At 49.4% G+C, this 288,358-nt stretch overlaps 1 pseudogene; it reads left to right on the top strand.

The window, feature by feature from the left end:
• Positions 1-52,071: 52,071 nt before the first annotated feature.
• Positions 52,072-216,494, top strand: LOC147981117 (uncharacterized; annotated as a pseudogene).
• Positions 216,495-288,358: the final 71,864 nt, after the last annotated feature.

The following is a 288,358-nucleotide window of genomic DNA, read 5'->3' as shown; positions in this document are numbered from 1 at the left end:
GTTTACTTAAAACGACGGTAGTAAATAAGATGATCCCTTACAACAATTTCAAGAAGTGTTCTCCCCTAACTGTGCACCGTTGCTACAGTTCGTTGCTTCGAAGCACCACGTGTTAATCGGGTGTGATAGATCCTTTCGTTCACATACAACGGGTGTAAGAAGTTTTACACATGCAAAAACACTTAGGGTTAACTTGACGAGCCTAAGCATGTGAAGACATGGCCTCGGAACACAGAGACCGAAAGGTCGAACACGAGTCGTATGGAAGATACGATCAACATGGAGATGTTCACCGACGATGACTAGTCCGTCTCACGTGTTAATCGGACACGGATTAGTTGACTTGGATCGTGTAACACTTAGATGACTAGAGGGATGTCTAATCTGAGTGGGAGTTCATTAATAATTTGATTAGATGAACTTAATTATCATGAACTTAGTCTAAAATCTTTACAATATGTCCTGTAGATCAAATGGCCAACGTTGTATTCAATTTCAACGCGTTCCTAGAGAAAACCAAGCTGAAAGACGATGGCAGCAACTATACGGACTGGGTCCGGAACCTGAGGATCATCCTCATAGCTACCAAGAAAGATTATGTCCCACAAGCACCGCTAGGTGATCCACCCGTCCCACAAAACCAAGACGCTATGAATGCTTGGCAGACATGTACTGATGACTACTCCCTCGTTCAGTGCGGCATGCTTTACAGCTTAGAACCGGGGCTCCAAAAGCGTTTTGAGAGACATGGAGCATATGAGATGTTCGAAGAGCTAAAAATGGTTTTTCAAGCTCATGCCCGGATCGAGAGATATGAAGTCTCCGATAAGTTCTTTAGCTGTAAGATGGAGGAAAATAGTTCTGTCAGTGAGCACATACTCACTATGTCTGGGTTACATAACCGCTTGACTCAGCTGGGAGTTAATCTCCCGGATGACGCGGTCATTGACAGAATCCTCCAGTCGCTTCCACCAAGCTACAAGAGCTTTGTGATGAACTTCAATATGCAGGGGATGGTAAAGACCATTCCTGAAGTATTTGCAATGCTGAAATCAGCAGAGGTAGAAGTCAAGAAGGAACATCAAGTGTTGATGATGAATAAAACCACTAAGTTCAAAAAGGGCAAGGGTAAAAAGAACTTCAAGAAGGACGACAAGGAAGTTGCTGCGCCCGGCAAGCAAGCTGTCGGGAAGAAGTCAAAGAATGGACCCAAGCCTGAGACAGAGTGCTTTTATTGCAAAGGGAAGGGTCACTGGAAGCGGAACTGCCCCAAATACTTAGCGGATAAGAAGGCCGGCAACACCAAAAGGTATATTTGATATACATGTGATTGATGTGTACCTTACCAGTACTCGTAGTAACTCCTGGGTATTTGATACCGGTGCTGTTGCTCATATTTGTAACTCACCACAGGAGCTGCGGAATAAACGAAAACTGGAAAAGGACGAGGTGACGATGCGCGTCGGGAATGGTTCCAAGGTCGATGTGATCGCCGTGGGCACGCTACCTCTACATTTACCTACGGGATTAGTTATAAACCTCAATAATTGTTATTTAGTGCCTATATTGAGCATGAACATTGTATCAGGATCTCGTTTAATACGAGATGGCTACTCATTTAAATCCGAGAATAATGGTTGTTCTATTTATATGAGAGATATGTTTTATGGTCATGCTCCGATAGTCAATGGTTTATTCTTAATGAATCTCGAGCGTATTACTACACATGTTCATAGTGTGAGTACCAAAAGATGTAAGGTTGATAATGATAGTCCCACATACTTGTGGCACTGCCGCCTTGGTCACATAGGTGTCAAACGCATGAAGGAGCTCCATGCAGATGGACTTTTAGAGTCTCTTGATTATGAATCATTTGACACGTGCGAACCATGCCTCATGGGAAAAATGACCAAGACTCCGTTCTCAGGAACAATGGAGCGAGCAACCAACTTATTGGAAATCATACATACTGATGTGTGCGGTCCAATGAGTGTTGAGGCTCGCGGTGGCTATCGTTATGTTCTCACCCTCACTGATGACTTGAGTAGATATGGGTATGTCTACTTAATGAAACACAAGTCTGAAACCTTTGAAAAGTTCAAGGAATTTCAGAGTGAGGTTGAGAATCAACGAGACAGGAAAATCAAGTTTCTACGATCAGATCGTGGAGGAGAATACTTGAGTCACGAATTTGGCACACACTTAAGAAAATGTGGAATAGTTTCACATCTCACGCCGCCTGGAACACCTCAGCGTAACGGTGTGTCCGAACGTCGTAATCGCACTCTATTAGATATGGTGCGATCTATGATGTCTCTTGCCGATTTACCGCTATCTTTTTGGGGCTATGCTTTAGAGACTGCCGCATTCACTTTAAATAGGGCACCGTCGAAATCCGTTGAGACGACACCGTATGAATTATGGTTTGGGAAGAAACCTAAGCTGTCGTTTCTAAATGTTTGGGGATGCGATGCTTATGTCAAGAAACTTCAACCTGAAAAGCTCGAACCCAAGTCGGAAAAATGTGTCTTCATAGGATACCCTAAAGAAACTTATGGGTATACCTTCTACCTCAGATCCGAAGGCAAGATCTTTGTTGCCAGGAATGGATTCTTTCTAGAGAAAGAGTTTCTCTCGAAAGAACTAAGTGGGAGGAAAGTGGAGCTAGATGAAGTATTACCTCTTGAACCGGTAAATGGCGCAACTCAAGAAAATGTTCCTGAGGTGCCTGCACTAACTAGAGAGGAAGTTAATGATGACGATCAAGATACTTCTGATCAAGCTCCTACTGAAATTCGAAGGTCCACAAGGACACGTTCCGCACCAGAGTGGTACGGCAACCCTGTCTTGGAAATCATGTTGTTAGACAACAGTGAACCTTCGAACTATGAAGAAGCGATGGCGGGCCCGGATTCCGACAAATGGCTAGAAGCCATGAAATCCGAGATAGGATCCATGTATGAAAACGAAGTATGGACTTTGACTGACTTGCCCGTTGAACGGCGAGCCATAGAAAATAAATGGATCTTTAAGAAGAAGACAGACGCGGATGGTAATGTGACCATCTATAAAGCTAGGCTTGTCGCTAAGGGTTATCGACAAGTTCAAGGGCTTGACTACGATGAGACTTTCTCACCGGTAGCGAAGCTGAAGTCCGTCCGAATCATGTTAGCGATTGCCGCATTCTATGATTATGAAATATGGCAAATGGACGTCAAAACGGCATTCCTTAATGGTTTCCTTAAGGAAGAATTGTATATGATGCAGCCGGAAGGTTTTGTCGATCCTAAGAATGCTAACAAGGTGTGCAAGCTCCAACGCTCGATTTATGGGCTGGTGCAAGCATCTCGGAGTTGGAACATTCGCTTTGATGAGATGATCAAAGCGTTTGGGTTTACACAGACTTATGGAGAAGCCTGCGTTTACAAGAAAGTGAGTGGGAGCTCTGTAGCATTTCTCATACTATATGTAGATGACATACTTTTGATGGGAAATGATATAGAACTCTTGGACAGCATCAAGGCCTACTTGAATAAAAGTTTTTCAATGAAGGACCTTGGAGAAGCTGCTTATATATTAGGCATCAAGATCTATAGGGATAGACCAAGACGCCTCATAGGTCTTTCACAAAGCACATACCTTGATATGATTTTGAAGAAGTTCAAAATGGATCAGTCCAAGAAAGGGTTCTTGCCTGTTTTGCAAGGTATGAAATTGAGCACAGCTCAGTGTCCGACCATGACAGAAGAAATAGAAGAGATGAGTGTCATCCCCTATGCCTCAGCCATATGTTCTATTATGTATGCCATGCTGTGTACCAGACCTGATGTAAACCTTGCCGTAAGTTTGGTAGGAAGGTACCAAAGTAATCCCGGCAAGGAACACTGGACAGCGGTCAAGAATATCCTAAAGTACCTGAAAAGGACTAAGGAAATGTTTCTCGTTTATGGAGGTGACGAAGAGCTCGTCGTAAAGGGTTACGTCGACGCTAGCTTCGACACAGATCTGGATGACTCTAAGTCACAAACCGGATACGTGTATATGTTGAATGGTGGAGCAGTGAGCTGGTGCAGCTGCAAACAGAGCGTCGTGGCGGGATCTACATGTGAAGCGGAGTACATGGCAGCCTCGGAGGCAGCACATGAAGCTATATGGGTGAAGGAGTTCATCACCGACCTAGGAGTCATACCCAATGCGTCAGGGCCAATCAAACTCTTTTGTGACAACACTGGAGCTATTGCACTTGCCAAGGAGCCCAGGTTTCACAAGAAGACAAGGCACATCAAGCGTCGCTTCAACTCCATTCGTGAAAATGTTCAAGATGGAGACATAGAGATTTGTAAAGTACATACGGACCTGAATATAGCAGATCCGTTGACTAAACCTCTCCCTAGGGCAAAACATGATCAACACCAGAATTCCATGGGTGTTCGATTCATCACAATGTAACTAGATTATTGACTCTAGTGCAAGTGGGAGACGGTTGGAAATATGCCCTAGAGGCAATAATAAAAGCATTATTATTATATTTCTTTGTTCATGATAATTGTCTTTATTCATGCTATAACTGTATTATCCGGAAATCGTAATACACGTGTGAATACATAGACCATAATATGTCCCTAGTAAGCCTCTAGTTGACTAGCTCGTTGATCAACAGATAGTCATGATTTCCTGGCTATGGACATTGGATGTCATTGATAACGGGATCACATCATTAGGAGAATGATGTGATGGACAAGACCCAATCCTAAGCATAGTACTAACATCGTGTAGTTCGTTTGCTAGAGCTTTTCCAATGTCAAGTATCTTTTCCTTTGACCATGAGATCGTGTAACTCCCGGATACCGTAGGAGTGCTTTGGGTGTATCAAACGTCACAACGTAACTGGGTGACTATAAAGATGCATTACAGGTATCTCCGAAAGTGTCTGTTGGGTTGACACGGATCGAGACTGGGATTTGTCACTCTGGATAACGGAGAGGTATCACTGGGCCCACTCGGTAATGCATCATCATTATGAGCTCAAGGTGACCAAGTGGTTGATCACGGGATCATGCATTATGGTACGAGTAAAGTGACTTGCCGGTAACGAGACTGAACAAGGTATTGGGATACCGACGATCGAGTCTCGGGCAAGTAACATACCGATTGACAAAGGGAAATGTATACGGGGTTGATTAATCCTCGACATCATGGTTCATCCGATGAGATCATCGTGGAGCATGTGGGAGCCATCATGGGTATCCAGATCCCGCTGTTGGTTATTGACCGGAGAGTCATCTCGGTCATGTCTGCTTGTCTCCCGAACCCGTAGGGTCTACACACTTAAGGTTCGGTGACGCTAGGGTTATGAAGATATGAATATGCAGTAACCCGAATGTTGTTCGGAGTCCCGGATGAGATCCCGGACGTTACGAGGAGTTCCGGAATGGTCCGGAGGTAAAGAATTATATATAGGAAGTGCTGTTTCGGCCATCGGGACAAGTTTCGGGGTTATCGGTATTGTACCGGGACCACCGGAGGGGTCCCGGGGGCCCACCGGGTGGGGCCACCTGTCCCGGGGGGCCACATGGGCTGTAGGGGGTGCGCCTTGGCCTTCATGGGCCAAGGGCACCAGCCCTACTAGGCCCATGCGCCTAGGGTTTCCACCACGGAGGAGTCCAAGTGGTGGAAGGCACCCCGAGGTGCCTTGGGGGGGGGAGGGAAACCCTCCCCTGGCCGCCGCACCTAGGAGATTGGATCTCCTAGGCTGCGCACCACCCCCCTTGGCCCTCCTATATATAGTTGAGGAGAGGGAGGACTTCATACCTCAGCCTTTGGTGCTTCCTCTCTCCCCGTTACGTCTCTCTCTCGTAGTATAGGCGAAGCCCTGCTACTGTGACGCCCTGCATCCACCACCACGCCGTCGTGCTGCTGGATCTTCATCAACCTCTCTTCCCCCCTTGCTGGATCAAGAAAGGAGGAGACGTCATCCGTTCCGTACGTGTGTTGAACGCGGAGGCACCGTCCGTTCGGTGCTAAGATCATCGGTGATTCGATTCACGTCGTGTTTGACTACATCATCCTCGTTCTTTGAACGCTTCCGCTCGCGATCTACAAGGTACGTAGATGCATCTAATCACTCGTTGCTAGATGAACTCCTAGATGGATCTTGGTGAAACCGTAGGAAAATTTTTGTTTTCTGCAACGTTCCCCAACACAGGGCTCAACGTCCTGTCCGTGGAAACATTCAACAATCTCCAAGTGCCCTACAACCAGCTTCAGCCAACCAAGCCTTTCTCCGGAGTCACCGACGGCTCCACGGTCCCGATTGGGCAGGTCCACCTCCCTGTCACCTTCGGGGCACGCAACAACTACCGCACCGAGCTCATCGACTTCGACGTCGCTCACATTCGCCTGCCGTAAAACGCCATCCTTGGGTACCCAGCGCTGGCCAAGTTCATGGCCGTAACTCACCACGGCTACAACGTCCTCAAGATGCCAGGAAGTGGCGGAGTCATCACGGTGCCCTGTGAAGAGAAGGACGTGGTGTGTTCCCTGGAACGAGCCTTTCAGGCCGCGTCACTGGAAGACCCGGATCGCGGAAGCAGGAGGCTTCCCGAGACCACCCCCAAGAAGAAGAAGACATCGTCCGGCCCGGCCCCTCAGGAGGCAGGCCCCTCAGGGCCCGCGCCTGCCCAGGGGGAACCTCCTTCCATCGCATAGGAAAGCGCGCCCGGCGCCCTCCTCAGGCAGGGCTCGGGGGCTCTCCCCTGGAGGGCCACCGACCTGGCTAGGGTCACGAGGGAGGCGCTTGGGCACCACATGGAGGTGTGTTTCGAAGCACGTTTCCCTCAAGAAGGAGTAAGGCAAGGAGAGCTAGACCCTCAGGAGTTCGTCAGCAAGGCCATTCAGGAGCTACAGGAGTCAAGAGTCATGAAAGGCGGCCGCCGCCTACCAGCTGTGGCTCCCCATCCAGGCGAGGATGGTGGGCTGCGTGTCTGCATCGACATACCAGGGCTCAATCGAGTCGCCTCTCTGGAGCGCCTCTGGCCCTCGCGAGTGGGGCGCTGCGAAGGTCCACCCCACAGCTACGTTCGCATGCCTTACGACTTGCCGAACGCGGCTGCCACGTACCAGCGCCTCATGAGGGGTATCATGGAGGCTCAAGAGGCCAGGCGTTCAGCAGCCCTGGCGGAGATGGAGATGGTCCGCGAGGAGCCACCAGCGCCTCCGGAGCCTCCCGAGGCCCCTGGGCCTGGGGGCTCGTGAGGATCGGCTTCCGCAGCCCACCGAGTCTGCTACACCAACACTCCTTCGTCCTCAACATCATCAGGTGACATCTTTCAAGTTTCTTTTCCAGCTGGGAGCGCCCCCCAGGGCTGCATTATTTCCAGGCCGCGTGGGTCCGTCCCTGCGGCATGTACCCCTTTTGTTTCATGTTGTTAGCTTACTTTGTTGGGGGCGCCCCTCGGGCTGCATCATCCCCAAGTCGCTCGGGCCTGACCCAATGATGTCCACCTTCCCAGCATCTATTTGAATGAATCCACGCCTTCGCGGCTAATGTGTTTGACCTAGTTGCCCGCTCAACTGACGCCAACTGACGGAGCTGCTCCCAAACGGCACGACGCTTGCGCATGGGTCCATCCCTGCAACGCCGACAAACCTGAGTGGCTGAGCTCTGGCCGCGGCAGCCCCGCATGGCGCCACCTCGTCAAGCCTTCAGTGCCTCATCGCCCCTCGGAAGCAACCAACGGCTGACTGTCAATTGTCATGGCAACCCCTCATTCTTTCTATGATGGGTCTACAGGATCTCCAAAAGGAGCAGCGTCAGGCGAGGCCCTTGCGGTGTCTCCTTCACTCTCATCCACGCGAACCGCTTGCACGTTAAAGGGGGGGTGCCTGAGCATCGCAACTCAGGGCTCCTACTGGCTCTCCAGCCCTCACCCTCTGGCCTTGTCCACGGCATCGCGACCTGGCATACCAGCGACGACTGAGACTCACTCGAGGGCCGGGACCCGAGGACGTAGAGCAGAAAGGGGAGCAAAGGCGAGAGGGGAGGGACACGCGAGGACCTCGCCGAGCAACCTCACACCTGCCGATGCACGGACCCGGCGACACACCAGAGAGCGGTCCCTGATTCTCGAGATAAGTCACCACCCAGAAGCACCAGCTACCGTGGCACCATCCCCGCACCTAATGCAATCCCGTGTTAGCGACGCCGTTCTCCTTTCTCACCGAACGACGGCTGCTTGAGCGCCAAAGGGGACCTCCTGAGCATCGTGACTCAGGGGCTCTTACCGGACCCCGGGTCGCTCACCTCCTGGCCTTGACCACGGCATCACGACCTGGCATACCAGCGACGGCTGAAGCTGCCTTGGGACCGGGACCTGTCGGCGCAGAGCACCAAGCCCTCATGAGGTTCGAAAGGGAGAACTGAGCTAAGACGGAATGAGCAACTCGCACAATTCTACGACAAGGGTTATATTAACAAAACAGGATCACAGGCACCTTACAAGCCCCCACGGGATGCGTCTTTGATTCCTCGCAGGGAACAGATCCTAAAAGGACGCTAACTGCATGCGCCCCTGCAAAAGACGCCATCATCAACAGTGGGCCATCAAGCACCGGCGCCAACCCCATCCAGATCAGAGTCGGCAACGGCCTGACGAGCCTGCCCTGCTCCAGGAGCGGCGCCGGCTCGGGGGCTCGTAGCTATCGTCGCTCGTCTCCGGAGTCGCGAAGAGCTCGCCGAAGTCGCTGGAACCTCCGACGCCTCCGCCGCCTGAGGAGCCGCCAAGGGAGCGGTCGGCGGGCCCAGTCCTCACCGCAGCAGGGTCCCGACCACCTCTCCCAGGGCAGCACTCCAGCCGGCGCCCGTTCGCGTCGAAGACCTTGAAGAACATCACCGAAGCACCGTCGTACTCCAAGTGGATCGCGAAGGCGCCTCTTGTCCTGCAAACCTGGGTGATTTCGCTCCAGCCTTGAGTCATGAAGACCTCGCCCGGGGCAACGACCGCGACGTCTGCCTCGGTCGCGAGGGTGCTGCAGCCAGCGTGCTGCAGACAAAGCTCCATGAGTTCTCCCTGCGGGATGATGGAGGCGAAGAAGGGAGGAAGGCGAATCCAAGACTGAGGAGGCATGGCAGCGTGGAGCACGAACTCTCGGGAGGAGCCCTCAGTGTGGACCCCAGGGGGGACGACGCACACCTTCGTGACCCGTCGGCGCCGACGGCGGTGCCGCCCGTGGCGATCGGCATCGACTCCTTCAGAGCCCTCGATGTGGGCGTACAAGGGAAGCAGAAACCCCGGTGGTGGCCGCTTGCACCAGGACCTCGACACCACCTGATGGGCCTCCTCGTCCCGGCCGCGGAGGGCGAGCCGTTTCTTCGGCGGGAGTGGGTCTGGTTCCTCTCGGGGAGCCTTTCCCTTCTCTACCGTCGAGAACCGGCGGATCGGAACCATCGCAGCAAGACGGAGCAAGGACCGGGAAGAAGGAGAAGCAAGAAGGGATGGACTGGAAGGGCGTGCGCCGTTCCGTACTAATGGCCAGCGAAGGCCAACCGCCGACCTCCACGATCGTAGGTAATAATGACCCGCTTTGCATGCAGGGACTTGTCCAATTCGTGGAGTTGCCGGGGCGCCACGGGGAAGTGGAGACGCCCACGCCCAATCAACCGCCACGCGGCACCCAAGGCCGCAGGCTGTTAGGGCCCGTGGCGCTTCGCTCTTGCCCTTCCGCCTCCCTGCACGCCCAAGTCCGGGCGTGCCTTGGACCCGGGGGCTACTGTCGGCGTTCTGGGAACAGGGGTCCCCAGACTTGCCTGCCTGCGGCCTGCGGCCTGCGGCATGGCTCAAAGGGGGGCCCAGCACGGCCCGTCTTCATCAACACAGATCCAAGACCCTTGTGAGGGGCCAAGCCTCGTGGGGCGGACGACACGGAGCTTCCCCAGGCACGGCCTCATCAGGCTGGCTCGCGAGGAGGCGGAGAGATCAAGGCGGGGTACCTCACGAGGTGCCCGTGACGTACGCCATGACGACCAAGGGTGCCAGGCGGGCGCCAGCTCGCACAGTGTCCTCCTTTCCTCTTTGGTGCAAAGGGAGCAAGCGCAGGCGAGAGCATCAAGCAAAGGCACCCATTTCGGTGCAACGAGACCAAGACCAGTCCAACGGCAGGGAGGAAGTCATTGTGGAGCCCAAGCCAGCGTCACCACCAGAGCCTTTGGTAGGAGAGGACCAACTTTAGTCAAGATATGTGTACCAGATGTTCCCCTTCAAAATGGCCAATTGTTGGCGCCCTTCCCGCTCAATATTTGGGAAGAGGCCCAGGGCCTTTGCCTATAAATAGGACTAGCGACCCCCAGGGTAGAGGGGGTTCGAGATCGATCAAAGAGAGATTGAGAGGAAAATCAGAGAGAGAATCGAGAAGAGAGAGAGAGATTGAGAGAGAGAGAAAGAAAGAGAAGGGTGACTGAACTCCTCCTAGCAGTTCATCCCCTCAGCCAATAACAGACCCTCGCGAGGCTGTTCTTCCTTGTATTGCTCATCATCATCAGCCCAAGAGGCAATCCACCACACCACACACTGGAGTAGGGTATTACACCACAACGGTGGCCCGAACCAGTATAAACCCTGTGTCTCTTGTGCTGTTCTTTCCATAGCTTAGATCTTAGCGAGGCGGAGGCGTGCAGGTAGGTAGAAGGCGAAATCTCCACGCGCACCCCAGTGTTCGAACCTCAAGGGTCTGCCGGAACCCAAAATCCGACACCCACAGTAGGACATGTTCACAACTTTCCAATTCATCCCCGATGAATCAGACCTGACACAACTCTAAGCAATAGCAGGCATGAAAAACAAAGATGAATGAGTAGGCACATCAGGGCTCAAACAACTCCTACTCATGGTAGTGGGTTTCATCTATTTACTGAGGCAATGACAGGTCATGTAGAGGATAAGGGGTTCAACTACCGCAGCAAGTAACAGATGAATCGTTGTTGTCCTAATGTAGTAAAAGAGAGTAGGAGCGAGAGAGTGGGATTGTATCGAAATGAACAAGGGGGTTTTGCTTGCCTGACACTTCCGAAGATAGTATAGTTCTCCATCGGTTTCATCGATCACATCATCGAAGCAACGTCTACTGAGAGGGGACAATTACCGGCAACAGAGAGGAAACACAATCAATGCAATGCAACAATATGATGCATGAATGTGACATGGCAATATGCTGTGATTTGAGCTAATGCAGCTAGCAACGATTTAAATGGAGTTGGTTTGAACCTAAAGTTCAAATTCAAACTCCATATGTGATTTCTTAAATGCCATTTAATTGGATTGTCCTAAACAGCAAGTTTAAGTTGTTCCAACATGCATGAAAATGCCAGATTCAGATTCTTTGGATTTTTCTGATCATTTTTCATATATAAATCTTTTCAATCTGAGTTATAGATTATTTTCTATGATTTTTTAGAAGTTTTGAACATTTTCTGGAATTTCCTGATTATTAATAAATCTAGAAAATGTATTACTGCATCAGCATCAGGTCATGCTGATGTCAGCAGGTCAATAGGGGCTGGTCCGGATCAAACCTGACCAGTGGGGTCCACTGGTCAGTGACCAAGTGCTGCCTAGGTCACAGACAGGTGGGGCCAGTCAATGGCCACATCAGCGAGGTCAACGCCCACGCGTGGGGCCATTGTGATTAAATAAAACTAAACAGAAATTAAACTGGTGTTAGTTGAGGGCGTGGGGCCTAGTAGTAAGTGTGAGAGGGGGTTAGTTAGCCCCGTCGTTAGCAGTTAACGATGTTGCCACGTCAGCCCGCCGGCGTTCAGCCGCCGGCGACCATTTGCCATGGCGGACGTGCTTCGAGAAAGCGCTAGGGGCCGCGGTTTGTCGTGCAGAAAGCATCGGGGAGAAGCCCTTGCTCGGGCGCATCCAATGGGCCAGACAGGGGGTCGCGGGGCGGCCGGAATCTCGCCGGCGATGAACTTTGGCGGCGACACAGCTACGGGTTTGCACGGGCGCGGCGTGGCGGAGCACGGGGAGCTCAACCAAGGGCATAAACGGCGTCGTGTGGCCACTAGGGTGAGCAAGCGAAGCTCGGGAGCGGGTGGCTCAACGTCCATGGTGGACGGCGGCTCCGGTTACTCGCGGGGCAGTGGCTACGGGACAAAAACGACGACGTGGTTAAGGGGGAAAGGACCGGGAGCTCACGGTGAGGCTGACGACAGGCTCAGCTGGCTCGTGGACGACCGGAAGGTGACGAATCCGTCGATGGAGTCCGATGGCCGTGCTCGGGGAAGATGACTCGTAGCATCGATGTGGGGCTCCCGCGGTGGCGTGGCTCGGGGTGCAAGAAAGAGGGGGTCCAGGCGGAGCCTCTGGGCCGGTTAGAGAAGCGAGGGGGAGGCGGTGGCCACGGTGGTGCTTGTTGGTGGCGACGGTGGCGCTCGGACCGTGCGAAAGGGAGAGAGACTGAGGGGAGGAGGAGCACGGGGAGGGTGAGAGAAGACCAGAGGCATTGCGTGGCGATGCAAAAGGCGTCCAGGGCGGGGAGGGAGCAGCCAGGCAGGGAGGAGGTGGCCGGCGCATGCGCGTGCGCGTTGGGCACACGCCCTCCTGCCTACTGGCAGGAGGTTGAAGACGGTGGCGGCTGTGGTGGCCTGGGCTGCTGCTGGGCTGCACAGTGTTGGGCCTCTAGGCTGAAGGTAGGCACCAGGTATTTCCTCTCTCTCTCTTTTCCATTTCTATTTCAGTTTTTCTATTACTTTTATTCTGTTTTGAATTAGTAGAAATACTAATTCATGTTGAAAAGTCTTGAAAATGATTGTGGCATATGTTTGGATTATTTCCAACAACCTTAAAATACTTTCAAGATTATTTGGACATTTAAAATTATTTATAGGATTTAAATGTCCAAATGCAAGTACTTATGATTTAATTCAAAAATCCAAAAATGTCCTAGAAAGGTGTGCACCATTTTTGTCAGAGGTTCTAGACCAATTCAAAAATGATGAACTTTTCTAAAGAGCATTCTGGGTTCTTGAAAATGTTTTTAAGTTGAACCTATTTGATTTTATTTTGGTGCTAGGGTTTTTCATCCCCATTTCAACTTTAATTGAAAAATTAACATGATGCATGGATGCTTTAAGGCAACTAATGGCAAGCAAATTCTAGGGCTGTGACAGTGCCTTCATGGGAGACCGACCTGAAGAAAAAGATTGCATGTGTGCGATGGATAATGCCGACTGGTAGTGTGTGTGCATGCATGCACGAGAGAAAGTTAGTGGTACAATTATAAAGAGAAGACCAATGTGTGGGTGTAAAAGGCTAGGCGAGGTCATAATCAATGTAAAGTTGAATTCAAATATTTGAATAAGAGATCATGATGTTTGAAACCCATGCATGCATGAATATAACGGAGATCTACGTGGTGTGGTTTGGAAATGAGCATGTTGTAATGTATACACATTGAACAAGGTCAGACTGGTTCGAATTTGAGATACCGATGGGAGACATCATTTGGCCACATTGCATCCATGCATAGACACACTATTCCAATTGGAGATGATGGGTGGCTTTCGCATCACATATCTATATCTATACCCATATATATATATATATTATATTATATTTTATATTTTTATATAGTGTGCGGATAACTTTAACTTTGAAAGATGGTCGTTGGATGAGGCCAATCCGATGGTGCAGAGCTGGCAAATTTGAGCACTACTGGCCGTTGGATATCATCTAGATTCCACCAGATTTTGCCACATGTACAATCTAGAAGACTCTATGGTTGAACTTAAGCATAATGCACAAACCTCAAAACACACGCACCTCTTCTTTGTTCTAGAATCTTCCGTATCAGAATTGCCCAAATGTTTTTCTACATGATTTGTTTTTACTTTATGCCTTACAACGCACAATTCCTTGAATCTTAAAATAGATTAGCTTTCTTATAAAAACTAGATGATTTTGAATGAAATGAACTATAAGAATTAAACGAACATCTACATCATGCATATATGACTCAAAGCTTACATGCTATAATGTGGTATTCATTCATAATTTGGTTGCCAAATCTCATGCGTGCAATGCACGTGTACCTTACTAGTGTAAATGGTGTCTATGTGTGTGTTGTGCGTGTTAAACACATTGTACGTAGTATATCATACTAGTCTAAATTGTATTTTTTGGGTACACTTTAAGCTTGTTCTCCCAAAATTTCAAGCCGCGCCTTGTTATGCTGAAATTTCAAGCTAGCGTCTCTGTCTATCGTGTTGCGAAACTCCTGCCTCTTCAACCCGCGCCTTGTTACCCTGAAATATTTAAGATAAATCTTTGTCTCGTTGTGCTCCCACAACTCCCTCCACCTCAATCCGCGCCTTGCTATTCCAAAATTACAACGCATGCGAAAACTCCCACCTCCTATGAAATCCCGACATGTGAAATGCCCGTGATACCCCTGAACCGAAAGAACCGCCTCAAATCGGTGGGGGTACTTTCGTAACTTACTCCACATTTCGGACAAGCACGTCTGTGGGAGTCCTGGATTAGGGGGTCTCCGGACAGCCGGACTATCTCCATTGGCCGGACTGTTAGACTATGAAGATACAAGATTGAAGACTTCGTCTCATGTCCGGATGGGACTCTACTTGGCGTGGAAGGCAAGCTAGGCAATACAGATATGTGTATCTCCCCCTTTGTAACCAACCTTGTGTAACCCTAACCCCTCCGGTGTCTATATAAACCGGAGGGTTTTAGTCCGTAGGACAACATACAATCATACCATAGGCTAGCTTCTAGGGTTGTGCCTCTCCGATCTCGTGGTAGATCCACTCTTGTACTACCCATATCACCAATATTAATCAAGCAGGACGTAGGGTTTTACCTCCATCAAGAGGGCCCGAACCTGGGTAAAACATTGTGTTCCCTGCCTCCGGTTACCATCCGCCTTAGACGCACAGTTCGGGACCCCCTACCTGAGATCCGCCGGTTTTGACACCGACATTGGTGCTTTCATTGAGAGTTCCTCTGTGTCGTCGCCGTTAGGCTTGATGGATCCTACTATCATCGATAGCGATGCAGTCCAGGGTGAGACTTTTCTCCCCGGACAAATCTTCGTGTTCGGCGGCTTTGCACTGCGGGCCAATTCGCTTGGCCATCTGGAGCAGATTGAAAGTTACGCCCCTGGCCACCGGGTCAGGTTTGGAAGATTGAACTACAAGGCCGATATCCGTGGAGACTTGATCTTCGATGGATTCGAGACTCTGCCTTGTGCGTCACGCGGTCACGATGAGTACGATTTAGCTCTACCATCGGACAGTGTCCAGGAGATCGCACAGGCAGCCGCTCCGACCCTCAATTCGGAGCCAGTTGCGCCGTCCATGGATGGGTGGATGGACCCCACCACGGAGGCCTTACCCTCAGTGGCTATCGAGCCAAACATCGACCTTACCTTACACGAGAGCCGTGTTGTTAAACTGTCGGATCCTTCTTCGGCCACGGACTCCGAACCACCTACGCCCGTTCCTATCGAATCCGATTGGGCGCCGATCATGGAGTTTACCTCCGCGGATATTTTTCAGCACTCGCCCTTTGGCAACATACTGAACTCATTAAGGTCTCTCTCCTTGTCAGGAGGATCCTGGCCGAACTATGTCCGGCAGGACTGGGTTGCGGACGACGAAGAAATTCCCGGCCCTCCCACCACCCACTTAGTAGCCACTGTCGATGACTTAACCGACATGCTCGACTTCGACTCCGAAGACATCGATGGTATGGACGACGATGCGGGAGACGAAGGGGAACCACTGCCCACAGGGCACTGGACAGCCGCCTCATCATACAATATATATATGGTGGATACACCCAAAGAAGGCAATGGCGACGAGATAGCGGAGGATGACCCCTCCAAGAAGCAAGCCAAGCGCCGACGTCAGCGGTGCCGCTCTAAGTCCCGCCAAAGCAAAAGTGGTGATACTGGCATAGGACATAATAAAACTCCGGGTAGTGCCGAAGACAACAACAATCCCCTCCAGCAAGATTTAGAGAAGGAGGATGGAGGAGCAAGCCCTCCTAAGAGAGCGGCAGATGGAGAGGCGGAGGATGATAATTACATGCCCCCCTCCGAAGACGAGGCAAGCCTCGGCGACGACGAATTCACCGTGCCAGAGGATCCCGTCGAACAAGAGCACTTCAAACGCCGGCTTATAGCCACAGCAAATAGCCTTAAGAAAAAGCAGCAGCAACTTCAAGCTGATCAAGATCTGCTAGCTGACAGATGGACTGAAGTCCTCGCGGCCGAGGAATATAAACTCGAGCGCCCCTCCAAGAGTTACCCAAAATGCAGGTTGCTACCCCGACTGGAGGAAGAAGCGTATGACGCGGCTGATCGGCCACCTCGTGGCCGCGATAGAGAGGCATTCCAGCCAAAAACTCAGCATGCACCCCGACGCCATTCAAATAAAAAGGCATGGGGAGATACGCCAGACCTGCGAGACATATTGGAGGACAAAGCAAAGCATGCAAGATCGATCTACGGATCACGAGGGCGCACCACTATGCGAGACGATAAACATCACGCCGGATACAGCAAAAGTAAATCCGGTCGGGCCGAGCACAGCGGGCAAGACCCATTCGAGCTGCGTCGCGATATAGCCCAGTACAGAGGCGCCGCACACCTCTTATGCTTCACAGACGAAGTAATGGATCATCAAATCCCAGAAGGTTTCAAACCTATGAATATTGAATCATACGACGGCCCAACAGATCCCACGGTATGGATCGAGGATTTCCTCCTCCACAAACAAATGGCCCGCGGTGATGACTTACACGCCATCAAATACCTCCCACTAAATCTCAAGGGACCAGCACGGCATTGGCTTAACAACCTGCCAGCAGAGTCCATTAGATGTTGGGAAGATCTGGAAGCCGCATTCCTCGACAACTTTCAGGGCACTTATGTGCGGCCACCAGATGCCGATGACTTGACCCACATAATTCAGCAGCTAGAAGAATCGGCCAGGCAATTCTGGACTCGGTTCCTAACAAAGAAAAATCAAATCGTCGACTGTCCGGATGCAGAGGCCCTAGCGGCTTTGAAACACAACATCCGCGACGAATGGCTAGCCCGGCACCTTGGTCAGGAAAAGCCGAAATCTATGGCAGCCCTCACGACACTCATGACCCGCTTTTGTGCGGGAGAAGACAGCTGGCTGGCTCGCAGTAATAACATATCAAAGAACCATGGTACTTCGGATACCAAGGATAGCAATAGCAGGTCACGTCGCAATAAACATAAGCGCCGCATTAACAGCGATAATACCGAGGATATACAGTCAATGCCGGATTCAAAGGCTCTAAACCCGGACAGCGGAAAAAGCCATTCAAACAAAGTACGCCGGGTCCGTCCATCTTGGACCATATACTCGATCGCTCGTGTCAAATACACGGCACCCTAGAAAAGCCAGACAATCACACCAACAGGGATTGCTGGGTGTTCAAGCAGGCCGGCAAGTTAATTGCTGAAAACAAGGACAAGGGGCCACATAGCGATGACGAGGAGCAGCCCCGGCAGCCACACACCGGAGGACAGAAGAGGTTTCCCCCACAAGTGCGGACGGTGAACATGATATACGCAACCCACATCCCCAAGAGGAAGCGGAAGCGTGCGCTCAGGGACGTATATGCGTTGGAGCCAGTCGCCCCAAAGTTCAACCCATGGTCCTCCTATCCGATCACTTTCGATCGCAGGGACCACCCCACTAGTATCCGTCATGGCGGATTCGCCGCACTGGTTCTAGACCCAATCATTGACGGATTTCACCTCACTCGAGTCCTTATGGATGGCGGTAGCAGCCTGAACCTGCTTTATCAAGACACAGTGCGCAAAATGGGTATAGATCCCTCAAGGATCAAACCCACAAAAACGACCTTTAAAGGCATCATTCCAGGCGTAGAGGCCCATTGCGCAGGCTCAATTACACTGGAAGTGGTCTTCGGATCCCCGGATAACTTCCGAAGCGAAGAGTTAATCTTTGATATAGTCTCGTTCCACAGTGTTTATCATGCACTGCTCGGGCGAACCGCATTTGCAAGATTCAATGCGGTACCGCATTATGCATACCTCAAGCTCAAGATGCCAGGACCTCGCAGGGTTATTATAGTCAATGGAAACACAGAGCGCTCTCTCCGGACGGAGGAGCACACCGCGGCCCTCGCAGCAGAAGCGCAAAGCAGCCTCTCAAGGCAATCCACCGGTTCGGCGTTTCAAGACCCGGACACCTTCAAGCGTGCTCGGAGCAATCGGCAACTAGACCGCCTGGCGCGATCTGAGCTCGCGTAGCAATGCGGCCCGCACCCCAGTCCTAGCCAAACAGCGAAACTCGTGCCACACGTACATAATTACGCATTAAAAATACCATGGGCACAGGTGGGGAGGGGGGCACAACTGCGGCACGCCCCAAGATGCAGCTTAAACCGCACTAGGGGCTTCTCGTTTGGTTATTTTTCTCTTTTTCAGGACCTTAATCTTTGGAAACTCTGTCCGGCAGCACTATTGCCGAACACATGATGCAGCAACCAAGGAGGCAGAAAGCTACGTCACACCACAGCATTCCCAGGTGGATTACAATAACGAGCGAAATATTTGATTTAATACTATTCCTCAGCTTGCCCTTGGAAGGGAAATAGCCCTACTCTTTGCTTATCGCACCATCTGTATCATTCTGCTTTAACGCACCTTGTTGAATAAACAATGCATAACATTACGACTATTATTGCATTTTTGTTATATATATATGTGTGTGTGTGTGTGTGTTCGATAATGACGCCTTGCAACCTTACACTTTGGTACGGCCAATACACCAGGGGCTTACGTACCCCAAAATATGGTGTGAAAAGTCCGAACACTTTCACAAGTGCGGCACCCCGAACTTATAGTATTATATGCATCAGCTCCGAGTCATGTCTTTGGTCAAATATTGGGTTTGCCCGGCTCCTATGTTTTGGTACCTTACGTTCCCCTCTATCAGCTAAGGTAGCGCTAGGAGAACTACTATGATTGTGCCCCAGTTCTGCTGGGCCTAGCACCTCAGTAGAGAAAGCTAAAACTGACTGTCATGATAAGGCGAGAGACTGGTCGCTGTTCGGCGAGGTTTTCGAGTCCCTAAAGACTTATGCCACTTAGAGCGAGGGGCCGGCCCTGTCCGGCTTAAAGGCGTGTATCGCGCCCCGAATTCGGCCTTCCGAATACCATGGGCTTCGCCGAAATTTAAAATTATAGAATTCTATGGCTAAGTGAGAGTGATAAAGCATTATTAGTCCGGTTACCTTGTTCGTTGTGCTGAGCACCTCCCTCGAAGGACCCAAACATGGGAACAAGAGTGCTCAGTTTTATCCCGAACACCCCAGCACTCGTGGCATGGTGGCAGAAGCCGAGGACTAGCCATCTCTCAGATTAGATAAACAGCCAAACAGAAGGTAATATTTTAAATTCACACAAGCGTTGCATAGCGCATATGAAACAAGTTTTCATCATACAGGATCACACGAGCAAGTTTACTCAAATATTACATCCTCTGAACATTCGTCCGCTACAAGACGGGCACCCTTCAGGACACCCTCATAATAAATTTCGGGGGTGCGATGCTCCTTGCCCTGCGGCGGCCCTTCCTTGATCAGCTTCACAGCGTCTAGCTTGGCCCACTGCACCTTCACACGGGCGAAAGCCCGACGTGCACCTTCGATGCAGACGGACCGCTTGACGACCTCCAGCCGTGGGCAGGCATCCACAAGCCGCCTCACCAGGCCGAAGTAGCTCTTCCGAATGGCGTCGCCAGGCCACAGCCGGACTATAAGGCCCTTCATGGCCTGTTCGACCGCCTTGTGCAGCTCGACCAGCTGGTTTAGCTGGTTGCTCAGAGGCATCGGGTGTTCGGTCCCAGTATACTGAGACCAGAACAACTTCTCCGTTGAGCTTCCCTCCTCGGCCTGGTAAAACTGCGCGGCATCCGACACGCTGCGGGGCAAATCTGCGAATGCTCCTGGAGAGCTCCGAATTCGGGTAAGTAATCGGTAATTTAGTTTTACATGCTTGCTCTGCATATAGAATGCCTTACCCACCACTATCTTCTTCATTGCGTCGATCTCCTGGAGGGCCTTTTGAGCTTTGGCCTTGGCACTTTTTGCGTTCTCGAGGGCCGCGGCAAGCTCAGACTCCCGCGTCTTCGAGTCAAGCTCCAACGCCTCGTGCTTCGTCACGAGAGCCTGGAGCTCTTGCTACACCTCACCCACCCGAGCCTCTTGCTTTTCTCGCTCGGTGCACTCCTTGGACGCTTTATCTTCAGCCTCGGACAGCGCTTGCTTTAGGGTCGCCACTTCGGTTGTGGCCCCTCGCAAATTCATGATGATCCTGTCATTTTGCAATCACACTCTTTGTATACATATCCACAGACTAGGTACTACTTACCTTTGTTCTCCTCGAGCTGCCTCTTGGCAAGGCCGAGCTCGTCCTGGGACCCTTTAAGGTCCTGCTTCAGTACGGCGACCTCCGCAGTCAGTGCGGCGGATGCCAGCAGCGAAGCCTGCATATGCATATTGACATACTCATATTAGACTCCTGCGATATTGTTTGATTCTCTGTTCGGCTTTTCCTTGTGACCACCGAACAGAGCATCAGGGGCTACTGCCTATGCGGTAATATTTTCCTATATTTTAAACACTTCCCTCAAAGCCTGTTAGAAGGCTGGCACAGGCTTCAGTCAATCCGCTCTTGGCGGACTGAACCTTCTGGATCACCGCACTCATGATAGTGCGGTGCTCCTCGTCGATGGAAGCGCTGCGAAGCGCTTCCAGCAGATTGTCCGGTGCCTCTGGATGGACAGAGGTCACCGGTACAGGCGTCTCGCCCCTCTTAGATGGAGGCTGCCTGCCCGAGTTCGGAACCACTGGAGGTTCCGGCGCGGTGTTTGGCTGAGGGCCGAACTCGGAGCTCTTAGGGGCCTTGTCCCCTTGGCTCCCGGAGTCTGGGAGGCCGCATTGAGGCGCCTCCGGGACTGTCTCCCCTCGACCCGGTGCCTCGTGAGACAGCACCTCGGCGTCTTCTGCAGGATGAGGGGAGGTGGCGGTCGGGACTAGATCTCTATCCATATCCGACGAACCCAAGGAGCCGTCCGATGATACATCGATACGGGCTCGGGGCGGCCTGCATAATCATATTTTGGCGTTCTGTGAAGTAGTGTGACAAAGGAATACTATGACTTACTCTGGTATCCGAATACTTATGACTTCCCCAGGGGCTTGGCCCTGGGCATCCACTCGTCTTCACCTTCAGCGGCGGTGGTGGAATTGTCCGGAAGGAGAGTCCTTCCCTTCTTGGACCCTTCGGCCCCCCAGTTGGGGCGGCCTTCCTTTTCTTGTCTCCCCCGACTAGAGGGGGAGCGTCTTCTTCTTCCTCCTCATCTTCGTGGGAGGAGTGCGCCGAGGAATCCTCGGACGATGAGTCCGATATCACCTCACGCGGGGAACTCTTTCGGGTTCCCTTGGCCTTCTTGGTCTTCTCCGGCACCTTGTAAGGAGCCGGAGTCAGCATCTCCGTCAGAAGAGCGTCCGCAGTGTCTTCAGGCATAGGGGCCGGACAGTTAATCTGCCCCGACATCTCCACCCCGTCCTGTCAAAGGCATGGAGCTCAGACCCCGCACATGATTAAGCTAGGGGAAATAAAATATCCTACTAGATGTATAGAACTCACCGAATGCGCTAGGCGCTTTGCGCTTAGCCCATGGTCCTCGGTGAGAGAGGGAGGGACCTCGGCACCCTTGAACAGCACCCTCCAGACGTCCTTGTGCGTCGTATCAAAGAGCTCGCTCAAAGTCTGGTGCTGGGCCGGGTCGAACTCCCACAAATTAAAATCCCATTGTTGACACGGGAGGATCCGGCGGATGAGCATGACCTGAACTATGTTGACAAGCTTGAGCTTCTTGCTTTCCATGCTCCGGATACATTTCTGGAGTCCATCCAGCTCCACCGATGAACCCCATGACAAGCCCTTCTCTTTCCAGGAAGTGAGCCATGTAGGGAATTCGGATCGAAACTCGGGGCAGCCACCCATTTGGCGTCGCGCGGCTCGGTGATGTAGAACCATGCCGATTGCCACCCCTTTATGGTCTCCACAAAGGAGCCTTCAAGACATATAACGTTTGGCATCTTACCCACCATCGCTCCGCCGCATTCTGCTTGTTGGCCACCCACTACCTTCGGCTTGATATTGAAGGTCTTTAACCACATGCCGAAGTGGGGCCGGGTGCGGAGGAAAGCCTCACACACGACGATAAACGCCGAAATGTTGAGGATGAAGTTCGGGGCCAGATCATGGAAGTCCAGCCCGTAGTAGAACACGAGACCACAGACGAATGGATGGAGGGGAAACCCCAGTCCGCGGAGGAAGTGGTGGAGGAAAACTACTCTCTCGTGAGGTTCAGGGGTAGGAACGATCTGCCCCGCGGCGGGCAGCCGATGCGCGATATTCGCGGCCAAGATCTGGCTCCGCGCAGTTTCTTGATGTGTCCCTCCATAACGGAGGAAGCCATCCATTTGCCTCCCGCTCTGGACATGAGTGGAGAAGGTTGAGGGGAAGGATGTAGGCTTGGGCATTGGAGCTCGAGTGCGCAAGAGTGGATGAGCAAGGAGGAAGAAGGCGTGGGTAGAAAAAGGTTAAACCTTGTCCCTTTATATGGGCGGCCAAGACTATGTGCCCCCACTAGCCTGGTAAAACTCGCTTATCCCCCAAGCGCCGTAATCGATGGCGCGGTTGGGTTACCCACGCACGTATTGATGAGAATCCCATGATAAGGGGACACGATCTTTGCTTTGACGAGACGTGTCAAAAAACTGCCTCGCGTTATGTGCGGGGCTAGTTAAAAGAAACGGTTCGAATAATCACCGGGCCATGACGTAATGTCGTGTTGCCAAAACAAGTCAGCAAATTGGATTTGTGGAAATATTATTCTCTCTAAGGTGGTATGTGGAACTTATTTTGCAGGGTCGGACACTATCCTTATATTCAAAATCTTCCGTGATGTATTCGGAGGAGGAACCCGCCTTGCAATGCCGAAGACAATACTGCGCGTCGGACTCATCATCATTGAATGCCTGGTTCAGGGGCTACTGTGGGAGTCCTGGATTAGGTGGTCTCCGGACAGCCGGACTATCTCCATTGGCCGGACTGTTAGGCTATGAAGATACAAGATTGAAGACTTCGTCTCGTGTCCGGATGGGACTCTACTTGGCGTGGAAGGCAAGCTAGGCAATACAGATATGTGTATCTCCTCCTTTGTAACCGACCTTGTGTAACCCTAACCCCTCCGTTGTCTATATAAACCGGAGGGTTTTAGTCCGTAGGACAACATACAATCATACCATAGGCTAGCTTCTAGGGTTGAGCCTCTCCGATCTCGTGGTAGATCTACTCTTGTACTACACATATCATCAATATTAATCAAGCAGGATGTAGGGTTTTACCTCCATCAAGAGGGCCCGAACCTGGGTAAAACATTGTGTTCCCTGCCTCCTGTTACCATCTGCCTTAGACGCACAGTTCGGGACCCCCTACCCGAGATCCGCCGGTTTTGACACCGACAGCGTTCCTAAGCCATGGTTCCCCACTCCCATCCCATCCGCCCACCCATTCTTACAACGAGGCCGGGAAAAACCATGAAGCCCCACACCCGCCTCCGTCTGCCACCCAGCCGGAGCCTCTTCCCCGACGATGTCGTCCACAACAACACCTCGACGTCCCTCATCCACCGTACCGGATGAGGATCCGTTGTCGATCTGGTCGTCCCGCCGGTTCAACCACCCCGTCCTCCACCTCCAAGGAGCTGCCCTGACATTCCCCTCGTCTTTTGCGCCACCTCCATTCCCACACTGCTATCTTCACCTGCACCATCGGAAGAGCATCATCATCACCGTTTCCTCGGATGAAGCTGCGGCCTAATCGGCGCCACCAAAGAGGTTGTACACTAATCGCTGCATTTTCTTCTTGATTCGATCTCCGGTGCTGCCGACGCTCGGTTCCGAGCCGACACGGTGTGGCTCCATCCACGGCGGCATCGCCGGCCACTTCCTCCACGGCGTCGCTCCCTCGGCGGTGACGTCGACATCAGTAGGAGCTGCTGCTGCTTTAGCTCTTGCTCGCGCTGCTGCTCTGCTCTTGCTCTCGGTCGCCTGCCTTGTCTCCTCTTGCTCTTGCTCTTTCTCGCGCTGCTGCTCTCCCTCTTGCTCTTGCTTGCGATGCTGCTCCGATTTAGCTACACTTCAGTCGACTGAATCGACTTTTGGGTCAGTCGATTTTCAGGGGGTGGGGGGGAGGGCTCGCCGAAGTTAAGGAAGAACCAGCCATAGCGAGGAGGGGGGCTGGCCGGAGAGGTACCCCACTATCTATCTTAGGGTTCAGGGTGGGGATGGCGGTGGGGCGGTGGTGTGGGGATCGCCGGAGAAAATGCTCGGCACGGGGGGGGGGGGGCCTAGAGGGATGGCCAGGGTGGCGGCGGGCCGGCGGTGGGGAGTGTTTTCTAGGCGGGCGGGGCGGCACACCGCCGACCGCGGGCGGATGTTTGGTCGGTGGTTGCTGGCGGCTCAGGGGGATGGAGGTTGAAGATGAACTACAGGCCCTTGCTTTCGTATCCAACGGCTGCAAAATCGACTGACCAGAGATGAAAAAGTCAGTTGACTAATGTGTAGCCTCACCTCTAGTGCGCCATGTAACAACCACAATGCGGCTATATCACCCACGTGTCGGGTCACGACTTAGAGGCATAGCCGCATGGTAGGTTTGTCACAAGAGGGGTAATCTTCACACAATCCCATGTACTGAATAGAAAGGGATAAAGAGTTGGCTTACAATCGCCACTTCACACAATACATAAATAATCCATACATCATCCAAAGTACAATCAAAGGTCTGACTACGGAACCAAAATAAAGGAAGACAAACCCAAATGCTGGATCCCCGATCGTCCCAACTGGGCTCCACTACTGATCAACAGGAAACGAAACAACACAACGATCAAGATCTTCATCGAGCTCCCACTTGAGCTCGGTTGCGTCACCTGCAACTGTTTGGAAATATCTGTGAGTCACAAGGACTCAGTAATCTCACACCTGCGAGATCAAGACTATTTAAGCTTCTGGGTAGGGGAAGGTAGTGAGGTGGAGCCGCAGCATATGCAAATAAGAGCGAGAAGAGAAGCAACACAATGGTCGAGAAGCTAGAAGTGATCCTGAAACTACTTACGTTCAAGCATAACACAAGAGCCATGCTCAGTTCCCGGACTCTGCCGGAAAGAGACCATCACGGCTACACACGCGGTTGATGCATTTTAATTAAGTCAAGTGTCAAGTTCTCTACAACCAGACATTAACAAATTCCCATCTGCCACATAAACGCGGGCACAGCTCTCGAAAGTTTATACCCTGCAGGGATGTCCCAACTTAGCCCATCACAAGCTCTCACGGTCAACGAAGGATATTCCTTCTCCTGGAAAGAACCGATCAGTCTCGGAATCCCGGTTACAAGACATTTCGATAATGGTAAAACAAGACCAGAAAAGCCGCCCGGTGTGTCGACAATCCCGATAGGAGCTGCACATATCTCGTTCTCAGGACAACACCGGATAGGTCAAGCTATGAGTAAAACCAACCCTCAAGTTGCCACGAGGTGGCCCCGCAGGCTGCCCGGTTCAGACCAACACTTAGAGAAGCACTGGCCCCGGGGTTTAAAATAAAGATGACCCTCGGGTTAATTACTCCCAAGAGAAAGGTATAGGTTGTTAGGCAAATGTAAAACCAAGGCTGGGCCTTGCTGGAGGAGTTTTATTCAAAGCGAACTGTCAAGGGGTTCCCATAACACCCAATCGCGTAAGAGACGCAAAATCAAGGAACATAACATCGGTATGACGGAAACTAGGGCGGCAAGAGTGGAACAAAACACCAGGCATAAGGCCGAGCCTTCCACCCTTTACCAAGTATATAGATGCATTAATTAAATAAAAGATATTGTGATATCCCAACATATCCATGTTCCATCATGGAACAAACTTCAACTTCACCTGCAACAAACAACACTATAAGAGGGGCTGAGCAGAAGCGGTAACATATCCAAACAATGGTTTGCTAGGAAGGTGGGTTAGAGGCTTGACATGGCAATATGGGAGGCATGATAAACAAGTGGTAGGCAGCGCGACATAGCGATAGAGCGAACAACTAGCAAGCAAAGATAGAAGTGATTTCTAGGGTATGGTCATTGATGTCTACTACACAACCATCTTCTTGTAGACGTTGTTGGGCCTCCAAGTGCAGAGGTTTTTAGGACAGTAGCAAATTTCTCTGAAGTGGATGACCTAAGGTTTATCAATCTGTGGGAGGCATAGGATGAAGATGGTCTCTCTCAAGCAACCCTGCAACCAAATAGCAAAGAGTCTCTTGTGTCCCCAACACACCCAATACAATGGTAAATTTTATAGGTGCACTAGTTCGACGAAGAGATAATAGTTTTCTTTGGTATATGGGTAGTAGATAATAGTTTTTGTAATCTGAAAATATAAAAACAGCAAGGAAACTAATGATAAAAGTGAGCGTAAACGGTATTGCAATGCTAGGAAACAAGGCCTAGGGTTCATACTTTCACTAGTGCAAGTCCTCTCAACAATAATAACATAATTGGATCACATAACTATCCATCAACATGCAACAAAGAGTCACTCCAAAGTCACTAATAGCGGAGAACAAACGAAGAGATTATGGTAGGGTACGAAACCACCTCAAAGTTATCCTTTCTGATCGAGCTATTCAAGAGTCCGTAGTAAAATAGCACGAAGCTATTCTTTCTGTTCAATCTATCCTAGAGTTCGTACTAGAATAACACCTTAAGACACAAATCAACCAAAACCCTAATGTCACCTAGATACTCCAATGTCACCTCAAGTATCCGTGGAGTATGATTATACGATATGCATCACACAATCTCAGATTCATCTATTCAACCAACACAAAGAACTTCAAAGAGTGCCCCAAAGTTTCTACCGAAGAGTCAAGACGAAAACATGTGCCAACCCCTATGCATAGATTCCCAAGGTCATGGAACCCGCAAGTTGATCACCAAAACATACATCAAGTGGATCAATAGAATACCCCATTGTCAGCACGGGTATTCCACGCAAGACATACATCAAGTGTTCTCAAATCCTTAAAGACTAAATCTGATAAGATTACTTCAAAGGGAAAACTCAATCCATTACAAGAGAGTAGAGGGGGAGAAACATCATAAGATCCAACTATAATAGCAAAGTTCACGATACATCAAGATCGTATCACCTCAAGAACACGAGAGAGAGAGATCAAACACATAGCTACTGGTACATACCCTCAACCCCGAGGGTGAACTACTACCTCCTCGTCATGGAGAGAGCCGGGATGATGAAGATGACCACCGATGAGGGATTCCCCCTCCGGCAGGGTGCCGGAACAGGGTCCTAATTGGTTTTTGGTGGCTACAGAGGCTTGCGGCGGCGGAACTCCCGGCCTATTATGTTCCCCGATGTTTTTAGGGTATATGGACATATATAGGGGAGCCACGAGGGGCCCACGAGGGTGGGGCGCGCCCAGGGGGCAGGCGCGCCTCCCTGCCTCATGGCCACCTCGAAGATTCCCTGACGTCTATTCCAAGTCTCCTGGATTGCTTCTGTTCCAAAAATAACTCTCCCGAAGGTTTCATTCCGTTTGACTCTGTTTGATATTCCTTTTCTTCGAAACACTGAAATAGGCAAGAAAACATCAATTTGGGTTGGACCTCCGGTTAATAGGTTAGTCCCAAAAATAATATAAAAGTGTACAATAAAGCCCATAAACATCCAAAACAGATAATATAATAGCATGGAACAATAAAAAATTATAGATACATTGGAGACGTATCAGCATCCCTGAGATTAATTCCTGCTCGTCCTCAAGTAGGTAAATGATAAAAACAGAATTTTTGATGTGGAATGCTTTCTAGCATGTTCTTCAATGTATTTTTCTCTATTGTGGCATGAATGTTCAGATCCGCAAGATTCAAGATAAAAGTTTATTGTTTACATAAAAATAGTAATACTCCAAGTATGCTAATCAACCAATTATGTCTTATGAAAATACCATAGCCAAAGAAAACTTATCCCTACAAAATCATATAGTTTGGCCATGCTTCATTTTTGTCACACCAAATGCTCTCATCATGCACAACCTCGATGACAATCCAAGCAATTGTTTCATAATTAGCCTTTTCAAAATCTTTCAACTTTTACGCAATATATGAGCGCGAGCCATGGACATAGGACTATGGGAGGAATAGAATATGATGATTGAGGTTGTATGAGAAGACAAAAAGGGAGAAAGTATCACATTGATGCGGCTAATCAATGGGCTATGGAGATGTCCACCAATTATGTCAATGCAAGGAGTAGGGATTTCCATGCAACGGATGCACGAGAGCTATAAATATATGAAAGCTCATCAAAGAAACTAAGTGGGTGTGCATCCAACTTGCTTGCTCACGAAGACCTAGGGCATTTGAGGAAGCCCATTATTGGAATATACAAGCCAAGTTCTATAATGAAAGATTCCCACTAGTATATGAAAGTGACAACATAGGAGACTCTCTATCATGAAGAGCATGGTGCTACTTTGAAGCACAAGTGTGGTAAACGGATAGTAGCATTTCCCCTTCTCGCTTTTTTTGTTTTTTTGGGCCTTCTCCTCTTTTAGGGCCTCTTTTTTCTCTTTTTTTTCGTCCGGAGTCTCATCCCGACTTGTGGGGGAAAGCATATGTTGAAGCTAAAAATGAGAAGGCACGTCAGGACTCACTGGACCTGTTAGATGAGGAGCGTGATCTCGCAGCGGCGCGGTCGGCGATTTATCAATAAGATCTCCAACGTTATCACAGCCGCCGGGTTAAGACCCGAACTTTTCAAGAGGGTGATCTGGTGCTCCGGCTCATCCAGGATCAGACTGATATGCACAAATTATCCCCACCTTGGGAAGGGCCTTTTGTGGCCAGCAAAAACCTGCACAACAGGTCATACTACCTTATCGATGTTCGAGAGTACAAAGACTCACGCAAATCGGAGGAGGAGACCCAACGGCCATGGAATATAGCTCTTCTTTGGCCTTACTATACTTGAGCCACAGGCTCTTCTTATGTACATACTTATGACAATGTATATATTATATAATAAACCAGAGCCTCAGCTAAAGCAGGGTCTTTGTTCTTTTTTACATCATGTGTGGTTACATGGGGGCTTCTACTTACAAAGCAGAGTTCTATTAACCCGGCCTATAAAGCCACACATATATAAATGAAATCACTAGGGGGCTTGGTCGTATTCGAACCATAGCTACACCTCTTGATCGGCTTAAGACCAAAAAGGGAAATCACTAGGGGGCTTGGTTGTATTTACACCATAGCTACACCTCTTGATAGGCTTAAAGCCAAAAGGAAATTATGTGGAACCAAAGAGAGTCTGTTGCATAAAGCACAACTCAAACATGGGTAACTACTGAGCATAGCTCAAATATTACTTGGGGGCTCCTTGCTTCTCAAAGAACAATGAGCTTGCACCCTTGTAATAGGCTATCAAGCTAGGCTTGGAAGCCAGGTGTATTCACCTAAAACCCTGGGTTATCCTGCCTTTTTAAGTAAGCCACTCCGTCCAGGTAAACCTGGTATGACCCATCGAACATTTGACAAGTCAATCTCATAGACCCTGAACTTGTCAAAGTTAATACGGTGATTGGTTAAAGATTGAGGTCCATCTTAATAGGCTTTGAAAAATGGTTTAACTCAGCGGCCTGGCAGCCCATGAAAAGCCTTGATTTAGGGCCTGGCAGCCCATGAAAAGCCTTGCGTATTTCTTTTGGATTTGCTGTTTTAAACCTCTTTTGATAAGGGATTTATGAATATTTTCTGATAAACCGGTGTTTATTACAACCCGGCATGGCTTTCAACGCTAAGTTGTCAGTACATGGTCAGTTTTAATCCGGCAATAATATTGCTCCGGTCTGGTTTGACTACAGGTCACCACAATTATATGCATAAACCGTTGTTTACCATCACCCGAAAAGATTTCGGTATAAACCGACAAGGATGCAAGGGGTCATCAACACTCCAGATTGGTGTTATCACCTTTTTGTTATAACAACAGTTGGTAAGCCAAAACGAGATATACCACATGTATCATCTATTTTATATCTACATATTACAACCCTGGTTCGGCATCCAGGTTATATATATGTTTGGGCACCATGACCCGTCCAGCGGTGAACCGCTAGGAAACTTTCAATTTTTTTTGCAGGAATAAGCAAAACAAAGCCACTGTGGATTATGCATATAATAGATCCCAACAGCATGGCGAGTTATCAATGTCAAGCAAAACAAGTATGCTCGATGGCATAAGCAGATAAGTATTTGAACTAGCCTATTACAAGGCACTTTAGTGAGCACACAGGATAATTGTTTCAACAAGATTGGCAAATGATTAAACCAGCTTCCTGATTAAGATTCTTCATCCGGATGGCTTGAAGATTGAGGGTCATCTTGAGCGGTCGCATTCTCCTCATCCCTACCCAGTCGCTGGAACAATCGTTGACCAATCGATTCCAATTAAGGCTTGAAAAACGGCTTCTTCATGAATAAGGTTGGAAGGGTCAATATCAGGGGATAAGTATGCTTACGAATCGGCGGAACAAGATCTTCTACATCATGAATCGGCGCGGGCTATCTTTTCCCCTCAACATCGTAAACCAGTTGATAATGAGATAGATCTGAGTCATCTGCCAATTTGCTTGCTATAGGCCGCATTTCCTTTGTCAGCCTTCAGAGATCGTCATTGTTGAAATCTGAACCATCTTCCTTCACACCAGGATAACCTTTGCTAATGTCGAACGGATCAAGATCAGGAATCCACACCTTGGCCCGGATTAGTGCCGTCAGTGCGCCTGACCTTGCGGCTGATTTCTTCAGTTCATCCAACCGGGCAGGCAGCATGGCCAGCTTTTCGATGGTTTCTTTTATCAGCGTTGGAGGAGGCTTGTTATAAGCTGCAGTGCAAATGGCTCGCTGGGATCCAGAATATAGTTGTTCTATCAAAGTATAGGCCGCTTTAAGCTTCATCCACATGTTGGAGCCCAGATGAGTAATGCGGGTCCCTGTCATGGTAAAGCATCAGTAAACCGGCCTTTGATAAGATATTATGGATTTTAAAAACTTCATATGCGGATACTGATCGAATACAGCAGAGGTCATGGCATTAATATGCCGTTTTAAGCCGGTCAGTTCTTCAACCACCGGCTTCAGGGCTGCTTCTGCGTCTTCGGCCTTCTTTGTTAAACCGGCCTTCTCTGTCTCCCAGTCTACACGCTCTTTAGTAAAGGTTTCTTTCAGCTTCTCCATGGATGATAAGGCATTAGTTAGTTCTTCCTTGGCCTTGGAAGCCTCCGCTTGCTGAGATTTAATGTTCTCCTGAAGGTCAGCGGTTTGAGCATCCTTCTTACTCAGCTCGGCCTACAAAGGCAAGATATATCATCAATGGGCTATGTATATTTGAAGTACCAAGCGACAACAAGTTATGCACTTTGTACTTGGGGGCTAATGCCTATTTGCTCTGTCATCAAAACATTTTGAAAGTCTCAAGTACAATGCAAGCATTATCCTTGACACTTGGGGGCTAATGTACATTTTTTCAAATCGGAGAATTGGTTAAAATCCCGGTTCACCATGGAAAGATAAACCGGCCCTTGGGGACTACATAGAGGAAAATTACAGGAATACAACGATAAAGTATCGGTTTATTTCAAAGGATCACCTGACATATGGAGGATAAGTATGCAAGGATTGAGATATTACAAAGTCCCGATTTATGATTACCATCATAAACCGGCCCTTGAGGGCTACTTGAGTTGGTACTTACAAATTGGATTTAAGAATGAAAAAGTGATGAAAATACCTCATAGCGCTCCTTCATCGGATTCACCAAACCAGTTTCATAGTCACAGTTTGAGTGCAGACGGTTTAGAAAACTAGAGTGGAGTTCTTGAGCACTAAGATGGGCATAGCTTGATAAATCGGTGCTCCATTTGCCTTTCTCCATGGCAGCATGCTCTTCCTTGGCACTATGTTTCACCAATATAACAGGATGGCCAGGAGAGGTGTGGCTAATACCAGTAATGATAACCTCGCCTTCTTTGTCTCCAGCAGCGTTTTTTGGAGTTTATGGAATGTCAGTCGTCCTTACTGGACTAGAAGGTCTGTCATCAGCCCGGATTGCACTTGCCGGTTCATCATTTGGCACAGCAGTATGAACTTCTGCTTGTTCATCAACATTATGATCTTGAGGGGGTGGTTCATCAAATGTGGCCTCAGTATTTGGACCCTCCGGTTCTGCAGTTTGCTCCGGTTCAATAATTACATGGTCTTCGGGCGGGTTATTCACCCGATCCTTCTTACTGGGTCTGGCTTTGGCTCTAAACAGAACAAGATGCAAAGGTTAGCATAGCATATAAAGTGTGAAACATTAAAAGATTGGGTTGAAATACTTACCCAACCACGGTTTTGAGAGGAGGGAGTTGTGTCGTTGTTGACTCGCCAGAGGATGAAGGAGGTGTCACCTGATAATTCGAATCGGACGGATTAAGAGGTTGTCGGAAATAGCCTGCCTTGGGATAAGAAGTTTCAAAAGTGGGTGAGACCTCAGATCGGCGTTTTTGAACCGGGGTGTCTGGTAAACCGGTTGAAGTGACCTTTTGGCCGCTGTGCCGGGTTGTGCGGCGAGCCTCGTGCTTCTGCTTCTTCAAAATAAATGTTGGATCCAAGTGAGCAAGATGATGAGAAAAGCTTACTTTCCGGACTTCTTGACGTTTTTTTTGTGTTGGCAGAGGATCTGAACCGGAGGAAAGGATAATTACCTCTGCATTGTTAGCTTGGCTACCTTCAATGTCCTCCTGATAAATATCATTGTCAATGAAATGCATGAAAAGTGAACCAAGTGAGTCAAGTTCTACCTCTGCTTCCGGTTCATCCGGGTCATCATCAAGCTCTAAACCGATGGGTGCAGGTGCCTTCCTCTTGGTGGTTTTCTTGAGGCTTTTGTTTTAGGACGAGAAGGCTTCACCGCTTTCTGTTGAGGTTTCTTTTTCCAGAATGGATCTTCACCCTGTTTAAGAATGGGCGGAGGGTATTCAAAGATTGCACAGTACAAAAATATCAGGTGTAAAGCGGAAGCACAAACAATACTTACAGCGGGCGGTTTGTTCTGTGTATAAAAGGGGCTTAAACCGGTCTTGCTGCAGACAACTTCCGACTCATTCAACATTTTCTTAACAGATTCAGTGACTTCTTCATCTGTTAACTGGATATTGATATGGCGTTGGGAGTCTTCTACGTCACCAGTATACTCACACATTAAACCGGAGCGGTGACTTAACGACAACATGCTCCAGGATATCCAGCAATGGATGAAGTCCACGCCTGTTAAACCGTTGGCCAAGAAGGCTCTCATCTTGGTGAGTTGAGGTGCGTACGAGGCCCGTTCCTGGGCACTTAGTCGTTGCGGAAGCGGATGAGTATTAGCAAGCCGGTGAGCACGGTAACCCGGCAGAGGGTTTTCATCTTCAGGAGAGGTGTCTCTGCAGTAGAACCAAGTTTGATTCCACTCTTTTGGGTGACTATGAAGTTTGGCATGAGGAAACTCAACCTCTTTCCTTTTTTGAATCGAGACGCCACCAAGTTCCGTATTGGGTTCGTCTATGAATTCAGTGCGACGGTTTAAATGGAAGAAATCCCAGAACAACTCAACAGTTGGTTCTTCTTGAAGGTACGCTTCACAAAAGACTTGAAAGTTGCAAATATTGGATACCGAGTTGGGTCCAATATCTTGAGGATGGAGCTGAAAGCTAGCAAGTACATCTCGAGAAAACTTCAAACCGGGCGGTTTAAAGCCACGGCCTATGTGATCAACAAACACCACTACTTCACCCTGCTTGGGGGTATGAGGATTTTCCGGCCCAGGAACTCGCCACCAGATTTCATTCTTCTTCTGTAAGGTACCAATCTTGACCATTCTGTTCAGTTGCTCCTCTGTAACCCGGGAGGGGACCCAGTTGCAGGAATAAAACTGCTTGGCCATTGCAAGCGAAAAGCTGGGAAGAAAATAGTGCCGGTTTACGATTCATTAATGGTGATGCATAAGGTACAACAGGGAAAAGGAATCCAAGTATGTGAAAATTGGTAAATCGACGATAGGGTATTTATGAATGACAAGGCAATGAACAGAAGCAGAGGTATATGCATACTTTTAAACCGGAGTATAAATAACTCAGCGATTTAAAAGGGGACTAATGGTACCTGCCGGATTATCATACTTCAAAAAGTTAAACCGCCTATATTGGTGTGAAGGGTACAGATCTAAAAATACCTAAGTGAGGGAAACAGGTTTCACAAGATTGTATTGAAATTTTGGATCTACCGTAAGTTAGGAAAAGGAAAAATATTGAGACTTAAAAAGGTTTGGTCCTGAAGCAGTTCACAAAAGGTTCAGATCAAGTTGTTAGGTATTTAAGGTTTGGTTTAAATGGGTGAGATAAGGAGTACCATAGCTACTGTGCGGAACATGTCAAGATCAAGCTCTACTATTTATGGGCTGACGAAGAACACGGGAAGAGCGGCATGAACCCGTGTGAACCCTAAGGGATCTACAGATGAAAGAAGGAAAGACTTACAACAGCTGTTAAGGTAGCGGAGGTGTGCCGCGTCTTTCTGATGCGACCAGGTCGATGCAGCGGCCAACGGTGATGCAGAGGCGAAGCTCGACGACAGTGGCGGCGCTCGGGTGCGGGGGCATCGCGAGGAGGAAGAAGAAGCGAAGAGACGAAGGGGGAAAAAGAAAATGACCCTTGGCCCTATTTATAAGGTAAATGGCGAGGTGACAGGCATGAGAATCGAGGAGCCCAAAAATTGGATATATAACAGAGCGGTCGCCTCGATTGTCGAAGGCTCATTAAACGAAGGTGAGATGTATAATTTATAAATAATAAATGACGTCATGGCGATTTATCATGATCCTGGAAGATGACGTCACGGCAGTTTAGAAGATCAAGGTAAAGATGCAAAGGAGGAATTTTTCTAAGTTTTGAAGATTGACATGAACAAGTTGAAATCAATCTGGGGCCTAATGTTGGGGATATTACCAACAGGTGCAAACTGGCTAGGAGAGGCCGGATTACCCCATGATGGTTGCTTCATTCAAAGGCCCATGAAGACAAGGATGGTGGCGTTTTAGGAAGGCCTAAGGCGGGTTAAAGCCTGTAGACATAAACCGGCATGAATATGTAACTTGTATTGTAAGTTAGAAGGAATAGAGACCGAGCCGGACACGTTTATGATCCGGCCTCGGGACTCTATAAACCGGCGGGCGTCAACCTATGTATATAAAGGGACGACCCGGCAGCGGTTTAGGAACAACACACAACAACTCGAGAGCCAGGCAAAGCGGATTCGCTCCCTGGTCATCAAAACCCTAGCAATTCCATCACAACTAGATGTAGGCTTTTACCTTCATCGTAAGGGGCCAAACTAGTATAAAACTCTCATGTCCCTTGTCCGATTTAACCCCTTTAAGCTAACCCGTAGCGATGGCTCCATGACTAAGTCCTTTTATGAGGACATCCTGTTGGAAATATGCCCTAGAGGCAATAATAAAAGCATTATTATTATATTTCCTTGTTCATGATAATTGTCTTTATTCATGCTATAATTGTGTTATCCGGAAATCGTAATACATGTGTGAATAACAGACACCAACATGTCCCTAGTAAGCCTCTAGTTGACTAGCTCGTTGATCAACAGATAGTCATGGTTTCTTCACTATGGACATTGGATGTCATTGATAACGAGATCACATCATTAGGAGAATGATGTGATGGACAAGACCCAATCCTAAACATAGCACAAGATCGTATAGTTCGTTTGCTAGAGTTTTCCAATGTCAAGTATCTTTTCCTTAGACCATGAGATCGTGTAACTCCCGGATACCGTAGGAGTGCTTTGGGTGTACCAAACGTCACAACGTAACTGGGTGACTATAAAGGTATACTACGGGTATCTCCGAAAGTGTCTGTTGGGTTGACACGGATCAAGACTGGGATTTGTCACTCCGTATGACGGAGAGGTATCACTAGGCCCACTCGGTAATGCATCATCATAATGAGCTCAAAGTGACCAAGTGTCTGGTCACGGGATCATGCATTACGGTACGAGTAAAGTGACTTGCCGGTAACGAGATTGAACGAGGTATTGGGATACCGACGATCGAATCTCGGGCAAGTAACATATCGATTGACAAAGGGAATTGTATACGGGGTTGCTTGAATCCTCGACATCGTGGTTCATCCGATGAGATCATCGTGGAGTATGTGGGAGCCAACATGGGTATCCAGATCCCGCTGTTGGTTATTGACCGGAGAGTCGTCTCGGTCATGTCTACATATCTCCCGAACCCATAGGGTCTACACACTTAAGGTTCGGTGACGCTAGGGTTGTAGGGATATGTATATGTAGTAACCCAAATGTTGTTCGGAGTCCCGGATGAGATCTCGGACGTCACGAGGAGTTCCGGAATGGTCCGGAGGTAAAGAATTATATATAGGAAGTGCTGTTTCGGCCATCGGGACAAGTTTCAGGGTCACCGGTATTGTACTGGGACCACCGGAAGGGTCCCGGGGGTCCACCGGGTGGGTCCACCTGCCCCGGGGGCCACATGGGCTGTAAGGGGGTGCGCCTTGGCCTACATGGGCCAAGGGCACCAGCCCCAAGGAGCCCATGCGCCTAGGGTTTCCAAAGGGGAAGAGTCCCACAAGTGGAAGGCACCCCTAGGTGCCTTGGGGGGGAGGGAAACCTCCCTTGGCCGCCGCCCCCCTAGGAGATTGGATCTCCTAGGGCCGGCGCCCCCCCCCACCTAGGCCCTCCTATATATAGTGGGGGAAGGAGGGCTTTTTCATCCATGCCTTTGGTTGCCTCCTTCTCCCTCTCCAACACCTCCTCCTCCTCCATAGCGCTTGGCGAAGCCCTAAAGGAGTACTGCAGCTCCATCACCACCACGCCGTCGTGCTGCTGCTGGAGCCATCTTCCTCAACCTCTCCTTCCCTCTTGCTGGATCAAGAAGAAGGAGACGTTACGCTGACCGTACGTGTGTTGAACGCGGAGGTGCCGTCCGTTCGGTGCTAGGATCTCCGGTGATTTGGATCACGTCGTGTTCGACTACCTCATCCCCGTTCTTTGAACGCTTCCGCTCGCGATCTACAAAGGTATGTAGATGCATCCGATCACTCGTTGCTAGATGAACTCATAGATGGATCTTGGTGAAACCATAGGAAAATTTTTGTTTTCTGCAACGTTCCCCAACAGTGGCATCATGAGCTAGGTCTATGCGTAGTTCTCTTGCACGAGTAGAACACAATTTGTTGTGGGCGTTGATGTTGTCAACTTTCTTGCCGCTACTAGTCTCATCTTGCTTCAACGGTATTGTGGGATGAAGCGGCCCGGACCAACCTTACATGTACGCTTACGTGAGACCGGTTCCACCGACTAACATGCACTAGTTGCATAAGGTGGCTGGCGGGTGTCTGTCTCTCCTACTTTAGTTGGAGCGGATTCGATGAAAAGGGTCCCTATGAAGGGTAAATAGAAGTTGACAAATCACATTGTGGCTTTCACGTAGGTAAGAAAATGTTCTTGCTAGAACCCTATTGCAGCCACGTAAAACTTGCAACAATAATTAGAGGACGTCTAACTTGTTTTTGCAGCAAGTGCTTTGTGATATGATATGGCCAAAGTTGTGATGAATGATGAATGACATATATGTGATGTATGAGATGTTCATGCTATTGTAATAGGAATCACGACTTGCATGTCGATGAGTATGACAACCGGCAGGAGCCATAGGAGTTGTCTTTATTTTTGTATGACCTGCGTGTCATTGAGAAACGCCATATAAATTACTTTACTTTATTGCTAAACGCGTTAGCCATAGTAGTAGAAGTAATAGTTGGTGAGCAACTTCATGGAGACACGATGATGGAGATCATGATGATGAAGATCATGGTGTCAAGCCGGTGACAAGATGATCATGGAGCCCCAAGATGGAGATCAAAGGAGCTATGTGATATTGGCCATATCATGTCACTATTATTATTTGATTGCATGTGATGTTTATCATGTTTAGCATCTTGTTTACTTAGAACGACGGTAGTAAATAAGATGATCCCTCATAATAATTTCAAGAAAGTGTTCCCCCTAACTGTGCACCGTTGCTACAGTTCGTTGTTTCGAAGCACCACGTGATGATCGGGTGTGATAGATTCTAACGTTCACATACAATGGGTGTAAGACAGATTTACACATGCAAACACTTAGGTTGACTTGACGAGCCTAGCATGTGTACAGACATGGCCTCGGAACACAGAAGACCGAAAGGTCGAGCATGAGTCGTATAGAAGATACGATCAACATGAAGATGTTCACCGACGTTAACTAGTCCGTCTCACGTGATGATCGGACACGGCCTAGTTGACTCGGATCATGTTATACTTAGATGACTAGAAGAGGGATGTCTATCTAAGTGGGAGTTCATTGAATAATTTGATTAGATGAACTTAATTATCATGAACTTAGTCTAAAATATTTACAATATGTCTTACAGATAAAATGGCCAACGTTGTCCTCAACTTCAACGCGTTCCTAGAGAAAACCAAGCTGAACGACGATGGCAGCAACTATACGGACTGGGTCCAGAACCTGAGGATCATCCTCATAGCTGCCAAGAAAGATTATGTCCTACAAGCACCGCTAGGTGATCCATCCGTCCCACAGAACCAAGACGTTATGAACGCTTGGCAGACACGTGCTGATGACTACTCCCTCGTTCAGTGCGGCATGCTTTACAGCTTAGAGTCGGGGCTCCAAAAGCGTTTTGAGAGACATGGAGCATATGAGATGTTCGAAGAGATGAAAATGGTTTTTCAAGCTCATGCCCGAATCGAGAGATATGAGGTCTCCGACAAGTTCTTCAGCTGTAAGATGGAGGAAAATAGTTCTGTCAGTGAGCACATACTCACTATGTCTAGGTTACATAACCGCTTGACTCAGCTGGGAGTTAATCTCCCGGATGACGCGGTCATTGACAGAATCCTCCAGTCGCTTCCACCAAGCTACAAGAGCTTTGTGATGAACTTCAATATGCAGGGGATGCAAAAGACCATTCCTGAGGTATTTGCAATGCTGAAATCAACAGAGGTAGAAGTCAAGAAGGAACATCAAGTGTTGATGGTAAATAAAACCACTAAGTTCAAGAAGGGCAAGGGTAAAAAGAACTCCAAGAAGGACGGCAAGGAAGTTGCCGCGCCTGGCAAGAAAGCTGCCGGGAAGAAGCCAAAGAATGGACCCAAGCCCGAGACTGAGTGCTTTTATTGCAAGGGAAGTGGTCACTGGAAGCGGAACTGCCCAAAATACTTAGCGGACAAGAAGGCTGGCAAAACAAAAGGTATATGTGATATACATGTAATTGATGTGTACCTTACCAGTACTCGTAGTAGCTCTCGGGTATTTGATACCGGTGCAGTTGCTCACATTTGTAACTCAAAGCAGGAGCTGCGGAATAAGCGGAGATTGGCGAAGGACGAGGTGACGATGCACGTCGGGAATGGTTCCAAGGTCGATGTGATCGCCGTCGGCACGCTGCCTCTACATTTACCTACGGGATTAGTTTTAAACCTCAATAATTGTTATTTAGTGCCAGCTTTGAGCATGAACATTGTATCGGGATCTCGTTTAATTCGAGATGGCTACTCATTTAAATCCGAGAATAATGGTTGTTCCATTTATATGAGAGATATGTTTTATGGTCATGCTCCTATGGTGAATGGTTTATTCTTAATGAATCTCGAGCGTAATGCTACACATATTCATAGTGTGAGTACCAAAAGATGTAAGGTTGATAATGATAGTCCCACATACTTGTGGCACTGCCGCCTTGGTCACGTAGGTGTCAAACGCATGAAGAAGCTCCATGCAGATGGACTTTTAGAGTCTCTTGATTATGAATCATTTGACACGTGCGAACCATGCCTCATGGGTAAAATGACCAAGACTCCGTTCTCAGGAACAATGGAGCGAGCAACCAACTTATTGGAAATCATACATACTGATGTGTGCGGTCCAATGAGTGTTGAGGCTCGCGGTGGCTATCGTTATGTTCTCACCCTCACTGATGACTTGAGTAGATATGGGTATGTCTACTAAATGAAACACAAGTCTGAAACCTTTCAAAAGTTCAAGGAATTTCAGAGTGAAGTTGAGAATCAACGTGACAGGAAAATCAAGTTTCTACGATCAGATCGTGGAGGAGAATACTTGAGTCACGAATTTGGCACACACTTAAGAAAATGTGGAATAGTTTCACAACTCACGCCACCTGGAACACCTCGGCGTAATGGTGTGTCCGAACGTCGTAATCGCACTCTATTAGATATGGTGCGATCTATGATGTCTCTTACCGATTTACCGCTATCTTTTTGGGGCTATGCTTTAGAGACTGCCGCATTCACTTTAAATAGGGCTCCGTCGAAATCCGTTGAGACGACACCGTTTGAATTATGGTTTGGTAAGAAACCTAAGTTGTCATTTCTAAAAGTTTGGGGATGCGAGGCTTATGTCAAGAAACTTCAACCTGAAAAGCTCGAACCCAAGTCGGAAAATGCGTCTTCATAGGTTACCCTAAAGAAACTGTTGGGTATACCTTCTACCTCAGATCCGAAGGCAAGATCTTTGTTGCCAAGAATGGATCCTTTCTAGAGAAGGAGTTTCTCTCGAAAGAAGTAAGTGGGAGGAAAGTAGAACTTGATGAAGTATTACCTCTTGAACCGGAAAATGGCACAACTCAAGAAAATGTTCCATGAGGTGCCTGCACCGACTAGAGAGGAAGTTAATGATAATGATCAAGATACTTCTGATCAAGCTCCTACTGAAATTCGAAGGTCCACAAGGACACGTTCCGCACCAGAGTGGTACGGCAACCCTGTCTTGGAAATCATGTTGTTAGACAACGGTGAACCTTCGAACTATGAAGAAGCGATGGCGGGCCCGGATTCCGACAAATGGCTAGAAGCCATGAAATCCGAGATAGGATCCATGTATGAAAACGAAGTATGGACTTTGACTGACTTGCCCGTTGAACGGCGAGCCATAGAAAATAAATGGATCTTTAAGAAGAAGACAGACGCGGATGGTAATGTGACCATCTATAAAGCTCGGCTTGTCGCTAAGGGTTATCGACAAGTTCAAGGGGTTGACTACGATGAGACTTTCTCACCGGTAGCGAAGCTAAAGTCCGTCCGAATCATGTTAGCAATTGTCGCATTCTATGATTATGAGATATGGCAAATGGACGTCAAAACGGCATTCCTTAATGGTTTCCTTAAGGAAGAATTGTATATGATGCAGCCGGAAGGTTTTGTCGATCCTAAGAATGCTGACAAGGTGTGCAAGCTCCAACGCTCGATTTATGGGCTGGTGCAAGCATCTCGGAGTTGGAACATTCGCTTTGATGAGATGATCAAAGCGTTTGGGTTTACGCAGACTTATGGAGAAGCCTGCGTTTACAAGAAAGTGAGTGGGAGCTCTGTAGCATTTCTCATATTATATGTAGATGACATACTTTTGATGGGAAATGATATAGAACTCTTGGACAGCATCAAGGCCTACTTGAATAAGAGTTTTTCAATGAAGGACCTTGGTGAAGCTGCTTATATATTAGGCATCAAGATCTATAGAGATAGATCAAGACGCCTCATAGGTCTTTCACAAAGCACATACCTTGATAAGATATTGAAGAAGTTCAATATGGATCAATCTAAGAAGGGGTTCTTGCCTGTGTTACAAGGTATGAAATTGAGCTCAGCTCAATGTCCGACCACGGCAGAATATATAGAAGAGATGAGTGTCATCCCCTATGCCTCAACCATAGGTTCTATTATGTATGCCATGCTGTGTACCAGACCTGATGTAAACCTTGCCGTAAGTTTGGTAGGAAGGTACCAAAGTAATCCTGGCAAGGAACACTGGACAGCGGTCAAGAATATCCTGAAGTACCTGAAAAGGACTAAGGAAATGTTTCTCGTTTATGGAAGTGACGAAGAGCTCGTCGTAAAGGGTTACGTCGACGCTAGCTTCGACACAGATCTGGATGACTCTAAGTCACAGACCGGATACGTGTATATTTTGAATGGTGGGGCAGTAAGCTGGTGCAGTTGCAAGTAGAGCGTCGTGGAGGGATCTACATGTGAAGCGGAGTACATGGCAGCCTCGGAGGCAGCACATGAAGCAATATGGGTGAAGGAGTTCATCACCGACCTAGGAGTCATACCCAATGCGTCGGGGCCAATCAAACTCTTTTGTGACAACACTGGAGCTATTGCACTTGCCAAGGAGCCCAGGTTTCACAAGAAGACAAGGCACATCAAGCGTCGCTTCAACTCCATTCGTGAAAATGTTCAAGATGGAGACATAGATATTTGTAAAGTGCATACGAACTTGAATGTAGTAGATCCGTTGACTAAACCTCTCCCTAGGGCAAAACATGATCAACACCAGAATTCCATGGGTGTTCGATTCATCACAATGTAACAAGATTATTGACTCTAGTGCAAGTGGGAGACTATTGGAAATATGCCCTAGAGGCAATAATAAAAGCATTATTATTATATTTCCTTGTTCATGACAATTGTCTTTATTCATGCTATAATTGTGTTATCCGGAAATCGTAATACATGTGTGAATAACAGACACCAACATGTCCCTAGTAAGCCTCTAGTTGACTAGCTCGTTGATCAACAGATAGTCATGGTTTCCTGACTATGGACATTGGATGTCATTGATAACGAGATCACATCATTAGGAGAATGATGTGATGGACAAGACCCAATCCTAAACATAGCACAAGATCGTATAGTTCGTTTGCTAGAGTTTTCCAATGTCAAGTATCTTTTCCTTAGACCATGAGATCGTGTAACTCTCGGATACCGTAGGAGTGCTTTGGGTGTAGCAAACGTCACAATGTAACTGGGTGACTATAAAGGTATACTACGGGTATCTCCGAAAGTGTCTGTTGGGTTGACACGGATCAAGACTGGGATTTGTCACTCCGTATGACGGAGAGGTATCACTGGGCCCACTCAGTAATGCATCATTATAATGAGCTCAAAGTGACCAAGTGTCTGGTCACGGGATCATGCATTACGGTACGAGTAAAGTGACTTGCCGGTAACGAGATTGAACGAGGTATTGGGATACCGATGATCGAATCTCGGGCAAGTAACATATTGATTGACAAAGGGAATTGTATATGGGGTTGCTTGAATCCTCGACATCGTGGTTCATCCGATGAGATCATCGTGGAGTATGTGGGAGCCAACATGGGTATCCAGATCCCGCTGTTGGTTATTGACCGGAGAGTCGTCTCGGTCATGTCTACATATCTCCCGAACCCGTAGGGTCTACAAACTTAAGGTTCGGTGACGCTAGGGTTGTAGGGATATGTATATGCAATAACCCGAATGTTGTTCGGAGTCTCGGATGAGATCCGGGACGTCACGAGGAGTTCCGGAATGGTCCGGAGGTAAAGAATTATATATAGGAAGTGTTGTTTCGGCCATCGGGACAAGTTTTGGGGTCACCGGTATTGTACCGGGACCACCGGAAGGGTCCCGGGGGTCCACCGGGTGGGTCCACCTGCCCCGGGGGCCACATGGGCTGTAAGGGGGTGCGCCTTGGCCTACATGGGCCAAGGGCACCAGCCCCAAGGGGCCCATGCGCCAAGGGTTTCCGAAGGTGAAGAGTCCCACAAGTGGAAGGCACCCCTAGGTGCCTTGGGGGGGAGGGAAACCTCCCTTGGCCGCCGCCCCCCTAGGAGATTGGATCTCCTAGGGCCGACGCCCCCCACCTAGGCCCTCCTATATATAGTGTGGGAAGGAGGGCTTTTTCATCCATGCCTTTGGTTGCCTCCTTCTCCCTCTCCAACACCTCCTCCTCCTCCATAGCGCTTGGCGAAGCCCTGACGGAGTACTGCAGCTCCATCACCACCACGCCACCGTGCTGCTGCTGGAGCCATCTTCCTCAACCTCTCCTTCCCTCTTGCTGGATCAAGAAGAAGGAGACGTTACGCTGACCGTACGTGTGTTGAACGCGGAGGTGCCGTCCGTTCGGTGCTAGGATCTCCGGTGATTTGGATCACGTCGTGTTCGACTACCTCATCCCCGTTCTTTGAACGCTTCCGCTCGCGATCTACAAAGGTATGTAGATGCATCCGATCACTCGTTGCTAGATGAACTCATAGATGGATCTTGGTGAAATCGTAGGAAAATTTTTGTTTTCTGCAACATTCCCCAACACATCCGCCGTGACAAAACCACGACAGTATGTCCAACAGGTAGCATGTTGGGATGCAGATGTGTTGAACGGAGCTATGGTGGGAGGAGATGACGGCTCCGGGGAGTTCAAAATCATCATTGATAGATAGACGAGGATAGTCGAGATTAAGAGGCGCGAGGCGACACTGAGTGCACCACCCAAATGCCAGGACTTGTGTGTGGCAGCCATCCTTGGTGGGAGAAGGGAGATGATCTCCCAAGGATGTCGTCCGGGAGATCACTGATGCGGTCCGCTGGATATTCTACTGGTTCCTCAGGTCCAGGGGCGTGACCGCTTCTGGCCACGCAGCCGGGTCCAAGATCTACATGCGGTGGTGGCGCTGGCTGGAGCCTCATCTGTGTACATACCAATCTGAAAGAACAAAATGGCAGAAACATACATGTAGGACATTCAAAATCAATTCTCAAGATCTGGAAGAAAAAAAGCACAAACATATATGTAGAACATTCAAAATCAATTCTCAAGATCTGTCCATGAATTATTAGCATGCAAGCTAACCCTAATCGGATTATTAGCAATAATCCTTTGTACAGACAAACAATTAATCACTAACTTTATACAGATAACATTCAAACAATCAATACACTACGTGCATCTAATGGATCTTAATTACTCTGGTTTCATGGACTGAGAGAACATAACCATATGATTTGTATTCCAAAAAAATAGCGGGGGGGGGGGGGGGGGGGAGTAACCAGAGAAAACACATGATATGTTTGCTGCACAAATGGGTATATAGATGACTAACTGGTTTTCCGTCGAAGTCACAGTCGTTCCCGGAGTGGCTGTTGACCTCCGGCTCCGGCTGGGGGGGGGGTACGACGGCGCCGATGGAGTCAAGGTCATGCTGCTGCCCGCGCGAGACCTCGTTGGCGGCGGCGACAACCTCTGTGCCCAGCTTCACGCGTTGCGCGGGTGCTTCACCGGCCCCGGCATCGCCACTCCCTCTGATGGTGCGCTTCGGTGGCATCCTCATACACTCCAGAGTCCAGACGTTGGTGACCACTATGGACCGGGGGTGCGGCCGCTTATTATGGTTGGCGGCTCGGGCGCACCATTAATACGGACCAGTGTGAGCGAGGCGGGCCGTAGTAAAAGGTTGTCTCGCCTGCCGGTGAGCCTGCGCGGTGGACATCTGCCATTCCTACCATCATTTCACATAGCTACTCGCGCGCCTCCTGGTTGCCTATGCGGCGAACTGCTCGCATGCATTTCGTCAACTCACGCCTGCTCGCACGGCACATGGGGTGCGTGGTAGCACGTATATTTTTTGGTTTATTGATGATTCATTCTGCTGCTTTACTGCTTAATCGAAGCATGGCATGGTCTAATGCACATGGTCCGAATAAATAATCCATATGAGATATTGGTTTCCACTTATTAACAATCTCCCGTTTGTAATAAGATTATATCAAAACATGTCTCAAATTTGATGAAAAATACAATATCACAGTCTACTGGTGTCCATATATGACACCACGATAAATTTCATGAATTTTAACTAAGTTTTAGATTTACTGAATTTTAAAATCTATATTCTCCATGTTTTGAAATCTCTTGCATGGGGAAACATGCACCCAGGGACACATATGATTTTGCAATCCATTTTGGTGCACATGTAGCTCAAATTTGATTTTTGCACATTAAATCCCTAGAAAATCAATCAATGTATAAAAATAGTCGAATGATGTCTATTTTTTAAAATTTTAACACGACACTCCTTTGGTCACATGTTCACTGCAAAAAAAGGTTGACATGCCTCAGAGTGGCTGTGGTGGTGCAGGATGTGTGTGCCTGTGTGTGGGGGTGGGGGGAGGGGTCCGGCAGTACACTACGAGTCGTGAACCTCCGTGTGGGATTATTGATCATTTTGTGAGTCATATATGCCACATCAAAGTTGTGAATTGGTTATTTAAAGCATTACACAACCCTTTCATACATACATGTTCGGGCCACATGCATGCATTGGTGGTCCTCTCGGACACTCTCCCTCGTGCGGTGATCAGCTACGTTCCCATTCGTTAGCCCGCAAAGGTTTTCAGTTTCCACCGACAACGAGAGGCATTAGACCAAAAGGTGTATTCATCGTGGCATGTGTGTGGTGTGGATCATGGTGAGATTCCATATCAAAGTTCGAGCACGTGCGTACACACCCTCCCACCGACTTGAAGTGAGGGGGCTACGCATCATGGTGTAGTGCGTTTCCGGTTTGTGAAGCATGTGCCACATCAAAGTTGTGCATTGGGTATTCAAACATCACATAACACATGGGCACATGCACGCGGTGGTTTTGTCCTATGACACTCACTCATGTGTGACTCTCTCTGTGGGCCCACGAGGTTGCCTACCAGTTGAACGCACAATGAGAGAGAGGTTAATTTGACAAACAAGGATGGTTCTTTTTTGGTTTGTGTTACATATATGCACGGTAGGAGTATGCACGTGTCAAAGAGGGGGCAACATGACTACTCTATATGTGTGTGTATGTGTCATAACCTCGCTCCATGTGGGGACTTTTCGGTTCCCGAGGCAGGTGCCACAACAAAGTTGTACATTATATTGGTATTCAAACATCACGCAATACCATGTAGGAGGTGGTTTCCCTATAGGAACTCACTCGTGTGTGGCACTTCCATCCGTGGGCATGCGAGGTTGTCCTTCATCACTTTGACCCAACGAGAGAGAGAGGTTAATTTGACCATCAAGTAATGATTCTTTTTTGGTTTGTGCTATACAGTAGAAGTACATATATACCACGCGTCGAATGGGGGCGTACATATAGCACATAGCACGCATCATGAACCTCGTGCTCTCTGCGGGGACTTTTTAGTTTCCTATATATGCGGTGCCACATCAAAGTTGTGCATTGTGTATTCAAACATCACACAAACACCTCTTTGGGCCACATGCAGAAGGTGGTACGTAGTCCTATATAGGATGATCACTCGCGTGTGACGTATGCTTCGCTTCTGTGCTGGGCCCGCGAGTTCATCGTCCATCACTTTGACCCAGCGAGAGAGAGGTACGTTTGACGAACAAGGAGGATTAATTATTTTAGGGCTTTGTTACTAGGTGTATAGTATGTGTCGAAGGGGTGGTGACATGAACCTCACACTGTGTGGGGACTTTGCGGTTTTTGAGGCAAATGCCACATCAAAGTTGTGCATTAGGTATTCAAAACATCACAACCACACACTTCTCCATATATATGTTTTGGCACACGTGCAAGCGCGATGGTTGTTGTCCTATATATGGCAATCACTCACGCTATTATCGGCGATGCTTCCATCTGTCGGCCCGCTTGGTCCATCACTTTCACCGACAGCGAGAGAGGTTAACTAATTTGACTTTGGAGGGGATTAATTTTTTGTTTGTCTCATGATATAGACCATGTTGTGAGATTACATATATAAATAGTGCATGTGTACACATGAATCCATCCCGCTGGATCGAAGGGGGGGCAAGCACACGATACGTCATGAACGAGCTCTTGCTCTGTGTGGGGACCTCTATGATTTTCAATGCATGCACCACATCAATGTTGTGCATTGGGTCAGGTATTCAACACATATGCATGCATCACACACCTTCCTAAATATGTTCGGGACACACACATGCAATGGTTGTTTTGGACACACGCTCACTCACTTGGTTATGGGCGGCACGACTATATATATTCGTGGCCGTGCGTGGACGTCCATCATATCGACCAATGATGAGAAAGGTTACAAGGGAAGATTCTTCTTCTTTGCTTCGAGTTACGTATATTAGGTCGACCGTTCCAAGCCTAATTAAGTTTGAGCGCATGCTACGCGTCGTGAACCCTCGCTCAGTGTGGGGATTTTATGGTTCCAAAGCATGGTGCCAAATCAAATTTGCGTATTCAAACACCACACACACCACTTCCATATACATACTTGGGCCACATGCACAGAGTGGGTTTGTCTTCATACAGTACTCCCTCATGAGGTTATCGGCGACAAGCTAGCCCATTTTGCGGGGCCATGTGGACGTCCATCACTTTGACCAATAATGAGCGGGAGAGGTTGTACGGCCAAGCACACATTTGTGGGTCGGCACACGGTCCACCTTTGTCTGGAAGCAAAAGGGGAAATTTGACCATATATATATGATGGACTCCTATAGGTTTTGTGTTACGGTAGGGTGAGATTTCATACCTAGCTATTTGGGGGCATGCATTCGTAGCTAGGATTCCCTTACCGCTGACACGAAGTGGGGTTCGTAGGGGGTGGTTGACTAGCAATACTGTGCTTTTGTGCGAGATGTGCCACATCAAAGTTGTGCATTGGGTGTTCGAACATGAAACCACCCTTTTCATACATATATTTGGTCCACATGCAAGTGTGTTCATGTTTTGACCCTCTCCCGCGTTATTCTTTTTGCCAAATTTATAAACAGCACACGAGTTGGATGTAGAAACCGTTTGCGATTGGGTACGCAACAGACACGGTTCGGTCAGACTACCTGTGTGCCACGTCCGTGCCCTGCAGTCACTCACATCAGGAAAGTAGATTGGGCCCCACAAGGCTTGCCTCCCGGTCTCCAAAATATCTACTGCCTCGTAATCTCAAAAATATCTACCGCCTCGAAGATTTTAATGTTTGATAGAACATGATTAGTATGTGCGTACCGTGTGCGATGTCTGTTACTCCCGTTGTGCTTTAATCCCTCGATTCAAATTTTCAGTAGCCCCGGAATTTTACTCCCGCCTCTGCATCCCTCGCGATCTCAAAAATATCTGCTTGCCCTTGATTCAAATTTTCAGTAGACCCGCCTTGTTACTCCCGCCTCTGCATCCCTCGCATTCCCAAAAATATCTGCTCGCCCTTGATTCATATTTTCAGTTGCCCCGGCATTTTACTTCCACCTCTGCATCCCTCGCAATCTCAAAAATATCTGCTCTCCCTTGATCCAAATTTTCAGTAGCCCGTCATTTTACTCCCGCCTAGTAAATTTTTAAGTTGTCACGGTATTTCCACAAACACCACCTTGCCCCCCCTCCACACACACCACACACTCCCCAAAACCTCCGCCCACACAGACACACACCACCCCTCCCTTGCTCGAAACCATTGGTAGGTCGCCGCCATCGCCGCCGCAGCCGCCTCCATCCTCAACCTCTGCCTGTGTGCCGGGGAGCTCGAGGAGCCAATGGCCAAAAGAGGTTTATCGTGGCCTCTTCTCCCAATGCCGATGAGGTGGCCGCCGAGGTGTCCCCGTCGTCCTCCACGGGCTCTTTATCGATCCACCGTCGCTGGTCGCCCGTTCCGCCCGCCACCGTGCCCCTACACTTGTTTGAGGACTTCCCCATCCTCCCTCGGGCCCAGCCGCCGACGAGGTCCTACCTCCGGGTTCGGCAGCAGCGCTGGGGGACGTGGGTTGTCAAGATTACGGATCGGGAGACCCACACCCGTTGGTGGCTCGGTAGCTTCCACACGGCCGTGCTCGCGACCATGGAGTACGACCGCTGGCGGGTCCGCTACCACAGCGCGGCGGGTAGGCTCAATTTCCCCTTTGGCACATGTCCGGTCGACCTCGGTCCGCCAGAGCCAGGGTGGTGAGCTCGGCTATGACGCGGGAGGACCACGAGGCCTAAGAGCGCCTCGAGGCCGAGGCCGCCGCCGAGGCCTACATGTAAGAGCTCCGCCGGCAGCACCCGGAGCTCGTGGAGGCGAAGCGGGTGATCTTTGCCGGTGCGGAGGGCGGCGAGGTTATCGTGCTCTCCTTCGATGACTAGGTCGAAGGCGGAGAGAATGGTGGCGCGGAGGGCATCAAGGTGGGCGGCGAGGATGAGGAGATCGACTTCAACGAGTGAGGAGTGTCTTTCCGACGACCCCGACGACGGCACCGGCCCGGACCGGCTCGTGACACACCGTACCTAACGAGGAAGGATTGGCTCGACCTCTACTTCGATCGAAAGTAGTTTAGCTTAGGTTACATTTATGTTTTATGTTCGGTTATGCAAAACTATCTATGTTTATGTTTGAACCTGCTTTGAACTTGATCAAATTAAAGTTTACAACGTTAAGTTTAGGGGATCGACTAGAAACGGCCAAAAATTGCTGGAGTATATATATATATATATATATATATATATATATATATATATATATATATATATATATACCTAATATTAAAAGACAGAGGCTTTCATAGTTCTTCATACTTCATCCCATTATATTCGTTGATTGTATGTTAACCATAAAAATTGACGGCCGAGATTTAAAGTATATTACGTTACGTGTCTAAACTTATGTGGACTTGGCACGTACAAAGTACGTGAATAAGAAGTTGGGAAAAAGGAAGGAGATTTTTTATGAGTTCAGATCGGCATGTGCATTGCATGTACGTGTGATGATATAGGAATCTAACAAGCGAACACATAGAAGAAAAGGAAAACTACAGCTACAGTACTATTCCCAAGTTAAAAGAAAGATAAAATACTAACTATTCTTAGTCACGGATAGATAGAATCAGCTGCAAAACCTAACGTGCTAGACAGACATGTATCCATCATAATATCTATGTCGAGTTAACGCATCGGTTGCTAGAAACGACGAATCGATATTGGTGCGCGCTCCTCCAAAGTCTAACCCGGCTAACCCTCCTCGCGTTTCCAACCCACGCACACAGCCCGGTCGTATGTGCAGCGACCAGCACGGGAGGAACCTTCCCCGAGGACCCCGTATGGTGAACGCCTTGACTTGAATAAGGGTCCAGACGCCCAGCCGACACGGCAGGAGCGCCTCACATGAACGCTGCAACACGCCAACCCATTGTTGGGTCGTGTCGGACGTGGATGTGATATGGGCGGCCTCCTTGCTGTTCCCCTCGCTATCATGGGGAACTACGAACGCATGAAATCCTAGGGGACGCCATGGTCGAGCGAGGGAGGGGTCACCTGCGCAAGGCCGGTGGCGACGTGTGGGGGAGGAAGACGAGGGAGTAGGATGGTCAGGGGAGCAGGGGCACTCGAGATGGCGGCTGCGGTGGAATAGAAGAACCTTGGAGAGGTGCCAGTGGGCAGCAACACCGGCAAGGGCTCCAAGGACCTCGGGGAAGCCATACTCATCATCGTCGTCGAACCGGCTGCCGGGCTCTGCGCCACATCCACATCTCCCGTAGTTGTTGCCGCTTCTCCTCCGCGGCGTCTATGTGGCAACGGCGACCCCGCCCCCATGCTCGTAGTCGTAGCTGCTTCTTCCGATTTGTTGTGCCTTCGGATGGACAGCTGTAGCGGCTGCAGTTCCTCTCCCCCGTCCCAACTACTCCTCTCCGGCGAGCTTGTGTTGTTCCCGCTGCATCACCGCTGAAATCGGCTTCTGGATGGTCTTTGGTTTGTGGCTCCTCCCGATTTGCCCGCTCGCGGCGGCCTCGTTCCCAAGGCCAGTCCGGCAGCCCCGCGCCCGGGGATTGCCATGGCGGCGCAGCCACCCGTAGCCTCCTCCACATCCATCCCCGCTACGTCACTGAATCAGATCAGATTTCTTCATCGAGCCCATCATGAGGATCTTCAAGGAAGACGTGGGAGTGATGACCATGGTGCGGGACGGCCGCGACCTCGGCTGGCTGCTAGCGAGGGACGAGCCCGTGGTCAAGCTCGACTGCCTGTGCTACCTCTTCAAGGTGCCAGACGAGGACAGTGTGCTCCTCAACAATGGCGTGACGACCGTGGTGCGGATCGGCCGCGACCTCAGCTAGCCGATGGTGAGGAACAAGATCGTGATCAAGCTCGACTGCCTGCACTACCTCTTCAAGCTGTTAGACAATGACGACGTGCTCCTCAACTACGACATTGCCGACACCACGCTCCTGCCATCCCTCGACGCGCTTCTCAAGTCCGACTCCTGCTTCTCCACGCCTTTGGCACCTTCTAGGGCCTCAAGGCCGCCCCATTGGCGTCGGCGTCACGGTACTAGAATGACTTGTGACCGAGTGTGCAGAGCTGCAACGTCACATGCTCGCCAAGGCCATCGGCGCGGACACCAGCCACCTCATCAAAGGCATCTTCATGTGCAGCGAGGCCTACACCAGCCCGGTACATACTGCTCCGGTCCGGTCTATCCCTTGGTTTTTTACGACAAGGCAACTGCTCAGAATCCATTGTCGTGCAGGTTCAAAAGGTGCCCAACCTGATTAGTCCGCAAGTAGCCGGCGGAGCGAGCTAACACTTCGCAGCACCGATGAAACTGACGACAACAACCAGGCAAGTCCGGTGAAGCATGGAGAAGTCAACAAGAGCCTCAGGAGTTACTACTTGTTCATCATTCATTCAAGATTTACTTCTTGTTCATCATTCATTCATTCAAGGTATAACTCAACTACTCACATTACAAAAAAAGACACATCCGTTACATTTTGGGCCGAACGAATTTTTTTTTGTCATATATATGACACTTCTATGACAATAATTGTGATAAAATCCGGTATCATCATAGATGTGGTGGGCTCCTATTTCTATGACAATAATTGTGACAAAACCTGGTATCATCATAGATGTGGTGGGCTCCTACTTCTATGACAAAAAATCATGACAGAAAATGGGCTTTTCGTCATGGGCGGGCCGGAGACGCAGCTGCATGACATTCTTTGGCCGTCCATGACGGAAAAAACCATGGTAGAAGCGAGGGGGAGGAAAATTTCGGGGAGTTCCCGGTTATGGTGGGAGGTCAGGGGCCGAGCGATGCGCGTTTCTCTGATACACGTACGCGCGTGTGTGCGAGGCATTGGCTCTAACTGAACCCGAGCGAGGCGTTGGGCTCTAACTGAACCCGAGCGATTGCACTGCAGGCTACGCGTTACTGAACCCGAGCGATCGATCGATGGCTGTTAACTGAACCCGACCGAGCGATTGCTTCGCTACTGCTGCTAACTGAAGCCGATCGATTGGATGAACAGTGAGCGTTGCGGGGGGGGGGGGGGGGGTGGATGAACAGTGAGCGGTGGCGTTGCCTCTGGATGAACAGGACCCTGTGGTGTGGAGGGCTGGATGAACAGTAGACGATGGAGGGGTGCCCGTAGAGGGGTGGTTGAACAGGACCCCGTGGTGTGGAGGGCTGGATAAACAGTAGACGGTGGAGGGGTGCCCGTGGAGGGGTGGTTGAACAGTAGCCGGTGGAGTAGCGCGCGGTGGATGCTGGATGAACAGGAGCTCATGGAGGCTGGAGGAGGTCGACGGTAGCCCGTGGAGGCTGGAGGTGGTCGACGGTGGAGATGAACAGTATCTCGTGGAGTCCCGTTTTGTGGTATGCCACACCCCTCCCGATGAACAGGACCCCCGTTTCGACCGTAGGGGGTCTGTTTCGTCCGTTTTGTGGTACGCCACACCCCTTCCCGATCAACAGGACCTCCATTTCGACCGTAGGAGGTCCGTTTCGTCCGTTTTCCGGTACGCCACACCCCTCCCGATCAACAGGACCCTGTTTCGACCGTAGGAGGTCCATTTCCTCCATTTTGCGCTATGCTAGGCCTCATTTCCATCGCCTATTCCGTCCAAGCCCTCCCGATGAACACAACCACGCATTCCGTTCCAACCCAGCCGGTTGGCTCCCACGCGTTCCGTTGCCTCCCGATGAACACGACGCATTCCGTTGCCTCCCCATGAACACGACGCATTCCGTTGCCTCACTGGTAGAAAAAAGGGCGTATAGTCCCGGTACGTAAGGGCCTTTAGTCCCGGTTCAAGAACCGGGACTAAAGTGTCGGTACTAATACCTCCACCCTTTAGTCCCGGTTCAATCCAGAACCGGGACTAAAGGCCCTCCACGTGGGTAGTGCGCAGAGCCCAGTCAGGAGACCCTTTGGTCCCGGGCACCAACCGGGACCAAAGGGTCTCCTGACTGGGCTCTGCGCACTGCCCACGTGGAGGGCCTTTAGTCCCCGTTGGTGGCACCAACCGGGACCAATAGGCATCCACGCGTCAGCACTTCTGTGGCTGGGGTTTTTGTTTTTTTTGAAAGGGGGGGGGGGGGGTTGGGGGTTTTAGGGGGTTAATTTAGGTGTTTCATATATTGTGTTAGCTAGTTATAATTAATAGAGAGAAGTGTCCTCTGTTATGTCTGTGCTTGGTCGACGTTACGTACTATACATACGTATATAGAGAGGACTAGACACGCTAGCTAGCTAGTAAGCAAACGAAGGAAACAGAAGATCGTCATGAACATATATGCATATATACAGAGAGAAGTGATATCGACCACCTCTCCTTCTCTGAGAGATTGGTCGAACAACAAGTTCTCGTATATCTATCTGACACTACCGGCTACATATATACAGTAATTATCTCTTACAAATATAATCATACGGATTCAGGGTTAACATAGAATTCTCCGTCTTCAGGGATCACGTGGTCAAGAAAGAATGCCGCCAATTCCTCTTGAATTCCTCGCATGCGAGCTGGTGCTAGGAGTTCATCCCGCTTCCGAAACATCTAATTTAAAAAAGGGGGTCAATACATATATATATGAATGAATGAAACTCAACACAAATGATGGTAATAAAATAAAATTGTGAATGTTGTTATTTACGTACTTCATATTGTTCGTAAGTGTAGCCCCGCTCACAGGTCGTGTGGCGGATGGACTCGCAAACATAGTAACCACAGAAATCATTTCCTTGTTGCTGCCACAACCACTTTACAAGAAATAGAGGTTAATCAAACTGATAAGCAAGAATGCCAAATGGTATTGATGAAACTAGCGCTTGAATGACTAGTAGATGCGCTTAAAATGCTACTATAGCTAGTACTTACTTTCGGGTGTCTAAATTGCAGCTCCTTCGGCAGTCCCGGAGCTTTTCTGGTGAATTTTCTCCAAATCCTGCCGGACAAAGAAAACAATTACTTGATATATCAGGAAATGAACAAAGTTGCTGATATGGTGGATAATGATCGATTTAACTTACTTCTCGAGTATTTGAGTCATGTCTGCATAGTCGTTGGGATCTTTTCGTCTTGAGTCTAAGACGGTTACTAGTCCGTGCTCAAGCTTAATATGTAGGAGAATATAGTGGAAACTGCACACGCATGCATAACTCATCAATTACATTACTATAACCTTGACTAATATATAAGGGAAACCGAATACGCACAAGACAGTAACACTCACTTGAAGTTGTAAGGAAAGAGTATTATATCTTTGTTTTGATTTATTATCAACGATTCTAGCATGCTGGCCTCGGTTTTTGCGGCATGAAATTTAACCTGAGTTGCATCTATGAGATTTGTGTTAATGAACCCAATATCACCGACTTGTCTTTTCTTCAATTCGATGATCTTCAATCTGCATAATATAGTGAGGATGATTATAAATACATGCAATGAAAGAGCTAAGCTATATAGAGAAACTTAATGACAGAAGTAGTACTACTTACAGACAGTAGCAGGTGACAGTTGCTTTATCGAGGACCAATTGATTGAAGAACTGATAGAACTCCTCAAATGGAACAGGCAACAGATCAATTCCAACGAGGTCATGCTCCGGTTTAACTCTCGCATACAAAGTACTCCTCCCCCCAGAGTCTCTGCAGATTTTCAAGTACCAATCATGCAATCTTTGCATCATCGTTGATAGAGATCTTTCATCTTTGACGAGAGGCTTCCCGTACTCGTATCTTTGTATCTGCACGTCCATGGGGTCATAATGTACTTCGTCGGGCAGGTAATCTGCAGGATTGCTATAACCGGGCACCATCCTCGGATCATTATCGAAGTTGTGGCTAGGCACCTTGAGTGGGGGGCACGATTGCTTCGCTTGTTCGCCGAGCTGGGCAATTTGTTTCCCAGCTCGTCGTTGTTTCAGCCTTTGATCACTGACAGTACTTCCCGACCGCTCCGCTTCGGCAAATTCCTTTCCAATAATGCGGTCATAGTTTCCTTTCAGCGAATCAGACTTCGGTGGTTTTGTCAGGGCAGCCAGAGTGCGCTTCACTTTCACCCGATCTACCTTCTCCTCCGGAGGTGGATGTTTCTTTGCTTTCACCCCTTCAAAGAATTTCTTCACTTCTTCTCGCGCGATCTCGGTGTTCTCCTCCTGGGTCCTCTCGTATGGTAACTTCTCTGGAGTCTTCAGAGAAGGACCGAATCTGTATGTCCTCCCGCCTCTGGTTGTACTGCTAGACGCCGACCGAGCAGACGTAGCGGTTGTCTTCTTTACTTGCTTAAGCGGCGGAGGAGAAGGACTACGACGCGCCGGAGCAGCTGGAGCGGCGGCAGGTCTCTTCCGCCCTTGCTGACGAGGGGGAGAAGGAGGAGGCGGGCTGCTCGGGCGCGTCGGCGCAGGCGGAGAAGGAGGCGGAGTGCCGCCGCGCGCCGGAGAAGGAGCCGGCCGAGGGCCCTGATCGTCACTCGCCGGAGGAGGAGGAGGCGGTGGAGGCGGAGTGCCCTGACTCGCCGGAGGAGGAGGAGGAGGCGGTGGCGTCCAGTTCGGAAGGTTGATGAGGTCCTTCCGCCATAGGCATGGAGTCTTCAGAGCAGACCCCAGCCGAGTCTCCCCTTCACCGGTAGGGTGGTCAAGCTGGAGGTCCTCAAATCCCTCCGTTATCTCATCCACCATCACCCTAGCATATCCTTCTGGAATCGGCCAGCAGTGAAAAGTTGCGCCGGGTTCAGTAGGATAAACAGAGCCAACAGCCGCCTTGACCTTCAAATTCATCCATTGCGTCATAAGGTGGCAATTTTGAGACTCCGTGATAGCATCCACGGGATAGCTGGCAGGAGCCGTCAAGGCATGCTCTAGCTGAAGCAGCTCGGTGGAAGCCACGCTGCTTCTGCGCTGAGATGGCGGGGTAGCTTCGGGGGAGGCTTCGGCAGTACGTTTGCTGCGATTTGCTTCTCGTTCCTCTATCGCGTCCACCCTTGCTTGCAGCGCCTGCATTTGGGTCTGCTGCACTTTTTCCTCCTCTCATGGGATTTGTAACCGCCTGCGTCTGGAAACCCAACCTTCCACGGAACGGAGCCTGGCGTGCCTCGTGTCCGTCTAGGGTGCTCAGGATTCCCGAGGGCCATTGTGAGCTCGTCGTTCTCTCTGTCTGGAAAGAACGTCCCTTCCTGCGCTGCTTCGATATACTGCTTAAGCTTACTGGCTGGTATGTCCATTTGATCGTTCGTCCAAATGCACTTCCCTGTTTCAGGGTCCAGGGTTCCGCCAGCCCCGAAGAACCAAGTCCGGCAACGGTCTGGCCAGTTATTTGTCTCTGGTTCGATCCCTTTATGAACCAGATCATTCTCACTCTTGGACCACTTAGGCCGGGCTACGTGGTAGCCACCTGACCCCGTGCGATGGTGAAGCTTCTTCTTCGAAGCATTTTGCTTGTTTGTCGCCGACATCTTCTTACTCTTTTCTGATGTCTTGTGGGCCACAAATGCGGGCCAGTGATCTCTGATCTTCTCATATCTGCCCTTGAATTCTGGTGTCTCATTTTTTTCGACAAACTTATTCAGCTCTTTCTTCCACCTCCTGAATAGTTCTGCCATCCTCTTCAGAGCAAACGACTTGATTAATTTCTCTTTAACTGGGTTCTCTGGATTATCCTCAGGCGGTAGGGTGAAATTGGACTTCAGCTCAGTCCAAAGATCATTTTTCTGCATATCATTGACATAAGACACCTCAGGGTCTTCTGTAGCTGGCTTAAACCATTGCTGGATGCTTATCGGGATCTTGTCCCTAACCAGAACCCCGCACTGAGCAACAAATGCGCTCTTTGTCCGGAGGGGTTCAATAGGTTGGCCGCCGGGCGCGATTGCTATGATCTCAAACTTTTCATCCGAGCTCAACTTTTTCTTCAGGCCTCGTCTCTTTACCGAAGTTGTGCTCGATTCGGAGGGCTAGAAAAAAGAACAAAGACTTAATTAATATGTGTACATACCAAAACAATGAATGCATCAATCAGCTAGTCAGCATAGGCTTAACTAATATATATACCTGGCCGGACTCGGTTCGGTCACCGGAGCCGTCATCACAGTCTCCTTGCACCGGCATTGGGTCACCGGAGCCGTCCTCATGTTCTTCTTCTTGCACCGGCATTAGGTCACCGTAGCCAGCTTGTTCACCCTGTCCTTCCAGACCATCGGTTTCATTGAGAAACAATGAGATGGCATCACTTCCTTCTGCGATTATGTCCCTCAACAACGCTTCTTTTGTTGCTTCGTCTAGGGCGGTGTCCATAGTTTCTACAAATATTTACAACATGGCAATTATTATTCAAACATGATAGATGGATATATTAGTGCCAAACGTAGAACTAGCTACCTAATCATAGTAAGCTATCGGGAGGGGGTATATATCGACAACGACGACACTACATCTATGTCCCTCGACGACCCTCGTTCCCGATAAAAAAAAGAGGAAGAAGAAGAAAAATAAGAGGAGAAGAAAGAATAGAGGAGAAGATCTCCTCTATTCTTTCTTCTCCTCTTTTTTTCTTCTTCCTCTTCTTTTTTTATCCTCTTCTTCCTCTCATGTTCGATAGGATCGCCGAGGGGTCGGGAGGTTGCATAGTGTCTCAGGATTCAACAAAACCATGTCTTCATCGTTAGGCGAAATTAACATGTGCATGATGGTACGGAGCTCTTCAAAGTTGTTCTGGAACGGACTCCCAGATAGGATAATCCGCCTTTTGGTACAAAGTTCAGCAAGAGCCTTCCGAATATCGCTATTTGGAAGGCCTTTGCTGAATTGGTACCAAAGGCGGATTATTCTATCCGGGACTCCATCCCAAAACAACTTTGCAGAACTTCGTACCAACATGCCCTGGTTACTTCCGGCTAATGATGAAGGCATGGATTTCTTCAATACTTTGACACTAGGAAACCTCTCTCGACCCCTCGGCGATCCTCGACCCCTCGAACCCTCGACGACCCTGGAACCCTCGACCCCTAGACGACCCTCTTCTTCCTCTCATTTTCGAGAGGATCGCCGAGGGGTCGGGAGGTTGCCTAGTGTCAAAGGATTCAACAAAACCATGTCTTCATCATTAGGCGAAAGTAACATGTGCATGATGGTACGAAGCTCTTCAAAGTTGTTCTGGTACAGAGTCCCAGATAGGATAATTCGCTTTTTGGTACAAAGTTCAGCAAGAGCCTTCCGAATATCGCTATTTGGAAGGCCTTTGCTGAATTCGTACCAAAAAGCGGATTATTCTATCCGGGACTCCATTCCAGAATAACTTTGCAGAACTTCGTACCAACATGCCCTGGTTACTTCCGGCTAATGATGAAGGCATGGATTTCTTCAATACTTTGACACTAGGAAACCTCTCTCTACTTCCAGCTAATAAGAAGAAGAAGAAGAACAAGAAGAAGAAGAAAAGAAGAAAAAAAAGAGGAGAAGAAGAAAGGAATAGTGGAGAAAAGAGAAAATAGAATATATTCTATTTTCTCTTCTTCTCCACTATTCCTTTCTTCTTCTCCTCTTCTTTTTCTTCTTTTTTCTTCTTCTTATTTATTTCTCCTCTTCTTTTCGGTAGAGGAAACCCTAAATAGCTAGCAAGTTTCGTGGGTGTGAGATACATGTGGCCTTTGGTGTCGGACACTACATCCACGTCCCACAAGTGACGTGGGCGTCGAAGCCCGCGCCACTTGTGGGATGTGGGTGTAGTGTCCGACACCGACGGTACATGTATCTCACACCGACGATACTTTCTATTTAGGGTTTCTCCTCTACCGCTCCTCGACCTCTCGACGACCCTCGTTCCCGATAAAATAAAGAGGAAGAAGAAGAAGAAAAAAGAAGAAAAGAAAGAATAGAGGAGAAGACTTCCTCTTCTTCCTCTCCTCTTCTTCTCCCTCTTCTTCCCCTTCTTCCTCGCCTCTCTCATGAATGTCCGACGTTCTCGACCCCCCCCCACGTGTCGAAGAAAAAAAAGAAGAAAAAAAAGAGGAGAAGAAGAAAGGAATAGTGGAGAAGAAGAGAAAATAGAATATATTCTATTTTCTCTTCTTCTCCACTATTCCTTTCTTCCTCTCCTCTTCTTTTTCTTCTTTTCTCTTGTTCTTATTTATTTCTCCTCGTCTTCCTCTCCCCTCTCGGCGACCCTAGACACCCTCTCGACCCTCAACCCCTAGGCGACCGTCGACCCCTCTCTTTTTTTCTTTCTCTTCTATTTTATCCTCTTCTTCCAATACCGCTCGGCGACCCTCAACGACCCTCGTTCCCGATAAAAAAAAGAGGAAGAAGAAGAAAAAAAGAGGAGAAGAAAGAATAGAGGAGAAGATCTTCTCCTCTATTCTTTCTTCTCCTCTTTTTTCTTTTCTTATTCCTCTTCATTTTTTATCCTCTTCCTCCTCTCATGTTCGACGACCCTCGACCCCCTCTTCTTCTCCCTCTTCTAATTCATTTGTTCATATGAATATACAAACATTTTCATATTTACAATAATTAATATCACCAAAAAAAATCTATGAACAGAAAAAAATCCTAATTTTTCTAATCCTAATCTTTTGCATATATAACATAGCTAGATATATATACACACAGAGAACATATGTATACATATATATAAAAAATCCTAATATTCTTCTCCCTCTTCTAATCCTAATCTTTTGCATATATACATGAACATAGATATATACACAGAGAACATATGTATACATATATATAAAAAACAAGCATATATATATGAAAAAAATCTAGGGCGCCGGCCGGACCAGAGGAGGACCGCGGAGTCGGCGGCGAGGATGGCGACGGGGCAGTGGGCGCGCGCTTGGGGTAGGAGACGCGGGCGACGGCGACGGCGGGCCGGGGCGGCGGGCGTCGGGCAAGGGGCCGGCCGGCGCGGCGACGGGGGCAGGGACGAGGGCGACGGCGACGGGGGCGACGGGGGCGCGGCGACGGGGGCAGGGACGAGGGCGACGGCGACGGGGGCGGGCCGGGGCGGCGCGCGTCGCGGGCGACGGCGACGATGGGGGCGGGCGACGGCGGGGCAGCCTGGCGGCGTCGGCAACTGCAACTGCAAGATGAGAATGAAAAATTGCAAAGTGTGGCCTTATATAGCAGAGGCTTTAGTCCTGGTTCGTGGCAGCAATCGGGACTAAAGGTGGGCATTAGTCCCGGTTGCTGCCACGAACCGGGACCAATGGCCTCTTTTCGGCAGCCCAAAGGGCGGGAAGCGAAGCCCATTGGTCCCGGTTGGTGGCACCAACCGGAACTAAAGGGGGGCATTGGTCGCGGTTGGTGCCACGAACCGTGACCAATTCCCCCCTTTAGTCCCGGTTGGTGCCACCAACCGGGACCAATGCCCTTGTGCTGCCCGCGCCCATAAGTTTAGTCCCACATCGCTAGTTGAGAGCGCCCGGCACTGGTTTATAAGGTCTGCTGCCTCCTCCCTCTCGAACTCCTCTGAATAGCAGGCCTATGGGCCTAATTTGACACTACTTTGCCTGTGGGCCTATTGGGCCTTCTGCGGGCCTGAATCCTGGCCCATGTAGGGTTTCTAGTCGTATTCAGGCCGTGGAGGCCCAGTAGGTGGCATTTTTTTTGGTTTTTTCTTTTTTATTTCTATATTTTTTTGGTTTTTTATTTTTTTATTTCTACTTAAAACTAAATACTTACAGTTTTTTAGTGATTTCTTTTTGCTTTTAGGTCACAAAAATTATAAATTTTCTATTAGTGCCATTAGTTTTAAATTTTAAATAGTTTAAATTTGAATTTTTAAAAATTTGTGTGAATCACTAGTTTATGAATAACTTTACTATAAAATTAGAATTTTTTTCTATTTATTTTTTATTTCTACTTACAACTAAATACTTACAGTTTTTTAGTGATTTCTTTTTGCTTTTAGGTCACAAAAATTATAAACTTTCTGTTAGTGCCATTAGTTTTAAATTTTAAATAGTTTAAATTTGAATTTTTAAAAACTTGTGTGAATCACTAGTTTATGAATAACTTTACTATAAAATTAGAATTTTTTTCTTCTTTGCTATTTATTTTTTATTTATACTTACAATTAAATACTTATAGTTTGATTTTAGGTCACAAAAATTATATTCTTTTTGCTATTGAAGAATATTATAGTTTTATTTAGTTGATCATAACATAATATTTTAATTGATTGTTTTTATTTTCATAAAAGTTTTGTAGTTCATTCTGTTTGCTATTAATTCATTCTTTGAGCTAAATGACTCTGAAATTGGAAAGCAGTTCAAAATGAACTCTGAAAAGGTTGAAAGTTGGCATGGTATCATCATTTCACCCACATAGCATGTTCCAAAAAGTAGAGAGGGTTACGACAAAAACTTGATGCACTTCGTGTACAAAATGGACAATCACTTTCGAAGTATCAAAGTTTCGAACCATAAGACATGAAAACATTTCAAATGAACTCTGAAAAAGTTGAAAGTTTGGATGGTATCATAATTTCACCCACATAGCATTTGCTTATTGCGGGAGAAAGTCTTCACTTTTTCTTTGCTTGTGTCATTTGCTTATTGCACCGTAACCATGGATAATCTTCATTGTTTATCAGGATGCTTGGGTCAGCCTTGAAATTGAAGGGAGGAATTTCATGAAACTTTTCATAATCTTCAGACATGTCTGCCTTGCCGTCCACTCCCAGGATGTCCCTTTTTCCTGAAAGAACTATGTGGCGCTTTGGCTCATCGTATGATGTATTCGCTTCCTTATCTTTTCTTTTTCTCGGTTTGGTAGACATGTCCTTCACATAGATAACCTGTGCCACATCATTGGCTAGGACGAACGGTTCATCAGTGTACCCAAGATTTTTTCAGATCCACTGTTGTCATTCCGTACTATGGGTCTACCTGTACCCCGCCGCCTAACAGATTGACCCATTTGCACTTAAACAAAGGGACCTTAAAATCAGGTCCGTAGTCGAGTTCCCATATGTCCACTATGTAACCATAATATGTGTCCTTTCCGCTCTCGGTTGCTGCATCAAAGCGGACACCGCTGTTTTGGTTGGTGCTCTTTTGATCTTGGGCAATCGTGTAAAATGTATTCCCATTTATCTCGTATCCTTTGTAAGTCAATACAGTCAAAGATGGTCCCCTGGACAACAAGTACAACTCATCACAAACAGTGTTGTCACCTCTGAGACGTGTTTCCAACCAACTGCTGAAAGTCGTGATGTGTTCACATGTAATCCAGTCGTCGCACTGCTCTGGGTGTTTGGAGCGCAGACTGTTCTTGTGTTCATCGACATACGGGGTCACCAAGGTAGAGTTCTGTAGAACTATGTAGTGTGCTTGAGACCAAGAATAGCCGTCCTTGCATATTATTGAGTCTCTTCCAAGAGTGCCTTTTCCAGTCAGTGTCCCCTCATACCGCGATTTAGGGAGACCTATCTTGTTAAGGCCAGGAATGAAGTCAACACAAAACCCGATAACATCCTCTGTTTGATGGCCCATGGAGATGCTTCCTTCTAGCCTAGCACGGTTACAGACATATTTCTTTAGGACTCCCACGAACCTCTCAAAGGGGAACATATTGTGTAGAAATATGGGCCCCAGGATGACAATCTCGTCGACTAGATGAACTAGGACGTGCGTCATGATATTGAAGAAGGATGGTGGGAACACCAGCTCGAAACTGACAAGACATTGCGCCACATCACTCCTTAGCCTTGGTACGATTTCTGGATCGATCACCGTCTGAGAGATTGCATTGAGGAATGCACATAGCTTCACAATGGCTAATCGGACGTTTTCCGATAGAAGCCCCCTCAATGCAACCGGAAGCAGTTGCGTCATAATCACGTGGCAGTCATGAGACTTTAGGTTCTGAAACTTTTTCTCTGGCATATTTATTATTCCCTTTATATTCGACGAGAAGCCAGTCGTGACCTTCATACTGAGCAGGCATTCAAAGAAGATTTCTTTCTCTTCTTTCATAAGAGCGTAGCTGGCAGGACCTTTATACTGCTTCAGAGGCATGCCGTCTCTTTCGTGCAAACGTTGCAGGTCCTCTCGTGCCTCAGGTGTATCTTTTGTCTTCCCATACACGCCCAAGAAGCCTAGCAGGTTCACGCAAAGGTTCTTCGTCACGTGCATCACGTCGATTGAGGAGCGGACCTCTAGGTCCTTCCAGTAGAGTAGGTCCCAAAATATAGATTTCTTCTTCCACATGGGTGCGTGTCCCTCAGCGTCATTCGGAACAGCTAGTCCACCGGGACCCTTTCCAAAGATTACGTAGTGTAAATCATTGACCATAGCAAGCACGTGATCACCGGTGCGCATGGCGGGCTTCTTCCGGTGATCTGCCTCGCCTTTGAAATGCTTGCCTTTCTTTCGACATTGATGGTTGGTTGGAAGAAATCGACGATGGCCCAGGTACACATTTTTCCTGCATTTGTCCAGGTGTATACTTTCAGTGTCATCTAAACAGTGCGTGCATGCGTGGTATCCTTTGTTTGTCTGTCCTGAAAGGTTACTGAGAGCGGGCCAATCGTTGATGGTCATGAACAGCAACGCCTTAAGGTTAAATTCCTCCTGTCTGTGCTCATCCCACGTACGTACACCGTTTCCATTCCACAGCTGTAAAAGTTCTTCAACTAATGGCCTTAGGTACACATCAATTTCGTTGCCGGGTTGCTTAGGGCCTTGGATGAGAACTGGCATCATAATGAACTTCCGCTTCATGCACATCCAAGGAGGAAGGTTATACATACATAGAGTCACGGGCCAGGTGCTGTGATTGCTGCTCTGCTCCCCGAAAGGATTAATGCCATCCGCGCTTAAAGCAAACCATACATTCCTTGGGTCCTTTGCAAACTCATCCCAGTACTTTCTCTCGATTTTTCTCCACTGCGACCCGTCAGCGGGTGCTCTCAACTTCCCATCTTTCTTTCGGTTCTCACTGTGCCATCGCATCAACTTGGCATGCTCTTCGTTTCTGAACAGACGTTTCAACCGTGGTATTATAGGAGCATACCACATCACCTTCGCAGGAACCCTCTTCCTGAGGGGCTCGCCGTCAACATCACCAGGGTCATCTCGCCTGATCTTATACCGCAACGCACCGCATACCGGGCATTCGTTCAGATCCTTGTAGGCACCGCGGTAGAGGATGCAGTCATTAGGGCATGGATGTATCTTCTCCACCTCCAATCCTAGAGGGCATACGACCTTCTTTGCTGCGTATGTACTGTCGGGCAATTCGTTACCGTTTGGAAGCTTCTTCTTCAATATTTTCAGTAGCTTCTCGAATCCTTTGTCAGCCACAGCATTCTCTGCCTTCCACTGCAGCAATTCCAGTACGGTACCGAGCTTTCTGTTGCCATCTTCGCAATTGGGGTATAACCCTTTTTTGTAATCCTCTAACATGCGATCGAACTTCAGCTTCTCCTTTTGACTATTGCATTGCGTCCTTGCATCAACAATGACCCGGCGGAGATCATCATCATCGGGCACATCGTCTGGTTCCTCTTTATCTTCAGCAGCTTCACCCGTGGCAGCATCATTGGGCACATCGTCTGGTTCCTCTTGATCTTCACCAGCTCCCCCCGTTGCAGCATCACCGTATTCAGGGGGCACATAGTTGTCATCGTACTCTTCTTCTTCGCCGTCTTCCATCATAACCCCTATTTCTCCGTGCCTCGTCCAAACATTATAGTGTGGCATGAAACCCTTGTAAAGTAGGTGGGAGTGAAGGATTTTCCGGTTAGAGTAAGACCTCGTATTCCCACATTCAGTGCATGGACAACACATAAAACCATTCCGCTTGTTTGCCTCAGCCGCATCGAGAAACTCATGCACGCCCTTAATGTACTCGCGGGTGTGTCTATCACCGTACATCCATTGCCGGTTCATCTGCGTGCATTATATATAATTAAGTGTCCAAATTAATAGAAGTTCATCATCACATTAAAACCAAAGTGCATACATAGTTCTCATCTAACAACATATAGCTCTCCAGAGCATCTAATTAATTAAACCATACATTGAAACTATGTAAAACATTTCAATGCAAAAACAAATGCGATCATAATCACAACCAAGGTAACAATTGATCCAACGGCATAATGATACCAAGCCTCGGTATGAATGGCATATTTTCTAATCTTTCTAATCTTCAAGCGCATTGCATCCATCTTGATCTTGTGATCATCGACGACATGCGCAACATGCAACTCCAATATCATCTTCTCCTCCTCAATTTTTTTTATTTTTTCCTTCAACAAATTGTTTTCTTCTTCAACTAAATTTAACCTCTCGACAATAGGGTCGGTTGGCATTTCCGATTCACATACATCCTAGATAAATAAAATCTATGTCACGTTGGTCGGCATAATTTTCATAAACAATAAATGAACCAATAGTTATGAAGATAATATACATACCAAATCCGAATCATAGACAGGACGAGGGCCGACGGGGGCGGATACCAAAACCATCGCACTATATAAGATGCAATAATAAATGTAAGAAAATGACACAAGTATCTATCTAAACAGACAAGTAAGAATATTTTTCCTTTCAGAAAGAAGATAAGAACAAGAGGCTCACCACGATGGTGTCGGTGATGAGATCAGCGCGGGTGATCGACGGCGGTGAAGACGGGGACGGGGCGTGACGGACCGCTAAATCTAGAAAAATCTCGAGGAAAATGGAGCTTGGAGGTCGAGCTTCGAGAGGAGAAAGTTTAAGTAGTGTGGCTCGGGCATTCCATCGAACACCTCATGTGCATAGGAGGTGAGCTAGAGCACCACAAACCCCTCCCCTCGCCGGCCAGAGAAAAACAGAGCACTGGAGTGCTCTACTCGCAGGCGAGGGTATATATAGGCACCTCATTGGTCCCGGTTTGTGGAAAGAACCGGGACTAAAGGGGAGCCTTTGGTCCCGGTTCAGGCCACCAACCGGGACCAATGGTGGTGGGCCAGGAGCGAGGCCCATTGGTCCCGGTTCATCCCACCAACCAGGACCAAAAGGTCCAGACGAACCGGGACCAATGGCCCACGTGGTACGGCCGGCCCCCTGGGCTCACGAACCGGGACCAATGCCCACATTAGTCCCAGTTCTACACTGAACCGGGACTAATGGGCTGAGCCGGCCTGGACCATAGGCCTGTTTTCTACTAGTGCCTCCCCATGAACACGACGACGACGCTGTTTCTCTGTTCCGACCCAGCCATGTACACGAGCCCTGGCCATACGTATGCGCGAGTAGGCGTTCGAGACCCCGCCCATATGTACACATACGTGGCCGTATTTTCTTTCTTGCACCTTGGCCGCTGTACGTACGTGTACATGCTATGTGCGCACCTCTACTACGACACGTGCACGCCTCTACATCCACCAGTATATATGTACGTACATGTTCGCGACCAGAATGACAATGCTACGTACGCTTCGACCAGGTGGGTCCCGACTGTCAGGCACTTCCTTGCGTGCGAAGATGTAGCTGGTGGGTCCTAGCAGTCAGGGGGGGAACGTTTTTTTCGCGAAATACGGTGGCCCATCCGGTGGGTCCCTGCTGTCAGGTGGAGGAATAATTATTATGCACGTAATAAGGAGGCACTTCCTTGCTACTGCCGTGGACCCAGCTGTCAGCCTCTCCACGTACAGTCCATGTCCGATGAAAGCCGTTCCTTGACCACGTTGACCACGCCGCGCCGAGAGCACCAGGGCGATGGACGACGGCGAGGCCTAGGAAGGGGACGACGCGGAGTCGGGGAAGACGCGGCAGTGGATGCCCACGCGTAGAGGAGTACCAGGGTTCACTGGTTCGCTGCGGTGTGAGGCTGCCGTCACGGTAGAATAACAGGGGGTGTGGGTGAGTAGAGGGATGGCTTGGCCAGCGGTGGGAGTAGTAGGGGCTGTGAGGCCTTCGTCATATCGTAGCCGGCCACAGGAGGCAGGAGCACGAGGCACGACCGGCGCTTGTTTGGGCGGCTGGAGCAAGAAGACCAGGGTTGAAGAAGCACTACGGCCGTTGGATGGACATCGTACGGTCACTGGAGCTAGAATCGTGCATATTGACTAAGTTGACAAAGCCCTCCGTCCCTGTCAACTTAGTAGGCCCACAAGTCAGCCTGCCACTATACTGGGTCCCAGCTAACAGGAGGAGTATTCATTTTTTTGTGTGTAATAAGGAGGCACTTCCTTGCGTGCGAAGATATAGCTCGTGGGTCCGAGCTGTCAGCGGCGGTAATGTTTTTTTAGCGAAATACAAAGGCCCTTTCGGTGGGTCCCTGATGTCAGGTGGAGGAATCATTATTTTGCGCGTAATAAGGAGGCATTTCCTTGCGTGCGGCCGTGGACCCAACTGTCGGCCTCTCCACGTAAAGTCCACTTCAGATGCATGTCGGTCGTTGACCACGTTGACCAGGCCGCGCGGGAGCACCAGGGCGGTGGATGATGGCGAGGCCTATGAAGGGAACGACACGGAGGCAGGGAATACTCGGCAGTTGTTTCCCACGCGGAGGGGAGTATGACTGTACGAGGGTTTACTGGTTCGTCTGCCGTCGCCGGAGAATAACAACAGGTGTGGGTGAGTAGAGGGATGGCTAGGCCAGCGATGGGAGTACGGTGGGGCGGTGAGGCCTGCGCGGCAGCAGAGCTGGCCGCGGGGAGGAGGGAGCAGGCAGTCCCGCCGATGCTTGTTTGAGCGGCTGGAGCAGGAGGAGCAGAGATTGAAGAAGCACGACGGCCGTTGGATGGCCATCCAACAGTCACTGCTTGTGCGTCAACCTTTTTTAGGAAAGCCTCAAATCTGTGGAAAACAACATACAGCCCATCTGCCATTATTTCTAATAATTTACAGCCCATTTGCTAATTATTAAGGTTTTTTGGAGCCCATATTCTTTTTGTTAGCATTACAGCCCATATTGTGGCCACGGTTAAAAAATTATACGAAATTTTGCATATTTCGGTGCGGTCTGAACTGTTTTTAATCCCGAAATTTCGACTCATGTTAAACTGATTTTAAAAATAAATGTATATCAATATAAAATCCAACAAATTCTCCACGCATAAAAATTAATGTAATTTAAAATCTCGAAATGAAAAAAAGATATTTGAAACTAATTGCCGGTTTGATGTGTTATAAAAATGTACAACCCATTTCTCATTACTGATGGGCCATTTTCTCGGCCAGCCGAATGAAAGCTCTCCTCGTCTTGAAAGATTTACAGCCCAACAGGCCTGACAAAAGCGACTTACTTGGCAAATCACAAAAAAACTAGGCTGTGGCCGTGGACTCAACTGTCAGCCTCTCCATGTACAATACCGTTTCGATGGAATGTCGTTGACCACGTTGACCACGCCGCACTGAGAGCACCAAGGCGGTGGACGACGGCGAGGCCTAGGAAGGGGACGATGCGGAAAATGTGTTCCGAGTTTCAAAAAAATGTGTTCCATACGATAAATAGTATGCGCTACGTACGGTACGGGGCACTAAAGGATCGAACCGTGCAACGACTTCCAAAACATTGTGTTTGTCGTTCTAACAACACATTTATTCAACCAACAGACGAAATATACTACTGATTGTACATTGAAAACAGCAGCAGCAGCAACCAGGGCTGGGGGTGCAACAGAAGCAGTAAGCAGGCCAGAAGAGTGAAGACACACCTCTCTCTTCCAAACCAAACATCAGCCATCATTACAAAAGGGCTACCAAAAAAGAACAAGTGTAGGCATCAAACTAAATAAAGATCCTAGTACACCAAGTGTACGCATCTAACTAACTGTCTCAGTTAGACGTTACTATTTATTAAGCTGTGGAGATTGGCTGATGGCTTGAACCAGATGGGTGCCTGACGGGGGAAACTCCAGCCAGCAGGTCGAAGTCTTGCGACCCTCTCTCCTAGTTTGGGCTGCAGAGCGTGGCGGCACATATCAGGGTATGGTGCATGCAGAGACGCATGGTACGCTGTGTACACACAGTTTTGCCTGATGAACGAAACCACGCTGCCATCATGATCCTTGCCGTCGGTTATCTCCTGGTTAATCGGATAATTCAGTCCGACAAATAGAGAGCGTGTACCAAGGCTACTTACCAGCCTCCAGTCAAAAATTCCTGAAGGCCCAGAGAAGCTGGGATCCTGCTCAAAGACCTTGCAGTGACTGTGATTGTATTCCGCGAAACAACACGTCCGGTACGTGCGAACGATCATCAATCTTTTGCCGTCGTCTGATCGAGCCAGGAACCACCTGCAACTGCCACGCCGCTTTTCTTTGAAAGGTTCTGGGATTAGGAAGGGTAGGGACACCAGGAGGCCTACAACATCATATCAAGTTGGAGTCAAATAAAAAAGGGCTCTTGATTTAGTCAATCTTAAGAACAACATGTTATGAGCATGAATATTTTTTCAGCAAATGTTGACAGTAATATAAGCAAGCCATCATGATATCATAGGAAAGTAACATACTGCTGTAACAGCCATTTGTAGCGATGACTAGAGTAGGCCAGCAATACGTCCAACCATAGAAGGAGTCGACAGCGTAAATGAAGCCCTTGTGTTCAATGGCATCAGAGAACCATGGAGGATGTATGATCCTGCGATGGACGTGCATATTTATACACTTACCGCAGTGACCTGTCAGATAGGAGAGACCGCGGTTGAAGAACACAATTAGCCTGGAGTCTTTATAATTCGCAGATCTTGTGGGCACTTGGTAGATTACAACCTTGAGCAAATCAAACTTGGTATCATGTTGGCTAATGTAAGATTCCGAGTATTCTGGGCCGTGGTGCCAAAGCAGTGCAGTGTTAATCGAAGGAAGGGGGATCAATCGCCGGGTGTAGACCTCCACGAGCATCCAGCTGCCGCGACCGTCGATGAGCACCATCCAAGACGTGTTCATGCCGACCCAGTACATACCGTTAATGTAGTTGAGGCTGACGGGGATCGGATCGCAGTCAAGGGGGTTGGTGCTCGCCACCCTATGATCGTTATGCTGCGTGATACGCCGTTTCTGAAGATCAAGCGGCATCAGCAAGCAAGGAGCTGGCTTAAAAAGCTCCGGCCTGAGGGCTTTGAGTAAATGGTACAGCCCCGACGAGCACGCGGCGAGCGGCATGGTACTGAGATTGTCCACACGCGAAACAATGAGCTTGATTACCTCTGTGGGGAGCGAATTCTAGCCACTCTTTCGGCGGATGCTGCTCGGTTCTGCGATTGTTAGTGCTTGGGTTTTGGACGAGGGGGGAGGCGCCTTAGCGGCGATGGAAGATTGGACGAGATTATGTGCGGACAAAGATGGAGAAGCGAATATGTGCTGCGGGAAGTGGACATGTGATGATGACTACGGCACGTCGCTTGACTTACGAGACACATACCAGCAGCGTAGGGTCATGTCGATGCCAGAAAACTTGCTTGAGTGATCATAGTACTGGTACTCCCTACAGTGCTATGCCCTAACTTGCTTGAGTAGAGTAGTAGAGTAGGACTCTGCTCTACTACTAGCACCAGAGGAGTAGTATATTCTAATCTAAAATAGTTACAAACCTCAATGCCCGAGCAAGGAACGACTATGAACCATGCTCAAAGACCGTGTCTACGTGGTGTTTGGACATGGGCGACAACCTCAACGCCAACGGTGCTGCTCCCGTTGCACCATATGTGTTTCTGTCCTTCCTGTTCAAAATCGTGGTAGAATTCATGATTTATTTTGTGCTTATTCGGATTAAATCTCCTAGTAACTTGCTCATATATTCAACTGGTGCAACGTCCCCTATAGCCACTCCCGTTTCATGGACGGCCTGGTCGATGCCTCCAAGGAGACCTTTGTCCACTGCTATATATGAGTGCCCGATGCCGTTTTGTGGCTCGCCGGCGGACATGGTGCATCACCTCACGGATGCGTGCAGCGGTCACTGCTGGCCCTTGGTCGAGAACATCAAGTACAAGACGTGCTACCCGTTCACCATGCCGGACTCGCTGGAGGATCACCGCCGCCTGCTAGTCTCGGAGGAGGACGACAGCGTCTTCCTCTTGATCGTGGGGACCGGCGAGGCCCACGCAGGCCGCCGCCCTGTCTCTATAATGTGCGTCAGGGGCGACACCGCTAACGCTGACACTGACATGAGGCCGATGTACGGGTGCGTGGTCAGTGTTACTACCCCTCCGGGTCGCGTGGGCGGCGACACCGACCTCATCGAACAGACTTGGACTCTGGGGAGCTGGGACTATCCCACCAATGTGGACTTTGAAAACCCATGGCATCCTTTACCCCCCGACACGGTGCACGGGGACTCCAAGGAGGTTCACCTGGACATACGCATTATCAAGTTAAATGTTGATCATTAGTCTTCGCTCAATGTAATCCGCTGTCTAACCATGTGGAGACTTCCATGCAGGATCTTGCTCTATTGGAGTATCGCACATGAATAAAATGGTCCGTTTATGGTTTAGTCTAGAATCTTCCATGTATGAATTTTTACTACAGTACTGGTGAAAGACTTACGATGAACCATTTCTTACATCTCCTCTGCCCGCTTGCAAGTCATCTTGATTTAATCCCTTCGTCTAGGTGTATAAGGGCATGGTTAATGTTACTTAATAGTATAGCCAACTGTTGACTATAAGAAAGTGCCATGTCATCTGTAGCCAACATGTATAACAATCGATACTCAAAAACTAATTCTTAAAGATCATTTCTTGCAAAGCACAATAAGTGTTATTTCTTCACAAGTTTTGGATGCAGGTTGAACAGTTGAACGCTTTTGTTTGCAAAAGATACCTTTTTATCTATTTCACCCGGATATTTGTGAGCTCTAGAGATGAAATAATATCCGAAGAAATCTATCGATACCCATTACACATGAGATGACCCCCACATCCTTTGTCAAAATAAACAACTCCCCTATCAATGCATTTCACTCTTCGGTGCAACACACGGGCACCTTACTACTATAGATTAGTATGACCAAAAATTGAACTAACATTATATATAGTACGATAAATGCTGATGCGTGTCACCTAAAATTACATCATTCAAAACTATGTTGAAATACGAATCCAACGATCTAGTTTTTGTTGACATGCACTAACATTTTGTCAGTTAAATCTTCAGTCAAATTCAATGGGGGACTAATAAACCATGACCGATGTAGTACAAGTGTAGAGGGCGGCGCTGCATAGGACTCTCACCTCTCACCCCGCTCATGGCGCGGCAGTAAAGACATCATATCACAAAACCCAACCACTCCCGGTAATAAGTGGCCTGCTAAAATAAACGGACAAGCAACCATCACATCCCTCCGTCTTTTTTGCATTTCATCTCTCTACATTTACTTTCTCCGGTTCATCTCGCACACTCGATCCCTAGCTACTACTCCTAGGGCCAGTTCTTTTGGCAGCTTCCCCAGCTTTTCCCACAAGACTAGTCATAGTGGAGAGTAACAATAAGGCGCCTCACTCATTTATTTGGGCTTCTAAACTACTACTCTGTCCTGGTTTATTCTTCACCATTGTAATTTGTGCTAAATTTTGACCAAAGATTTAACTGGTTTATTCCTCACCATTGTAATCCCTTCGTCTAGGTGTGTAAGTCATCTTATGAAAACCAAATAATCCCAAAACACTTAGGCGCGGTGCATTAACTTCAAACTCGTTTCTTGTTTCTTGACATATCAACCAATAAGAGATAAAGAGTGTGCATGCTTTTAATGACTTGAGATATCAAACACGACATGCGGTGGTTAGTTCATTGCATGAAATACTATTAATTAGCAAATAAACATTAACGTTTCTCGTTTTCTCCTCCTCCTTGGTCACGGTGCACAGCCTAAGATGACTTACTCACCTAGACGGATGGAGTAGTGCATGTGACATGCACTAACATTTCATTAGTTAAATTTATGATCAAAATTTGACACAGATTACAATGGGGACCAATAAACCAGGACGGAGGTAGTAGTTACGGGATTACTAATCTAGAAGCCTAAAATAACTGGCCCCTGGTACTCCTACTAGTAGTAGTACTCAAGTTGGAATTCCAATTGCACGGCACAACTTGTTAGGCAAAAAATTTGATACAAGGTGTAGGAAGCGGTTTGGGAATTTGCATGCCTTTCCAACCAGTGAGATACTCCGTACAAAGTACGACAGAGAAATAACCACAGAGAAGGAAGCTAAAAGTAAACAATCAAACGAGCATTTTTGCATTTGTTTTGCATTGAATCGTTTCACAAGCTTGACTAGTGTTGTTTTTCTACTTTTACAAAAACTGCATCGTAATGTGAAAACGTGCATTTGCACGTACTAAGTAATAGTAGTACTCCCTCCGTCTAGGTGTATAAGTCTTCCCTCCTTCTTGGTCACGGTGCACAACCAAAGATGACTTATTGACCTGGACGGAGGGAGTAGCACAGGTTGCAAGCATATATCGAGAGAGACGTGTAGTGCGATAGTATATAGTAAAGTTTGTGCTATATGCACGTATTTGCAAAATGCGTACAAATACACAAGGTTTCCAAACTTTCCCTTTTACATACTTAATTAAGGACGCTTAAAATTCCTGAACGTTCAGGATTTATCATTTGCGTCCCAAAACTAATGAGATTGTCTTGCGAAACAAAAATTATACTCCTCCTAAAAGCCACGACGCTCGCAGGAGCGCTGGCAGCGCGCCAAGAGTGCCCTGGTGCGCGGCCGTTTCCCAGCGCGCTGACACAACGCCTCTTCCTCAGCCTCGCAACTCGTGAGGTGCTGATTGGCCGCTTGCCGGCGGGCGAGCGCGATCTCACCGGTGTGGTGATCCGGCGCCAACATGTACTCCTCCTCGCTGGAAGCGTGCACCCGGTCCACGTACCGCCAAGCGTAGATGTGGCTCTTGGGCCCGACTGCACTCAGGGCGTCGGCACGAGCGTCCTCCGCCATCCTCACGGCCCTCGCACGAGCCTTCTGCCAAAGAGCCAATTGCCTGACTCTCTCGGACGTGACATAGGCCTCCCAGGCAGCTTGTTCCGTGGTGCGCTTCTCTTCCTCGGCCTTCTTCTCCGCCTCTATTTTGGCGCGCTCTGCTGGAGGCAAAGCCTCCCACAAGGCGACATCCATTTCTTTCCAAAGCTCCTCAAGGCTGGGGGGCTCGGCGGGCGGCGCGACGTTCTCCTCGTAGCGGGGAGCCGACGCGTCCTCCGGTGCGTGTGCTGGCAAGATTGGGAACGCCAACGCGTCCACCTCGACGCGTCGCGGCGAGGAGCGGAACACCGACGCGTCCTCCTCGACTAGTGGCGGCAAGGAACGGAACAGCGAAGCGTCGCGTCACGACAAGGAGCAGAACACCGATGCGTCCTCCTCGACTAGTGGTGGCGAGGAACGGAACGGTGACGCGTCGCGTAGCGGCGAGGAGCGGAACACCGACGCGTCCTCCTCGACTAGTGGCGGCGAGGAACGGAACGACGATGTCGGCGTTCTGGGAACGGGGGTCCCCAGACTTGCCTGCCTGCGGCCTGCGGCGTGGCTCAAAGGGGGGCCTAGCACGGCCCATTTCATCAACACAGACCCAAGACCCTCGCGAGGGGCCAAGCCTCGCAGGGCGGATGACACGGAGCTTCCCCAGGCACGGCCTCATCAGGCTGGCTCGTGAGGAGGCGGAGAGATCAAGGCGGGGTACCTCACGAGGTGCCCGTGACGCAAGCCATGACGACCAAGGGTGCCAGGCGGGCGCCAGCTCGCGCAGTGTCCTCCTTTCCTCTTTGGTGCAAAGGGAGCAAGCGCAGGCGAGAGCATCAAGCAAAGGCACCCGTTTCGGTGCAACGAGACCAAGACCAGTCCAACGGCAGGGAGGAAGTCATTGTGGAGCCCAAGCCAGCGTCACCACCAGAGCCTTTGGCAGGCGAGGACCAACTTTAGTCAGGATAAGTGTACCAGATGTTCCCCTTCAAAATGGCCAATTGTTGGCGCCCTTCCCGCTCAATATTTGGGAAGAGACCGAGGGCCTTTGCCTATAAATAGAACTAGCCACCCCCAGAGTTGAGGGGGTTCGAGATCGATCAGAGAGAGATCGAGAGGAAAATCAGAGAGAGAATCGAGAAGAGAGAGAGAGAGAAGGGTGACTGAACTCCTCCTGGCAGTTCATCCCCTCAGCCAAGAACAGGCCCTCGTGAGGCTGTTCTTCCTTGTATTGCTCATCATCATCAGCCCAAGAGGCAATCCACCACACCACACACTGGAGTAGGGTATTACACCACAACGGTGGCCCGAACCAGTATAAACCCTGTGTCTCTTATGCTGTTCTTTCCATAGCTTAGATCTTAGCGAGGCGGAGGGGTGCAGGTAGGTAGAAGGCGAAATCTCCGCGCGCACCCCAGTGTTCGAACCTCAAGGGTCTGCCGGAACCTGAAATCCGACATTTGGCACGCCAGGTAGGGGTGCGTCAGAATTCATCTTCCAGCATCCCGTTCTCCTCCGACCATCGCGTCCATGTCTGATGCTCATCGGTCCCGCACCGAGCGCCGGGCCGCTCTCGCTTCCCGCGTCGCCCAGAAGGCTCCTGTCGGCGGGCGTCCTCGCCGTTCCCCGTCACCTGCCGTCAACGCCGCCACCGGCCCGGCGGGGGACGAGCAGCAAGCGTCGTCTCAGCATCTGTCCGTGCGGCAAGACGGCTGCACCGCTACTTCCTCGCTCACCCCAGCTAGTTCTTCGTCCCGCGCGCTCCGTGCACCCATGGAGGCTCGAGCTGCGCTCATCGCGGCAAACGAGCTCCTGCGCTACCGTCCCGTCGACGACGTCTACGAAGAATGGCTCGACCGCGTCGCCGAGCTCGTCCGTGCCGCAGGGGGCTCTCCTGCATCGTCCGTTCCGCTGCACCGCACCCCGCCCCTCGCGGGCGACGAAGCTCCGGCGGTGCCCCAGCCGCCTCCTCCTCAAGAAGGCGCCATGGCTCCAAGGCGCGTGGCCCCTGGGCGGAACCCTCTCCGTCAGGTGCCAGTGCGGCAAGCGCAGAGCTTCCAAGAAGTCCCTCGCCCGCAAGAAGCTGCCCGGGTGCTCCCTGCTCCAGCACATCGCGACCATGCTCCTGCTCGCGCACGTCAAGACCCCGTGCTGCTCCCAGCTGCAGCGCATGGGGACATGCAAGACCAAGCTCTCCGCCACCCAAGGCCTCCCGTGGCCATAGCAGGCTGCTATGCCTTCACCACCGAGCTACGCAGCGTCGCGTGGCCCGCAAGTTCAAGCCAGACCTGCCTCCTCGTTACGACGGCACGGCCGACCCTGCGGAGTTCCTCCAGCTCTATGAGCTGGGCATCGAAGATGCCAACGGAGACGAGAAGGTCATGGTGAACTGGTTTCCCATGGCGCTCAAGGACGGGGCCCGCACCTGGCTCCTGAACCTGGCTCCAGGCACGATCTCCTCCTAGGACGAGATGCGCACCCGCTTCATCGCCAACTTCCAAGGTACTCGCGACCGGCCACCCGCCATGAGCGACATGCGCCGCATCAAGCAACAACCCGGAGAGACCCTGCAGAAGTACATCCAGCACTTCAACAACGCACGCCTCAGGATTCCCAAGGTGATCGAGGAGGCCATCATCTCAGCCTTCTCCGACGGCGTGCGCGATGTCAAGATGAAGGAGGAGCTAGCGATGCATGAAGACCTGTGCACTTCCTTGGAACTGTTCAACTTGGCAACCAAGTGCGCCAGGGCTGAGGAAGGGCGTCTCTCCCTCCTCGAGCTGCCTGCCGCATACCCAGAAGAGAAGAAGCCCAAGGCCAAGGATGTGAAGCGCAAGGGGGCTGCCGTGCTCGCGACAGAACCAGACACCAAGCGGGGCAGAGATCAGCCCGAATCTTCCAAGGGCAGTCGATACTATGTGTACCACGACCTCCACACCCACAACACCAACGAATGTCAAGAGCTCCGAGCCGTGCGAGAAGGAAGGATCGGCCGTCGCCCCGACCGCGGTGACCGGGGCTACGGTCGAGGAGGAAGGAACGCAGGACGCTGGGAAGACCGCGGCCCGCGCCAAGGGTGGCGCGATCAACCTCGCGAGGATCGCTGGCAAGACCCGCCTCGCGAGGGAGACTGGAGGGATCAGCCTCGCGAGGATCGCCCGCAAGGCAACACAGGCCTCCCTCCGCTGCCGCCGCAGCCAAGGAGAAACGAGGACCGCCATCAGGACGAGGGGGCTGGGGGCTTCCAGGAGCCGCGCGCGATCGCCTGCATCCTGGGCGGGGCTCAAGCCCCAGCCTCTCAATGCATCTTCAAGCAGTTCGCCCGCAAAGTGAACGCAGTCCTCCCCAAGCTCGAAGCCACGCGCCTTCACAGGTGGTCGGTGTGCACCATCACGTTCAGCTCAGCAGATCAGCTCAAGTGTGCGGCTACAGCCGGAGTCCTCCCAATGCTTTGTTCCCCAATCATCAGCAACGTGGTGGTCACCAGGACCCTCATCGATGGCGGGGCAGGGCTCAACGTCCTGTCCGTGGAAACATTCAACAATCTCCAAGTGCCCTACAACTAGCTTCAGCCAACCAAGCCTTTCTCCGGAGTGACCGACGGCTCCACGGTCCCGATTGGGCAGGTCCGCCTCCCTGTCACCTTCGGGGCACGCGACAACTACCGCACCGAGCTCATCGACTTCGACGTCGCTCACATTCGCCTGCCGTACAACGCCATCCTTCGGTACCCAGCGCTGGCTAAGTTCATGGCCGTAACTCACCACGGCTACAACATCCTCAAGATGCGAGGAAGCGGCGGAGTCATCACGGTGCCTTGTGAAGAGAAGGACGCGGTGTGTTCCCTGGAACGAGCCTTTCAGGCCGCGTCACTGGAAGACCCAGATCGTGGAAGCAAGAGGCCTCCCGAGACCGCCCCTAAGAAGAAGAAGACATCATCCGGCCCGACCACTTAGGAGGCAGGCCCCTCAGGGCCCGCGCCTGCCCAGGGGGAACCTCCTTCCATCGTATAGGAAAGCGCGCCCGGCGCCCTCCTCAGGCAGGGCTTGGGGGCTCTCCCTTGGAAGGCCACCGACCTGGCTAGGGTCACGAGGGAGGCGCTTGGGCACCACATGGAGGCGTGTTTCGAAGCACGTTTCCCTCAAGGAGTAAGGCAAGGAGAGCTAGACCCTCAGGAGTTCGTGAGCAAGGCCATTCAGGAGCTACAGGAGTCAAGAGTCATGAAAGGCGGCCGCCGCCTACCAGCTGTGGCTCCCCATCCAGGCGAGGATGGTGGGCTACGCGTCTGCATCGACATACCAGGGCTCAATCGAGTCGCCTCTCTGAAGCGTCTCTGGCCCTCGCGAGTGGGGCGCTGCGAAGGTCCACCCCACAGCTACGTTCGCATGCCTTACGGCTTGCCGAACGCGGCTGCCACATACCAGCGCCTCATGAGGGGTATCATGGAGGCTCAAGAGGCCAGGCGTTCCGCAGCCCTGGCGGAGATGGAGATGGTCCGCGAGGAGCCACCAGCGCCTCCCGAGGCCCCTGGGCCTGGGGGCTCATGAGGATCGGCTTCCGCAGCCCACCGAGTCTGCTACACCAACACTCCTTCGTCCTCAACATCATCAGGTGACATCTTTCAAGTTTCATTTCCAGCTGGGAGCACCCCCCAGGGCTGCATTATTCCCAGGCCGTGTGGGTCCGTCCCTGCGGCATGTACCCCTTTTGTTTCATGTTGTTAGCTTACTTTGTTGGGGGCGCCCCTCGGGCTGCATCATCCCCAAGTCGCTCGGGCCTGACCCAGTGATGTCCACCTTCCCGGCATCTATTTGAATGAATCCATGCCTTCGCGGCTAATGTGTTTGACCTAGTTGCCCGCTCAACTGACGCCAACTGACGGAGCTTCTCCCAAACGGCATGACACTTGCGCATGGGTCCATCCCTGCAACACCGACAAACCTGAGTGGCTGAGCTCTGGCCGCGGCAGCCCCGCATGGCGCCACCTCGTCAAGCCTTCAGTGCCCCATCGCCCCTCGGAAGCAACCAACGGCTGACTATCGATTGTCATGGCAACCCCTCGTTCTTTCTATGATGGGTCTACAGGATTTCCTAAAGGAGCTGCGTCAGGCGAGGCCCTTGCGGTGTCTCCTTCACTCTCATCTGCGCGAACCGCTTGCACGTTAAAGGGGGGTGCCTGAGCATCGTGACTCAGGGCTCCTACTGGCTCTCCAGCCCTCACCCTCTGGCCTTGTCCACGGCATCGCGACCTGGCATACCAGCGACGGCTGAGACTCGCTCGAGGGCCAGGACCCAAGGACGTAGAGCAGAAAGGGGAGCAAAGGCGAGAGGGGAGGGACACGCGAGGACCTCGCCGAGCAACCTCACGCCTGCCGATGAACGGACCCGGCGACACACCAGAGAGCGGTCCATGATTCTCGAGATAAGTCACCACCCGGAAGCACCAGCTACCGTGGCACCATCCCCGCACCTAATGCAATCTCGTGTTAGCGACGCCGCTCTCCTTTCTCACCAAACGACGGCTGCTTGAGCGCCAAAGGGGACCTCCTAAGCATCGCGACTCAGGGGCTCTTACCGGACCCCGGGTTGCTCACCTCCTGGCCTTGACCACGGCATCGCGATCTAGCATACCAGCGATGGTTGAAGCCGCCTTGGGACTGGGACCTGTCAGCGCAGAGCACCAAGCCCTCATGAGGTTCGAAAGGGAGAACTGAGCTAAGACAGAATGAGCAACTCACAAAATTCCACGACAAGGGTTATATTAGCAAAACAAGATCACAAGCACCTTACAAGCCCCCACGGGATGCGTCTTTGATTCCTCGCAGGGAACAGATCCTAAAAGGACGCTAACTGCATGCGCCCCTGCAAAAGACGCCATCATCAACAGTGGGCCGTCAAGCACCGGCGCCAACCCCATCCAGATCAGAGTCGGCGACGGCCTGACGAGCCCGCCCTGCTCCAGGAGCGGCACTGGCTCGGGGGCTCGTAGCTGTCGTCGCTCGTCTCCGGAGTCACGAAGAGCTCGCCGGAGTTGCTGGAACCTCCGATGCCTCCGCCGCCTGAGGAGCCGCCAAGGGAGCGGTCGGCGGGCCCAGTCCTCGCCGCAGCAGGGTCCCGACCACCTCTCCCGGGGTAGCACTCCAGCCGGTGCCCGTTCACGTCGAAGACCTTGAAGAACATCACCGAAGCACCATCGTACTCCAAGTGGATCGCGAAGGCGCCTCTTGTCCTGCAAACTCGGGCGATTTCGCTCCAGCCTCGAGTCATGAAGACCTCGCCCGGGGCAACGACCGCAACCTCTGCCTCGGTCGCGAGGGTGCTGCAGCCAAAGCTCCAGGAGTTCTCCCTGCGGGATGATGGAGGCGAAGAAGGGAGGAAGGCGAATCCAAGACTGACGAGGCATGGTGGCGTGGAGCACGAACTCTCTGGAGGAGCCGTCGGTGTGGACCCCAGGGGGGACGACCCACACCTTTGTGACCCGTCGGCGCCGACGGCTGCGCCGCCCGTGGCGATCGGCATCGACTCCTTCAGAGCCCTCGATGTGGGCGTACAAGGGAAGCGGAAACCCTGGCGGTGGCTGCTCGCACCAGGGCCTCGACACCACCTAATGGGACCCCTCGTCCCAGCCGCGGAGGGCGAGCCGTTGCTTCGGCGGAGCGGGTCTTGTTCCTCTCGGGGAGCCTTTCCCTTCTCTGCCGTCGAGAACCGGCGGATGGAGCCATGGCAGCAAGACGGAGCAAGGACCGAGAAGAAGGAGAAGCAAGAAGGGATGGACTGGAAGGGCACGCGTCGTTCTGTACTTATGGCTAGCGAAGGCCAACCGCCGACCTCCACGATCGCAGGTAATCATGACCCGCTTTGCATGCAGGGACTTGTCCAATCCGTGCAGTTGCCGAGGCGCCGTGGGGAAGTGGAGACGCCCACGCCCAATCAACCGCCACGCGGCACCCAAGGCCGCAGGCTGTTAGGGCCCATGGCGCTTCGCTCTTGCCGTTCCACCTCCCTGCACGGCCAAGTCCGGGCGCGCCATGGGCCTGGGGGCTACTGTCGGCGTTCTGGGAATGGGGGTCCCCAAACATGCCTGCCTGTGGCGTGGCTCAAAGGGGGGCCCAGCACGGCCCATCTTCATCAACACAGACCCAAGACCCTCGCGAGGGGCCAAGCCTCGCGGGGCGGACGACACGGAGCTTTCCCAGGCACGGCCTCATCAGGCTGGCTCGCGAGGAGGCAGAGAGATCAAGGCGGGGTACCTCACGAGGTGCCCGTGACACAAGCCATGATGACCAAGGGTGCCAGGCGGGCGCCAGCTCGCGCAGTGTCCTCCTTTCCTCTTTGGTGCAAAGGGAGCAAGCGCAGGCGAGAGCATCAAGCAAAGGCACCCGTTTCGGTGCAACGAGACCAAGACCAGTCCAACGGCAGGGAGGAAGTCATTGTGGAGCCCAAGCCAGCGTCACCACCAGAGCCTTTGACAGGCGAGGACCAACTTTAGTCAGGATAAGTGTACCAGATGTTCCCCTTCAAAATGGCCAATTGTTGGCGCCCTTCCCGCTCAATATTTGGGAAGAGACCGAGGGCCTTTGCCTATAAATAGAACTAGCCACCCCCAGAGTTGAGGGGGTTCGAGATCGATCAGAGAGAGATCGAGAGGAAAATCAGAGAGAGAATCGAGAAGAGAGAGAGAGAGAGAGAAGGGTGACTGAACTCCTCCTGGCAGTTCATCCCCTCAGCCAAGAACAGGGCCTCGTGAGGCTGTTCTTCCTTGTATTGCTCATCATCATCAACCCAAGAGGCAATCCACCACACCACACACTGGAGTAGGGTATTACACCACAACGGTGGCCCGAACAAGTATAAACCCTGTGTCTCTTGTGCTGTTCTTTCCATAGCTTAGATCTTAGCGAGGCGGAGGGGTGCAGGTAGGTAGAAGGCGAAATCTCCGCACGCACCCCAGTGTTCGAACCTCAAGGGTTTGCCGGAACCCGAAATCCAACAGGTGATGCGTGATCGTCCACGCCGTGCAGCGAGGGGCTCCTAGGGCTTGGGAGGGGCGATGCCATGGTGGTCGACGTGAGAGGGAGGGGGAGGAGATAGCGATGAACGTGAACGTGAGGGGGAGGAGATAGTGATGTCGTGGGAGGCGCAGTATTTATAGCGAGCAATGGCACACCTACGTAAGATATGGACTGAGCTGCACTGACTTAACTGCAGGTCCAGTTGCGTCACTGACATGTGGGACAGACCCCTGTTGGGCCCATATGTCAGTGACCCAATGCACCCGCAATTAAGTAACAGCTACGTGGGCATATTTGTTGGAGTAAATTACGAGGGAGTGAAGGGGTGGAAATATTGCTGATCACAACGGATTGGACGACCGTGGCGGGAGGAGAGTCATGCATGCAGATTTTTTCACACGGGCTTCCTGCAGGTATGGGGAACGGTGCATAATAAGTCATCTTGCATGCCGGCTAGGTATAGTCTCAAGTCATTAAAAACATACATGCCACACACATGTTCATATTTCAAGGTGCACTAAATTATTGCATGCGATGATTAAGGCTGGCCATAATGGTGGTATCTTAGTTGGTATCATGCACACGGGAATAGCAAACATGCTAATGTGGCAAAGAATTAAAGAAGAGAGGGGGGTTAGCGTAACTAGTGTTCATGCATGCATTGGTAAACACATTTTTTGTGAAGAACGACAACACTAGTTGAGTACTTTTGCAGACTTCAAAAACTATTCCACCGCCTCTACTATCTTGCTAAGAGTAGGTGAATTTTTTGAATCGAGTCCTTTAAACTAGAAGGGAGGTAGTGGTACTCTAATAGCTAACCTTGTTGTGATTACAAGATAGGACATGGCACGCACCTGGACGGAGGAACTAGTCGGCATTGTGCATTTAAGTTTTGTCTGAAGTCAATGTACCTCTACTTTCACCAGACTTATAGAAAAATGTGTCAACATTCACAATGTCAAATCAATATTTTTACACTCATTATAAAATGTAGTTCTTATACTCATTATAATCAGTATGTATTGTAGATATTGATATTTTTAGTATAAATTTGGTCGTGGGATTTATTTGATGCCTGTCAAAGCATGGAGGAAGCGGAGCTTAGGGCTTGCATTGTCGGTCTCTACATAGGTATTTCTCTTCATAATCCTATAATTTTAGAGACTGATTGCGCTTTTGTGGTAGCATCTCTTGCATCGAGGGACTATGACAGGTCTGCTCACTACAAAACAATACACTTCCGTGATGATACGTGTTTGTCATAGTAGGTCGCATTTTTTGTCATGCATGTACATCCATGACAAATTTATGACAGAATCAAGATAGTCATACCTGTGCTGTCGTAGAAGTGTTCCATGACATTACCAAAATTATCATCACGGAAGTGTCCACTTCCATGACGATAAATCGCGCGTCATAGAAGTGCTTTCGTCAAGGGTGACCGGCACGTGGCATCAACCATAACGGAACACCGTTAAGCTATCGGGTCGGGTTTTGGATCCGATAACCCGTTAACAGCCCCGACCAATGGGGATTTTACATGTGTAAAATCATCATTGGCTAGAGGAAACACGTGTCGGCTCATCGTCGGGACAGATGTCATCCACTCACTGGACAGAAGGCGCCTATGATACGTCGATACGTGGCACGGCCCAACAAGTTTAAATGGGCCGACCCAACTAAAGGCCCACAAGATTTTGCGGACCATAATGGGCTAGCGCAGCTAAAGGCCCACGATATTTTGCGGACCATAATGGGTTGGCCCAGCTAAAGGCCCACAAGATTTCGCGGGCCATAATGGGTCGGCCCAGGTAAAGGCCCACAAGATTTTTGTGTGCCATAATAGCCCGACCCAAGTAAAGGCCCACAAAATTCTTGCGGCTCATAATGGGCCGGCCCAGCTAAAGGCCCACGAGATTTCGCCGACATTAATGGGCCGGCCCAGCTGTAGGCCCACAAGATTTTGAGGATCCTAGTAGGCCGGCCCGTTAACTGGCTGCCATGTTTTGGGCCAAATGCCGGCCCATATTTGATCCGGTCTATTAATGGCATGCCACGCTCCGGGCCTAATAGTGGCCCATATGAGATCCGGCCCGTTAAAAGCCTACCACGTTCTGGGCCAAATTACGGCCTAGATCAGGTCTGGCCCTTTAAGAGGTTTTGGGCCTAATTATGGTCCATATCAGATTCGGCCTGTCAACTGGACACTATGCTTTTGGGCCCACTTGCTAAAGGCCCACTTAGTAATTCGGCCTGATATTAGTTTTGGCCTGTTAAGGGCCCGTTTAACATTTTGGCCCTATATTAATTTCAGCCTGTTAAAAGCCCGTCATATAGTTGGGCCTAACTACGGCCCGGTTTGCATCCGGCCTGCTCGCAGCCGATATCTGATTGGGCCAAACAAGGATCGAGCCAATTTTTCGGCCTGTTAAAAGCCCGTGATTTGATTCACACAATCATGGGCCGGGGTTCATTTTGGGCTGCTGCTGGCCCGTGAGCTGATCAGCATGTTTCAGGCCCAACCTACATCGTGATTGCATGACGGCCCGATTTTGTACCGTAATTTTATGGTTTGGCCGGTTTACTGCGAAGACAGGATATATATACAGTAAAATAACTGCAGCATCATGAATAAGAAAAAACCTATAGTATACAATAAAGAAATTATGGCATATTACATCCACTGGTCATCAAAGTTTGCCACTATGATAATAAAGCACAAGCAGACAACAGATTACATACACTGGGCATCAAAAATCGCCACCAGTGCAAATAAACACGCCGACAAAATAATATACAAAACCGACAGCACTTCAATAGAGTTCAAGAAAGGTTAGCCCTGCTGGGGAGCTACAGCGCAAGCAGTTGAGCAAGACGATGAGACTACGCTTGTTCAACACTTATATCTTCCTCACTCTAAAAGATAAACAAGCAGACAGATGACAGGTTTTGCACATAAAAGTATTAGTGCTGACAATTCATCACATTTCTTACTGACGAATAAAGTGACACAATTTAAATTTTCATTAACACAATATGGTATTGTTCAGGTCAAGACATGGCAGGAAATGACATTGTGAAGGAGTTGGCAGCTTTACGACACCACTGAATTATAGATCAAGAACTCATAAGTATCAATGATTAGTGTGCTGTCAATTTATACCATTTCAGATTGGCAAATAAAGAGACGGTTTAAATAACAGTAGAATGATATGACATTTTCCATACTTAAGACATTGCAGAATATGACATTGTGCTGTAGTGGGTAGGTTCACCACACCACTGGATTACAAATGAAGAACAGAAGCATACATGCAGTGCAAAAGAAGATCACTTGCTCTGTATAGTTTAATTTACATGGTATGAAGAAGGAACTTGGTTGTACAAATGAAAACTTAAATTGAGAAAGGACGAACTTTTGTTTATGAACTACATATAATAAACTTTAAACAAGCAATTTGATGCAAACACCAAAAATAAACAGCTATTGCAGTCATGCCTAACCAAATATATACAACAAAGTTTGAAGGCTTGAGATGGACAAACTTACATTATCGGTGAAGATAGGCTCTATAAAGGCCTTGTCCATGCTGATGGGGGGGGGGCAATTCAAGAAGTTTACCACAGAATCTTCTTCAAAAGCATTGCCTTTATTCTACATTTTGTTAAGAGTAAATATAGATGTGATAATATACGAAAAAATGGAGAATATTTAAGATAAGATGAAGAGTGATGCTACATAACCAGGTAGCTATAAATGTAAGTGCAGCGATACAGGCAAAAGGTACAGCCAAGAGCAATGCACAGCTAAACTTCTTCTGTACCAACCTTATGGTAAGAGTAAATATAGATCTGATGTGTAGAAAATGGAGGGCAAACGAAAATAAGCTGCAGAGTGATGGTACATGAACAACTACATGTCATTATAATTACGCTGATAAAGGACAGCATGTACTTACAAGAACAATGGAGAGCTAAAAAACATTGGCATTGGATATATTCTACACTAATGTAACCATTCATACAAATCAGATAATTTGGAGTGAACAATTGATAAGCAAGCTATCATGCATACTGCTATCACATAATGAACCAGGTATGTATGCAAGTACACTGATACAGGACAACAGGTACTAATAAGAGCAAAGTATCGGGCAGCATATTTGCGATAGCCTGTCATTCTTGTCAAACCGGAATTCTTCTTCGATCAGATTTCCTGCAAAAAAGATCCGTAAGACACATGCGAAATAGTAGAAGTTCAAATTGTCATGTGATTTCATAGATAGTACCTCATCCTGGGAACGACACCAGTGCATAACAAGGTTTTTCCATTCAATTTCTTCTAAATTTAGCACAGGAGACTTCGCCAGAAATTCATTTATAGACTTGTCGTCAAAGTGTGATTTCCTCAGGTAACACCGATACTGCTGCAATGCTTCCTTGAAAAGCACAAGCAAGCTTTGCTCGTCATGACTATCCAGATTGACCCTCGCCTAGTTACAACAATGTAATGTAAATCATTGATGTGCTCAATCAGCAGAAAACAGGAAAATAATAACCATGAATAATAGCACTTACACGTAAGTTGGACAAGAAGATGTGAAAATGGTGTTTGTCTTCACAATAATCTTCCCATGATGGGAATATATGCACGTAGTCCCTAACAACATTGAAAGCATTGTCTTTTAAACTTGGAATAAATGGAATGGGGTTCCAATATGCAGGAATTGGCCGTCTCTGCAGTTGGGATAGGTCTTCGGCCGATGGACTTGCTGTACTTTTTGCTAGAGTGGGATTTTTCTGTGGTATAGCTGGTGCTATGGCAAATGAAATCGGTATACCTTTTGCTGGAGTGCAGGTCCTGTGTGGTGGGGCTAGTGGTGTGGCCAGTGAAGTATGGGTACAGTCTGCTGGAGTCGGTCCTATGTTTTATGTCACTGGTTGGACAGCCAATATAAGTGGGGTGCTGTCTGATTTCTCCGGCATCACCATGTTTTTCAAGGACTTTGCTGGTGCTCCTTCAGGTTTGACAATCACCCTCTTCCTTTTTGATGTCTGATGCACAAGAACAGCATTTGAGTGGAAAAACATGGTATGATGACAGATGGAATATGTATTGATAATGGATGGGCATGGCATCTCGACATATATAATGAGTAAACTAAGCAGATGGCGGTGCAACAAAGTAGAAGAAATGCAAGACAACATATGCAAGATACGCGCAATCAATAAAACCTTGCCAAATTAGAACAGGCACCTTGATGGGTGAACAGGACAGGCCATCTGCCTTTGACTCCTCGAGGTTAGAATAGTCATTAGGATGATATTCTGAACAAGAATCAATAGGTGGGGAGCGTACGAGTTTCATTGCTTCCAGAGAAGCACTCAATGCCCTGCTGCCAATTTTGTAAGTCATTGCAGTGTTCCACAATATTCTTCTGATGCGCGGATTCTGATATTCACTGTAATTGCGTATAATATCTGAGAACCATGAAAACATAAATAGTTGTGAGATTATCTTTGTAATGCAGATGATATTCTAATATAGGGGCACCCCTGTAAACACTTGTGTGCTATCACTGGATTCTGATGAGAGAGCTCATGTGTGCTGTAATATGGTGCGTGCATTTATATAATCTGGCACAAGTACAAAACAAAATAGGCTCTAGAAGTAAGGATAGTTGGCAGATGATAGGTTCATAATATACTGTATAGATAGTTTATTGCCAAACCATGATAACAAAAGCACACAGGAACTAGGAAGATCATAGTGTACATAACAGGGGTACACCATAACCAGGATATATAAATCGGGAAAGTGGAACTGGCTGGAAATTACGGTGTTGTATTGCCGCTAGTAACTGAAAGCATATCGATCACGTACATGCCAGCTCTATCAGCTGTTGACTGCAGATGTCCCTGCTCTCCTTCCTGGGAAGGAACATACTGTGCTTCCCATATAGAACACCGCACGGGCCGCTGGCCGAACCACCGGCCCCACCGCCTGTGTTCCTCCACCACCCCCACCCCCGCCCCCACCCGCGTCGAGTTTTCTTCGTTCAACGAGGCCCCACCACCGCCCCCACAACCACCGTCCCCACCCGAGCCCCTTCGACCGCACTGGCGAACTTCGGCGAGCACTGAAAAATCGACTGACCTAATTTTGAAATTTAGTCTACTGTGATTTAACTAGTGTGGAATATAAAAGGGGAAACCATAATCATTGCGAGTATGGTGTTGAGCATGCCATGGCGGATCTGAAGGTGCAAACCGGACAAAGGAAACTTCATAACCAAGACAAGAAATCAGAGTAAAGCAGTGGCGATCTATTTTCTTGCTGCGATAAATAAGTTGAGCAGATACGAAAGAGTACCGCCTCTGGTGCGGCGCCATGTACGCATCTGCTGAGAATTTGACGGTGATGTGGTAGCGATGGCTGTCGGTGGCGTGGAAGTAGATCTAGGAGGGTAGACGGTGGCGGCGGGGTGCGGTGGACGAGACGGTCGTAGGAGTGGTGCCGGCAAGGTGGACGACGACGGGGATGAAGTGAGAGGACGGGATGCAAGGATCCCGGTCCGAAGCCGTGGATGAGAGAGGTCGATCTCTTGTAATGGACGGCGGCGTCGGGGTATCAGCTCTGGCATGGTGGAGGAGGACGGCAGTGGATGGGGTGGCGGACGGCGGCGGACGGAGGAGGGTGGGGTGGAGAGGGTGTTTTGGCGCCCACGGAGTACAAATGGGGAAAAGGGAGGTAGAGAGGAAGGGGGAACCATGTATTCAGGGCGCGCTTGTCTCAAATGCGAGGAAATTTACAAACTTAGCCCCCGTTTCAAATTTCTAGTACATCACAGCAACACTAGTCGGTTGGGGATAGGACGGTAATCTCGCGTACACCGAATATTTGCGGACGAGAGTTTGTTTTTGGCGCCCACCGTGTATGAATATGAATCGGGGAGGGAGTCGATTTTGGCCGAGGACACACTGTGTTTTGGTGCCCACCGTGTATGAATCCGTGTGAGAGGCGGTTACATCACGTTTGGGTGAAATTACAAACCTACCCCTATCGAAACCTATAGAAATCCAGCATATAGGCTTTGCGTGGCAGGGATAGGCAGTAGTGATTTCCATCTCGCAGATTTTGGTTTCGGACGGTTACTACGACTTTCCCCGCTTCGTTCAAATTTTACAGAGTGCACGTTTACCGTGCCAACTCAATTCGAATCCCGTTTTATTCTATTTTTTCGGGCGCGATCCATTTTCAATCGGAATTACATTCTATATACATCATGTTTTTATATATACTTTCGAAAGCACAACAAAGAATTCTGCTCCTTTATATGTATAATATGATTTACAAATACAATGATCTCGAAATCTTAAGGTTGAATTCGATTTTTTTAACCAAATTATGTTCTACTAAAATGTATGGATCAGTAATATCTACATATTAAATAACATAGATGTGCGTGAATTCATATGAGTATGCATGTTTGATAGATCAATTTTGGTTCGAGTATGGATTACATGTATCATCATATCGAATTCAAATATTTGAATCCCTTTTTTGTTCACTCCTTTCACGCCCATCTCTCTCGCATGCATACTCCTTCAGGTAGCTATCACTCTCTTTTCTCCACCTCACTCGCACGCTCACTTCATGTTGCTCCTATCCTCGCAAACCTGGTCTCTCGACGTCTCCCTTGAGAAGTGTCACACTCTACCTATCATTATAAATTACACAGTTTTCATTATCTCTCAAGTCTGTACTGTTCTCTGGTATCACTCGGTACCTAAGCTTTCTTTTTCACCGCCAAACACACAGTCTCCACTCGTCTTTCACTTGTCTTTCTCTCTATGGGATTCTCTCACACACCCTATATGTCTCTACATATGACTCATAACACTAAAATTACTCTCTGTATCTCTCCTGTAGACACAACATTTGTTGCAGTCTCCTTTTCGTCTCCACCCCAGACTGACATTATTCATTTGTTTACCGATCAGACAACCCCGACTACCGTCTCCTCTCTCTCTCACAGACACACACGCACAACTACTGCTTCCACTCCCCTTCCCGACTACCGTCTCTCTCTCACACACACAAAACTCTCGCTTTCGCACCCCGACTCGTATTTCTCTCACAAACATTTATCGACTAGCTAGCCTCTAGATAGGTTTATACACCCGCACACTCGTGCTTCCACCATCGCATACATGTCTATCTCCCGCTCCTTGTATCTATGTAGATTTTTATTCCCTTCTTGAGACATGCCCTCTAGATCGTGCACACACACACTATCGCCTCATTTTAAGCTGATACCTATCGCACACACACTCCTTGTGTCTTTGTCACACATGCACTCCGTCCTCCTCCACTCGCCCTCTCTCTCTCACACACATGGGATTTTTGCAACAACTAGCAAGATGCCCATGCGTTGCACGGAACATCAAGATGCATTTGTATGAGTAGTTTATCTTGTGGGGGAAAAGGATGAACGAGGGAAGGCCTTATTTGCAAATGTGGAGAGGGGTGTGGTATCTTTTTGCAAAATTTCCATAGATTCATTCCTATCCGTCAGATATAGATTGGACGGCCTATATTGCAGGATGGCAGGCACACGATCATCACCAACAATGCTTATTATAAGAGTAGGGATAAAAAATAGAGTTGGTGATGATGGTGGGCCTGCCATCCTGCAATGTAGGTCGTCTGATTTATATCTGACGGATAGGAAGGAAAATATGGCAATTTAACCGCACTCTTCACCACATTTGCAGATAAGGCCTTCCCTCGTTCATCCTTTTCTCCCACAAGATCTTGATGTTCCGTGCAACGCACGGGCATCTTGCTAGTAAGAGTAGAAATTAGACATATACCACTTCTCGAATCTTGAAACCAACAAAATTCCTCCCTTATCTCATCAAAACCGCCAAAGGAATATATTTTGAGTGAAACATAACATATTTTTAGTGATATACGTATTTCAAAGGTAGACTTTTTTTTCTATCAAATCGGTGAATATGTATTAATCCAGTGGCGGAGACAGGCCTGGGGCAGCTAGGGCTATAGCCCCAGGCCTAGAAACAACTGCCTTTGTAATTTCTTCATGCAAAGCATATAAAATCATAGAAGTTTATCACTCAACATAGCACAGCCCCAGGCGTAGTCTGCATCTAGCTCCGCCACTGTATTAATCTACTTTGATCGTGTGGCAACGCATTGGCACATTACTAGTAGTTATTATAATTTTTTGGACACCAGACAAACGGTGGAGTACATATATGAAGAGATGAGGCGCACGCACGCAGTCGGCCTCTCGCTGTCTCGCACACATGAGTGTTACGTAAAGGCGACTGAGGGAGTCCTGGATTAGGGGGTCTCCGGACAGCCGGATTATATCCTTTGGCCAGACTGTTGGACTACGAAGATACAAGATTGAAGACTTCGTCTCGTGTTCGAATGGGACTCTACTTGGCGTGGAAGGCAAGCTAGGAAATACGGATATGTATATTTCCTCCTTTGTAACCGACCTTGTGTAACCCTAGCCCCCTCCGGTGTCTATATAGACCGGAGGGTTTTAGTCTGTAGGACAACATACAATCATACCATAGGCTAGCTTCTAGGGTTTAGCCTCTCTGATCTCGTGGTAGATCTACTCTTGTACTACCCATATCATCAATATTAATCAAGCAGGACGTAGGGTTTTACCTCCATCAAGAGGGCCCGAACCTGGGTAAAACTTCGTGTCCCCTGCCTCCTGGTACCATCCACCTAGACGCACAGTTCGGGACCCCCTACCCGAGATCCGCCGGTTTTGACACTGACATTGGTGCTTTCATTAAGAGTTCCTCTGTGCCGTCGCCAGAAGGAAGGATGCCTCGTCTCGTCTTTAAATACGGTACTGCTGTCGGGGGAGCTTTGGCTGTCGGCCAAACTCTCCGGCTAGGCGGTTTCATCATGACCGCCTGTTCGGCCGCCGCGCCGACGATGACTTCTCGGGTCATCGAAAACAACCTCCACGTCAAATTGGCACTCGCCGAACAGATGGATCCAATGGAGCTCGCCTCCTTAAATGAGATCTTAGATTGCATCGCCGCCTTGGGAGTCACTATGGACTATGATCGGATTGGGCTTAAACCCGATCAAAGGGAGATTAACTCTCCACCGATCACCCATCATATTGCAGTGGTGGAGGAACAATGCGGCGACCTTTCCTCCATCTTGAGGACCAACTATGTCCGGATTCCGGAGCTCTCTGAGCCGGACGCCCGTTCGCGGGAGGATAACATCCAGTCCTTGGACTTAGAGTCAGGCAGCAGGCCAGGATTATCGGGTCACACCCCGGAACCGGAACTTCCAAAATTGGAAACTCCTCGGCCCCTGGATCCCAGATTAGGTGAGGGTTCGGATTTAATTCCTCCCACCCACCCAAACATAAGCGATCTTTCCCACATCAGGCAAGAGCCCCAGGAAACAGTACATCACTATTGGGCCAGATTCCTCCTTGCGATGAACAAGGTTAAGGACTGTCGCGAGGAAGATACAATCCTGTTTTTCTGCAATAATTGCACGGACAAGGGAATCCTTAACGCCATAAATCGCCGTGAGATAACACGCTTCGCTGACTTGGCGTCCATAGTACGAAAATACTGTGCGATGGAAAGTGCCTGGAAAACCGAAATAAACTTTTGGGATAATCCGACCCTGAATACAAACCCAGTCCGAAGCAAAAGGGTGCATTATCACAATACACCCGGGTCAACTACCAAAAAGCAAAACCCTCTACCGGGTATGGAACCGTACTGGAGGGATGGCTCAACGGACCCTGCAAAATTCATAGTACAGCGGATACAATACCAACGCACAACCTTAGAGCATGTTGGATACTCCAGTAGGTGGCCAAAAGTGGTGAGGATCTACTTCGCCCAAATACCACAGAGCACCATCCCGTGGATAACAATACGGTGTTAACGGTCTTTGAGACCTTCGCGTCAAATAATAGACGCAAGCGAACACTCCGCAGCATGGCCGAAATCTGCCACATAGCAGCAATAAATCCATGGAGTGACACAACTATTACCTTCAATGCCAATGACGAACCTAAATTCCGAACAACCCGAGCACCAGCCGCATTGGTCCTCAGTCCAATCATGGACGGCTTTAGACTCACCAAAGTACTCATGGACGGCGGCAGTGGATTAAACCTCATCTGTGAGGAAACTCTTCAAAAGATGGAAATAGACTGGAACCGCCTTGAACAAAGTACCACAACCTTTAGAGGAATCATCCCTAGTCGGGAAGCACACTGTGCTGGGAAAATCACACTAGATGTGGTACTCGGCACGCCGGATAATTACAAGTCCGAAGAAGTTACATTCCATGTGGCCCTGTTCAGCAGTGGTTATCACGCTCTTTTAGGACGAGAGGCATTCACAATCTTCCAAGCCGTACCCCATTACGGGTACATGAAGCTCAAAATTCCCGGGCCCAACGGAATCATCACTCTCGCCAGCGATCCGGACATAGCACCCCACGCCGAAAACAAAACAGCCGCATTGGCCCGCAAGGCATTATCTGAAGCCCTCTCGGCCGAGGAATTAACCATGCTACGCTCCAAAGTGGACAGGGATGAAGTGATACTCGACAAAAGATCCAAGTCCACCTCTTTTAAACCAGCGGATGAAATAGTCAAATTCCAAGTCCACCCAATGGAGCCTACGAAAACAGCCTCCATCGGGGCACAGCTAAGCCCCGCTGTGGACGCTGCACTACGAGAGTTCCTGCGCGAGAACTGGGAAATATTCGCCTGGCATCCCTCAGACATGCCAGGAATCCCACGCAGGCTGGCCGAGCATAGCGTCAATATCCTAAAGGGATTCAAGCCGGTCAAGCAAGCTCTTCGGCGTTTCTCCAAACCTAAGAGACATGCCATGGGAGAGGAACTAGCCAAGTTATTGGAGGCCGGATTCATCAAAGAAATAAAACACCCGGACTGGCTAGCAAACCTGATGATGGTACCAAAGAAGGACAAATCCTGGCGTCTTTGTGTCGATTTCAAAGACCTCAATAAAGCTTGCCCAAAGGATCCCTTCCCCCTCCCACGCATCGATCAAATCATTGATGCTACCGCAAGACACGAGTCATTGTGTTTCCTTGACGCATACTCCGGTTACCACCAAATCAAGATGGCGGAGTCCGACCAAGCCGCAACGGCATTCATCACACCATACGGTCCCTTCTGTTTTAACACAATGCCTTTTGGGCTCAAGAACGTCGGCGCAACATATCAGCGCATGATTCAGACATGTCTAGAGAAACAAATCGGCAAAACAATAGAGGTATACGTAGACGATGTGGTTGTTAAAACCAAACACGTCGACTCTTTGATAGACGACTTGAGGCTCACGTTAGACAACCTCCGAACATATGACATCAAGCTCAATCCGGAAAAATGCGTTTTCGGCGTACCAGCCGGAAAGCTCCTGGGTTTCATTGTCTCCAGTAGAGGTATCGAAGCTAATCCGGCCAAAATCCGAGGTTTGTCACAGTTGGCTACACCAACAGACCTCAAACAAATCCAGAAGTTAACTGGATGCGTAGCGGCTCTAAGCCGCTTTATCTCCCGCTTAGGAGAAAAAGCTTTACCCCTTTATCGCCTTCTTCGGTGCACCAAACACTTCGAGTGGACGGATGCTGCCATAGCTGGATTGGAAGAAATAAAGGCCATTTTGGCAACCATCCCAATCCTGTCTGCGCCAAATATTGGCGAACCAATGCTCTTGTACATTGCGGCAACTCATCAAGTTGTAAGCGCAATGCTCGTCGTCGAACGAGAAGCTGCCGGACAAAAATTCCCTCTTCAAAAGCCGGTATACTATGTATCCACTGTCCTCACTCCGTGCAAATCACGGTACCCACATTATCAAAAGATAGCCTATGCGGTATTCATGGCGTCCCGGAAGCTACGACACTACTTTCAAGAGTGTTCGATTACGGTAGCCTCGGAAGTGCCACTTAATGATATTATAAACAACCGCGACGCTACGAGCCAGATTGCCAAATGGGCCATTGAGCTCCTCCCGTTCTACATAACATACAAACCCCGACGAGCCATCAAATCGCAAGTATTGGCCGACTTCGTCGCCGAATGGACGGAGGCTGAGCTCCCTAAAGAGTACGGCGCATACTCCAACTAGATCATGCACTTCGACGGTTCCAAAATGCTGGCCGGACTAGGGGCTGGCGTCGTCCTGACATCCCCATCCGGGGATACCGTTCAGTACGTACTGCAAATATTGTATACAGACTCCAACAATGCATCCGAATATGAAGCTCTATTGCATGGTCTTCGGATGGTAGTCTCCATGGGCATTCAACGCCTGGAGGTGCGTGGGGATTCAAACCTCGCAATATCCCAAATAAATGGAGACTTTGACTCCAAGGATCCGAAAATGGCGGCCTATCGAAACGCCATCCTAAAAATGTCAGCTCGGTTCGAGGGGCTCGAGTTTCACCATGTGGCTCGGGAAAACAATCAGGCGGCGGATGTCCTCGCCCGCATCGGCGCAAAACGCGATACGGTCCCCCCAACATATTTCTGGAAAGGCTGTTCAAGCCATCCGTAGTATGGGAAGGAGACACCGGTAACAATAGTCCGGACCCGGCCAAAATGCCCGATACCGAATACTCTGACACAGTCGGAGGCTCTGCCACCGAAATAACACCTTCAGCCCACGTAATAATGGCCATTATTGCCCCATGGACAGAACCATTCCTGGCCTACCTAACTAGATAGGAACTTCCGGAGGACCAAAATGAGGCACGCTGCATAGTGCGGCGATCCAAGGCCTACAGGGTCCACGTGGGAGAATTGTACAAAGAAAGCACTACCGGAGTCCTTCGAAGGTGCATCTCCGAAGAGGAAGGGCGGAATCTTTTGGCAGAAATTCACGCCGGACTCGGCGGTCATCACGCCGTAGCTCGGGCCCTTGTAAGCAAGGCCTTCCGCACAGGATTCTATTGGCCAACAGTCTGGGCAGACGCACAGGACTTGGTCCAACGTTGCCCCGGTTGCCAGTTCTTTGCAAATCAAAGCCACATGCCACCCGCCGCCCTCCAAACAACCCCCATTACATGGCCCTTTGCGGTCTGGGGGCTTGACATGGTTGGACCCCTTAAAGGGGGAACCCACAAGAAAAAATACTTACTGGTCATGGTGGATAAATTCACCAAATGGATAGAGGCCAAACCTGTTAAAAACAGCTGAATCCGGACCGGTGATAGACTTCATATCCGGGGTTGTACACCGTTATGGCGTCCCCCACAGCATCATCACTGACAATGGCACGAACTTCACGGCTGACGAGGTAAAACTCTGGTGCAGCAAAATGGGCATCAAGCTCGATTATGCTTTAGTCTATCACCCACAAACCAATGGTCAAGTCGAGCGAGCAAACGGTCTTATAATGAGTGGCATTAAACCTAGATTAGTGCATTCCTTAATGGAGTCTGACACGCACTGGGTAGAGGAGCTCGACTCCGTACTCTGGGGGCTGCGGACCACGCCGAATCATAGTACCGGATATACACCGTTCTTTATGGTGTACGGCGCAGAGGCAGTCTTGCCCTGTGACATAATTCATGACTCACCTCGAGTGCGCATGTGCGAAGAAAGAGAAGCCGAGCTCGATCGGCACGACAGTTTGGATACTTTGGAGGAGGAGTGCGACGTAGCCAAAGCCCGTTCCGCATTTTATCAGCAACAGGTTCGCAGATACCAAAGCAAAGAAGTACGGGCCAAAACTTATAACATTGGCGAACTAGTTCTACGCCTGCCAGATAAGAAAAAGAACAAGCTCGAGCCCAAATGGGAAGGTCCCTTCATTATTGACCAAGTTCTGACCGATGGAGCGTACCGACTGCGGGATGCATCGACTAGTCGACTCGAGCCGAACCCATGGAACGCGGCCAGGCTCCGAAGATTCTACGCCTAGCACCGGAATCTATGTTAGTCCCCTCCCTTTGTCCATTTTCTGCATTTACATCATCTGTCTTGTTTCCCTTTCTTTCTTTCTCTTATTATTTCTCTAGGCCTTCAAGGGTCACCTTGTGCCTCGCTTGTACATTACAAATGCGCTAGCCGCACTCTTCATACCTGGGCCCTTCTTTCACAGAAGCTTAAATTATTTATCTGGGCCTCACGCCCAACACATGTGTTATACTTCCGCATGTACCTTTTTCACCATTATATGCATCGATATGACTTAAGTTTTGGCCAAGCTGGGTTGCCTAGCTCTTGTATTTATGCCCTATGTTCCCGTTAATTCGGCTAGGGCATAAGGGGAGCACTTCTGTGATTGTTACTGCCGGGTCAGCCAGATGTGTACCTCAGACTAGGTGAAGCCGAAAGCTAGCGTTCTTAAGGGAATATTCGGTCGGTGAACAAAAGATGATTTTTATTTACTGTCCATATCTGCCCCTAGATGCTTTTTTGCGTTTCTTATCGCAGTCCGGACATGCACTTTAGGGCATGCTTACCCAGGGAAAGGAACCCTTAACGGAACTATTCTCCCTGGAAGATGTTTCTTACTACCCATGTAATATAACATAACTAGTTGGGCACTTATCTGATAAAGCACTAATGACCCCTACGCCTGGTCTCCACGCATACCCCGGTTTTATATAACTGAGCGGGTATTCGGATTCACTTCGGACTATCGGGCCCGGAGGTTGAAGCGAAAAGGTCCACAAAGACAAATGATCTACAATCCGGCTAGAAGGCATTATACATGTCATTTTAATTACATAGTCATGCAGACTGACTAAACTCCTCCTCTATACCACCTAACAGGCGGTCCAGCTTACAATCCTGTTGAGAATACTTTGCGGCTAATTCTACTTGCCCATAAACTAAGCTAACGGGGATCTCTTTTCCGTCAGGCCCCACAAGTCCGACCTCGGCCATGTGATTTGGGTCTGCCTTGGTATACCGTGTCTTCACCATGGCCCAGGCTTCTCTGGCACCCTGTCGGCAGGCTGATATCTTCCATAAACAGAAGCGCCACCGTGCTCCCTTCAGCTTCTACACAAGCTCTGCAACACCTTCTGGCAGGGAGACGGACGGCCACAAGGCCTGGGCAACACTCTACATCACCTGCCGAACTTGTTTGTGCAGCTGTGACAGCTCGGACGGAAGATCACCTGCAGACCCGGGCATTTCCTCCACGGGACGACCCGTCAGCATACCTACAGACATAACGCTGTTAGATAGCTTCTTCACCAAACTCTTTTAAAAAGGATTCGTTCAAACACTTACTGAAAATGTCGCGCCGAAGCCGCTTGTTCTCCTTCTCGGTGTCCGCAAGCTGGCCCCGAACGTCTTTCAGTTCCACGTTCAGCTTAATGTTGGCATCTTGGAGATTGTTTTTCTCCAGCATAACCTTAGTCAGCACGCGTTTGCCAGCCTCTAGCTGTCGCATAATATGCTGGTCCCCCGGACTTTCTCCGGACTCATCTGCAAAATCAACTGTTAGATCTGCAGACACGCCGCACACTATATGGTAACCACCATTCTTTAAATTAAATTTTACCAGCGGGAGGCTTTTCCTGTTCCTGCAATGCGGCAAGAGCGGCCCCCAGTTGGGTCTTGCATTCCTCCAGCTCCTGGGACAACATAGTATTCTTCTCTGTAAGAACCTGCACATTAAAGATGATCCTTAAATCAGTTCTGCTAACTGTTTCAAGTCTCAAGGGCTACTGATACATATAAATCGTCAGATTTACTCACCCGTACATCCTTTACATACTGATCCGCGGCTCTGGCTAGACCATCTTGAGCAGCATGGAGGTACGCCTCTCCAAAATTGAAGGCGTCGAACGCCTCTGGTGAGAAACAAGCCTGGCGGAGTACGGCCCGACGGCGCCTATGATTCATGGCGCTTTCAACTTCTGAGTTTGTAGTGGATAATCTATATGCATCCTCTGTAGGGGGATTATCCGGCGCCTGCCCCATATCGCCTTCCGCCTCCTTGTCCGGTCCTGGAGCCCGACTGGTGGAAGCTTGATTGGCAGCATCGCCGGACATATTCCGGCGAGCGTTCTTTCTGTTAAAGAAACGCGGGCGTCATTACATTTTGAGAAAGACGACAACCACGGAGCGGGGTTTTTCCTATACCTTTGCGCCGTCGTTTCCGTCCTGACCGCCTTCCTTTTCGGCCTACCCGGCCTCGGCACCTCTTGTTGGCGAGCCGCTGCGGGTTCGGCAGAGCGTCCCGAATGCCTTCCCTGTAAAAGATGACATGTGTATATGGTGGGTGAAGTGCCTAAAAGGGGATCCTAGTTTTGGAGTTGGGACTTTTTGATTTTTCTTATTTGCGATGCAGGGAGCAGTCTGGGATAGTCGGCCGTAATGGCCACCAGGGCGTCGTCGCAGCTTAACTGATAGAACTGTCGATCTATCAGTTCCACGGAGATAACCGGATCTTCTTCAAGTCCGGAGTCGAGGGCCCGGTCAGGGTCCTCTGGTTGTGGAGAAGGGCTGCTGACCTCCTTTATGGCTTTTCGTAGTTCCTGCCACAAAGTGGCAAGGTGAATACTTACGAATAAGAATGCGGGAACAATGGGAGCAGGGAGATATAACTTACCCAGCTTGGAGGATTGTACATGGAGAATCCATCCCGTGGCTTAATGTGGGTGAACTCCTCTTCCTCACCCTTGAACAGTTCAGACAGAATCTTCACTAGAGCAGCAGCATTGTCCGGACCCTTACGCCCGCAGCGGGTGGCGTCATCCGCCCCGTTATAACACCACAAAGGGTGCCCACGATATTGAAGTGGCTGCACTCCCCGCATTATGCAAATCGACATTACTTCGATTATAGTCAATCCTGATCGAGCCAGTGCTTTGATCTGGTTCATCAGATAGAGGACTTCTCCGTTGTTTTCCGCCTAGGGGCTCCGTGGGCGCCAACTTCGGCGCTTCTTCAAAGGAGCATTGTTGAACTCAAGTAGACCCCACCGAACAGGGTCCGGAAGGGGGACGTCCTCCATATAAAACCATTCTGAAGACCAGTCTTCGGACGGCTTCTTCAGGGTACTGGACAGGTATCCGGTATCGGCGATGCGCCATATTTCAGCTCCGCCCACTTGATAAAGTGATTCCCTTTGTGTGCGAGGGACAAGGCAGAATAGCCTTTTCCACAGCTTGAAGTGAGCCTCGCAGGCCAGGAACAACTCGCAGAGAGCAACATAGCCGGCGATATGTAGAATGGAGGCAGGGGGGAGATTGTGTAATTGGAGGCCGTAGAACTCCAGGAGCCCGCGGAGGAACGGATGAATTGGAAATCCGAGCCTCCTTAGTAAATAAGGAACAAGGCAGACCCGTTCCCCCATGGAGGGACAAGGAAGGCTCTCCGCTTGCGCCCCTCCATTGTAGGTGGCGAGCCTGGCTCGAACGGGCACCATATACATCGGAGAGAGAAATCCCTTACTCTTCAACTCGACTAATCGACTGTGCGTGACTGAACACCTCTCCCAATCACCAGGCTTAGGGCTACGGGGGCGGGAGGAGGAGCTGCAGAGGTCGGTCATGCTGGAATGGATCTTTCCGAAGCACGCTCTGATGAATTCTCGCTGGGGGAGGATGATATGGATCGGATCGAAGAATCCCCGTCCCTTCAATAAACAATTTATTTATCTGGCTAGGGGGCGAATGTAAAAATGCCCTGGCGCCTCTTATTCATTCGACGCGTGGGAGATAGCCCTTATTGGGCATGGAAGCCAAGAGGTTCAACATTTATGGAGCCGGACACTGCTTACGAACACTTGAAAGTTGGAGAAGAACCCGCCTTGCAATGCCGAAGACAACACTGCGCGCCGGACTCATCGTCATTGAAGCCTGGTTCGGGGGCTACTGAGGGAGTCCTAGATTAGGGGGTCTCCGGATAGCCGGATTATATCCTTTTCCGGACTGTTGTACTACGAAGATACAAGATTGAAAACTTCGTCTCGTGTCCGGATTGGACTATACTTGGCATGGAAGGCAAGCTAGGCAATACGGATATGTATATTTCCTCCTTTGTAACCAACCTTGTGTAACCCTAGCCCCCACCGGTGTCTATATAAACCGGAGGGTTTTAGTCCGTAGGACAACATACAATCATAACATAGGCTAGCTTCTAGGGTTTAGCCTCTCTCATCTCGTGGTAGATCTACTCTTGTACTACCCATATCATCAATATTAATCAAGCAGGACGTAGGGTTTTAGCTCCATCAAGAGGGCCCGAACCTGGGTAAAACTTCGTGTCCCCTGCCTAGATGCACAGTTCGGGACCCCCTACCCGAGATCCGCCGGTTTTGACACCGACAGCGACGTTAACAAATAAACCCTAAAACACTAGGGGCACGATTGCTGCATTCGCGGGTACCGGGTACGTGGTGGAGCACCTTTGTAGGAATAGTCAGCTCGCGTGATAATTTGATCCGTAGGAGTTGATGGTTGGGACCACAAGTGAACGACTTGGAGCGCGGTGGCTCGCCAGTTGCCACAGATCGAGTAACCACGTTTAAAATATCATGTTTTAGCAGGGTTAAGAGTTCCGATTTTCAATGGCGCGTTATAAGTAGTAAGTAGTTTTTAGAATGATTGGTATGGAGCGAAAATGGAATTCATAGTACTACGTACCTCCTTGGCGTATGGTTGTATGGTTTGTTTTTTTTGCGATGGAGGTTGTATGGGTTTATGTTGCGAGATGTTGAACCTGGTAGTTCTAGGGAAAATACTATGGTTTAGATTTAGATGCTGGTTTTCTTTAATGAAAATTGGAAGGGGAAACCCTTCTTCGATTAAAAAAACTACTACCTCCATTCTGGTTTACTAGTCCCCATCATACTTTGGGTCAAAGTTTGTCCACGAACTTTACTTGTAAAATGTGAACGGAAAACGAGATTTTGTTATACCCAAACAAAAAAGGACTGGAGGGAGTGATTGCTCTGACACGGACGCGACCTCTCATAGCGCAGGCATTGAACCGGTGCGCCGGCCAAGAGGGCCGCACTCGCTGCAGGCCCGGCTAAGCACGCCTCCTCGCCGCGTGCAACTAGCTTAAGACTGCCCCGCCTGCCTTCATTGAATCCGCGCGTGTGCCGGCAACACGTCCTTCCACGAGCCGGCAGGCATTTTAGAACACAAAAAATGAACTTGTTGTGCTCGCACTAGTAGCAGGAACTAGTAGAGGATTTTCTTTATTTATAACTCTTCTGTCGGAGTAAATAGCCATGGGTAGCCTAGCCGGCTTCCCCTGGCCCTTCTGAAAAAATTACGAGCCCGTCCGGCTCTCAAGAATCCAAGACATGGAGCCGCCTTCCCCTTGCTGGCTGCCATCCAGGCCGGCTTTCGGAACGCGGCCCGACTTTAGCCCTCATGAAGAAAGCCATGGGAGGGCCGACTTTGAGAAGCCGGCCGCGAGAAGGCCGACTCCAAGAAGCCGGCTCCCATAAAGCGGTCAGGACCGTACCCTCAAAGTTTGCACCCAACTAACGGCGGTGCGATGGGACGTGGCTACAGTGAAGCCTGCCACCCCCGTATCCCGGAGCACGCCTGGCAAAGTGCACCGTACGGAGTAGCCATGACCCGTCCGGCGCGGCACTGTTGCCATGTTGACCCTGATGTCACCCACGACGGGCCGCCAGCACGGCCCACAGACGGTGGGCCCCTTTGGGCAGAGAGACGCCCGAGGGCGGCCACGCCTCCAACCAGTCGGCCCAAGACAGAGCCGGCTCCCCGCAGCCGGCTAGCCGCCTCCCTCGAAGGAGACGCCCCATTAAGGAGACAAGACGCGGTGAGGCTATAGCGATCGCCCGACGGGCGGCGGCGCTATAGCCGCGCCTACCATGACGAAGCCCACGTCACCAAGATGGAGCCACAGTAACCAGCCGCCGACCAGGCCCTGGACAGTGGGGCCTGCCTGTCGACCAAGGGGCCGGCAGTCGGCAGGACCCACCAGTCGGCGGGCCCCAGCAGCCGGCGCAGGAGCCAGCGAGCGCAGTCACAGACGGCTGGGGCCCGCGCCCAGTCGGATTACCATTGTACCCCCGGGGGGTGGGCCTATATAAACCCCCCGGGGCACCCATGCAAAGGGTTGGACCCCCTGCTAGTCCTAGACACCACACAAGGAGAAGAAGCAGGCTAGCCGTGTCCTTCTTCCTCCTCCCACCAAACAGCTCAAGGAGCATTGTGTAAGTACTTGTTCATCTAGTGATCATGCGGAGACCCCTCAGAGCAGTAGTAGGGGTGTTATCTCCACGGAGAGCCCCAAAGTTGGGTAAGATCCGCCGGCGTGCATGTCTTCGCCTTATCCCGTTACCAGGCACCGGCAATGTCTTACTGGCTCCCACAATGATAAGCCACCCGTTGGCATATGTCGCACCTACCACCCGACATTTGGCGCCCACCGTGGGGCCAGGTGCACCGTCGTCCGAAGACCTGTTCTGGACGGGAACCTTCTTTCTCCCCCGCGAGCGTAGCCAGCCCGGCACGCCCGATGGCGCTTGCCACGACGCGCTGCAAGGCGTCACAAGCGTCTGCGCGGCGAGCAGCCTCGCCGATCTCCTCGACAAGACCCTCATCTCCGACGAGCTCGCCTCCGATGCGGGCACCGACCAGCTCACCAACCTTCTCGGCCAGCTCCATGTCTCCAACGAGCCCGCTGTGGACCTGGAGTCGGTTGGCTCCACCGACCCGATGCCTGTCGACTCCGACACGGCCTCGTTCGACACCTTCCCCACCAACGTCACGATCTACAACGACCCGCTTCCCCGGGCCGGTGGCTGCGACGCTATCTCCACCGAAGTGATGGTTGTCGGCCACGGCGGCCCGGCCGACGAGAGCGCCCACGGCGCCCCGCATGCGGCGGCCCATGACTTGTCCACCCCCCTCCCGGCTAATGCTGACGACGAAGCACTGGAGGCACGCCGCCTCGCCCTCCTCGCAGAGGGCCGGAGGCTGGCTTCCGTAAGACGCCTCACTGAGGCCTATCAGCGCGAAGCTGACCGCGCCGCCTTCGGCACGCCGGCCCCGGGCGGGCCAAGCCGGGCCGGCCTTGTCAAGCAACGCAGCGTCGTCATCGCCGACACGCTAGGAGTCGACCGCCCGGTCTATGCCACTCCGCTCGAGAACTTGCGTGTCGCCCAGGCGGCCGTAGACGAGTTGGACGGCTTGGAGGCCGAAGACCCCGCCCACATGACCCGGCGCATCCAGCAACTGATTGACGCAGCCGCGCAGCGACACGAAGCCGACGCCCCGCGGAAAGCCCTCCCCCGCGTCGAGATCACGACGCGACGTCCCGGACACCGACTACGAGCAACACCCGCGCGCGGCGCGAGAAAGAGTCGGCTGCCAGCCGCAGCCGGACCCGAATCTCCATCGAGCGAGACGCGGACGGCCATCCCCGAGCCATGGAATGGCGGGGCAACCCGCCTCCGCCTCCGCCCCGTGGAGAGAGATATCCCGCCCCGCCGCCAGTGGCGCACTCGACTCTCAGCGGCCGGCTAGGCCGCCGCGAAGGAGTCGGCGAGAACGACGCCCGCCGTCGGATCGACCGCCTGGCGCGATCCCTGGCGTTGGAAGAAGAAGACGATGTCGGCCCGCCTTGTTTCGGCCCCCGCATCCGCGACGAGCCCTTCCCCAAAGGGTTCTCGCTCCCAAGAGACACGCCCAAGTACAACAGCTCCGTGAAGCCGGAAGATTGGTTGATCGACTACTCCACGGCGGTTAGCATAGCCAACGGCAACCGGCGCGTTGCCGTGAAGTACGTGCCCCTCATGCTGCAAGGCACGGCGCGGACCTGGCTCAACAGCCTCAAGCCGCGCAGCATCAACAGCTGGCTGGACTTCACAGAAGCCTTCATCCGCAACTTCACCAGCACCTACAAGCGGGCCCCCAAGCCCAGACAGCTCTCCTTGTGCGTACAAGGCCCCGCCGAGTCCACTCGTGACTACCTCACGCGTTGGGCCGAGCTCTGCAACTCTTGTGAAGGGGTGCACGAGGTGCAAGCCATATAATACTTCACAGCCGGATGCCGAGAAGGCACCCTCCTCAAGCACAAGCTCCTCTGCGACGAGCCGACTACCCTCGACGAGCTTCTGGACATAGTGGACAAGTACGCCACCGCCGACTCCTCGATGAAGACCGAGCTTCGGGTAGACACGTCCGGGAAAGTACTTAACCCGGCGCCCAAAACGCCGGCTGGGGATTCTGGCCGACGCCCACACTCGAACGACCACAAGCGCAAGTGCCCGCGCCGCCTCCCGCCAGTCGGCAGGTGGCCACAGTTGAAGACGCGCCGCCTGAAGGGCGACCGGCGCCCAAGAAGCCCAAGGGCGGCAGGCCGGCTTGGCAGCCCGCCTTCTCCTACGAGCAAACTCTCGACGCCCCGTGCATGTTCCACAGCGGCGCGAAGCCGTCCAACCACACAACCCGGAAGTGCCATTGGCTCACCCGAATCTCTAAAGGCGAGGGGCTCGTGCCGCCTCCGCCTGCCGGCCCGCCGCCTCCGGCCCCGCCGCCTCCGGCCGCTCGGCCCGCTGTCGGAGCCGTGCATGACGAATTCCCCGACGAGCAAGCAACCTACATCGTCTTTACAAGCCAGCCCGAAGACCAGCGCAGTAAGCGCCGACAGCACCAGGAAGTCAGCGTGGTCGCCGCCAACCCCGCCGGACACATGCATTGGTCAGAAAAGCCCATCAGCTGGAGCCGGGCCGACCATCCAGAGGTGATGCCGTCTCCCGGCTCTTATGCGTTGGTCCTGGAAGCCACCCTCGCGACGGACAGACGCGCTGCCCGCTTCTCCCGTGTGTTGATAGACGGCGGGAGCAGCATCAACATCCTGTACCGTGACACCCTGGAGAAGCTAAACGTCAAGACGAAGCATCTCATGCCTACTCGGACAGTGTTTCATGGCATCGTACCCGGCCTGTCCTGCGCCCCCATTGGCAAGATCAAGATTGATGTACTTTTTGGGGACCAGGAGCATTTCCGCCGGGAAGCGATCTGGTTTGAAGTGGTAGACCTGGAGAGCCCTTACCATGCATTGCTTGGCCGACCTGCCTTGGCCAAATTCATGGCAGTTCCCCACTATGCATACCTCAAGCTGAAGATACCAAGCACCAAAGGCGTCATCACCATGGCCGGCGATTACAAGAAGTCCTCTGAGTGTGCCGCAGCCAGCAGCCGGCTGGCCGAGTCCCTTGTGATTGCCGAAGAAAAGAAGATGCTGGACCGAGTTGTGGCCATAGCTGGCAAGCAGTCGGCCGTGTCCCCCGACCCCAAGGAGCACGAGGCTCAAGGATCTTTCCAGCCGACCAAGGAGACGAAGAAGGTGCCTCTTGACCTCGAGCACCCAGAGAGGTTTGCCGTCATCGGGGCAAACCTGAACAGCAAATAGGAAGGCGACCTCGCCAATTTCCTCCGTGAGAATCGGGACATCTTTGCATGGTCCCCCAAGGACATGCCGGGTGTTCCGAGGAAATTCGTCGAGCACAAACTACACGTTCGAGAAGACGCAAAGCTAGTCAAACAACCCCTTCGCCGACTGTCGGAGGAGAAACGCAGGATTGTAGGGGAGGAGATAGCCCGGCTTTTGGCAGCCGGCTTCATTATGGAAGTTTTCTTTCCAGAGTGGCTCGCCAACCCGGTCCTCGTGCTAAAGAAGAACAACAAGTGGCGCATGTGTATAGACTACACAAGCCTCAACAAGGCCTGCCCCAAAGATCCTTTTACCCTGCCAAGGATTGACCTAGTGATAGACTCCACAGCCGGATGCGAGCTGTTGAGCTTCTTGGATGCTTACTCAGGATATCACCAGATAAAGCTGGATCCGAATGACCGCCTGAAGACCGCCTTCATCACGCCATTTGGAGCCTTCTGCTACCTCACTATGACATTCGGCTTGAGAAATGCCGGTGCCACTTTTCAGCGTTGCATGCAGAAGTGCCTCCGGAAGCAGCTCGGCAGAAACGCTCACGTTTACGTGGACGACATCGTGGTGAAGACGGAGAAGTGCGGCACCTTGCTGGGAGACCTCAAGGAAACGTTTGAGAACCTACGCCGGTTCCAAATCAAGCTCAACCCCGAGAAATGCGTGTTCAGAGTGCCAGCTGGCCAGCTCCTAGGCTTCCTGGTCTCCGAACGCGGCATCGAATGCAACCCGGTGAAGATCAAGGCCATCGAGAGAATGGCGATCCCCACCAAGCTTCGAGACATTCAAAAGTTCACCGGGTGCTTGGCCTCCTTGAACCGCTTCATCAGCCGGCTCGGAGAGAAAGCTCTCCCCCTCTACCGGCTCATGAAGAAGAGCACTCACTTCAAGTGGAACGACCAGGCCGACCAAGCTTTTCACGAGCTGAAGAAGATGCTGGCCACGCCGCCCGTTCTAGCGGCGCCGACTGAGAAAGAGCCCATGCTCCTCTACATCGCCGCAACCAGCCAGGTGGTCAGCACCGTCATCGTAGTCCAACGCCCAGAAGAAGGCCGAGCCCAGCCGGTCGAGAGGCCGGTGTATTATTTGAGCGAGGTGCTGTCCGCCTCAAAGCAGAACTACCCGCACTACCGGAAGATGTGTTACGGCATGTACTTCACCGCCAAGAAGCTAAAGCCCTACTTTCAAGAGCACCCCGTCATGGTCGTATGCACCGCCCCGCTGGCCGAGATCATAGGCAGCCGGGACGGATCCGGCCGGGTGGCGAAATGGGCCATCGAGCTGGCCCCTTACACGATCTTCTACCAGCCCCGCACCGCCATCAAGTCCCAAGCACTAGCCGACTTCCTCGTCGACTGGGCCGAGACCCAGTACCTGCCGCCGGCTCCCGACTCCACCCATTGGCGCATGCACTTCGACGGGTCCAAGATGCGCACCGGCTTGGGAGCCGGCGTCGTCCTTACCTCTCCCAAAGGCGACAAGCTCAGATACACGCTACAGATCCACTTTGCCGCCTCCAACAACGCGGCCGAGTACGAGGCGCTCATACACGGGCTCCGGCTTGCCAAAGAACTTGGCATTCGCCGGATCCTATGTTATGGCGACTCGGACCTGGTGGTCCAGCAATCATCCGGCGACTGGGATGCCAAGGATGCAAATATGGCGAGCTACCGCTTCCTGATCCAACAACTCAGCGCATACTTTGAAGGATGCGAGTTCCTGCACGTACCGCGAGCCGACAACGAGCCAGCCGATGCCCTGGCTCGAATAGGCTCTACTCGGTAAGCAATACCAACCGGCGTCGCTCTACAACGTCTCCTCAAGCCATCTATCAAGCCGTCTCCAGAGTCCGACTCCATCTTCATGCCGCCTGATCCCGATGCGGCCGGGTCCGGCTCGAAGAGCCAAGCAGGCGACCCCGAGACTCCCGCAGCCGGCCCGGGGACTTCGGCAACCGGCTCGGGGACTGCCACACCCGGCTCGGGGACTGCGGTAGCCGGCCCGGGGACCGCACCAGCACAACAGCCGGCGGCCGACTCCAGCATCTCACCACCCAGCCCGCCCACCCTGGTGGCAGTAGCCACATTGGCAGTAGAAGAAGTCGCGGCTCCATCATGGGCTCAGTCCATCCTCAACTTCCTAGTAAACCAAGACCTGCCGGCTGACGAAACAGAAGCAAGACAAGTCCAACGACGAGCCGGAGCATACACAATCGTCAACAGAGAACTAGTCAAGCGCAGTGTCACTCGAATCCTCGAACGGTGCATCGAGCAAGAGAAGGGCATTGCAATCCTTAGAGACATTCACCAAGGAGAATGCGGCCACCATGCGGCCTCAAGATCACTTGTCGCCAAAGCCTTCCGCCATGGTTTCTTATGGCCGACTGCTTTGGATGACGCCAAAGAATTAGTTAAACATTGCAAGGGGTGCCAACTCTTCAGCTCCAAGCAACACATGCCGGCTTCGGCACTCAAGACCATTCCCCTCACTTGGCCCTTCGCCGTTTGGGGAATGGACATGGTGGGCCCATTCAAGACGACGCGCGGCGGCATGACGCATTTGCTCATTGCCATGGACAAATTCACCAAGTGGATTGAGGCAAAGCCGATCAAGAAGCTGAATGGGCCGACTGCTGTGACGTTCATCGCAACCATAACAACTCGGTACAGCGTGCCACACAGCATCATCACCGACAATGGCACGAATTTTGCCAAAGGAGCCTTGGCACGTTTCTGCGCAGCCCAAGGTATCCGGCTGGACTTAGCATCCGTCGCCCACCCGCAGTCAAACGGCCAGGTCGAGCGAGCCAACAGCCTCATCCTCTCCGGCATCAAGCCCCGACTGGTCGTACCTCTGGAGCGCTCAGCCGGCTGTTGGCTCGATGAGCTGCCGGCTGTCCTCTGGAGTCTGCGCACTACACCAAACAAGTCAACCGGCTTCACCCCTTTCTTCCTTGTGTATGGTGCCGAGGCGGTCATCCCAACTGACATCGAGTTCGACTCGCCTCGAGTAACCATGTACACGGAAGCGGAGGCCAAGGAAGCACGAGAAGACGGCGTCGACTTGCTAGAAGAAAGCCGGCTGTTAGCCCTCAGCCGGTCTGCCATCTACCAGCAGGGTTTACGCCGCTACCACAGCCGGAAGGTCAGGCCAAGATCTTTCCAAGAGGGCGATCTTGTGCTCCGGCTGATCCAGCGAACAGCCGGCCAGCACAAGCTCTCGGCCCCTTGGGAAGGCCCCTTCCTCATCAGCAGAGCTCTAGGCAACGACTCCTACCACCTGATCGACACACAGAAGCCGAAGGCACGCAAGAGAGATGACTCCAGCAAGGAGTCGGAACGACCATGGAACGCCAACCTCCTTCGAAGATTTTACTGTTGAAATGCAGTATGTATGACGCTAAGTTTTGTATTAAGTACGAGACAATAGGCCCCCCGAGGAGGGCTCGGCGACTGCCATCTCTTATCTATAAATGCAAAGTATCATGCTTATGACCTTGACATTTCATTTACTTGTTCCGTCCGGCACCGGGTTCGACTAGTCGGCTTGGGGACTGGCCGACTGGAGTTATATTAGAAGTCCTACCCGCAGTCACACAAGTAGTGTGCCGGCTCCCAAGCCTTCTCTTGCCAAAAGTCGCAGTTCGAAGAACCGGCTGTCCGGCTGGCAAGAGTTAAAGGCAGGAACGGGCGCCCACACGAAAAACGGCTAGGGACTAACGGACTAATATAACAAAAGCCGGTTTTTCTCCCACCGCCGACTGGCTACCAGAGTAGCCGGCCGGCCGGTTTCCATTCACTTCACTTCAATCCAAGAAAGCTCAAGTACTTGCCTCCGCAAAGAGGGAAGGCGGCAAAGGAAAAGGCCTAAGGATAAAAAGCATACGCGAGTGGAAAACCAACATGCACATAACAATATTTACATAAAAGACCTCCGAGAGGCCAGCATTCAACATTGTTTGGATACACCCCCAGTGGGTGGAACTGCGAAAACTTAATGAAGATTGTTCAAAAGACAACAAGAAGGAAAAATAAGGACGGCAGGTCAAGCTGGCGGAGCGACCGACGAGCCGGGCTGGTCGGCGGAGACGGTCGTGCCGGCTGAAGGAGCGGCCGGCTGGCGAACTTCGGCTTGGTCACCGCCTCCCGCAGAGGGCGCGCTTCCACGCACCTCGTTGCTGGAGGCACGGTCGGCCTGAGGACGGCCGGTTGTTCCACCAGCCGGCTCGACGTCTTCGTCGTCCTCCTCTTCGTCATCCTCGCCCTCGTCGCTGGACGCAATCTCCTCCGCCGAGTCCTCGCCCACCGTCGGGTTCAGCCCGAACCACTACTCCGGCTGAGCAACACCGTCATCATCGATTTCGGGTGCGAAAACGCTGATGTCGGTGCACTCGGCGATCGTCGAAGCCCGCTGGGCGATAGCCGGCCTCACCTCCTCTAGCTCCGCGTCGGTCTCCATCCGCCAAGTGCGCAGTTGGTCCAGGCTCAGCCCTGGGTACCAAGCCCGAACGAACTCCGACGCCCGCCCGGCTCCGAGGCGGGACGCCGGCGACTTCCAAGCCTCAAAGCGACCGACTGCGACCTCCAGCCAGTCGGCAATTCGGCTTGGGGTGCGGGGGATCGTCTCGCCAGGCCAGAGGGCGGCCAGCACTTGCGCCCCGGCACATTGGAGCCGGCGAAGAATCCGATGAGCCGGCTGCAACTGCGCCTGGACAGCCAAGAGCTTCTCCTCAAGCGTCCGGTTCGCATCCGGCGCGATGTTGGCCCCCGCCTGACGACGCGCCTCGCGATGGGCCTCAATGCTTTGGGCGCCGAAGGCGGAGTAGCCGGGGAAGTAGTCTGCACCAAAAAACAAGCAACAGCTCAAGTTAAGCCGAAAACCCAAGCGGCAAGGGGCAGGGGAGGGGCGAGTAAGGCGGCTTACCGTCGATCAAATCCTCGATCCGGCCGAAGCCTTCACCCAGGGCTCGCCGGGTCTCAGCCCAGCTCGCCGCCTCGGTCTCATACTCCGCCTTCAAGGCGGCTTCGCTATCCTGCGCCGCCTGCAGGGCCGCCTTGTGGCTCTTCTCCTGGTCGGCCAGCTTCTTGGCCAGGCGATCACGCTCCTGGACCAAGGCAGCGTACTCGGCATCCTTGGTATGAAGGGCGGCCTTCGCTTCGCCGAGCTCCTTCCTCAAGTCGGCGTTGGCCCCTGAAGACAAAGAGAAAGAAAAACCAATAAGGAAAGAGTCGTCAAGAAAGATCAGACCCGACTGCTCAGCAGTCACCCCAAATCTCGGGGACTACACCCAGTGGGTGCGCTGACGCGCCCCCACAGGAGGCAGACAAGATCAAGTACTTACTTCTGCTGTCGGCCAGGTCGTCGGTCCTCCGGCTCAACTCCCGAGCCTGGGAGTTGAAGGCGGCAGCACGGGAGTTGTGATATTCCTGAAAGTTCAGACCAAAAGCAAAGTAAGGTAGCCGTCGAGAAAGATCCGACCCGACTGCGCAGCAGTCGGCCCGAATCTCGGGGACTACACCCAGTGGGTGCGCTGACGCGCCCCCACGGAAGAAATCAAGAAATCAAAAGCGGCCAAGAACGAAGGACTGCCAAGAACGAAGGACTCACCCGGATGGCGGCTCGCGTCGACAGGAACTCCTGGGTGAACTGTTGCAGCAGGGCGGCCTGAGCTTGCAGCCGGCTCCGGACCCTTTGAGCCGCCACATTCAGCTCGCCAGTCCCCCCGCTGGGAGTCCACTCGGACGTGGCAGTGCTGGCCGCCTCCAGATCTTCCGCCGACGGGCCTGCGCCCGCGATTCGGCGCAACTCCAGCAGAGCGGCGCCTCCCCCTGCGCGCCGGCCCGTCACCGGCTGCATCTCAAGGCCGGCTCTGTCCTCCGGCTCACCCCCGGTCGGCCCCTCCGGCGCTGCTGATGATTGGCCGCCTTGGCCCGCTCCGGTTGGTGCTGCTGGCGGCGCTCTCTGCGCAAAGGCCACGGGGTCCTCCCCCCTCTCCATCAGCGGCGGGTCTTGGACGATCTCCTCCGCCAAGGGCAAAGGGGTGTCGGGAGCCACCGCTCGGAGGGGAATGGCGAGCAGCGGAGGCTGGTTGCGCGAACCCTCCGCCTCCGGCTCCGCGGTCGCTGCCTCCGTCTGGGCCTTGGCTGCCGCGTCGGCCTGCTTCCTCGCCGCCTGGGCGGCCGCTTTCTCCGCCGCCTCGCGCTCCTCCCGCGCTTCACGAGCGTTCCAGTCTGTGGCCTCCCTGAGGTCGGCGCGGGGGTCCATGCGGCGGGAGCTTGAAGAACCTGCAGCTGGCCCAACTACGGAGCCGCCCGGACCACGCTCAAGGGAAAGCGGCGCCCTGCCCAGCAAGCGGAAGAAATTAAGAAGAATGCTCGAACAAGAAGAGAATGATAAAGAGCATGCGATAAGGCAATTAACAACTTACGTTGAGACCGCCTGAGGCTGCTTCACCGCCTTGCGGAAGCGGGCCGCTTTCGCAGCCGCCTCGTCTCCCTTGGTCGCCGTGGTGGAGGCTTTGGACTTCTTCGGCCGACTGCCGAAGAGGCCTGAAGCGGCCCGGCGCTTCTGTGCGCCACCACCGGCAGCCGGCGCGATGGACGAGCCCGCGCCCTGATGGTCGGCCGCCGGCTGGCGACGCGGGGCGACTTCGGCTTCAGCATCGTCCGGCCAGTCCTCAAAGCTCGCGGTGAGCCTTGAGCCCCCGGGCTCTGCGTTGTCCCCCACGACGGCGTCTTCCATGGCGGCCGCCCCCAAGTCCGGATCGTCGACGTTGTCCGCCATGCGGTCGGGGGCATACTGGCATTCTATCCCCGCTGTCCCGGTCGTCGGCGGGAGAAGGGGGTTCTGCTAAGAAGGACCGACTGATTAGAAGCCGGCCATCATAAAGCCGGCTACCCATGAAAAGAAGAAAGAGAAGAAAACATACCACGGGCAGAGGGTTGGCGCGAGAATACGGTGCCTTGCTGTATCGCCAGTCCTCGGCAAGCTTGCAGTTGGAGATATAGTTTACCATGTAAGACACCTCCGCATGAGGCATCTCCCTGGTGCTCAGCCGGCCTGGGTTGAAGCGGCCGCTCATCTGGCACATCATGTGGGGCCGGCTTTGGAGAGGAGATATCCGGCGCTCCACAAAGGCGTCCACCAAATCGGCCCCGTTCAGGCCTTCCGACTGGATCATCACCCGAAGTCGGGAGACGACGGTGTTCCCGGCCTGAGACAGTGACCGGGACCGGAAACTCCATGAGGGCTGCCTCCCAGCCGGCGGGCCGGCTACGTAAGCCGGCAGGTTGACGTGGTCTCCTTGCTCGGCGACGTTCTTCACATAGAAATATGACTTTTGCCAGATCTTCACCGACTGGATCAGGGGGATAGGCGGGAACGGGTTGTTCTCGCTCGCCCTCCTCATGGCGATGAAGGCCCCGCAGGGGGCGGGCACGCCCGCGACGACGGTGCCGAGTTTGCTCTGGAAGAACTCCCCCCAGAGCTCTAGCGTGGGGAGCAGCCCCAAGAAACCTTCGCAGAGGGAGACGAAGGCCGACAGCAGCATCACCGCATTGGGCGTGAGGTGATACGGCTGGAGGTTGTAGAACTCGAGGAAGGAGCGCAGAAATCCGCTCGCCGGAAGGCCGAAGCGCGCAGGAAGTGCGAGCGGAAGACGACCCGCTCGCCCTCCTCCGGCGCCGGTGAAATCTCCGTCTCCGGCGCCAGGCGGACCCGCACAAGGTTGGCGTCGGGCAGGCGCCGAGTTTGGCAGAGGAACTCGACGTGGTCCTCATGGACGTTGGAGCCGTCCCACGAGCTTGACAGCGCCATGGGAGTGAGACGATGTGGAGGCGCGGCGGCGCTGAGATGGGAGGCTGCGGCGGCAACGAGAGGAAGGAACGAGGACGAGAAGGGGCGGAGCAAGAGAGAGCGCGCGAACCTCTGTCGCTCCCCTCCTCCCCCTACTTATAGGCTCGCGTGGCGGAGCCAAGGAGGCACGGCGTGGGGAATCGTGGGGATCGATCATGCCCACTCCCCCATGTCCCACGCTTATTGTGCCTTAACGGCGAAATAAAACCGCCGCGGGAAGACGAGTGGCCCATGTGGGCCACGGAAGATTCGCGCTCGGACCAAGGCCTGCGAGTGGCGGGCCCGGGCCTGCGGCGGCGTCCCGTCGCGCACGTGCGCTGGCAGGATCTCGCTGCCACGTGGCTGCGGGAGGGCCCCGCGGTCAGCACGCAGGACGCCCACTTTCCCGCCTGCAAGACGCGGAGCTCTCTAAGGTCGGCATGCATCAGCAAAGCCGGCTCTTCAGGATAGGAAGCTGACCAAGCTTCTCGTCCCTTTGTCCGCCTCGAAGATCGATCAGCTTCGGGGACTACTGTCGGAGTAAATAGCCATGGGTAGCCTAGCCGGCTTCCCCTGGCCCTTCTAAAAAAATTACGAGCCCGTCCAGCTCTCAAGAATCCAAGACATGGAGCCGCCTTCCCCTTGCTGGCTGCCATCCAGGCCGGCTTTCGGAACGCGGCCCGACTTTAGCCCTCATGAAGAAAGCCATGGGAGGGCCGACTTTGAGAAGCCGGCCGCGAGAAGGCCGACTCCAAGAAGCCGGCTCCCATAAAGCGGTCAGGACCGTACCCTCAAAGTTTGCACCCAACTAACGGCGGTGCGACGGGCCGTGGCTACAGTGAAGCCTGCCACCCCCGTATCCTGGAGCACGCCTGGCACAGTGCGCCGTACGGAGTAGCCATGACCCGTCCGGCGCGGCACTGTTGCCATGTTGACCCTGATGTCACCCACGACGGGCCGCCAGCACGGCCCACAGACGGTGGGCCCCTTTGGGCAGAGAGACGCTCGAGGGCGGCCACGCCTCCAACCAGTCGGCCCAAGACAGAGCCGGCTCCCCGCAGCCGGATAGCCGCCTCCCTCGAAGGAGATGCCCCATTAAGGAGACAAGACGCGGTGAGGCTACAGCGATCGCCCGACGGGCGGCGGCGCTGTAGCCGCGCCTACCACGACGAAGCCCACGTCACCAAGATGGAGCCACAGTAACCAGCCGCCGACCAGGCCCTGGACAGTGGGGCCTGCCTGTCGACCAAGGGGCCGGCAGCCGGCGGGACCCACCAGTCGGCGGGCCCCAGCAGCCGGCGCAGGAGCCAGCGAGCGCAGTCACAGACGGCTGGGCCCCGCGCCCAGTCGGATTAACATTGTACCCCCGGGGGGTGGGCCTATATAAACCCCCCGGGGCACCCATGCAAAGGGTTGGACCCCCTGCTAGTCCTAGACACCACACAAGGAGAAGAAGCAGGCTAGCCGTGTCCTTCTTCCTCCTCCCACCAAACAGCTCAAGGAGCATTGTGTAAGTACTTGTTCATCTATTGATCATGCGGAGACCCCGCAGAGCAGCAGTAGGGGTGTTATCTCCACGGAGAGCCCCGAAGCTGGGTAAGATCCGCCGGCGTGCATGTCTTCGCCTTATCCCGTTTCCAGGCACCGACGATGTCTTACTGGCTCCCACAATGATAAGCCACCCGTTGGCATATGTCGCACCTACCACCCGACATCTTCTCACATTTTTTTGGCTTTGAAGTGAATCATGGTTGTGGACATTATGTATGAATGTGCAGATATCTGTGAACTTGAGTTTGATGTGGAAGTTGAACTTGGAATGTCGGGCTTGCGCGTGAACTATACCATGTCCAATGCTTTGTCTGTTATTGTTTGGAAAGTAATTGCTGTTATTACATGACCCAAAAAAACATTTTGTGACACATCAGTAGATGCACGGACATCACAACAGGCATGCTGACTGGATAAACATTTGAACCTAGCTATTATGAAGGAAATTTTGTATTGACAACAGTTTAAGATAGCAGGAGACGCCTAGCCTGCTCTGCCTCTGCTAGCTTATTTCTGGCTTCTTCCATCTCTTCTTTGGTTTGGGTGAAGAGAGCATCTGATTGCTCTTTTCACTTCTTCAGGAACTCAGCTACATTCTCAAGGGCTACTGCATGCTTTCTTTCAGCCTTTACTAATGCAACGGGGACACGAACAACTGACGACTCCACCTGGCTTGTGTGTAATCCAGCATCCTCTGGGAATTTGCACCTTGTGTGTAATCCAGCCTCATTTTGGAAACATGATCTTGAGGTTGGCCATACTTCCCTCCTCGCAGGAACTGCATCCTGACATGAAGTTACTTCTTTTGTAGATCAATACTCAGAGCAACCTAGATCCATTTAGTAGAAGCCAAATAAACAGAACTCGGAGAAGTGAATTCAAAAGGAAAAAATAAATAAAAACAAACTACAAGGTGAGAACACCCACTTCCTACATCAAGCTAAAAACGAAATCATTAGGACAATTAAGACTCTTCTTATTACACATGGAAGAACACCACGCTTAAGAGAAACAGAAACTACAACATATACACATCGAAGAACACGAGGCTACACGAAAGTAATTGAAAGGGTGTTACTTACCAAAGCTCGTTTTACAGGTTCGGTGCAGCTCCTATTTAACTTGCCACACTCCTTGAAGATGTGCCGAATATCCCGTGTTTGGTCTTCATTGCTCCTCTTCATGTTCGCACTTGTGGTTTTAAAATCTCAACATGGCAAGAAAAATATACTACTAGTAATACTCGCGCATATTGTGGGCAACATTAAAGCACTCGTCTGCCATGTTAGAGCATCTCCAACAAGATAAACTACTCATACAAATGCATCTTGATGTGTGCAATGCATGGGCATTTTGATAGTTCTAAAAACCTTTCCATCATTTGCCACACTACTGGTTGCAGATGAAAAACCTACCCAAGCATAGCGCGATACAGGAGCGACGCACAATTACAAGTTGATATTCTGTTGGATAATGGAGGCTAGAACCAATTACTTTTACGGGAACAATAGCACCCAGGAAATTTGAAGGGTAGGTATGAACAAAACTGGAACTGCACATGTACTGTTAAGTGATTCAATACACACATTACCAATCGAGGAGGAGAACGATGGTCGCGGCGGCCTCTGTGAGTCATGGTCGGCAACGGGAGTCAGTTCATTGTCCACGACGGTGGTACTTCTGCGCTTGGCGTCGGCTCCCGGGAAGCAGATCCGAGACCATGGAAGACGATGCCGGGGAAGAGGCTCCGCATACGACAACGACGGTGGACCGGCTCCAGTGCGGCGTATGAGCTCGTCGATGAGGCAGATGCGCTACGGTGGACGAGAGCGCCGATGTAAAGGGGAGGAGCACGAAGGCTGCGGTGCCGTGGAGAAGTCTATTTTGCGGTGGGGATAGAAATTGGGGAGTATTCAGGTGTACTACTCTGGGTGCCGGGGTGGGGTTGGCTGGGTAGGGTGAACCTGAAGTTACGAAAACAGCCCCCTACCAAGCGTCATCCGTAGGCCTGTTCCGAAGGCTATGATGGTAACTTCCCACTGCTCGAATCAGGGTCGCGGGAGATTTTCCCGCCGACCTCAAAATTTTGTGACACTGGACTCCCCGTGTGGCGTGTTGAGTGATTCGGCTAAGCAACTAGCGAGTAGTAGTAACTAACTCTGCATATTAGGTTTGACCGAAGTCAAAAATTCCTAAAGTTCGACCAAGTTTATAGAAAAATATAAACATTTACCATAAAAATTATGTATGATGTGAAAGTACATTCAATAATGAATCTAATGGTATTTATTTGTTATTGTATATGTTAATATTTTTTGTTATAAGCTTTCTGAGAGTTTACAAAACTTGACTTTGACCAATGCTAATACGTGGACTTAAATAAAATAGGAGGGAGTACACATTTGTTTTCTTAGTTTGTAGTGAACTAATCATTTGTTGAAATTGTAAATAAATATATTAGGCTATTGACTTCGAATGTAATGGTCTATACAATTCAATAGTTACAATCATTGTCGAATCCCAAGATGTATACAAGGTCTATAGTACTTCACAACATGCTCAAACTCACATAATCCCAGTCAAATGAGAATCTAAATGAATTTCATAGTTATTACCTTGTAGGATGCAACAAAAACAACCATAACTCTACATCAGCCATTATAGAAACAACATTTTGACATATCCCAATGTGTGAATGAAACGTGTAGAGAGAGCTTTTGAAGATGGAGCAGATAGGGCGGGAAAGATTGTATGCATGTGGACGAGAGAGTAGGAGACAAACCTAACGAGATAGAGAGAGAGAGATAGAGAGAGAAAGAGAGAGGAAGAAGTTAGGTCTGTGAGAAAGATGCATACATGTAATATACATGAGATGCGTGTGCATCTGGATTCTGTATACATGGAATGAGAAGAGACAACATGTTTGATGAGAGAGCAGGAAAACATGGATGAGAGGGGAAGGATCTCGTGGGTTGAGGGATTGACAATTTTGTGCGAGGGAGAGAGGGATTGGTAATTTTGTGCAAGAGAGAGAGAGAGGGTGGGGAATGAGTCAGTCAGCCGTCATCACATCACCCTGCTTCCAAATGACCCCGCATTCTCTAGCGTGGTGTGGTCGCCGTCTTCGATCTGCTCGTCGCCCTCTTTGAAGAGTGAGGTGTTGTGCATGTTGGGGTGCAAAGAAGCACAAGCGAGAGTGGTCGCCGTATAACCTTGGATGGGGATGAAATGTGTGCTCAGGGGAGTGTGCGTGTGTGTGTGTTGTGCTGCGTGTGTCTCTGTGTGTGTGTGTGTGTGTGTGTCAGATATTGAGAGAAAACAAACCTAAGGAGATAAATGGGTATTCACGAAGAGATTGTGCGGGCCTTGAGGTGTGCAGGGGCTGGGTGAGGGTGTCAAAATGTGAGCGTTGATGCATGTGTTGCATGCGACCGTGCGAGGGACGGACGAATCGAGAGAGATGGTTGTTGTGTTGCGGGTGCTCCTCTCTCTGTCTCTCTCTCCCTCCCTCTCTCTCTCTCACTCACACACACACACAAGTAAACTAGAAGACCGTTCTCTCATGTATACACAATGTATCGGCATCTGTCTATGTCTCACTCATGCACGATCATTTGCACATTCACACCTCTCTATGTATGTATCACACGCACACCGTTTCCACATTGCCCTTCCGCCAAAACACACATATGGACACATACACACGTTCTCTGTCAGTCACACACACAAAATCAGTATTAAAAAAACTAGGGCGCACCTAGAACGTCCAAATCCAAATAAACACGAACTGGAGCTAAATTCAAATATATGGAAATATTGCAGCGTCAAGAACTTTCACAGGAAAAAAAGTTGAGTAATATTCGAGGATTGTTTTCACACACACAAAAAGGTTCGGTGGATGTCCTTCGAGCGCGACATGGTGACGCATCGTTCAATCGACTGCGCGGCCGCGGTTCACGCGCTTGCACAGGATTCCGTATCGTGGTCGTGGTACTAAGGCTGGTCACAATGGGCAAGAACATAAGCTAGTAACTAATAAAAGCGCTGCCTAAGTCTAATGTTTACATGTACTAGTACGGTTTTCTTTTAAGTTTGAGCAACCTTATATATAAAACTAAAGTAAGCTCCCACACGCACAATCATCAATATGCCGCCGCCGCCGTTGCGCATGCCAGCGCTCGCCTGCTCCGGCCAACAATTTCTCGCCCATCACCGCCGTGTCGCCGCCATCCCTGTGCCATGAAGCCGAAGGCTCGCCCGCTCACGTCGTCTGCAGTCCCTCCTCGCGATGCTGCCGCACTGCCAAGCACGCGAGCAGCTAGTGGAGCCGCGTCTATGCACGCAACATACGAAGAGGAGGACGAGCGCGTGCTCCAGCACGCCGGCGAGGAGGAACTAGCGTGTCATTGTCGTCTCCGCCCGCGCGGAGGAGGCGCGCATGTTGACTGTCGCGGCGGAAGCCGGTCGCACGCGCGTCAAGCCCACAAACCGGGTGCGGACGCGGAATCTACCTTGGAGACCTTGAATGCCACGTGGATCCTCCAATCTGAAGGAGCAATTTGGGTCAGTCGACTCATGAGTGCCGTTTGATGCAACATGGATGGCTAGAAGGGCTTCTTCCACCTATTCTGCCGTCTTCTTCCTTCGCTCTGTCGAACTTCTTTCACAAATCGACTAAAGGTGCTGGATGTGACACCCCAAAGTTTTGGCCTTGTATTATTAAATTAAAATCATTGCCAGGAATTAAAACTTTGATTTTTTTGGACTCCCTTTTGATTTTTTTAAACATTTCCTTTCTTATTATCATGGAGTTGTTCCCTAAAGTGAAAAACTTTCAAATATGTTATTGGACTTGTTTAACCTCTCAAGAAAAACTTTCCTTTTATCAGTATAACTAATTACATAATTAAATTGCTTGAACTTTATTTTCTTGAAAAATGGTTTTTCAAGGTTATATGGCCATATTTGAACTACAACCATTTGATAAATTCACCTAAAATTCCAACAAAAATTTGGAGATGTCATGTGATGTTTTTAAATCACTTTTATACAAAAATATCTCTTATTCATGAAATATTTTGAGCTCTACAATCAATTTTTCTTCTCTGGTCCAGAGTGCAATTTGTACTACAACCCATTTATATAATTCTTTCTAGCCTCCACCAAAACTATGGGATATTGGTAGTAGCATATGATTCAACCTTATGCAAAAACCCAATGATGTTATTTGAAAAATTTGAGTGAATCAACCTCATTTCCATTCTGGTCCAGCCTTGTGATTTCTACTACAACCCTATTTAATTTTGCTCCAATGATCTTGTGCTTTCTCCTACTTGTAGACAGCCCTACCAAACCCCTAAGTCCAGGAGCATGCACCCATTGGCATATTTTTGGTTCATGAAATAATGTCATTTATTTCCTGTCCAGAATAGAAGTTTTGCAAAACTTGCACTAGCAAGTTTCTCCTTTTGTCCAAATGACCTCACCACTCTCTCTTGCATCTAAGGAGACCCTGATCTAGAGAATTTGGCCCCTCCAAGAAAAGCCTAGGCGCCTGTGGCATTTTGTCAAACACCTGGAGAGCATGGCCAGATTTGACATGATCTTGTATTTGCATTGTGAACTTGGTCTCCTAACCTAACCACCTTGTCCCTTGATCGCCCCACTATCCCTAACCTAGCCCTGTTTCTCGCCAGCCTCTCCCGCGACCTCTAGCGTGCTCTGGCATTGTGTCGAGCACATCCCGTGCGTGCCCAGAACGCGAGCAGAGCGTGCGTTTGGCACGCGTTTTGCACGTGCCGCGCCCGAGCCGACGCGTCGCGCCCCTGGCCTTGCCACCACTGCAGATCCACGCCACGCACGTCCCTCCTCACCGCAACACGCCAAGCAGTCCCTTGCCACGCCTCGGCAGGCCAAGAGCTAGCCGCCGCAGCCGCCCGGCAGCCTCTGCACTGGTCGGCGCCGCCCGAGCCACTCCCGCTCGCCAGCTCGCCCCTGGAGCAGTGCCCACTCGTCCGCTAGCTCCTGTCGTCATCCCCAGCCACGCCACGTCGTCCTCCAAGCTACAGAGAGGCGGTTCGCCGGCATCCTCATGCACCGCCGCAGAACCGACCTCGACGAGCTATAAAAGGAGGCCCTCGAGCTTCCCCGAGCACGCAGGCAACCTCAGGCCACCCCAATGGCACTCCCCTAGCTCGCATTCGACCCGGGGAGGCCTCCTTCCTCATCTCCGACAACTCCTGCCGCCGGCACCACCCCGGCCAATCCGGCACCTATAGTACCTCCCCCTCTCCACTCTCTCCACCAGGAGCCTTCTCTTCCTCCCGCGAACACTTTCCCCTGCTCGATTTTGATCGGGAACCACCGCAGCCCCAAACTCACTCTGCTCCCGAAGCCCCCTCCGCCGCGAAGCTCACCGCCAACGACCCTTTCCACCCCCGTCTACCCAGCGACCACCGGAAGGACCGCCTCGGTCTTGCGGATCCATCCAGACCCTCTGGAACCCGCGGGGAGCCGCCGTTCGCCGGCGACGATCACCGTTGCCTCGCCTCCGTTCGGGCAGAGGAAGAGGAGGGAGGGATAGACTGGTCAAACCTAACCAGTGGGCCCCCTGGACCCACTATCAGCGACCCCGCGCCTGTCCACGTGGGATTAAGTGAAAGCGTATGATTCCCCAGTACGTTTTCTCTGCACCGAAGGCGTAATCTCTTTTGAAACGTTTTCTTTTTCCTGATTTTATTAAAAACAGATTTTGACCACAACTTTGATGGCCAATAACTTTTTAAATATAACTCCAAATGAATTGATTCTTTTTCCTACATCTCTCAAATTCTGTCTAGTTTATTTTAAGATTTATTTGAAAATTTTCCAAAAAACTTTTTTGTACTATTTTTGAAATATGTGTTATTTGCATATTTTTGGAAATAGGATTTTTGGGAGAGAAGGAAGCTTTCAAAAATTTTGGAGAGCACCCCCACCTCTCCACACCATTAAAGGCAAGCATTCTGAACCCAAGAATAATATTTTTGGTGTGTTAGTTGACACGTTTATAACACCACCTGATATCGGAGAGCTTGTTATTTCATGTGATATGATCATTTGCATGAGGCATATTAGTGATTTCCTTGCTGTTGAAAATGAATATACTTGTGATGGTAAACACCCTCATGTGCCTTGCATGCATGCCGGAAGGGAATCCGGGAAAGCCTCTGCCATGGGTAGGAGTGAGCTTGTCGCTGGTCCCCGTCGGGACGGTTATGTCCGGTATGGCATGGTAAGGTATATAGAGTGGTGATTTGTTGGTTGAAATATATTTGTTATACATGTCATGCAGGGAATTTATAAAACTCCTGAGTCGACCGTAGACCGAGTCTTGTTCCAGTAACCCCCATACTTGCCTCGTACTACCACTTGTCCCTGCCGCAGGTAGGGTACGGTTCAGTAAGTCGTCAACCCCTTTCAAGCACACACCATACAGAGAGGCCATGGTGGAAGATACCGGTTGTAGCTGGTAGGCAGGCCATCTGGTCCAGGGCATGGGTGTTTCCGGTTGGGACCGAGAGGGGAGGCCACCCCTTAGAGCGCGCGATATAAATTTGATCCCATGATACGCGAGGTTGTAGCCTCCCCACTTAGAGTTTTGCTTAACAAGTGCCGTGGGTGATTCCAGACACCGATGAGTTAAGCTGGTGTGTGCAAGTTAGGCGTGTTTTCAACTAAAAGGCCGTAGACGGAATTAGTCCCGATGGACTAAAGGAATCCGTTACTCGTGGGTAAAGAGTACACCCTCTGCAGAGATTAAAACCTATTCGAATAGCCGTGTCCATGGTTAAGGATTACAGTCTGGGATGGGTCAAGTGTTGGTCTTAGTGTCGGTCTTCGGAGGAGATATTGTTAAACCAAACTTGGATACCGACTAGTTACTTGTGAGGACCATGATTATTATTTTGTGATGGACTAACCCGTTACATTATTTGTATCCCTGGGATGGTTCTACCTCCTGGATATTCATTGTGATCATTTCTTTTAAAGCCCTTTATGTGGTGTCGCTCGGACGCCCGACCGTGGCATTTCTTTTAAAGCCCTTTATATGGTGTCGCTCAGACGTCCGACTGTGGCATTTCTTTTAAAGCCCTTTATGTGGTGTCGCTCAGACGCCAGACTGTGGCATTTCTTTTAGAGCCCTTTATGTGGTGTCGCTCGGACGCCCGACTGTGGCATTTCTTTTAAAGCCCTTTATGTGGTGTCGCTCAGACGCCCGACTGTGGCATTTCTTTTAAAGCCCTTTATGTGGTGTCGCTCAGACGCCCGACTGTGGCATTTCTTTTAAAGCCCTTTATGTGGTGTCGCTCAGACGCCCGATTGTGGTATTTCTTTAAAAGCCCTTTATGTGGTGTCACTCGGACGCCCGACTGTGGCATTTCTTTTAAAGCCCTTTATGTGGTGTCGCTCAGACGCCCGACTGTGGCATTTCTTTTAAAGCCCTATATGTGGTGTCGCTCGGACGCCTGACTGTGGCATTTCTTTTAAAGCCCTTTATGTGGTGTCACTCAGACGCCCGACTGTGGCATTTCTTTTAAAGCCCTTTATGTGGTGTCGCTCAGACGCCCGACTATGGCATTTCTTTTAGAGCCCTTCATGTGGTGTCGCTCGGACGCCCGACTATGGCATTTCTTTTAAAGCCCTTTATGTGGTGTCGCTCAGACGCCCGACTGTGGCATTTCTTTTAAAGCCCTTTATGTGGTGTCGCTCAGACGCCCGACTATGGCATTTCTTTTAAAGCCCTTTATGTGGTGTCGCTCAGACGCCCGGCTGTGGCATTTCTTTTAAAGCCCTTTATGTGGTGTCGCTCAGACGCTCGACTGTGGCATTTCTTTTAAAGCCCTTTATGTGGTGTCGCTCAGACGCCCGACTGTGGCATTTCTTTTAAAGCCCTTTATGTGGTGTCGCTCAGACGCCCGACTGTGGCATTTCTTTTAGAGCCCTTTATGTGGTGTCGCTCGGACGCCCGACTGTGGCATTTCTTTTAAAGCCCTTTATGTGGTGTCGCTCCGACGCCCGACTGTGGCATTTCTTTTAAAGCCCTTTATGTGGTGTCGCTCAGACGCTCGACTGTGGCATTTCTTTTAAAGCCCTTTATGTGGTGTCGCTCAGATGCCCGACTGTGGGATTTCTTTTAAAGCCCTTTATGTGGTGTCGCTCAGACGCCCGACTGTGGCATTTCTTTTAAAGCCCTTTATGTGGTGTCGCTCAGACGCCCGACTGTGGCATTTCTTTTAAAAGCCCTTTATGTGGTGTCACTCAGACGCCCGACTGCGGCATTTTATTCCCACTCTATTACTGCTTATTCATGTTGCATGAAAATAACCTGCTTGCATGCATAAAAGATGTTTTATTTATGACCGACGATGTGAACATAGAATTTTTTTTAGTGCATGATTATCAATTATATTATACCTGTGTTCTTAATGTTTGCGAGTACATTCAAAGTACTCACTGGCTTGTCCCTGGCTATTGTCTTGGCCAGATTTCTGCTTGGAGAGGAGCGTTGCGGTGACAGCCCCAGAAATTAAGCAATGGTGATAGTAGCCTCGCGAAGATAGGAGTTATCCTGGTCAGCTGTTCCTGTGGGAAATGGAGTCCCATAGACACTGATGTCTCACAAACCGCTTCCGCCATCGACCACTAGAAACCCAATTGTTGTACTCACAGGCCAGAATGGTCTTGTACTACATATGTTGTATTTTGCTTGGAATTTCTGTATCAAGTTGGAGCCTCATCAGCTAACAGTAATCTTGGGGCTGATGAGCACGACGGTCTTTTTCTGGAATTTAAAACCCGGAAAATCCAGTCGTGTCAGACTTGGTATCAGAGCTAGGCTGACCATTGGCTAATCCTATCTTAGCCGGGTCTATAAACTTAGGCAAACCAACCCACCAAACCATAACCAAACCCCAGCCAAGCTTCTCGTGCAAGATAGCCACACAGTGACCCAACACCTTTTGGCAGTTGGTGCCCAACCTATCAACCTAACCTGTCGCTCATGCGCTAGTGATCGAATCTTAAATAGTCCTTTCTCGCAAGCGTGCAAAGGAAGACTCCGTCCCCTTTTTCTTGTAAAAAGGGGCACGCTAGCCCCAACACAGCACAGGACAGCCTCTACCCCAAACCAAGCTACAATGCCTGGCCCTGTCGTACACAATGAGACCACAACAACCAACCTTGGAGGCTTTGTGACCATACTCGCAAACCTCACCCGTCGTGCCTATGCGTTAGAAGAGCCCCCAGAATATGTTGTGTACCAAGGACCCATGAGCGGTGAGAACCGTCAATTCTGGGCCACTGTACACATCTACGGTAGGGGTCTATAGCCCGAGCGCCCCTACAGGTTTACCAGAAGAACAACTTCCTTTGAGCTTCAAGCCATCCAACTAGCTGCTCGAGAGGCTATAGTTCATCTCCGGCACTTGTCACCCAGAGTTAACTGTCGCTCGTTCCACTACTACCCCAGACGTGAAGCGTATGGTAGACCACCCCAAGTTGCCAACGGAGATCACAAGACGGATCCTGCATTGTTGCACCTAGTGCGCTATGTAAGTGCACTAGAGGAACTGTGCGATCAAATCACTATTGATCTAATCGCAGCTCATGGAGAGCTGGTTCGTCGAGCCCCGGCGAGAGAAGAAAACGAGCCCAACGCCGACAACCAAGTCATGCTGTTTGGACACCCGATCGAGTCCCTGAGGCCTGCCCCAGCCATAGGCCAAGGTGCTGCGATAACCCCAGAGGTGCTTCGTCGCATATTGGGAGCACACTCCAACGGGATTGTGGCCAACAATCCCCAAGATGGTCCTCATCGCTACCCCGAGCCTGCAGCCCCTCAACCCACTCCAGCTAATTCTGACGACGAGACCTATGGAGTAGCCTCAAGGCACGCCCGCTTGGATGTAAACGAGGTAGACTAAGTCACCCGAGTCGTATCGAGTCCCAGTGTACCCTCGCTTTGTAATTGTGTGGCATTGTAATTAAAGGCCGCCTGTTATCGTTCCTCTATTTTTAATAGTAACCTTGCCTGGATATGCCAGTATGCAGTATAAGATATCTATCCCGGACGAAGTTACCAAGAATCACCCGTCAACCCCACAGTAACACATCACTATAGTGAAATGTGTGAATCTGTGGCTTGACCCCGACCCTTGGAGCAGGGCTGAAAATTTTTCTTTATCATTCACCTCGGTAAAAATGACCCAGCTCCAGTGCTATAAAAAGGCCACCGCGTGACCTTGCCAAGCACCTCTCACCTTGTGCACCACCCTCACAACCATTTCCTAGCCATGCCGAGCCCTAGCATTTATCTGAGAACCCTAGATGCAACCCCGGGTAGTTTTGTCAAGATATTGCGGGATTTTACCTGCAGTACCATGGGCGCTACCCAGCCAACCCAGTACGAGCTGTTCAAATCAAGAATTACCCCTTCCACCTCGAGATATTGGGCAGCAGTACACATCCCTCCCGTAAACTCAAACCAAGATCCAAAGGAAGTCTCCTTCATGGGGAAATCTATGCCAACCCCACATATGGCCATAGAAGCTGTTGCATACGAAGCGCTTGCTCGCCTTCGATTCGCGGTACCCTATGCCAGCGAACGAGGGTATTATTACTTTCCGAGCCGTGCAGCACCCGGAGGAGTGACATCTTTTCCCGGTGGACGCATTGAGAGAGACCTAGTCCTGGCCAACCTTGTCCAGTACGTCATCGCTCAAGAGCGTTTAACCCAACGTATGATGGGTTATCTCCAGAGCCTCGCAGATTTAAATCCTCAGATCGCCATCGGCAGAGCACTAAGGCCCGACCAGGAGAGACACGTACATCGACTGGTCAATCCACTTCCCCCAATAGAAGAGGAGTGTATCCCAGTACCAGAGACGTTTTCTAGGGACCCCGTCCAGTTACCGTTTCCATTTTAGAACATCACTGTGGTGTTCATTATTGCAACATTTATTTATGTGTGTGACTTATGCGTGATACCCTGAGTTTGTACGACAAGTCAATTATTTGGCTTCTACTAATGGGTATAGTTTTGTTGTGGTTTATACTCCTTTAAATTAACTGTTTTTCCCTCGCAAAATTCTGGAGTGAGATTTCTTTTCCCTGAGTTGCTACATCTACACTTTCTCACGGCGTGGATTTATTAATTTCACACAGCACCACGGCAGCAGACTCACAACCATAATCATTCGGACACATACACTGTTTGCAAAACTTTGAAACAGTGTTGCATCCAGCTAATCACCCCCTAACAACGGTTAGCACCCGGCACACCCCACCTACTCCTCGTGATCACCACCACCGCGGAGAGCCAACACCCGAGCAGCAGCGTTGCGACGATCGTCGAGGATCATCGCGCACAGGAGCACGGAGAGCCCCAGCAGTGTCGCCAGCCCTCCGCATATCAGGATCGCAAACCAATCCGGCATCGCCTCCGCCATTAGAGCCTAACCCGAGCTTTTGTAAGAAGTAATAGAGGAAGAAGGAGGAGGAGAAGTGAGTCCAAGTGTGAGGAAGAAGAGAGAGGCACCCCGGGCGTTTTATAGCTCGAGCTCGGTGTACGGTGGGCGAAGTCCACCAACGCCGCTCGTCGCCGATCGCCGGTGCTTGGAGGCGAATCCGCAAGCAGTGCCGACAGCGCGCTGGCCCGCGAGGTGAGTGCACGCTGCACCGGCAGCTAGCACGCCGTGCACTACCACGGTACGGCCTAGATGCCCTACGCGCTAGGCGTCGCCGGTGGAGAAAACGCGCGGGAGAGAGGAAGAAGAGAGAACCAGAGGGAGAAGAAGAGGCTAACAATGGGCCCCGGGTCCACCTGTCGGCCAGAGAGAGCACTATGCTCTCAGTTACGACCAGCGTATTTTTAAATTTAGAAGTTATTCTAAATTTATATCCAGCGTAGAAATCTCACGTTTTTGTCCCGAACCGTAGATTTTTCCACGCAGCACCAGTATTCACACTGTGGTTTTTCACCACTTATTGCCCTCTCACTGTAGCCACATTTTTACTGCTCATTGTTCTTCTTAAAACAGCTTTTAACAAATCTCGAGGACGAGATTTTTCTTAAGGGGGGTAGTGTTGTGACACCCCAAAATTTTGGCCTTGTTTTATTAAATTAAAATCATTGCCAGGAATTAAAACTTTGATTTTTTTTGGACTCCCTTTTGATTTTTTTTAAACATTTCCTTTCTTATTATCATGGAGTTGTTCCCTAAAGTGAAAAACTTTCAAATATGTTATTGGACTTGTTTAACCTCTCAAGAAAAACTTTCCTCTTATCAGTATAACTAATTACATAATTAAATTGCTTGAACTTTATTTTCTTGAAAAATGGTTTTTCAAGGTTATATGGCCATATTTGAACTACAACCATTTGATAAATTCACCTAAAATTCCAACAAAATTTTGGAGATGTCATGTGATGTTTTTAAATCACTTTTATACAAAAATATCTCTTATTCATGAAATATTTTGAGCTCTACACTCAATTTTTCTTCTCTGGTCCAGAGTGCAATTTGTACTACAACCCATTTATATAATTCTTTCTAGCCTCCACCAAAATTATGGGATATTGGTAGTAGCATATGATTCAACCTTATGCAAAAACCCAATGATGTTATTTGAAAAATTTGAGTGAATCAACCTCATTTCCATTCTGGTCCAGCCTTGTGATTTCTACTACAACCCTATTTAATTTTGCTCCAATGATCTTGTGCTTTCTCCTACTTGTAGACAGCCCTACCAATCCCCTAAGTCCAGGAGCATGCACCCATTGGCATATTTTTGGTTCATGAAATAATGTCATTTATTTCCTGTCCAGAATTGAAGTTTTGCAAAACTTGCACTAGCAAGTTTCTCCTTTTGTCCAAATGACCTCACCACTCTCTCTTGCATCTAAGGAGACCCTGATCTAGAGAATTTGGCCCCTCCAAGAAAAGCCTAGGCGCCTGTGGCATTTTGTCAAACACCTGGAGAGCATGGCCAGATTTGACATGATCTTGTATTTGCATTGTGAACTTGGTCTCCTGACCTAACCACCTTGTCCCTTGATCGCCCCACTATCCCTAACCTAGCCCTGTTTCTCGCCAGCCTCTCCCGCGACCTCTAGCGTGCTCTGGCATTGTGTCGAGCACATCCCGTGCGTGCCCAGAACGCGAGCAGAGCGTGCGTTTGGCACGCGTTTTGCACGTGCCGCGCCCGAGCCGACGCGTCGCGCCCCTGGCCTTGCCACCACTGCAGATCCACGCCACGCACGTCCCTCCTCACCGCAACACGCCAAGCAGTCCCTTGCCACGCCTCGGCAGGCCAAGAGCTAGCCGCCGCAGCCGCCCGGCAGCCTCTGCACTGGTCGGCGCCGCCCGAGCCACTCCCGCTCGCCAGCTCGCCCCTGGAGCAGTGCCCACTCGTCCGCTAGCTCCTGTCGTCATCCCCAGCCACGCCACGTCGCCCTCCAAGCTACAGAGAGGCGGTTCGCCGGCATCCTCATCCACCGCCGCAGAACCGACCTCGACGAGCTATAAAAGGAGGCCCTCGAGCTTCCCCGAGCACGCAGGCAACCTCAGGCCACCCCAATGGCACTCCCCTAGCTCGCATTCGACCCGGGGAGGCCTCCTTCCTCATCTCCGACAACTCCTGCCGCCGGCACCACCCCGGCCAATCCGGCACCTATAGTACCTCCCCCTCTCCACTCTCTCCACCAGGAGCCTTCTCTTCTTCCCGCGAACACTTTCCCCTACTCGATTTTGATCGGGAACCACCGCAGCCCCAAACTCACTCTGCTCCCGAAGCCCCCTCCGCCGCGAAGCTCACCGCCGACGACCCTTTCCACCCCCGTCTACCCAGCGACCACCGGAAGGACCGCCTCGGTCTTGCAGATCCATCCAGACCCTCTGGAACCCGCGGGGAGCCGCCGTTCGCCGGCGACGATCACCGTTGCCTCGCCTCCGTTCGGGCAGAGGAAGAGGAGGGAGGGATAGACTGGTCAAACCTAACCAGTGGGCCCCCTGGACCCACTATCAGCGACCCCGCGCCTGTCCACGTGGGATTAAGTGAAAAGCGTATGATTCCCCAGTACGTTTTCTCTGCACCGAAGGCATAATCTCTTTTGAAACGTTTTCTTTTTCCTGATTTTATTAAAAACAGATTTTGACCACAACTTTGATGGCCAATAACTTTTTAAATATAACTCCAAATGAATTGATTCTTTTTCCTACATCTCTCAAATTCTGTCTAGTTTATTTTAAGATTTATTTGAAAATTTTCCAAACAACTTTTTTGTACTGTTTTTGAAATATGTGTTATTTGCATATTTTTGGAAATAGGATTTTTGGGAGAGAAGGAAGCTTTCAAAATTTTTGGAGAGCACCCCCACCTCTCCACACCATTAAAGGCAAGCATTCTGAACCCAAGAATAATATTTTTGGTGTGTTAGTTGACACGTTTATAACACCACCTGATATCGGAGAGCTTGTTATTTCATGTGATATGATCATTTGCATGAGGCATATTAGTGATTTCCTTGCTGTTGAAAATGAATATACTTGTGATGGTAAACACCCTCATGTGCCTTGCATGCATGCCGGAAGGGAATCCGGGAAAGCCTCTGCCATGGGTAGGAGTGAGCTTGTCGCCGGTCCCCGTCGGGACGGTTATGTCCGGTATGGCATGGTAAGGTATATAGAGTGGTGATTTGTTGGTTGAAATATATTTGTTATACATGTCATGCAGGGAATTTATAAAACTCCTGAGTCGACCGTACACCGAGTCTTGTTCCAGTAACCCCCATACTTCCCTCGTACTACCACTTGTCCCTGCCGCAGGTAGGGTATGGTTCAGTAAGTCGTCAACCCCTTTCAAGCACACACCGTACAGAGAGGCCATGGTGGAAGATACCGGTTGTAGCTGGTAGGCAGGCCATCTGGTCCAGGGGCATGGGTGTTTCCGGTTGGGACCGAGAGGGGAGGCCACCCCTTAGAGCGCGCGATATAAATTTGATCCCATGATACGCGAGGTTGTAGCCTCCCCACTTAGAGTTTTGCTTAACAAGTGCCGTGGGTGATTCCAGACACCGATGAGTTAAGCTGGTGTGTGCAAGTTAGGCGTGTTTTCAACTAAAAGGCCGTAGACGGAATTAGTCCCGATGGACTAAAGGAATCTGTTACTCGTGGGTAAAGAGTACACCCTCTGCAGAGATTAAAACCTATTCGAATAGCCGTGTCCATGGTTAAGGATTACAGTCTGGGATGGGTCAAGTGTTGGTCTTAGTGTCGGTCTTCGGAGGAGATATTGTTAAACCAAACTTGGATACCGACTAGTTACTTGTGAGGACCATGATTATTATTTTGTGATGGACTAACCTGTTACATTATTTGTATCCCTGGGATGGTTCTACCTCCTGGATATTCATTGTGATCATTTCTTTTAAAGCCCTTTATGTGGTGTCGCTCGGACGCCCGACCGTGGCATTTCTTTTAAAGCCCTTTATGTGGTGTCGCTCAGACGTCCGACTGTGGCATTTCTTTTAAAGCCCTTTATGTGGTGTCGCTCAGACGCCCGACTGTGGCATTTCTTTTAGAGCCCTTTATGTGGTGTCGCTCGGACGCCCGACTGTGGCATTTCTTTTAAAGCCCTTTATGTGGTGTCGCTCAGACGCCCGACTGTGGCATTTCTTTTAAAGCCCTTTATGTGGTGTCGCTCAGACGCCCGACTGTGGCATTTCTTTTAAAGCCCTTTATGTGGTGTCGCTCAGACGCCCGATTGTGGTATTTCTTTAAAAGCCCTTTATGTGGTGTCGCTCAGACGCCCGACTGCGGCATTTTATTCCCACTCTATTACTGCTTATTCATGTTGCATGAAAATAACCTGCTTGCATGCATAAAAGATGTTTTATTTATGACCGACGATGTGAACATAGAATTTTTTTAGTGCATGATTATCAATTATATTATACCTGTGTTCTTAATGTTTGCGAGTACATTCAAAGTACTCACTGGCTTGTCCCTGGCTATTGTCTTGGCCAGATTTCTGCTTGGAGAGGAGCGTTGCGGTGACAGCCCCGGAAACTAAGCAATGGTGATGGCAGCCTCGCGAAGATAGGAGTTATCCTGGTCAGCTGTTCCTGTGGGAAATGGAGTCCCATAGACACTGATGTCTCACAAACCGCTTCCGCCATCGACCACTAGAAACCCAATTGTTGTACTCACAGGCCAGAATGGTCTTGTACTACATATGTTGTATTTTGCTTGGAATTTCTGTATCAAGTTGGAGCCTCATCAGCTAACAGTAATCCTGGGGCTGATGAGCACGACGGTCTTTTTCTGGAATTTAAAACCCAGAAAATCCAATCGTGACAGACTTGGTATCAGAGCCAGGCTGACCATTGGCTAATCCTATCTTAGCCGGGTCTATAAACTTAGGCAAACCAACCCACCAAACCATAACCAAACCCCAGCCAAGCTTCTCGTGCAAGATAGCCACACAGTGACCCAACACCTTTTGGCAGTCGGTGCCCAACCTATCAACCTAACCTGTCGCTCATGCGCTAGTGATCGAATCTTAAATAGTCCTTTCTCGCAAGCGTGCAAAGGAAGACTCCGTCCCCTTTTTCCTATAAAAAGGGGCACGCTAGCCCCAACACAGCACAGCACAGCCTCTACCCCAAACCAAGCTACAATGCCTGGCCCTGTCGTACACAATGAGACCACAGCAACCAACCTTGGAGGCTTTGTGACCATACTCGCAAACCTCACCCGTCGTGCCTATGCGTTAGAAGAGCCCCCAGAATATGTTGTGTACCAAGGACCCATGAGCGGTGAGAACCGTCAATTCTGGGCCACTGTACACATCTACGGTAGGGGTCTATAGCCCGAGCGCCCCTACAGGTTTACCGGAAGAACAACTTCCTTTGAGCTTCAAGCTATCCAACTAGCTGCTCGAGAGGCTATAGTTCATCTCCGGCACTTGTCGCCCAGAGTTAACTGTCGCTCGTTCCACTACTACCCCAGACGTGAAGGGTATGGTAGATCAACCCAAGTTGCCAACGGAGATCACGAGACGGATCCTGCATTGTTGCACCTAGTGCGCTATGTAAGTGCACTAGAGGAACTGTGCGATCAAATCACTATTGATCTAATCGCAGCTCGTGGAGAGCTGGTTCGTCGAGCCCCGGCGAGAGAAGAAAACGAGCCCAACGCCGACAACCCAGTTGTGCTGTTTGGACACCCGATCGAGTCCCTGAGGCCTGCCCCAGCCATAGGCCAAGGTGCTGCGATAACCCCAGAGGTGCTTCGTCGCATATTGGGAGCGCACTCCAACGGGATTGTGGCCAACAATCCCCAAGATGGTCCTCATCGCTACCACGAGCCTGCAGCCCCTCAACCCACTCCAGCTAATTCCGACACGAGACCTGTGGAGGAGCCTCAAGGCACGCCCGCTTGGATGTAAACGAGGTAGACTAAGTCACCCGAGTCGTATCGAGTCCCAATGTACCCTCGCTTTGTAATCGTGTGGCCTTGTAATTAAATGCCGCCTGTTGTCGTGCCTCTATTTTTAATAGTAACCTTGCCTGGATATGCCAGTATGCAGTATAAGATTTCTATCCCGGACGCAGTTACCAAGAATCACCCGTCAACCCCACAGTAACACATCACTATAGTGAAATGTGTGAATCTGTGGCTTGACCCCGACCCTTGGAGCAGGGCTGAAAATTTTTCTTTACCATTCACCTCGGTAAAAATGACCCAGCTCCGGTGCTATAAAAAGGCCACCGCGTGACCTTGCCAAGCACCTCTCACCTTGTGCACCACCCTCACAACCATTTCCTAGCCATGCCGAGCCCTAGCATTTATCTGAGAACCCTAGATGCAACCCCGGGTAGTTTTGTCAAGATATTGCGGGATTTTACCTGCAGTACCATGGGCGCTACCCAGCCAACCCAGTACGAGCTGTACAAATCAAGAATTACCCCTTCCACCTCGAGATATTGGGCAGCAGTACACATCCCTCCCGTAAACTCAAACCAAGATCCAAAGGAAGTCTCCTTCGTGGGGAAATCTATGCCAACCCCACATATGGCCATAGAAGCTGTTGCATACGAAGCGCTTGCTCGCCTTCGATTCGCGGTACCCTATGCCAGCGAACGAGGGTATTATTACTTTCTGAGCCGTGCAGCACCCGGAGGAGTGACATCTTTTCCCGGTGGACGCATTGAGAGAGACCTAGTCCTGGCCAACCTTGTCCAGTACGTCATCGCTCAAGAGCGTTTAACCCAATGTATGATGGGTTATCTCCAGAGCCTCGCAGATTTAAATCCTCAGATCGCCATCGGCAGAGCACTAAGGCCCGACCAGGAGAGACACGTACATCGACTGGTCAATCCACTTCCCCCGATAGACGAGGAGTGTATCCCAGTACCAGAGACGTTTTCTAGGGACCCCGTCTAGTTACCGTTTCCATTTTAGAACATCGCTGCGGTGTTCATTATTGCAACATTTATTTATGTGTGTGACTTATGCGTGATACCCTGAGTTTGTACGACAAGTCAATTATTTGGTTTCTACTAATGGGTATAGTTTTGTTGTGGTTTATACTCCTTTAAATTAACTGTTTTTCCCTCGCAAAATTCTGGAGTGAGATTTCCTTTCCCTGAGTTGCTACATCTACACTTTCTCACGGCGTGGATTTATTAATTTCACACAGCACCACGGCAGCAGACTCACAACCATAATCATTCGGACACATACACTGTTTGCAAAACTTTGCAACAGTGTTGCATCCAGCTAATCACCCCCTAACAACGGTTAGCACCCGGCACACCCCACCTACTCCTCGTGATCACCACCACCGCGCAGAGCCAACACCCGAGCAGCAGCGTCGCGACGATCGTCGAGGATCATCGCGCACAGGAGCACGGAGAGCCCCAGCAGTGTCGCCAGCCCTCCGCATATCAAGATCGCAAACCAGTCCAGCATCGCCTCCGCCATTAGAGCCTAACCCGAGCTTTTGTAAGAAGTAATAGAGGAAGAAGGAGGAGGAGAAGTGAGGCCAGGTGTGAGGAAGAAGAGAGAGGCACCCCGGCCGTTTTATAGCTCGAGCTCGGTGTACGGTGGGCGAAGTCCACCAACGCCGCTCGTCACCGATCGCCGGTGTTTGGAGGCGAATCCGCAAGCAGTGCCGACAGCGCGCTGGCCCGCGAGGTGAGTGCACGCTGCACCGGCAGCTAGCACGCCGTGCACTACCACGGTACGGCCTAGATGCCCTACGCGCTAGGCGTCGCCGGTGGAGAAAACGCGCGGGAGAGAGGAAGAAGAGAGAACCAGAGGGAGAAGAAGAGGCTGACAATGGGCCCCGGGTCCACCTGTCGGCCAGAGAGAGCACTATGCTCTCGGGTACGACCAGCCTATTTTTAAATTTGGAAATTAGTCTAAATTTATATCCAGCGTAGAAATCTCACGTTTTTGTCCCGAACCGTAGAGTTTTCCACGCAGCACCAGTATTCACACTGTGGTTTTTCACCACTTATTGCCCTCTCACTGTAGCCACATTTTTACTGCTTATTGTTCTTCTTAAAACAGCTTTTAACAAATCTCGAGGACGAGATTTTTCTTAAGGGGGGTAGTGTTGTGACACCCCAAAATTTTGGCCTTGTTTTATTAAATTAAAATCATTGCCAGGAATTAAAACTTTGATTTTTTTGGACTCCCTTTTGATTTTTTTTAAACATTTCCTTTCTTATTATCATGGAGTTGTTCCCTAAAGTGAAAAACTTTCAAATATGTTATTGGACTTGTTTAACCACTCAAGAAAAACTTTCCTCTTATCAGTATAACTAATTACATAATTAAATTGCTTGAACTTTATTTTCTTGAAAAATGGTTTTTCAAGGTTATATGGCCATATTTGAACTACAACCATTTGATAAATTCACCTAAAATTCCAACAAAATTTTGGAGATGTCATGTGATGTTTTTAAATCACTTTTATACAAAAATATCTCTTATTCATGAAATATTTTGAGCTCTACACTCAATTTTTCTTCTCTGGTCCAGAGTGCAATTTGTACTACAACCCATTTATATAATTCTTTCTAGCCTCCACCAAAATTATGGGATATTGGTAGTAGCATATGATTCAACCTTATGCAAAAACCCAATGATGTTATTTGAAAAATTTGAGTGAATCAACCTCATTTCCATTCTGGTCCAGCCTTGTGATTTCTACTACAACCCTATTTAATTTTGCTCCAATGATCTTGTGCTTTCTCCTACTTGTAGACAGCCCTACCAAACCCCTAAGTCCAGGAGCATGCACCCATTGGCATATTTTTGGTTCATGAAATAATGTCATTTATTTCCTTTCCAGAATTGAAGTTTTGCAAAACTTGCACTAGCAAGTTTCTCCTTTTGTCCAAATGACCTCACCACTCTCTCTTGCATCTAAGGAGACCCTGATCTGGAGAATTTGGCCCCTCCAAGAAAAGCCTAGGCGCCTGTGGCATTTTGTCAAACACCTGGAGAGCATGGCCAGATTTGACATGATCTTGTATTTGCATTGTGAACTGGGTCTCCTAACCTAACCACCTTGTCCCTTGATCGCCCCACTATCCCTAACCTAGCCCTGTTTCTCGCCAGCCTCTCCCGCGACCTCTAGCGTGCTCTGGCATTGTGTCGAGCACATCCCGTGCGTCCCCAGAACACGAGCAGAGCGTGCGTTTGGCACGCGTTTTGCCCGTGCCGCGCCCGAGCCGACGCGTCGCGCCCCTGGCCTTGCCACCACTGCAGATCCACGCCACGCACGTCCCTCCTCACCGCAACACGCCAAGCAGTCCCTCGCCACGCCCCGGCAGGCCAAGAGCTAGCCGCCCGGCAGCCTCTGCATTGGTCGGCGCCGCCCGAGCCACTCCCGCTCGCCAGCTCGCCCCTGGAGCAGTGCCCACTCGTCCGCTAGCTCCTGCCGTCATCCCCAGCCACGCCACGTTGCCCTGCAAGCTACAGAGAGGCGGTTCGCCGGCATCCTCATCCACCGCCGCGGAACCGACCTCGACGAGCTATAAAAGGAGGCCCCCGAGCTTCCCCGAGCACGCAGGCAACCTCAGGCCACCCCAATGGCACTCCCCTAGCTCGCATTCAACTCGGGGAGGCCTCCTTCCTCATCTCCAGCAACTCCTGCCGCCGCCACCACCCCGGCCAATCCGGCACCTCTAGTACCTCCCCCTCTCCACTCTCTCCACCAGGAGCCTTCTCTTCCTCCCGCGAACACTTTCCCCTGCTCGATTTTGATCGGGAACCACCGCAGCCCCAAACTCACTCTGCTCCCGAAGCCCCCTCCGCCGCGAAGCTCACCGCCGACGACCCTTTCCACCCCCGTCTACCCAGCGACCACCGGAAGGACCGCCTCGGTCTTGCGGATCCATCCAGACCCTCTGGAACCCGCGGGGAGCCGCCGTTCGCCGGCGACGATCACCGTTGCCTCGCCTCCGTTCGGGCAGACGAAGAGGAGGGAGGGATAGACTGGTCAAACCTGACCAGTGGGCCCCCTGGACCCACTATCAGCGACCCCGCGCCTGTCCACGTGGGATTAAGTGAAAGCGTATGATTCCCCAGTACGTTTTCTCTGCACCGAAGGCGTAATCTCTTTTGACCACAACTTTGATCGCCAATAACTTTTTAAATATAACTCCAAATGAATTGATTCTTTTTCCTACATCTCTCAAATTCTGTCTAGTTTATTTTAAGATTTATTTGAAAATTTTCCAAACAACTTTTTTGTACTGTTTTTGAAATATGTGTTATTTGCATATTTTTGGAAATAGGATTTTTGGGAGAGAAGGAAGCTTTCAAAAATTTTGGAGAGCACCCCCACCTCTCCACACCATTAAAGGCAAGCATTCTGAACCCCAGAATAATATTTTTGGTGTGTTAGTTGACACGTTTATAACACCACCTGATATCGGAGAGCTTGTTATTTCATGTGATATGATCATTTGCATGAGGCATATTAGTGATTTCCTTGCTGTTGGAAATGAATATACTTGTGATGGTAATCACCCTCATGTGCCTTGCATGCATGCCGGAAGGGAATCCGGGAAAGCCTCTGCCATGGGTAGGAGTGAGCTTGTCGCCGGTCCCCGTCGGGACGGTTATGTCCGGTATGGCATGGTAAGGTATATAGAGTGGTGATTTGTTGGTTGAAATATATTTGTTATACATGTCATGCAGGAAATTTATAAAACTCCTGAGTCGACCGTAGACCGAGTCTTGTTCCAGTAACCCCCATACTTGCCTCGTACTACCACTTGTCCCTGCCGCAGGTAGGGTACGGTTCAGTAAGTCGCCAACCCCTTTCAAGCACACACCGTACGGAGAGGCCATGGTGGAAGATACCGGTTGTAGCTGGTAGGCAGGCCATCTGGTAAAGGGGCATGGGTGTTTCCGGTTGGGACCGAGAGGGGAGGCCACCCCTTAGAGCGCATGATATAAATTTGATCCCATGATACGCGAGGTTGTAGCCTCCCCACTTAGAGTTTTGCTTAACAAGTGCCGTGGGTGATTCCAGACACCGATGAGTTAAGCTGGTGTGTGCAAGTTAGGCGTGTTTTCAACTAAAAGGCCGTAGACGGAATTAGTCCCGATGGACTAAAGGAATCCGTTACTCGTGGGTAAAGAGTACACCCTCTGCAGAGATTAAAACCTATTCGAATAGCCGTGTCCATGGTTAAGGATTACAGTCTGGGATGGGTCAAGTGTTGGTCTTAGTGTCGGTCTTCGGAGGAGATATTGTTAAACCAAACTTGGATATCGACTAGTTACTTGTGAGGACCATGATTATTATTTTGTGATGGACTAACCCGTTACATTACTTGTATCCCTGGGATGGTTCTACCTCCTGGATATTCATTGTGATCATTTCTTTTAAAGCCCTTTATGTGGTGTCGCTCGGACGCCCGACCGTGGCATTTCTTTTAAAGCCCTTTATGTGGTGTCACTCAGACGCCCGACTGTGGCATTTCTTTTAAAGCCCTTTATGTGGTGTCGCTCAGACGCCCGACTATGCCATTTCTTTTAGAGCCCTTTATGTGGTGTCGCTCGGACGCCCGACTGTGGCATTTCTTTTAAAGCCCTTTATGTGGTGTCGCTCAGACGCCCGACTGTGGCATTTCTTTTAAAGCCCTTTATGTGGTGTCGCTCAGACGCCCAACTATGGCATTTCTTTTAAAGCCCTTTATGTGGTGTCGCTCAAACGCCCGACTGTGGCATTTCTTTTAAAGCCCTTTATGTGGTGTCGCTCAGACGCCCGACTGTGGCATTTCTTTTAAAGCCCTTTATGTGGTGTCGCTCAGACGCCCGACTGTGGCATTTCTTTTAAAAGCCCTTTATGTGGTGTCGCTCAGACGCCCGACTGCGGCATTTTATTCCCACTCTATTACTGCTTATTCATGTTGCATGAAAATAACCTGCTTGCATGCATAAAAGATGTTTTATTTATGACCGACGATGTGAACATAGAATTTTTTTAGTGCATGATTATCAATTATATTATACCTGTGTTCTTAATGTTTGCGAGTACATTCAAAGTACTCACTGGCTTGTCCCTGGCTATTGTCTTGGCCAGATTTCTGCTTGGAGAGGAGCGTTGCGGTGACAGCCCTGGAAACTAAGCAATGGTGATAGCAGCCTCGCGAAGATAGGAGTTATCCTGGTCAGCTGTTCCTGTGGGAAATGGAGTCCCATAGACACCGATGTCTCACAAACCACTTCCGCCATCGACCACTAGAAACCCAATTGTTGTACTCACAGGCCAGAATGGTCTTGTACTACATATGTTGTATTTTGCTTGGAATTTCTGTATCAAGTTGGAGCCTCATCAGCTAACAGTAATCCTGGGGCTGATGAGCACGACGGTCTTTTTCTGGAATTTAAAACCCGGAAAATCCGATCGTGACACTGGAGGGGCCCCGGACTGACAACATCCTGCCACCACTCACTTTAGTACTGGTTCGTGGCACGAACCGGTGCTAAAGGTTCGCCACGAACTAATGATGTCCGCCCGCCTAGCCATTCGAACCGGCACTAATGGACACATTAGTGCCGGCTCAAATTCAAACCTACACTAATGTGCTTCACATTTGACCCTTTTTCTACTAGTGCACACATATGGACACATACACACGTTCTCTCTCAGTCAGACACACAAAATCAGCATTAAAAAAAACTAGGGCGCACCTAAAACGTCCAAATCCAAATAAACACGAACTGGAGCTAAATTCAAATATATGGAAATATTGCAGCGTCAAGAACTTTCACAGGAAAAAAAGTTGAGTAATATTCGAGGATTGTTTTCACACACAAAAAAAGGTTCGGTGGATGTCCTTCGAGCACGACACGGTGACGCACCGTTCGATCGACCGCGCGGCCACGTTTCACACGCTTGGTTTTCTTTTAAGTTTGACCAAACTTATATATAAAACTAAAGTAAGCTCCCACACGCGCACTCATCAATATGCCGCCACCGTTGCGCATGCCGGCGCCCACCTGCTCCGGCCAATAATTTCTCGTCCATCACCGTCGTGTCGCCGCCATCCCTGTGCCATGAAGCCGAAGGCTCGCCCGCTCACGTTGTTTGCAGTCCCTCCCCGCGATGTCGCCGTGCTGACAAGTACGCGAGCAGCTGGTGGAGCCGCGTCTATGCATGCAGCGTACGAAGAGGAGGATGAGCATGTGCTCCAGCACGCCGGCAAGGAGGAACTAGCATGTCATTTTCATCTCCGCCCGCGCGGAGGAGGCGCGCATGGTGGCTGTCGCGGCGGAAGCCGGTCGCGCATGCGTCGAGCCTGCAAACCGGGTGCGAACGCAGAATCTACCTTCGAGACCTTGAATGCCACGTGCATCCTGCAATCTAAAGGAGCAATTTGGGTCAGTCGACTCATGTGAGCCGTTTGATGCAACATGGATGGCTAGAAGGGCTTCTTCCACCTCTTCTGTCATCTTCTTCCTTCGCTCCGTCGAAATTCTTTCACAAACATAGTTCTGCTGGGGCCTCAGCACAACGTACCCTTGAAAAATAAACTAAGCAACTAGTCTGCTTGACACTGCAGTAGAACCAGCATGAGCGACGGCACTGCCACCTACTCGGAGTCCGAGTCCACGTCCTCGACTTTGTCCTCGTCCCTCTTCCGCTTCCTCTTCGCCGACGCTTCTTTGCTTGAATCGGACACTGGGCTCTGCTTATTCACCCAACCCTTGTAGATATTTAAACAAAGGTAGGCATCCATTACTGCGTACAGGATGTGATCTTCATCTAATGTCTTCGAATCCCATGCATGATGAAACTCGTGATGAGGTTTCTTCAGTTTAGCGTACGAAGGATCAATCATGGCTGCTGCCACGGTTAGCATTGAAGGTTGAGAGGAGGACACCAGGCTTGCCTTCCGGAGATCGAAGGGCTGGCCTACAACGAGACCTATCCAACACAGGACGTCACTATCGTTCTTAAAGCCTACAGTAACGAATTTCACTCTTTTGTCCTTGAGGAAGTTCTTAAAATCCTGGCACTCAACGTCGGCATGGCATATGTGGTAGACCAAGCAAACGTTATGTATGCAAACCTGGATCACGGCGGGCTTCTTCCTCTCTTCATCCTTTAGATCCTTCTCTCGTCCCAGGACTGTGGTGTACTCAACATCGAGCCTAGCAACCCACTCATCCGTTGAACTGTTGAACATGCGTAGGAAGCGAGCAAGCCATGCTTTCACCGTCTCGGATCCAGGTGTGTAGATGACGATGAACTGATCGCCGGTGATGGCTCTAACCTGGTACTCAGCGGCGACCATGGAGATTTGGGAGGCCAGGGATTTTGGAGGAGGGTTAGGAGAAGTTGAACTGTTGTACCCCGCAAAAAAACTGGGAGTGAACTAATGAAAGGACGGGACGACTGGGAGCGAACTGTTGTAAGGTAGAACACGGGGACGAGTAGGGTGTGCGAACGGCGTGGGGTTGATGGCTTGCCCGGTGGATAAACGGCTGCAAGCCCCCAAAGAGTTCTTGAGAACTATGCGGGACCCACTAGATGTCATGTCTACTAGACCCATATCGTAGGCCTGCCGGCGTGTGGATGTAACTTCACTTAATTCCGTCAAACGTCGCGCCTCCCATGACCTTCGCCTCCCTCGCGCAGTTGCGCCCTTTGAGACTTCGACCGGCTATAAATGAGCATTTTTTTGCCTTTTTTTAGACAAGTAATTTTTTTGCCTACTCTGCATGCATGATACTCCCTCTGGTCCTTTTTACTCCCGCCAACCGTTTGCAAAGTGTTTGACCAAATTTATACTTTTTTTGAACATCACCTTATATTAATTAACCAGCCACACCACTACACTCATTCGATACAATATTCACCACACAGGGTGGTACGTTATTTACAATATTGTCAAAGCTATACTTAGCGATTAAGTGTGCCACCTTATTGGCCGAACGGCTAATCTTTGACAATTGAAGATTGTTGATCAACTTCGAGATGCTCAACGCTTTCATCTTAGGGTCACGCATAGCACACCTATCAATGCTTTGACAAGCATCAATGAAATCCCACGACCAAATTTATACTAAAATATCAATATATACAGTACTCCCAAAACACTTAGGCGCGGTGCATTAACTTCTACCTCGTTTCTTGTTTCTTGACATATCAACCAATATGAGATGAGGGTGTGCAGGCTTCTAATGACTAGAGACTACCAAACACGACATGCAGTGGTTAGTTCATTGCATGCAATGCTATTAATTAGAAAATAAACATTAAGATCTCTCGTTTTCCCCTCCTCCTTGGTCACAGTGCACAATCTAAGATGACTTGCTCACCTAGACGGAGGGAGTACTGATTATAATGAGTATAAGAACTACGTTTTATAATGAGTGTAAAAATATTGATTTGACATTGTGAGTGTTGACACATTGTCGAATAGTTTTTGAAGTCTGCAAAAGTACTCAACTAGTGCTGTCGTTCTCCACAAAAAAATGTGTTTACCAATGCATGCATGAACACTAGTTACTCTAACCCCCCTCTCTTCTTTAATTCTTTGCCACATCAGCATGTTTGCTATTCCTGTGTGCATGATACCAGCTAAGATACCACCATTATGGCCAGCCTTAATCATCGCATGCAATAATTTAGTGCACCTTGAAATATGAACATGTGTGGGGCGTGTTTGTTTTTAATGAAGTGAGACTATACCTAGCCCGGCATGCAAGATGGCTTATTATGCACCGTTCCCCATACATGCAGGAAGCCCGTTCGTCTCCAAATATTTTCCTCTCCATGTGTGGAAACAATATGCCCGCCAAACTCTCCTTCTCCCTCCGGCGGTCCCACCACTCCAACCCATGTGAAAAAAAATCTACATGCATGATTCTCCTCCCCCCACGCTCGTCCAATCCATTGTGACCTGCAATATTTCCACCCCTTCGCTCCCCCATAATTTACTCCAACAAATATGCCCACGTAGCTGCTACTTAACTGCAGGTGCATTCGGTCACTGACATATGGGCCCAACAGGGGTCTGGCCCACATGTCAGTGATGTAACTGGATCGGCAGTTAAGTCAGTGCAGCTCAGTCCATATCTTACGTAGGTGTTCTATTGCTCGCTATAAATACTGCGCCTCCCACGACATCGCTATCTCCTCCCCCTCACGTTCACGTTCATCGCTATCTCCTCCCCCTCCCTCTCATGTCGACCACCATGGCATCGCCCCTCCCAAGCCCTAGGAGCGCTGCACCGCACGGACGGTCACGCGTCTCCGTTCCGTTCCTCGCCGCCACTAGTCGAGGAGGACGCGTCGGTGTTCCGCTCCTCGCTGCTACTAGTCGAGGAGGATGCGTCGGCGTTCCGCTCCTCGCCGCGACACGACGCGTCGCCGTTCCATTCCTCGCTGCCACTAGTCGAGGAGGACGCGTCGGCGTTCCGCTCCTCGCCGCGACGCGTCAAGGTGGACACGTCGGTGTTCCCAATCTCGCTAGCACGCGCGCCGGAGGACGCTTCGGCTCCCCGCTACGAGGAGAACGCCGTGCCGCCCACCGAGCGCCCCAGCCTTGAGGAGCTTTGGAAAGAAATGTATGTCGCCTTGTGGGAGGCTTTGCCTCCAGCAGAGCGCGCCAAAATAGAGGCGGATAAGAAAGCCGAGGAAGAGAAGCACACCAGGGAACAAGCTGCCTGGGAGGCCTATGTGGCATCCGAGAGAGTCAGGCAATTGGCTCTTTGGCAGAAGGCTCGTGCGAGGGCCGTGAGGGTGGCGGAGGACGCCTGTGCCGACGCCTTGAGTGCAGTCGGGCCCAAGCTCCTCATCTACGCTTGGCGGTACGTGGACCTGGTGCATGCTTCCAGCGAGGAGGAGTACCTGTTGGCGCCAGATCACCACACCGGTGAGATCGCGCTCGCCCGCTGGCAAGCCGCCAATCTGCACCTCGCGAGTAGCGAGGCTAAGGAAGAGGTGTTGTGTCGGCGCGCTGGGAAACGGCCGCGCACCAGGGCACTCATGGCGCGCCACAAGCGCTCCTGCGAGCACCGTGGCTTTTAGGAGGAGTATAACTTTTGTTTTGTAAGGCGATCTCATTATTTTTGGGACGCAAATGATAAATCCCGAACGTTCAGGAATTTTTAGCATCCTTACTTAAGTATGTAAAAGGGAAAGTTTGTAAACCTTGTGTATTCGTACGGATTTTGCAAGTACGTGCATATAGCACAAACTTTACTATATACTATCGCACTACACGTCTCTCTCGATATATGCTTGCAGACTGTGCTACTCCCTCCGTCCAGGTCAATAAGTCATCTTCGGTTGTGCACCGTGACCAAGAAGGAGGGAAGACTTATACACCTAGACGGAGGGAGTACTACTACTACTTATGTACGTGAAATGCACGTTTTAACATTACGATGCGGTTTTTGTAGAAGTAGAAAAACATCACTAGTCAAGCTTGTGAAACGATTCAATGCAAAACAAATGCAAAAATGCTCGTTTGATTGTTTACTTTTAGCTTCCTTCTCTGTGGTTATTTCTCTGTCATACTCTGTACGAAGTATCTCACTGGTTGGAAAGGCATGCAAATTCCCAAACAGCTTCCTAAACCCTGTATCTCACTGGTTGCCAGCGTTGACATTGTCGCCCATGTCAAGGATGAGGTTGCCGAGGTCGGGGAAGAAGTTGTTGTTCGTGTAGTCGTCGCTGCCAGCAGTCGCGCGAGTGCGCTCCCCAAAAACTTGATCGCCTCTCTCCCGTACAGGATCACGTGAGGCGGGGTTCTAGAGGCCTGCTGTCCCTTCTCCCGGTGCAAACCGAAAGGAGGGATGGAGAAGACTTGCTTGGCGGCACAATGATCTGGAACGGTGGTGACAAACTATATAGTGCGGGCCGGGTAGGTCGTGGGAGTGTAGCTCTGTCCTCGGCTCGGCTCAATCCCGCAACCTGCGGTGCATCGTGACGAGCCGTGGCGTGGCGTGGCGAGGCGAGCGAGGAGGAGGAGCGCGCGTGTAGGTCTCCTCTTATCATGCTCATACAAGTGGTAGAAGAGCTCACCTTATAAAGGCCTACTAGCAAAATTCCAACATCGACCAGGCCGTCCATGAAACGGGAGTGGCTGTAGGGGACATTGCGCCAGTTGAATATATGAGCAAGTTACTACGAGATTTAATCAGAATAAGCACAAAATAAATCATGACGGCTATAACAGAGATAAAACTAATGATGTGGACTAGCATAGTAGTAGGATACAGAGTAGAAACATGAATTCTACCACGATTTCGAACAGGAAGGATAGAAACACATATGGTGCAACGGGAGCAGCACCGTTGGCGTTGAGGTTGTCACCCATGTCCAAACACCACGTAGACATGGTCTTTGAGCACGGTTCGTAGTCGTTCCATGCTCGGGCATTGAAGTTTGTAACTATTTTAGATTAGAATATATTACTCCTCCAGTGCTAGTAGTAGAGCAGAGTCCTACTCTACTACTCTACTCAGGCAAGTTAGGGCATAGCATTGTAGGGAGTACCAGTACTATGATCACTCAAGCAAGTTGTCTGGCATCGACATGACCCTACGCTGCTGGTATGTGTCTCGTAAGTCAAGCGGCGTGCTGTAGTCATCATCACCTGTCCACTTCCCGCAGCACATATTCGCTTCTCCATCTTTGTCCGCACATAATCTCGTCCAATCTTCCATCCCCGCTAAGGCGCCTCCCCCCTCGTCCGAAACCCAGGCACTAACAATGGCAGAACCGAGCAGCATCCGCTGAAAGAGTGGCTGTAATTCGCTCCCCATAGAGGTAATCAAGCTCATTGTTTCGCGTGTGGACAATCTCAGTACCATGCCGCTCGCGCGTGCTCGTCGAGGCTGTACCGTTTACTCAAAGCCCTCAGGCCAGAGCTTTTTAAGCCAGCTCCTTGCTTGCTGATGCTGCCTGATCTTCAGAAACGGCATGTCACGCAGCATAACGATCGTAGGGTGGCGAGCATCAACCCCCTTGACTGTGATCCGATCCCCGTCAGCCTCAACTACATTAACGGTATGTACTGGGTCGGCATGAACACATCTTGGATGGTGCTCATCGACGGTCGCGGTAGCTTTATGCTCGTGGAGGTCTACACCCGGTGATTGATCCCCCTTCCTTCGATTAACACTGCACTCCTTTGGCACCGCGGCGCAGAATACTCGGAATCTTACAATAGCCAACATGATACCAAGTTTGATTTGCTCAAGGTTGTAATCTGCCAAGTGCCCACAAGATTTGCGAATTATAAAGACTTCAGGCTAATTGTGTTCTTCAACCGCGGTCTCGCCTATCTGACAGGTCACTGCGGTAAGTGGATAAATCCGCACGTCCATCGCAGGATCATACATCCTCCATGGTTCTCTGATGCCATTGAACACAAGGGCTTCATTTATGCTGTCGACTCCTTCTATGGCTGGACGTATTGCTGGCCTACTCCAATCATCGCTACAAATGGCTGTTACAGCAGTATGTTACTTTCCTATGATATCATGATGGCTTGCTTATATTACTGTCAACATTTGCTGAAAAAAATATTCATGCTCATAACATGCTGTTCTTAAGATTGACTAAACCAAGAGCCCTTTTTTAATTGACTCCAACTTGATATGATGTTGTAGGCCGCCTGGTGTCCCTACCCTTCCTAATCCCAGAACCTTTCAAAGAAAAGCGGCATGGCAGTTGCAGGTGGTTCCTGGCTCAATCAGACGATGGCGAAAGATTGATGATCGTTCGCACGTACCGGACGTGTTGTTTCACGGAATACAATCACAATCACTGCAAGGTCTTTGAGCAGGATCCCAGCTTCTTTGGGCCTTTAGGAATTTTTGACTGGAGGCTGGTAAGTAGCCTTGGTACACGCTCTCTGTTTGTCAGACTGAATTATCTGATTAACCAGGAGATAACCGACGGCAAGGATCATGATGGAAGCACGGTTTCATTCATCAGGCAAAACTATGTGTAGACAGCGTACCATGCGTCTCGGCATGCACCATACCCTGATATGTGCCGCCATGCTCTGCAGCCCAAAGTAGGAGAGAGGGTCGCAAGTATTAGACTTGGACCTGCTGGCTGGAGTTTCCCCCATCAGGCACCCATCTGGTTCAAACCGTCAGCCAATCTCCACAGCTTAATAAATAGTAATGTCTAACTGAGCCAGTTAGTTAGATGCGTACACTTGGTGTAGTTGGATCTTTACTTAGTTTGATGCATACACTTGTTCTTTTTTGGTAGCCCTTTTGTAATGATGGCAGATGTTTGGTTTGGAAGAGAGAGCTGCGTCTTCATTCTTCTGGCCTGCTTACTGCTTCTGTTGCACCCCCAGCCCTGGTTGCTGCTGCTGCTGTTTTCAATGTACAATCAGTAGTATATTTCGTCTGTTGCTTGAATAAATGTGTTGTTAGAACGACGAACACTATGTTTTGGAAGTCGTTGCACAGTTCGATCCTTTAGTGCCCCGTAATGTACGTAGCGCATACTATTTATCCTACGGAACACATTTTTTCTTGAAACTCGGAACACATTTTCCACTTGTTGATAACATGCAGCCTATTGATGAAGGCCCAATAGAGAAGCCCATAATTAACTGGAAGGGAGGCTCTCACATGAATCCGGCCCAGGTACATGTTGATGGTCCCCTAAATATAAATAAGTAAATAAATAAATAAATAAAGCTAAATGCTCATGCACCAGTTCTTTGGGAAAATAGGTAGCCAAGTATTTCTTTTTGAAGAATACCCAAGCTAGGCCTATTTGTTTTCTCCGAATTACTGGGCTGCAAATCCTTCAAGACAAGGAGGGATGCATTCTGGCCTGGCTTAAGAGTATGGTCAATGTCTATTAAAAGTAATATCAAAAGGGGTTGAAAATTCCAAAAAAAATATAGCAAATGGGATATAAGTTTCTTTTTTGTTTTTGTTCTTCACTGATATCTTATACGTATTTCATTGGATTTAACATGACATAGTACTAATTTAGTTTTAAATTTGTTTAAGTATGGCTATTAATTTTTGGATTAAGAATATTTCGTTCCCCAGCAAAAATTTGCGAATTTTCAAAATTTCCCACATATTTAGTTAATTTTTTGACCCTGGTACTGACCAGAAAATGGCCAGCAATTCTAAAAATGGAAAACGGGCTGCAATAAATTCCATATGAATTAGAAAATGAGTAAAAATTATAAAAATAATAGCAAATGGGCTGTACACGCCACAGATTTCGAGGTTGACTTGTTTACGCAAGACTTTGTCAGTGAACACACGATTCTAGCAGCAGTTAGTGTTGGATGTCCATCCAACGGCTGACGTGCTTCTTCAATCTCTGATCTTCTTGCTCCAGCCGCCTAAACTAGCGCCGATGGGACTGCCTGCTCCCTCCTCTTGTGGCCCACTGTGATGCCGTGCAGGCTTCCCTGGCCCACCCTACTCCCTCCACTGGCCTAGCCACACGCAATCAACTGCCTCCTTATTACGCGAAAAAAAAGATTCCTCCCACTGACATCTGGGGTGCACCAGTTGGGAGGCTGACCTGTGGCCTACTAAGTTGACGTGTCCGCAGGGCTTGTAAACTTAGTCAACAAACGATTCTAGTAGCAGTAACCGTTGGATTTGAATCGAACGGTCCTGCTGCTTCTTCAATCGCTGCTCTTCTTCCACCAGCCACCCAAACCAGCGCCGGGGAGACCGCCTGCTCCTGCCTCCAATGGCCGGCTGTGCTGCCGATGAGGCCTCATCGCCCCCTACTACTCCCACCACTAGACAGGCCCTGCAGCGACAGCAGCCTCACACCGCAGCCGAACCAGTGAACCCTCGTACTCCTCTCCATGTGGGCATCCACTGCCGCATCCTTCCCGGCTCCGCGTCGTCCCCTTCCTAGGCCTCGCCGTCGTCCACCGCCTTGGTGCTCTTGGCGCGGCGTGGTCAACGTGGTCAACGACATTCCATCAAAAGAGTACTGTACGTGGAGAGGCTGGCAGCTGGGTCCACGGCCACAGCCCAATTTTTTTGTTATTTGCCAAGTAAGTCGCTTTGTCAGGCATGTTGGGCTGCAAATCTTTCAAGACGAGGAGAGCTTTCATTCGGCTGGCCGAGAAAATGGCCCATCAGTAATGAGAAATGGGCTGTACATTTTTAAAACACATCAAACCGGCAATTAGTTTCAAATATCTTTTTTTCATTTCGAGATTTGAAATTACATTAATTTTTATGCGTGGAGAATTTGTTGGATTTTATATTGATATACATATATTTTTAAAATCAGTTTGAATGTGAGTTGAAATTTCGGGATTAAAAACAGTTCGGACCGCACCGAAATATGCAAAATTTCGTATAATTTTTTAACCGTGGCCAAAATATGGGCTGTAATGCTAACAAAAAGAATATAGGCTCCAAAAAACCTTAATAATTAGCAAATGGGCTGTAAATTATTAGAAATAATGGCAGATGGGTTGTATGCTGTTTTCCACAGATTTGAGGCTTTTCTAAAAAAAGGTTGACGCACAAGCAGTGACTGTTGGATGGCCATCCAACGCCCGTCGTGCTTCTTCAATCTCTGCTCTTCCTGCTCCAGCCGCTCAAACTGGCGCCGGCGGGACTACCTGCTCCCTCCTCCCCGCGGCCGGCTCTGCTGCCGCGCAGGCCTCACCACCCCACCGTACTCCCATCGCTGGCCTAGCCATCCCTCTACTCACCCACACCTGCTGTTTTTCTCCGGCGACGGCAGACGAACCAGTAAACCCTCGTACAGTCGTACTCCCCTCCGCGTGGGAAACAACTGCCCAGTCTTCCCTGCCTCCTTGTCATTCCCTTCCTAGGCCTCGCCGTCGTCCACCGCCCTGGTGCTCTCGGCGCGGCCTGGTCAACGTGGTCAACGACCGACATGCATCTGAAGTGGACTTTACGTGGAGAGGCCGACAGCTGGGTCCACGGTCGCATGCAAGGAAATGCCTCCTTATTACGCGCAAAATAATGATTCCTCCACCTGACATAAGGGACCCACCGAAAGGGCCTCTGTATTTCGTGAAAAAAACGTTACCGTCGCTGACAGCTCGGACCCACCAGCTATATCCTCGCACGCAAGGAAGAGCCTCCTTATTACGCACAAAAAAAATTAATACTCCCCCTGTTAGCTAGGACCCAGTATAGTGGCAGGCTGACTTGTGGGCCTACTAAGTTGATGGGGAGGGAGGGCCTTGTCAACTTAGTCAATATGCACAATTCTAGCTCCAGTGACCGTACGATGTCCATCCAATGGCCGTAGTGCTTCTTCAACCTCTGGTCTTCTTGCTCCAGCCGCCCAAACCAGCGCCGGTCGTGCCTCGTGCTCCTGCCTCCCATGGCCGGCTGCGATGTGGCACAGGCCTCACCGCCCCCTACTACTCCCACCGCGGGCCAGACCATCCCTCTACTCACCCACACCCCCTGTTATTCTGCGGCGACGGCAGCCTCACACCGCAGCGAACCAGTGAACCCTCGTACTCCTCTACGCGTGGGCATCCACTGCAGCGTCCTCCCCGGCTCCGCGTCGTCGCCTTCCTGGGCCTCGCCGTCGTCCACCGCCCTGGTGCTCTCGGCGCGGCGTCGCCAACATGGTCAAGGAACGGCTTCCATCGGGCGTGGTCTGTACGTAGAGAGGCTGACAGCTGGGTCCAGGACCGCAGCAAGGACGTGCCTCCCTATTACGTGCAAAATAATTATTCTTCCACCTGACAATGGGACCCATCGGACGGGCCATCGTATTTTGCCCCCTTGACTGCTGGGATCCACCAGCTACATCTTCGCACGCAAGGAAGTGCCATTCTGGTCGAAGCGTACGTCGCGTTGTCATTCTGGTCGCAAACGTGTACGTACATATATACTGGTCGTTGTAGAGGCGCGCACGTGTCGTAGTAGAGGCGGTCAGGGTGCAAGAAACCACATATGTGTACATACGGGCGGGGTCTCGAACGCCCACTCGCGCATACGTACGGCGAGGGCTCGTGTACATGGCTGGGTCGGAACGGAGAAACAGCGTCGTCGTCGTGTTCATGGAGAGGCAACGAAATGCGTCGTGTTCATGGGGAGGCAACGGAATGCGTCGTGTTCATCGAGAGGGCTTGGACGGAACAGGCGATAGAAACAAGGCCTGGCGTACCGCAGAACGGAGGAAACGGCCTTGTGTTCGATCGCCCACGTTCGAAACGGGATCCTGTTCATCGTGAGGGGTGTGGCATACTACAAAACGGAGGAAACGGACCTCCTACGGTCGAAATGGGGGTCCTGTTGATCGGGAGGGGTGTGGCGTACCGCAAAATGGAGGAAACGGACCTCCTACGGTCGAATCGGGGGTCTAGTTGATCGGGAGGGGTGTGGCGTACCGCAAAACAGAGGAAACGGACTTGTGTTGGAGCGCTACGGTCGAAACGGGGGTCCTGTTCATCAGGAGGGGTGTGGCGTACCGCAAAACGGGACTCCACGGGATACTGTTCATCTCCACCGTCGACCTCCTCCAGCCTCCACGGGCTCCTGTTCATCCAGCCTCCACGGGCTCCTGTTTATCCAGCCTCCACCGCGCGCTACTCCACCGACTACTGTTCAACCACCCCTCCACCGTCTACTGTTCATCCAGCCCTCCACACCACGGGGTCCTGTTCAAACACCCCTCCACGGGCACCCCTCCACCATCTACTGTTCATCTAGCCCTCCACACCATGGGGTCCTGTTCAACCACCCCGCCACGGGCACCCCTCCACCGTCTACTGGTCATCCAGCCCTCCACCACACCACGGGGTCATGTTCATCCAGAGGCAACGCCACCGCTCACTGTTCATCCAAACCCCCTCGCAACGCTCACTGTTCATCCCAGAGGCAGCATCGATCGGCTTCAGTTAGCAGCAGTAGCGAAGGAATCGCTCGATCGGGTTCAGTTAACATCCATCGATCGATCGCTCGGGTTCAGTAATGCGTAGCCCGCAGTGCAATCGCTCGGAATCAGTTAGAGCCCAACGCCTCGCTCGGGTTCAGTTAGAGCCAATGCCTCGCACACACGCGCGTACGTGTATGTCGGGTGGTAGGTACGACATATGCCAACGGGTGGCTTATCTTTGTGGGAACCAGTAAGACGTCGCCGGTGCCTGGAAGCGGGATGGGGCGAAGACATGCACGCCGGCGGATCTTACCCAGCTTCGGGGCTCTCCAAGGAGATAACAGCCCTACTGCTGCTCTGCGGGGTCTCCGCATGCTCACTCGATGAATCAAGTAGCTACACAATGCTCCCTGAGCTGTTTTTTTGGGGGGGGGGGAGGATGAAGAAAGGGCACGGCTAGCCTGCTTCTTCTCCTTGTATGGTGTCTAGAACTAGCAGGGCGTCGAACGCTTTGCATGGGTGCTCTGGGGGGTTTATATAGGCCTACCCCCCGGGGGTACAATGGTAATCCGGCTGGGCGCGGGGCCCAGCCGTCTGTGACTGTGCTCGCCGGCTTCCGCGCCGGCTGCTGGGGCCCGCCGACTGGTGGGTCCCGCCGGCTACCAACTCCTGGGTCACTGTGGCTTCATCTTGTTGACGTGGGCTTCATCGTGGTAAGCGCGGCTACAGTACCGCCGCCTGTCGGACGATTGCTGTAGCCCTACCGCGTCTTGTCTCCTTAATGGGGCGTCCTCTTCGAGGGAAGCGGCGGGCCGGCTGCTGGGAGCCGGCTCCGTCTTGGGCCGGCTGGTTGGAAGCGTGGCCGCCTTCGGCCGTCTCTCTGCTCTAAGGGGCCCATCGCCCGTGGGCCATGCTGGCGGCCCGTCGTGGGTGACGCCAGGGTCAACATGGCAACAGTGCTGCGCTGGATGGGTCATGCCTACCTCGTACGGCGCACTGTGCCAGGCGTGCCCCGGGATTCAGGGGTGGCAGGCTCTGCCGTAGCCATGCCCCGTCGCACCGCCGTTAGGTGGGTGCAAACTTTGTTGGTACAGTCTTGACTACTTTATGGGGAGCCAGCTTGAAGGAGTCGGCTTTCTCGTAGCCGGCTTCTTGGAGTCGGCCCTCTCATGAAGGTTGAAGTCGGACCGCCTTCCCAAAGCCGGCCTGGATCGCAGCCGGCGGGGGGAAGGTGGCCCCATGTCTTGGATTCTTGAGAGCCGGGCGGGCTCGTAACTTTTGCAGAAGTGCTAGGGGAAGCCGGCTAGGCTACCCATGGCTATTTACTCCGACAGTAGTCCCCGAAGCTGATCGAGCTCCGAGGTGAACAAGGGGATGAGAAGCTTGGTCAGCTTCCTATCCCGAAGAGCCGGCTCCGCGGGCGTACACCGACTCCAGATAACCCCGCGTAGGCAGGAGGAGAGGGGGCCTGCGTGCTGACCACGGGCCCTCTCATGGCCACGTGGCGGCAGGATCCTGCGAGCGCACGCGCGCGATGGGACGCCGCCGCAGGCCCGGGCCCGCCACTCGCGAGCCTCGGTCCGGGCGCGGATCTCCCATGGCCCACAGGGCCGCTCGCCTTCTCAAGGCAGTTTTCGTCTCGCCATTAAGAATCGGTAATCGCGGGGCGTGGGAAGTGGGCACGATCGACCCCCACGCTTCCCCACGCCACGCCTCCTCGGCTCCGCCACGTGAGCCTATAAGTAGGGGGAGGAGGGGGAGCGATAGAGGTTCGCACGCTCCCTCCCACTCCGTCCCTCGTAACTTTCGCTGCTGCCGCAGCCTTCCGTCTCAGCGCCGTCGCGCCTCCACGCCCCCTCGCTCCCATGGCATTGTCAAGCTCCTGGGACGGCTCCAACGTCCATGAGGATCACGTGGAGTTCCTTCGCCAGACCCGGCGCCTGCCCGGCGCCGACCGCGTTCAGGTCCGCCTGGCGCCCGAGAGGGAGATCTCGCCGGCGCCGGAGGAGGGCGAGCGGGTCGTCTTCCACTCGCACTGTCTGCGCGGCTTCGGCCTCCCGGCGAGCGGGTTTCTGCGTTCCTTCCTCAACTTCTACAACCTCCAGCCGCATCACCTCACGCCCAATGCGGTGATGCTGCTGTCGTCCTTCGTCTCCCTCTGCGAAGTCTTCTTGGGGCTGCTCCCCACGCTGGAGCTCTGGGGAGAGTTCTTCCAGAGCAAGCTCGGCAGATTCGTCGCCGGCGTGCCTGCCCCCTGCGGAGCCTTCATCGCCATGAGGAGGGCGAGCGAGAACAATCCGTTCCCGCCCATCCCCTTGATCCAGTCGGTGAAGGTCTGGCAGAGATCTTATTTCTATGTGAAGAACGTCGCCAAGCAAGAAGACTACATCAACCTGCCGGCTTACGTAGCCGGCCCGCCGGCTGGGAGGCAGCCCTCGTGGAGCTTCCGATCCCGGTCGTTGTCTCCGGCCGGGAACGCCGCCATCGCCCGGCTTCGGGTGCTGATTCAATCGGAAGGCTTGCGCGGCGCCGACTTGGTGGCCGCCATCGTGGAGCGCCGGATCCTTCCTCTCCAGAGCCGGCCCCATATGATGTGTCAGATGAGCGGCCGCTTCGACCCAAGCCGGCTGAGCACATGGGAGATGCCCCACGCGGAGGTGGCGCTTATGGTCAACTACATCGCCAATTGCAAGCTCAGCGGGGACTCGCAGTATGGCAAGGCGCCGTATTCTCGCGCAAATCCTCCACCCGTGGTAAGTTTCTCTCTTTATCTTCTTTTTCGTCGTCAGCCGGCTTCGTGACGGCCGGCTTCTGACCAGCCGGCTCTCTGTGCAGAACCCTCTTCTTCTGCCGCCGGCCGGGGTGGCAGGGATCGAACGCCGGTACGCCCCCGACCGCACGGTGGATGATGTCGACGACCCGGACTTGGGGGCGGCTGCCATGGAGGACGCCATCGTGGGGGACAGCGCCGAGCCCGGAGGCTCAAGGTTCACCACGAGCTTCGAGGACTGGCCGGACGACTTTGAAGCTGAAGTCGCTCCGCGTCGCCAGCCGGCGGCCGAACAACAGGGCGCGGGCTCGTCCGCCGCGCCGGCTGCCGGCGGCGCGCAGAAGCGTCGGGCCGCTCTAGGCCTCTTTGGCAGTCGGCCGAAGAAGTCAAAACCTTCCGCCGCGGCGACGAAGCGAGAAGAGGCGGCCGCGAAGGCGGCCCGCTTCCGCAAGGCAGTGAACCATCCCCAGGCGGTCTCGGCGTAAGTCTTTAATCACTTTGCCGCAGTCTCGTCGTTGTTCTCTTTCCTTCGAACGTCTTCTTAACTTTCCTTCGCTTGCTGGACAGGGCGCCGCTTTCTCTTGAACGGGGCCCGGGCGGCTCCGTCGTGGGACCGGCTGGAGGGTCTTCGAGCTACCGCCGCGTGGACCCCCGCGCCGATCTTAGGGAGGCCACAGAGCGGAACGCTCGCAAAGCGCGGGAAGAGCGCGAGGCGGCAGAGAAGGCGGCCACCCAGGCGGCGAAGGGGCAGGCTGAAGCGGTAGCCAAGGCCCAGAGGGAGGCGGCTCCCGCAGAGATGGAGGCGGAAAGCTCGCGCAGCCAGCCTTCGCTGCTCGCCGTTCCACTCCGAGCCGTGGCCCCCAACACCCCGTTGCCCTTGGCAGAGGAGATCATCCAAGACCCGCCGCTGTTGGAGAGGGAGGAGGAGCCCGTGGCCTTGGCCGGGAGAGCGCCGCCTGCAGCGCCAACCGGAGCGGGCCAAGGCGGTCAATCATCAGCGGCGCCGGAGGAGCCGACCGGAGGCGAGCCAGAGAGCAGGGCCGGCCTCAAGGTGCAGCTGGCGACGGGCCAGCGTGCTGGAGGAGGCGCTGCTCCGCCGGAGTTGCGCCGAGCTGCGGGCGCAGGCCAGCCGGCTGGGGATCTGGAGGCGGCCAGCACCGCCGTGTCCGAGTGGACCCCCAGCGGGGGGACCAGCGAGCTGGACGCGGCGGCTCAAGGGGTCCGGAGCCGGCTACAAGCTCAAGCCGCCCTGCTGCAACAGCTCAACCAAGAGTTCTTGTCGACGCGAACCACTATCCGGGTGAGTCCTTCGCTCTTAGCTGCTTTGTTTTCTTGATTTCTTCCGTGGGGGCGCGTCAGCGCACCCACTGGGTGTAGTCCCCGAGATCCGGGCCGACTGCTACGCAGTCGGGTCGGATCTTTCTCGACGGCCACCTTACTTTGCTTTCTTTCTAAACTTTCACGAATACCACAACCTTCGCGCTGCCGCCTTCGACTCCCAGGCTCGAGAGTTGAGCCGGCGGACCGACGACCTGGCCGACAGCCGAAGTAAGTACTTGGTTTTGTTTATCTCCTGTGGGGGCGCGTCAGCGCACCCACTGGGTGTAGTACCCGAGATTCGGGCCGACTGCTGCGCAGTCGGGTCGAATCTTTCTTGACGACTCTTTCTTATTCTTCTTTCTTCTTTCTTTGTCTTCAGGGGCCAACGCCGACTTGAGGAAGGAGCTTGGCGAAGCGAAGGCCGCCCTTTACGCCAAAGAGGCCGAGTGCACTGCCTTGGTCCAGGAACGAGATCGCCTGGCCAAGAAGCTGGCCGACCAAGAGGAAAGCCACAAGGCGGCCCTACAGGCGGCGCGGGAAAGTGAAGACGCCTTGATGGCGGAGTATGAGATGGCGGCGGCGACCTGGTCTGAGACCCGGCGAGGCCTGGACGAAGGCTTCGGCCGGATCGAAGACTTGATCGATGGTAAGCTGCCTTCCTCGGCCCTCTCCTGCCATTTGCCGCTTGGGTTTTTTGACTTAACTTGAGCTCTCACTTGTTGTTTCTTGTAGATTACTTCCCAGGCTACTCCGCCTTCGCCGCCCAAAGCATTGAGGCCCATCGCGAGGCGCGCCGGCAAGCGGGGGCCGACATCGCGCCGGATGCAAATTGGACCCTTGAGGAGCAGCTTCTGGCTGTTCAGGCACGGTTGCAGCCGGCTCATCGGATGCTTCGCCGGCTCCAACGTGCCGGGGCGCAAGTGCTGGCCACCCTCTGGCCCGGCGAGACGATCCCCCGCACTCCGAGCCGAACCGCCGACTGGCTGGAAGTCACAGTTGGTCGCTTCGAAGCTTGGAAAGCGTCAGCGGCCCGCCTCGGAGCCGGGCGGGCGTTGGAGTTCGTCCGGGCTTGGTACCCAGGGTTGAGCCTGGACCAGCTGCGCACTTGGCGGATGGAGGCCGATGCGGAGCTGGAGGCGGTGAGGCCGGCTATCGCCCAGCGGGCTTCAACGATCGCCGAGTGCACCGACATCAGCGTCTTCGCACCCGAAATCGATGATGACGGTGTCGCGCAGCCGGAGGAGTGGTTCAGGCTGAACCCGACGGTGGGCGAGGACTCGGCGGAGGAGATCGCCTCCAGCGACGAGGGCGAAGAAGACGAAGACGACGACGGCGGAGACATCGACCCGGCTGGTGGAACGACCAGCCGACCTCAGGCCGACCGTGCCTCCAGCAACGAGGCACGTGGAAGCGCGCCCTCTGCGGGAGGCGGCGACCAAGCCAAAGTTAGTCAGCCGGTCGCTCCTTCAGCCGGGGCGACCGTCTCCGCCAACCAGTCGGCCGCTCCGCCATCTTGACCTGCCGTCTTTATCTTTCCTGCTTTGTTGTCTTTGAACAATCTTTTGTTAAGTTTCGCAGTTCCACCCACTGGGGGTGTATCCAAACTATGTTGAATGCTGGCCTCTAGGAGGTCTTTTTGTGTAAATATTATCATGTGCATGTTTGGTTTCCATTCGCGTATGCTTGTTTATCCTTAGGCTTTTTCCTTTGCCGCCTTCCCTCTTTGGGGAGGCAAGTACTTGAGCTTCCTTGGATTTAAAGTAAAGTGAATGGAAACCGGCCGGCCGGCTACTCTGGTAGCCGGTCGGCGGTGTGGGAAAAACCGGCTTTGTTAGATTAGTCCGTTAGTCCCTAGTCGTTTTTCGTGTGGGCAGTCGTTCCTACCTTTAACCCTTGCCAGCCGGACAGCCGGTTCTTCGAACTGCGACTTTGGCAAGGGAAGGCTTGAGAGCTGGCACACTACTTGTCTGACTGCGGGTAGGACTTCTAATATAACTTCAGTCGGCCAGTCCCCGAGCCGACTAGTCGGACTCGGTGCTGGACGGAATAAGTAAATGATACGACAAGCATGACATTTTTCATTCATAAATAAGGGATGGCAGTCCCCGAGCCCTCCTCGGGGAGCCTATTGTCTTGTACTCAATACAAAAGTTAGCGCGATACATACTGCCTTTCAACTTTAAAATCTTCGAAGGAGGTTGGCGTTCCATGGCCGTTCCGACTCCTTGCCGGAGTCTTCTCTCTTGCGTGCCTTCGGCTTCTGTGCGTCGATCAGGTAGTAGGAGTCGTTGCCTAGAGCTCTGCTGATGACGAAAGGGCCTTCCCAAGGGGCTGAGAGCTTGTGCTGGCCGGCTGTTCGCTGAATCAGCCGGAGCACAAGGTCGCCCTCTTGGAAAGATCTCGGGCTGACCTTCCAGCTGTGGTAGCGGCGCAAACCCTGCTGGTAAATTGCAGACCGGCTGAGAGCTAACAGCCGGCTTTCTTCCAGCAGGTCGACGCCGTCTTCTCGTGCTTCCTTGGCCTCCGCTTCCGTGTACATGGTTACTCGAGGCGAGTCGAACTCGATGTCGGTTGGGATGACCGCCTCGGCACCATACACAAGGAAGAAAGGGGTGAAGCCGGTTGACTTGTTTGGTGTAGTGCGCAGGCTCCAGAGGACAGCCGGCAGCTCATCGAGCCAACAGCCGGCTGAGCGCTCCAGAGGTACAACCAGTCGGGGCTTGATGCCGGAGAGGATGAGGCCGTTGGCTCGCTCGACCTGGCCGTTTGACTGCGGGTGGGCGACGGCTGCTAAGTCCAGCCGGATACCTTGGGCTGCGCAGAAACGTGCCAAGGCTCCTTTGGCGAAATTCGTGCCATTGTCGGTGATGATGCTGTGCGGCACGCCGTACCGAGTTGTTATGTCCGCGATGAACGTCACGGCAGTCGGCCCATTCAGCTTCTTGATCGGCTTCGCCTCAACCCACTTGGTGAATTTGTCCACGGCGACGAGCAAATGCATCATGCCGCCGCGCGCCGTCTTGAATGGGCCCACCATGTCTAGTCCCCAAACGGCAAAGGGCCAAGTGAGGGGAATGGTCTTGAGTGCCGAAGCCGGCATGTGCTGCTTGGAGCTAAAGAGCTGGCATCCCTTGCAATGCTTGACTAATTCTTTGGCGTCGTCCAAAGCAGTCGGCCAGAAGAAACCATGGCGGAAGGCTTTGGCGACAAGTGATCTTGAGGCCGCATGGTGGCCGCACTCTCCTTGGTGAATGTCTGCGAGGATTGCAATGCCCTTCTCTTGCTCGACGCATCGCTGGAGGACTCCGGTGACGCTGCGCTTGAGTAGTTCTCTGTTGACGATTGTGTATGCTCCGGCTCGGCGCTGGACTTGTCTTGCTTCTGTTTCGTCAGCCGGCAGGTCTTGGTTTACTAGGAAGTTGAGGATGGACTGAGCCCATGACGGGGCCGCGACTTCTTCTACTGCCAAAGTGGCTACTGCCACCAGGGTGGGCGGGCTGGGCGGTGAGGTGCTGGAGTCAGCCGCCGGCTGTAGTGCTGGTGCAGTCCCCGGGCCGGCTACCGCAGTCCCCGAGCCGGCTACCACAGTCCCTGAGCCGGCTACCGCAGTCCCCGAGCCGGCTACCGCAGTCGCCGGGCTGGCTGCGGGGGTCTTGGGGTCTGCTACTTGATTCTTCGAGCCGGACCTGGCCGCATCGGGGTCAGGCTGCACGAAGATGGAATCGGATTCCGGAGACGGCTTGATGGACGGCTTGAGGAGGCGTTGTAGAGCGACGCCGGTTGGAATTGTTTGCCGGGTGGAGCCTATTCGAGCCAGGGCATCGGCTGGCTCGTTGTCGGCTCGAGGTACGTGGAGGAACTCGCATCCTTCAAAGTATCCGCTGAGCTGTTGGACCAGGAAACGGTAGCTCGCCATGTTCGCGTCCTTGGCGTCCCAGTCGCCGGATGACTGCTGGACTACCAGGTCCGAGTCGCCATAACATAGGATCCGGCGAATGCCAAGTTCTTTGGCAAGCCGGAGCCCGTGTATGAGCGCCTCATACTCGACCACATTGTTGGAGGCGGCAAAGTGGATTTGTAGCGTGTATCTGAGCTTGTCGCCTTTGGGAGAGGTAAGGACGATGCCGGCTCCCAAGCCGGTGCGCATCTTGGACCCGTCAAAGTGCATGTGCCAATGGGTGGAGTCGGGAGCCGGCGGCAGGTACTGGGTCTCGGCCCAGTCGACGAGGAAGTCGGCCAGTGCTTGGGACTTGATGGCAGTGCGGGGCTGGTAGAAGATCGTGTATGGGGCCAGCTCGATGGCCCATTTCGCCACCCGGCCAGATGCATCCCGGCTGCCTATGATCTCGGCTAGCGGGGCAGTGCATACGACCGTGACGGGATGCTCTTGGAAGTAAGGCTTCAGCTTCTTGGCGGTGAAGTACACGCCGTAACACATCTTTTGGTAGTGCGGGTAGTTCTGCTTTGAGGCGGACAGCACCTCGCTCAAATAATACACCGGCCTCTGGACCGGCTGGGCTCGGCCTTCTTCCGGGCGCTGGACTACGATGACGGTGCTGACCACCCGGCTGGTTGCAGCGATGTAAAGGAGCATGGGCTCTTTCTCAGTCGGCGCCGCGAGGACAGGCGGCGTGGCCAGCATCTTCTTTAACTCGTGGAAAGCTTGGTCGGCCTGGTCGTTCCACTCGAAGTGAGTGCTCTTCTTCATGAGGCGGTAGAGGGGGAGAGCTTTCTCTCCGAGCCGGCTCATGAAGCGGTTCAAGGAGGCCAAGCACCCCGTGAATTTCGGAATGTCTCGAAGCTTGGTGGGGATCGCCATTCTCTCGATGGCCTTGATCTTCGCCGGGTTGCATTCGATGCCGCGTTCGGAGACCAGGAAGCCTAGGAGCTGGCCGGCTGGCACCCCGAACACGCATTTCTCAGGGTTGAGCTTGATTTGGAACCGGCGCAGGTTCTCAAATGTTTGCTTGAGGTCTTCCAGCAAGGTGACACGCTTCTCCGTCTTCACCACGATGTCGTCCACGTATATGTGAGCGTTTCTGCCGAGTTGCTTGAGGAGGCACTTCTGCATGCAGCGCTGAAAGGTGACACCGGCATTTCTCAAGCCGAATGTCATAGTCAGGTAGCAAAAGGCTCTGAACGGCGTGATGAAGGCGGTCTTCAGGCGGTCATCCGGGTCTAGCTTTATCTGGTGGTATCCGGAGTAAGCATCCAAAAAACTCAACAGCTCGCATCTGGCTGTGGAGTCTACCACTTGGTCTATCCTCGGCAGGGCAAAAGGATCTTTGGGGCAGGCCTTGTTGAGACTTGTGTAGTCTATACACATGCGCCACTTGTTATTCTTCTTCAACACAAGGACCGGGTTGGCGAGCCACTCTGGAAAGAAAAATTCCATGATAAAGCCGGCCGCCAAGAGCCGGGCTATCTCCTCCCCTACAATCCTGCGTTTCTCCTCCGACAGCCGGCGAAAGGGTTGTCTGACCGGCCTTGCGTCTTCTCGAACATGCAGTTTGTGCTCGGCGAATTTCCTCGGAACACCCGGCATGTCCTTGGGGGACCACGCAAAGATGTCCCGATTCTCACGGAGGAAATCGGCGAGCTCGCCTTCCTATTTGCTGTTCAGGTTTGCCCCGATGACGGCAAACCTCTCCGGACGCTCGGGGTCAAGAGGTGTCTTCTTCGTCTCCTTGGCCGGCTGAAAAGATCCTTGAGTGTCACGCTCCTTGGGGTCGGGGGGCACGGCCGACTGCTTGCTGGCCATGGCCACGACTCGGTCCAGCATCTTCTTCTCTTCGGCGATCACAAGGGACTCGGCCAGCCGGCTGCTGGCCGCGGCGCACTCGGAGGACTTCTTGTAGTCGCCGGCTACGGTGATGACGCCTTTGGTGCTTGGTATCTTCATCTTGAGGTATGCGTAGTGGGGAACCTCCATGAATTTGGCCAAGGCAGGTCGGCCTAGCAATGCATGGTAAGGGCTCTCCAGGTCCACCACCTCAAACCAAATCGCTTCCCGGCAGAAATGCTCCTTGTCCCCAAAAAGTACATCAATCTTGATTTTGCCAATGGGGGCGCAGGACAGGCCGGGTACGATGCCGTGGAACACTGTCCGAGTGGGCGTGAGCTGTTTTTGTCTTGACGTTCAACTTCTCCAGGGTGTCACGGTACAAGATGTTGATGCTGCTCCCGCCGTCTATCAACACACGAGAGAAGCGGGCGGCGCGTCTGTCCGTTGCAAGGGTGGCTTCCAGGACAAAAGCATAAGAGCCGGGGGACGGCATCACCTCCGGGTGGTCGGCCCGGCTCCAGCTGATGGGCTTTTCTGACCAATGCATGTGTTCGGCGGGGTTGGCAGCGACCATGCTGACTTCCTGGTGCTCTCGGCGCTTGCTGCGCCGGTCTTCGGGCTGGCTGGTGAAGACGACGTAGGTTGCTTGCTCATCAGGAAACTCGTCATGCACGGCTCCGACTGCGGGCCGAGCGGCCAGAGGCAGAGGCGGCGGGCCGGCAGGCGGAGGTGGCAAGAGGCCTTCGCCCTTAGAGATTCGGGTGAGCCAGTTGCACTTCCGGGTCGTGTGGTTGGACGGCTTTGCGCCGCTGTGGAACTTGCAAGGGGCGTCGAGGGTTTGCTCGTAGGAGAAGGCGGGCTGCCAAGCCGGCCTGCCGCCCTTGGGCTTCTTGCGCGCCGGTCGTTCTTCAGGCAGCACATCTTCGACCATGGCCACCTGCCGGCTAGCGGGCGGTGGCGCGGGGCCCTTGCGCTTGTTGTCGTTCGAGTTGGGGTGTCGGCCGGGTTCTCCAGCCGCCGTCTTGGGCGCCGGGCTGAGCACCTTTCCGGACGCGTCTACCCGAAGCTCGGTCTTCATCGAGGAGTCGGCCGTAGCGTACTTGTCCGCTATGTCTAGAAGCTCGTCGAGAGTAGCCGGCTCGTCGCAGAGGAGCTTGTGCTTGAGGAGGGTGCCTTCTCGGCATCCGGCTGTGAAGTACTCTATGGCTTGTACCTCGTGCACCCCTTCACAGGAGTTGCGGAGCTCGGCCCAACGTGTGAGGTAATTGCGAGTGGACTCAGCGGGGCCTTGCACGCACAAGGAAAGCTGTCGGGGCTTGGGAGCCCGCTTGTAGGTGTTGGTGAAGTTGCGGACGAAGGCTTCTGTGAAGTCTAGCCAGCTGTTGATGCTACGCGGCTTGAGGCTGTTGAGCCAAGTCCGCGTCGTGCCCTGCAGCATGAGGGGCACGTACTTCACGGCGACGCGCCGATTGCCGTTGGCGATGCTAACTACGGTGGAGTAGTCGATCAACCAATCTTCCGGTTTCACGGAGCCGTTGTACTTGGGCGTGTCTCTTGGGAGCGAGAACCCTTTGGGAAAGGGCTCGTCGCGGATGCGGGGGCCAAAGCAAGGCGGGCCGACATCGTCTTCTTCTTCCAATGCCAGGGATCGCGCCAGGCGGTCGATCCGATGACGGGCGTCGTTCTCGCCGATTCCTTCGCGGCGGCCCAGCCGGCCGCTGAGAGTCGGGTGCGCCACTTGCGGTGAGCCGGGTATCTCTCTCCACGGGGCGGAGGCGGAGGCGGGTCACCCCGCCGCTCCATGGCTCGGGAATGACCGTCCGCGTCCCGCTCGATGGAGATCCGGGTCCGGCTGCGGCTGGTAGCCGGCTCCTTCTCGCGTCGCGCGCGGGTATTGCTCGTAGTCGGCGTCCGGGATGTCGCGCCGCGCTCTCGGCGCGGGGGAAGGCTTTCCGCGCGGGCGTCGGCTTCGTGCCGCTGTGTGGCGGCGTCAATCAACTGCTGGATGCGCCGGGTCATGTGGGGAAGGTCTTCGGCCTCCAGGCCGTCTAGCTCGTCTACGGCCGCCTGGGCGGCACGCAAGTTCTCAAGCGGAGTGGCATAGACCGGGCGGTCGACTCCCAGTGTGTCGGCGATGACGGCGCCGCGTTGCTTGACAAGGCCGGCCCAGCTTGGCCCGCCCGGGGCCGGCGTGCCGAAGGCGGCACGGTCAGCCTCGCGCCGGTAGGCCTCAGTGTGGCGTCTTACGGAGGCCAGCCTCCGGCCCTCTGCGAGGAGGGCGAGGCGGCGTGCTTCCAGGGCTTCGTCGTCGGCGTCGGCCGGGAGAGGAGCGGATAAGTCATGGGCCGCCGCGCGCGAGGCGTCGCAGGCGCTCTCGTCGGCCGGGCCGGCGTGGCCGACAACCATCACTTCGGCGGCGACAGCGTCGTGGCCGTCGGCTCGAGGAAGCGGGTCGTTGTAGATCGCGACGTTGGTGGGGAAGGCGTCGTAGGAGGCCGCGTCGGAGTCGACGGGCATCGGGTCGGTGGAACCAACCGACTCCAGGTCCGCAGCGAGCTCGCTGGAGACATGGAGCTGGCCGAGAAGGTTGGCGAGGCGGTCAGCGCCCGCATCGAAGGCGAGCTCGTCGGGGAGATCGGCGAGGCCGCTTGCCGCGCAGATGCTGGTGACGCCTTGCAGCGTGTCGTGGCAAGCGCCATCGGGCGTGCCGGGCTGGCTACTCTCGCTGGGGAGGAAGAGGGTTCCCGTCCAGAACAGGTCTCCGGACGACGGTGCGCCTGGCCCCACGGTGGGCGCCAAATGTCGGGTGGTAGGTACGACATATGCCAACGGGTGGCTTATCTTTGTGGGAACCAGTAAGACGTCGCCGGTGCCTGGAAGCGGGATGGGGCGAAGACATGCACGCCGGCGGATCTTACCCAGCTTCGGGGCTCTCCAAGGAGATAACACCCCTACTGCTGCTCTGCGGGGTCTCCGCATGCTCACTCGATGAATCAAGTAGCTACACAACGCTCCCTGAGCTGTTTTTTTGGGGCGGGGAGGATGAAGAAAGGGCACGGCTAGCCTGCTTCTTCTCCTTGTATGGTGTCTAGAACTAGCAGGGGGTCGAACGCTTTGCATGGGTGCTCCGGGGGGTTTATATAGGCCTACCCCCCGGGGGTACAATGGTAATCCGGCTGGGCGCGGGGCCCAGCCGTCTGTGACTGTGCTCGCCGGCTTCCGCGCCGGCTGCTGGGGCCCGCCGACTGGTGGGTCCCGCCGGCTACCAACTCCTGGGTCACTGTGGCTTCATCTTGTTGACGTGGGCTTCATCGTGGTAAGCGCGACTACAGTACCGCCGCCTGTCGGACGATTGCTGTAGCCTTACCGTGTCTTGTCTCCTTAATGGGGCGTCCTCTTCGAGGGAAGCGGCGGGCCGGCTGCTGGGAGCCGGCTCCGTCTTGGGCCGGCTGGTTGGAAGCGTGGCCGCCTTCGGCCGTCTCTCTGCTCTAAGGGGCCCACCGCCCGTGGGCCATGCTGGTGGCCCGTCATGGGTGACGCCAGGGTCAACATGGCAACGGTGCTGCGCCGGACGGGTCATGCCTACCTCGTACGGCGCACTGTGCCAGGCGTGCCCCGGGATTCGGGGGTGGCAGGCTCTGCCGTAGCCATGCCCCGTCGCACCGCCGTTAGGTGGGTGCAAACTTGTGGGTACGGTCTTGCCAACTTTATGGGGAGCCGGCTTGAAGGAGTCGGCTTTCTCGTAGCCGGCTTCTTGGAGTCGGCCCTCTCATGAAGGTTGAAGTCGGACCGCCTTCCCAAAGCCGGCCTGGATCACAGCCGGCGGGGGGAAGGTGGCCCCATGTCTTGGATTCTTGAGAGCCGGGCGGGCTCGTAACTTTTGCAGAAGTGCCAGGGGAAGCCCGCTAGGCTACCCATGGCTATTTACTCCGACAGTGTACGAGAGAAACGTGCATCGCTCGGCCCCCGACCTCCCACCGTAACTGGGAACTCCCCGAAATTTTCCTCAGCCTCGCTTCTACCATGGTTTTTTCCGTCATGGACGGCCCAAAGAATGTCATGCAACTGCGTCTCCGGCCCGCCCAGGACGAAAAGCCCATTTTCTGTCATGATTTTTTGTCATAGAAGTAGGAGCCCACCACATCTATGATGATACCGGGTTTTGTCACAATTATCATCATAGAAGTGTCATATGTATGACAGAAAAAAATTTCGTTCGGCCCAAAATGTCACAGATGTGTCTTTTCTTTGTAGTGGCTATGCGAGACCTGAAGATTAAAGCGTTGAGCATCTCGAAGTTGATCAACAATCTTCAATTGTCAAAGATTAGTCGTTCGGCCAATAAGGTGGCACACTTAATCGCTAAGTATAGCTTTGACAATAGATTAGATGGTATTCTTGTAAATAACATACTGCCCTGGGTGGTGAATATTGTATCAAATAAGTGTACTAATGTGGCTGGTTAATTAATATAAGGTGGTGTTCAAAAAAAGTATAAATTTGGTCAAACACTTTGCAAACGGTTGACGAGAGTAAAAAGGACCAGAGGGAGTATCATGCATGCGGAGTAGGCAAAAAATTGCTTGTCTAAAAAAAGGCAAAAAAATTGCTCATTTATAGCATGTCGAAGTCTCAAAGGGCGCGACCGTGCGAGGGAGGCGAAGGTCGTGGGAGGCGCGATGTTTGACAGAATTAAGTGAAGTTACATCCACGCGCCGGCATGGTGTGCGAACAGGCAGAAGCTATACCGCCAGGCCTACGATATGGGTCTAGTAGACATGACATCTAGTGGGCCCTGCATAATTCTTGAGAAGTCTTTGGGGGCTTGCAGCCGTTTATCCACCGGGCAAGCCAGCAACCCCATGCCGTTCGCACGCCCTACTCATCCCCGTCTTCTACCTTACAACAGTTCGCTCCCAGTCGTCCCGTCCTTTCACATTAGTTTGCTCCCAGTTTTTTTTGCGGGGTACAACAGTTCAACTTCTCCTAACCCTCCTCCGAAATCCATGGCCTCCCAAATCTCCATGGTCGCCGCCGAGTACCAGGTTAGAGCCATCACCGGCGATCAGTTCATCGTCATCTACACACGTGGATCCAAGACGGTGAAAGCATGGCTTGCTCGCTTCCTACGCATGTTCAACAGTTCAACGGATGAGTGGGTCACTAGGCTAGATGTTGAGTACACCACAGTCCTGGGACGAGAGAAGGATCTAAAGGACGAAGAGAGGAAGAAGCCCGCCATGATCCAGGTTTGAGTACATAATGTTTTCTTGGTCTACCACATATGCCATGCCGACGTTGAGTGCCAGGATTTTAAGAACTTCCTCAAGGACAAAAGAGTGAAATTCATTACTATAGGCTTTAAGAACGACATGGATGTCCTGCGTCGGATAGGTCTCGTTTTAGGCCAGCCCTTCGATCTCCAGAAGGCAAGCCTGGTGTCCTCCTCTCAACCTTCAATGCTAACCGTGGCAGCAGCCATGATTGATCCGTCGTACGCTAAACTGAAGAAACCTCATCACGAGTTTCATCATGCATGGGAGTCGAAGACATTAGATGAAGATCACATCCTGTACGCAGTAATGGATGCCTACCTTTGTTTAAATATCTACAAGGGTTGGGTGAATAAGCAGAGCCCAGTGTCCGATTCAAGCAAAGAAGCGTCGGCGAAGAGGAAGCGGAAGAGGGACGAGGACAAAGTCGAGGACGTGGACTCGGACTCCGAGTAGGTGGCAGTGCCGTCGCTCATGCTGGTTCTACTGCAGTGTCAAGCAGACTAGTTGCTTAGTTTATTTTTCAGGGGTATGTTGTGCTGAGGCCCCAGCAGAACTATGTTTATGTTCTTTCTCGTTATTTGAACTCTTTAGTACGTACAGTTGTACTAGTACTATGTCTTACTACTGTTCTTCTTGCAGTTGGTACTACTGCTCGTATCTTCGTGTTCCTACTGTACTTAATACGTTCGTACTAGTAGTATAATTTGGGTCGGTCGATTTGTGAAAGAAGTTCGACGGAGCGAAGGAAGAAGACGACAGAAGAGGTGGAAGAAGCCCTTCTAGCCATCCATGTTGCATCAAATGGCTCACATGAGTCGACTGACCCAAATTGTTCCTTCAGATTGCAGGATCCACGTGGCATTCAAGGTCTCGAAGGTAGATTCTGAGTTCGCACCCGGTTTGCAGGCTCGACGCATGCGCGACCGGCTTCCGCCGCGACAGCCACCATGCGCGCCTCCTCCGCGCGGGCGGAGATGAAAATGACACGCTAGTTCCTCCTCGTCGGCGTGCTGGAGCACACGCTCGTCCTCCTCTTCGTACGCTGCATGCATAGACGCGGCTCCACCAGCTGCTCGCGTACTTGTCAGCACGGCGACATCGCGGGGAGGGACGTCAAACAACGTGAGCGGGCGAGCCTTCGGCTTCATGGCACAGGGATGGCGGCGACACGACGGTGATGGACGAGAAATTGTTGGCCGGAGCAGGCGGGCGCCGGCATGCGCAACGGCGGCGGCATATTGATGAGTGCGCGTGTGGGAGCTTACTTTAGTTTTATATATAAGTTTGGTCAAACTTAAAAGAAAACCAAGCGTGTGAAACGCGGCCGCGCGGTCGATCGAACGGTGCGTCACCGTGTCGTGCTCGAAGGACATCCACCGAACCTTTTTTTGTGTGTGAAAACAATCCTCGAATATTACTCAACTTTTTTTTCCTATGAAAGTTCTTGATGCTGCAATATTTCCATATATTTGAATTTAGCTCCAGTTCGTGTTTATTTGGATTTGGACGTTTTAGGTGCGCCCTAGTTTTTTTAATACTGATTTTGTGTGTGTGACTGAGAGAGAATGTGTGTATGTGTCGATATGTGTGCACTAGTAGAAAAAGGGTCAAATGTGAAGCACATTAGTGCAGGTTTGAATTTGAGCCGGCACAGTGTCCATTAGTGCCGGTTCGAATGGCTAGGCGGGCGGACATCATTAGTTCGTGGCGAACCTTTAGCACCGGTTCGTGCCACGAACCAGTACTAAAGTGAGTGGTGGCAGGATGTTGTCAGTCCGGGGCCCCTCCAGCACCTTTAGTACCAGGTCGTATCAGGAACCGGTACTAAAGGTCGTCCTACATAGACCCTTTGACCACCCGAGCTCGCTCTGTTCTTCCCCTTTCCCCTCTCCTCTCTGTTCTTTTCCCTCTTCCTCTCAAGCTCATCACACATTTTGCCCAAAATTTGTCAAGATTTGAAGGCCCCCATCCATACAAATGATCACAAAGGTTAGCAACTTTGTCCTTTCATCTCTCATTGCTAGATTAGCTCGTGCAATGCTTTACATAGTGATTGATTTTTGAGTTTAGTAATTTGGGAGGAATTATATATATGTGCTAGTATTTGATTTATATGCAATTTGAGGTAAAAAATAACACTTAGTTTGCATATGTAGGTGTGGTTTACTTAGTGCCTTCTAAATCTCCGTCATAACCACCGTTGATCGCCTGCAACTTCCCGTCGCCGGCACCACCTTGTGGTGAGCCTCTTGTTCATGAAGTTTTATATAAAAAATTTATGTTTGTGTGATTTGGATATATAGTTACTCGTATAATTATCTTACCCATACGTTGTTTGTTATACATAGTGCCATGGTTTTGATATCCATCCCCGTCGGTCCTCGTCCGGGTTATGATTCGGATGTGGTATATTCTCTTTTAAAACTATTCATTGCATTTCGTGTTTATGACAAATTATGCCCATCAAGTTGACATAGATATTTGTATGTAGGAGGTAGTTGAACCGGAAATTCCAACCGACCCTATTGTCGAGTGGTTAAATTTAGTTGAAAGAGAAAACGAGGATTTGAAGGAAAAATTGAAAAGAATTGAGGGGGGGGGGAAGATGGCATTGGAGTTGCATTTTGCCGATGTCATTGATGATCACAAGATTAAGATGGAGAAAATGCGCTTGAAGATTAGAAAGATTAGAAAATATGCCATTCATAGTGAAGCTTGGTATCATTATGCTGTTGGATCAATTGTTACCTTAGTTGCGATCTTGATCGCATTTGTTGTTGCATTTAAATTCTTTAGCTAGAGAGTTATTTGTTTGTTGCATTTAAGTGTTGTATGATCTTTATGTATGAACTTTATGTGTTGTATTAATTTGGTGTTTTCGGTGCTGTGTATTGAAGATGAGCCGGCAATGGATGTACGATGACCGATGCTCTCCCGAGTTCATTAATGGCGTGCGTACTTTTCTGCTTGCGGCTGAGGCAAACTAGCAGGCGGATGGTTTTATGCCTTGTCCATGTGCTGGCTGTAAGAATGGTCACAATTACTCTACGTCAAGAACCATTCACGTCCACCTGTTTGAGTCCGGTTTCATGCCCCACTATAATGTTTGGACCAAGCATGGAGAAAGAGGGGTTATGATGGAAGAAAATGAAGAAGAAGAGGACGACGACAGCTATCCTGGCCAAGGGTTCCCTGAATACGATGATACAACAATGAGGGGAGAAGCTGAGCCGGTAATGCGGGAAGAAGCTGAGCCGGCAATGCGGGAAGAAGCTGAAGAAGAGGCATCGGATGAGCCCGTTGATGATCTAGGTCGGGCCATTGCCAATGCAAAGAGAAACTGCGCAAGTGATTTGGAGAAGAAGAAGTTGCAGCGCATGTTAGAGGATCACAAAAAATTGTTGTACCCGAATTGCTTAGGTGACAAGAAAAAGCTGGGCACCACACTGGAATTGCTACAATGGAAGGCAGAGAATAGTGTGTCTGACAAGGGATTTGGAAAGTTGCTGGTAATGATAAAGAATATGCTTCCAAAGGAAAACGAATTTCCCGAGAGTACGTACGAAGCAAAGAAGGTTGTCTGCCCTCTAGGGTTAGAGGTGCAGACGATACATGCATGCCCTAATGATTGCATCCTCTACCGCAGTGAGTACGAGGATTTGAATGCTTGCCCGGTATGCGATGCATTGCGCTATAAGATCAGCCGCGATGACCCTGGTGATGTCGAGGGCGAGTGCCCCAGGAAGAAGATTCCTACCAAGGTGATGTGGTATGCTCCTATAATACCACGGTTGAAACGTTTGTTGCAAAACAAAGAGCATGCCAACGCGATGCGATGGCACAAAGAAGACCGTAAGAAAGACGGAAAGTTGTGAGTACCCGCTGACAGGTCGCAGTGGAGAAAAATCGAAAGAAAGTACAGGAAGGAATTTGCAGATGACGCAAGGAACATATGGTTTGGTCTAAGCGCAGATGGCATTAATCCTTTTGGGGAGCAGAACATATGTTTGTATAACCTTACTCCTTGGTTGTGCATGAAGCGGAAGTTCATTATGATGCCAGTGCTCATCCAAGGCCCTAAGCAACCCGGCAACGACATTGATGTGTACCTAAGGCCATTAGTTGAAGAACTCTTACAACTGTGGAATGGAACAAGTGTATGTGCGTGGGATGAGCACATGGGGGAAGAATTTGACCTAAAGGCGTTGTTGTTCGTGACCATCAATGATTGGCCTGCTCTCAGTAACCTTTCAGGACAGACAAACAAGGGATACCACGCATGCACACACTGTTTGGACGATATCGACAGTATATATTTGGCTAATTGTAAGAAGAATGTGTACCTGGGACATCATCGATTTCTTCCGAGCAGGCATCCGTAAGAAAGAAAGGCAAGCATTTCAAAGGTGAGGCGGATCACCGGACGATGCCTCGCCACCGTACTGGTGCTGATGTGCATGATATGGTCAAGGATTTGAAGGTGCTCTTTGGAAAGGGTCCTGGTGGACAACCTGTTCTGAATGACGCTGACGGACGCGCACCCATGTGGAAGAAGAAATCTATATTTTGGGACCTGCCCTATTGGAAAGACCTAGAGGTCCGCTCCGCAATCGACGTGATGCACATGACGAAGAATCTTTGTGTGACCCTGCTTGGCTTCTTGGGCGTGTATGGGAAGACAAAAGATACACCTGAGGCACGGGAGGACCAGCAACGTATGCACGGAAAAGACGGCATACATCAGGGTCATGCAAGCTATGCTCTTACCAAATAAGAGAAGGAAATCTTCTTTGAATGCCTGCTCAGTATTAAGGTACTGTCTGGCTTCTCGTCGAATATAAAGGGAATAATAAACATGGCAGAGAAAAAGTCCCAGAACCTAATGTCTCATGACTGCCACGTGATTATGACGCAACTGCTTCCGGTTGCATTGAGGGGGCTTCTACCGGAAAGCGTTCGATTATCCATTGTGAAGCTATGTGCATTCCTCAATGCAATCTCTCAGAAGGTAATCGATCCAGAAATCATACCAAGGTTAGAGAATGATTCGGTGCAATGTCTTGTCAGTTTCGAGTTGGTGTTCCCACCATCCATCTGTAACATCATGACACACGTCCTAGTTCACCTATGCGAAGAGATTAACATTTTGGGTCCTGTATTTCTACACAATATGTTCCCCTTTGAGAGGTTCATGGGAGTCTTAAAGAAATATGTTCATAACCATGCTAGGCCATAAGGAAGCATCTCCAAGGGCCTTGAAAATGAGGAGGTCATTGAGTTTTGTATTGACTTTATTCCTGACCTTAAGCCGATTGGTGTTCCTGAATCGCGGCATAAGGGCAGACTGGATGGAAAAGGCACGCTAGTAGGGGAACAAATAATATGTATGGACGGCCATTCTCTCACTGAAGCACACTACACAGTTCTACAGAATTCCGCCTTGGTGGCTCCGTATATGGATGAACACAAGAATTTGCTACGCTCCAAACACCCGGAGCGGTCTGATGACTGGATTACACGTGAACAAACCAGGAGTTTCACTAGCTGGTTGCAGACACGTACCATGCATGACGCCTCTATTGAAGATGACATGTACTTGCTATCCCAGTTACCATCTTCGAATATAATGACTTTCAAAGGGTACGAGATAAATGGTAATACATTTTACACGATCGCCCAAGATAAGAACAGCACCAACCAAAACAGTGGTGTCCGCTATGATGCAGAAACCAAGACGGGAAAGGAAATATATTATGGTTATATACAGGACATATGGGAACTTGACTATCGACATGGTTTGAAGGTCCCTTTGTTTTGGTGCAAATGGGTCAATATGACACGAGGAGGGGTACCGGAAGACCCGCAGTATGGAATGACAACAATGGACCTCAGCAATCTTGCGTATGCAGATGAACCATTCGTCCTAGCCAATGATGTGGCACGGTTTTTCTATGTGAAGGACATGTCTACCAAGCCGAGAAAAAGAAAAGATAAGGAAGCGAATGCATCGTACGATGAGCCAAAGCGGCACATAGTTCTTTCTGGGAAGAGAAACATCATGCGAGTGGATGACAAGACAGACATGTCAGGAGATTATGAAAAGTTTGATGAAATTCCTCCATTCACAGTGAATATTGACTCGAGCATCCAGTTAAATGATGAATATTTTCCATGGCTACGGCGCAAAGCGACACACGCGAAGAAAAAGTTTCACACCCAAAGATCTGGGATGTGACCGGCTTCACTATCATCACTTTCTTCTGTGTTTCACACCTAGGAGGGAATCTCTGTAATAGTTAGGGTAGCTAGTTATGTGTTTTGGCATTTGAAACGCGAAGAAAGTTTATGTGCAAGCAAATTCTTTCATGCATTTACTGATTTTTTCAGCTAAATGACCGTGAAATTGAAAAGCATTTCAAATGAACTCAGAAAAGGTTGAAAGTTGGCACGGTATCATAATTTCACCCACATAGCATGTGCAAAAAAGTAGAGAGGGTTACCACAAAAACTGGATGCACTTCGGGTACAAAATGGGCAATCTCTTTCAAAGTATCAGGGTTTCGGACGAAAACTCATCCGTTACAAAGGCATTTCATTTTTTAAATAACCTAAGCATTACCAAATTGAATATAATGATAAAACACACTAATATTAATCATAAGAAAAAAGAATCACTGAAAAATCTATTATCAAAGTTAAGTTATTCACAAACTAGTGATTCACACAAATTTCAAATAATTCAAAATTTAAACTATTCAAATTTGTAAACTACCGGTACTAACAGAAAGTTTGTAATTTTTTGTAACTAAAGCAAAAATATTCAAAAAGAAACTCTAAATAGAGGAAAAAACAACTCAAAAATAAATAAAGCAAAAAATTAAGAAAAAAAATGCCCACCTACTGCGCCACAGCGGCCTGCATACGACTAGAAACCCAACCTGTTGTTGGGCCAGGATGCAGGCCCGCAAAGGCCTAGTAGGCCCACAGGGCAGCACATAACATTTAGGACCAATAGGCCTGCTTTGGAGAGGAGCTCGAGGGAGCTACCGCACTGGGGCTTATAAACCAGTGCGGACGCCCCTCGGCTAGAGAGGTGGGACTAAACATGACGCACCGCACCTGCGGCAGTGCACCCCCTTTAGTACCGGGTGGTGGCTCAAACCAGTACTAAAGGGGGGGTATTTAGTACCGTTTGGAACCACCACCCGATACTAAAGGGGTGCCATTCCCGCCGCTTGGCCTGGCCAAAATAGACCTTTAGTACCGGTTGGTGGCTCCAACCGGTACTAAAGGTTGTTCTATACAAGAAAACACTTCAAAAAAATTGTCAGTTTCTCATCTCTCCCTCTGCTTCTTTCTCCTCTGCCCCGTCGCCGCCGCCCCTCATCGCTGCCCCCGTCGCCGTCCGTCGCCGTCGCCCTCCCCGTCGCCGCGCCGCGCCCCGTCGCCGCGCCCCGCCCCATCCTCCCGTCGTCCCCGCCCGGCCCGTCCCCGTCCCCGTCGTCGCCGCCCTGTCCCTGTCGTTGCCGCCCCATCTCCGTCTCCGTCCCCGTCGCCGCCCGCCGTCATCGTGCCTCGCCGGTGAGCTCCTGCCCCGGCCGCCATGTACCACACACACACACACTGTTATAGAAATGTTAGCAATCTTTCTGTTTTTTAGTTATACAATTATTAGAAATGTTAGTTATATAGAAATGTTTTTTAGTTATAGAAATATTAGAAATGTTAGTTATATAGAAATGTTAGTTATATAGAAATATTAGAAATGTTAGTTATATAGAAATTTTAGTTGTATTAGAAATGTTAGTTATATAGAAATGTTAGTTATATTGAAATGTATTTTAGTTATAGAAATATTATAAATGTTATTTTTAGTTATAGAAATATTAGAAATATTATTTTTAGTTATAGAAATATTAGAAATGTTAGTTTTAGTTATAAAATTTAGAATTTGCATATATGAAATCACAATCCATCATTTAAAAATGTTACTCTACTTTTGCGGCATATAGTATTTGTTGTCGACGATGCCCAGCCCGCATCCTCACCGTCGACCAGTTCGCAACGACGTCCTGCTTCAGAGGACCCATGTCCGGGACTGGGCTCCGCCGGGCTGGCACTGGGAGGTGCTACCTTCAGGGGCACGACGCTTGGTGAGGAACCCGGCCCCGGGTCCCATCGTCGACCCTGATCTCCTTTGGTGGCGTTCGCGTGGGCCACTTTCGGTGCGGAGGGAGCTGGCCCCGGCGGAGGTGGTACGTCGCCATGTCAGGGAGGAGGACGAGCACGTCCATCGCTACATGGCTGCTATGGATATCAGGTTCTCCAATACCTGGCAGGTTCTTTCGGGAGATCACCTGAGCTATGATCCAGTGATGGTTCCTTCACTTTGGTTGTCCACCGCCCGCACCTCAGGAACCGCGAGTGGCCTAGATTACTCTCTAGTATTCGATCTTTATTAGCTTGCTAGCTAGCTAGTGATGTATTTTATATTATATCTATTATTTGAGACGATGTATTCGAGATTATATCTATTATTCAAGACGATATATTCGAGATTATATCTATTATTCGAGACGACGTATTCGAGATTATATTTGATGATGCTTATTATGTACTATGATTGATTCAGCTTTTCCTTATTAATTGATTGCATCCATGCATTGTAATTTGAATATATTTCTTTTGGATTAGTTAAATAAAACCTATGCGGACAATACCGGCAGAGAGGGAGAAGAAGCCCTATTCAATATCATACGCAATCCTCGCGGGCCAAATGATGATCAGAATGAAGAAGATTATGACGGCTCCGAATATCTAAACAACACCGGGGAGGGTGATATGATATTTGATCGCGACGACCGAATTGATGAAGTCATGAACTATGAACATGACGAAGAAAATGTTGATCTTGAAACAACAAAGACCGGCGAGGTATATATATTTATATAAGCAGGCATCTGGTGATCATCACATGTTTTAAATGACTTGAAGATATATTAACGAATCGATCTTTCTTCTTTCAGCCATCCGGATCGAGCAAATCTTCAGGCAACAGGAAACGAGGCCCGAACAAAAAGTTGAAGGAGGGTGTAAAGTACAATATCGAGGCCATCAAACCTAATGGCGAACCATTAGCGCCTAAGAAGATTGCGGACAAGTTCATTCGTTAGTGCGGAGTTCTTGTGAAGGACCAACTCCCGATCCCCCTTCAAGAATGGAGAGAGCCAGCAAAGCCACGTCCAGGAGTTACTTTGTCGACGACAGGTAAAAACTTCTGCTTTGGGAAACGCTCATGGAACATTTCACGCTACCAGATCATTTCACAGATGCAGATGTGGAGAAAGTCAAGGACATTGCTCTTCGGAAGATGGCGGTTGCATTCAACAACCACAAGAATCGTGAATGGGACAAGTACGTCAAGGGAGGAAGGAAGACTCCAGTATTCGAGGGAACACTAGAGAAGCAAAGTGCTCATTGGGACGATTTGTGAAATTCAAGGATTCGGAATTATCTAAGGAACGGTCGAGAATAAACAAGGCCAGTGCCGCAAAAAAGGATAAGTTCCATAAGATGGGCCCAGGTGGCTATGCGGTGGGAATGCCTAAGTGGGATAATTCTGAGAAAGAGATGGAGGATGCATGTGTCACTCTAGAAACATTGAGCTGGCCCCCAGGTGCAGGACTTGGTTCTATGCACATGGGGGGAGTTGGACCCGAAGACAGGCAATGTTTCGAAGAAGGCATGTCTGGAAGGAGCCGAAGATAAGCTACTTGTTGCAATAGAAGAGGCTCGATCGGGGGTGTTCGAGCCCAAAAGAGAGAACGACGAGCTTACGCATGCCCTCGGAAATCCTGAACACCCGGGAAGAACACGAGGCAAGGGCGCTATTCCGTGGTATGAGGGGTTTTCGGACTAGAACACCGACTACAGAACCCGTGCGAGAAAGAAGATTGCGGAGGAGAAGAAGAGGAAGATGGAGGAGGAGCAGAGGAAGCTGGACTATGAACGCCTTCAAGGCCTAGAATCAGTGCACGTGGACTTGGCAGTCAAATTCCAGCGGCAGCAGGAGCAGATCGACTCACATAGCCAGCAAAGGGGGTCTCAGCAGCTGCAGCAGCTAGCGGATGATCTAGCATTGGATAGCACCGTCCCATCCATGCCGAGAAGCAGCGTGGGTTCCGCCCCGGGCGACGGATTGCTGGATAGCTACCCAGTGGATGACATCATGGAGAACACTAACTGTGGGCTACACTTCAAAATGAAGAACATATCCGTGAAGGTGGCGGACGCCGTTGCTTTTACAAATCCCCCCGAGGCAACCTTCCATTGAAACCCGATTCCAGCGGGCTATGCTCGTGTCTTGGTTGATGAGGTGGTGGACCAATATTCAGGGCAAGAGCTTGACATTCCTGGAGGTGACAAGGAGCACACACTGGGAGAGGCCAACCATCGTATCATCCTATAGAGAAAGGATTACATCATCTTTCGAAGGCCACCGACACCGCGTCATTCGACTCCTCGTCGAAATCCGCCACCGAGTCAGTAGACTCCCGCTCCTCCAAGTCCACCAACACGTCAGGCCACTCCTCCTCCAAGTCCGACACAGCTTCAGGCCACTCCTCCTCCTCCAAGTCTGGCAAAGCGTCAGGCCACTCCTCCAAGTCCGGCACAGCTTCAGGACACTCCTCCGCCAACTCAACCACGTCAGCCGTCTTCGCCGCCTCAGCAATCACGGAAGAGAGCCGCCTCAGCTATGGTGCGTAGCGGTACAAGTCGAGGTAGTACTGGAGGTACAAGCGGAGGCAAGCGATTTCAATATGGTCCAAGCAGCCTCGCGCCTCTTCCGCAGAGGCCTTACGACAAGTCCGAGGAGGAAAATGCAGCCATATCGAAGGCCGAGGTGGAAGCCCATTTTGCACCGAAACCGCCACCGCCGCCAAGGGAGAAAGTGCCTGAGGAAAAGATTGACCACTTCATTCATATGGCTAGAGCACCAGCTCCCAAGTCTGTTGACACAGACTATGAGCGCCACCTTAGGAAGTTAAATCAAGCATGTCTACAGAAATAGGCGAGCTCGAGCTCGAGCAAATCAGCTAGCAAAACATGCGGTAAAACCGTTCCCCAGCTGGGAGAACAGGCGGCGCAATCAATCCCCCCGCTTGTTGTGCCAACAACACATGAGAGTAGGCGCGCCCAATATTATTGTGGGCAAACCATTTACGTTCCCGAGCTGGGCGATGTGGTAATAACCGAGGAGCATATTGAGCAGGCTAAAATCCTCAAGATCATTGTTGGACAACTCCTCGATATCGAGCCCATGTCTCCGACTAGAGAGGAGGAAATAAAACGGAAATATGTCCCGGGCCAACCTTTGGTCAAGCCAGACGAGGTCAATAAGCTACCAACAGGAATGTATGAATTGCATCAATGGTACATGGACATTACCAAGATTTCCAATCGAGAGTCCCTCATGGTGAATGTCAAGAAGGATCATTACTACCATGGGAAAGCTGTGTCCGTTGAGTATTCAGAAATATTTCAGTTATACAATCAAGACGCACTCGACAAATCTATCGTCAGTTGCTATTGTCTGTAAGTGATTTCTTTCTGTAATTTAAGTCTCAAGCTAGTTGTAGTGATCATTTTGATCAATCATTACCCGTAATTATCCTCACTATATTCTTTTCTGTGGTATTATGCAGGATGAAGATTTATGAAATGAAAAAAGGTGGACGCTATGGCATTGGGTTCGTTGACCCAAATACCATTAATGAATACACATGGAAATTAGATCCATATTATGAAAAAAGTGTAGAGGAAAGCATGCTAGAGTTCTTCAAGTGCCGCAAATACAATGAAGATATACTACTTCCTTACAACTTCGAGTGAGTCACACTGTCTTGTACTACAAATTCTGTTTTTGCCTACTAGCTAGATAAATGTTTTTGCTTACATATGCCCGCTTAATTAAGACATGCAAACGTGTGTGCATGCAGATTTCACTGGATCTTGTTAATCATTAAAGTTGATGAAGGAACAGTTGAAGTACTAGACCCACTACTTAAGAAAGCAAGTGAGTACACCATAGTGAAGGGGATAGTCAACAGGTAATTTCAATCATTATTAACTATATCTTGGCCTATTTAATTAGTTCGCCATTTCCCAATAACAACTATTTAATAACCCATTTATTCATTTTCTTTGTCGGCGGGCAGGGCTTCGGCAAAGTTCATCAGCGTCACTCCAGGCCAATGGAAACGAAATCTGAAATGGTATCGACCCAAGGTAAGTAATTAAGTAGTACTAGCTAGCTGCCATCTCTTTAATTATCATGCTTGATTAATTATTATCTGATCAAATTCCATTCTCGTAAAGGCCCTGAAGCAGGCGCCGGGGAATAATCTGTGTGCATACTATGTTTGGGAGAACATTCGCATGATGGCGTCCGAAAGGAGCAGATCTCAAAGACAGGAATGGGTACGTTTGTCACAACACTATTCACAATTTTTACACCATTATCGATATCTAGTCACACAACTAATTAATACACATGCATATTGATCTCCTTCTTAACAGTTCAAAGAGGTGCGGGAGAAGCTCCTAGCAGAGGACCGCATAGAAGCAATTCAAGAGGAAATAGCGGGATTTTTGCTGGACCAGGTCATAGATCCCAAAGGAGAATACTTTTACCCGCTACCACCCCCATGAATCACTTCCAATTGTCATCGTGCTCCGAAGGAACCAATTAGGCTAATGCCACTGGCTCCGAAGGCACCAATTAGGAGAAATTGTATATAGCTAGCTAATTGTATACATATATACATGTGTGTATATATGTGTGAATTAATTAATGGTGGTTGTGAGACATTCAATGATATATATATATATATATGATCGGTTCTACTAGAAATTCTATTTATATATATGCATAACGTGTACAATATGTAGCATTGTAAAATACTAGCAAACGAAAAAGAATTAAATGGAAAACACAAAATTAAATGAAAAAGAAATCATAAACCCAAAACCCCCCCAACCTTTTAATACCGGTTGGTGTCACCAACCGGTACTAAAGGGCTCCCTGTCCCCGGAGCTGGCTCGTGCCACGTGGTTGCCCTTTAGCACCGGTTCGTGCTGAACCGGTACAAAAGGGGGGGCCTTTAGTGCCCACAGTTTAGTGCCGGTTACCGAACCGGGACTAAAGGGCCTTACAAACCGGTGCTATTGCCTGGTTCTGCACTAGTGGTGTTGTGGCGGAAGGGCAATGTGGAGACGGTGTGCGTGTGATACAGACATAGAGAGGTGTGAATGTGCAAATGATCATGCATGAGTGAGACATAGACAGATGCCGATACGTTGTGTATACATGAGAGAACGGTCTTCTAGTTTACTTGTGTGTGTGTGTGTGAGAGAGAGAGAGAGAGAGGGAGAGAGACAGAGAGAGGAGCATCCGTAACACAACAACCATCTCTCTCGATTCGTCCGTCCCTCGCACGGTCGCATGCAACACATGCATCAACACACACATTTTGACACCCTCACCCGGCCCCTGCCCACCTCAAGGCCCGCACAATCTCTTCGTGAATACCCATTTCTCTCCTTAGGTTTGTTTTATATCAATATCTGACACACACGCACAAACACAAACACGGAGAGAGAGAGAGAGAGACACAACACAACACACACACATACTCCCCCGAGCACACAATTCATCCCCATCCAAGGTTATACAGTGACCACTCTCGCTTGTGCTTCTTTGCACCCCAACATGCACAACACCTCAATCTTCGAAGAGGGCATCGAGCAGATCGAAGACGGCAACCACACCGTGCTAGAGAATGCGGGGTCATTTGGAAGCAGGGTGATGTGACGACGGCTGACTGACTCCTCCCCCCACCCTCTCTCTCTCTCGCTTGCACAAAATTACCAATCCCTTTCTCCCCCGCACAAAATTTTCTATCCCTCAACCCACGAGATCCTTCCCCTCTCGTCCATGTTTTTCCAGCTCTCTCATCAAACATGTTGTCTCTTCTCCTTCCACGTATATAGAATCCAGATGCACACGCATCTCATGTATATTACATGTATCCATCTTTATCACAGACCTAACTTCTTCCTCTCTCTTTCTCTCTCTATCTCTCTCTGTGTCTCGTTAGGTTTGTCTCCTACTCTCTCGTCCACATACATACATTCTTTCCCGCCCTATCTGCTCCATCTTCAAAAGCTCTCTCTACATGTTTCATTCACACATTGGGATATGTCAAAATGTTGCTTCTATAATGGCTGATGTAGAGTTATGGTTGTTTTTGTTGCATCCTACAAAGTAATAACTATGAAATGCATTTAGATTCTCATTTGACTGGGATTATTTGAGTTTGAGCATGTTGTGAAGTACTATAAACCTTGTATACATCTTGGGATTCGACAATGATTGTAACTATTGAATTGTATAGACCATTACATTCGAAGTCAATAGCCTAATATATTTATTTCACAATTTCAACAAATGATTAGTTCACTACAAACTAAGAAAACAAATGTGTACTCCCTCCGTTTTTATTTAAGTCCGCGTATTAGCATTGGTTAAAGTCAAGTTTTGTAAACTCTCAGAAAGCTTATAACAAAAAATATTAACATATACAATAACAAATAAATACCAATAGATTCATTATTGAATGTACTTTCACATCATACATATTTGTTATGGTAAATGTTTATGTTTTTCTATAAACTTGGTCAAACTTTAGGAAGTTTGACTTCGGTCAAACCTAATATGCCGAGTTTACTACTACTACTCGCTAGTTGCTTAGCCGAATCACTCAACATGCCACACGGGGAGTCTAGTGTCACAAAATTTTGAGGTCGGCGGGAAAATCTCCCGTGACCCTGATTCGAGCAATGGGAAGTTACCATCATAGCTTTTGGAACAGGCCTACGGATGACGCTTGGTAGGGGGCTGTTTGCATAACTTCAGGTTCAACCTACCCAGCCAACCCCACCCCGGCACCCAGAGTAGTACACCTGAATACTCCCCATTTTCCATCCCCACCGCAAAATAGACTTCTCCATAGCATCGCAGCCTTCGTGCTCCTCCCCTTTACATCGGGCACTCGTCCACACCAGCGCATCTACCTCATCAACGACCTCGGACGCCGCACTGGAGCCGGTCCACCATCGTCGTCGTACATGGAGCCTCTTCCCCGACATCGTCTTCCACGGTCTCGGATCTGCTTCCCAGAAGCCGACGCCAAGCGCAGAAGTACCACCATCATGGACAATGAACTGACTCCTGTTGCCGACCATGACTCACAGAGGCCGCCGCGACCATCATTCTCCTCCTTGATTGGTAATGTGTGTATTGAATCACTTAGCAGTACGTGTGCAGTTCCAATTTTTTCATAACTACCCTTCAAATTTCCTGGGTGCTATTGTTCTGGTAAAAGTAATTGGTTATAGCCTCCATTGTCCAACAGAATATTGGCTTGTAATTGTGCATCGCTCCTGTATCGCGTTGTGCTTGGGTAGGTTTTTCATCTGCAACCAGTAGTGTGGCAAATGATGGAAAGGTTTTTAGAACTAGAAATATGCCCATGCGTTGCACGCATCAAGATGCATTTGTATGAGTAGCTTATCTTGTGGGAGAAAAGGATGAACGAGGGAAGGCCTTATTTGCAAATCTAGGGAGGGGTATGGGTATCTTTTTGCAAAATTCCCATTTGTTTCCTTCCTATCTGTCAGATATAAATCGGACGGCCTATATTGCAAGAAAAAAAAGTATAGAGAAAAAAGTAGACAGTAAAGGAAGTAGAGATAAATATTAAATATAAAATAAATATAATAGTAGAGAAGAGAGTAGAGATAGCATGTTGAGATTTTTAAAACGCCGCGCGTTGCGATTCTGTTGGAGATGCTCTAACATGGCAGACGAGTGCTTTAATGTTGCCCACAAGATGCGCGAGTATTACTAGTATTATATTTTTCTTTCCATGTTGAGATTTTAAAACCACGAGTGCGAACATGCAGAGGAGCAATGAAGACCAAACACAGGATATTCGGGACATCTTCAAGGAGCGTGCCAAGTTAAAGAGGAGCTGCACCGAACCTGTAAAACGAGCTTTGGTAAGTAACACCCTTTCAATTATGTCGGATTTCGGGTTCCGGCAGACCCTTGAGGTTTGAACACTGGGGTGCGTGCGGAGATTTCGCCTCCTACCTACCTGCACCCCTCCGCCTCGCTAAGATCTAAACTATGGAAAGAACAACACAAGAGACACAGGGTTTATACTGGTTCGGGCCACCGTTGTGGTGTAATACCCTACTCCAGTGTGTGGTCTGGTGGATTGCCTCTTGGGCTGATGATGATGAACAATACAAGGAAGAACAGCCTCGCGAGGGTCTGTTCTTAGCTGGGGGGGATGAACTGCTGGGAGGAGTTCAGTCACCCTTCTCTCTCTCTCTCTCTGATCGGAACCCCTCTCTAAAGAGCCTCCTCCTTCTCAGCTCTCTTTCTATCCTTCCCTCCTTCTCTTCTCTTTTTTCTTTCTCCCCCTCTTGCGAGTGGCTGATCCTATTTATAGAGGCCCTAGTCCTCTTCCCAAATATCGAGCGGGAAGGGAGCCAACAATGGCGGGCTAATTTGAAAGGGGACAGCTAGTATCAGTTATCCTGACAAAAGTAGTCTTCGCCTACGCAAAGCTCCTGTGATGACGCCGTCTCGGGCTCCACGATGACCTCCGTCTCGTAGTCCCCCTGGTCTTGGTCTCGTTGCACCGAAATGGCAACCTTTGCCTGATGCCTCGGTACTCCGCGGCTGCCCTTGCCCCTTTGCACCAAAGAGGAAAGGAGGACACTGCGCGGGCTGGCACCCGCCTGGCGCCCTTGGTCGTCATGGCTTGCGTCACGGGCACCTCGTGAGGTATCCTTCCTTGGTCTCTCCGCCTCCTTGTGAGCCAGCCTGACGAAGCCGTGCCTGAGGAAGCTCCGCGTCGTCTGCCCCGTGAGGCTTGGCCCCTCGCGAGGGTCTTGGGTTTGTGTTGGTGAAGATGGGCCGCGCTGGGGCCCCCTTTTGAGCCACGCCGTAGGCCGCAGGCAGGCAAGTCTGGGGACCCCCGTTCCCAGAACGCCGACAGTAGCCCCCAGGGCCAAGGCGCGCCCGGACTTGGCCGTGCAGGGAGGCGGAAGGGTAAGAGCGAAGCGCCGTGGGCCCTAACAGCCTGCGGCCTTGGGCGCCGCGTGGCGGTTGGTTGGACATGGGCGCCCTAGCAACCATGCGAGTTGATAAAGGAGCGGCATCCACCTAGGCTTTGCTTCTTGCTTTCCCCGGTTGCTGCTCAGATCCCCTTTCTTGTGCCTCTCCTTCCTTCCTCCAAAATTTCCAGATCCACTCCGACCGTGTGACCTAGGAAGCCATGGCGCCTCGTCAGCCCCCGGCTGTAGCTTGGTACTCGTCTGCCCTGGACCCGCCAAACGTGTCGGAGGCGAGCCTTGCCCGGTTGCACCGGATGGCGACGGCGCGGGGCATCAACGGGGCGAAGGTGTTTAAAGCCGGCTCCGCCGCCCCTGAGGGTCAGGGGAGCACCTTCTATCCGCTCTTCGTAAGTGCCATTGCTGCTGGCCTGGTGCCTCCCTTCTCCGAGTTCTTCTTCTCTGTCCTCCGCCACTATAAGCTGCAAGCCCTGCATCTCCACCCCAACTCCGTTCTTCTCCCGGAAATCTTCGCCTATTACTGCGAGGCTCACGTAGGGGTGCACCCCTCAGTGGCCTTGCTGTGCCACTACTTCTACCTCCGGACCTCTCGTGGTACTGCTTCCGCGTGCGCGAGCTTCGTCGCGTACGGTGGCGCCATTGCCATTTCGAACCCCGGGAAAAGGATCGAGGGCTTCAGGAGCAAGTGGGTCTTGGTGGATGCTGGGCGCATCCACCCTCGGCTGATCTTGCCCACAGAGCAGCCGACGAGCTCCAGCGATTGGGGTCAAGCGGAGCTCGCGGACCCTCGCGCGAAACTGGTGTTGGAGAATATGGACGCGGATCTGAGGCCGACCTACATGGCGGCGGCGAAGCTGACCGGCGCATCGCTGCTGAGGGAGTTCCTGGAGCACCACCTGGCTCCTCTTCGGCAATACTCACTTCCAATGTGGAGGCCCCGTCCGAGCCCCGTGGCCTTGGCCGACGGAGACCTGGCTGCGGTTCTCCAATCTCTGGTCGGGGGCAATGTGGCGAGGTTGGCGGGCGCTCCTATGCCCTTGTTCCTCCGTGACGACTGGGAGCAGGTAGTGGAGTCCATGCCCGTCTTCAACGGGGATGGGCCCGTGCCCATGGAAACTCCCGAGGAACCGGTGGACGTGCCCTCCGATCACTCCAGCGAAGAGGAGGAAGGAGGGGAGCGGGGAAAAGGGCCTGACTCCGAGGCAACTGACGGAGAGTCGAGGGCTCCCCTCCCTCGGCGCAGGTCCCGCGTTCTCCGCCTCTCTCCGAGCGATGACGACGAGGATGACGACAAAGACGACGACGAGGACAACGACGAGCAGGACGGCGGGAGCTCGCCCCCGATCTCGAAGAAGGACAGGACCGGGCTGATCTCCCGCGGGTCTGCCCCGGCCCCGGGGCAGACCGCAGACGCACCTTCCACGTCCAAGCTTCCCGAGGATGATCCTTCCAGTCGGCTTTCAGGCTTCAAATTTGGCCGGAGGCCGCTTGAGCTCACTGGCGACGACCTGTAAGCATTCGATTCTTGTCTTTATTTCTTGCTCTGCTTCTGAGCTTGACGTCCGCATCTCTTGGATAGGCTGGCGCCCGCAGCAAAGAAGCCGAAGGGAGCTCCCGAGGTTCCATCCGTGGCAGCGGCTCTGCCCATGAAGGAGGGTGACCGCGACGCACAGGCTTCCCCTGCCCGGTCGTCCTCGCGAGGCCTGGCTGAGCCGGCTGGGGCGAGCTCAGCCCCCACGGCCCATGTGGCTCCCGAGGTGCTCTTGCCTGCCGCCGCCACTACAGCTGTCGGGGCGCGGCAGACTCCGCCTCAGGATGCTGTGGCCGCGCTGCCACCTTCTCCTCCTACTAAACTGGCTGCTGTCTCTCCGACTCCTTCTGCCGTTCTGGATCGTGCTGTTGCTGAGCTGGACCGACTGCGGCAGGATCTTCTTGGCGCTGACCCCCGCTTGGTGGCCGGGCGCTTGGAGCTGGCTACAGGATGGGTTCGCTCCGATGCTTCGATTCGGGCGACGCTGGTCCAGGCCTCGACGGCATGCGACGAGGAGAAGCAGGCCGTTCTAGAGGCAAAGGATGCTCGTGACGCAGCCCTGGGGGAGGTGGTCGACGTCCGTGGACGTTGCAAGGCGCTGGAGGGCGAACTGCAAGATTTGCGGGGCCAGCTCGTGAACGAGGTCCGCCTTCGCCAAGAGCAGGAAGAAGGCGTGAAGGCTCACGAGGCGGCTGTCAAAGAGAGGGAGGTCAAGCTCACGAAATGCCGCGACCGCCTAGGCGCGCTGGAACAGGAGTTGGGGGCAAGGAAGGCCAAGCTGGACGACGAGGCCCTGGTTCTTGCCGAGGACCGCGTGGCCTTCACGGAGATGGAGGCGAGGGCTCGCTCATCACTGAGGACGCTTTACGACAGCGGCCTGGAGAGCCCACTGGCTGGCGCCGAGGACGGCCCCGCCAAGCTGCTTCCCTTCCTGGTTCGCGCTCTTGAAGATGTCGCCCTTGGCCTTGGCCCCACGGCCGAGGCTGAGGCGCGTGTCCTGTCTTCTGCAGCACTGACGCGGGTCCTCACCCACATCTACCTTCGCGATCCCGGTGTTGACCTCGACAGCCTGCTGGAGCCAGTGAGCGGCGAGCGTGCCGCTGCCGCTGCCGAGGCCGTGAAGGGTCGCGCAGAGGCCCTGCTGGGGAAGTTCCGGGCCTTCAGCACCAAGCCGAAGCAAGGCACTGCCGACCCCACCGCTCCGTGAGGCGTACCCAATCCGCGCTGCTCCACCACCGACAAGTGACTCTGTCACGGCTCCTATCCTGCCTTTAATTCCTACACATGTATCATGCCTCGGGGAGGCGTTTAAACTTGCATTTGGCATTGAGATAACAGTGTGGACTGTAATATTTGCTTTTGAACTCCTTGAAATTTGCGCTTTTCCTTCCTACTTGCTTATGTTCTACGCCGGCAGAGCCCGGCCCCGCGCATGCCTCACCCAGCGTTGGTCCCGACCGGAAACCAGGACGGGGCCAAGGAGTGAGGGGCCACGTGACAAGTTAGGCTCCTGAGTCGCGATGCTCAGGAGTCCCCCTTGGCGCACGAACAGCAAGTAGGGAGGTGTGATGCGGGTGGATCTACCGTTCTACGTCTGCAGAGCCCGGCCGCACGCGTGCCTCACCCAGCGTTGGTCCCGACCAGAAACCAGGACGGGGCCACAGAGTGAGGGGCTACGTGACCAGTTAGGCTCCTGAGTCGCGATGCTCAGGAGTCCCCCTTGACGCTCAAACGGCCTTCAAACCTTGGCTCCACTCGGGGAGAGACGCGCGACGAACTAGGCCCGGGGGGACCTGGCTGGGCGGCGTGCGTCTGGGTGTGACCCAGGCGCAGCCCCCGTGCCCAGCCCCCTCGCGCGGCACTCCCGAGGGGAGATGTTATGATGAGGCTAGACACTGAGCTCTGGGCTCCCTGAGGTTGATGCGGCCCGGGGGCCACCCTCAGTTGTTTATCACCAGCGCAGAGCATAGCGCTTTCGTATGTGTACGGGCATAGCCACTCCTCGGCAGTGTCGTCAGCCAGCGCGGAGCATGGTGCTTCCACTGGTACGTGGAAGGGGGGGGCCCTCTGGGAGGAGCCCCCGGGGCGTGTACAGCCCCGCCCTGACACGTGGCTGGCACGGTAGGGCCTGGCGAGGTGTATCTGGGCACCCGTGAGCCAGCGCGGGACTCACGGGGCCCTACCTCTAGGCGGGTTGCGCCTGGCACCAGGCCTTATCTTGTGATGTGTCCCTGCAAATTTGGTTAGACGTCGGCACTCTACGTCCTCAGGTCCCGGCCCTCGAGCTGGTCTCAGCCGTCGCTGGTATGCCAGGTCGCGATGCCATGGACAAGGCCAGAGGGTGAGGGCTGGAGAGCCAGTAAGAGCCCTGAGTCGCGATGCTCAGGTACCCCCCCTTTAACGTGCAAGTGGTCGGCATGGAGAAGAAGAGGTGCCGTGGACCGGCATCAAATAATCAAGCACGGTGGGTCTAACGCATAATCGGAAATAAACGCAAATGGGATATATGCCGCTGGGCCTGGCCCGAGCGGCTTGGGGATCATGCAGCCCGAGGGGCGCCCCCAACAAGGTAAGCTAACAACATGGAATAAAAAAAGGATACACGCCGCAGGGATGGACCCACGCGGCCTGGGAATAATGCAGCCCTGGGGGGTGCTCCCAGCTGGAAATAAAACTCAAAAGATGTCACCTGATGATGTTGAGGACGAAGGAGCGTTGGTGTAGCAGGCTCGGTGGGCTTCGGGAGCCGATCCTCACGAGCCGCCAGGCCCAGGGGCCTCGGGAGGCTCCGGAGGCACTGGCGGCTCCTCGCGGCCATCTCCATCCCTGCCAGGGCTGTGGAACGCCTGGCCTCTCGTGCCTCCGTGATGCCCCTCATGAGGTGCTGGTACGCGTCAGCCACGTTCGGCAAGCCGTAAGGCATGCGAACGTAGCTGTGGGGTGGGCCTCCGCAGCGCCCCACTCGCGAGGGCCAGAGGCGCTCCAGAGAGGCGACTCGGTTGAGCCCTGGTATGTCGATGCAGACGCGCAACCCACCATCCTCGCCTAGAAGGGGAGCCACTGCTGGTAGGCGGCGGCCGCCTTTCATGACTCTTGACTCCTGTAGCTCCTGAATGGCCTTACTGACGAACTCCTGAGGGTCTAGATCTCCTTCCCTTGCTCCTTCTTGAGGGAAACGTGCTTCGAAACACGCCTCCATGTGGTGCCCAAGCGCCTCCCTCGTGACCCTAGCTAGGTCGGTGGCCCTCCAGGGGAGAGCCCCCGAGCCCTGCCTGAGGAGGGCGCGGGGCGCGCTATCCTATGCGATGGAAGGAGGTTCCCCCTAGGCAGGCGCGGGCCCAGAGGGGCCTGCCTCCTGAGTGGTCAGGCCGGACGATGTCTTCTTCTTCTTAGGGGTGGTCTCGGGAGGCCTCCTGCTTCCACGATCCGGGTCTTCCAGTGACGCGGCCTGAAAGGCTCGTTCCAGGGAACACACCGCGTCCTTCTCTTCACAGGGCACCGTGATGACTCCGCCGCTTCCTGGCATCTTGAGGACGTTGTAGCCGTGGTGAGTTACGGCCATGAACTTGGCTAGCGCTGGGTACCCAAGGATGGCGTTGTACGGCAGGCGAATGTGAGCGACGTCGAAGTCGATGAGCTCGGTGCGGTAGTTGTCGCGTGCCCCGAAGGTGACAGGGAGGCGGACCTGCCCAATCGGGACCGTGGAGCCGTCGGTGATACCGGGAAAGGCTTGGTTGGCTGAAGCTGGCTGTAGGGCACTTGGAGGTTGTTGAATGTCTCCACGGACAGGACGTTGAGCCCTGCCCCGCCATCGATGAGGGTTTTGGTGACCACCACGTTGCTGACGATTGGGGAGCAAAGCATCGGGAGAACTCCGGCTGTAGCCGCACACTTGAGATGATCTGCTGAGCTGAAGGTGATGGCGCATGCCGACCACCTGAGAGGGCGCGTGGCTTCGAGCCTGGGGAGGACTGAGTTCACTTCGCAGGCGAACTGCTTGAAGATGCGCTGAGAGGCTGGGGCTTGTGCCCTGCCCAGGATGCAGGCGATCGCGCGCGGCTCCTGGAAGCCCCCAGCCCCCTCGTCCTGGTGGCGGTCCTCGTTTCTCCTTGGCTGCGGCGGCAGCGGTGGGAGGCCTGCGTTGGCTTGCGGGCGATCCTCGTGAGGCTGATCCCTCCAGTCTCCCTCGCGAGGCTGATCCCTCCAGCCTCCCTCGCGAGGCGGGTATTGCCAGCGATCCTTGCGAGGTTGATCGTGCCACCCTTGGCGCGGGCCACGGTCTTCCCGGCGTCCTGCGTTCCTTCCTCCTCCTCGACCGTAGCCCCGGTCACCGCGGTCAGGGCGACGGCCGATCCTTCCTTCTCGCACGGCTCGGAGCTCTTGACATTCGTTGGTGTTGTGGGTGTGGAGGTCGTGGTACACACAGTACCGGCTGCCCTTGGAAGGTTCGGGCTGATCTTTGCCCCGCTTGGTGTCTGGTTCTGCCGCGAGCACGGCAGCCCCCTTGCGCTTCACATCCTTGGCCTTGGGCTTCTTCTCTTCTGGGTCTGCGGCAGGCAGCTCGAGGAGGGAGAGACGCCCTTCCTCGGCCCTGACGCACTTGGTTGCCAGGTTGAACAGCTCCAAGGAAGTGTACAGGTCTTCATGCATCGCCAGCTCCTCCTTCATCTTGACGTCGCGCACGCCGTCGGAGAAGGCCGAGATGATGGCCTCCTCAGTCACCTTGGGAATCTTGAGGCGTGCGTTGTTGAAGCGTTGGATGTACTTCTGCAGGGTCTCCCCGGGCTGTTGCTTGATGCGGCGCTTGTCGCTCACGGCGGGTGGCCGGTCGCGAGTGCCTTGGAAGATGGCGATGAAGCGGGTGCGCATCTCGTCCCAGGAGGAGATTGTGCCTGGAGCCAGGTTTAGGAGCCAGGTGCGGGCCCCGTCCTTGAGCGCCATGGGGAACCAGTTCACCATGACCTTCTCATCTCCGTTGGAAGCTTCGATGCCCAGCTCGTAGAGCTGGAGGAACTCCGCGGGGTCAGCCGTGCCATCGTAGCGAGGAGGCAAGTCCGGCTTGAACTTGCCGGGCCACGGGACGCTGCGTAGCTCGGCGGTGAAGGCGCGGCAGCCTGCTGTGGCCATAGGAGGCCTTGGATGACGGGGAGCTTGGTCTTGCATGTCCCCACGCGCTGCAGCTGGGAGCAGCGCGGGGTCTTGACGCGCGGGAGCAGGAGCATGGTCACGACGTGCTGGAGCAGGGAGCGCCCGGGCAACTTCTTGTGGGCGAGGGACTTCTTGACAGCTCTGCTCTTGCCACGCTGGCATCTGATGGAACGGGTTGCGCCCAAGGGCCACGCGCCTTGGAGCCGTGGCGCCTTCCTGAGGAGGAGGTGGGCGGGGCGCCGCCGGAGCTTCATCGCCCGCGCGGGGCGGGGTGCGGTGTAGCGGAACGAACGGCGCAGGAGAGCCCCCTACGGCGCGGACGAGCTCGGCGACGCGGTCGAGCCATTCTTCGTAGACGTCGTCGACGGGATGGTAGCACAGGAGCTCGTTTGCCGCGATGAGTGCAGCCCAAGCCTCCATGGGCGCGCAGAGCGCGCGGGACGAAGAACCAGCTGGGGTGAGAAAGGGAGTTACGGTGCGGCCGTCTTGCTGCACGGACGGATGCTGGGATGATGCTTGCTGCTCGTCCCCCGCCGGGCCAGTGGCGGCATTGACGGCAGGTGACGGGGAACGGTGAGGACGCCCGCCGACAGGGGCCGTCTGGGCGACGCGGGAAGCGTGTGCGGCCCGGCGCTCGGCGCGGGCCCGACAAGCATCAGACATGGGCGTGATGGTCGAAGGAGAACGGGGTGGTGGAAGAAGAACCCCGGCGCACCCCTACCTGGTGCGCCAAATGTCGGATTTCGGGTTCCGGCAGACCCTTGAGGTTCGAAAACTGGGGTGTGCGCGAAGATTTCGCCTCCTACCTACCTGCACCCCTCCGCCTCGCTAAGATGTAAACTATGGAAAGAACAACACAAGAGACACAGGGTTTATACTGGTTCGGGCCACCGTTGTGGTGTAATACCCTACTCCAGTGTGTGGTGTGGTGGATTGCCTCTTGGGCTGATGATGATGAACAATACAAGGAAGAACAGCCTCGCGAGGGTCTGTTCTTGGCTGGGGGGATGAACTGCTGGGAGGAGTTCAGTCACCCTTCTCTCTCTCTCTCACTGATCGGAACCCCTCTCTAAAGAGCCTCCTCCTTCTCAGCTCTCTTTCTATCCTTCCCTCCTTCTCTTCTCTTTTTTCTTTCTCCCCCTCTTGCGAGTGGCTGATCCTATTTATAGAGGCCCTGGTCCTCTTCCCAAATATCGAGCGGGAAGGGAGCCAACAATGGCGGGCTAATTTTAAAGGGGACAGCTACTATCAGTTATCCTGACAAAAGTAGTCTTCGCCTGCGCAAAGCTCCGTTGATGACGCCGTCTCGGGCTCCACGATGACCACTGTCTCGTAGTCCTCCTGGTCTTGGTCTCGTTGCACCGAAATGGCAACCTTTGCCTGATGCCTCGGTACTCCGCGGCTGCGCTTGCCCCCTTTGCACCAAAGAGGAAAGGAGGACACTGCGCGGGCTGGCACCCGCCTGGCGCCCTTGGTCGTCATGGCTTGCGTCACGGGAACCTCGTGAGGTATCCTGCCTTGGTCTCTCCACCTCCTCGTGAGCCAGCCTGACGAGGCCGTGCCTGAGGAAGCTCCGTGTCGTCCGCCCCGCGAGGCTTGGCCTCTCACTGGGGTCTTGGGTTTGTGTTGGTGAAGATGGGCCGCGCTGGGCCCCCCTTTTGAGCCACGCCGCAGGCCGTAGGCAGGCAAGTCTGGGGACCCCCGTTCCCAGAACGCCGACAAATTACTTTCGTGTAGCCTCGTGTTCTTCGATGTGAATATGTTGTAGTTTCTGTTTCTCTTGAGCGTGGTGTTCTTCGATGTGTAATAAGAAGAGTCTTAATCGTCCTAATGCTTTCGTTTTTAGCTTGATGTAGGAAGTGGATGTTCTCACCTTGTAGTCTATTTTTATTTTTATTTTCCTTTTGAATTCACTTCTCCGAGTTCTGTTTATCTGGCTTCTACTAAATGGATGTAGGTTGCTCTGAGTATTGATCTAAAAAAGAAGTAACTTCATGTCAGGATGCAGTTGCTTCGAGGAGGGAAGTATGGTCAACCTCGAGATCATGTTTCCAAAATGAGGCTGGATTACACACAAGGTGCCAGTTCCCTAATGATGCTAGATTAGACACAAGGTGCAAATTCCCAGATGATGCTGGATTACACACAAGCCAGGTGGAGTCATCAGCTGTTCATGTCCTCGTGGCATTAGTAAAGGCTGAAAGAAAGCGTGCAGCAGCCCTTGAGAATGTAGCTGAGTTCCTGAAGAAGCGAAAAGAGCAATCAGATGCTCTCTTCACCCAAGCCAAAGAAGAGATGGAAGAAGCCAGAAATAAGCTAGCAGAGGCAGAGCAGGCTAGGCGTCTCCTACTATCTAAAACTATTGTCAATACAAAATTTCCTTCATAATAGCTTGGTTCAAATGTTTATCCAGTCAGCATGCCTGTTGTGATGTCCGTGCATCTACTAATGTGGCACAAAATGTTTTTTTCGGGTCATGTAATAACAGCAATTACTTTCCAAACAATAACAGACGAAGCATTGGACAAGGTATAGTTCACGCGCAAGACCGACATTCCAAGTTCAACTTCCACATTAAACTCATGTTCACAGATATCTGCACATTCATACATAATGTCCACAACCATGATTCACTTCAAAGCCAAAAAATGTGAGGAGAGTTATAAATAAAGAAAATCCTCTAGTAGTTCCTGCTACCAGTGAGAGCACAACAAGTCAAGACCATGCGTAAATTAATTATATTTTAGTCTGCCGGCTCGCGGAAGGACGTGTTGCCGGCACACGCGCGGATTCAATGAAGGCAGGCGGGGCAGTCTTAAGTTGGTTGCATGCGGCGAGGAGGCGTGCTCAGCCGGGCCTACAGCGAGTGCGACCCTTTTGGCCGGCGCGCCGGTTCAATGCCTGCGCTATGAGAGGTCGCATCCGTGTCAGAGCAATCACTCCCTCCAGTCCTTTTTTGTTTGGGTATAACAAAATCTCATTTTCCATTCACATTTTACAAGTAAAATTCGTGGAAAAACTTTGACCCAAAGTACGATGGGGACTAGTAAACCAGAATGGAGGTAGTAGTTTTTTTTAATCAAAGAAGGGTTTCCCCTTCCGATTTTCATTACTGAAAACCAACACCTAAATCTAAACCATAGTATTTGCCCTAGAACTACCAGGTTCAACATCTCGCAACATAAACACATACAACCTCCATCGCAAAAAAAACCAAACAACCATACGCCAAGGAGGTACGTAGTACTATGAATTCCATTTTCGCTCCATACCAATCGTTCTAAAAACTACTTACTACTTATAACGCGCCATTGAAAATCGGAACTCTTAACCCCGCTAAAAAACGATATTTTAAACATGGCTACTCGATCTGTGGCAACTGGCGAGCCACCGTGCTCCAAGTCGTTCACATGTGGTCCCGACAATCAACTCCTACGGATCAACTTATCACGCGAGCTGACTATTCCTACAAAGGTGCTCCACCACGTACCCGGTACCCGCGAATGCAGCAATCGTGCACCTAGGGTTTTCGGGTTTATTTCTTAACATCGCCTTTATGTAACACTCAAGTGTGCGAGACTGCGAGAAGCCGACTGCGTGCCTACGCCTCTTCTCTTCGTATATGTACTCCACCATTTTTCTGGTGTCCAAAAAATTATAATAACTACTAGCAATGTGCCAATGCGTTGCCACACGATCAAAGTAGATTAATACATATTCACCGATTTGATAGAAAAAAAGTCTAGTTTTGAAATACGTATATCACTAAAAATATGTTATGTTTCACTCAAAATATATTCCTTTGGTGGTTTTGATGAGATAAGGGAGGAATGTTGTTGGTTTCAAGATTCGAGAAGTGGTATATTTCTAATTTTTACTCTTACTAGCAAGATGCCCCTGCGTTGCACGGAACATCAAGATCTTGTGGGTCAAAAGGATGAACGAGGGAAGGCCTTATCTTCAAATGTGGTGAAGAGTGCGGGTAAATTGCCATATTTTCCTTCCTATCCGTCAGATATAAATCGGATGACCTACATTGTAGGATGGCAGGCCCACCATCATCACCAACTCTATTTTTTATCCCTAATATTATAAAAACCATTGTCGGTGATGATCGTGTGCCTACCATCCTGCAATATAGGTCGTCCGATCTATATCTGACGGATAGGAATGAAACTATGGCAATTTTGCAAAACGATACCCACACCCCTCTCCACATTTGCAAATAAGGCCTTCCCTCGTTCATCCTTTTCCCCCACAAGATAAACTACTCATACAAATGCATCTTGATGTTCCGTGCAACGCATGGGCATCTTGCTAGTTGTCGCAAAAAGCCCATGTGTGTGTGAGAGAGAGGGAGAGTGGAGGAGGACGGAGTGCATGTGTGACAAAGACACAAGGACTGTGTGTGCGATAGGTATCGGCTTAAAATGAGGCGATAGTGTGTGTGTGCACGATCGACAGGGCGTGTCTCAAGAAGGGAAGAAAAATCTACATATATAAAAGGAGCGGGAGAGAGGCATGTATGCGATGGTGGAAGCACGAGTGTGCGGGTGTATAAACCTATCTAGAGGCTAGCTAGTCGATAAATGTTTGTGAGAGAAATACGAGTCGGGGTGTGAAAGCGAGAGTTTTGTGTGTCAGAGAGAGACGGTAGTCGGGAAGGGGAGTGGAAGCAGGAGTTGTGTGTGTGTGTGTCTGGGAGAGAGAGAGAGAGAGGAGACGGTAGTCGGGGTTGTCTGATCGGTAAACAAATGAATAATGTCAGTCTGGGATGGAGACGAAAAGGAGACCGGAACAAATGTTGTGTCTACAGGAGAGAGAGAGAGAGTAATTTTAGTGGTATGAGTCATATGTAGAGACATATAGGGTGTGTGAGAGAATCCCATAGAGAGAAAGACAAAGTGAAAGACGAGTGGAGACTGTGTGTGTGGCAGTGAAAAAGAAAGCTTAGGTACCGAGTGATACCAGAGAACAGTAGAGACGTGAGATATAATGAAAACCGTGTAATGTATAATGATAGGGAGAGTGTGACACTTCTCAAGGGAGACGTCGAGAGACCATGTTTGCGATGATAGGAGAAACATGAAGTGAGCGTGCGGGTGAGCTGGAGAAAAGAGAGTGATAGCTACCTGAAGGAGCATGCATGCGAGAGAGATGGGCGTGAAAGGAGTGAACAAAAAAGGGATTCAAATATTTGAATTCGAGATGATGATAGATGTAATCCATACTCGAACAAAAATTGATCTATCAAACATGCATACTCATATGAATTCACACACATCTATGTTATTTAATATGTAGATATTACTGATCCATACATTTTAGTAGAACATAATTTGGTTAATTTTTTCGAATTCAACCTTAAGATTTCGAGATCGTTGTATTTGTAAATCATATTATACATATAAAGGAGCAAAATTATTTGTTGTGCTTTTGAAAGTATATATAAAAAATGATGTATATAGAATGTAAGTCCAATTGAAAATGGATCCCGCCCGAAAAAAATAGAATACAAACGGGATTCGAATTGAGTTGGCACGGTAAACGTGCACTTTGCAAAATTTGAATGAAGCGGGGAAAGTCGTAGTAACCGCCCGAAACCAAAATCTGTGAGATGGAAATCACTACTGCCTATCCCTGCCATGCAAAGCCTATCAGCTGGATTTCTATAGGTTTCGATAGGGGTAGGTTTGTAATTTCACCCAAACGTGACGTAACCGCCTCTCACCCGGATTCATACACGGTGGGCGCCAAAACACAGTGTGTCCTCAGCCGAAATCGACTCCCTTCCCGATTCATATTCATACACGGTGGGCGCCAAAAACAAACTCTCGTAGGCAAATATTCGGTGTAAGCAAGATTATCGTCCTATCCCCAACCGACTACTGTGATGTAGTAGAAATTTGAAACGGGGGCTAAGTTTGTAAATTTCCTCGCATTTGAGACAAGCGTGCCCTGAATACATGGTTCCCCCTTCCTCTCTACCTCCGTTTTCCCCATTCATACTCCGTGGACGCCAAAACACCCTCTCCACCCCACCCTCCTCCGTCCATCGCCGTCCGCCACCCCATCCACCGCCGTTCTCCTCCACCATGCTAGAGCTGATACCCCAACGCCGCCGTCCGTTACAAGAGATCGACCTCTCTCATCCACGGCTTCGTACCGGGATCCTTGCATCCCGTCCTCTCGCTTCATCCCCGCCGTCGTCTACCTTGCCAGCGCCGCTCCTACGACCGTCTCATCCACCGCGCCCCGCCGCCACCGTCTACCCACCTAGATCTGCTTCCACGCTGTCGACAGCCATCGCTACCGCAGCACCGTCAAATTCTCAGCAGATGCGTACACGGCGCCGCACCAGAGGCGGTACTCTTTCGTATCTGCTCAACTTATTTATTGCGGCATGAAAATAGATCGCCACTGCTTTACTCTGACTTCTTGTCTTGGTTGCGAAGTTGCCTTTGTCCGGTTTGCACCTTCAGATCCGCCATGGCATGCTCAACACTATACTCCCAATGCTTATGGTTTTCCCCTTTTATATTCCACACTAGTTAAATCACAGTAGACTAAATTTCAAAATTGGGTTAGTCGATTTTTCAGAGCTCGCCGGAGTTCGCCGGTGCGATCGAAGGGGCTCGGGTGGTTGTCGGGCCTCGCCGAACGAAGAAAACTCGACGCAGGTGGGGGTTGGGGCGGGGGTTGGGGTGGCGGAGGAACACAGGCGATGGGGGCCGGTGGTCCTGCCGGAGGCCCGTGCTGTGTTCTGTATGGGAAGAATCAGAGACGAGGAAGAAGAAGGGTTAGGAGATGTAGGATCTTCATCCAACCGCCTGAAATGGTCGAGAGACAGCTGGGAGTTGCATTCTTAATGCGCTCGGGTTCATCATGTATGGGCACTGCGCAACCAACATTTTATTATCCAAAATCTGCTTGCTCTTCTTTACCATGTTCCTCTTCCATTCTTCTTTAATATGTACTCTCTCCGTTCCTAAATACAAGTCTTTGTATAGATTCCACCATGGACTACATATGTAGCAAAATGAGTGAATCTACACTCTAAACTGTATCTGGATACATCTGTATGTGATCCATAGTGGAAATCTCTACCAAGACTTATATTTTGGAATGGAGGGAGTATGATAGTAGTACAGTATGTTCCTTGTACTGACGATGAGCAGGGACATTTGCAGCGTAGAGGTCTATACGGTCGGTTGTGATGGACACTTTGAGCCCCTTTGATTCGTAGGATCTTGTAAACATAGGAATAGGATTTGTAGTGGCCTGCCCACTTGAATCCTATAAGAATAGGAAGGAAATGCGGGGAGCTGTGTCGCCTTTGAGAGTTACACTGATATTAACAGTACCGCACCTTCACTTGAAGAGAGCTAGTATCCGAAGCCTTTCTAGCCGTACCGGCAATACTAGTGTTGACACCTGATTTTGGCAAGATACAGATTGCAATGAAGATGGTCTCGAGTAAACGGGTTTTCAGCATGAAAAGATTCACGTCGCCGAGTGGAACCACTTTGATGTTTCGGTTATATTCATTCGACTTTATCTTACGGACCGAAACTATACTCCGAGTGGCATAATTCAATGTTCCGAGTGGTTTTTGGCCAATCACGTCTTCGAGATGACCTCGGATGAAGGAGCACTCTTAAGTAATTGTCTTCGTCTCGTCGAGGCAATCAATTTTGATATATAAATCATCTCAATCCGAGTTCATATGCAAAAGTTAGAGGCAATACACTGCAGACCGAACCTCAACGGAAATATGGCGCGAGGTGCCAGACACCTGTCTGATAGGTTGCGCGAGTAATTCGGCCATCAAGACAGCCTTGAATCGAAAAACCTTCAACACGAAAAAGTTTTGTCTCGTCAAGCCGATCGTTTTTCATATAAAATATGTCTCAATCCGAGGTCGTATGCAATCTGGAGAGGCAAATCAAGATCAGGTTGTGTTTTCAGTCGGGAAATCCGAGTGAAAAGTTTACCATCCGAGTGAAAACCTACCGATCGAGTAAAAGGCCGAGTGAAAAACTTATCGATCGAGTAAAAGATTGGCTTTCGAGTGAAATTATCATCCGAGCGAAGTTACTCCGAGTGAAAAGATTACCATCGGAATGAAAACTTGACGTTCGAGTAAGATATTGCCATCCGAGCGAAATATAGTCATCCGAGTGAAAGATTGTCTTCTGAGTGAAATTATAGTCATCCAAGTGAAAGACTCTAACATCCGAGTGAAAAGGTCCAGTCAGACGAAAAACTCTAATATCCGAGTGGATGAGCTCGGATTCGAGTGAAACTGAAGATGTGCCCGAAAGGTAATCCAGATGACCTCGGATGGAAAAGTGATCAACACAGAAGTTGTGCGCATCGTCAAAACAGTGAACTTTGGTTTTGGAGTCATTATCATATGAGATAGTATACGGCCTGTAATTTCACTACGAGACTCGGACAATCCAGTCCGTTACATGACCGAGTCCGACTGGATATTAAAGATGGCTTCGTAGAGTATTCAAGATGGTCTTATTTGGAAAAGCGTTCAACATAAGGATTGTTCGTCTCATCGAGGCACACAAGTATCATATTTGGGCCGTCTTGATCAGAGGTCATATGCAAGCTCGGCGGCCCGTGCAAGGAGGAAGACAGAAGTTGGGCCAGATTCAGACTAAATCCGAGTTGGAATAGAAGTAGGACTCTAGGACGTGAATTGATGTAATTTTTTGTAAGGAAAGCCTAGATGAAATCTTTGCTTGTACGGGAAGTCCAGCCGCCTCTTATATATGTTGGGGGTGATGGCCGATTGAACAACACACAATCGAAAAAATCAATATACTACTTTTTCATCTACGTTTTATCTCTCCACTGTTTTTCTATCTCGTTCTTCGCTGTTCTTCATGTTTGAGAGCTGCGAATCCCGAGGCTCTAGGGGTGAGCAAATCGACCTAGGGCAGCCCATAGCCACCGCACTCCCTGACGGGGTCCCTCCCGGGGGTGTGGGGTTTTCGGGTCTGCAAAAGCGCATGTCGACTGTCTTGCGTATCGCGCTGTCGGTCGGGTCTCCTTCGACGTGAGCTGCGGTGCATCACCCCCGGCGTCGAGGGTACATGTGACGTGTTCGTGTGTCAACACACTTTTGGCGACTCCGCTGGGGAACCGAAGATCAATCATCATCATCCACCATGTCTAATCTTCCCAAGCCATCTGAGGTAGACGCCGATAACATCATTAAGCCCAGTCTTGATGAGATATCGGCCGATCATCGCCAAGTCTATGAGGAGTACAAGAAGGCGCGCAAGGAGAAGGACCTGCAGGAGTTCCTTGCAAAATTCAAGAAAGATCGCCAAGGCAACATCACTCCGATTGAAGAAATCAAGTTCCCTCCTCTTCAAACTGAACAGGTTAAACCCTCTGTAAGTATTGCCTTTTCTCCTGAGTAGTGGGGTGAGATTGAAAGTCGTATTGCTGATGGTAACAATCTAGTCTATCAAACTTTTATAGAAAATACTAATGCTCAGAAGAATATATCTCAATCGTCTAGTGGTAATAATGGTGTAGCTGCTAGTGTGCAAAACCCTAATCTGGCTTTACCTATTGCATCGGCGCCTCCCGTGCTGATGACTTATTATCCTACCCAAACAAATCAGATTTTGGCTACACCCATTAATACTATTATGAGCATGACAGGTTCGATGGCAATGCCGAACCAAACTCTACCTACAACTACAACCACTCGACCACTACCAAATTATGGGTCGACATACATGCCACAATTCCTACCTACAGCTAGTAACCATACTCTTCCTATGTCACTGCCACAAGATTCATCGTCCACTACGGATGATGGTCTAGCTAATCTTAGAGAGGAGATGGCTAAGATGCTTAGAGAGAATTTTGGAGTTGAGTTAACTCGGAATCAGATTTACCAAAAGCCGTACCCCGAGTACTTTGATGCCATCCAGTGCCCTCCGGGATATAAGATTCCAGATTTTGTTAAGTTCAATGGAGAGGGCACAAAAACCACATGGGAGCATGTTAGTCAATACTTAGCACAACTAGGTGAAGCAGGCTCACTAAATGAGTTGAAAGTGCGTTTGTTTCCTTTATCTTTAACTGGTACTGCATTTTCATGGTTTTTTTCTTTACCACATGGTTCCATTCGGGTTTGGTCGCAGCTAGAGCAGAAATTTCATGATCACTTTTATAGCGGCAACAATGAACTCAAGTTATCACATCTAACATCGGTTAAACAGAAGCATGATGAATCAGTCTCCGATTACGTCAAGAGATTCAGAGAAACAAAAAACTGGTGTTTTAGTTTGGTGATAACCGAGAGAGACTTGGCAGACCTAGTGCTGAGTGGTTTGAGAACTCCCATTAGAGAAAAGATAGAAGGTTATGAGTTCTTAAATATCAACCAAGTCTTACAAAGGGCTTTGGCTCAGGAAAGCCGAAGAAAAGATCTTAAAGAAGTGCATCGATACAAAGCCGATCGTCCAAAGATGAATATGGTGGAATATGATAGTGATCACTCGGATGATGAGGGTGATGTTTTTGCTACTGAATTTGTTTGGCCATCTAAGGCCAAACCCTTTACTTGCAATGATCTGAAACCGATTCATAAGAATCGTGATGAAGAGATGAAGTTTACTTTTAACATTGCTAAGTGTGATAGAATATTTGATGCTTTGCTGGAGGCTAAGATTATTAGAATATCTCATACTTTACCGCTGTTTGAAGAGCTAAAACGGCGTGCTTATTGCAAGTATCATAATTCTTTTTCTCATGCTACTAACGATTGCAATGTTTTTCGACGACAGATACAATCTGCCATTAATGACGGACGATTGAACTTTTCTGAGATGCAAGTTGATAAACAACCTTTTCCCAATGAATACCATGGATTTGGAGGGGAAGAAGCTACTCATTCGGCCTGAGGTAGCCGAATCTGCTAATAAAGCTAATATCATTATTGGTGAGCCCAGGAAAGACAAGGAAGGCAGCACGGTCTTGGGGAGACATCTTGTGCTTGATAAGCAGCCCGATGGCAAGGAAGTAATCAAAATCCCCATCAAGAATCCTACACTCGGGGGGCAACCGCAAGTGCAAGAAAATACTCGCGTTAAATTTGTCAAACCCAAGAGTCCAGAAGTTGGAAAGTGGAAGAGGAATGAAGCTAAAGTGCAACGCAAGCGGATCAAGCCAACTTTTGATATGTTGCTATCCAAATATGCTAATCAGTCGGCTGGTCCCAGCTCTAACTGGCCATCATACTTGAAGCGACCAAGGTCACCATCAGATGATATGTTCAGTTAGTATATGAAACCAAGTGGACCAAAGGCGTTGTTTCCAGAAGAGCGAAGGCAAACTATTTGGGATCGACTTGAATACTCATATAATGGCCTACTGAACATCGGTAACTATCGGTCGGCTGGTCAAAGCATGCGAGCGGATGGAAATTATCCGAGTGTAAGAATGCACCCAAGTGGAAGCTATCCAAGTAAAAAATGTGGCCGAGTAGATTCCATCCGACTGAATTCCATCCGAGTGATATCCATCCGAGTGGATTCGATCAGAGTAAAAACATGCGCCCGAGTGGAAATTTCATGCATCTGGAAAGTCAAAAAGAATGGCGTGTTAAATCACCAAGTGTTGCAGCAGTTGAGTCAGGAAAAGGCAAGGAGAAAATGGATGTCGACTCACTTATCTTGGGCACCGAAACATTCGCCATACAGCAGCCGATTGTGCATAGCAATCCGACTGAGCCGATACCTGCTATCGCGCCAAAGCAATCGGCTAATGACCATGAGGCAAGCACTAGCCAGGTAAAAACGAGAGATCCTAAATACACTCAGCCAAAGTGGTGTCCTCTAGGGCTAACAAAGACACAAAAGAGGAAACTACAGAGGTTAAGGAGTCAAGAGATGGCAGAACAGGAGGCCGAGAAACAAAGGGATAAGTTGTTCAATGACACTCGACCCATGGTTCCACCAGAACAAGTGTGGAGGCCTAAACAAATACAAGATACAACAGCTTCTACATCTATCACAGCAATACCTACATCACCAAAGGAGGACAATGCAACATATATGACATCGTCTGCGACACTTCTTACTTCTCCTTCACTCGGACAAATTTCAGAATCGATGGATGCACTCGAGGAGGAGGCTGATATGTTGGACTATGAGTCTACGCCGGTTCATGAAGGTATGGATATGAATATGGTGTACTACTTACCTGCTGAGTTTCGTGCTGTAGATGAAGAACAGGAGGTGGCTCAGCTGGATTTTGGCCCTGAAAATGCAATATTCGAGAAGCCAAAAGACCCAGTAACGCATCTTAAACCATTATATCTCAGAGCTCATATCAATGGGTCACCGCTCACTCGGATGCTTATTGATGGTGGTGCTGTGGTAAATCTTATGCCCTATTCGGTCTTCAAGAAATTGGGTTTGCCTGATGAAGAATTGATCAAGACCAATACGGTGCTCAATGGATTTGAAGGCAAAGAGAAAACTGAAGCCAAAGGTGTGATGCATGTGGAGCTTACAGTCAGAAGCAAAACTTTGGCTACTGCATTCTTTGTCGCTGAGGTTCAAGGTAACTACAACGTCATACTAGGTCGCGATTGGGTTCATGCAAACCAGTGCGTGCCATCCACTATGCACCAGTTTTTGATTCAGTGGGTTGATGATGAAGTGGAAGTTATTCACATGGATAACTTGGCCTGTGTTGCTTTGGCCAATGCATTGGTGGATTGGCAACATCCCAATGCTACTTGCTTGACGGGACGTGACTTATCAGAATTTGATTTTCTCAGTGCGACAAAGAATGGTTTTGTGCCCGTCTCTTTAAAGCCGAGTGAATGCAATCGGCTCCAAGGTATGATATGTTTAAATGGATCCTAATTCCAAGTGGTTACAAAAACGTCTTGTAAAGTATCGGTCCAATGACAACGATATGTATGAGTCTATAGAGGAGTTGGATGACATGGATAAACTTGGACAAGGTTTTACATCAGCCGATCCGTTAGAAGAGGTAGATATTGGAGATGGTTCAGTCACTCGACCGACATTTATAAACAAAAATTTGAAAGTCGATTGTAAGGCTAAGTTAATCAAGCAATTGAAAGAATATGTTTGTTGCTTTCCATGGGAATATCATGAGATGTCAGGGTTAAGCCGAGAGCTAGTGGAACATCGGTTGCCTATAAAGGCCGGTTTTAGACCTTATAAACAGTCGGCCAGAAAATTTAATCCGAAAACATATGATCGGATCAAGGAAGAGATCGGTCGACTGCTTGAAGCTAATTTCATTCGACCTTGCAGGTATGCCGAGTGGATTTCTAACATTGTCCCAGTAGAGAAGAAAGGATCTGGCAAGTTGAGGGTGTGCATTGATTTCAGAGATTTGAATAGGGCTACACCCAAAGATGGGTATCCTATGCCAATAGCCGATATGCTTATTAATGATGCTTCTGGACATAATGTTATTAGCTTTCTAGATGGTAATGCCGGATACAATCAAATTTTTATGGCCGAAGAGGGCATGTACAAAACGGCTTTCCGATGTCCTGGTTTCCTTGGTTTATTCGAGTGGACAGTGATGACATTCGGATTAAAAAATGCTGGAGCCACGTATCAAAGGGCTATGAATTTAATTTTTCATGATTTACTTGGTGTCATACTTCAAGTTTATATTGATGATATTGTTGTCAAATCGGATGCTTTTGAATCTCACTTGGCCAATTTGCGTTTAGCTTTCGAAATAATGAAGAAGTATGGACTGAAGATGAATCCTTTAAAGTGTGCATTCTGTGTATCAGCTGGCAAGTTTTTGGGTTTTATTATTCATGAAGATGACATAGAGATTGATCCCAAAAAGATAGAGGCCATACATAAAGTGGAGGCTCCAACATGCAATAGAGATATGCAAAAGTTTCTTGGCAAGGTCAATTATTTGAGAAGGTTTATAGCTAATCTATCAGGGAAAGTTGATGCATTTACTCCTATCTTTCGGTTAAAGAATGATGCTGATTTCACTTGGGGGGCAAAACAGCAAGAAGCATTTGATATGATCAAGAATTATTTGTGCACTCCTCCGGTGATGAAAGCACCCAAGCATAGGGAACCCTTCAGACTTTACATTGCAGCAGAGGAAGGAGTTATTGGTGTTGTTCTAACTCTAGAGACCGAAGGAAAAGAGCATGCCATCACTTATTTGAGCCGCCGCCTATTGGACGCAGAGACAAGGTATACATTTATTGAAAAGTTATGTCTATGTTTATATTATGCTTGCACAAAATTAAGACATTATTTAGTACCGAGTGCTTGCATAGTAGCTTGTCAGACCGATGTCATTAAATACATGTTGCATAGACCAATTCTTAGTGGTATAATTGGCAAGTGGGTTTATGCTTTGATTGAATATGATTTGGCCTATGAACCTCTAAAATTCATGAAAGGCCAAATCGTTGCTAATTTTATTATTGAACATCGGATTGATGACAAGCATGGTGTTGATATAAACCTTGTCTCAATAGTTCCATGGAGATTATATTTTCATGGTTCAGTTTGTACCAATGGCCAAGGTGTTGGTGTTGTTTACATATCTCCTCATGGTGTTGTTTTTGAAGCCTCATGCCGCTTAGAGTATTTTTGTACAAACAATCAAGCCGAATATGAAGCATTATTATTCGGCCTAGAGATGTTACTTGCTATAGGTGTTACACATATTGAGGCTTATGGTGATTCATTACTAGTGGTGCAGCAAATATCCAAAGTCTTTCAGTGTTTGGACGAATCACTTAATGTTTATCTTGATAGATGTCTAGATATAATTTCTACTTTGGATTGCTTTAGCATTGCTCATATATCTAGACATGTCAATTGGAAAGCAAATGAATTGGCACAACAAGCATCCGGATATCATGTTGATCACGGCATGTTTCATATCTCTCAAAGACCGATGTCTTGTCTTGCCAATATGGGGCCGAACCTGAACCCACTGATTCGGCCATTAAAAAAATGTCTAGTGCATGTGACAATCCCGACTGGAGGAAGCCCATTGTTGATTACTTGTGCAATCCGAGTGAAAGGGTGGACATGGCTGTTCGGCATATGGCTTTCAAGTATACAATGAGAGATGATGGTCTTTATCACCGAACAGACGATGATGTTCTTCTAAAGTGTTTGGATGAGGACCAGGCAAGAGTTGCTATGGGAGAGGTACATGAAGGCATTTGTGGCACTCACCGATCGGCTCCCAAGATGAAATGGTTATTGCGACGTGCTGGGTTTTATTGGCCGACTATGATTAATGATTGCTTCAGATATTATAAAGGGTGCGAAGCTTGTCAAAAATTTGGTGATATTAAATTGGCTCCTGCTGCTATGTTGCATCCTATTATCAAGCCATGGCCTTTCATAGGATGGGGTTTATACTTTATTGGGCAAATTCATCCATCTTCCTCAAAGGGGCATCGGTTCGTATTGGTGGCAACTGATTATTTCACTAAATGGTCTGAAGCAGTACCTCTCAAGAACATGACACATACAGAGGTAATTCAATTCATAACCGAGCACATTATTCATAGATTCGGTATTCCTCAAACGTTAACAACAGATCAAGGTTCATCTTTCATGTCACACCAAGTCAGAGAGTTTGCGGATCTTATAACATAAAGTTGCTCAATTCCTCTCCATATTATGCCCAAGCTAATGGACAAGATGAGTCTAGCAATAAAATTTTAATCAAACTCATCAAGAAAAAGATTGAAGATAATCCAAGGAGATGGCATGAGTTGTTGTTTGAAGCTTTGTGGGCACATAGAATTTCAAGGCATGGTGCTACGAAGGTGACCCCATATGAGCTAGTATATGGTCAAGAGGCCGTTTTACCAGTGGAAGTAAATTTGAATGCTTTGAGAATAGCCAAACAAAATGATTTATCGGCAATAGACATTTATAACTTGATGATGGACAATATTGATGAGGTTGCCGATAAACGTTTGGTTGCTTTGAAGTCCATAGAGAGAGATAAGTTGAGGGTTGCAAGAGCTTACAATAAGAAAGTTAAGTTGAAGAATTTTCAAGTTGGTGATCTCGTCTGGAAAGTGATTCTGCCGATTGGTTCAAGAGATAGAAAATTCGGGAAGTGGTCTCCAAGTTGGGAAGGTCCTTTTTGAATTACAAGAGTTGTTCCCGGAAATTCATATTTGGTGGAATCAATACAAGGGGCATTGTTACCTCGAGCTCTCAATGGCAAATATTTGAAGAAGTACCACCCGAGTGTGTGGCAGGAAGCCTAAGTAGGCAATGGACGATATATGATTATCGCCCTTAGCACAAACATGGCCGATACATAATTGTCGCCCTGAGAAAAATAAATGGCCTATGGAGTGTTGATATCGTCCTTAGAACAAACACTATGCATATTATTTTTCGGCGTGCAAGCTTTGCCGAAAAACAGGGGGGCATGTGTTGACACCTGATTTTGGCAAGATACAGATTGCAATGAAGATGGTCTCGAGTGAACGGGTTTTCAGCATGAAAAGATTCACATCGCTGAGTCGAACCACTTTGATGTTTCGGTTATATTCATTCGACTTTATCTTACGGACCGAAACTATACTCCGAGTGGCATAATTCAATGTTCCGAGTGGTTTTTGGCCAATGACGTCTTCAAGATGACGTCGGATGAAGGAGCACTCTTAAGGAATTGTCTTCGTCTCGTCGAGGCAATCGATTTTGATATATAAATCATCTCAATCCGAGTTCATATGCAAAAGTTAGAGGCAATACACTGCAGACCGAACCTCAACGGAAATATGGCGCGAGGTGCCAGACACCTGTCTCATAGGTTGCGCGAGTAATTCGGCCATCAAGACGGCCTTGAATCGAAAAACCTTCAACACGAAAAAGTTTTTTCTCGTCGAGCCGATAGTTTTTCATATAAAATATGTCTCAATCCGAGGTCGTATGCAATCTGGAGAGGCAAATCAAGATCAGGCTGTGTTTTCAGTCGGGAAATTCGAGTGAAAAGTTTACCATCCGAGTGAAAACCTACCGATCGAGTAAAAGGTCGAGTGAAAAACTTATCGATCGAGTAAAAGATTGGCTTCCGAGTGAAAATATAGTAATCCGAGTGAAATTATCATCCGAGTGAAGTTATTCCAAGTGAAAAGATTACCATCGGAATGAAAACTTGACGTTCGAGTAAGATATTGCCTTCCGAGCGAAGTATAGTCATCCGAGTGAAAGATTGTCTTCCGAGTGAAATTATAGTCATCCGAGTGAAAGATTGTCTTCCGAGTGAAAGACTCTAACATCCGAGTGAAAAGGTCCAGTCGGACGAAAAACTCTAATATCCGAGTGGACGAGCTCGGATCCGAGTGAAACTGAAGATGTGCCCGAAAGGTAATCCAGATGACCTCGGATGGAAAAGTGATCAACACGGAAGTTGTGTGCATCGTCAAAATGGTGAGCTTTGGTTTTGGAGTCATTATCATATGAGATAGTATACGGCCTGTAAGTTCACTACGAGACTCGGACAATCCAGTTCGTTACATGACCGAGTCCAACTGGATATTAAAGATGGCTTCGTTTAATATTCAAGATGGTCTTATTTGGAAAAGTTTTCAACATAAGGATTGTTCGTCTCGTCGAGGCACACAAGTTTCATATTTGGGCCGTCTTGATCGGAGGTCATATGCAAGCTCGGTGGCCCACGCAAGGAGGAAGACAGAAATTGGGCCATATTCAGACTGAATCCGAGTTGGAATAGAACTAGGACTCTAGGACGTGAATTGATGTAATTTTTTGTAAGGAAAGCCTAGATGAATCCTTTGCTTGTATGGGAAGTCCAGCCGCCTCTTATATATATTGGGGGTGATTGCCGATTGAACAACACACAATCGAACAAATCAATATACTACTTTTTCATCTACGTTTTATCTCTCCACTATTTTTCTATCTCATTCTTCGCTGTTCTTCGTGTTTGAGAGCTGCGAATCCCGAGGCTCTAGGGGCGAGCGAATCGACCTAGGGAAGCCCATAGCCGCCACACTCCCTGACGGGGACCCTCCCGGGTGTGTGGGGTTTTCGGGTCTGCAAAAGCGCCTGTCGACTGTCTTGCGTATCGCGCTGTCGGTCGGGTCTCCTTCGACGTGAGCTGCGGTGCATCACCCCCGGCATCGAGGGTACACGTGACGTGTCCGTGTGTCAACAACTAGCACATATATTCCAGCAAGTTCCACTTTTCTGATTTTACTCTGATGCTTAAGGTTTTCCCATTATATCTACACTATGATCTGTGTAGCTGCTTTGTGTCACACTAGCAGCAGTCCACTCTTGAAGCTAAACACTGCAATGACTTACAAAATTGGCACCAAGGCATTGAGTGCCATTCTGGATGCAATGAAACTCATACGCTCCCCACCTCTTGGTTCTTGTTCAGAATATGATCCCAATGACTATTCTAACCTCGAGGAGTCAAAGGCAGATGGCCTGTCCTGTTCACCCATCAAGGTGCGTGTTCTAATTTGGCAATGTTTTATTGATTGCGGGTATCTTGCATATGTTGTCTTGCATTTCTTCTACTTTGTTGCACCGCCATCTGCTTAGTTTACTCATCATATATGTCGAGATGCCATGCCCATCCATTATCAATACATATTCCATCTGTCATCATACCATGTTTTTTCACTCAAATGTTGTTCTTGTGCATCAGACTTCAAAAAAGAAGAGGGTGATTACCGAACCTGAAGGAGCACCAGCAAAGTCCTTGAAAAACATGGTGGTGCCGGAGAAATCAGATAGCACCCTACTTATATTGGTTGTACAACTAGTGACACAAAACGTAGGACCGACTCCAGCAGACTGTACCCATACTTCACTGGCCACACCACTAGCCCCACCACACAAGACCTGCACTCCAGCAAAAGGTATACCGATTTCATTTGCCATAGCACCGGCTGTACCACAGAAAAATCCCACTCCAGCAAAAAGTACAACAAGTCCACCGGTCGAAGATCTATCCCAACTAAAGAGACGGCCAATTCCTGCAGATTGGAACCACATTCCATTTATTCCCAGTTTAAAAGACAATGCTTTCAATGTTGTTAGGGACTACGTGCATATATTCCCATCATGGGAAGATTATTGTGAAGACAAACACCATTTTCACATCTTCCTGTCCAACTTATGTGTAAGTGCTATTATTAATGGTTATTATTTTCCTATTTTCTGCTGATTGAACACATCAATGATTTACATTACATTGTTGTAACTAGGCGAGGGTCAATCTGGATAGTCATGATGAGCAAAGCTTGCTTGTGCTTTTCATGTAAGCATTGCAACAGTATCGGTGTTACCTGAGCAAATCACACTTTGATGGCAATTCTATAAACGAATTTCCGGTGAAGTCTCCTGTGCTAAATTTAGAAGACATTGAATGGAAAAACCTTGTTATGCACTGGTCTCGTTCCCAGGATGAGGTACTGTCTATGAAATCACATGACAATTTGAACTTCTACTGTTCCGCATGTGCCTTACGGATCTTTTTTGCAGGAAATCTGCTCGAAGAAGAATTCCGGTTTGACAAGAACGACAGGATATCACAAATCTGCTGCCAGCTGCTTTGCTCTTGTTAGTACCTGTTGTCATGTATCACTGTACTTGCATACATACCTGGTTCATTATGTGACAGCAGGATGCATGATAGCTTGCTTATCAATTGTTTGCTCCAAATTATCAGATCTGTATGAATGGTTACATTAGTGTAGAATATATCCAATGCCAATGTTTTTTTAGCTCTGCATTGTTCTTGTAAGTACATGATGTCCTTTATCAGTGTACTTACAATGACAGGTAGTTGTTCATGTACCATCACTCTGCAGCTTATTTTCCTTTGCCCTCCATTTTCTACACATCAGATCTATATTTACTCTTACCATAAGGTAGGTACTGAAGAAGTTTAGCTGTGCATTGCTCTTGGCTGTACCTTTTTCCTGTATCGCTGCACTTACATTTATAGTTACTTGGTTATGTAGCATCACTCTTCATCTTATCTTAAATATTCTCCATTTTTTCGTATATTATCACATCTATATTTACTCTTAACAAAATGTAGAATAAAGGCAATGCTTTTGAAGAAGATTCTGTGGTAAACTTCTTGAATTGCCCCCCCCCATCAGCATGGACAAGGCCTTTATAGAGCATGTCTTCACCAATAATGTAAGTTTGTCCATCTCAAGCCTTCAAACTTTGTTGTATATAGTTGGTTAGTCATGACTGCAACAGCTGTTTATTTTTGGTGTTTGCATCAAATTGCTTGTTTAAAGTTTATTATGTAGTTCATAAACAAAAGTCTGTCCTTTCTCAATTTAAGTTTTCAGTTGTACAACCAAGTTCCTTCTTCATACCATGTAAATTAAACTATACAAAGCAAGTGATCTTCTTTTGCACTGCATGTATGCTTCTGTTCTTCATCCGTAAATCCAGTGGTGTGGTGAATCTACCCACTACAACACAATGTCATATTCTGCAATGTCTTAACTATGAACAATGTCATATCATTCTACTATTATTTAAACCTCTCTTTATTTGCCAATCTAAAATGGTATAAATTGACAACACACTAACCATTGATACTTATGAGTTCTTGATCTGTAATCCAGTGGTGTCGTGAAGCTGCCAACTCCTTCACAATGTCATTTCCTGCCATGTCTTGACCTGAACAATACCATATTGTGTTAATGCAATTTTAAACTGTGTCACTTTATTCGTCAGTAAGAAATGTGATGAATTGTCAGCACTGATACTTTTATGTGCAAAACATGTCATCTGTCTGCTTGTTTATCTTTTAGAGTGAGGAAGATCTAAGTGTTGAACAAGCACAGTCTCATCATCTTGCTCAGCTGCTTCTGCTGCAGCTCCCCAGCAGGGCTAACCTTTCTTGAACTCTATTGAAGTGCTATCGGTTTTGTATATTATTTTGTCGGCGTGTTTATTTGCACTGGTGGCGATCTTTGATGCCCAGTGTATGTAATCCATTGTCTGCTTGTGCTTTATAATCATAGTGGCGAACTTTGATGCCCAGTGGATGTAATATGTCGTAATTTCTTTATTGTATAGTCTAGGTTTTTTCTTATTCATGATGCTGCAGTTATTTTACTGTATATATATATACTGTCTTCACAGTAAAATCGGCCAAACCGTAAAATTACGATACATAATCGGGCCGTCATGCAATCACGATGTAGGTTGGGCCTGAAACGTGCCGAACAGCTCACGGGCCGGCAGCAGCCCAAAATGAACTCTGACCCATGATTGTGCGAATCAAATCACGGGCTTTTAACAGGCCAAAATTGTCTCGGTCCTTGTTTGGCCCAATCAAATATCGGCTGCGAGCAGGCTGGATGCAAAGCGGGCCGTAGTTAGGCCCAACTATATGACGGGCTTTTAACAAGCCGAAATTAATATAGGGCCGAAATGTTAAATGGGCCCTTAACAGGCCAAAACTAATATCAGGCCGAATTACTAAGTGATCCTTTAGCAAGTGGGCCCAAAAGCATAGTGTCCAGTTGACGGGCTGAATCTGATATGGGCCATAATTGAGCCCAAAGCCTCTTAAAGGGCCGAACCTGATCTGGGCCGTAATTTTGCCCAGAACATGGTATGATTTTAATGGGCCATATCTCATATGGGCCACTATTAGGCCCGGAGCGTGGCAGGACATTAATGGACTGGATCAAATATGGGCCGGCATTTGGCCCAAAACATGGCAGCCAGTTAATGGGCCGGCCTACTAGGGTCCTCAAAATCTTGTGGGCCTACAGCTGGGCCGGCCCATTAATGTCGGCAAAATCTCATGGGCCTTTAGCTGGGCCAGCCCATTATGATCCGCAAGAATCTTGTGGGCCTTTACCTGGGCTGACCCATTATGGCATACAAAAATCTTGTGGGCCTTTACCTGGGCCAACCCATTATGGCCCGCAAAATCTTGTGGGCCTTTAGCTGGGCCAGCCCATTATGGTCCACAAAATCTCGTGGGCCTTTAGCTGGGCCGGCCCATTATGGTCCGCAAAATCTTGTGGGCCTTTAGTTGGGCCGGCCCATTTAAACTTGATGGTCCGGTCCATGTGTCAACAAATCATAGGCGCGTCTCGCCCATTGGATGAGTGACACCTGTGCCAACACGGACCTGACACGTGTCTCCTCCAGCCAATGATGATTTTACACGTGGAAAATCCCCATTGGTCGGGGCTGTTAACGGGTTATCGGATCCAAAACCCGACCCGATAGCTTAACGGCGTTCCGTTACGGTGGATGCCACGTGTCGGTCACCCTTGACGAAAGCACTTCTGTGACGCGCGATTTATCGTCATGGAAGTGGACACTTCCGTGATGATAATTTTGGTAATGTCATGGAACATTTCTACGACAGCATAGGTATGACTATCTTGATTTTGTCATAAAATCGTCATGGATGTACATGCATGACAGAAAACGCGACCTACTGTGACAAACACGTATCATCACGGAAGTGTATTTTTTGTACTGTCAAGTAACAAACAGTATCACTTTCCTCATTGTGTGAGTTACTACATGTTCATAATTCATTCCTCACTACTAATATTGGTTGCTTAGGGTGTGGAAGCTGTCAGAGATGACGGAGAAGATGAGGAAGACGATGATAGACACGGTCATCTGGGTGTTATTGTCCATGGCCGAGTCGCTGCTTCGTTCCAGCGAAGGGGAAGCCCTCCTCGCCACTGCCGTAGAGAGGTCGTTCTGATCTCTCTCAACGTCAAGTACAATAGTGCCCTGGAAACACCGATGGGTTCTTGTTGTGACGAGTAAATCCTTTAGTTACATCACATCGTTTCTGGTGCACCCTCCAACATTGTTTCTGGTGTAGTGTCCAATAGGTAAGAACTTGAGCACCTCAAGACATATGAAACCATTTCTCTGTACGAAAATCATATCAGCATTTTGAACATCGACTTCGCCAGAACGACAGCCTACTCGCCGTGGTCCCCTCGAGGAAGGCCGTTGAACAGTCTCTAAAAGCTCATCTATTTAATTCTTGACTATATGAGCCTGTTCCAAACAATTCTCGACTATATGTAGAAAATATTGCCTCGTCAGCTAGAAATTTTTAAAACAATAACAGAACCTTTTGATATCTTAGCCCCATGATTCTACTTTCTAAATCCCAGAATTGACGAGTCCTTAGTTAATTTGGACTCACAGGTCACAGCAATGTGCAATTAGACTTTCTGAAATACATCAGTTGTGGCAGACAAGGTATTGAACATTTGCACTCACCTTATGAGCGTGGCTGATAATTCTTTAGTAGCATAACATCATATATGCATTGGTAACTTGCACCTGTAATATGGATGGGTCATGGATGATTCTTCCATTCACCAAACTCAGTATTAAATCACGTTATGATGTTCTTTGTTTAAACATGCTTATGTACCTTCAAGAATTCAGCAACTAAAAAATAATGGATTAGCTCAAGGGGAAAATAGTAAATTTGAAATAAATTCTCAAGTTTGCTCATAGGTCAGTATTGCCTCGAAAAGCTACAAACGAGTCATAAGTGCCAACCTAAAACAGGGGTAATTCGTGCACTAATATAAACTGAACAAATTTTGTTTGTGATGAAACAGTTAACTTGTAAGTTAGTAATCTTCAAAATGAGAAAATTGTTAGGAAAATTAATAGTACTTTTGGAGAGCAGAATCAAATGAAACTAATTATGTTGTGCTGAATATTTGCAGCCATAAGTATTGAAGAGTAAAATTTCATTTTTCGTCATCTCTGAACCCGATTCTTCTCCACGCTTCACACAAATAATGTCTCTTTCAGCTCAGATGGCATAGAAAAAACCATAGGCTAGAAGATCAGCATGCATCGACATTTGACAAAATTGCAATGAAAATTAGGAGCATTTGCTATACAAAAAAACTTCCATAGTCCTGTGTTCATAATCCGAGTCACTGAAATAGTGTGAAGTTGTGTCAAAATCATTATTTCCTGAGCCAAGAGTGATTAGAATAAATTACTTTTACTACCGTGTTGTGTTTGAATCTTCACATACTGTGTATTTGCAGTAGCCTTAGCCATTTGAGAGCACCACAATCAATAAAAAAAGTTTTGCTATGTGCTGCATTTGTGGTGTAACACCCACAATGCGGCTATATCTCCCACGTGTCGGGGCATGACTTAGAGGCATAGCCGCATGGTAGGTATGTCGCAAGAGGGGTAATCTTTACACATCCCATGTACTGAATAAGAAAGGGATAAAGAGTTGGCTTACAATCGCCACTTCACACAATACATAAATAATCCATACATCATCCAAAGTACAAACAAAGGTCCAACTACGGAACCAAAATAAAGAAAGTCCACCCCAAATGCTAGATCCCCGATCGTCCCAACTGGGCTCCACTACTGATCATCCGGAAAAGAAACATAATAGCGACCCAAGTCTTCGTCGAACTCCCACTTGAGTTCGGTAGCGTCCCCTGCACTGGCATCATCGGCACCTGCATCTGTTTGGAAGTATCTGTGAGTCACGAGGACTCAGCAATCTCACACCCGCGAGATCAAGACTATTTAAGCTTAAGGGTAGGAAAGGGGTAGTGAGGTTGAGCTGCAGCAAACACTAGCTTATATGGTGGCTAACATACGCAAAAGAGAGCGAGAAGAGAAGCAACGCACGGTCGAGAAGCTATAAGTGATCAAGAAGTGATCCTAAAGCTACTTACGTTCAAGCATAACACAAGACTGGAGGTGGAGGTGTTGGCGGATTCTGACGCATTGGAGGAGCCATCCTGAAGAGGTTGACATCCATTAGCATCTTGAAAGACATATATTCAAGCTGAATCAATGGATCGAAATTACAACATAAAGTCTTAACATTTGAACAAGGATGAACGAATGAATTCCAAAGTAAATCATCACACGTCCATTAAGGTTGAGAAGCCACTTAGATAAAGGTAGATGAATAAAGCAACAAGGAACGGATATGAATAAATAAGTGGTAAGGATTACCCAATCACAAACCAAATATTTGCGGGAAGAAACACTAGAGCTACTTAATTCCCACCTATAAAACTCCCGAAACTTTCTGGTTATGCAATCATGTGTTGGGGATACAGGGGAAGCATAATATCTCACCCAAAACTATAAAATCCTACATACAGCTGTATCCATCCTTGAACACATAACCAAGAAACCTTCGGAAATCATTTACCTCAAGCTTCGAAAAGCATCCGTTATACGAGTTATGGCAATACTCCCGAACTCCCGCCCAGTACTGGGTGGCGTCGAGGTTATCTCACCAACAACTGCATAAAAGAGATTTTCGATGTCGGCGAACTCAGGTATTCCAGAACTGCAACGATAAAATTGTGATGAAACACCTCGGAGCTCAACTCCCCGGGACACTGCCACAACCCCTAAATGTCAGGAGGCACCAAGAACAATGTTCTCGTCACAAAACCATCGGAACGATTCCAAGATACCCGCGTGATCCTAAAAAAATCATGAAATTTGAGGAGAGGAGAGTCAAAGCTCTACGTCAGGAGGCTCCACCAGAGCGACGAAGGGACTGAGCAGTAAAAAGAATCCTACTCTCCGATATATATAATCCTAAGACTCAAAACATTTTGTTCTAGACTCAACAACGCCAGCGATTCAATCAAGCAAGGGGCTCCTAAGTCGGGGAAGGCTCTGATTACCAACTTGTAACACCCACAATGCGGCTATATCTACCACGTGTCGGGGCACGACGTAGAGGCATAGCTGCATGGTAGGTCTGTCGCAAGAGGGGTAATCTTTACACATCCCATATACTGAATGAGAAAGGGATAAAGAGTCGGCTTACAATCTCCACTTCACACAATACATAAATAATCCATACATCATCCAAAGTACAAACAAAGGTCCGACTACGGAACCAAAATGAAGAAAGACTACCCCAAATGCTAGATCCCCGATCGTCCCAACTAGGCTCCACTACTGATCATCGAGAAAAGAAACATAATAGCAACCCAAGTCTTCAGCGAACTCCCACTTGAGTTCGGTACCGTCCCCTGCACTGGCATCATCGGCACCTGCATCTGTTTGGAAGTATCTGTGAGTCACGAGGACTCAGCAATCTCACACCCGCGAGATCAAGACTATTTAAGCTTAAGGGTAGGAAAGGGGTAGTGAGGTGGAGCTGCAGCAAGCACTAGCTTATATGGTGGCTAACATACGCAAAAGAGAGCGAGAAGAGAAGCAACGCATGGTCGAGAAGCTATAAGTGATCAAGAAGTGATCCTGAAGCTACTTACGTTCAAGCATAACACAAGACCATGTTATCTTCCCGGACTCCGCCGAAAAGAGACCATCACAGCTACACATGCGGTTGATTCATTTTAGTTAAGTTAAGTGTCAAGCTTTCTACAACCGGATATTAACAAATTCCCATCTGCCCATAACCGCGGGCACGGCTTTCGAAAGTTTAAACCCTGCAGGGGTGTCCCAACTTAGCCCATCACAAGCTCTCACGGTCAACGAAGGATATTCCTTCTCCCAGGAAGACCCGATCAGACTCGGAATCCCGGTTACAAGACATTTCGACAATGGTAAAACAAGACCAGCAAAGCCTCCCGAATGTGCCGACAAATCCTAATAGGAGCTGCACATATCTCGTTCTTAGGGCACACTGGATAAGCAATCCGTACAACTAAAACCAACCCTCAAGTTTCCCTAAGGTGGCGCTGCAAGGGGATCTAGTTTGGACCAACACTCCGAGGAACACTGGCCCTGGGGTTTAAAATAAAGATGACCCTTGAGTCCGCGGAACTCAAGGGAAAAATGCTTAGGTGGCAAATGGTAAAACCAAGGTTGGGCCTTGCTGGAGGAGTTTTATTCAAAGCGAACTGTCAAGGGGTTCCCATAACACCCAACCGCGTGAGGAACGCAAAATTAAGGAACATAACACCGGTATGACGGAAACTAGGGCGGCAAGAGTGGAACAAAACACCAGGCATAAGGCCGAGCCTTCCACCCTTTACCAAGTATATAGATGGATTAAAGTAAATAAGATATAATAATGATATCCCAACAAATATCCATGTTCCAAGAAGGAACAAACTTCAACTTCACCTGCAACTAGCAACGCTATAGGAGGGGCTGAGCAAAGGCGGTAACATAGCCAAACAACAGTTTGCTAGGAAAGGTGGGTTAGAGGCTTTACATGGCAATATGGGAGGCATGATATAGCAAGTGGTGGGTAGCGTGGCATAGCAAAACAGCGAACAACTAGCAAGCAAAGATAGAAGTGATTTCGAGGGTATGGTCATCTTGCCTGCAATGTTCTCAGAGTTGTCGAAAGATTGATCCTCGTTAGCGTACTCAACAGGTTCCTTGGTCACATACTCATCTCCTGGCTCTACCCAAAGCAAGAACACAAGCAAAAGGACCAACAATCAATCACGGTGCAATGCACAAGTAGCATGATGCAAAACATGGCATGATATGCGAGATGTGATATGCAATGCATATGTGTGCTCCGGAAGGGAAAGAATGAACAAGGTATCAACTTGGAAAACCAAGTGCGCCGCTGGAAAGATGAGATGATTTCGGTCGAAATCGATATAAAGATCACCAGAAATGGATGCACGGTTTGCAAATGGCAAGCAAAACAAGAATGGTGCAAAACTGTAATTAACAGCATGACGCTACTTAGCATGCAAGAAGAAACTAAGCTACTGCACCCCAACATAGCAAAAAAGAATATGGCAGTGATGTACTCAAGATGCTTGACAAAACATGAACACTGAGCTACGGCTAACTCACAGAAGAGCAGGTTCAAACAAGCATGGCAAAAGTGTAAAAGATATCAACTTCACAGACTTGGTGAAAATACAAACATGCCAGAAATAACATCAGGAAGCCATGTTTAGAGCAAGCAAGCAACATGCTACAGGAACATATCATATCAAAAAAGGCATGGCATGATTCTACTAAATACATAGAACAAAAGTCCCTTACTGATCATGAGCGAAAAAGTCTCATACGCTATGATGGCACCCATATAAACATAGCAAGTTTTATTAACAGTTTCAGACTTAGCAGAAAACAGAGCATGGCATAAACAGAATTATGAAGGCGTTTTTGCGAGCTCAAATCACTCAACACAAAGCACTGCATGACAAGATAAGCCTACTAACAGCAATAAGACATGTTCATTAAGTTAACCATGGCAAGATCGAGTTCATAGCATGCATGGATCAATAGCAACAACCATAGCAATATGGATTAACATGTTAACATTTTGCCAGGAACATTTTGTAGCAAAAGTAGAGCAAGAACAAGACATGCTAGGGCACTCCATAATTGCAAACAGGGACATCGATGGATAGAGCATAACCATATGTCGAAAACACCCTTACTCAAGATACTCAAAACAAGCATGGATCTCACTGTAGCATCAAGTTTACATGGCATCAAAATAACAGCAGGCAAAAGACTTAGCAAAATCCTAAGTCCCTGAAAACAGCAATATCACGAAGCCTAGTTTGCATGCTTGTGATAGTCACCACATAGATCACAAAAATACAAGACAAGCACCACTGTAAAGATGGCATGAGATAGTTCAAAACACATATAGAGCTCATGCTCATATCAAGCACCCATTAAATGTGGAAAAATGACAATTCATCATAAAATGATAAGTAGCAGTAGTAAACATTTTATAGCACTCTTGCATCAATGATTAGGGCATCAAGATGCACTCAAACAAGAATGCCACAATGGAATGAATTGAAGAGCATCTCACAATGAACATTTTGATATATCATATGCATCATTAGGAGTCACGGTCACCGAGATACGAGGCGATGAACAAGGGCCTAAAATGTTTCAGAAAAAGACTTAGAAGAAAAATGAAGTCAACCTCGGGTTGCACGGAAATCGATGCGGCGGCGGATCTGGCCGGAGTTCACCGTAGATGGAGCGGGGAGGCGGCCGGAGTTGGGGGGATCACCATATCCGGGCGCGGGGTTGCCGGATCCCGCCGAAGAAGGCCGGAGCTAGGGCGGCGCACGTGGGCGGCGGCGGTCGAACGAGGCGAGGCACGGAAGCCAGAGCGGGGAGCGGTGGAGCCGGGCGGCGGCGCTAGCTCGGCGATGGCGGGGCGGTGGGCGACGGCGAGGGAGCGAGGCGGCGGGGAGCGGACGCGGCGGCGACGCTCGGAGGCGCGAGCGGCGAGGCGCGGTCGGGCCGCAGGGGCTGGGCACGGGACTGGCGGGCTTCGGCGGCGGTGGCGGTGGAGCGCCACGTGGTGACGTCTGAGTGGACGGGGTGCGGCAGCGGACATGTCCGGCGCAGTCCGGACATGTCCAGCGCGGAGGGAGAGGGCGGATCTAGGGTTTCGCCCGAAATTTCGAAGGAGGAGGCTTTTTTATAGGTAGGAGGAGGTAGGAGTGTCCAAATGAGGTGTAGTTTTCTCCCACACGATCGTGATCCGACGATGGAGGACATGGAAGTGGTTTGGATGGGTTATTGGCCGTTTTGGAGGGGTGTTGGGCTGCAACACAGAAGAGGCCTTTGCGGTTACCCGGTTAACCGTTGGAGTATCGAACGGACTCCAAATAGAACAAAATTTGACAGGCGGTCTACCCGTGGTGTGCAAAGGACACTTGGCAAATCTCGATCCATTCTGAGAAGGTTTAACACCCACTCATGAAAAGAGACAAGAGGGGTGCGTGGTGCACGTAGGAGTGTCGGATTACAAAGCGGACAATGGGGAAAATGCTCGGATGCATGAGACGAACATGTATGCAAATGCGATGCACATGATGACATGATATGAAATACATGACATGAACAAAATGCAAAACGAAGGCAAAAACCCAACCACGAAGGGAATCTCATAACTTAAAGCCGAAAATGGCAAGAGTCGGAGTTACAAATATGGCAAGTTACATCCGGGGTGTTACATCTGGTAGTCTTACTTTAGCATGCAACTAGCTACTTGGATTGTGACAATCGATAAGTCCACCCATAGATACCATCAGGACTAAGGTTACTCTTAATTAACCAGCTCACAAGATAACTTAAAGATTTTTTTTCCGCATGAAAATAATAACACTGAAGTTCATATATTCTATCGAAACACCTATGCTATGTATGAACCTCAGAAGACAACTTCCAGTAGACCTGACTGATGGAAATCTAAAAGCTCTTAGCCTGGAAGCTCTCGTTCAAGTATTGTATTCTCAAATCAACGTATTTTTTATGAAGTTTGGTGCCAACTCCCGAACATATTTTGCCAAGTGTAAGAATTTAGATGTTGACAACTTGACATGAATGGTATGCCTGCTGCAAGAATAGTGGTATCTACATTACTAGGGAAGTAGACATTGTTTGAATTATTCTTGATTATTCGTGTTATGTCAATAGCTCTTTGCCCTGTTCTAACTAGGCATGCTTGCTCAATTGCACATAAGGTAATTTACCAGAATATTATAGCCTTTTAATTGCATCTAAGCCACTGAGGTTCCTCAGTTTCACCTCTGAACATGATATTTGTACGCTAAATGTCACTTGAAAGGCATGCTTTTGCTATACTTTCTCTTACTATGCTATATGTTATTCCATCTGCATATGTGCAATTTGATTTACAAAACTATGAGCAAAGCAATTTATGACGTTACAAACAAAGCAATCATTTTTTGTTTCTTATAAGATTTCATTTTTCGTAGTTGTTGTGAGTCATCAGATGTGCTAGAACAACACACGTGTGTGATTTTCCATGGCTTTCTGATTTCTAAATTGGGATGAGCAATCTCATGGGTTTCTTGAGAGATTAAAGTAGTGGCGCTTCCATCTTTATGTCCCGCAACCCAGTTTCTTGAACCGGCTAAACCTTAGTGTCCTAAACCGACGTCCCATGACCATCATTTCGCAACCTAGCCGACCCTTGAAGGTGAGTGATGCAGTGCCTAAGCTCATCGCCTTGCAATTGACCATGTTCAGACATATTGTGATCAGATGGGAATCGTGGTAACCTCTGACGAGGGTGGGAGGAAAAAAGCGACGACATGGGTTGGATGCCATGTCAAAATAGTGAACATGGTTTCCTATCCTGAATGAGATCAAATCGGTTTTGAATAAGTTTGTCACTACCCATGTCTAACACACGACGCTACTTGTCTAGCTAGAACAAAGGAAGATGCACTCGTTATTGGTGATGTTTTGTTGGAGCTACACTACAGTATGTACTCTGATTATCCCCCTACTCCATGAGTAATTGTTTACTCATTCTATAAAAATCGAGGAGATGGACTTGTGAGGGGTCTTGGTCCATGCTATGGACATCAGTATCATGACCCAAGTTAAATTTTTGGCAAAATGTAAGCGGTTTAAGAGCAGTTTTGAAAACCGTTTTTTCTTCATATAAAAAACGTGAATCGTATTTTCGATCGCATTTTTAAACCATTTATCGGAATGAGGCAAATAATATGGCGTTGGAAAGCTGCTGCAAAACCGCTCCTTCCACATGTTGAAAGTTTTCTCTAATTCCCTACGGTTAAAGAGTAATTCGGAAAATCGTAAAATTTCGCAAACCGAACACCCGAGTTCATATTTTTGACGCCATTTCTAAACGGCTAATCCAATTGAGGCAAATAATATGGCGTTGGAAAGTTTATGAAAATGCGCTACTTTTTTATGTTAAAAGTTTTTTCTAATTTTGAATGGTTTAAAAGTAATTTAGAAAACGGTACAAGTTCCACCGAGTTCGTATTTTCGAGCTAATTTTTTAACCGTACGTCCAAATGCAGCAAATGATATGGCGTTGGAAAGCTTGAAGAAATGCGAAACTTTTTTGTATATATTGTTTCTCCTAATTCATTATGGTTTTATGTCAGTTTTGAAAATGGTTAAAAACGTATTTTTGTCGTAATTTCTACAAACTTTATCGGAATGGGGCAAATAATATACCGCTGAAAAGCTACGGAAAATGCGAAACTTTTTCGTGTTGATGGTTTTCTCTGAATCCTGACCATTTTCAAGTAATTTCGAAAATTACGAGATCATTCGTTCTGCCTTTATCGCGAAACAGATTCTTCGAAAATGCACCGTGTGAAGAATCTGAACTTCTCGGCGCGTGTACCTAAACTTCACTCTGTTTTTCACATGATTTTTTTGCTCGTAGCTCTCCATCCACTGCTCGTAGCTCTCCATCCACTCACCGGAATTGAGCAAGTGATATACCGATGGAAAACTGCTGTAAACACGCAACTTTCCCGTGTTGATCATTTTTTCATACTCACGACAATTTTAAAAGTTTTTCATCTCAAATTCATTCACTATAGTAGTCGAACTTCGTGTTGTTTTCAATTTGAACTTCTGTGACGTATTTTTGTTTTTAATTTTCCCATCAATTTCGTCAGTGTTACACAAAGGATATTCTCTTTGTACAAACCTCTCTCACAACATATTTTTTAACTTTCTCCAACCGAGGACTTGAACATACACAAATGATATTCCTGCCGTTTTGAAGTAAATTAGAAAATGACAAGATCATGATTTCTGCCTTCATCGCGAACGGAAACGCACTGCATGAAGTAGTTGAACTTCTGGAGCATGTCTGTTTGAACCTCACTCTGTTTTTGACGTGCTATTTTTTGAAGTGCGTGAAGTAGTTGAACTTCACTCCGTTTCACTTTATTGTATTTTTCTTATATGAAATACACATCATGTAGTACATGAACTTCCGGTTGTTATCACTTTGAACTTCTCTATGGTTTGAGAGAATTGTTTTAAAACACAAAAAACAACATATATTTTTTTATGTATTTTGGACATCTAAATACACGGTGAACCTCTCTTGCAAGATTTTTTTAAACTTTTACTCATCGAGCACTTGAACTTCTAGCAACCTTTTTTCGTTTATGAGTTGTTTTTAAAAGTGTAAAAAATGTCGTTGTGTTTTTTATTTTTTGAATAGGTAAATCCTAGGTTTCAATAAACTCCGAACTTCTCTGTTAATTCAATTTGAACTTCCCCTTTTCATATTTTTGAGTAAAGAATTGTATTCGATTTTTATACGGAAAGAATCTTAGTATTGTAATAAACATTATAGAACTTCTTTGTTATTTCGAACTGAACTTCTTGGTTTATTCGTTAGCAATGGGAAAATTTTAAGTTTTTGTGATAAATATTGAACTGCTCCATTTTTTTAAATTGAACTTCTTGGTTTATTATTTCGTATCGAGGAAAAATTGAGTTTTTCATATACATTGAACTATCATATTTTTTTTAAATTGGACATCTTGGTGTTATTCATTTGTAACGAAAAAATTCCTAATTTTGTAATAAACATCGTACAACTTCTTGGATATTTTTGAAATGGACTTCTTGATTTTTTTTTCGTTAGTAACGGGAAGAATTATGAGAAAAAACTGCATTTTTTATAGACATCGAACTCCACCATTTATTAAATTTGAACTTCTTAGTTTTATTTGTTAGTAATGGGGAAAATCCTTTTTTGAACTTTCCCGGGCAGACCACTTGAACTTCGAGAAACTAAATATTTAGAGGTTGGCTTTTTATTCTTTTTTTCTCATGCGAAATGCACATCATGCAGTACGTGAACTTCGGGCATTTATCAATTTGAATTGCTGTCTGTTTGGCTTTACTAACGGAAAAAAATCTAAGTTTTTATGGACATCGAACCGCTCTAACTTTTTTTATTTGAACTTCTTTGTGTATCTTTAGAAATGTGAAAATTGAAGTTTTGTTAGGAACATCAAAATTCTTCGTTATTTCAACCTGAACTTATTGGTATTATTCTTTAGTAACTAGAAAAATCCATTATAAATATCAAACTCCTCCGCTTTTTCTAATTGAACTTCTTGGTTTTATTCTCTAGTAACGAGAAAATCAGAATTTTTCTTGATTCTTGTTGGTTTTTCCACCATGAAGTACTCAAGTCTACACCGTTGATTTTTCTCCTCTGGACATCCCGTCTCTTGAGTCTCGACTTTAACCCCCCCCCCCTTGAATTATTAAAGTTTTTGTTACATGAAATAAACAATTTTGTTCTTTTTTGTGCCTAAATATGTTTTATTCTCTGAGTTTCTCTCATAGCTCCCTCTGAACTTCTACACATATGTCATGAATGTTCACTAGTTTTTTTAACCTTTTTCTATTTATTTTTTGAACTCTAGGATTAGTGGGTTTTTTGTTGAACTTTGTTGGTTTTCATTTTTGGACTTGAAGAGGTTGTCATCTCAACTAATATTTTTATCATTCCTCTTGAGCATCTTTTTTATGAACCGCTGGTGTTGACGAAAGCACCAAACTTTGGGCACTCCTCGTTCTTTTATTTTTGAATTCAGCAGCAATAATACTTAAACTTCACTGAATTTTTTTGTGAAGCAACCAAATGCGCAGACCACACAGGGAAGATGGCACATTTTCTTTCATTGTGGACATTTTGTAAAAACACAGGGAGAGCACACAATCACAAAGAGGAAAATAAAGAAGGAAAAATTATGCATTTTTCTTGTTCTTTGCTCATACATAGAAAATGTGTGTATCCACATTTTTAAATTTTCTATGTTCTTTCTTTTATCTACTTGACAGAAAATAGTCTTTTTCAATTCGGTGTACTGCACACACACACACACGCAAGACATATCCACATTTTTTGGATGACAACTGAAAAAGGTTTCGGTCTCACAAGCATACACAAATCGAACTTCCATGAATTTCTATATTTTTACAAAAAAAATTTGCGAGAACTTTGATAACCTTTTGCCCATGAACAGTACTACATTAACATCTCATGTACAAATCTTTTTGTCTTTTACATTAGCGGGTGGAACGTCACAAGCGGATGGCAGTGCATGTTGGTGAACAGGAGAAGGAAGAATGGTGATGCTGGTGAAGTTCGGATTCGGTCGTTGCTGCAGTCCACACGTAACAATAATCTCGGCCGTTGGCAAACACGGGGTCAACGACGAGCGGACTGCAGCGCTCCACACATCTCTCACGACCGGATGGCCACACCTGCATTGATTTCACAAGGAAAAATAAAGAGTCTGATCAGAGCTGCATCGATGAACATGGTTAGGCACTCACGACACAATCGAGTTTCAGATTTTCAGTTAGAGCATCTCTTCTTGTCTGCTAGACTAGTGTGCAGGGTTTCAGTTTCATAATCTTTGAGCTCGATGCCTACTGATTTAGGCTAACCAACTACTAGAGAATTGTGTAAAAGTAATTAACAGTAGCACCAGTTTCTAGACCAACTATTTTACTGAGCTAAAGGAATATATGGATGGTCAACTAACAGTAGCACTAGTTTCTTCAGAATGCTTTTTTCAGAAGCCAAAGCTCACACACCGGAGCGCACACATGAATGGTAAGAAAAAACAGAGCGCACATATATGAGCTCGAATACACATCAGAACACACGAACACCCATATAGTGAGCGCCCACGCACAAGAGACATCACACTCAGCACACACGCACCAAACACACTAATCTTTTTAGTAATAATACTTCTGAATATCTTCATATAGTGAACTTCTGAATATCTTCATATAACCTACACTCTGACTCTGAAGTATACTTATAGGTTTGATTGTATGAACATTCGATTATCTACATTCTGAAGCCTGCAGTATACTACTCTAGTTTCTAGAGCAACTTCTGTCATTCGATTATCTAAACTCTAGCTAAAGTTGTTGAATTTCATGCCAAATTGCCGATGTAGCAGTAGCAGGGGGGCAAAGCTTCATGGTCAGCTACATGATTTGGCACACGACATGGGGCTAAGTTCGGATTTTGACGACAGGTGCTGCAACCTACAGCAGCTACAAAAAATGGAGCAGATACACAAATTGGACAGGGGGACAGTACAGCTGAACTTCAGACATCAAATTCAGAACAATACAAAACAGGAAAGGGGGAAGGAAATGACGCTTTGACTTGGATGCATTTTTTAAGATAGGTTGGAAGGATCCAACTTCAGACATCAAATGAGGCCACTTCCACAAGCATGGCGCCTCGAAGCGGAGCAAGTTGCAAGACACGGCAAAGTTGCACGGCGTGAGGCGGCGAAGTTGAATGTCCTGGACACTGTGGCTATACGGGCAAGGAATCACTAGTTCAAATAAATGTACGGGCAAGGAATCCAGCAAGCTCACGTTCCCTTCCACGGCATCCATCATGCGCAGCGGAAGATGGAAGGAGACAGGGGAGAAGCTAGGAGGGGCAGTGTTGGTGGCGGGGGAGCCTCGCCGGGGACAGCCACGAGGGGATAAAGGCTGGCGGTGGGAGGTAGCAGCCAAATCGACGGAGGCGAGTGGTGGTTGGCAGCAATGGAGGCGCGTCAGGGAGCATTGACCTCGCCGGATCCAGTCTGGTGTGAGGGAAGGTGGATTGCTGGTGGCGCGGGGCCGCACGGTGGCTAGGGAGGACGCGTGACGATGGCGCGACGGCAGGAGGTGTGGCGATGTGCACCGGCGCAGGTCGCACGGGCTGGGATGCGCTGTGACACGGCGACGCAAGTGGCACAGATCGGGAGGGTCCGAGAGGAAGTTCAGGGCTGTGGATAGCTGGGGTTCGGATGGTTGCAGGCGGCGGTGCGGGTGGGAGCTAGCCAACGTCGGCGGGGGTGGGTTGCGGGGGTCGTGATGCACGCCGCTGCGCGGGGTAGTGGGTGGATGGGGCAAGTGTGGATGGAGGCGCGTCGAGGGGAGGCGGTGAGGAGCCGGGACGGCGGCGCGTCAGGTGGGATGATACCGCGGTGGTGGTCGGAAGCAGGCCGGCGGCGCGGCGGTTGTGGCAGGGGGCGAGAGCTCAACGCCGCTGGATCGGGGTCGGGGAGGAGGAGGTGGACGAGTGGGCTAGGTGTGGCGTTTTTCTTTTTTCTTTTCTCTGCGACTTCGGGAGTTCGGGGGGACCTCCGTGCCCCTCTATATAGTGGACCATGATCAGAATAGTTATTCTAATCCCAGGATTAGAATAGTATTGTCCTATATCCACTAAGGGTTTTAGTCTGTTAACTTTTAAAGGATCGGCTAGAGATGGCCTTATGCCTTGTTTATTTCAGTTCTTCACAATGTGATGCTCTATATGTGCAACTATTTGCTGTGCACTTCAATTTCATCAATAATAGTTTCAACAATACCACTATGAATTATGATATTTGGTTCTTGTTAAGGATGTTGCAGTTAACATGCCTTTTCATTTTTAACAATAACTAGTGTACTTTAGACCTGCACAATACCAATTTGAATCACTATTTGCTTGTTTTTAAATGTTATATGCTTGATGCAGTTAACACACCTTTCCACTTCTTATTTTGCTTAACTAGCATGCTTAAACCTGCACATTGAAGCTATAATTTGCAGATTATGTTGTCTACCATGGATATATTTGGTTGATGTTTAGCCTGTTGTGCTTAACATGCCTTTATATGTACTCATACAGGACAATATTGAGAACAAGGATATCGGTAGCTGGTACCATATAGGCTGGGGGCTGATAAGGTATTAATCATCGAATCGGACATTTCACTGAATATATCTGCAACCCATTTATCAGTAGGTTAACTAGGGACATATCTAATATAGTTGCGGCTACATAGCAACATGCATTGTACTGCATGACTAAATATCCAATCCCTGGCTACATAGCAACAAGGATGAGTGTTACCTTAATGTTTTGATGATGTCTAGATATACATGTAATAAAATCTTATATAATGGGATGGAGGGAGTGTTGTGCTACATCATTTTGCAATTGTTGTTTAGCTTCTAATATTAACTTGGTGCTTTTAGGTACATATGTCATTGCCAAAGAAGCCTAGTAACATTCAAGGCGATAGTTTATTAAGACTTATAGAAGGCCTAAAGCCCAGAGGCGGCTTAAGGCCCAATATTGTAAACCGCCATTGTAAGGAAAGACTTGTAAAGAAAGGCATGTAAAACAAGTCACCGAGCCGGACACGTTTTATAAGCCGGCCGGGACTCTGTAGGCGGCCAGGCGTCAACCCGTGTAAATAAAGGGACGAACCGGCAGCGGCTTAGGGCAAGAGACAACAACTCGAAGCCAGGGCAGACATATTCGCTCCCTGGTCTTTGAAACCCTAGCAATTCCAAACACCACTAGACGTAGGCTTTTACCTGCATCGTGAGGGGCCGAACTAGTATAAAACCTTTCGTGTCCTTTGTCCCAATTAACCCCTTTAAGCTTCCTAGTTGCGATGGCCCTACGACTAAGTCCTTTCTCTAGGACATCTGTCGTGACAATTCCATGACAGTTGGCGCCCACTGTGGGGCCAGCGCACGGTGGATTTGAGTCCTTGAAGGGCAACTTCGAAGGGCTCAGGGATACGTTGTGGGCCGGATGACCAAGAGTCGTCGCGGCAAGCTCTACATCGACGACGAAGGCTAGGGTGTCAGGACCCCGATTCCAAGTCACATCGATCTAGCCGGTAACACCTCATATCACTTTGCGACCTCACGCACGGTATCCCACGGGTGTCGCCTTACCATGGCCCGGGACCGTTTGCGCCTTTTGGCTCACGTATATGATAGTGTCGCTAGCATCCATATGACAGAGAACCCGGGCCGACATGGCTAGTCGTGAACCCAAAGCGGCACAGACCTATGGAGACAGGCATACATGAATCACATCGAACATGTCGGTCATCAACGAGTGATTCCGGGCTGTAGCACTGGGCTAACAGGACTCCGGAAGTCACCGTGTGACATTTACCCAAAGGACAGACATAGGGACGAAGTGAAACACATGCCGGCCAGTCAAGTGTCCTGAACAGTAGTGCTGGGCTAGCAGGACTCCGGTGAACCGGGCTGTAGCGGACTACTATGGCTCGAGGAACACTAGACTACATTTCCCCATAAGAAAGGCTGCCAAGGATAAACAACTAGATTGTCGGATCCCACTCATACCAAGCATTTCAATCATACACACAATATGCCCGATATGAGTACATACAACATGGCATCACAACAAAACTCTACAACTCAAGTACTTTATTTAAAGGCTCCAGAGAGCCATACATAACATGTTCATACAGATAGGGGTCACATGACCCGACACTCAAGTCATACAAACATACAAGCACATGCGGAAGCAACTAGTCTGAGTACAGACTCTAGAAAGAAAGAAGGCTTCTCGAAGCCTGTCTATCTACATAGGGCCCTCCATGGCCAGGATCACCACCTGGGTGGCTAGTCACTCGTCGACGTCAAGGTCTACATAAAACCCATCGGAGGGGGCAGTGTTGTCGTCTGAAAACAATAAATAAGCAAACATGAGTACAAAGGTACTCAGCAAGTCTTACATCAGAACCTACTATACATGCTTATTCTCAAGAAGGCGGTGGGGTTGATGCAGCAAGCCAGCTTTGACTCTTGGCTAAGCTATCCTACGGAACTCCACCAGTAAAATAGTTTTCGCACATGAGTCCACTACTCACCAACACAATACTCCACCGGGGATCCTCCCTCGTCATCCTACGAGAGGGCCATCCTCGGTACTCACACTTATCTTGAGTCTTTTAGTAGTATCCATTAACTTGTCTATGAACTGTATAGGCAACCAAGTAGTCCTTTACCACGGACGCGGCTATTCGAATAGTTTATACCCTGCAGGGGTGTACTTCGTCATACACGCTTTCACCACTTACCGCCGTTTACACGACATGTACTCGGCAACCTTCAAGCGGAAGCCCAGCGAGGGTGTCGGCCACGGCCTACCTAAACACCTAAGTCTCTAGTCCAGGTTTATCGCCTATCCAGGTTCCATCGGCAGGGAGTCCGGCCGAGGTTTCCACATACGGCCCCGAACGATGTGAACAGGGTTCCCGAGACACCAAACGGGTGACTCGGTACACCGTGTCACGGTGTATCTACCGCAACATAGCCCACCCTTAGGGTCAGCGCTACGCACGGCCGCCAACACATAACCTACAAACACCAGAAACTAATTGCAACTCCTGGACAGAGTACTAGGGTGATTAAGAAGCCGAGAGGGTCCATTGGTTTCGGGCGCAATGTACGGTAGTAACTGCATCTTAAATCACACATACAGATCTCAGTTCTTATGGACGGCCTCAATGAAACAACCCACCATGTACTCCTACATGGCCTCTCATCGATACCTTTACCAAAACATGTTCAATACATCCCTCATATTACCGACATAAGCATTTCACTCTAGCTCATCACCCAGATGAACCAGAGCTGACTCAACTCTAAGCATAGCAGGCATAGCAAGGTAGGAATCACATACATGGCTCAATCAACTCCTACACATGCTAGTGGGTTTCATCTAGTTACTGTGGCAATGACAGGTCATGCAGAGGATAAGGGTTCAACTACCGTAGCACACAGCAGTTTGAATAGCGATGTCTTAATGCAGTAAACAAGAGCAGGAGCGAGAACATGGGTTGTATCGGAATGATCAATGGTTGCTTGCCTGATGGAGTGGTAACGGGATACTGCCCTTCAGTTGGTTACTCGTGAATATCCTCGGAGGCAGAACCTACCACGAAGAACACATCGGAACACAATCAACACATGACGATATGCAACAATATGATGCATGCTATGACATGGCAATATGATTGTGTCTTGGCCTAATGCAAGCTAAAATAGGAAGGGATGAACCCATTTGAATCAAAGATTCAAATATTAGCTCATTAAACATGGCATTTATAGTGCATTTCCTTATTCTGCTTAAACAGCAAGGTAAACTTGTTTTGTCATGCATGAAACCATTACAATTGGATAGATTGAATTTTTCTGATAATTTATCATATATAATTTATCTCATCTGGAGCTATGGTTGAATTTCTATGAATTTTTGAAGTTTGAACTATTTTCTGGAATTTCCTGAATAAGAATAAATCCAGAAAATCAATTACTGCGTCAGCAACGCGTCAGGGTGACGTCAGCAGGTCAAAGGCGCCAGTCCAGGTCAAACCTAACTGGTGGGGTCCACTGGTCAGTGTCTCTGTGCACTAACTACGTTTAGTTAGCCTAATTGACTGGCAGGGCCCACTAGTCAGTGACTATACTAATTAACTAACCTATTTAGTTAGCACTAATAGAGTAATTAGTCGGGCGGGGCCCGCATGTCGGTGAGAGAGAGGGGGGAGGTCAACCCATGTCAGCAGGTCAACCTCGCCGGTCAGCGGGTCAAAACCTGCCGGCGTTTAGCCGCCGGCGAGGCCAGACGCGGTGGCGCGCTGTGGAAATCGCCCATAGGGCACCAATTGATGCGCGGAGAGCAGCTACGGCTAGCTGGGAACGAACCGCGGCGTTTGGTGGTGGTGGTTGGGCTCAGGGTGGCCGGAAACGTCGCCGACGACGAGCCTTGCGGTCGCCGGAGTCGGGCGAAAGTGAGCCTGAGGCTACGGGGCACGGCGAGGCGTGTGGTGAGGTGCGTTGTGCCCCTAGGGATGAAGTGAAGTAGTTAGACTAGGTGGCGTGGCCGGTGTTTGGCCGAAGACACGTCGGCGACGAGCTCCACGGCGGCGCGTGCGGGTGAGCTTCGTGTGCTCGTTGTGGTGCACGAGAAGAAGAACGGGGAGGATGGGGAGGTGCAGCAGCTCACGGCGATCACGTAGAGGCAGACGGCGCGGTCTGGGACGAGTCGATGCGGCGGCGACGTCGAAAGGGATCTCCGGCGATGCTCGGTGAAGATGAGGTCAAAGAAGACGTTGCAGAGCGTTTGAGCGCTCGGGGCTCAGCTGCTCGACGGAGTCAACGATGGCGGAGAGGATGGACACGGTGGTGCAACATGGGGACAACGGTAGACACGGTTTCACGGTGGCGCGAGCACGGCAGCGTCGGCCATGGCGAAGGAAGAGCGATGGAGAGGGACCAGGGGGAAAGTGCGGTGTCTACGAGGTCGGGGGATGCAAGGGAGTTCGTCCCACGTCGAAAGGTCGACGCGGGGAGCGGCGAGGTGGCGGCAGCTGCGTGGCGCGCATGCGGTGCTCGCCGTCGAGCACCTGCCTGCTTGGCCAAGCCAAGCTGCTCGCTGGCGGGGTGGCTGGGCTGGGCCGGCAGGTGGGCCTGGTAGGTGGCGCCAGGTAAGTTTTTCTTTTTTTTATTTTCTTTTCTATTTTTTCTGTAGCTTTAGGGCTTTATTTAAAATACCTAGGAACTTTCCAAAATCCTGAAAATAATTGTGGGCTCTGTTGGGATTATTCCTAACAGCCCTGACTTAATTCCAGAATTATTTGAACATTTAAAATATTTATTAGCATTTAAATGTCCAAAGGCAACATACATATGATTTAATCCAGTGACCTTTTGTTGACCTAGAAAATTGTGCACCTATTTTGCCAGAGGTTCTAACCCAAGGCAAAGAGGGTGAACATTTTAGAAGGGCATTTCAGGTTCATTGAAATTATTTTTAGTAAACCCTAGTTGATTTCAAGAGGGGTGCTGGGGGTTCTGCCTTCCCCATTTGAAGTTTCTGATGAAAAAATAAACATGATGCACACTCTAATGCATGGACTAGCTAGGGTGTGACAACTCACCCCCACTCAAAAGAATCTCGTCCCGAGATTTAGGATCATCTGGGAAGAAGGTGGGGTACTCGAGTCAAAGACGATCCTCCCTTTCCCAAGTGGCTTCTTCCTCGGAATGATGTGACCATTGAACCTTGAGAAACTTGATATTATGATGTCGAGTGGTACGCTCGGCTTGATCAAGGATACGAATGGGATATTCCCGATAAGAGAGGTTATCTTGTAGATCAAGCGTTTTGTGGTCCACTCCACGGATAGGATCCGCGAAGCAACGCCTGAGTTGTGAAACGTGGAAGACATCGTGAACTCTGGAAAGATGCGGAGGTAGTTCCAATTGGTAGGCAACTTCTCCTCGTTTAGCAAGAATGCAAAAGGGTCCAATGTAACGAGGAGCCAATTTGCCTTTGATACCGAAACAATGGGTTCCCTTTAACGGGGTAACCCAAAGGTAAGCCTTCTCGTTGACTTCATAAGTCATAGGCTTATGTTTACGATCATATTGACTCTTTTGACGAGATTGGGCTGTTTTCAATTTCTCACGAATAATGCGAACCTGCTCTTCTGCTTCCTGAATCATATCTGGGCCAAAGAGTTGTCTTTCCCCGATTTTTGACCAGTTAAGAGGCGTTCGGCATTTTCGTCCATAAAGAACTTCGAAAGGAGCTTTGCCCAAGCTAGCTTGATAACTATTGTTATAAGCAAACTCCGCGAATGGAAGGCATTTCTCCCAACTCATTCCGAACGAGATAACAGAAGCTCGGAGCATATCTTCCAGAATTTGATTGACTCGCTCTACTTGACCACTTGATTGGGGATGGAAGGCGGTACTAAAGGAGAGACGAGTTCCCATAGCATTTTGGAAACTTTCCCAAAATCGAGAGGTGAAGAGACTCCCACGGTCTGAGTTAATTTCCAATGGAACACCATGAAGAGACACTATTCAGGAGATGTATAACTCAGCTAGCTGGCTAGCGGTGATACTCTCACGAACAGGTAGAAAGTGGGCTACTTTGGAAAGTCGGTCGATCACAACGAAGATGGCATTATTCCCTCTCTTGGTCCTGGGAAACCCAGTGATGAAATCCATACTGATTTTATCCCATTTCCATTCAAGAATAGCCAAAGGTTGAAGGGTGCCAGCAGGCCGTTGATGCTCTGCTTTAACACGACGACAAACGTCGCAATTAGCAATGTATTGAGCGATTTCTCTCTTCATCCTAGTCCACCAAAACCTCTAGCATAGGTCTTGATACATTTTGATACTACCGGGATGAATGGTGAGAGGGGATTCATGAGTTTCCTTAAGGATCAGTCGCCTCAGGTTTCGCGCCTTTGGAACCACTAGGCGATTCCCAAAGTATACGACACCTTGATCATCAATGGAGAAACAATTTGCGACTCCTTTCTTAATGTTTCTCTTAATACGGAGATTCCCAGATCTACCTTCTGTGCCTTGATGATCTGATCCGTAAGGGTAGGTTCCGCCACCAGGGTGGATAGGAATCCTCGAGGAACAATGTGAAGGTTTAGCTTACGAAATTCCTCATGGAGAAGTGGTTGACTTTGTTGTAAAATCAGGTTGTTACAATAGGACTTACGGCTTAGCGCATCAGCCATGACATTGGCTTTGCCCGGGGTGTAAGTTATTCCTAAGTCATAGTCCGAGATCAACTCGACCCAACATCGTTGCCTGAGATTCAAATCTGTTTGGGTGAAGATATATTTCAAACTTTGGTGATCGGTGAAGATCTCGCAACGATTACCGAGAAGGTAATGTCGCCAGGTTTTAAGTGCATGGACTACAGCTGCAAGCTCTAGATCATGTGTAGGATAATTTTCCTCATGTGGGTGTAATTGCCGTGAAGCATAGGCAATTACCTGACGATCTTGCATGAGTATGCAACCTAGTCCTTGTCGCGAGGCGTCGCAATAGATAATAAAGTCCTTGGAGAAGTCTGGTGGTACCAGTACGGGGGCAGATGTCAGGCGTCTTTTCAGTTCTTGAAAACTGATCTCGCACTGTGGAGTCCACTCGAACTTTTTATCTTTCTTGAGGAGTTCAGTTAGAGGTTTAGCAACCTTGGAGAAATTTTCGACGAAGCGGCGGCAATAGCTCGCTAAGCCAAGGAAGCTCCGAACTTGCTTGACCGTCTCAGGTGGAGTCCAATCAAGGATGGCTTGAACTCGCTCGGGATTGACAGCAATACCCTTACCAGAGATTACATGGCCTAGATAGGTCACTTCTGGCAACCAAAATTCACACTTCGAGAATTTGGCATAAAGGCGATGCTCTCGAAGTTTCATCAATACCAGCCTTAGATGTACGGCATGTTCCTCTTCATTCCTGGAGTAGATGAGTATGTCATCAAGGTATACTACGATGAATTTATCCAAGTACTCCATGAAGAACGAGTTCATTAACCGAGAGAAGGTAGCCGGGGCATTGGTTAAACCGAAGGACATGACGGTGTACTCGTATTGGCCATAACAAGTAACAAAGGCCATTTTGGGAATGTCCCCGTTTCTGATTTTGATTTGATGGTAACCCAACCTCAAATCCATCTTGGAGAAGACTGAGGATCCAGCGAGCTGATCATACAGATCGTTGATCCTGGGAAGCGGATATTTGTTCTTGATGGTGACCAAGTTGACAGGTCGGTAATCCACAACCATTCGATCCGTTCCATCCTTCTTCTTAACGAAGAGGACGGGGCAAGCCCAAGGAGAGGAACTAGGACGGATGAAACCCTTGTTCAAGGACTCATCGAGTTGGTTCTTAAGCTCGGCTAGTTCTAGGGGTGCCATCTTGTAAGGTCTTCTAGAAATTGGAACGGTTCCTGGAACAAGGTCTATCACAAACTCGACATCCCTGTCAGGTGGAACACCTGGCAGTTCTTCTGGAAAGACATCTGGAAAGTCTCAGACTACCGGAACATCTTCAAGGTCTGGAAGGGGGTTGGCATTTAGGGAGTAAAGTTGGCGCTTGGCCACTCGAGTTAAGACATTAACTGTCTTGCCCGAGGGGTGGGTAAGTTGAACGGTTCTAGTGGCACAATCGATCTTAGCATAATGAGCTGACATCCAGTCCATACCCAAGGTGATATTTATGTCGGAGGACTTGAGAGCTATTAAGGATGCAAGGAAGACAAGTCTATCGACAAGAATTTTGTTCCCATGGCTTACTCTAGAAGTTTGCCATTTGGAACCCGGAGTTTGAATTACCATGGAAGTGGGCATGTCGCAGAATGTCGTGTTGTGCAATCGAGCATAGTTCTCGGATATGAATGAATGAGATGCTCCAGTATCGAAAAGAACAGATGCCGGATGGCAGTTAACAAGGAGCGTACCAAGGACGACGTTAGGATCCTCATGAGCCTCCTCGGCTGAAACATAATTGACATGGCCACGTGCAGTGGTGGCCGGCTTGGTGTAGAAAGTCTTCCCCTCTGGCTTACCACGGCCAACGGACTTTCCAGTTTGATTGGGGTTGTTGTTCTGGGGACACTCTCGGCTATAGTGACCCGGCTCTCCACACTTGAAGCATGTCACCACATTGGGGCGTGGAGCAGCATTAGCAGCGGGGCCACCATAGGGCTTGGGCGGTGCAAATTGTTGGTTGGGACGAGGCGCCTCAAAGGATGGCCTCGGAATGAACCTGGGTGGCAGTGCCGTTCTTGGAATCCACACCCGGCGCTTCTGAGCCCCAGAGCCGGATGAAGAGACAAAATCACGGGAGTGCTTGCGTGAAGCGTCATAATCAGTCTGGCCTGTCTCAGCACTGATGGCTTTATTGACCAACTTCTGAAAGGATGTGCACTCGTGCAGACGAAGATCGCGGCGAAGCTCAGGGCTAAGTCCCTTGCGGAACCTTGCCTGCTTCTTAGTGTCAGTAGATACCTCTTCAGGAGCATAACGTTCCAGATTCCCAAATTCACGACTGTAAGCATCCACAGTCAGTCTTCCTTGGGTGAAGTTGCAGAACTCCTCCCTCTTGCGATCCATGAGACCTTCCGGAATGTGATGCTCACGGAAAGCCTCACTGAATTCAGCCCAAGTAGTGATTTGACCGACCGGGCGCATAGCTTCGAAGTTTTCCCACCAAAGGCTAGCAGGGCCTTCGAGGTGATAGGCAGCATAAGCAACCTTGTCAGCTTCGGCTACGTTGGCAGAATGTAGCTTGTGGGTGATGCTGCGAAGCCAGTCATCCGCGTCGAGGGGCTCGACGGAATGGTTGAACTTTGGTGGGTACAGCTTGATAAAGTCATTGATTGACACCAAGTCATTTTGCGGGTGGCGTGCAGTGTTCTTCTCAATCCACTCCAGCAGGCGGTTAGTCTCACGCTTGTTTCTTTCCGCCTCTAGCATCACTTCGGCCAGAGAAGGCGGGTGAGGCAGATTTTCACCTCTAGCTGCATTGGCTTCCCCCTGCTCCGGGACAGCAGGGTTGCCGCGGGTGTTGACCATCCTAGGAGAAAACAAAACAACAGTTTAGACAAGGATGGCTCAAACTTAGCAAGGAAGTGCAGAATGTAATGGATAACACGGAATGCAGAGATGTTCATCCGTATGTCATGGTAATATAAAACTGCCATATATATACCAACGGTCATACACATCATACATAGTTTAGTACAAGCCCAGGCTACAGTACAACTATGATGAAAGACGTTACATCTCATCGGAGGCATTCCAAGCTCCTATACATTATTTGTCTACACCTCCGGAATCGATTACATGCCAAGTCATATTCCACAAGTCACGCAGGACAGTGGAGATACAACAACTACAATACTAGTGGTATTACTACTAACTCAGACAGCTCCGTAGTAGTCCTCATAGAAGTCACCTCCATAGCCTGGAAGTTCAATGTGACCATCCGAAAATAGACGGTCCTGAGGAGCCTGTGGACCATAGGGGCTAGGATGAGGTCTTGGACCAACAAACGGTGGCCTGCGGGGACCACGGGGTGGGGTGATGCCTCCCACATCACGCCAATCCACCATGTCTGGCAGAGCTGATCTCACAGGATACAGATCCCTTGTATCCATACATCCAGCTTGCACCGCAGGTGCAAACCGAGTCAATGTGGCCCAATGATCAGCACGGGTATTGAAAAGCTCCAACCTCAAGGCCCGATTCTCTCGGTCCTTATCTTCGAGCATCTCGGTAGTGGTACGAGTTAATGAGTCCTCCTGAGTGGAGTCAGCATAGATGGCCTGAAGATACCCTTGCGCTCCCGGAAGTGAAGCTGGCATGTAACGGAAGTCGGTGTTCCGAAGCAGGCCAGTCTGGACTCGCATGATGGTCATCATGGAATAGGCAGCATCCTGCACAGCCATCTCAACGGTAACCCCGAGTCCATAGGAACAGTGAAGGGGATCGGTAGATCCAGGATAAGAAGGAAATATCCTGACGGTGCAGAAATACTGGCTTTGGTTAAAGTCGCGGAACTGCTCTTCGACAGTGTATTCGGGATACCAATGGTAACCTGTCTCGATCATGACCCGGACTAACATAGCAGTATGACTGGGCACGTCGAGGCACCTGGTCAGGCGAACCACTTGGTTTTGAGGACGGTTGGCCATCTGAAAGCACAACCACAATGCAAAGACATTAGAATTTCTAGGGAAAATTGGACAGCATAATGGTTGTAAATGCTCAGAAAAAGATTTGAGACATCCACAACAGTTCACAATACCACTCAACAACATCATATCAAGGTTCTGATTCAATTAGCAACATACTAAGAATAGTAGAAACTGAACTGGGACTTGTAACAACAATCCTATAAGCTACTACGGATTAGTAACACGTGAACCTGATAGAGGAAGAGAGCCTAGTCCTTAACCCACGTTGAATGAGGAGAGAATGACTCAGATCAGAGGCATAGGTAAAGGAGTAAAAGAACCTTACGTTCCCTCCCACAATTAATTCCCCTACATATAACTAGAGCATTTCTAGACTCGACATCGACCAGTTTGGCTCAACGAACCTACAGGCAGTCCGTCTCTGATGCCAACGCTGTCAGGACCCCGATTCCAAGTCACATCGATCTAGCCGGTAACACCTCATATCACTTTGCGGCCTCATGCACGGTATCCCACGGGTGTCGCCTTTTGGCTCACGTATATGATAGTGTCGCTAGCATCCATATGACAGAGAACCCGGGCCGACATGGCTAGTCGTGAACCCAAAGCGGCACAGACCTATGGAGACAGGCATACATGAATCACATCGAACATGTCGGTCATCAACGAGTGATTCCGGGCTGTAGCACTGGGCTAACAGGACTCCGGAAGTCACCGTGTGACATTTACCCAAAGGACAGACATAGGGACGAAGTGAAACACATGCCGGCCAGTCAAGTGTCCTGAACAGTAGTGCTGGGCTAGCAGGACTCCGGTGAACCGGGCTGTAGCGGACTACTATGGCTCGAGGAACACTAGACTACATTTCCCCATAAGAAAGGCTGCCAAGGATAAACAACTAGATTGTCGGATCCCACTCATACCAAGCATTTCAATCATACACACAATATGCCCGATATGAGTACATACAACATGGCATCACAACAAAACTCTACAACTCAAGTACTTTATTTAAAGGCTCCAGAGAGCCATACATAACATGTTCATACAGATAGGGGTCACATGACCCGACACTCAAGTCATACAAACATACAAGCACATGCGGAAGCAACTAGTCTGAGTACAGACTCTAGAAAGAAAGAAGGCTTCTCGAAGCCTGTCTATCTACATAGGGCCCTCCATGGCCAGGATCACCACCTGGGTGGCTAGTCACTCGTCGACGTCAAGGTCTACATAAAACCCATCGGAGGGGGCAGTGTTGTCGTCTGAAAACAATAAATAAGCAAACATGAGTACAAAGGTACTCAGCAAGTCTTACATCAGAACCTACTATACATGCTTATTCTCAAGAAGGCGGTGGGGTTGATGCAGCAAGCCAGCTTTGACTCTTGGCTAAGCTATCCTACGGAACTCCACCAGTAAAATAGTTTTCGCACATGAGTCCACTACTCACCAACACAATACTCCACCGGGGATCCTCCCTCGTCATCCTACGAGAGGGCCATCCTCGGTACTCACACTTATCTTGAGTCTTTTAGTAGTATCCATTAACTTGTCTATGAACTGTATAGGCAACCAAGTAGTCCTTTACCACGGACGCGGCTATTCGAATAGTTTATACCCTGCAGGGGTGTACTTCGTCATACACGCTTTCACCACTTACCGCCGTTTACACGACATGTACTCGGCAACCTTCAAGCGGAAGCCCAGCGAGGGTGTCGGCCACGGCCTACCTAAACACCTAAGTCTCTAGTCCAGGTTTATCGCCTATCCAGGTTCCATCGGCAGGGAGTCCGGCCGAGGTTTCCACATACGGCCCCGAACGATGTGAACAGGGTTCCCGAGACACCAAACGGGTGACTCGGTACACCGTGTCACGGTGTATCTACCGCAACATAGCCCACCCTTAGGGTCAGCGCTACGCACGGCCGCCAACACATAACCTACAAACACCAGAAACTAATTGCAACTCCTGGACAGAGTACTAGGGTGATTAAGAAGCCGAGAGGGTCCATTGGTTTCGGGCGCAATGTACGGTAGTAACTGCATCTTAAATCACACATACAGATCTCAGTTCTTATGGACGGCCTCAATGAAACAACCCACCATGTACTCCTACATGGCCTCTCATCGATACCTTTACCAAAACATGTTCAATACATCCCTCATATTACCGACATAAGCATTTCACTCTAGCTCATCACCCAGATGAACCAGAGCTGACTCAACTCTAAGCATAGCAGGCATAGCAAGGTAGGAATCACATACATGGCTCAATCAACTCCTACACATGCTAGTGGGTTTCATCTAGTTACTGTGGCAATGACAGGTCATGCAGAGGATAAGGGTTCAACTACCGTAGCACACAGCAGTTTGAATCGTGATGTCTTAATGTAGTAAACAAGAGCAGGAGCGAGAACATGGGTTGTATCGGAATGATCAATGGTTGCTTGCGTGATGGAGTGGTAACGGGATACTACCCTTCAGTTGGATACTCGTGAATATCCTCGGAGGCAGAACCTACCATGAAGAACACATCGGAACACAATCAACACATGATGATATGCAACAATATGATGCATGCTATGACATGGCAATATGATTGTGTCTTGGCCTAATGCAAGCTAAAATAGGAAATGATGAACCCATTTGAATCAAAGATTCAAATATTAGCTCATTAAACATGGCATTTATAGTGCATTTCCTTATTCTGTTTAAACAGCAAGGTAAACTTGTTTTGTCATGCATGAAACCATTGCAGATGGATAGATTGAATTTTTCTGATAATTTTTCATATATAATTTATCTCATTTGGAGCTATGGTTGAATTTCTATGAATTTTTTAAGTTTGAACTATTTTCTGGAATTTCCTGAATAAGAATAAATCCAGAAAATCAATTACTGTGCCAGCAACGCGTCAGTGTGATGTCAGCAGGTCAAAGGCGCCAGTCCAGGTCAAACCTGACTGGTGGGGTCCACTGGTTAGTGTCTCTGTGCACTAACTACGTTTAGTTAGCCTAATTGACTGGCAGGGCCCACTAGTCAGTGACTATACTAATTAACTAACCTATTTAGTTAGCACTAACAGAGTAATTAGTCGGGCGGGCCCGCATGTCGGTGAGAGAGAGGGGGGAGGTCAACCCATGTCAGCAGGTCAACCTCGCCGGTCAGCGGGTCAAAACCTGCCGGCGTTTAGCCGCCGGCGAGGCCAGACGCGGTGGCGCGCTGCGGAAATCGCCCACAGGGCACCAATTGATGCGCAGAGAGCAGCTACGGGTAGCTAGGAATGAACCGCGGCGTTTGGTGGTGGTGGTTGGGCTCGGGGTGGCCGGAAACGTCGCCGGCGACGAGCCTTGCGGTCGCCGGAGTCGGGCGAAAGTGAGACCGAGGCTACGGGGCACGGCGAGGCGTGTGGTGAGGTGCGTTGTGCCCCTAGGGATGAAGTGAAGTAGTTAGACTAGGTGGCGTGGCTGGTGTTTGGCCGGAGACACGTCGGCGACGAGCTCCACGGCGGCGCGTGCGGGTGAGCTTCGTGTGCTCGTTGTGGTGCACGAGAAGAAGAACGGGGAGGATGGGGAGGTGCAGCAGCTCACGGCAATCACGTAGAGGCAGACGGCGCGGTCGGGGACGAGTCGATGCGGCGGCGACGTCGAAAGGGATCTCCGGCGATGCTCGGTGAAGATGAGGTCGAAGAAGATGTTGCAGAGCGTGTGAGCGCTCGGGGCTCAGCTGCTCGACGGAGTCGACGATGGCGGAGAGGATGGACACGGTGGTGCAACACGGGGATGACGGTGGACGCGGTTTCACGGTGGCGCGAGCACGGCAGCATCGGCCATGGCGGAGGAAGAGCGATGGAGAGGGACCAGGGGGAAAGTGCGGTGTCTGCGAGGTCGGGGGATGCAAGGGAGTTGATCCCACGTCGACAGGTCGACGAGGGGAGCGGCGAGGCGGCGGCAGCTGCGTGGCGCGCATGCGGTGCTCGCCGTCGAGCACCTTCCTGCTTGGCCAAGCCAAGCTGCTCGCTGGCGGGGTGGCTGGGCTAGGCCGGCAGGTGGGCCTGGTAGGTGGCACCAGGTAAGTTTTTCTATTTTTTTGTTTTCTTTTCTATTTTTTCTATAGCTTTAGGGCTTTATTTAAAATACCTAGGAACTTTCCAAAATCCTGAAAATAATTGTGGGCTCTGTTGGGATTATTCCTAACAGCCCTGACTTAATTCCAGAATTATTTGAACATTTAAAATATTTATTAGCATTTAAATGTCCAAAGGCAACATACATATGATTTAATCCAGTGACCTTTTGTTGACCTAGAAAATTGTGCACCTATTTTGCCAGAGGTTCTAACCCAAGGCAAAGAGGGTGAACATTTTAGAAGGGCATTTCAGGTTCATTGAAATTATTTTTAGTAAACCCTAGTTGATTTCAAGAGGGGTGCTGGGGGTTCTGCCTTCCCCATTTCAAGTGTCCGATGAAAAAATAAACATGATGCACACTCTAATGCATGGACTAGCTAGGGTGTGACATAGGGCCCCGAGGCCGGCTCAATTGAGTACGGGTACCGGGTCCCCTTCAGCGGAATTCATGTCTTCATCGGCCGATCGGCGAATCGGGCCCTCAGCCGGACGTCCACACCAACCTCGTCGAGACGACTCAGCGCGCGAGATTCGCCCGGATTCAACCTGCCGTGAGGCATGCCTTCGTGGGTTGCGTCCACGGCGGTGAATACTCTGAAGGATCAGTGGATGGCGGTGAGACGGGCATCTGTTCTGACGCTACATCATCAAAAGGCGAGACAGATTCTTTGTATCAGTTGCAGGATGGCATGCTTGGGGGTTATTCCGATGGCAGCAATATTCCGGACCCCTTTGAGCCGCCGAATCGAGCCGGAGTCTTCATTGCAGGCACTCAGCCCGGATAGAACTCCATGGCTGCAGCAGCAACAACCACCGGGTCGGTAGCGGCCGGATCAGGAGACCCCGCGCGCCCCCGGCTCAGATGCTAATGGACCTCATGGATAAATTGAAGACTCTGTTGACTGTCGTGGTAGAGCCGGCGGATAAAGCTCAGCATGACGCGGAGGTGGCATGGGTACGCGAAGAGATGGCACAGGCCAAGGAAAATTTAGCAGCAGAAGAGGTCAGGATGGCTGCGGAGCGGGCGGCTTTGGACGCTCGTGCTCAGCAGCTTCAAGCGGAGACTTTCCGGCTCTCGGTGGATCTGAACACGTCAAACGAGGTCATGAGAAGAAGGCATCAGAAAACTCAGTCACGTCTACCTCTGATGCTTGATCCTAGGAACCTTTTCCATACACCCGGGGCCGGTCCAAGTAACCCGCCGGAGGCAAATCGTATCACGACAACCGGAGCACCGGTTCAGCCGCGGGCCATGGAACCACCTCGTATGTATACCGCTCCGCCTCATTATGAACCAACACCACCAGGTCACTTCTCCAATCCTTTGGAAAAGCCCAATGGAAGGCGACTCTCCGGCAGCAATCGAAACATGAAGGGTGAGAGAACTTCTTCAGACGGCTCTGGCGCAGCAGGATGCGTACTCTTATAGTCGAGACAGAATCCATTCAACCCCTCGCCCGAGCCGGAGCCCGAGCTATAGCAGGCATATGGACTCAGCTGATATGTCAAGCAACGCTCAATGCCGTAACCAACCGCGCAGGCATGAGCCGGTGCAGGCTGGAGCCCTTCACTTAGCGGATCGGGAAAGGATCCGACAAGAGGCTGAGCGGGCGGTTCAACTGGCAGCTGAGCAGGCGGCTCATCAAACTTTTCCGGCTTATCCAGCAACCTCTATTGAGGCAGGAGTAGCCACAAGAACGGGAGGTGTTCCTTGCCGGCTATACGTAATGAGCGCTTACCAAAAGACTTCAAGGGGCCTCATAAGGTGCCTAACTACATGGCCGATTTGCAGCCTGGGGCATGGATTGAGAGTTACGATATGGCAATGGAGCTGTTGGAGGTCAGCGATGCAGCAATGGCTAAGTACTTCACCATGATGTTGGATGAAACGGCTCGCACTTGGTTGAAAGGGTTGCCACCCAATTCCATCGGCTCATGGGCGGAGTTGAAGGCCCGGTTCATTCGGAACTTCAAAGACACATGTAAGCAACCTATGTCAATTGTGGACCTAACTAATTGTAAGCAAGAGGAAGGGGAGTCCACAACCCATTGGGTGCGCCTGGTCAAGGAGATAATACATTCATTTGATAAGATGGATGCTGGCTCAGCAGTCTTAATGTTGGAGAAAAATTGCCGTTTTGAACCTCTGAAGCAGAAGCTGGGGCGGCTCAAGCGTGACTGCAATGACATGGGCCAATTGATGGCGGCTCTGGTCAAGTATGCTAATTCTGACAGTACCAAGGATCCCGTGTCTGATGAAGAAAAAACAGGGAAAGGAAGGAAGAACGGCAACGGCAAGGGTCACCAGCATAACCCGGAAAATCAAGGAGGTAATAAACGTAAGGCTGACGAATTTGTGGCTAACACCAATGCACAGGGCAACAATCAACGGTGCAAGGGTAGGCAACCCCCTCGGTCAGGCGGGTCAGGTCCCACCCTCGAGCAACTATTGAATGAACATTTCCCAAGACATGGCACCCGGGAGAAGCCAGCCACCCATCTGTGGAAGGACTTTACAATCATGAAGGCATTTAAAAATTCAAACACATTTGATGGAAGTCATGGGCCTGGCGTCGGTTCAGGCGGAGGCGGCTTTCATGGCCCGGGCACCGTTCAGGCGGAGGCGGTTTTCATGGTTAGGGCCAGACGGGTAACCAGGGAGGTTATAATCCACAACCCGGCCAAGGTAATCAGCAGCATCAGTCCGGATATCAGAGCAACCCAAAACAGTTGAATAGTGGGCAATACCATGTATTTACCACTAGTTTATGCAAGAGGGACCAGAAGCTTCATAAGAGGGCTGTCAATGCCGTTGAGCCGGCGATTCCACATTATTTGAGGTGGTCTGAACAGCCTATTGTGTGGAGCAGAGAAGATCATCCTCCCCAGGTTGATAATCCGGGTCACTTAGCCTTGGTAGTGGCACCTCAGGTTGGTGGATATAAATTCACTAAAGTGCTCATGGATGGAGGCAGTAGAAACAACATCCTCTACTATGAGACGTTCCGCCGGATGGGATTGGCTGATAAGAGTCTTAAGCAATCAAATACTGTTTTTAACGGTGTTGTGCCTGGCAAGTCGGCATACCTAGTTGGAAAGATTGAACTGGAAGTAGCCTTTGGGGATGAATATGATTCCAGGGCTGAGAAGTTAACTTTTGAGGTGGTTAAGATCAAAAGCACATATCATGCTCTGTTTGGACGGCCGGCTTACGCCAAGTTCATGGCTTGGCCATGTTATGTGTATCTTTAGCTCAAGATGCCAGGTTATAAAGGCACCATTATAGTAGATGGAAGCCAGAAAATAGCCCTGGAGTGTGAAGAAGGAGATGCCGCTTATGCTGACTCTGTTTGTGCAACAGAGGAGTTAAAGTTTTATAAAGATAATGTTGACCCGGCAGACATGACGTCTTTAAAGAAGACAACAACGGAGCATGAACCGGTGTTGAAATTCAAGTCAGCTGATGACACCAAGACGGTTGATTTTGTGCCCGGCGACTCATCCAAGCAGTTCATCATCAGTGCCAACTTGGATCCAAAATAGGAAAGCGCGCTCATCAAATTCATCCATGAGAACCGAGACATCTTTGCATGGAAACCTTCTGACATGTCGGGTGTCCCAAGAGAACTCACTGAGCACACTCTTAATATTGATCCGAAGTTTAAGCCGGTCAGGCAGTTTCTCCGACGGTTTAACAAGGAAAGGCGCAAGGCCATTGGAGAAGAGGTGACCCGGCTCTTGGCGGCCGGGTTCATCATTGAAGTCTTTCACCCAGAGTGGTTGGCTAACGCGGTGCTTGTACTCAATAAGAACGGCACCTGGCGTATGTGTGTGGATTACACCGATTTGAACAAGGCTTGACCGGCTGACCCTTTTGCTCTCCCTCGTATTGATCAGATCATTGATGCTACGGCGGGTTGTGAGCGTTTGAGTTTTCTGGATGCTTATTCAGGTTATCATCAGATCAAGATGGCAGTCAAGGACCAGGAGAAGATAGCTTTCATCACTCCGTTTGGAGCCTTCTGCTATGTATCTATGCCTTTTGGGCTTAAGAGTGCCCAGGCAACTTATCAATGGTGTGTGCAGAATTGCCTTCACAATCAGATTGGGCAGAATGTTCATGCTTATGTGGATGATATAGTGCTGAAGTCCACAAAAGAGGAAACCTTGGTAACAGATCTGAAGGAGACCTTTGATAACCTCTGGGTCTACAAGATGATGCTTAACCCGGCTAAGTGTGTTTTTGGAGTCCCAGCTGGCAAACTCTTGGGTTTTTTGGTGTCCAACCGAGGTATTGAAGCTAACCCGGAGAAAATTAAGGCAATGACATCCCTGGCCAAACCAACATGCAACAATGACGTTCAACGGCTGGCGGGTCGTGTTGCTGCTCTGAGCTGGTTCATAAGCCGGTTAGGGGAGAAGGCGATGCCTTTGTATCAGATGATGAAATAGATGGGTGGCTTTGATTGGAGTGAAGCTGCAAATTCTGCCATTGAGGATCTGAAGAAACAGCTTGCTGAGCCGCCGGTTCTTGCTGCTCCGGTTGAGAAAGAGCCGCTATTGTTATATGTAGCCGCTAACTCACGAGCTATTAGTGCGGCAATTGTGGTGGAACGCAAGGAGGCTGGCAAGGAACATCCGGTCCAACGGCCGGTTTACTACGTCAGTGAGGTGTTGATTGAATCTAAACAAAGATATCCACATTGGCAGAAGCTCGTTTATGGGGTGTTCAAGGCAAGCCGGAAGCTCAAACATTACTTTCAGGGTCACCCAATCACTATGGTTAGCTCTGCTCCTTTGGGAGACATCATTCAAAATAGAGAAGCTACTGGATGAGTCGCCAAGTGGGCCATTGAACTTGGGTCTCATGGGTTGAAGTATGTGCCACGTACTGCGATCAAATCTCAAGAGCTGGTTGACTTTATTAATGACTGGACAGAGATGCAAATGCCAGAGGAGAAACCAGACAACACATATTGGACAATTCACTTTGATGGGTCCAGACTATTGGAAGGCTCGGGGGCTAGAATTGTATTAACTTCCCCTCGGGATGACAAATTTGTTATGTGTTGCGATTGATGTTTCCTTATACTAACAACGCAGCAGAATATGAAGCCTTGCTCCATGGTCTTCGAATGGCTAAAGAAATGAGTCTAAGCTGGGTCCGGTGCCTTGGCGATTCAGATTTGGTGGCTCAACAGGTATCAGGCAAGTGGGATTCCAAGGACCCTCTCATGGTAGCTTATCGTCGTGAGGTTGACGTTGTTGCTGGACATTTTAAAGGTTATCAAGTGGAACACATTGACCGTAGAAAGAATGAAGCGGCTGATGCCTTAAGCCGGTTGGGATCTCAGTGTAAGCCGGTGCCACCAAACACCTTTTTGGATGTTTTGCATAACCCGTCTGTTAAGTTACCTACAAAGGAAGATTTGGCCGTTCCTGACCCGGAGGCACAGTTGGTGGCGGCTCTTCACGTCATCCCAGATTGGACAGTACCGTTCTTGGCTTACATGACCCGGGGCGAGTTGCTAGAGGATGAGACCCTATCCCGACAGATAACCCGGCGGTCCAAGTCAATGACAATTTCTGACGGAGAGTTATACCATCGCAGCGTCACTAGAGCATTTCAACGGTGTGTTTCTCCTGAACAAGGCCAAGAAATACTTCGTGAGATCCATGAAGGGGATTGTGGTCATCACGCCGGGTCAAAATCTCTGGTGGCCAAGGCTTTTCGTCATGGTTTTTACTGGTTGATGGCTCACACTGATGCAGAAGATCTGGTCAGTAGATGTGATGGATGTCAAAAATTTGCACGACGAGCGCATGTGCCGGCTCAGGAATTGCGGGTGATTCCAATCACTTGGCCGTTTGCAGTCTGGGGGCTTGACATGGTTGGACCTTTCAAAAGGTCCAAGGATAAAAAGATACATCTTTTAGTGGCAGTTGACAAATTCAAAAAATGGGTGGAGGCAGAGCCAGTGAGTAAGTGTGATGCAGCCACAGCGGTTCAGTTCATGAAAAAGGTGATTTTTCTCTTTGGTTTTCCACATAGCATTATCACTGACAATGGCACTAATTTGTCCCAAGGAGCTATGGAGGAGTTTTGTCAAAGAGAGCACATCTGGCTGGATGTTTCTTCTATAGCCCACCCTCAATCTAATGGGCAGGCAGAGAGAGCAAATCAGGAAATCTTAAAAGGTCTCAAACCCCAGCTCATGGTTCCCTTACAACGGATGCCGGGTTGCTGGATAGAGGAGTTACCCTCGGTACTGTGGAGTATCAACACCACTCCTAACAGGTCCACAGGTTATACACCCTTCTTCATGGTTTATGGAGCGGAAGTGGTGCTGCCTAGTGACATCCGTCATGACTCGCCTCATCTGGCGGCTTATGTTGAAGCTAATAACGAACAAGCCAGACAGGATGCGCTTGACTTGTTAGATGAGGAAAGAGACTTAGCAGCGGCTCGATCAGCAATTTATCAACAGGACCTGCATCGTTATCACAGCCGCCGGGTTAAGTCCAGGACTTTTCAAGAAGCTGACCTGGTGCTCCGACTCATCCAGGATCTGTCAGATGCACACAAGCTATCCCCGCCTTCGGAAGGACCCTTTGTGGTCAGCAAGAATTTAAACAATGGATCATATTACCTCATCGATATCAGAGAACACAAAGACTCACGTAAGTCGGAGGAGGAGACCCGCCGGCTGTGGAACATTGCTCAACTTCGGCCATACTACACCTGAACCACCGGCTCTCGTCATGTACATACTTTGATGTTATATATACTATGATAAGTAATAAAGCAGGACCTCTGTCCTTTCTTTTAAAGATTATATATCTTTACTCGTTTTCACTATTAAAATGACTATTAAGGAGCTGATCATATCTGGATCAAGTCTAACCTTTTTGGTCCGGCTTATGATCGTATTCGAATCTAGCTGTAAACCTCATGATCGCATGGGGGCTTCTTGTTCAAACATAGGTCGTATTTGAATCAAAGAGAACATAGCTGTCGTAACCCTCTTGATCGGCTCAAAGGCAAACTCACTAGGGGGCTTCTTGATCGTATCTGAATCATAGCTTAACCCCTTTTGGGTCCGACTTGGGTCTTATTCAAATCAGGGTCGTTAAAAACCTCTCAAGGTCATTTGGGGGCTTCCTGTTCAAACATAGGTCATATCCGAACCAAAGAGAACATAGTTGTCGGTACCCTCTTGATCGGCGCAACGCCAAAGCCACTGGGGGCTATTCGAATCTTAGCTTAACCCCTTTGGTCCGGTTTACTGATCGTATTCGAATCTGAAAGGATCGAGAAGAGGTGTCTAAAGGGGGGTGATTAGACACTAGGTGCTAAAAGTTGCAGTTTTTAAATTCTTTAGGTTGAAGTGGATTTTTGACACAAGTTTAATAAACACAATACATATCAAGCAAGCATGCAAAGAGTATATGAGCAGTGGAAAGTAAAGCATGCAACTTGCAAGAATGTAAAGGGAAGGGTTTGGAAGATTCAAACGAATTGGAGACACGGAGATTTTTGAGACGTGGTTCCGATAGGTGGTGCTATCGTACATCCACGTTGATGGAGACTTCAACCCACGAAGGGTAACAGTTGCGCGAGTCCACGGAGGGCTCCACCCATGAAGGGTCCACGAAGAAGCAACCTTGTCTATCCCACCATGGCCATCACCCACGAAGGACTTGCCTCACTAGCGGTAGATCTTCACGAAGTAGGCGATCCCCTTGCCCTTACAAACTCCTTGGTTCAACTCCACAATCTTGTCGGAGGCTCCCAAGTGACACCTAGCCAATCTAGGAGACACCACTCTCCAAGAAGTAACAAATGGTGTGTTGATGATGAACTCCTTGCTCTTGTGCTTCAAATGATAGTCTCCCCAACACTCAACTCTCTCTCACAGGATTTGGATTTGGTGGAAAGAAGATTTGAGTGGAAAGCAACTTGGGAAGGCTAGAGATCAAGATTCATATGGTAGGAATGGTATATCTTGGTCTCAACACAAGTGTAGGTGGTTCTCTCTTAGAAAAAGTAAGTTGGAAGTGTAGGTTTGTTCTGATGGATCTCTCCACGCATGAAGAGGAGGTGGAGGGGTATTTATAGCCTCCACACAAAATCTAACCATTACACATAACTTCCCAAACTCGGTGGGACCGAATGGTTAAACTCGGTCTGACCGATTTAGCAAAGCTAGTGACCGTTAGGGTTTTCGGTGGGACTGACATGCAACTCGGTAGGACCGGTATGATTAGGGTTAGGGCATAACGTAATCTCTGTGAGACCGATTACACAAACTCGGTGAGACCGATTTTGGTAATAAGCTAACCAGAGAGTTGGTCAGGTAAACTCGGTGGGACCGATCGCTCATTTCGGTGACACCGAAATGTTACAAAAGGGAACCAGAGAGTTTACATTGCAATCTCGGTGGGACCGATCGCAATTCTTGATGAGACCGAAAGTATTGCAATAGGCAACAGAGAGTTTGCAATCCCATCTCGGTGAGACCGAGATCCCTATCGGTGAGACCGATTTGCCTAGGGTTTGTGGCAGTGGCTAAGACATTTGAAACTCCATGGCGCCGGATAAGAAGAATCGGTGGGCCGAGTTTGACTTTTGGTAGGTCATATGTGGATGTGAGAAAGTAGTTGAGGGCTTTGGAGCATATCACTAAGCATTTGAGCAAGAGCCTCATTAAGAAACACCTCATCCCTCCTTGATAGTATTGGCTTTTCCTATAGACTCAATGTGATCTTGGATCACTAAAATGGAAAATGTAGAGTCTTGAGCTTTGAGCTTGAGCCAATCCTTTGTCCTTAGCATCTTGAAGGGGTTTCACATCCTCTAGTCCATGCCACTTCACTGTTGAACTTATCTGAAACATACTAGATAAAAATGTTAGTCCAATAAGAGATATGTTGACATTAATTACCAAAACCACCCAGGGAGCACTTGTGCTTTCAATCTCCCCCTTTTTGGTAATTGATGACAACATACATCAAAGCTTTAGATCAAGATATTAAGAGTAGTAAGTAAAGCTTTGGAAAGACATGTAACTTGCATAGGCTGCCCCTACATGTATGCAATCATGTGAATATGGAATATTGGAGCATGTGAATGCATAAACATGACAGAGTAAGCAATGTGTTACATGTATCTTGGCTATATGCATCAGAGCAAATGATGAAAATATGAGAAATGTACCTTCATGCTCATGAGTCCTTCTTGCAAACAGTATTTACATCAGCAAGAATTTCTCATTCACATGACTGTGATGCATATACTTACCTTGTGGCCTTGAGTTGGCTTAGGATGGAATGAACCTGCATAAACAAGGTTAGATAACACAGATACACCTACTGGCCAGAGCAAACAAGAGAGACCACAAGAATACCAAGACTGGGATGACATGTAGAGTAAGTACTAAGTACCACATTGGATATAGACATGTCCCCAAAGGTAAAGATGTGCAATAAATTCAAGGATTTCCTTCCCTTAGATGTCTTGCTCCCCCTGAATCTAACATGGGATATTGGGAGAAGATAGGGAACAGAAAATCATAGCAAAATCAGAGCTCAAAGGAAATAAACAGAGCTAATGTAATTGAGTATGAACATGTCTTTCCCCTCTTGAAGACATGTGACTTGTCTCCTCTTGAACACCAGGCATCTGGGGTCTCCCTAGAGTATTCTCGCCCCCTATAGATATGATTAAGCTTTGATGTGATGATCTCTCTCTCCCCCTTTGACATCAATTTCCAAGAAGGGTTCTTTTGGATTTTTGTCATGATGGGTTTGTTCCTTGAGTCACAGAACAAAGCAGCAATTTGAGTAGGATGCTGGTCGAGGACAAGATTCATTGAGTGAAGCTGGATCAAAAAGAATTTAGAAACAAGTAGCAAGATGTTTTTCCTGTAGTGAAACCGGTAGCAGCGAGTTTGGTGCTTCGGTGGCACCGAAAGGGTTCGGTTGGACCGAAGTAAACAGTCCGGTGTGACTGAGTTCATCGCAGAGAAAACACTTGTCACCTCAGCTCACTAGACAAGTAAGATCTCACAAGGATTTGCAAGGAATTTAATGCAGAAAATGCAAAACAGAAAATAAAAGAGAAGAAACTAAAAAGAATCTAGATGAAGTTTTTTTTTGAAGAGGGAAACAAATATGCATGAGACAAGTGCAAGAGCACAGAAAAGAACACAAGAGAACTTCATCTAGAATTGGGCGGTGACAAAGTCAGCTATGTTAGAGTATATTGACTTAGGAGTCAAGTGATATCACTTGATCTTTGGTCATACTCATCGTTTAAGCTCAAAATGGGGTTACCATTTTTCGTTAAAGCATCTTGGTGTATTCACATCTTGTTGAGTTGCTTTAACCCATGACTTGGAGTAAAGCTTCTCTAAGATGGAATAACATACCTTGGGTGGTGGTGTTGATCATGATCATGTAGTTGAACTTGTGTGGGTTGCTCAAGGTTGATGTAGCTCATCAAGAGTTGGGAGTACCACTTGGAGTTTGAGTTCATCTACCTACATGGGTTAGTTCTTGCAAGGAAGATCACTTGTGTATCCAAAATGACAATCATGATAGAATTTGTCAAAGGATATGTTTGAATGGTTGCGTGCTTCCTTGTCTTCATCCACCATTGTGTAGTGACTTTGTGATATAGAAATTGCTCAGGAGGTGAGTGAGTTGCAATCTCATAGATTTCAATTCATCCAAGTACCTACACGGGTTAGATAGCATGCAAGGTGCAAATATATCCAAGACATAGGATAGTCAACATAAGAGAAATATCAAGGATTAGTCATATGCTCATGCCTTGCATGTATTAAATGGAGTTCCTACTCCAAGTTTGAAGCATCAATGATGTTCAATTCACCTCTTAACCTGCAAAACACTTTCTCATCAAGTGGTTTGGTAAATATATCCGCCAATTGCTTATCGGTGCGAACATGCTTAAGATTAATGTCCCCATTGGCAACATGATCTCAAATGAAATGATGGCGAACTTCAATATGCTTAGTTCGAGAATGTTCCACGGGATTGTGAGCAATCTTAATAGCACTTTCATTATCACAAAGCAATGGAACATGTTTCACATTGATCCCATAATATTTAAGAGTTTGGGTCATCCAAAGTAATTGAGCACAACATGATCCAGCGGCAATGTACTCCGCTTCGACGGTGGATAAGGATACCGAGTTTTGTTTCTTGGAGGACCAAGAGACAAGAGATCTACCAAGAAATGGACAAGTACCCGAAGTTGACTTTCTATCAACCTTGTCACCGGCATAGTCCGAATCGGAGTAGCCAACAAGATCAAAGGAAGCCCCTTTTGGATACCAAATGCCAAAATTTGGTGTATGGATTAAGTATCTCACTATCCTTTTCACGGCCTTAAGATGACATTCTTTAGGAGCAGCTTGATATCGTGCACACATGCACACACTTAGCATAATATCAGGACGTGAAGCACATAGATATAACAATGAACCAATCATGGAGGGATAAACCTTTTGATCAACCGGTTCACCATCTTTGGTTAAATCAAGATGTCCACTAGTAGGCATGGGTGTAGTCATACCTTTGCATTCTTGCATATTGAACTTCTTGAATAAGTCCTTGGTGTACTTCGTTTGAGATACAAAGGTGCCTTCCTTAGTTTGCTTGATTTGCAAACCGAGAAAGAATTTGAGTTCACTCATCATCGACATCTCAAACTTCTCCGACATTAGCTTTCCAAACTTTTCACTAAAACGAGGGTTAGTTGATCCAAATATAATATCATCGGCATAAATTTGGCATACAAATGGTTCTCCATTAACCCTTTTAGTAAAAAGAGTAGAATCTATTTTTCCAATTTCAAAGCCTTTTTCAATAAGGAACTTGGTCAAGCATTTATACCATGCTCTAGGAGCTTGTTTAAGACCATAAAGAGCTTTGTGAAGTTTGTAAACATGATTAGGTTTCTTAGGATTGACAAATCTGGGAGGTTGCTTAACATAAACTTCCTCCTCAATTTCACCATTTAGAAAAGCACTTTTAATGTCCATTTTGTACAAGGTGATATCATGATGATTAGCATAGGCAACTAAGATACGAATGGACTCAAGTCTAGCAACGGGGGCATAAGTCTCACCATAGTACATACCTTCGACTTGAGTGTAGCCTTGGGCGACTAGGTGTGCTTTGTTGCGGACGACTTGACCATCTTCATCTTGCTTGTTGCGAAACACCCATTTGGTACCAATGATGTTGTGGCTGTTGTCGGGCTTTTCAACCAATGTCCACACTTGATTTCTCTCAAATTTGTGTAGCTCTTCATGCATAGCATTTATCCAATCCGGATCTTCCAATGCTTCTTCAACCTTCATAGGTTCAATGCGAGAGATGAATGAATAGTGTTCACAAAAGTTAGCTAAACACGTTTTTGAGCGAGTGATTCTCCCGGTTTGGATATCATTCTAGATTTGCTCGAAGCGATGATCTTTAGCAATTCTTGCTCGAACTCGTGAAAGCTTTTGCTTGGATCTTGGTTGAACATCTTCTTCATCTTGTTCTTCTTCTTGTCCTTCTTTGTTGTTGACGTTGTCGTTCTCTTGTCGTGGTGGAGAAGGAGGTTGTTGGCGTTCATCTTGATGTACTTCCTCGTTTTCTTCATCTTGATGTGTCCCGCTTGTGGATGCTTCCGTATCAACTCTTGGTTCACCTTGTCATGAGGTAGAAGCTTCCACTTGGATGGACGAGGTACTCTCCTTCACCTCCGTTCAACGAATCTTGCCAATAGACAAGTCTTGGATTGCTTCCGAAGGGTCTTTGTCTTCTACATCAACTGGCAATTTCTCTATTGCGAGCCATTAGATTCATCAAACTTCACATCTACCGTCTCTTCAACCTTTCGGGTGAAATTGTTGTAGACACGGTATGTGTGAGAGTTTGAGCCATAACCAAGTAGGAAACCTTCATGAGACTTAGGAGCAAATTTAGAACGACGATGTTTATCAAGAATGTAGCACTTTGAGCCGAATACTCGAAAGTATCCAACTTGTGGTTTGTTACCGGTGAGGAGCTCGTATGCCATCTTGCCGAGTAGCTTGTGAAGATACAAGCGATTTGTTGCATGACAAGCTGTCTCAACCGCTTCCGCCCAATAGTGCTTTGGCATCTTTTACTCATCAAGCATCGTTCTCACCATTTCGATGAGTGTCCGGTTCTTCCTCTCAATGACTCCGTTTTGTTGAGGTGTGTATGTAGCCGAGAACTCATGTGAAATCCCTTCTTCATCAAGAAAGATATCCACATTTGCGTTCTTGAACTCCGTTCCGTTGTCGCTTCGAACCTTCTTGATCTTCACGTCAAATTGATTTTGGGCCTTCCTAGCGAAGTTTTTGAAGATCTTTTGGACCTGCGATTTATCATCAAGAAAGAACACCGATGTAAATCTTGAAAAATCATCAACTATGACTAGTCCAAATGAGTTACCACTGAGACTCTTGTAGGCCTTTGGACCAAAGAGATCCATATGAATTAGCTCGAGTGGTATTCTCGTGGTCATGATGTTCTTCGCGCGATGACTTCCTCCAACTTGTTTTCCTGCCTGACAAGCACTACAAAGTCTATCCTTGTCAAATATAGCATCTTTCAATCCAAGGACATGATCACCTTTAATAAGCTTGTCAAGGTTTCGCATACCAACATGACCTAATCGTCTATGTCATAACCAACCTTTAGACGATTTAGCAATTAAGCAAGTTCTAGGTTGAGCCTTTTTAGTGAAATCAACAATGTAAAGATCACCTCTACGTATTCCGGTAAAGACCATTTTATGATTGTCTCTACGAAATACTTGGCAATCTACTTCAGTGAATAAAACATTGAAACCGAAATCAGCAAGTCTAGATACTGAAAGTAAATTGTAGCCAAGAGATTCAACAAGCATGACATTTTGTATGGAGCTATCATGTGAGATGGCCACCTTACCGAGGCCAACCACTTTACCCTTTGAGTTATCACCAAAGGTGACATATTTTCGAGGGCCGTCATTTTCAGCAAGCTCATGGAACATATCTTTATCTCCGGTCATATGATCAGTACATCTACTATCAAGAACCCATTCCTTTCCTCCAGCCATGTAGCCGTGAAGATTTGCCATAAGACCAAAGTGTCTCATTGCATCATTAAGATCATAGTCACTTTCATCATCATCCTCATCAGAGTATCCATGTTCAACATCATCTTGTGATTGATCAATTCCTAGAGAGGGTAATTCATTAGATAAATGATCATTTCTATAGTTATCTTTATGAATTCTAATAGCTTTGGAAATGATATTGCTAATGATTCCAACATCTCCTTTGGCACTCGTAAGATTAGTGAGCTCAAATAAGCAGTCACCAAAATTGGGATCATTGGAATTCATCTTAATCAAGGCAATGGATTTATGGAGAATTTCATCTAGATATTTCAAGGAATAATTTGGAAAGAGTTCCTCAAGAAATTTCCATATAGTGTAGGCACAATCAAGAGTAGGCAAACATTCAATCAGGCTTCTAGGCAAGCCTCTAGTGATAAGATTAACAGTTCTAAGGTTGCGGATCATGTCAATAGACTCATCAAGGGTAGCATGCAAAGGATCAACATGAGGTGCATAAGGGCTAGTAATGTACTTGTTCAAATGATATTCATTGAAAATCTCAAGCATTTCATTTTTTCACTCATGAAAATATTCTCCATCAAGAATATGCACTCTACGTCTAAGACTCCCAAAAGTAGACTCATCCATCTTCCTCCAATGGTGTTTAAACCAAAGCAATGGAAACCAACGCTCTGGTACCAATTGAAAGGATCGAGAAGAGGTGTCTAAAGGGGGGTGATTAGACACTAGGTGCTAAAAGTTGCAGTTTTTAAATTCTTTAGGTTGAAGTGGATTTTTGACAAAAGTTTAATAAACACAATACATATCAAGCAAGCATGCATGCAAAGAGTATATGAGCAGCGGAAAGTAAAGCATGAAACTTGCAAGAATGTAAAGGGAAGGGTTTGGAAGATTCAAACGCAATTGGAGACACGGAGATTTTTGAGACGTGGTTCCGATAGGTGGTGCTATTGTACGGTTGCGCGAGTCCATAGAGGGCTCCACCCACGAAGGGTCCACGAAGAAGCAACCTTGTCTATCCCACCATGGCCATCGCCCACGAAGGACTTGCCTTACTAGCGGTAGATCTTCACGAAGTAGGCGATCCCCTTGCCCTTACAAACTCCTTGGTTCAACTCCACAATCTTGTCGGAGGCTCCCAAGTGACACCTAGCCAATCTAGGAGACACCACTCTCCAAGAAGTAACAAATGGTGTGTTGATGATGAACTCCTTGCTCTTGTTCTTCAAATGATAGTATCCCCAACACTCAACTCTCTCTCACAGGATTTGGATTTGGTGTAAAGAAGATTTGAGTGGAAAGCAACTTGGGAAGGCTAGAGATCAAGATTCATATGGTAGGTATGGTATATCTTGGTCTCAACACAAGTGTAGGTGGTTCTCTCTCAGAAAAAGTAAGTTGGAAGTGTAGGTTTGTTCTGATGGCTCTCTCCACGAATGAAGAGGAGATGGAGGGGTATTTATAGCCTCCACACAAAATCTAACCGTTACACATAACTTCCCAAACTCGGTGGGACCGACTGGTTAAACTCGGTCTGACCGATTTAGCAAAGTTAGTGACCGTTAGGGTTTTCGGTGGGACTGACATGCAACTCGGTAGGACCGGTATGATTAGGGTTAGGGCATAACGTAATCTCGGTGAGACCGATCACACAGACTCGGTGAGACCGATTTTGGTAATAAGCTAACCAGAGAGTTGGTCAGGTAAACTCGGTGGGACCGATCGCTCATTTCGGTGACACCAAAATGTTACAAAAGGGAACCAGAGAGTTTACGTTGCAATCTCGGTGGGACCGATCGCAATTCTTAGTGAGACTAAAAGTATTGCAATAGGCAACAGAGAGTTTGCAATCCCATCTCGGTGAGACCGAGATCCCTATCGGTGAGACCGATTTGCCTAGGGTTTGTGGCAGTGGCTAAGACATTTGAAACTCGGTGGCGCCAGATAAGAAGAATCGGTGGGGCCGAGTTTGACTTTTGGTTTAGGTCATATGTGGATGTGAGAAAGTAGTTGAGGGCTTTGGAGCATATCACTAAGCATTTGAGCAAGAGCCTCATTAAGAAACACCTCATCCCTCCTTGATAGTATTGGCTTTTCCTATAGACTCAATGTGATCTTGGATCACTAAAATGGAAAATGTAGAGTCTTGAGCTTTGAGCTTGAGCCAATCCTTTGTCCTTAGCATCTTGAAGGGGTTTCACATCCTCTAGTCCATGCCACTTCACTGTTGAACTTATCTGAAACATACTAGATAAAAATGTTAGTCCAACAAGAGATATGTTGACATTAATTACCAAAACCACCTAGCGAGCACTTGTGCTTTCAGAATCAGAAACCCCCAACTTTCAGTTACGAAGTTAATTTATATTGCAAACTGCTATTTTGCCTTACCGGTCTTTTATTGTCTAACTTTTAAACGATCAGCACGGTCTTTTCACCGGCTTGACTATTTGGCAATAAGCCGCCCAGGCATGATGATCATCAGGCATGAAGAAGCATTGACTTCTCAAAAATGGATTGGATCATCAATCTCATTTCCTGGGTCATATAAACCGGTGGTCCAAATACAAATGATACAGGTATGACTGTTATTTATGAATAGTTTCTTTCTGTGTTAGTCAAAGGTTATCTCAACCTTGTTTATTTTCATGTCTGGTTCTGTTTTTCTACTTTGATAAAACCATTGGTCATGTACCAGGTATTCTGACCAGTTCGGTGCTAAACCGCCAAGCCAGTTTTTTCCTTTTCTACAGGAACAGAGCTGAAATGTTATAGAGATAACCATAAATGGGACGCATATATTGACATCAGGAAGCAAAAAGTCACACACGACATCTTATGCATGATGGCATAGGCAAAATATGCAGTTGTTTCAAGCTAAATCTATTGCAAGGCTTTAAAGAGCCCGCAAAGATGGTTATCACTCTTCCCTCGTCGGTTCACCTCCTTCTGTTAATTGGAAGCTGGGATTGGACCAGTCAAAGGCGTTCACAGCAATGAATTTTGTTTCATCATCAATCAGGCCAGCCGGATCAACTTCTAGAGCAAACGTATGTTGACGAACCGGCGGGATAAGGTCTGTCACCTTGTAAGAGGGAGTCGCCATCTTCTTATTTTCCAAATCAAAACCCGGCTGATATTTGTCAATATTGATCTCATCTCCAAGAATGGTAGCCTGCGGTCGAACTTCCCTCATGCAAGAAACGAAGTCATCCTGCTCCAACAGAGACCCGTCTTCCCTGGCTACGTCAGTCGGGTCTAGATCCGGCACCCAAGCTATGGAGTGGCTCAGGGCAGTCAAGGCTCCGGCTCTGGCACAAGATCGTTTGACTTCTTGAAACCTGACGGGTAAGATTGACATTTTTTTCAAGACATCACTGAGCTTGTTGGGTCCTTGGTTGGCAGGAGAGATAGCAGCAAGTGCTCGTTGAGCGCCATTGTACAACTATTCCACTAAGGTATAGACCGCCTTCAGTTTAGTCACAGTATCTTGGCTCAGATTTTTGCTTCGCGGGCCTGCACATATTTTTTAAACAAAGAGTCAGCAAGCGGTTTATGTTTTGGGTCAAAAGAAGGTACAAAAGATCAGTACAGATGACTTACCAAAGATTGCGGAAACCATTTGAGACACCCGATTCTTTAAGCCACTGAACTCCATGGTAACCTCTTCAAGAGCAGTTTCAGCTTTTTCAGCGCATTGTATAAGCAGCGTCTTTTCTTTGGCCCAGGATTTCTTTTTGGCAATCAAGCTGGTTTTCAATTTTTCTGTCTCAGCAAGACTCAATTGAAGTTTAGAATCAGCAGACTTGATTTCTGCCTCTTGATCCGCTAGCCGGGTCTTTACATCAGTTAATTGAGAACCTAGTTCAGATAGGGCGTTCTACAAAACATACATGGGTGTATCAAGGCTTAAACCCAAAGTTATAAAGATTCAAGTCTCAAGTACTTTGCACTACAATACTACTTGACACTTGGGGGCTAATGTTTGCCAAAGCAATCTTTTATGACTCTTATATGTTTCAAGTCCCAAGTGTTTTACAAAGTAATAACACTTGGCACTTGGGGGCTAATGTCTGCCAAAACAATTTCTTATGATTCAAGTCCCAAGTACCTTACAAAGTAACAGTACTTGGCACTTGGGGGCTAATGCATGATATTCGGAAAGTCTCTCAAGATTAAACCGGATTACAATATTTATTGGGATTGGCACAAGATAGTTATGACATTAAAGTATTGGCTCATTTATGATCAAGTGAACCGTCCCTTGGGGACTACAGGTGAAGTTTATACTAATATGTTGGACTTCAGAAAAATCTAAAGGTAAATCTTTAGCCTATATCAAAAGTCTATAGATCATTTAGGTTTACCATAATCTAAAAGACTAGGGGGCTGGCAGAATATAAGTAAGTCGGAAGAGCATACCTCATACTTCAGCTGCAATTGCTTGACCATCTCGATTTCCGAGTCACGGCTGGACTGCACATGACTGAGATAGCCGGACAATACGTCATTGACATTGAGATGGGTGTAATGGGAGACATCAAACCGCACCTTCTGCTTCTCTAAGGCTTCTTGTTTAGCAGTGTGTCGAGCTAATACGGTGGGGTTCCCTGGCTCAACAAACCGGCTATCAGTGTAACACCCATGATGCGGCTATATCTCCCACGTGTCGGAGCACGACTTAGAGGCATAACCGCATTGTAGGCAATGTCGCAAGAGGGGTAATCTTTACACATCCCATGTACTGAATAAGAAAAGAGATACATAGTTGGCTTACAATCGCCACTTCACACAATAGCATAAATATCATTACAATCATCCAGATACAATCAAGGTCCGACTACGGAACCAAAATAAAGACAAACCCCAAATGCATAATGTCCCTGATCGCCCCAACTGGGCTCCACTACTGATCGTCTGGAAAGGAAATGTAGTATCATCCTGAGTCCTCATCGAACTCCCACTTGAGCTCAGTCGCATCTCCTGGAATGGTATCATCGGTCCCTACATCTGGTTTTGGAAGTAAACTGTGAGTCACGGGGACTCAGAAATCTCACACCCTCGCGATCAAGACTATTTAAGCTTATAGGTAGGGCAAAAGGTATGAGGTGGAGCTGCAGCAAGCACTAGCATATATGGTGGCTAACATACACAAATGAGAGCGAGAAGAGAAGGCAAAGCACGTTCGAGAATCTATGATCAAGAAGCGATCCAAGACTACTTACGTTCAAGCATAACACGAGACTGTGTTCTCTTCCTGGACTCCGCCGAAAAGAGACCATCACGGCTACACACGCTGTTGATCCATTTTAATTAAGTTAAGTTTTAGGTTCTCTACAACCAGACATTAACAAATTCCCATCTGTCCATAACCGCGGGCGCGGCTTTCGAAAGTTCAAATCCCTGCAGGGGTGTCCCAACTTAGCCCATCACAAGCTCTCACGGTCAATGAAGGATATTCCTTCTCCCAGGAAGACCCGATCAGACTCGGAATCCCGGTTAGAAGACATTTCGACAATGGTAAAACAAGACCAGCAAAGCCTCCCGAATGTGCCGACAAATCCTAATAGGAGCTGCACATATCTCGTTCTCAGGGCACACCGGATAAGCAATCCGTACAACTAAAACCAACCCTTGAGTTTCCCCGAGGTGGCGCTACAAGGGGCTCTAGTTTGGACCAACACTCAGAGGAGCACTGGCCCGGGGGGTTTAAAATAAAGATGACCCTTGAGTCCGCGAAACCCAAGGGAAAAAGGCTAGGTGGCAAATGGTAAAACCAAGGTTGGGCCTTCCTGGAGGAGTTTTATTCAAGGCGAACTGTCAAGCGGTTCCATTATAACCCAACCGTGTAAGGAACACAAAATTAAGGAACATAACACCGGTATGACAGAAACTAGGGCGGCAAGAGTGGAACAAAACACCAGGCATAAGGCCGAGCCTTCCACCCTTTACCAAGTATATAGATGCATTAAAAATAGACAAGATATATGTAACACCCCGGATGTAACTTTCCCAATTTGTACTCCAACTCTTGCCGTTTCCGGCGTTAAGTTATATTTATTTCCTCGGGTTCGGGTTTTGTCTCCGTGTGTTGTTTTCGTTTTCATGCATCTCATATCATGTCATCATGTGCATTGCATTTGCATACGTGTTCATCTCATGCATTCGAGCATTTTCCCTGTTGTCTGTTTTGCATTTCGGCGCTTCGTTCTCCTCCGGTGGCGATTTCTAGCTTTCTTTCGTGTGTGGGGATTAAACATCTCCGGATTGGACCGAGACTTGTCATGCGGCCTTGGTTTACTACCGGTAGACCGCCTGTCAAGTTTCGTATCATTTGGACTTCGTTTGATACTCCAACGGTTAACCGAGGGACCAAAAAGGCCTCGTGTGTGTTGCAGCCCAACACCCCTCCAATTTGGACCAAAACCCACCAAACTCTACTCCATGTCCTAGAGCGTTCGATCACGATCGCGTGGCCGAAAACCGCACCTCATTTGGACTCTCCTAGCTCCACTTATGCCTATAAATACACCCCCCGTTTTTTGGATCTTCCCCTACCTCCGAACCCTAAAAGATCCCCGCGCCGAGCCGGACATGTCCGACCCGGCCGAACAAATCGCCACCCGCCACCGCTGCCACGCGGCGCGTCCTCGTTGGCCCGCGCCTCAGGCCCACTTCGCCGCCGCCGCCAGCCCGTGGAGCCCGGGGCGGGCCCTCCCGGCCCGCAGCCGCCGCCGCCTATCTTCTCCCCCGCGCCCGACCTCCGGCCGCGGCCTCCATCGCCGGCCGGCGACCGCCGGACCTCGCCGCCGCGCGAGCCGTGCCCCGCAGCCGCCTGTCTCGCCGTGGGTCGCCGCCCGAGCCGGCGCCGCCCCCGTCCACCACCGCCGGCGCCGCCTTGCTCCGGCCGGTGAGCCCCGGCCTCTTCCCCGAGCTCCGGCCGTCCCTCTCCTCTCCGGCGATTCGAGCTACAGTGATTCCGGCGAACATCGAAGAACGCGCCAGATCTGGATCTGGGTCATCTCGGTTGAATTTTTCGTCCCTAACCCTAGTTTTTTATGCATACTTCGACCGCCCGTAACTCTGCATCCGTAGCTCCGATTTGGGCATATAATACATCAATATCTTCGCCTCAACGAGTACATCATTTCATTCCATTGCATCATTTTCATTTGAGTTCATCTTGAAGCCCAAAATGCTGTTAGAAGGATGCTTCGTGAGTTAATTGTCAGATCTGCTAGTTCAACTTAGACTTTTGTCATTTTTGCCATGATTATTGTGTGCATGCTATGCCTATGAGTGCTTCATATGTTTTGTTAAGAATTTTGTCTTATTTCCAGAGGTGCAACCCATGCATTTTTAGGATGTGTGTGGTGACTTGTGCAAGCTTGCAAAGTGAGGCACCCGGTAATCTGTTTTCAGGGACTTAGTTGTTTTCACTAAGTCTGGGATATTTTAGTTCATGATGCCATATGTTCAGCTTGTTTCCTAGTGATCCGTGCCTCTTTTGAGGATGATCAGTAAAGGAGTTTTGTTAATCATGTTATGATCTATCCACCCATGTCTTTTTCTGCAATTATGGAGCACCCTAGCTTGAGTCAATCGAGCTCTACTTTTGCTTCGTGGTGAATCTGGGCAGATCGTCAACTCGTTTGCGATTCTGCCGGCGTTGTTGTAGTTGATCCGTGCATGATATGCCATTGTTCTTGCCATGTCTAGCTTGTATTTTGTGCCTTCTTAATAGATGTATGCTTGCCTTGCCATGACTTGCACCGTGGTGAGTGCATCGAGCTCGTTTACATACCTTCGTGAGTTATATTTCAGCATGTCTCAGTTTTCACCAAGTCTGAAAACTGATTGTGTTTTAGCTATGTTCGTGTGCCCGTTAATATATTTTGTGATCCCTTTTGGCCCCAGGTCACTTTGGGTGTTTTTTTAAGCTTGTTGAATAGCTCCATGCCATGTTCTTACTTGTCATGTTTAGGTCATGTATCATGTTGTTTTGCTGCTCCGAGGAGGGCTTCGTGATCTGAAATTTCAGACAAGTGTTAATTTCACTAAGTCTGGAATCTGTTTTGCATTTTCATTTTTGCCATGCTTGTTTGAACATCATAATGGATGAATTGGCCGTGGCTCAGTGCTAGTCTTTTCATAAGCATCTTGTGTGCATCCCTGCCATGTATTTTGTTGTCATGTTTGGTGGCTGTAGCATGTTCATTTCGTTGCATTTAGATGCCTACTTGCTGTAAATCGCAGACCGGTGTCATATCTTAAAACGCTTGCCATTTCCAAACCGTAACTACGATTCCAATGATCTTTATATCGTTTTCAAGCGATTTCATCCCCTCTATCCAGTGGAACCCTTGGAATTCCAATTTGAGTCCAGGTTCATGCATTTCCTGTCATATCTTGCATTTTGCATCCCGCATCGCATCCCGCATAGCATATCATCATTTCATCATATTGCTTGGTCTTGCACGTGGTTGATTGTATCCTTGTTGCTTGTTTGTCTTGTTTGGGTAGAGCCGAGAGACGAGTTCGCTACCGAGGAGCCCGTTGAGTTTGCTTGTGAGGATCCAGTCAACTCTGACAACTGTGCAGGCAAGATGATCATACCCTCGAAATCACTACTATCTTTGCTATGCTAGTTTGCTCGCTCTTGCTATGACAATGCTACGATGCCTACCTTTTGCTTGTCAGCCTCCCAATTGCCATGTTGAACCTCTAAACCACCATGTCCTAGCAAACCGTTGTTTGGCTATGTTACCGCTTTGCTCAGCCCCTCTTATAGCGTTGCTAGTTGCAGGTGAAGATTGGAGGCCGTTCCTTGTTGGAACATTTATTTACTTGTTGGGATATCATTATATTGCTATTTTATCTTAATGCATCTATATACTTGGTAAAGGGTGGAAGGCTCGGCCTCTCGCCTAATGTTTTGTTCCACTCTTACCGCCCTAGTTTTCGTCATATCGGTGTTATGTTCCCGGTTTTTGCGTTCCTTACGCGGTTGGGTTCTAATGGGAACCCCTTGATGGTTCACCTTGATTAAAGCTTTTCCAGCAATGCCCAACCTTGGTTTTACCATTTGCCACCTAGCCTTTTCTTTCCCTTGGGTTCTGCAGACTCAAGGGTCATCTTATTTTAGCCCCCACGGGCCAGTGCTCCCTCTGAGTGTTGGTCCGAACTGAGCTGCCTGCGGGGCCACCTCGGGGAAACTTGAGGGTTGGTTTTACTCGTAGCTAGTCTCATCTGAGTGTGCCCTGAGAAAGAGATATGTGCATCTCCTATCGGGATTTGTCGGCACATTCGGGCGGTGTTGCTGGTCTTGTTTTAACCTGTCGAATTGTCTTGTTGTACCGGGTTGCCGAGTCTGATCGGTGTGTCTCGGGTGGAGGTCTATTCCTTCGTTGACCGTGAGAGCTTGTCATGGGCTAAGTTGGAACTCCCCTGCAGGGATTGAACTTTCGAAAGCCGTGCCCGCGGTTATGGGCAGATGGGAATTTGTTAATGTCCGGTTGTAGATAACTTGAACCTTAATTAATTAAAATGAATCAACCGAGTGTGTCGCCGTGATGGCCTCTTCTCGGCGGAGTCCGGGAAGTGGACACGGTGTTGGAGTTATGTTTGCGCAGGTTGTTCCTTCTAGCTTCTCACTCGCGCTTTGCCTCCTCTTCTCGCTCTCCTTTGCGAATAAGTTAGCCACCATATATGCTAGTCGCTTGCTGCAGCTCCACATATACTTGCCTTATCCTTCCTATAAGCTTAAATAGTCTTGATCGCGAGGGTGCGAGATTGCTGAGTCCTGTGGCTCACAGATACTATAAACTCCAGATGCAGGTCCAGATGATTCCGCTCCAGGTGACGAGTACGAGCTCAAGTGGGAGTTCGACGAGGACTCTCAGCGTTATTATGTTTCCTTTCCCGATGATCAGTAGTGGTGCCTAGTTGGGGTTTGATTCAGGGCCTTGTCGCATGTTGGGTTCTTTTCCATTTTGGCGCCGTAGTCGGGCCATGAGTGTTTGTTTGATGGATGTTATTTATGTACTCTGATGTGACGTGGCGAGTGTAAGCCAACTATGTTATCTCCCCCTTTTATTATGTATTACATGGGATGTTGTAATGATTGCCTGACTTGCGACATTGCTTTCAATGCGGTTATGTCTCTAAGTCATGCCTCGACACGTGGGAGCTATAGCCACATCGAGGGCGTTACAAGTTGGTAATCAGAGCCTTCCCCGACCTTAGGAGCCCCATTGCTTGATCGTCTTAGCAGCCGAGTTGTGTCTAGAAAAATGTTTTGAGTCACTTAGGAATTATATATCGGAGATCTTAGGAATTCTTTTTACTTCCCAGTCTCCTCATCGCTCTGGTAAGGCATCCTGACGTAGAGTTTTGACTCTTCTCTTCTCAAATTTCACTAAAAAAAATTTTTAGGATCACGCGAGTATCTTGGATTTGTTCCGATGGCTTATGATGAGAATACTGTCTTGGTGCCTCCTGTCAGGGGTTTAGTGGAAGTGTCCCGGGGAGTTGAGCTCTGAGGTGTTGTCATCATACTTTTATCGTTGCAATTCTGGAATACTTGAGATATGTTCGCCGACATCGAAAATCTCTCTTATGCAGTTCGTTGGTGAGATAACCTCGACGCCACCCAGTACTGGGGCGGGAGTTCGGGAGTATCGCCATAACTTGTATAACTGATGCTTTTCGAAGGTTGAGGTAGATGGTTTCCGAAGTTTTCTTGGTTATGTGTTGAAGGATGGATACAGCTGGATGTAGGATTTGCTAGTTTGGGTGAGATATTATGCTTCCCCTGTATCCCCAACACCTGATTGCATAACCGGAAAGGTTCGGGAGTTTCATAGGTGAGAATTCTAGTAGCTCTAGTTCTTCTTCCACGGATATTGGTTTGAGATTGGGATTTCTTACCGATTATTCGTTCTTGATCCGTACCTTGTTGATTTATTTTTCTACCTTAATTCTACGTGGCTTCTCAATTTATGGATATGTGACCATTTGAAGAGGAGTGCATTCGTTCATTTTGTTCGGATGTGAAGACTATATGTTGCAATTTTCATTCCGTTGGTTTCAGCTTCATTTATCTGTCTATGTGCTAATGGTGGTCAACCTCTTCAGGATGGCTCCCGCTAAGAGCACCAGTCAGAACCAGAATCAAGATCCACCACCGCCTCCACCTCCTCCAGAGGCATGGCAAGCTGTGATGGCCGCAACCAATGCAAACACTCAGCTGATCATGCAAATTCTCCAAGAGCGCAATCAAGGCAGTCAAGGGAATCAAGGCAGCAATCAGAGTCACTTTGCTACACTCAACCAGTTCCTTGCTAATGGGCCTAATACTTTCAGTAATTGTGTTGAGGCAACCGATGCTGATGATTGGCTTGTGGATCTGTGTAAGCATTTCGAGTGCAGCAACGTCAGGCCTGAGGACTTTGTGAAGTTCGCTTCCTTCCAACTCAAAGATCAAGCTGCAGAATGGTTCCAGCAGTACAAGGATTCCAGAGGTGGACGTGTTATCACTTGGGATGATTTCCGTCGAGATTTCCGAGCTCATCACATTCCGCAGAGCGTGGTTGAAAGCAAGCATGAGGAATTCCGCAATCTGAAGCAAGGCTCTTTGTCTGTCTATGACTACAACAAATTGTTCCAGAAGCTTGCCCGCTTTGCCAAGCAGGACGTGCCTGATGAGAAGAGCATGATATATCAGTTCAGGGGTGGTCTCAGAGAAGATATTCAGCTCGCTCTTGTCCTCTTCGAGCCCTTGAGATACGATGAGTTCTACAACATGGCACTGAAGCAAGAGGCTGCTCAGTTGAGGTGTGATGCTTCTAGGAAGAGAGTCAGATATGTTACTCCTTCTTCCTCTACTCAAGTGGCCAAGCAGCAGAAGTTTTGGCTTCCTCCTCCTCCGTTCCGTCAGCCATATTAGCAGAAGAGCAAAGGTGGCAGTGGTTCTTCCCACCCACCCAACCCAGGCTTTCAGAACAAGAATTCGTCTCAAGCTCCAAGATCGAGTGCTCCGTATCACCGTCCGCTTTCAGAGGTCGCGTGCAACAAGTGCCAACAGAAGGGTCACTATGCCAACATGTGTTTCAACCAGAGGCGTCTTCCTCCTCCTCCTGTGAGATCGGCAAGTACAGCTGTGGTCAAGCATAACCCCAAGCATGCCAAGGTCAATTTGATGAATGCAGCTCAGGCAGAGGACTCGTTAGATGTGATCATCGGTAACCTTCCTGTTAATGATATTCCTGCAAAAGTACTTTTTGACTCCGGTGCATCGCATTCCTTCATGTCATTCCCATTTGCATCAGAGAACAATTTTAGTACTAAGGCTTTACCTAGAGCTATGCAAGTTGTCTCTCCAGCTAAGCGTCTGAGTTCTAGTTTGATGGTTCCGGATATTTCTATGTTGATGGGTGATTTCAAGTTTCTGGCTTCTCCGATGGTTCTTGGTAACTCGGATATTGATCTTATTCTCGGTATGGATTGGCTTTCTAAGCACAAGGCTCAGCTTGATTGTGCAGCCAGGCAGATTCAATTGACTCATTCGTCTGAGGATGTAATTGTCTTTGCCGCTCGGGATAATACTATCCGTCTGTTTTCTCTCAATGAGAAGGGTGAATCGGATGCCATCTCTCAAATTCCAGTCGTTTGCGAATATCAAGACGTCTTTCCAGAAGAGCTCCCAGGAATGCCTCCGCACCGGCCAGTTGAATTCGTTATTGAACTTGAACCTGGCACGGAACCTGTGTGCAAACGTCCTTACAAGCTCGGACCTGAAGAGTTGAAGGAGCTGAAGAAGCAACTCGATGAGCAAGAAAGAATGGGTCTCATCCGGCCTAGTACTTCTCCGTGGGGTTGTGGTGTTCTTTTGTGAAGAAGAAGGATGGAACGGACCGACTTTGTGTTGATTACCGTCCGGTGAACAAGAAGACCATCAAGAACAAATACCCACTTCCCAACATCAATGAGCTGTTCGAACAACTCAAAGGTGCCCAAGTATTCTCCAAGCTTGATCTCCGTATGGGTTATCACCAGATTCGCATTCGTGAAGAAGATATTCCCAAGACAGCATTCAGAACAAGCTTTGGTTCATATGAATACACTGTCATGTCTTTTGGCCTCGCCAACGCTCCTCCGACGTTCTCTCGCATGATGAACTTCATCTTCAACGCCTACACCAATGACTTAGTTTTTGTCTATCTCGATGACATTCTGGTTTTCTCCAAGAACAAGGAAGATCATGCCACGCACTTGCGTTTGGTTCTCGATAAGCTCAGGGAACATCAGTTCTACGCCAAGTTCTCCAAGTGTGAATTTTGGCTTGATGAGGTTCTTTATCTTGGTCATATCATCTCTGCCAAGGGCATTTCCATGAATCCCGAGAAGGTATCCGCAATTGTGAATTGGGAACCTCCTCAGAATGTGAAGCAACTCCGCAGTTTTCTCGGTCTCGCAAGCTACTGCCGAAGATTCGTTGAAAACTTTTCTAAGATCGCGAAGCCTCTCTCAAATCTTCTTCAGAAGCACGTCAAGTACGTTTGGTCTCCGGAGTGTGATATTGATTTCAACACTTTGAAAGAGAAGTTGATCACTGCTCCAGTTCTGACTCCGCCTGATGAATCCAAGCCGTACGAGGTCTTTTGTGATGCCTCTCTCCAAGGTCTTGGCGCAGTTTTGATGCAAGAGAAGAAAGTTGTTGCTTATACATCTCGTCAGTTGAAGCCTAATGAGAAGAACTACCCCACTCATGATCTCGAGTTGGCGGCAGTTGTGCATGCTCTTTTGACTTGGAGACATCTTCTATTGGGAAGAAAAGTGGATATTTTCACTGATCACAAGAGTCTCAAGTACATCTTCACTCAGCCTAATCTCAACCTAAGGCAAACTCGATGGGTCGAAATGATTCAAGAGTATAATCCGAGTATTGAGTATACTCCAGGAAAGGCCAATGTGATTGCTGACGCTTTGAGCAGAAAGGCCTATTGCAACAGTCTGATTCTCAAGCCTTATCAACCCGAGCTTTGTGAAGCTTTCCGCAAGCTTAATCTGCAAGTTGTTCCTCAAGGTTTCCTTGCCAACCTTCAAGTCTCTCCTACCTTAGAAGACCAGATTCGCCAAGCCCAACTTCTTGATGCTATGGTGAAAAGGTGAAGATTGGGATTGCCAAGAGTCAGTCCAAGTACAAGTGCTACCGCCTTGATGACAAGGACACTCTCTTCTTCGAGGATCGTATTGTTGTGCCCAAAGGTGAACTTCGTAAAGTGATCATGAACGAGGCTCACAATTCTCTCCTCTCCATCCACCCTGGGAGTACGAAGATGTATCAGGACCTCAAGCAAGCTTATTGGTGGACCCGAATGAAGCGCGAGATCGCTCAATTCGTGAATGAATGTGATGTCTGCAGAAGAGTGAAGGCGGAACACCAAAGGCCAGCTGGTCTCCTCCAACCTCTTGCCATTCCAGAATGTAAGTTTAACCACATTGAAATAGACTTCGTGACTGGGTTTCCAAAGTCCAAGCGTGGCAATGATGCGACATTTGTTGTCATCGACAAGCTCACCAAAGTGGCTCACTTTCTGCCTATCAAAGAGTCGATCACTGCAGCTCAATTGGCGGAACTCTATACCTCTCGCATTGTCTCTCTGCACGGTATTCCTCAAGTGATCTCTTCAGACCGTGGCAGCATATTTACCTCGAAGTTTTGGGATTCTTTTCAGAAGGCCACGGGCACCAACATCTGCTTCAGCACAGCTTTCCATCCTCAAACAAGCAGTCAAGTTGAGCGTGTCAACCAGATTCTTGAAGATATGCTCAGGGCTTGTGTGATCTCCTTCGGCATGAAGTGGGAGGATTGTCTTCCTTATGCTGAATTCTCCTATAACAACAGTTTTCAAGCAAGTTCGGGCAAGGCCCCATTCGAAATTCTGTATGGCAGGAAGTGCCGTACCCCTCTCAACTGGTCTGAAACCGGTGAACGTCAGCTGCTGGGTAATGAGTTAATCACAGAAGCAGAAGAAATGTGCAAAGTCATTCGTGATAACCTCAAAGCAGCCCAATCCCGCCAGAAGAGCTACTATGATAGTAAGCACCGTGATTTGGCTTTCGAGATCGGAGATCATGTTTACCTCCGTGTCTCTCCTATGAAGGGTACTCGTCGCTTCGGTATCAAAGGGAAGCTTGCCCCTAGATACGTGGGACCTTTCAAGATTGTCAGCAAGAGAGGCGACCTCGCCTATCAACTCAAGCTTCCTTCAAACTTTGCAAATGTTCATGATGTGTTCCACGTCTCTCAGCTTCGAAAGTGCTTCAAGACTCCTGACCGCACCGTCAACTTCGAGGACATTGAGCTCCAAGAAGATCTCTCCTATCGTGAGCACCCAGTTGCTATTCTTGAAGAGACTGAACGCAAGACTCGCAACAAGTCAATCAAATTTCTCAAAGTCAAGTGGTCACACCATTCCGACCATGAAGCTACCTGGGAACGCGAGGATCACCTCCGTTTTGAGTACCCGGAGTTCTTTCAGTCCTAGATCTCGGGACGAGATCTTTTCGTAGTGGTGGAGTGTTGTAACACCCCGGATGTAACTTTCCCAATTTGTACTCCAACTCTTGCCGTTTCCGGCGTTAAGTTATATTTATTTCCTCGGGTTCGGGTTTTGTCTCCGTGTGTTGTTTTCGTTTTCATGCATCTCATATCATGTCATCATGTGCATTGCATTTGCATACGTGTTCATCTCATGCATTCGAGCATTTTCCCCGTTGTCCGTTTTGCATTCCGGCGCTTCGTTCTCCTCCGGTGGCCATTTCTAGCTTTCTTTCGTGTGTGGGGATTAAACATCTCCGGATTGGACCGAGACTTGTCATGCGACCTTGGTTTACTACCGGTAGACCGCCTGTCAAGTTTCGTATCATTTGGACTTCGTTTGATACTCCAACGGTTAACCGAGGGACCGAAAAGGCCTCGTGTGTGTCGCAGCCCAACACCCCTCCAATTTGGCCCAAAACCCACCAAACTCTGCTCCATGTCCTTGAGCGTTCGATCACGATCGCGTGGCCGAAAACCGCACCTCATTTGGACTCTCCTAGCTCCACTTATGCCTATACATACACCCCCCCCCCCCGTTTTTCGGATCTTCCCCTACCTCCGAACCCTAAAAGATCCCCGCGCCGAGCCGTACACGTCCGACCCGGCTGGACAAATCGCCACCTGCCACCTCTGCCACGCGGCGCGTCCTCGTTGGCCCGCGCCTCAGGCCCACTTCGCCGCCGCCAGCCCGTGGAGCCCGGGGCGGGCCCTCCCGGCCCGCAGCCGCCGCCGCCTGTCTTCTCCCCCGCGCCCGACCTCCGCCCACGGCCTCCATCGCCGGCCGGCGACCGCCGGACCTCGCCGGCACGCGAGCCGCGCCCCGCAGCCGCCTGTCTCGCCGTGGGTCGCCGCCCGAGCCGGCGCCGCCCCCGTCCACCACCGTCGGCGCCGCCTTGCTCCGGCCGGTGAGCCCCGGCCTCTTCCCCGAGCTCCGGCCGTCCCTCTCCTCTCCGGCGATTCGAGCTACAGTGATTCCGGCGAACATCGAAGAACGCGCCAGATCTGGATCTGGGTCATCTCGGTTGACTTTTTCGTCCCTAACCCTAGTTTTTTATGCATACTTCGACTGCCCGTAACTCTGCATCCGTAGCTCCGATTTGGGCATATAATATATCAAAATCTTCGTCTCGACGAATACATCATTTCATTCCATTGCATCATTTTCATTTGAGTTCATCTTGATGCCCAAAATGCGGTTAGAAGGAGGCTTCGTGAGTTAATTGTCAGATCTGCTAGTTCATCTTAGACTTTTGTCATTTTTGCCATGATTATTGTGTGCATGCTATGCCTATGAGTCCTTCATATGTTTTGTTAATAATTTTGTCTTCTTTCCAGAGGTGCAACCCATGCATTTTTAGGATGTGTATGGTGACTTGTGCAAACTTGCAAAGTGAGGCACCCGGTAAATCTGTTTTCAGGGACTTAGTTGTTTTCACTAAGTCTGGGATATTTTAGTTCATGATGCCATATGTTCAGCTTGTTTCCTAGTGATCCGTGCCTCTTTTGAGGATGATCAGTAAAGGAGTTTTGTTAATCATGTTATGATCTATCCATCCGTGTCTTTTTTTGCAATTATGGAGCACTCTAGCTTGAGTCAATCGAGCTCTACTTTTGCTTCATGGTGAATCTGGGCAGATCGTCAACTCGTTTGCGATTTTGCCGGCGTTGTTGTAGTTGATCCGTGCATGCTATGCCATTGTTCTTGCCATGTATAGCTTGTATTTTGTGCCTTCTTAATAGATGTATGCTTGCCTTGCCATGACTTGCACCGTGGTGAGTGCATCGAGCTCGTTTACATGCCTTCGTGAGTTATATTTCAGCATGTCTCAGTTTTCACCAAGTCTGAAAACTGATTGTGTTTTAGCTATGTTCGTGTGCCCGTTAATATATTTTGTGATCCCTTTTGGCCCCAGGTCACTTTGGGTGTTTTTTTAAGCTTGTTGAATAGCTCCATGCCATGTTCTTACTTGTCATGTTTAGGTCATGTATCATGTTGTTTTGCTGCTCCGAGGAGGGCTTCGTGATCTGAAATTTCAGACAAGTGTTAATTTCACTAAGTCTGGAATCTGTTTTGCATTTGCGTTTTTGCCATGCTTGTTTGAACCTCATAATGGATGAATTGTCCGTGGCTCAGTGCTAGTCTTTTCATAAGCATCTTGTGTGCATCCCTGCCATGTATTTTGTTGTCATGTTTGGTGGCTGTAGCATGTTCATTTCGTTGCATTTAGATGCCTACTTGCTGTAAATCGCAGACCGGTGTCATATCTTAAAACGCTTGCCATTTCCAAACCGTAACTCCGATTCCAATGATCTTTATATCGTTTTCAAGCGATTTCATCCCCTCTATCCAGTGGCACCCTTGGAATTCCAAGCTGAGTCCAGGTTCATGCATTTCCTATCATATCTTGCATTTTGCATCCCGCATCGCATCCCGCATAGCATATCATCATTTCATCATATTGCTTGGTCTTGCACGTGGTTGATTGTATCCTTGTTGCTTGTTTGTCTTGTTTGGGTAGAGCCGAGAGACGAGTTCGCAACCGAGGAGCCCGTTGAGTTTGCTTGTGAGGATCCAGTCAACTCTGACAACTGTGCAGGCAAGATGATCATACCCTCGAAATCACTACTATCTTTGCTATGCTAGTTTGCTCGCTCTTGCTATGCCAATGCTACGATGCCTACCTTTTGCTTGTCATCCTCCCAATTGCCATGTTGAACCTCTAACCCACCATGTCCTAGCAAACCGTTGTTTGGCTATGTTACCGCTTTGCTCAGCCCCTCTTATAGCGTTGCTAGTTGCAGGTGAAGATTGGAGGCCGTTCCTTGTTGGAACATTTATTTACTTGTTGGGATATCATTATATTGCTATTTTATCTTAATGCATCTATATACTTGGTAAAGGGTGGAAGGCTCGGCCTCTCGCCTAGTGTTTTGTTCCACTCTTACCGCCCTAGTTTCCGTCATATCGGTGTTATGTTCCCGGTTTTTGCGTTCCTTACGCGGTTGGGTTATAATGGGAACCCCTTGATGGTTCGCCTTGATTAAAGCTTTTCCAGCAATGCCCAACCTTGGTTTTACCATTTGCCACCTAGCCTTTTCTTTCCCTTGGGTTCTGCAGACTCAAGGGTCATCTTATTTTAGCCCCCACGGGCCAGTGCTCCCTCTGATTGTTGGTCCGAACTGAGCTACCTGCGGGGCCACCTCGGGGAAACTTGAGGGTTGGTTTTACTCGTAGCTAGTCTCATCTGAGTGTGCCTTGAGAAAGAGATATGTGCAGCTCCTATCGGGATTTGTCGGCCCATTCGGCGGTGTTGCTGGTCTTGTTTTAACCTATCGAATTGTCTTGTTGTACCGGGTTGCCGAATCTGATCGGTGTGTCTCAGATGGAGGTCTATTCCTTCGTTGACCGTGAGAGCTTGTCATGGGCTAAGTTGGAACTCCCCTGCAGGGATTGAACTTTCGAAAGCCGTGCCCGCGGTTATGGGCAGATGGGAATTTGTTAATGTCCGGTTGTAGATAACTTGAACCTTAATTAATTAAAATGAATCAACCGAGTGTGTCGCCGTGATGGCCTCTTCTCGGCGGAGTCCGGGAAGTGGACACGGTGTTGGAGTTATGTTTGCGCAGGTTGTTCCTTCTAGCTTCTCGCTCGCGCTTTGCCTCCTCTTCTCGCTCTCCTTTGCGGATAAGTTAGCCACCATATATGCTAGTCGCTTGCTGCAGCTCCACATATACTTGCCTTATCCTTCCTATAAGCTTAAATAGTCTTGATCGCGAGGGTGCGAGATTGCTGAGTCCTGTGGCTCACAGATACTATAAACTCTAGATGCAGGTCCAGGTGATTCCGCTCCAGGTGACGAGTACGAGCTCAAGTGGGAGTTCGACGAGGACTCTCAGCGTTATTATGTTTCCTTTCCCGATGATCAGTAGTGGTGCCTAGTTGGGGTTTGATTCAGGGCCTTGTCGCATGTTGGGTTCTTTTCCATTTTGGCGCCGTAGTCGGGCCATGAGTGTTTGTTTGATGGATGTTATTTATGTACTCTGATGTGACGTGGCGAGTGTAAGCCAACTATGTTATCTCCCCCTTTTATTATGTATTACATGGGATGTTGTAATGACTGCCTGACTTGCGACATTGCTTTCAATGCGGTTATGTCTCTAAGTCGTGCCTCGACACGTGGGAGCTATAGCCGAATCGAGGGCGTTACAAGTTGGTAATCAGAGCCTTCCCCGACCTTAGGAGCCCCATTGCTTGATCGTCTTAGCAGCCGAGTTGTGTCTAGAAAAATGTTTTGAGTCACTTAGGAATTATATATCGGAGAGCTTAGGAATTCTTTTTACTTCCCAGTCTCCTCATCGCTCTGGTAAGGCATCCTGACGTAGAGTTTTGACTCTTCTCAACTCAAATTTCACTAAAAAAAATTTTAGGATCACGCGAGTATCTTGGATTTGTTCCGATGGCTTATGATGAGAATACTGTCTTGGTGCCTCCTGTCAGGGGTTTAGTGGAAGTGTCCCGGGGAGTTGAGCTCTGAGGTGTTGTCATCATAATTTTATCGTTGCAATTCTGGAATACTTGAGATATGTTCGCCGACATCGAAAATCTCTCTTATGCAGTTCGTTGGTGAGATAACCTCGACGCCACCCAGTACTGGGGCGGGAGTTCGGGAGTATCGCCATAACTTGTATAACGGATGCTTTTCGAAGGTTGAGGTAGATGGTTTCCGAAGTTTTCTTGGTTATGTGTTGAAGGATGGATACAGCTGGATGTAGGATTTGCTAGTTTGGGTGAGATATTATGCTTCCCCTGTATCCCCAACACCTAATTGCATAACCGGAAAGGTTCGGGAGTTTCATAGGTGGGAATTCTAGTAGATCTAGTTCTTCTTCCACGGATATTGGTTTGAGATTGGGATTTCTTACCGATTATTCGTTCTTGATCCGTACCTTGTTGATTTATTTTTCTACCTTAATTCTACGTGGCTTTTCAATTTATGGATATGTGACCATTTGAAGAGGAATGCATTCGTTCATTTTGTTCGGATGTGAAGACTATATGTTGCAATTTTCATTCCGTTGGTTTCAGCTTCATTTATCTGTCTATGTGCTAATGGTGGTCAACCTCTTCAGGATGGCTCCCGCTAAGAGCACCAGTCAGAACCAGAATCAAGATCCGCCACCGCCTCCACCTCCTCCAGAGGCATGGCAAGCTGTGATGGCCGCAACCAATGCAAATACTCAGCTGATCATGCAAATTCTCCAAGAGCGCAATCAAGGCAGTCAAGGGAATCAAGGCAGCAATCAGAGTCACTTTGCTACACTCAACCAGTTCCTTGCTAATGGGCCTAATACTTTCAGTAATTGTGTTGAGGCAACCGATGCTGACGATTGGCTTGTGGATCTGTGTAAGCATTTCGAGTGCAGCAACGTCAGGCTTGAGGACTTTGTGAAGTTCGCTTCCTTCCAACTCAAAGATCAAGCTGCAGAATGGTTCCAGCAGTACAAGGATTCCAGAGGTGGACGTGTTATCACTTGGGATGATTTCCGTCGAGATTTCCAAGCTCATCACATTCCGCAGAGCGTGGTTGAAAGCAAGCATGAGGAATTCCGCAATCTGAAGCAAGGCTCTTTGTCTGTCTATGACTACAACAAATTGTTCCAGAAGCTTGCCCGCTTTGCCAAGCAAGACGTGCCTGATGAGAAGAGCATGATATATCAGTTCAGGGGTGGTCTCAGAGAAGATATTCAGCTCGCTCTTGTCCTCTTCGAGCCCTTGAGATACGATGAGTTCTACAACATGGCACTGAAGCAAGAGGCTGCTCAGTTGAGGTGTGATGCTTCTAGGAAGAGAGTCAGAGATGTTACTCCTTCTTCCTCTACTCAAGTGGCCAAGCAGCAGAAGTTTTGGCTTCCTCCTCCTCCGTTCCGTCAGCCGTATCAGCAGAAGAGCAAAGGTGGCAGTGGTTCTTCCCACCCACCCAACCCAGGCTTTCAGAACAAGAATTCGTCTCAAGCTCCAAGATCGAGTGCTCCGTATCACCGTCCGCTTTCAGAGGTCACGTGCAACAAGTGCCAACAGAAGGGTCACTATGCCAACAAGTGTTTCAACCAGAGGCGTCTTCCTCCTCCTCCTGTGAGATCGGCAAGTACAGCTGTGGTCAAGCATAACCCCAAGCACGCCAAGGTCAATTTGATGAATGCAGCTCAGGCAGAGGACTCGTCAGATGTGATCATGGGTAACCTTCCTGTTAATGATATTCCTGCAAAAGTACTTTTTGACTCTGGTGCATCGCATTCCTTCATGTCATTCCCATTTGCATCGGAGAACAATTTTAGTACTAAGGCTTTACCTAGAGCTATGCAAGTTGTCTCTCCAGCTAAGCGTCTGAGTTCTAGTTTGATGGTTCCAGATATTTCTATCTTGATGGGTGATTTCAAGTTTCTGGCTTCTCCAATGGTTCTTGGTAACTCGGATATTGATCTTATTCTCGGTATGGATTGGCTTTCTAAGCACAAGGCTCAGCTTGATTGTGCAGCCAGGCAGATTCAATTGACTCATTCGTCTGAGGATGTAATTGTCTTTGCCGCTCGGGATAATACTATCCGTCTGTTTTCTCTCAATGAGAAGGGTGAATTGGATGCCATCTCTCAAATTCCAGTCGTTTGCGAATATCAAGACGTCATTCCAGAAGAGCTCCCAGGAATGCCTCCGCACCGGCCAGTTGAATTCGTTATTGAACTTGAACCTGGCACGGAACCTGTGTGCAAACGTCCTTACAAGCTCGGACCTGAAGAGTTGAAGGAGCTGAAGAAGCAACTCGATGAGCAAGAAAGAATGGGTCTCATCCGGCCTAGTACTTCTCCATGGGGTTGTGGTGTTCTTTTTGTGAAGAAGAAGGATGGAACGGACCGACTTTGTGTTGATTACCGTCCGGTGAACAAGAAGACCATCAAGAACAAATACCCACTTCCCAACATCAATGAGCTGTTCGAACAACTCAAAGGTGCCCAAGTATTCTCCAAGCTTGATCTCCGTATGGGTTATCACCAGATTCGCAATCGTGAAGAAGATATTCCCAAGACAGCATTCAGAACAAGCTTTGGTTCATATGAATACACTGTCATGTCTTTTGGCCTCGCCAACGCTCCTCCGACGTTCTCTCGCATGATGAACTTCATCTTCAACTCCTACACCAATGACTTCGTTTTGGTCTATCTCGATGACATTCTGGTTTTCTCCAAGAACAAGGAAGATCATGCCACGCACTTGCGTTTGGTTCTCGATAAGCTCAGGGAACATCAGTTCTACGCCAAGTTCTCCAAGTGTGAATTTTGGCTCGATGAGGTTCTTTATCTTGGTCATATCATCTCTGCCAAGGGCATTTCCGTGAAACCCGAGAAGGTATCCGCAATTGTGAATTGGGAACCTCCTCAGAATGTGAAGCAACTCCACAGTTTTCTCGGTCTCGCAAGCTACTGCCGAAGATTCGTTGAAAACTTTTCTAAGATCGCGAAGCCTCTCTCAAATCTTCTTCAGAAGCACGTCAAGTACGTTTGGTCTCCGGAGTGTGATATTGATTTCAACACTTTGAAAGAGAAGTTGATCACTGCTCCAGTTCTGACTCCGCCTGATGAATCCAAGCCGTACGAGGTCTTTTGTGATGCCTCTCTCCAAGGTCTTGGCGCAGTTTTGATGCAAGAGAAGAAAGTTGTTGCTTATACATCTCGCCAATTGAAGCCTAATGAGAAGAACTACCCCACTCATGATCTCGAGTTGGCGGCAGTTATGCATGCTCTTTTGACTTGGAGACATCTTCTATTGGGAAGAAAAGTGGATTTTTTCACTGATCACAAGAGTCTCAAGTACATCTTCACTCAGCCAAATCTCAACCTAAGGCAAACTCGATGGGTCGAAATGATTCAAGAGTATAATCCGAGTATTGAGTATACTCCAGGCAAGGCCAATGTGATTGCTGACGCTTTGAGCAGAAAGGCCTATTGCAACAGTCTGATTCTCAAGCCTTATCAACCCGAGCTTTGTGAAGCTTTCCGCAAGCTTAATCTGCAAGTTGTTCCTCAAGGTTTCCTCGCCAACCTTCAAGTCTCTCCTACCTTAGAAGACCAGATTCGCCAAGCCCAACTTCTTGATGCTATGGTGAAAAAGGTGAAGATTGGGATTGCCAAGAGTCAGTCCAAGTACAAGTGCTACCGCCTTGATGACAAGGACACTCTCTTCTTCGAGGATCGTATTGTTGTGCCCAAAGGTGAACTTCGTAAAGTGATCATGAACGAGGCTCACAATTCTCTCCTCTCCATCCACCCTGGGAGTACGAAGATGTATCAGGACCTCAAGCAAGCTTATTGGTGGACTCGAATGAAGCGCGAGATCGCTCAATTCGTGAATGAATGTGATGTCTGCAGAAGAGTGAAGGCGGAACACCAAAGGCCAGCTGGTCTCCTCCAACCTCTTGCCATTCCAGAATGGAAGTTTGACCACATTGAAATAGACTTCGTGACTGGGTTTCCAAAGTCCAAGCGTGGCAATGATGCTATATTTGTTGTCATCGACAAGCTCACCAAAGTGGCTCACTTTCTGCCTATCAAAAAGTCGATCACTGCAGCTCAATTGGCGGAACTCTATACCTCTCGCATTGTCTCTCTGCACGGTATTCCTCAAGTGATCTCTTCAGACCGTGGCAGCATCTTTACCTCGAAGTTTTGGGATTCTTTTCAGAAGGCCATGGGCACCAACATCCGCTTCAGCACAGCTTTCCATCCTCAAACAAGCGGTCAAGTTGAGCGTGTCAACCAGATTCTTGAAGATATGCTCAGGGCTTGTGTGATCTCCTTCGGCATGAAGTGGGAGGATTGTCTTCCTTATGCTGAATTCTCCTATAACAACAGTTTTCAAGCAAGTTCGGGCAAGGCCCCATTCGAAATTCTGTATGGCAGGAAGTGTCGTACCCCTCTCAACTGGTCTGAAACCGGTGAACGTTAGCTGCTGGGTAATGAGTTAATCACAGAAGCAGAAGAAATGTGCAAAGTCATTCGTGATAACCTCAAAGCAGCCCAATCCCGCCAGAAGAGCTACTATGATAGTAAGCACCGTGATTTGGCTTTCGAGATCGGAGATCATGTTTACCTCCGTGTCTCTCCTATGAAGGGTACTCGTCGCTTCGGTATCAAAGGGAAGCTTGCCCCTAGATACGTGGGACCTTTCAAGATTGTCAGCAAGAGAGGCGACCTCGCCTATCAACTCAAGCTTCCTTCAAACTTTGCAAATGTTCATGATGTGTTCCACGTCTCTCAGCTTCGAAAGTGCTTCAAGACTCCTGACCGCACCGTCAACTTCGAGGACATTGAGCTCCAAGAAGATCTCTCCTATCGTGAGCACCTAGTTGCTATTCTTGAAGAGACTGAACGCAAGACTCGCAACAAGTCAATCAAATTTCTCAAAGTCAAGTGGTCACACCATTCCGACCATGAAGCTACCTGGGAACGCGAGGATCACCTCCGTTCTGAGTACCCGGAGTTCTTTCAGTCCTAGATCTCGGGACGAGATCTTTTCGTAGTGGTGGAGTGTTGTAACACCCCGGATGTAACTTTCCCAATTTGTACTCCAACTCTTGCCGTTTCTGGCGTTAAGTTATATTTATTTCCTCGGGTTTGGGTTTTGTCTCCGTGTGTTGTTTTCGTTTTCATGCATCTCATATCATGTCATCATGTGCATTGCATTTGCATACGTGTTCATCTCATGCATTCGAGCATTTTCCCCGTTGTTCGTTTTGCATTCCGGCGCTTCGTTCTCCTCCGGTGGCCATTTCTAGCTTTCTTTCATGTGTGGGGATTAAACATCTCCAGATTGGACCGAGACTTGTCATGCGACCTTGGTTTACTACCGGTAGACTGTCTGAAAACTGATTGTGTTTTAGCTATGTTCGTGTGCCCGTTAATATATTTTGTGATCCCTTTTGGCCCCAGGTCACTTTGGGTGTTTTTTTTAAGCTTGTTGAATAGCTCCATGCCATGTTCTTACTTGTCATGTTCAGGTCATGTATCATGTTGTTTTGCTGCTCCGAGGAGGGCTTCGTGATCTGAAATTTCAGACAAGTGTTAATTTCACTAAGTCTGGAATCTGTTTTGCATTTGCGTTTTTGCCATGCTTGTTTGAACCTCATAATGGATGAATTGGCCGTGGCTCAGTGCTAGTCTTTTCATAAGCATCTTGTGTGCATCCCTGCCATGTATTTTGTTGTCATGTTTGGTGGCTGTAGCATGTTCATTTCGTTGCATTTAGATGCCTACTTGCTGTAAATCGCAGACCGGTGTCATATCTTAAAACGCTTGCCATTTCCAAACCGTAACTCCGATTCCAATGATCTTTATATCGTTTTCAAGCGATTTCATCCCCTCTATCCAGTGGCACCCTTGGAATTCCAAGTTGAGGCCAGGTTCATGCATTTCCTGTCATATCTTGCATTTTGCATCCCGCATAGCATATCATCATTTCATCATATTGCTTGGTCTTGCACGTGGTTGATTGTATCCTTGTTGCTTGTTTGTCTTGTTTGGGTAGAGCCGAGAGACGAGTTCGCTATCGAGGAGCCCATTGAGTTTGCTTGTGAGGATCCAGTCAACTCTGACAACTGTGCAGGCAAGATGATCATACCCTCGAAATCACTACTATCTTTGCTATGCTAGTTTGCTCGCTCTTGCTATGCCAATGCTACGATGCCTACCTTTTGCTTGTCAGCCTCCCAATTGCCATGTTGAACCTCTAACCCACCATGTCCTAGCAAACCGTTGTTTGGCTATGTTACCGCTTTGCTCAGCCCCTCTTATAGCGTTGCTAGTTGCAGGTGAAGATTGGAGGCCGTTCCTTGTTGGAACATTTATTTACTTGTTGGGATATCATTATATTGCTATGTTATCTTAATGCATCTATATACTTGGTAAAGGGTGGAAGGCTCGGCCTCTCGCCTAGTGTTTTGTTCCACTCTTACCGCCCTAGTTTCCGTCATATCGGTGTTATGTTCCCGGTTTTTGCGTTCCTTACGCGGTTGGGTTATAATGGGAACCCCTTGATGGTTCGCCTTGATTAAAGCTTTTCCAGCAATGCCCAACCTTGGTTTTACCATTTGCCACCTAGCCTTTTCTTTCCCTTGGGTTCTGCAGACTCAAGGGTCATCTTATTTTAGCCCCCACGGGCCAGTGCTCCCTCTGAGTGTTGGTCCGAACTGAGCTGCCTGCGGGGCCACCTCGGGGAAACTTGAGGGTTGGTTTTACTCGTAGCTAGTCTCATCTGAGTGTGCCCTGAGAAAGAGATATGTGCATCTCCTATCGGGATTTGTCGGCACATTCGGGCGGTGTTGCTGGTCTTGTTTTAACCTGTCGAATTGTCTTGTTGTACCGGGTTGCCGAGTCTGATCGGTGTGTCTCGGGTGGAGGTCTATTCCTTCGTTGACCGTGAGAGCTTGTCATGGGCTAAGTTGGAACTCCCCTGCAGGGATTGAACTTTCGAAAGCCGTGCCCGCGGTTATGGGCAGATGGGAATTTGTTAATGTCCGGTTGTAGATAACTTGAACCTTAATTAATTAAAATGAATCAACCGAGTGTATCGCCGTGATGGCCTCTTCTCGGCGGAGTCCGGGAAGTGGACACGGTGTTGGAGTTATGTTTGCGCAGGTTGTTCCTTCTAGCTTCTCGCTCGCGCTTTGCCTCCTCTTCTCGCTCTCCTTTGCGAATAAGTTAGCCACCATATATGCTAGTCGCTTGCTGCAGCTCCACATATACTTGCCTTATCCTTCCTATAAGCTTAAATAGTCTTGATCGCGAGGGTGCGAGATTGCTGAGTCCTGTGGCTCACAGATACTATAAACTCCAGATGCAGGTCCAGGTGATTCCGCTCCAGGTGACGAGTACGAGCTCAAGTGGGAGTTCGACGAGGACTCTCAGCGTTATTATGTTTCCTTTCCCGATGATCAGTAGTGGTGCCTAGTTGGGGTTTGATTCAGGGCCTTGTCGCATGTTGGGTTCTTTTCCATTTTGGCGCCGTAGTCGGGCCATGAGTGTTTGTTTGATGGATGTTATTTATGTACTCTGATGTGACGTGGCGAGTGTAAGCCAACTATGTTATCTCCCCCTTTTATTATGTATTACATGGGATGGTGTAATGATTGCCTGACTTGCGACATTGCTTTCAATGCGGTTATGTCTCTAAGTCGTTCCTCGACACGTGGGAGCTATAGCCGCATCGAGGGCGTTACAATATAATAGTGATATCCCGACCATAAACATGTTCCAACAAGGAACAAACTCCAATCTTCACCTGCAATTAGCAACGCTATATGAGGGGCTGAGCAAAGCGGTAACATAGCCAAAAAATGGTTTGCTAGGACAAGGTGGGTTAGAGGTTTGACATGGCAATATGGGAGGCATGATGAAGCATGTGGTAGGTATCGTAGCATAGGCATGGGAAAAGAGCGAGCAACTAGCAAGCAAAGATAGAAGTGATTTCAAGGGTATGGTCATCTTGCCTGCAAAGTTCTTCGAGTTGACGTAAGCTT

The sequence above is a fragment of the Triticum urartu genome, chromosome 3A (assembly GCF_056163025.1).
Source record: "Triticum urartu cultivar PI428250 chromosome 3A, HENAU_Tu73, whole genome shotgun sequence".
Lineage (NCBI taxonomy): Eukaryota > Viridiplantae > Streptophyta > Magnoliopsida > Poales > Poaceae > Triticum > Triticum urartu.
The sequence above is the reverse complement of the archived record's forward strand: the minus strand, read 5'-3'. Positions and strand labels throughout refer to the sequence as shown.